The sequence below is a fragment of the Copidosoma floridanum genome, unplaced genomic scaffold (assembly GCF_036245765.1).
Source record: "Copidosoma floridanum isolate Cflo_tuat_1 unplaced genomic scaffold, Cflo_Japanese_pri ptg000002l, whole genome shotgun sequence".
Classification (NCBI taxonomy): domain Eukaryota; kingdom Metazoa; phylum Arthropoda; class Insecta; order Hymenoptera; family Encyrtidae; genus Copidosoma; species Copidosoma floridanum.
In genome coordinates, this window is record NW_028321879.1 from 3,572,133 (window position 1) to 3,860,490 (window position 288,358).

Sequence of the window (288,358 nt, forward strand, 5' to 3'; positions counted from 1 at the left end):
ATTTTTTCTTTATCTGCACAATAGTCTCTCCACTCCTTTCTCTGACTTATATATTGGCTCTTTGGAGCTTTACCTACTCTCCACTTTTTCAAAGCTAGCTTCACTGCTCTCTTCTTTTTGGTACACCCTACTGAAAAATATTTTATAATTACAATTGTAATTACATTTGTAATTACACTTGTCAAGCCATTTGTAGTGCTACTTGGAATACCACTTGGAATTACACATAGGGTTTTAGAATGGAAATTCCAAGTGGAATGCCAAGTGTTATTCCAAGTAAAATTACAAATAACAATTAGAGATGAATTTTTTTTCTTTTTAAAATAGTTCAGAATAGAATCATACGCAGCGTAATGGTTATAATTAGTGTGATCAGTAGTATAGTAACACCAGAACAGGGGGATTCAGTTCGTTTTGAGAAAACTTGAAAAAAAAATAGAAAATTCTATCTTCTCTAAGTTCGTGAAAAAATACTTTAATCGCCCTGTTTTGGTGTTACTATACGGATGACAACACCTGCAATGGTCATTACGCTGTGCACGATTCTATTATAAACTGTTTAAAAAAGAAAAAAAATTAATCTCCAATTGATATTTGTAATTCCACTTGGAATTACACTTGGCATTCCACTTGGAATTTCCATTCTAAAACCCCATGTGTAATTCCAAGTGGAATTACAAATGGCTTGACAAGTGTAATTACAAATGTAATTACAAATGTGACTACAAAATGCTTTTCAGTAGAGCAAGAATTATCCCACCACGCCCTGTAGCCTAACTTCCGATCTTTTATTTTAATTTCTTTTTTTACCATCGCTTTTAGAATCTCTTTTTTTAACTTTTCCCTTAGTACCTCAGCACTTTCCTTATTCACTACCGTTGCTTCTATTTTCTCTAAATTACTTTTATATCCTATGATACTTTCCTCCGTCCATGAATAAACTGTTTTTTTCTTCACAATTTTTTTTAGCTGATTCTTCAACTCCCGAATAATAATCCACCTCTATCTTAAGTGGTAAGTGATCTGAGTCACATCTAGATTCTACCCAGAAGTTGTTTATTATTTCCACATTTGACTCATTTACTATCACATAATCTATAACCGAACTGCCCCTTGCCCCTATATATGTATATTTACCTTGCTCATCCCCTCTCCAATTGCCATTGAGTACATACCATCCTTTGTTATCCAGGAGCTCAGCTAACTTGTGCCCCTCATTACTTATCACCGAATTTTTACTATTCCTTTTATTATTTAAGTTTTCCGACTCCAACCTTGCTCCACAACTCAAATTTCCTATCCTTACATTAAAATCCCCACCTATTATCATTTTTTCCTCTTCTAAAAAGTCCATACTTTCCAGCTCGTTGATCATATGACCTAAGTCTCCTGAATTGTAAATCGATAATATATTTATTTCGTTACCGCCATTTACTAATTTAGTTTTTACAAATCCTTCCTTTAAGACTTCTACCAATCTACTTCCTACTCCTATCCAGTCTTTTTTAACAGCAATTAAAAACCCGCGTTTAGCCCTACCCTTTTTATGTTTTCTGACAGCGGCTACAGCCTCCCATACAAAACTGCCTGATAATTTATTTTTGATTAAATCCCAGCCTTTCGTCTCCAGCAATGTTTCAGACAGACTCACAAAGTCCATGCCTTCCAGGTACCTCCAAAAATTACAATCCTTATTCCACAATCCCGCTACATTCGAAAACAACATTTTTCTTCTTTTACTTCGCCAATTCACAGGTTTTCGTTTCCCCGGTTCTTCCCTCCATCTTTGGCTCATTGAAAAATCTGGCGGATGTCTCCCTCCCCTTCATCGTTGTTATCCCCCCCTTTATTATTTTCTTTATTTACACTGTTTTTCGTTACCACACTAACTTTATTTTTCAAAATTCAAACTGTGCCTGCCTCCCTTGCCTCATTTGTGCCCACACTAAACAATTTATTTAACTCACTATCACTCATGCTTTCCACCTCTTCCCACCTTCTCCAAAATTTACCCACCTTGACTTTACCCTGCCCTGTTTTCACGTCAAAACCAGTCCCTTTCTTTTCTTTTATCCACTTACCTATCGCCTCTGGCTTTTTTCTTTCTTCGAAAGACAGATCGTTTTCTACATACATGTCTGTACCTCTCAGTTTATACTTATTTTTCAGAATTTTCATTTTATCATCCCAGCAGCCCAGTCTCGCAATAATCACTGCTCCACTCATATGCACGCTTGCAACATTCACGCTCACATCCATCCTATCAATAAAAAATTTCTCTACCCACTCTTTCAAGCTTGTTGCGTTAACCTCACTTTGTCGTGCTCCCTTGATGACTACGTTGTACTGTCTTGCTGCCCTCTCGTTGTCCATCAGCATCTTTTTCATCCTAACCACCTCTCTGTCGGTTAGGCTCACGTTGCTGCATCCAGTGTTCAGACTCCACACAGAGCCTCTGTTTTTTGCTCTGATGCTGGTTGCCTCTGATTCTGCTCTCGAGCTGTAGCCATCCTTCTCTTCCTGGTTCCATGCTGCTAACCTTCTTTCCATTTCCTCAAGGCGAGTATTTAGCTGCAACTTTTTTTCATCCAAATCCAATGCCTTCCTTTCTATTTTGAGCCATTCTTGCTTTATTGTGTTAATTTCCTCCTTGCAGCACTCCTTGACCTTTTTACACTCCAACCTTTCTGCTTTACATTTTTTTATCTCTTCCTTCATTTCTGCCAAAAGCTCCTCGATTCCCTTTCTATCCTTTACTATTTCTTTTTCTTTTTCCTTGACAGTTATCGCGAATGCTGTACGTTTGATTTTGCCATCTAAAGTTGACTGCTTGAGCGCCTCCTTGTTACCAGACTTCGACAGACCTCCCTCCATCTCTTTTTCTCTCTCTGTCAGCTTATCCCTTTTCTCAGTCGTCAGGTTCGATGCTCTGTTTCTCAGCAAGCGAAGGTCGCTTGTTGTGCTGGCTGTGTTATACATTCTACTTACGAAATACTCTGCTTTTTGGCAACAATATTTCCTCAGCCTGTAGACCACCACGCGTGCGCCAATCTAACCTCACTTTCTGTGACCTGCTTTCCACTCACTTTTCCAGCCGCAGAGTCACTTCACCTCCTTACCTTGATACTCTTCGCGTTCCTTAGCTCCCCAGCCACACTTGGTGTACACTCTTACAACAACGAACCGTCAACGAAAACAAGGAAAGCACAACGGCACGGACACTTAATGCCTTGTCGTCCGTACGCCGTGGCTGCCTCCTACCGAGTCCCGAATTACGTCAGTTGTATTGGATAATAGGTTTACATCGAAGGCTACGATCTATAGTCAACAAGTGTTCTATTTGTAAATATTTTCGGGGTACTCCTTCTAAGCCTAAAATGGCTCTTTTACCTCTAGCTAGATTAGCTTATCGAATACGTCCTTTTACTCATTGTGGACTCGATTATTTTGGCCCTATAACAGTTGAAATAAGTCGAAGGCATGAGAAACGCTGCGGAGTTATATTTACATATATGACAATTTGAGCTATTCATATTGAACTCGCACACTCTTTAAGTACGGATTCCACGATAATGGCTCTGAGGATTTTTGCAGCTAAAAGGGGTACTCCGTCAATCATTTACTGTGACAATGGGACAAATTTTAGAGAAATGAACAACGAGTTAACTAAAGTTTTGAAAGAACTTGATCGAGATCGTTTGAATAATTATGCTTCTAACAATAAAATTGAATTTAAATTTAATCCGCCAACCACTTCGCATATGGAAGGAGCTTGGAACAGACGTATAAAATGTATAAAATCTGCCTTATACGTTGTTATGAAAGATAGAGCTCCTAGTGAAGAAGTCCTTCAAACACTTTTAGCGAAAATAGAACATTCTGTGAATTCTCGACCTTTAACTCGTGTTTCTCTTGATCCGCAGGATCAAGAAGCTCTCACACCCAATCACTTCTTGTTAGGAGCTTCGTCTGGTCAAATTAAAATTAATAAATACGATAGTCAAGCAAGATGTGGATTTTTTCTCAAAATTTAGCCGATGCTTTCTGGCATCGTTGGCAACGTGGATTATTACCAACTTTAATTCCTCGAAAAAAGTGGCATGAAAGTGGAGAAGACCTAGGGAACGTGTAGGAATGTGACTGAGTCAAAGCTTGTATGAGGGTTTCTGGGAAAGTACGTGCAGAAATAGGAATGAATCAGAGCTCTAATGAGGATTTATATATGGCTTTGGGAAGGTACGTGCATGAGTCAAAGTTTGTGTGAGGGTTGTAGCTTCGTGCAAGAATGCGAATGAGTCAGAGCTTGCATGAGAGCTTATTAAACGGGTCAAAATTGGCGGCGTCGTGCTGGATCAATGGCAAAGGAATTTTTTTGCATAAATACGTTCATTAGATCCCATAGAAAAAACTTCATGTTGCCACCGCGCAACCTGGTCACAATTTGTTAAAACTAACTTTTTTTAAATGCCAATTTTGACACGTCTATATATAGATGTTAATGGTTCCATCTGAAAAAAATAAAATATAGCCTCCCAAAGATCTCAAAATGTTTGTAATGGTAAGAGAGTTTCCGTACAGCTCGTTTTCTATTAATTAATATGTACTAAAGTCGTCTAGTATCATCAGATATTATTTGTTGTTATTTTTATCATTATTGTCGTTGTCATTGCCATTGTTATTGCTATTCTGTAATAAAACAGCATTTTAATTTTGATTCAAATTGCACATTGCTCGACTCCTGAGGTCGGTACGGTCGGTAGCGCTATTGTCATGAGAAGCCCATATATCTATATATGTCGGAACAATACACCCTTGGATCGATAATATACAGAGCTGCCCTACTGATTGATATTTTGTAATCACATATGTAATTTATATTAGCTATTCTAACAGTTTTTATGCAGAAAAAATTTTGAAATTCACCATATATGTATGTATGTAGATAGTAATTAAATACATTTAAACGACTGATACACGAAATCTTATAAGAACTTAAATAAGAAATTACATAAGATCTTATGTAAGTTCTTGGTTCATAAGCAAATTTAAGATCGTGTACAAGTTCTGACATAAGTTCTATATGAAGAACTTATATAAGAACTTACATAAGAACATATGTAAGAAATTACATAAGAAATTACATAAGAACTTGTGTAAGAACTTATGACAAATTTTTAGCTGGGCGAGAGAGACGTTTGGTAAAGTATATGTATAGTACTCAATGATGCTTGGTGGAGCTGTCCGAGGCTCTACACAGTAAAAAATAGCATGGAAAAACTACTACGCTCAGCATAGGAAAAAATCCGACCTATGCCCAGCGTGGTATATAAAAAATAGCAGAAATAAAAGTACTATACAGTGGTAGTAAATTTACTTTGTACATTATGAAATCTATCAACTTAAAAAGTTGCTCTAGGTATGACGTAATTACGGTAGTAATTACGCAGTTCGTTATTTAATGGAACAGTATGTGTAAAGCCATGTGGTATTCCATGCAGGCAATTGGTAGGGAAACTATATATCAACATGACATATTACACATGTCATTACACATGGCATTACAAATTAATTTACAGTGATAAAAAAAACACGTCTAAAGATATCGAATGATACTGAATTAGGTTGTTATTAGCTTCTGTACTTGATTGTTCATATTTATGCATTGCAATTGCTGAGACCGTATCAGTATTCGTTATATACTTACCCACAAGTAATAGTTATACGAACGAATCCTTATATAGGTGTACATTTTTCACAATATGTAAAGAAGGAAGATATTTCCTAATCTCATCGTTTAGAGGGTATAACAGTAATACTACATGTTATCATCTGTACCTTAACACAAAATAGGGGTTGGTGGGGTTTCTTGTATACGTCAACAGTTTTTCCAACAAAACCAATTCTTATTTATTTGAAGCTTTTTACAAAGTGTACAGCAGATTAAAATTTAATAACATAATTGATAGAAAGCCGAAACAATGTTACACAGCTTAACATATAAAAGCGTAGCGCTAAATTATATTTCAAATTTATTAGAATCTTTTATCATTGTTTAAAAATAAGTATAATTGATATACATATCAAAGATTAAAGATTAAAAATAATTTCTGCCTTTTTTATGTTTGCGTCTGCTTTTTTTTTAAATTTTTGTTATAAATGACATTTTAAAAATTTTCTACAACTCTTCGTAATTCGAGAAATTAATAGTTTCGATACCACACGAGATGACGTGTTTTTCAGTTTGGAAAGAGGTGGTTACGTAGTGGCTAAGTTAGTCTGTTTCGAAACAGTGCGCAGTAAACACATGTATCGCTTACTATTGTCCGAAAAATTAGGTAAGATCTTGGGCTTTGAAAGTGCAACCAGTTAAAATAATGAAATTCGATCCATTCATCCAGCAAATCTCGCCAATACTTTACCGTCAATGTTCATGATTTACAGCGACATCTGTAAACCATACATTGTAGGGGACGTTCAATCGCGTTTGTTGCGGGCGGTATCGTTGGACCTTCATGGTTACGCGTACGGTTGTGTCAAAAATAAAATTTTCGCACCACCTATGTATATACCTTTTTTGTTTACCTCCTTTCACAACATCAAAATCGATATAAGGGACCCGATTGGTGCCCCTATACCATTCGACTTTGGGACGCTGATGGTAACGCTTCACTTTAAACGAATCGATTAAAAATTATGGATACCTACGAGGACTACTTTATTGCTCAAAGTGGTGGTGGTGGTGGTGGTGGTGGAACTGTGAAAGTCTTACCACAATTTATGGAAAAGGTGGAGGAGGTGTTGGGCGCATTTACGTTGGGGCCCCCTATCAACGAGGGCACGGAGGTATCGGATCGTTTCTTGCTGGAGTATTTCGACGAGTTTCACCACTCATTAAACGAGGTGCCACAGCTGTTGGCAAAGAAGCTGTTCGTGCAGGTATGATTATTATGTCTGACGTCACCGCTGAAAATATACTTTTCAAAGAGACATTGTAGAACTGTGCACTCAAGGCGTGGTCGGCGTAAAAGTAAAAAGAAAAAACTAAGAAAACGCGTAAGCAAGATAAAACGAAGAAAAAGAGAGTAATAAAAAGAAAAAAAAAAGGGACAGAATACTGCAAAAGATATTTTTTAAAGTTAAATTTTTTTTAAATGGCTTTTATATAGAGTCACTCATGCGAGTGCTTAAAGTTTGAGCTTCTTTTTTTTTTTTACTCCACCGACTCAAACAACTATCGAGGGATCGCACTGGATTCAATACAAGCCGATATCATCGATCACGGATGATTCACCGATCGAATTTGTCGTACCAGGTGATGGTGATGAATACATCGATCTCGCACACACGATGCTCAGTCTCTGTGTCAAGTTGGCCGTCAATGAAGATGAAGAATTAAATACTGACATAACATCTAAGATCTCAAAAACGGGCCCAATCAATAATTTTATGCATTCGTTATTCAATCTAGTCGATGTGTTTTTTAATCAGAAACCTGTATCATCTCCTAACAACGTCTACGCTTACAGAGCGTATTTAGAAACTTTATTGAATTACGGTCCTGCGGCAAAATCATCTCATTCAATGAGTGAATTGTGGTGCGACGATACGGCGACAAAGATGGGCGATTTGTTCGATGCCAACGCGAGACTCGTCAAGCGACGTACACTACTACCAGCAAAGAAATCTATTGATCTGATTGGTCATCTTCATTGCGATGTATGCAATCAGAAAAATTACTCATCAATGACGTCGAGTTGGGATGCGATTAGTAAGATCTCGCGATGCATTTTGTCTCATAGACACTTTAAACTTGATTTCCGTTCGTATCAAAGAAGCAAATCTTTAAGTGAGATGCGCTAAAATAAGCCCATACCAAAGTTCTGTCAAAGAGGACAGCAGAATATTCACTCACGCGTGTCGAAGTAAAAGCTGTGACGATTCATAATGGTATTCATAGCGAAACTTTAGATAATATTATTTTGTGTCAGTTACCTCATCGGATGATTGTCGGTTTCGTTTAAAAATCAAGCTCATAATGGCAATCGTACTATGAGTCCGTTTAATTTGTATCATTTTAATATTAATTTTGTTTGTTTGTACATTGACGGTGTTCAAGTTCCTTCAAAACCATTACAGCCAGACTTTAAAACGAATAATTAATATGTAGATGCTTATCATACCTTGTTTTCGGCCACGCGGGCGTTCACTTTCTCGATGAAGGAAGTCACATTGATCGCGAATCCTATCCCAACGGTTACTGTCTCTTTGCTTTCGATTTAACACCGTATTTATCGACCAACGAATGTTCTCATTGGAATCTAATTAAACACGGCAGCGTTAGATTAGACGTTCGATTTGCCGACGCTCTAACTTTGACTGTTAATTGTATAGTGTATGCCAAGTACGAGAATATTTTCGAAATCGATGCGTCACGTCAAATCATGGTCGACTTTAGTGGTTAGATGGCGCTACTAACTACATATACTTACACTCACTATTCGGACACGCCAATCGTTTCTCAGATTACTTGCTGCTCGTACGCTCAATCATCCATAAATCGCAAACCATTCAAAATATTGGTGTGCCTTAAATAACGCTCATAAACTGAAATCTTGGCTCTGCGAACATAATAGACAGCCTACAGATACTGCAGATCCTGTCATCAGATCAGATCCCACGGGTATGGACGAAACCGACAGCACTCGTCATTAACACTGATGATCACACAAAACCAGCTATGCATTGGGTTGCTAAATACGTTGATGCACATTCCAATGGCTCATATTTTAATAGCCATGGTGTTCAACCTCATTAACCGCAGCACATTAATCAATTTCGTAAGAAATGTAAGAAACTGCGTTGGAATGTCAAACAGTAACAATGCATATATTTAAACGTATGTAGTCAATTTTATTTAATGTGTTTGTTTAACATGAGCAACAGTTTGGATTTTCAAAAATATTTTTATTAATTTTTCCGCTGATTTGAAAGAGAAAGACAAAATTGCCAGACGTTTCATTTCATTGAGGTGTAGCAAAAAAATTTGAGAAGCTCGCTGTCGGGTGGTAGCGGTTGTCTGATAAAATGTTTAAAAAAAAGTTGCAGTAAAATATCCTTGATATAACTGTATCCATGAATATACTCATGATTTGTAGTCTGTGCATTCTTGAACAGTGACAGATACTAATGTTACAATATTATGAATTCCTAGAACAAACGATGTCAGCGTTTTGCGATTCTTTTATACTCAGAGTTTGTTATCCGCTCGCGATACACGATCATACTTGTTCTAATTAACGTTATCCTAAACGTGCTGTCAACACAATTTTTTATGCTGAAACGTGACTTACCACCTCCAAACTTTTTCACATTGTCTCTTTCGAGCTACAGCTAGTATGAAAAAGTCGGATTAGTCGTTAGTCTCTGCCTGCTCGTCATATCGTCAATACAATTAAACAGAAAAATGGAGTTCCAGAAAAAGAGGGTTGGGGCGTCGGTAGCAATAGATCTCTCAAGCGTAAAGCAGTACCCTATTGATTGATATTTTGTAATCACATATGTAATTCCATCTGTATTTACACTTGTAAAGTTACTTGGAATAAATTCTACTTGGAATTCCACATGGGATTTTGGATTGGAAACTCCAAGTGTCATTCCAAGTGGGATTACAAATGACCACTAAAGATACATTTTTTCCTTTTTTAAAATAGTTAAAATTGAAATTTCAAGCAGTTTAATGGCCCTCTTACATGTTATCATCCATATAGTAACACCAAAGCAGAGGAGTTCAAGTTATTTCAAGACAATTTGAACGAAAAATAAAAAAATCTATTTTTTTGAAATCTGAGAACAAATACTTGAACCCCTCTGATTTGGTGTTACTATATGGATGATAACACCTAATGTGGCCATTATACTGCTTGGAATTTCAATTTTAACTATTTTAAAAAAGGAAAAAATGTATCTTCAGTGGTCATTTGTAATTCCACTTGGAATGCCACTTGGAATGACTCTTGGAGTTTCCAATCCAAAATCCCAAGTGGAATTCCAAGTAGAATTCCAAGTGACTTTACAAGTGTAAATACAGATGAAACTACATATGTGATTACAAAATATCAATCAGTAGGGTATTGACAGTCACCTCCGCAGATTTTTTGCAAACTTTATGGGTTGAATAAATCATTTAGCAAAAAAGTCGTAGTTGGTCTGGAATATAAGAAATTACTTGACAACGACTGGGAACCTATAGTTCGTCTATTAAGCACAGATTACGAAAGGATTCCTTTCAAAATTTCGGATTGGAACAAATTCAAATTCGCGTTTACAGACATTGAGAAATATTTTACCACGAACGTCAGCAACTTGCAAGACATCAAAATTTTTGGCTGCAACTGGTCCCTAAAGTTTACTGTAAGTTGTAACGAGAAGGCTATTGAGCTTGAAGAACGACGAAACCAAGGTGTGAGTGGTAGTGTCACGAAGCAATATCGTCGTAGTTCAGTTCTAAAAAAGGTGACCTTTGATCATTAAAGCGAATTTATTATCAAATGTATTGATTGTAATTTACGTGTATTAAGTGATTTGTCGGATTTGATACCTACTGTTGTGTAGCAATAAGTAGATTATATTTCAGAAAAAGGTAGTAATATGTATGAAGCGCAAATCACTTATTATAGACCTGATATTGTAAAGAAAATTGTAAACGATATGAATGATTCAGATTTAGAGAAAGTGTATGAAAAAGTCGTGTCTATAGGTACGACGAAATGCGTATTTAACAAAAAAATGTGTATGCGATTTTATATACAATATTGCGTCATTTCATAAAACTGCACTTGTAGATACTTTGAATTCTAAAATAAATTAATAAATGTATGTTCCTTCATTGTAACTTACCTAAAATTCACACCACATCCTCATAAATCACATTTTATTTCGATGTCATGAAAAAAATTAAAAAATGATTTGGACCCTTAAGATTGGAAAAACCTATTATTATTATAAAAAGAATACCCATAAACACAAAAGGGCAAAATTTTAACAACTCTATAGTAACTCAAAAGTGGGAGAGCCCTCTCCCCACGCTGAAAAATGGAAGGGGGACCTTAACGTGGTGGAGTCATGTCCCTCATCTCGGTTACCTCGTCTTTGCTCTTCATGAAAAGTTCCTACGTCGATGATAGGGGTTTGTTGTGACGGGCCAAAGTGTTGCACCAACTCCTCATGTTATTATTTTATTTGTTATAAATTAAATAAGTGACTAGAAAGTAACCCGAGTTGCTTGGTGATTGTAGCCTGCCTTAAAATTTAATTTATGATAAATCAAGTATGCGAGGAGTAAGCGCATCGATTTGCCTAGTTGTATGCGATTGTATTATTATTTTATTTATTGTAACTTAAGAGATCAACCAGTAAGCACCTCCAGTTGTGTGGGGATATGCGCTCGTGCTATAATTTTATTTATTATAAATAATCAAAGCGACCAATAAGCGTCCCAGATTGTGTGGGAATTGTCGCTTATCTTCCATTTTTATTAATTGTCAATTAAGTAAGAGAGTAGTAAGCGCTTCGAGTTGCCTGGTGATTGACGCTCGCCTTATTATTTTATTAATTATAACTTTATGTAAGCGACTAGTAAGCGCCTTAAAATGCCTGGTGGTTGGAGCTCATGTTATTTTATTTATTATAAATAATCAAAGCGACCAGTAAGCGACTTAAGTTTTCTGGTGATTGTCGCTTGCCATTACTATTTTATTTATTGTAAATTAAGTAAGCGACCAGTATGCACCTCTGGTTGTATAGGGATTGGCGGTCATGTAATTATTTCATTTATTTCAAATAACTAATGCAGCGAGTAAGCGTCCTGCACTGTGTGGGGATTGTCTCTTGCCTTATTTTTTTTGTTTATTTTTAATTTAGTAAGCGACTACAAAGCACCTCGAGTTGCCTGATAATTGGCTCTAGCCTTTTATTTTATATATTGTAAATTAAGTAACCTTAGTCAAAAATTATTAGCTCTTATTTTAACTATTAATTATAGCGGTATTTACAGCTATAATCAGCTACAATAATAGCTATAATTGAGTACAAAGTAGCTATAATCTTGTACAAATAACAACTATAAAAAGTAGCTGTTTACAGCTATAAATTTCTAGCGAATTTTAATTTACAGAATTTATTCAATAATCTTTTTTTTTGTAAGGTATATCAAAAAAATGTTACTGTTAAAATTTTTTCGTTTATTGTTCAAAAACACTTGAACCCCCCACTTTTAGGGTTATTATACGGATAATATCACCTTATATGGCTAATAAACCTTACAAAAAAAAGATTATTGAATAAATTTTGTTAATTAAAATTCGCAAGAAATTTATAGCTGTGAACAGTTACTTTTAATAGTTATTATTTGTACTTAATTATAGCTACTTTGTAGTCAATTGTAGCTATTATTGTAGCTGATTATCGTAGCTGATTATCGCTCTAAATACAGCTATAATTTATAAATAAAATAATAGCTAATAATTTTTGACTGAGACCGACCAATAATCGCCCTGACTTGCCTGGTAATTGTAGCTCGCGTTATTGTTTTATTTATTGTAAATTAAGTGAGCGATGAGTAAGCGCCATAGGTTGTGTGGTCTCTTGCCTTATTATTTCAATTATTGTAAATTAAGTAATCAACCAGTAAGTGCCTGACTTGCCTGATGATTGTCGCTTGCCTTATTATTTGATTAATTGTAAGTTAAACGAGCGACTAGTAAGAGCGCCCCAAGTAGCCTGGTGATTGGCGATCGCCTTATTAATTTATTTATTGTAAATCAAGTAAGCGACGATTAAGCGCCCAGAGTTGCCTGGTGATTGTCGCTTACATTTTTATTTTATTGATTGTAAATCAAGTAAGCGATTTGTAAGCGCCTTGAGTCGCCAGGTGATTTGCGCTCATGTTTTTGTTTCATTTATTATAAATGATTAAAGCAACGAGTCAGCTTCCGGGTTGTGTGGGGATTGGGGCTTGTGTAATTATTACATTTTCTATAAATAATTTAAGCTACCAGTAAGCGTCCCGGAATGTGTGGGGATTGTCGCTCGCCTTTTTACTTTATTTACTATGAATTAAGTAAGCGAACAGTAAGCACCCCGTGTTGCCTGGTGATTGTCGCTTGCCTGATTGTTTTATTTGTTATGAATGAAGTGAGCAACTAGTAAGCGCTCTGAGTTGCCTGGTGATTGTAGCTTGCCTTACTGTTTTTTTTATTTCAAATAAAGTAAGCGACCAGTAAGCACCCCGGGTTGTGTGACGATTAGCGCTCATGTTATTATTTTATGTATTGTAAATTAAGTAAGCATTTAGTAAGCACTCTAAGTTGCCTGGTGATTGCAGCTTGCTTTATTGTTTTATTTATTGTAAATAAAGTAAACGACCAGTAAACGCCTTGATTTGCCTAGTTATTGTCGCTTGCCTTATTATTTTATTGCATGTAACTTAAGTAAGCGACCAGTAAGCACGTCGGATTGTGTGGGGATTGGCATTTATGTTATTTTTTATTTATTATAAATAAATAAAGTGACCAGTAAGCGTCCCACGTTGTGTGTGAATTGTTGCTTTCCTTACTATTTTATTTATTATAAATTAAGTTAGCAACCAGTAAGCACCTCTGGTTGTATGGGGATTGGCTCTTATGTTATTATTTTATTTATTTTAAATAATGAAAGCGATCAGTAAGTGTTCCGGGTTCAGTGGGGATTGGGGCTTGTGTAATTATTGAATTTTTTATAAATAAATAAAGCTACTAGTAAGCGTCCAGGATCTTTTGGAAATTGGCACTTGTCTTATTATTATATTTATTATAAATAATTAAAGTGACCAGGAAGTGTACTGGGTTGTGTGGTGATTGATGCTTGTGTGATTTCCCACATGTTTGCCAGTTATATTTGGGAGTAACGATGAAAACCCCTGAAATGCCTATTCCTTCTCTGCTTATTCGCCTTTTTAACACTCCACAGTTTGGTATGTTAGTGACAGTAACTTTCATGTTACTGACCGTAATTATCACTGCAAGAATCCTCTTTACTCGACACTCTCGACAAGAATGTGATCCTAAGTCTAAGACCATAGGGCCTGGCTAGGTAAGCCTTAGATCGATGCCAGGGCCTGTGTAGGCTCAAATGTAGAGTTTATCACACGGTGTAATAAGCAAGGTAAACCGCAGGCTATGATCAGGGCCTGGCCAGAATTAATGTATATATGTTTTTCTTGTATATACGTATATAAACATCTGGACCAACTCAGTCACACCTATGACAGAGATTAGTAGGGAGATTGCTGACTGCCATGCTACGGAGTGTGCCCACTTTTTTCCAGTGGTTCGAGCGCCCTGCCGCGGCCAAGCGGCCGAACCAGGCGCACGTTTTTTTTTTATTTGAGAAGCACGGTAGGGGTATGAGAAGAGTGGATTCGCGTGGAAATGTCCATATAGGCGCACATTTTGGAGACGCGTGGAAGGGGTATACCGAATGTGCGCCTACGAGGAGAGGAGTGGAAATGTCGGCTATATAGCTGTATATATCTGAGCACACAGCCAAATTAAGCGACGACACGAGTTTTTCTCTTTTGAGAGTCTTTTGACTCTGCAACCGAGTACATGCTATGTATATATTTAACTGACTTGCTCTCGCTCTGGCTTCAATGTTATCTATAAATCTTATTCAATTAAATCGTGGAACTGAATGCTCATTAATTATATATACACAGACTTTTGATTTCAATACATTATTTTTTAACTCTCCCGTACTCTTAACATTCCTAAATCCATTTATGTTTTGAAAAAATATGTAGCTTCAACTATTTTTTTAAGGTTTTCAATACAGCTTTAACCACTAATTTATTAATTTTACACATCCTAACTGCTATAAACTGTAGGACAAGCTCCGGAGGATATCCATGAACATATGTGACTTCGAAAGGGACATCTCTCGTTCTTCGGATAGCTAAGATGGATAAGGCTTATGCCCCTTCGTAGATTGTTTTGCACTTAAGTGTTCAAATCCACTTCATGGTAGATATTTTTTTTTTCTTTTTATTCAATTTATTATTTTGTCTTCATTTCTTTTATTTATGTTTCGTTAAAAAAAAATGTATATATATATATATGACGTCAACATTTTTTTTTCGGATACATCAAAATAAATTAATATTGTTATTTTGATACTTCTTGTTAGCAAGGCAATTACAGAATTTCATAATAATAAAATAACTTTTAAGGATTTTAACATAATTTGTGTATTTTAAAACTCCTAAGAAATTATGAACATCCTTTTCACGACAAAAAAAAGCCGCCCGTCTACTGCTATTTACTTAATGTTGAAATTTTAATCAGTAAATAAATTTGATGAACACAATTGAAAATAGTTTTGTAAATATTTTAAAATTGTTTGCAAATCTTTAACAAGGTGGGCTACTTTTATTTATTTTTAGACAGCCAGAAGAATAATAATGAATGAAACAGTTTGATGAATAAGTAATAAAATTTATTTGGCAAGATTCTGAAACAAAAAATTTTTTGTAATACCGCAGTATTTTGTTAGAAAAAAAAAAAAAAAAAAATTAATTACCTTTAAAAGTGATGATAGTAATAAACATATTTTTAGGCTGTAGATTATTAAGGAAGTTTAATAATTTATATTGAATGCAGAAAAAGCATCGTAATACTTTTAACAATGATACCATCGGGTGAGTGCAAGAAAGAGTCTTTTTAGAGTAAAAGTCAAGAAAGAGCCTTTTTAAATTTTCGGGCAGAAGAAAGTCTTCTTAAACTAAAAGAAAAAGCCTTTTTATACAGAGGACCAGAGGTACACTCGCACTGAGGTGTCGGCGTCGATTGGTCTAATTAAGCCCAACGAATCGTCACTTAAGATTATTCTTCGACATTTTTGAGTTCTTATTTGCTCCTCACCCAGCTCTCGGTTGGTCTCGTACCCCTGTACGAATCCACACATTTATTCTATACTTGAGAGCAAAACGAGGAGTTTAACAAAAAGACATCGATGCCTTTTTAACCAATTTGTTTACTTCTATTTTAAGGTAGTATTGTATATATTTTTATAGATCTATTATATATATATCCACACATAAATGTAGTGTACCAACTTAAAATCGGAGAAATAAAAATTAAAGGCTCTTTCTTATATTCAATTTGAAAAGGCTTTTTTACGCCTATTACTCTGGAAATACTCTTTATTATGCCAACGTGACAAATTATTTAGAATCAGGAATTGTGAGAACTAAAAAAATTTTTTAACTACAAATTTATATATTAATAAAAACTGAGTCTGGGTCTATTTCTGCTAGCAAAAACTTCGATTGAGAGTTAAGGGGGATGTTGTGATATTTCATTGTTTTAAGAAATTTCTGAAAAAATTTGTATAGGTATGTTTCAGTATCATAAATAACATATTAAAATTTGTAAAGAGCCTAGATTCACCGTTTTTGAGAAATAAAATCGCGAAGTTGGCCACTTATACACATGCTTTTAAGAAGGACTTGTCGGAAAATGCACGTTTTTACTCATAACTCTTGAAATTTTTTTAAGAATCTTTTAAAAAATTAATATGTTAGGGTTTATTATAATTGAAATAAAATTGGGGAAGCCTAGCTTCACCGTTTTTAAAATATGACAGTTTCAAGTCCAGTTACAACGTTACTAAAATACCTATGTAGTGGTACAGTCCGAGGCGAAAGTTAGGTTAATTTGTTGTTTTAACGTTTGTGTTTACTTTCCTGGGCATTTTTCTGTTTCATACACCTAATTTTTAAATTATTTACCTGTTTTGTTAAGAATAATCACAACAAAGACATTTCTAACACGAAAATTCAATTTTGAAATTGACTGTACCACGACAACCCCCTCAAAATAGTATCAACTTACACATTTGTAGTGCAAAATCTTTAAAAAATCTACAGTTTTCTGAAAAAATCGACCAATTATTTATTCTAGTTCTCCATTTTATTCATAAAATCGTGAAGTATTCAAACTATTATTGTTTACTGTATTTAAGTGCATACTTCTTTATGATAAACTAATTCAGCTATGATTCTCAAAAATTTATATGTGGAGCTATGAAAAAGGCATTTTAAAGATTTTAAAGTTAAGCTACTCGTCGTGAGAGTTTAGGGAGCTTTTTAATAAAAGCAACCTATGTCGCGTGGTTGAAGATACCGATAATACGACTGTTACTACAAAAAAAAAAAAAAAAATTAGCTGCCTTGCGTTGTGTGGCTAGAGATTTTTTTTGATGGTCTATCTTATCAACTACAAACAATGGAGTAAATTTATGCAAATCATTGTGTGTTGCATACCATGTAGAATTAATTGATCGATTGCGATAATTAAAAGAGCAATTTAAATTGTGAAATTTTAATATTTTGTATAGTTATTCATCTATAAAAATATATATATTGCCACCTTTAAAACAGAGGAAATAAATTTTTGTTAATTTTTGTTAATATTTAAAAAGGTTAATTGTTTATACAAAATACAACTTTTTTTTTTTAAATCCATACTCCGAGTTACAAGTGGTTGAAACTCATATGTCTTGAATAAATAAAGCTTTGTTCAGTTTCTGTTAGACTCTTTAATCTAAAATACGCACTATTTATAAAGACTAAAGATTCTACTTTCATGTTTGTACATATATGTAGTACGAATTTTGTCAATGCAATAACCACAAGGTATTGATAAGGAATGTAAATACAAGCTCAAAAATATAATATATGTACGTAGATAAATATTCACGTATAATTGGATGTAAGTTGTACTTTACTGGTAATGATCATATTTGATATAGTCGTAGTAAAAGTATGAGTTTTCTTCTACTTTCGGCTTTTTTTATATACATACATACACAAATTATGTTAAAATCCTTAAAAGTTATTTTATTATTATGAAATTATGTAATTGCTTTGCTAACAAGAAGTATCAAAATAACAATATTAATTTATTTTGATGTATCCGAAAAAAAAATGTTGACGTCATATATATATATATACATTTTTTTTTAACGAAACATAAATAAAAGAAATGAAGACAAAATAATAAATTGAATAAAAAGAAAAAAAAAAATATCTACCATGAAGTGGATTTGAACACTTAAGTGCAAAACAATCTACGAAGGGGCATAAGCCTTATCCATCTTAGCTATCCGAAGAACGAGAGATGTCCCTTTCGAAGTCACATATGTTCATGGATATCCTCCGGAGCTTGTCCTACAGTTTATAGCAGTTAGGATGTGTAAAATTAATAAATTAGTGGTTAAAGCTGTATTGAAAACCTTAAAAAAATAGTTGAAGCTACATATTTTTTCAAAACATAAATGGATTTAGGAATGTTAAGAGTACGGGAGAGTTAAAAAATAATGTATTGAAATCAAAAGTCTGTGTATATATAATTAATGAGCATTCAGTTCCACGATTTAATTGAATAAGATTTATAGATAACATTGAAGCCAGAGCGAGAGCAAGTCAGTTAAATATATACATAGCATGTACTCGGTTGCAGAGTCAAAAGACTCTCAAAAGAGAAAAACTCGTGTCGTCGCTTAATTTGGCTGTGTGCTCAGATATATACAGCTATATAGCCGACATTTCCACTCCTCTCCTCGTAGGCGCACATTCGGTATACCCCTTCCACGCGTCTCCAAAATGTGCGCCTATATGGACATTTCCACGCGAATCCACTCTTCTCATACCCCTACCGTGCTTCTCAAATAAAAAAAAAATGTGCGCCTGGTTCGGCCGCTTGGCCGCGGCGGGGCGCTCGAACCACTGGAAAAAAGTGGGCACACTCCGTAGCATGGCAGTCAGCAATCTTCCTACTAATCTCTGCCTATGATCACGTAGGAAAAGCTTCAGAAAAACAATGTATATATGTATCACAACATATATCTTTTTTTTTAATATTAGAGTGCTCTACGTCCGGCTCCTTTAATAAGGGCACTACTATGGGCACTTTAGCACTTTTGGGAAAAGCAAGGGAAGAGGGATGGGAGACTTCCCATTACTGGGAGGGGGGTAGGGGAAAATTAGGCAATTTTTGCTGCGAGAAGGTCGCCTAAACCCCCCTCGAGGAGCATTGCGTGGTGAAAAAGCACATGTGAAAAATCACAGAGGTACTTGCCCGAAAAGTCGCACTGGCCGGAAATTGAACCGCGGTCTCCTGCGTGCCAATCTACGACCTGGCCAACGGAGCCACCGTGCGCTCACAACATATATCTACTGTACTAAGTCCTAACAGTACTACATAACTTCAGTAGTGGTTATGGTACGTATATGTATATTCAACTCTTTTGGATAAGAAACAGCGATGAACAATTTTAGCAAATGATAATGAAAAATCTTATTAGCTGACTACCACTGCTTTATTGAACACGGTTCAGTGATATACAATGTTCAATTTTTAGAAATATGCAAGAAAGTGATGATTAAATTTTTACAAATCAAATTTTTTTTATTTTTACATCATTATCACTATTTCTACAAACTCAGAAATACTGTATTAATCAAATTGTTCGTTAGTAACTCAGTTGAAAAGCAGTCTTATGTTGATCATTTGTTTCTCTTGTATTCGTACTTGTAGTAATCATACCTAGTATATTTTAAGCTTAATTTTTTTCTCAAAATTTATATCTCTTCCAATTTTTCATTCAGTCTTTTATTTTTCGTTTAATGGATAGATAGAAACGAATGAACAAGTATAAACAAACAGACGATCAATTAATAGAAACGTGTGTGTATGTGTGTGTACATATACATGCGTATGTTTAAGAAGTGTCACGTCACGTCTAGACGGAAGTCGAACTGTCGAAGGTCGAAGGTTGTACAGATTGCGTTCGAATAAACCATATTCATATCCCAATCGTATCCCAATCATATTCTCGACTGTAACGCCATATTAGCTGCAAGTATCAGATATTTAATATCATCATATATATTATATATCGGCACGTATACAGTTTAGGTATTTTAATCAAAATTACAAAGAGGGAAACGCTTAACCTGCAGAGTGTTTTGATTATAACTTTTTTAGCTTAAAATAGCTCTTTAATTCTTTGATCTTTTACACCATTTGTCACGTGGAAAAGAGTAGTAACGTATTCCTTACGTTACATCATTAAATTATCTACTTGAAAGTGCACAATTTTATACGAGAGGAGTTGAAAACATGGACAGTAAATGTCAGTAATTTGTATTTTAGATAAAAATAACGTAAACAAAACCAAAAACAAATCAGTTTGTATTTTATCTATAATCTTGATTTAGGTGCATACACATATTGTATGATTGTATACGTGCCAATAGATACGATGATATCAAATATCTGATACTTGCAGAGATGGCGTTACAGTGGAGAATACGATTGGGATACGACTCGAATACGAATACGGTTCATTCTCCCAACGGAAAAAGTTAGTGTGAAAAAACGTAGCAAACCGTAACTTTCTGTGATGTAATGTACAGTTTGATTGGATTTCGGACCACAGTTACAGTTTGTTACGTTTTGTTACGTTTGATTATAGTCAACTATAACCCAACACTTTGTCTTACGATTCGTTCCGTTTTATTATAATTCTAAAAAGACACTTGAATCTCGTGAAAAAGCAACTGTAGTAAGCTCTAATAAACTGTAAGGAAGTGTTGTCATCTGTAATGTTAACAGCTAGCTTACAGTTTTTTGCAGTTTATTACATTTTTTTATATTTTATTATCATTGATAACTTTTAGACACATTTCCTTACATTTTCGAATAAAATTTGCCTTAAATGAAAAAAACTTGAGTAACTACTATTAAAAAGTATAAGTGTAACAGCATGTGGTAAATCATATTAAAACGTAAGAAAATGTAAAAAAACGTAACACAACATAATAAAGTGTAAGAAACGTCCAAAATCTATGAGACTATTACAGTTCCTTACATTTTTTTACATTTTCTTGCGGGTTACGGCATATTATTACACATGTTAACTTTTTCTAACATTTTTTTATGTTTTCAAATTTCCGCTGGGGTTCGAACGCAACTATAGCATAATCAGGGCCTGCCCTGCTATAAACGGTCGATTCAAGTCGATTCAAAAAATTTCAATCAATTCCAATGGTGAATCTTAATATCACAAAATCACATTGGAATTGATTGATTATATGAACACCGACTCAAGTCGATTGGAATGTGTTGATTCAAGTCGACTCAACTCGATTGCAGTGAATGCTAAAACAAATATTGAAAACATTTTTTTTATCATCTCCGAATGATTGTGACTCTATTTTAGACACATATTAATTGTTTAAAATCCGGACTTTGTCATTATGAATTTACTATACATGTTTAAATTTTACAGTGGCGGGGATGTGAACCCGGATCCTTCGGGTCGGAAGGCTAACACTAAGTCGACTGAGCTAAAACAGACTTTGACAAATAATGTAATTTTATCGTATGTATACTGTACTCAAATTTCAATTGATATTCATGGAATTTAAGTTGATTTTTATCAATCAGAAATGTATTTAATTCAATTTTTATTTATATTTAGAAATAAAAAAAAATTCTTAAGATGTACCACTATGTGGTTTGTAAATAAATCGACTCTAATAGTCAAAATTAGCATTGAAGTCAATCGACTTGAATCGGCATTTTGGATCTGGGCAAGTCAATCGGCTTCAATAGGTAAAAGTGTCGTTAAAGTCAATCGACTTGAATTGGCATTTCGGACAGGAGCAATTCAATTAGCTTTAATAGCAGATTTTTCAGTCTATTTAAATTGACTATATATGTGACTTTTAATAATTTTAAGTTAATAATCTTTGTTATTGATTTTATTTTTTTCTGTTTTTCTTCATTTTCTGATGAACTTGAATAAAACTCAATAGTAGACTATATTTAAGTTAACAAACGTAATTCAACTAAATCAAAATAAACACAATAAAAAATTTAATGATAAAATTTACAAAGTTGCTAAAAATTTAATGCGAAAAAATTGGGTGTCAGACCTTAATTAGTAAAAATTTCCACTAAAGCCGATTAAAATAAATAGCGCATTGAAAATTTTTTATTCATCAACGAAATAAAAGTAGAAAAATTGCTCCAAAATGCTGATTCAAGTCAATTGACTTCAGTATAAATTTTGCCTATTGAAACCGATTGACTTGCCCAGATCAAAAAATGCCGATTTAAGTTGATTGACTCTAATGACACTTTTGACTATGAAAGTTGATTGAAAATGAAAATATTCGAAAGTCATTTCAGTTCACTTTGAATCGACTTGAATCCGTCCATCTACAGCAGCGCCCCGGGTTGTGCTGGGATTGGCGCTTGCCTTATTTTTTATTTATTGTTAATTAAGTGAGCGACCAGTAAGTGCCCCAGGTTGTGCGGAGATTGGCGCTTGCCTTATTATTTTGTTTATTACTAATAATTAAATCGACCATCAGTAAGCAACTCGGGTTGTGTGGAGATTGGCGCTATTTATGTGGCGATATATTGGCGATATTTTTTTATTTATTGTTAAGTCAGTAAGTGACCAGCAAGCGCCCATCCAAGTACTAACCCCCTACTGAAAAGCATTTTGTAGTTACATTTGTAATTACATTTGTAATTACACTTGTCAAGCCATTTGTAATTCCACTTGGAATTACACATGGGATTTTAGAATGGAAATTTCAAGTGGAATGCCAAGTGTAATTCCAAGTGGAATTACAAATAGCGATTGGAGATTAATTTTTTTTTTCTTTTTTAAATAGTTTATAATAGAATCATGCACAGCGTAATGGCCATTACAGGTGTTATCATCCGTATAGTAACACCAAAACAGGGCGATTAAAGTATTTTTTCACGAACTTAGAGAAGATAGAATTTTCTATTTTTTTTCAAGTTATCAAAACGAACTGAATCTCCCTGTTTTGGTGTTACTATACTGATGGTCACACCAGTTATGGCCATTACACTGCGTACGATTCTATTTTAAACTATTTTAAAAAGAAAAAAATTCATCTCTAATTGTTATTTGTAATTCTACTTGGAATAACACTTGGCATTCCACTTGGAATTTCCATTCTAAAACCCTATGTGTAATTCCAAGTAGAATTCAAAGTAGTACTACAAATAGCTTGACAAGTGTAATTACAAATGTAATTACAAAATATTTTTTAGTAGAGCCGAGCCAAATGCAGCTTTACCTCGGAGATCGACAGAACTGCAACTCTACCGTTGCGCCACTGCGACCACTGTGAAGTAACTTTCTCTGCGGGAATTCTCTAATCACTCAACGCTGTCGCTGTAAGGATGAAGACCAGCAGCGCTCCAGTGGATTTTTTCCAAGACCTGAACATGTCGTGAGCAGATTGTTGTGCCGTGATGCCCGTGATACATACGAGCTTGGTGATATAAATATTTATTGCAACTAATTAAGAGCTTGTGGCACTATACTTTTAATATATGAAACTTAGTGCACTAAGTTATTGATGAAAAAGTTAATAATTGGCTGATAGTAACTCTAGTATGTTTTTGCTTTAGTTACAAAAGTCAAAGTGTATACCGTGTACAGTCATCGCCGTCATGGGCACAGCGGCTGCAGTCGACAATCACACACAGAGAGACACACGCGTTTATACACATGTATATATACCCATAACCTTTTTGTGTCATCCGCATCATTGCCTTTCATATTTGTTGGTGATACACAGCACTGTGATAGGTTAAAAAATTTTTGGTGGATAACTTATTACACGAACTTTTATATATAAGTGCAGAGTACCACAAGCTCTCAATCAATGGCAATCATACACATATAAGAAAAATAGACTGCTCGTTCTTATGTACGGCGCTAAAGTATAAGTAGAAAACACACCATCGAACGTGGGTATCTATCTCTCTCGCACATTCCCACCTTTGGCAATGTGCAACAGATTTCCACGTTTGGTGTTGTGTGTCGTTCTACTTGTGCTTCAGCGCCGCAGAGTGGGGTATTTTTGTTATTTTTTTCAAAATCAAATATCTGAAGAACAGATTAAGATAGAATGATAATTTTTATCGGAGCATACTTGTAAGTTGACGTGGAATACAAAAAAAACATTCATAAGACAATTTTTTTTTTTCCAACCTCCAAATTTTACAAAAAAACACAATTTTTTTCAGAAAAACGTATAAAACTGTTTTAAATTTAACCAAATTCTCACTTCAGTTTGCATAAAGCTGTTTGATATGAGACCATAGGATGTTAGTGGCTTTATTATCTAACTATGACTACCTTTAAATGTTCAACATAACCTTAAAACAGCAAAGAGCGATGTATTTCGATTTTTTTTCAAAATCAAATATCTGAAAAATGGATTAAGATAGAATGATAATTTTTGTTGGAGTATACTCGTGAGTTGATGTGGAATACGAGAAAAACATTTATAAAAGATTTTTTTTTCCAACCTCCAAATTTTACAAAAAAAAAAACGATTATAAAAAGTATTATTTTTTATGACAGAGCAATAAAAACTTAATGTATTTAAAATCTTACATAACAACTAATCGCAGGTGAATAGGTATTATTTACTACTTATTTAATCAAAAACTTTATTTTTCAAGTCCATAAAATACTAATATTATAAAATATTACGTTTTATTTAGTATTTTAATAAAACGTGTCTATAAAAATATAAGTTAGAAAAAGTTTTGAACCATATACCTTAACTGACACCACACTAATAGCGTTTAATTTAATTTCAAACCCATATGATTATACTTGTATCCATAGTTACATCAGTTGAGAAAGATTGTAACTTCGTAAGAATTTAAGCAACTGAGGACAAAAGTTATTGTATACGATTTTCTGAAAAAATCGTGTTTTTTTGTTAAATTTGGAGGTTAGAAAAAAGAAATTCTTATATTAATGTTTTTCTCGTATTCCACATCAACTCACGAGTATATTCCAACAAAAATTATCATTTTATCTTAATCCGTTCTTCAGATATTTGATTTTGAAAAAAAAAAAAAAAAACCGAAATACATCGCTCTTTGCTGTTTTGAGTTTATGTTGAACATTTAAAGGTAGTCATATTTAGATAATATAGGCACTTACATCCTATGGTCTCAATTCAAACATCTTTATGCGGACTGAAGTGAGAAGTTGGTTCAATTTAAAACAGTTTTATACGTCTTTCTGAAAAAAATTGTGTTTTTTTGTAAAATTTGGAGGTTAGAAAAAAAAACTCTTTTATAAAAGTTTTTTTCGTATTCCACATCAACTTACGAGTATACTCCAACAAAAATTATCATTCTATCTTAATGCGTTCTTCAGATATTTGATTTTGAAAAAAAAACCGAAATACATCGCTCTTTGCTGTTTTGAGGTTATGTTAAACATTTAAAGGTAGTAATATTTAGATAATATAGCTACTTAAATCCTATGGTCTCATATCAAACAGCTTAATGCAGATTGAAGTGAGAAGTTGGTTAAATTTAAAACAGTTTTATACGTTTTTCTGAAAAAAATCATGTTTTTTTGTAAAATTTGGAGGTTAGAAAAAAATTGTCTTATAAATGTTTTTCTTGTATTCCACATCAACTTATGAGTATGCTTCAACAAAAATTATCATTCTATCTTAATCCGTTCTTCAGATATTTGATTTTGAAAAAAAAAAAAAAAAAAAATACCCCACTGGGCGCCGTACATAAGAACGAGCAGTCTTTTTTTCTTATATGTCTATGATTGCAATGAATATTTGAGAGCATTCCAAATGACGCGACAGTATCACGCAGTCCTATTTTAAACCAATACTAATGTGTCACGCGACACCCAAGCGTCGCGTCATTTGGAATACGTCATTTATGTCACCGAGTCCGTATGTATCACGGCATAACCGTCTGCTCACGACACGTTTGGGTCTTGGAGAAAATCCGCTGGAGCGCTGCTGGTCTTCATCCTCAGATCCTCATAGCGAATTCTTTTATATGTCTACATATATGAGCACCGTACCGCGTACGTAAGAACGATCACTACGATCAGTCTACATTTCTTATACTTTTATGCCCTCTACTCCTATACTCTGGTAATTCTCTCTCTTTGTGCTGTTGCCAGGGATGGGTAAATCTGGTCAGGAAGTATTTACGACATGTCACGTAGAAATTATGTAATTCGTGTAATAAATGACACGGGTTTTACAAAAGTGAGTTTTTGGTTATGGAAACCTAATAAAACATTCGTATATGCTCGTGTACTAACGCAAAACTTTTAGTTGCTTTTAAAAGAAGTATAAAATCGATTATACACTTTCAATACAACTCTTTCTCTGCCAAATAAGTACTGGTTCTGGGACAGTTAGGTGGACGTACGTCGCAGACGTGTCTCATTCAATTCTCGGATCCGAGGTGGCTACGCGAAGAGAAACGGTTAAATTCTTTACTTGGAGACGGATACATGAGAGATCCTAGCTCTGATGAAGGTTATTGAAGTCCTTTCACTTTTGAAAAACTTACGTCTCGATTTTTGAGAAAGGTTGAGACGTTAGCGTTGTTACTATTCTCTTAATGATATGTTGCGTAATTCACTAAATGTAATAAATTTATATTTGTGATATATCGTTAACATAATAAATGACGTGTCATAAATTGAGTTTACGACATGCCCATCCCTGGCTGTTGCCTAGTTGCAATCATAGACATAAAAAAAGTCGACTGCTCGTTCTTGTGTACGGCGCTAAAGTACAAGTAGAAGACACAACATCGAACATGGGTATCTATCTCTCTCGCACATTTCCACCTTTGGCAATGTGCGACAGGTATCCACGTTCGATGTTGTCTCTCCTTCTACTTGTGCTTCAGCGCTGTACATAAGAACGAGCTGTCTATTTTTCTGATATGTCTATGACTCTATATCTCAATGGTTGCACTTGGTAGGTCAAGCTGTCGAAATTGTTGAGAAACCTTTCAGTAAAAAGCTTATTTTGTAAGGCTAACTAGGCTAACCGAGTTGTTCCCGCTGTAAGTCATTTCGCCAATAACACAATGACCCAGGACGGCCAGTAAGTATTCTGACGGATACATTACGGTAGTGGTTGAAGTCTACCGATTAAACATTGCGACTAACAGTTGTACTTCTGTTTTATTTGGGAAAAACATCTATGACGCCAGACCACTGTTATTGTGAAGCATGGTCACGCGCCATGTTTGTGCTAACCAAAGATTAATTTATCTTCCAGACGCAAGCACTTGTTTCCTTTAATTGCTCTATGTAGAAAGGAAGTTGAAAACATGTAATGCATTATTAATGTCATTTATAATTGTTTGTTCAAAGTTTGGGGCATGCTCGATTACTGTACCGACAATTCTATGATAGTTATTGGTTTTACTTGCTGAGTGTTAATCAGAACGAATTTTCCTAAAGACAATCATGATTTAATAAATAAATGACCAACGGTTTTATGTCTCATTGAGAAACTTCTTTTACCCCCATGGACTCTAATGTACTGTTACCCAAAAAGTAAACTTGCTAATTATCAAGTATCTTGATAATGAAACCTGACCACTGTTAATTTATATTTATGTGACTATTCTCAAAAGGGGAACTCGATCTGATGAGACCTCAGTGAGCAAGGTGAAAAATTGTTAATGTGATGAATCAGTACGCTGGCCTACAGGCATGTTTCAAACAGCATAAACGAATTGTGGCAAACATTGTTATCTTATATGATGAAACGATAAAGAAGTCGTCTTGAGACTTAATTTTAGTTTTAAGGCGTGGTTGCAATTTATTATTAGTCGGGCTCCTACAGGCTCTTAGTAATCTCTTACTTTTCTGAAAATGCAGTTTTTGCTATAACTGCCACAATAATATTGATTTACTGCTTGTATGAAACTTCACCAACATTAATTTACATTTCAAATTTTCATTTTAAAAAACAACTGCTGTATTATTTAAAAATGTTAATTTCTTGTACTATTAATTTAATGTAATAATTTTAATGAATCATAACATTTTATCATCTTTGAGTCCTCAAGATACTTGACACCATGTCTAAGTTGAATTGAGGAAAACCTATCGTGCAGTTGATCATCTTCAATTTTTTTGTCCCTTTTACAAATAAGCTTATATCGTAAGTGCTGACCTTTAAAATATCCTTTTTATTGAGGATTTCACAATGCTTACGATTTTAGACACTATTAATAGAATGTTTTATCTAATTTATGTCGTTTTATTGTCAAACTTAGTCACATTACACCCATTTAAAACCAATTGATTTGAATATCAAGGAATTTATTGCAAAGAACTAAGGCCCCGGTCACGTGGAGAGCGTAACGCGTACCGCGTAACCATTTGAGCCCATGAGAGTGAGAGAGAGGTTCGCGTACTTTACCTCTCTTTCACTCTTATGGGCCCAAATGGTTACGCGGTACGTGTTACGCTCTCCATGTGCCCGCGGCCTAAGAATTTATTATTAACAGACCATAAAGCTTCATGTTAAACATGTGTTACCACGAAGTTAGACATGAAGATATTGTTGGACTCAGTTTTTCCATCATTGGGTTCAGAGCACCTTATGTGTTACTAAAGCCGGAATGTATATTTTTGTCAATGGTCAGCAGCTTACATGTAAGTCCTCACTCTAATAGCTTCATTGAACAAGTCAAGTCTTGTTGAAAACAAGAATAACCCAATAACCCAAGTCGTTTCTAGAGATATACTAACCTCACGACATGTGGTATTGAGAAAGACTTGTATAAAGATTAGCACAATTTATACAAATAGATCTATATTGAGCTGGACTTTATACAATGAGTGTTTGCTACACCCAATACATGTGAACCTGTTAATAATGTTTTTAAACATGATCTGTAATTACATTTTTTTTTTTCCATAGAAGTATACCACCATTAGTGATGTGGGCTCAAAGAATCAATAAGCTGTATATAACGATTTGCTTAGAAGACTGTAAAGATCCAACTATCGTCACCAAAGCTGATGAACTATATTTTAAGGGCATTAGTGGAACAGACAAGAAAATATACGAAGTAACTATAAATTTATTCAAAGAAATTGATCCAGAAAAGACAGAACAGTGTTTTCAAGGCAGACACATTGAATTAGTTTTATACAAAAAAGAAAGTGGACCTTTTTGGCCAAGACTTCCAAAAGAAATTGGAAAATTCCACTGGCTTAAAAATGATTTCAACAAGTGGCAGGATGAAGAAGAAAGTGATGATGAATACGGAAATGGCATGGGCCAAAGCTTAGAAGATGTAATGTAACATTTATACTTAAGTATAATTATATCAAATACAATTAATGAACAAAATATTTTTAGATGGTTCGACAAATGGGAGATCTTGGAGGCAAAGATAACAGTAAACCAAATTTTGATGATATAGTTCTGGATGAAGCAGATGGACAAGATAGTGATGATGGTGACATGCCAGATTTAGAGTAAAACAAAAATTTCCACACATCAATTTTATATAAGTGAAAAATCCTTTAATACTTTTTTACCTTGAATAATTAAAACAATAGTTGGTATTTATTACTTACATGTATCATTTCATGTAATTGTAGCTGACCCGATTTTTATAAAAGATTTTGAAATAGTTTGATTATTTAATTAAAATAAATTTAAACATAAAAAATAATAAAGTTACACTTTAAAGTGCAAAAGTACAACTTTTTCCTGAGTCCTACTTAGTTTCTTAGCTGAAAGTTCAAGTGGTGAGCCGAAAATTCAAATATATTAGCCCTTTATGTTGTATACAATTTTTCTTATACTTATCAGCATCAAATAAAATTATCTTCTAATTATTTGCATTGTACTTGATACCCTTACATTAAAACAAACGTCATAAGCAAAACATTGTTAGGAGGTACACAGACGAATTTTGTTTTCATACAAACTCGTTTAAATTTGAAGTATAAATTTGTTTTTGTGTCATTGTAAGTAAGAATAATATTAAGTGCCCAAGTTAATTTGATTTTAAAATATTAGAATGATGGTGTTTTAGCATGGTGAGTACACAAACATAAAATTGACTTTTCATGTGACACGTCACATTGAATTCGTTAAAGGATCTCTTCAAAAACTTGATGTAGTTTCCAGAAAAATATTTCAATACTAAAAATGTTCGAAAAAAATAAATATTGTACAGCAAAACTTTGAATTGAGTTGAAACCTTTTTGTGTATATTATAGTGTACTTGTGTACCAAGTACGTTCACTTACTTGAGTTAGGTATATATCGACTTGGAAATTCATTCTAATGTTATTTATGTTCCTATTACTGTTATGTCGGCATGGATTATTTTTTGAAATATTAAAATTTAATGTTTTATTGTACTGTCCAGATTATTGTGCATGTTATAATCATTAAAAACTATTCGATAAATAAAATAATATTGTACAAAAAAACTCAAGGGAAATTAAATTTCCATATTTATATCAAACCCAAGGGAGCATCCTCAAAAAATGAGACATTTGTGTAAACTGTCCCTGTAGTCAATGGTATAAATATATTTGTGGTGGTTGATATAAACTTTTGCGTGTCAACTTCAAATTTTTAGCTATTAGAGAATGCTGAAGCTTAATTTTTGAAAAAGGAAATTAAAAGGTATTCGTATTTATATGAGGTATAAAAAAATTTGTAAGAATACATATATCAATGGAAGTTTATTTTTGTTTAACCAAATTACATAAACTTTATTATATTTAGATTTGAGATCCATGAACTTATTCTTTAAGATTTTGTGGTCATTACAGCAAATCACTGATAAAATTCATCCAACAGAATAAGATGCACCTCTAAGAGTTAAATATCCAGCAGTAATATTCATTGGCAGATTTCTAATTGTTGTAAATTCATCTGTATTAGCGTAATTGAGCTTAGTTAGAGGATCTGTATAACTTGCCTACAAAAAAAAATTAAAATTTTAGTTCTTTATTAGTTCATATTTTGTGGCAGAAGTTATTGATAGAGAAATATTGGCGGAACGTCTATTAATGTGTGAGCTGAAAATTATTGTGAGGAGGGAGGCATGGCCATACGGAAAATGATGGACGTATTAGACGAATAGAAAATCCCCTGAAATAAAAAGTTGATGCTCGAAGGGTCGTTTTTGATATTATACGTAATTCAATGCGTAGATTACGATAAAAACACTTAGAACATTGAAAACTCTCTTGGGAGCCGTAAAAACAGCGTTTAAAACTTATTTTGCTAATATCTCGTAAACGGTAGAAGATCGAACAAAAATAAAAATACCAGCGTGTAGAGCGGAAAATTTCCTATCGATTTGGTATTTTACTTTTGTTCGGTCTCGCTGAAAATTTTGAGGTAAAAATTGTTGAAGGTATTTTTTCCTCAATGCAATAGGAGAAAGTAAAACAGGAGATACACTGTGTGTCGAAGCCGATCAGCCGGAGAATCGTGGAGAAGGGGGAGAGGATCAGAGCTATATAGCTATAGCTATAAAAGAGCGCGCGGTGGCTCAGTCGGCTAGGTCGTGGATTGGCACGCGGGAGACCGTGGTTCGATTCCCAGCCAGTGCGACATTTTCGGAAAAGTACCTCTGTGATTTTTCACATGTGCTTTTTTACCACGCAATGCTCCTCGAGGGTTTAGGCGACCTTCTCGCAGCAAAATTGCCTAATTCCCCCTAACCCCCGCCCAGTAATGGGAGGCCTCCCATCCCTCTTCCCTTCCTTCTCCAAAGTGCTAAGTGCCCTGTGTAGTGCCCTTTATAGGAGCCGGACGTAAAGCACTATAATATATAAAAAAAAAAAGCTATAGCTATATATGTATGCTTGAGGCGTTTTTAGATCGACTGACGGCCAAAATTTGATTTTTGGCTTTTCAGTCAGAAAATTTATAAGTCGTACGATTGCATTAATAACGGAAAAAAAATTGTTCCCCCCAATTTTTTTTTTTTTTACGTTTTCAACAATTCTGTATTAAATAGACATAATCAATTTTTTTTTTTTTAAATTATATTTGCTTATCGCTATGAATTAATTATTTAAAAAATTACCCTGAAATTGTTGCGTGCACGTGTACTATAGCTTACAAAACTGTAATAGAAGAAATAGTATGTAAAACTGTTTTATTTATTAACAAATTAATTTGTATTAAAAATATATGTAACATAAATACACTATATTAATTGGTCTTCATTTTATTCAAACGTTACCGTCTAACGAGATTAAAAGTATATAACGACTCCGACTATGTTCATCAGTGTATATATCTATATATAGCAAGGAGCAGCCGACGATCGTTAGAGCACACAACTACTTATTCCCGCGCTCTCTGTCTCACTTTCTCCTATGGTGTTGGCGCCTACATTCGTGACGCATTCAAGACCACCATCCTTGCAGGCTCAGATCCAGACTTCGATAATACACCAGAATTTCTCATACTCGAATTATCTATAGCTGCCCACAAAACTCTACTAGCCATAGTCTACCGCCGCCCTTCAGCTGCTTTACCACACCAGCTCTTCGACATACTCTCTGATCATCTGCCTGCCTACTCAAATATTATCATCACAGGAGACTTCAACATTAACATGCTCACGTCGTCCTTCTCATCCCAGATTTTAACCACAAAGATCGCTGAAAGCTCACTCCATCTCGTTCCATCCAATCCGACACACATCGCCTTTTATCGTAACAACCCATCTCATACCTGGATAGACCTCTTCATCATTAAAGACCCCTCCGCACTTATTCACCATCAACAGTCCACATCACCATTCATCGCCGACCATGACTGGATTGAAGTTGCCCTCCATTATATTCAGATTCCACCCATCTCAAAAATCATTACAGCGCGTAACCTCAAGCATATCAACACTGAAGCACTCTCTTCCCGTATCATTGCCTCCTTGACATCTCTGACCACGCTCACTAACGACTTAAGTCCTGACTCACTGGACGACATCACGGAGCGCTTTTCGGCGGCGGTACTTGGAGCGTTCGACGGTCTTGCACCAATTAGGAAGATCACCCTCTCGTCCCGAAGAAAGCCATGGGTTACTCCGCAAATAAGATCCATGATGTTGGCAAGAGATCGCGCATACCGTGACGCCCGGCGCTCGGGGCTGCCGTCTGAAATACAGATTTATCGCCGTCTCCGCAGCGGGGTCTCAAACACCCTGTCCACAGCCAAAAACTCTTACTTCGCCCATCTCATCAACTCATCTTCAAATCCGAAAGAGAAATGGTCCACCCTTCGTAAACTCAATTTCACGAGCCCTACCCTACCAACGCCTACCCAGATTTTTTCCCCAGACACACTCATCTCCACATACACCTTGGTAACAGCTTCAACAACACCGCTCACCCAAAATGATTTACATGAACTTCTTGCTGACGCCCCGTCATCAGAATCCGTTTCACCCCCTTTCAGTTTCAAGCCCACATCGTCAGAGGAAGTTCATCAATCAATCACCTCATCGTCGTCAAAGGCAGTGGGTCATGATGGTCTGTCTAATAAAATGCTACGTCTCTATCTCATAGTCACTCTACCATTCCTTACCCTTTTATTCAATAGTCTCATTCAGCTCTCGCATTTTCTCTCTTTGTGGAAGAGGGTCCTACTCCTCCCTCTGGCTAAGACGCGTCAACTTATCTCACCCTGCGACACCCGCCCCATAGCTTCCCTCTGTGAAATCTCCAAGGCCTTCGAACGCATCTTATTTTGACAGCTTTCTGACCATATCTCGGATACTAATGCATTAAACGCTTGTCAGTCCGGCTTCAGGAGGGGACATAGCACTCAGTCCGCCCTCCTTGGCGTGACTGAAGATATAAGAGAGGCGATAAATCGTCTGATAGATCACGATTTTGGTCTTACTTGATTTTTCAAAAGCCTTCGATACAGTTCCCCATCTGAAGCTTTTAAATAAACTTAAAAGTTACAACCTCTCCAGCAGCGCCTTAGCTTTAATCCATAGTTATCTCCTTAACCGTCACGAGGCCATTGGGGGAGGGGATGGGGACGCTGTCTCTGGCTGGTGCTCCGCTCCTGCGGGCGTGCCCCAGGGCAGTGTCCTTGGCCCTCTCCTTTTTTCACTGTACATAAACGACATCCCGGCCTCCCTTTCTCACACAAACCACATGATTTATGCCGATGACACCCAACTTTACCTCCACTGTTCATTCGCCTCCATAAATCAGTACATTGCTCGCCTGAATCGCGACCTTGAATCGGTGGCATCTTGGGCCCACCAAAACGGCCTTCAACTTAACCCACTAAAGTCTAGGGCCATGATACTGGGCAGCCTTGCCTACATCACTCGTCTCGACCTATCATCTCTCATCCCCATCCACATCCATGGTGTACAGATCCCCGTTGTGGAGAGGGCTACGAATCTGGGGGTCGTCTTCACGCCAACAGTACACTGGTCTCCTCAAATAAGTAGAATTAATCAGAGAGTGCATCAAACACTGCGATCACTCAGATTTCATAGACATGCCCTGTCACGTAGCCTCAGAAAGTCGCTCGTCGAGACCCTCATCTTTCCCCATCTAGACTATGCCTCATCTATATTCTTCAACCTTGACACAACTAGGAATTTAAAAATGCAACGGGCTATTAACGCCTGTGTCCGCTTTGTAGTGGGCTCGATACCGAGAATTGCACACGTCACACCTTGGAGACTACAGTTGGGCTGGCTCTCGGCGCGACGGAGACGGGAGTACCATCTGGGGTGTCTGGCTTTCAACGTCATTCGTCATCAATGCCCCGCCTATCTCGCAAATCGTTTTCGCCCTGCATCTCAAACAGCCTCAACTCAACGCAACCTACGTCGCCCTCATCCCATCCTCATAGTCCCACCCTCCCGCACCAGAGCTCGTGATGATGCGTTTCACATTCAAGCCTCAGACCTTTTAAACTCACTTGCACCCATAAACCTTAGCGATTACACCTACCAGACCTTCAAAGCCATGCTATGGGAAACTCTTCTGCGGCGCGATCAGAGCGAGTGGGACGAGCGCGTGGAGCGTGAGTGCATAGCCCTGCAGGCCCAGCCTGTCGGGCCCTCTGTTAGTGCGGGCGGCCCGATGGTGTAGCCAGCCCTCCACTACACACATACACCTCATAACCAGATACCTCGAGCACTGCATTATTCACCCGCTTTGTTACGCGCCATTCTTCATTTCAACTCCCACTTGCACCGCACCAAACGTCATACCAAGCAATCTGTTACTTTGCACCAACTTTGGCACGCGACATTCTCATCCCATAAACATCCTTATCTTACACTCGCTTTCCACACAATCTGCACTCACCAGCCTTTCTCTCGCCACTACAAAATGATCATCTTGCCTTCTCTAGCCATCACAATTTAAACCTGCATTGCCCTCCACTCGAACTATTCCATCGCGTTAAAGACTTCCTTCATTATTTCTTTTATCTTTCTTTTCAGCCTCACTGCCTTCCTAAACCATCAAAAGCACTCACCCAGCCATACCTCTGCCTGCTATTTTAATTTAATTTTATTTTTTGCTTTTAATAAATAAGTTTTAGTGTTACCATCAGTACTTAATCTTAAGCGAACATTCTGCTGTAAACCTTAGTTTTTAAGTTTTAGTTTATAATTTGCATAACATTTGTAATTCAATTTGGCCAGATGGGGATCCTCCCCGAGGCGTAATAAACTTCTAAACACTCTAAACACTCTATAGCATTGAGGAAAAAATACCTTCAATAATTTTTACCTCGAAATTTTCAGCGAGACCGAAAAAAAGTAAAATACCAAATCGGTAGGAAATTTTCCGCTCTACACGCTGGTATTTCTATTTTCGTTCGATCTTCTACCGTTCACGAGATATTAGCAAAATAAGTTTTAAACGCTGTTTTTACGGCTCCCAAGAGAGTTTTCAATGTTCTAAGTGTTTTTATCGTAATCTACGCATTGAATTACGTATAATATCAAAAACGACCCTTCGAGCATCAACTTTTTATTTCAGGGGATTTTCTATTCGTCTATATTCCAAATGATGCGACACATCAGTATTGGTTTTAAATAGGAATGCGTGACACTGTCGCGTCATTTGGAATGCTCTCATAGTACACAGTTATACATTCTTGAGGAATCAGATTGACCGACCGACTCCAAAAAAAAAGTACCCAATGTCAAGTCTTTTTTTTTAAATTCGTCATACAATGGTTCACAAATAGTTGGTAAATCGGTAGGATTTTTGAAGCTCAAATCCCATTCACAAAAAAACCTCATTATTTAATGAAAATTTTTGTCCAGAGTGGGATTTGAACACTGGCCATCAAGATCTGCAGTCACGTTCTTATGATAAAAAAAGGTTCAATTATAATGAATGAAGTTTTTTTTATAAAAAAATCTATACGAAGTCAGTAATGAGTATTTACAAGCTATTGTATTAAGTAGTTCCGAGCCAATGCAGAGGCCGTATTCCTGGCCCTTTATTGGAGCATGTAAACAAACATTAAAGAGCTTTGAGCATTGTAGGCATTCAAGTTCGAAATGTCTGTGCCATGAAAATCCGAAATAATACTTTGAACTAATAAACTTTGCCCAACAATGCTAAACCTCTGCCTAACATTACCTAATTTTGTCTAACGCTAGTAAGGCTGCAGTCACATGGAGCGCAATAGCGGCTGTGTTAAGTCTATTGCGCTGCAGGATATCCCTATTGCACGGCGCAATAGACTTAACACAGCCGCTTATGGAGACAATTCTATCCTGCTCGCTCTATTGCGCTCCATGGGTGTAATCCGCAATCGCCGCCAGCAGTTACATGTGTAAGACGTGACAACGTTGCGTGGTTGGGGGGCGCTACTGTCGATTTACTGGTGATGTGATCCGCAATCCCGCCAGCAGTAAAGCAGACAACGTCGGTCTACTTACTCTTTTTCGTGACATTTTTGCTGTGATCCCGCGCAATCGCGCTAGCAGTAAAGCTGTTATTTCCATTTTTCTTTTTGGCACTTGAAACTATTTTTTTTGGTCTGCGTGTTTGTTTACGTCTAGCACAATATGCTTTGTTTACAATCAAAAAATGTCACGAAAAAGAGCAAGTAGACCGACGTCGTCTGCTTTACTGCTGGCGGGATTGCGGATCACATCACCAGTAAATCGACAGTAGCGCCCCTAACCACGCAACGTTGTGACGTCTTACATATGTAACTGCTGGCGGCGATCGCGGATTACACCCAATGTGACGGTGGCCTAATGGAGAAATTCCCATCCTGCTCGCTCTATTGCGCTCCATGTGACTGCGGCCTAATACTGCCAAACTTTGGCGATCCGGACATTGAGAAATGCGAAGCAACGTTTATAAACCACGAGCCAAGGCCCGAGGGTGGTCAAAAATATAACCAGCCGCGACTCATAAAAGTGTTAAGAAACCTCATAATTTGTGGAGATTCGAAATATTTTTAGCATATTTCATTTTGGTGAAGAGTTGTGGTAATTGAAGTAGTGTCGTGTGATCGATTATGAGTAAGTTATTTTTGTAGTCGGTTGGTCCAATTCCTCAAGAATGTAAACCTATCCCGACAAGAACGTGATCCGAAAACTAAGACCAGGGCCTGGGCAGGCTTAAATAAAGAGTTTATCACAGTGTAATGAATTTGACCGCAGGCTATGAACAGGGCCTGGTCAGGGTATATGTATGTATGTATACTAATGTAAATCTACTGTACAGTACGACAGTAGGGGTTATGGTCAGTATATATGTATAATCAACGATTTTGGATCAAAAATGACGATAAATAACTCGCAGAGTCTACTTATTCCCACGTATATCCACGTAATTACGAAAATTATGTGAATATACGCATGCGCCTCGCTCTGAAAAGAAAATAAACTTGGATCCTATAAGTACCGACAGTAGAACTGCCGACCGCGCATGCGTTTATCTGCTTATATCCACGTAATGTAATTAGACACTGCGTAAATAATTTTAGCAAATAATAAGGAAAAATCTTATACGCAGATTATTGCTGCTTTATTAAACACTGTTTAGTGACATACAATGTTTAATTTTGAGAAACCTACAAGAAAGTGATCATTGAATTTTTGCAAATTAAATCTTTTTTATTTTTACATCATTATCACTGTAGCTACAAACTCAGGAATACTGTCTTAATCAGATTGTTCATAAGTAATTCACTTGAAAAGCAGTCTTACGTTGGTCATTTGTTTCTCTTGTATTCGTACTTGTAGTAATCATAACAAGTATATTAAGCTTAATTTTTTTTTCTCAAAATTTGCGCACTCTTTGAATTTTTTCTGTAAGTCGTTCAACTTCTCTCGCTCAAATTTTGTTTAATGTATAGATAGAAACGATTGAAGAAGCATAAACAAACGGACGATTAATTAATAGAAGCGTGTGTGTGTGTGTGCACGTATACATGTGCATGTGTATGTATGTGTCACATCTCGAAAGGTTATAAGGTATACCTATATACATATTCCATCACCAGGGGTCTGATCGGGGCATTCGATATCTTGCTTAAGTAAGTAGTTTTTTCGATAATCCCTATAAAATAACAATAATGCGCATGCGTAGTTTAGGGATTATCGAAAAAACTGCTTACTTGAGCGAGATATCGAATGCCCCGATCAGACCCCAGGACCTGGCCATACCCTTTCGATAAACCCATTATAATACTGGCCAGGGCCTGGTGTTCAACTACGACCGTCTAGCGGTCATTTTTTGACGGGTATATTCATTGTGGGTACGTTTTTTTGCCATACGGTCGTTTAGTCGGACAGTCTAGTTCCTCAATCATGTACATCTATATACATAGCAAATATAGATATACTTTCTTGATGAATGGGAATACATTTTTTGGAAATTCAATAACTCACATTGTATTACATTTAGAGCTTAAATCTTAACACAAGACAGATATTGTAGTCCTTATTATCCACACAAAACTTCAGCGTAATCAGTTTTAAACTTTTCGCGAACCGCAGCAAAAATCGAAAAAAGGTCCTCTCAAAAAATGTCCATAAAAAAGTTGTTAGCCAACATACGTATATTTTTTAAACGTATTTTACTTCTTTTATATTTACTCTACAGCTATCTAAAATGCCATTCAATCTTAGAAATTAAAAGTATCTAAAAAATTGATTGCAAAAAAAGCACATTTTGTATTGAACGTGCTTTAGGAAAACATGCATGCGGAAAGTGCGCTAGGCTTCCAGCGGCGGCTACTTGAGCCGCCAATTCTCCTGACTGGAGAGCAAAAAGCCGTTTTTTGCAATCAATTTCCAAGATACTTCTACGTATAACTTATTTACTCTACAACTATCTTAAATGCCGTTCATTTGTGCCAATTAGAAGTACCTATGTTGGCCAACAACTTTTTTATGGCCATTTTTTGAGAAGACCTTTTTTTGGTTTTTGCTGCGGTTCGCGAAAAGTTTATAACTGATTAAGCTGAAGTTTTGTGTGGATAATAAGGACTACGATACCTGTCTTGTGTTAAGATTTCTGCTCTCAATGTGACTTATTAAATTTCCAAAAAATGGCTAAAAATGGCAGTTTTTTGGGATTTGCGAAAAAACAGCTGAACTGATCTGTACCCAACGTGGCTCCTTTTGTTTGTCTTAAAATTGCACATCTTTTAAACCACAGGGTTTAACTATAGGATGCGATGTAAGTACAACACTATTCATTAAACAATTGTAGATATTAGAACATTCGTCATTTGAGATCCAATTTTTAGGAATGTTCAAAGTTTTTATTTCCCCTTCTCCAATTTTTAATAATAATTTTGAAAATCCTTTATCATTAGAACGAATATTGATTTCTAATTTTAAAATTTAAAATGAGTTCCATGAAAATTAAGATTTAATAGTTTGTTTAAGTATAATTTTTCTATAACCGTTTTTTATCGCTGGGAGAATCTGACGAAAATCACTTCCTAAAATAATTAATTTTCCATAATATTTTTTAGTATTACATAAATCTCTTAACGTTCTGTCTACTATTTCCAATGCTCTTTTTGAAATCGTTCAAGCCTCATCCCAAATAATTAAATCAACTTCTCTTAATTTTTTTTTATCTGACTCGAATTCTAAAAATGCACTCTATACATTATTAAGATCTAAAGGAAGTCTAAAAGTTCTATGACTGGTTATCCTCTTTGCAAGCAAAATTGATGCTATGCCAGTCCATGCCATTGACATGATTTTTTTATTTTGAGAAATAAAAAAGTAAATCAACGTTTTATATAAATAAGTTTTTCCTGACCCTCCAGGACCATCTATAAAGGAAATTTCATTTTTTTGTTCGCAAGTAATATGAAATATATTATTCTGGTCATTATTGAAACTTTTATACATCGAGTTGAACAGTTTTCTACTGAAACGTATTTCATCATCCATATCTTCTTTTTCACTCTCCATTTTTTTTTGTGTAGGTAAATTAAAGTATCCACATAATTTTTTTAAAAAAACTCTCAACGCACCACAATAGTACCTTCTGCGTGGTGTGGAAATTTACTGATAAATATATAAAAATGCTTAACGATGTAGATCAAAAACTCTTCTTCACGAAATTCTGGGCACCAACCTCTGCCCACTAACAGATGAAATTTAAAGACTCTCCTTTTAAGTTAGAACAGTAGGGGGTTGGCGTGCGGAGCGCGCACAGGGACGAAACCCCACTAATATTTTTACACACACACACACACACACACACACACACACACACACATATATATATATATATATATATATATATGTGTGTGTGTGTGTGTGTGTGTGTGTGTGTGTGTGTACATTTTTTTCTGCTCTGGCTGACGTCACCAACTTTCAAACGCCAAAATAATAGTTTTATACTTGTTGGATCACAATAATTTGTTCTATTATTTATTATTTATTTATTTATTTTACTTACACACCCCACTGGGGTTGGTAAGGAAGAACGGGTTTACAAATCAAGTACCTGTTGTCTTTTTACAATTATTTTAACTTTAACTTACTCTAATAACTTCTACTTTCAAGTAATTTAATTATAATTTTTGGTTTCGTAGACCATGTCTAACCTTAACCTATCTTTTGACTGTCACTAATCACAAATTGTTCTCTTTACCTATACTTAAACTTTACTTATACTTTACTTTACTTTATTTTATCTATTCTCACTTTACTTAATTCGAATCTTGTTTTAACGCCGATACAAAAAACTCAGATGTTCCAAAATTAAAAATTTACAAACAAAATTAAAACAGAAAATTCAGAAAATTGTAAAGATCCAAATACTTGAATATTCAAGATTAGATAATTTAAAACTTACAACTAAATTACTGTTCGTTATCACAAAAATTCTAAACTTATACAGCACTTATTTAGGCACTTATTAAAATAATCAAAATTCTTCTCTCAGACCATTACATACTAACTAAATTCTGTTAACACTTTTTCACTAGTCTCTGCATGACTGACCACTGACTTAAGCGCTGACTACCACTTTTTCCTCACGCCCTTAGCCACTTCCAACCACTTCAGACTTCACTTCCACTCGCCTCTGTCGTGTATGTCTCTGCTCACTTTAGGACACCTCTCATCACTAGCCCTATATTGTTCTGTTCAGCCTGTTGCCACTGCCCTCCTTTCTGTCCTCTCTTCTCGCTCCTTGCTTTCCCTGCTCCTCTCTCCTTGGGCGAGCCTCTTCCGTTTGTCTCCCAGTTATACCTTCAAGCTTTCCTTTTGCACTTCTTACTTCTTGCTTCTTCACTATCTCCTTGATATCTTTCTCCACATCCCATGCCCAGGTCTTCCAGAATTTCTCTTCCTCCTCGAGCCATTCTAACCTTTCTTTAATTCCTGACAGCTTCTTGTTTATTTTCAGTGCATCCGTCTCTCTATTTTTCTCCAATCTCTGCAGCCTTTCCTCGACGATCTTCCTCTCCCTTTCTCTCGCTTTTTCTATGTTCGCAGCAAATGCTTTGACTCGAAACAGCTCTCTTTCCACCTCTCTCATCCACTTGCCTAGATCGCCTTTCTCATCTTTCTCCAGCATCTTCTTGATCTCCTTCTTTCTTTCTCTTTCTCAGCTTGCTTGCCCGTTCATTCTTACTTGTCTACTTTACTCTCGTTCTGCACACCTGCTTGACCTGTTACTCTGCGGTTCTCTTACCACGTGCTTTTGCTGGTCGGCTCATGACTTCTTCCTGCTCTCTTCTCCTCTTTATATAGGTCTGTTCCGCTCTGCTTCTTCCTGTATCGAATCACTGCTCTTTTCTTCACCCCTGTGGTTGGAATCGCCCTCCTTACTTTCCTCGCTGGGCTGAACTTCCTTATCCTGCGTAGTGCTCCCTAGCACCTGCCTTCTCCTCCTCTCTATCTCTTTAAGAATCAGAAGGCCTCTTCTCTTCTCCTCTAAAGCTTCTTTGACTGTATAGCCAGACTTGTATTTTTCACAATACTGTACTACGTGCTGTATTGACTGCCTCCTTGTTACATAGCCTGCATTGTTTTTTTCTCTCTTCTATTTAGTGCTGTCTGTTTTTTACCTCATTACCACATCTAAACCTTGCAATCATTATTTTATCCTTTGCCTCTAGGTGTGACCTTGCATATTCGAGCATGTCTTTTGATTCCGTTAGTAACTCTTTATAGAATGTATTGTATCTCAACTCCTCTATCTTTTTCCTTCTCTGTATCTTTTTTTCATCTTCGAGGTTTCTTTCTACCTGTATGCACAGCCTTCTCTTCTAAGCTCTTCTACATCTTCGTTGCTTTTCAGAATCCTCTCCAGCGTTTCTCTTCTCAGTTTCATCCTGCTTGCGTGTGTGACCCTGCTCTCTCCTTCTCTTTGATACATTCTTTAACTAGTTGTTTTTCTGAATTCCTCGCTTTCTCTTCGTACCTTACTGCTCTTACTGTTGCTTTGCCTCTGCAGCTCCTTTGTTTTGTCTCCTCCTGTAATATGTAATTGGGCGTGTTCCTATCCAACCTTAAAATCCACTTTGCATATTTCCTTCTGGGCCCCTCCATACCGTCTTCCTCTTTGTAGCCCCATATCTTTGCTCCAAATAGTTCTATACTCTCTACCAATGCATCATATATCCTGTATCTTTTTCCTAGGTCTTCTCTGAAGATTCTCTCTCCAATCCTCCAGGTCTTTTTCATAGCTACCATTGCCTTTTTCTTTCTCTCTCTCAGATGTTTGACTGCCTTGCCATTCTTTTGTAAGACATAGCCTAAGTATTTAAATTCTCCCACTTCCTTTATCAGTTCATCATTCCACTTCCATATTCTACTTGCTTTTCTCTTGGATTTCTCAAACACCATTATTTTTGTCTTTCCAATTGTTAAAAGTGGCCTTTGGGGGTGGGCGACTTTGAACAAGGGGGGTGTAGTTGGAAGAGATTGGAGTTACTCTTAAGTGTCTCAAGCCTTCCCTTTAAGTTAAATAACGATGGTGATACTAGGTCCGATGTTGGCGTAGTGGTTTCGTTTCATTCCTCGGAATCCAACTCATCGGAGAGATGTGGCGTTTGAGCAGTGATGCGTAGAGGCTTCGATAGGTTGATCGCCAGGTTGACCAGTAGGTGTTTGTTGTTGTTATTTTTTTTTTTTTTTTGAGGGAAAAAAAAAAGGTGTAGACAAGTGTTTTATATTGGTACAGTGATATTTATTGAATATGTACTTTAAGCAATTAGAGTGGCTTAGGAGATATGCAATACACGTATTTGCATATCTCGGATCGATATCTATCAGTCGTCACACAGTCCTTCTTATATACTTTAAGTCGCTTTCTTACTTGCGATTTTGGTCACCACCTGGCGAGTGATAGGTGGTACTATCAAGTACTAGTTGGAAGTCGGTGCTGCGCGCGAAATTTAAAAATTCAAATTTATGTAGAAACGATCTAATTTAAGAAAAATGATTATTTTAATATACGATAATTAATAAAATAATGCCCCGGATGGTAACACAAAGCTTACTGTTAGGGCCTTCATCTGTGTATATATTCTGAACTGCTTCAGCATATCTCTCATGCTCTCCTCGTCTTCAGCCAGTAGCACTATGTCATCTGCGTATATTATTGTTCTAACCTTTTGCTTACCTATGACTATACCTCCTACTCTTTTGCTTTCTAGAAACTCTTCTAGGTCTGCTATATATATACTAATTTTAGCTTCCAAACTGGTCGGCAAATTTCTTATCGTCTTAATTACTTCTTCCCGCGTAAAAGGGTCCTCTGTCGCGGCTCCTCCAATTCCTGTTTCTCCCTCATCTGCTAGTTTCTCTGTCGTTCTACTCTCTTTGCCTCCCAACCTTCTGGAAAAGTGTTCCTTCCAAGTATTTAAATCGATCTCTCTGCATACCTCCGGTCTCTCTCTTCTGTATTTGTTCATGTACTGCCATGCCTCCTTTTCTGTCTATATCTGTCTGATCTTGTTCAACTCTTCTGCCTTATATATTTCTTTCTTTTCTGCGTACCAACTCCTTTATTCTCTCTTTCTTGTCCTGTATTCTTCTTGGTTCAGCTCACCTTTTCTCAAGTCCCTCAAGGTTTTTCTGAGCATTCTCTTCTGTTGGCCCCACTCTTTGTCATGTCATGGTCTTTTCCCTAATGCCACCTGTTTCACCACCTTCTCTACTTTGGGTATGGCTTGTTCAACCTTGTCCAATGTTTCTTGCATCCTTTTGTCATTGTTACTTTCTTGTGTCTTCCAGTTTTCACACTTCTTATGATAGGTCTCTGTAAGCTCTTCATTCCATAACCTCTCCTTCACAACCCTACCTGACGTTGAGTCCCCCTCCTTTGCCACCTCATCCATTGGCTGAACTGTCCTTATTTCTGCAACCAGCGGAAGGTGATCAGAGTCGGCTCTTATTCCTATTGTAAACTTCTCAAGTTTCCCCCCCCCCCTCTGGGTTAGTTATAATGTAGTCAATCGTGCTGCGGCCACTCTCCCCTATATATGTATATTCTCCAGTCTCTTCTCCTGTCCCATTCATTATTGCCCATCCTCTTTCTTCCAATTCATTCACCAGGGTCTTTCCCTCACTATTCACTACACTGTCTTTTGCTTTCCTGATTATTGTCTTACCTTCTGAATCTAGCGGGCCCCCCAAGCTGCCTGTCCTCGCGTTCCAGTCACCTCCGATCAGAAGCTTCCGTCCTTGTTCCCATTCATCCTCTTCTAGTGTTCTCATCGATTCTTTCACCCCCTGGCTGTACACTAATATTATTTTCCACTTTCCACTTTCCACTGACCCTGTCCAACCTAGCACTTTACTTCCCACAAATTCACAGATTTCACTTTTCACCAAACTCATTTTCCTTACCCCGTATAACATGCCACCGCTCGCTTTCCCTTTCTTATGCTCTCTGACTGCTTCTGTATGCCACCATTCAAAGTTCCTGCTTAGCTTGCTCTTCAGTTTGCTCTACTCTTTTGCTTCCGTCCAAGTTTCTGTTAGCCCCACCACGTCAAACTCCTCTATATATCTCAAAAAATTATTGTCTTTATTTTCTAAGCCAGCCACATTCCAGAAATACACCCTGACTCTTCTCCTCCCTCTCCCCCTATTTCCTATGTTCTCTTCTCTGACTCTCTTTCTTCTGCTCTCAGACAACTGGCTCCTTCATCCCATCTGAAACACTTGTCTCCTAAACAGCATTTTATGTAACCGACCTTTGTCTTGAGACCTTCGTCTCTCTTCTCTCTTGCTACATCTCTTATGTGTTTCTGGATCTCTCTCTCTCTCTTTCTGTTAGATCATCGTCTATGTATACTCCTTTGTCTAGATTCCTCTTGTTCTTCATGATTTCTATTTTGTCTTCCATGCTGTTCAGTTTCACTAGGACTCTGTCTCCTGTCTTCTGACCTTTCCTACCCCTGAGTATGAACGCTGTTTGGACCACCATCTTGCGCCTTGCCGTACGATCTAAGAAGTTACCCACTTCTTCTGTCAAATTCTTCTCCTCAAACCGCTGTCCCTTAATGATGACATTCAACTTCTCTCTCTCTCTCTCTCTCTCTCTCTCTCTTGAATTTTAAATCAACACTATCAACTATTGCACCGTTCTTGACTAATTTATTCAACATGTCGCTTGATAGTTGCACCTATCCGAATGGGTGGAAAAGCTCGGTTATTGTTCCTTTGCCAAAAGCAGCAAATCCGCAGTCGCCAAGCGACTTCAGGCCGGTTACGAATATGATCCACCTAGCTAAAGTATTCGACAGGCTAATTGCGAATAGAATTACCGAGTTCCTGGAAAATAATAATTTACTCACTCCAATGCAGTCCGGCTTTAGGAGAAATAGAGGAACACAAACTGCCTTGCTAAAGCTAACGGATGATGTTCGTATAGGGATGGAGGCGGGGAAAGTAACCATACTTGTGCTTTTCGACTTTCGCCGGGCTTTCGACTCGATGGATCACTCCGTGCTCTTAGAGGAGATGAGCCGCATGGGTTTCGCGGAAAGTACTCTACGCTGGTTTTTTAGCTACCTGTCGGGCCGTACCCAGGCAGTGGTCGGTGCAAATGGAGAAAACTCTAGGTTTCTCCCTACAACATCAGGTATCCCACAAGGATCGTCTACTGGACCACTGCTCTTCCTGATTTTTATAAACTCTATACTTTCGGTATTGCGCTATGCGTCTGGGGTTTTATTCACCGATGATCTCCAGCTTTACCTATCAGGCAAACCATCGGAGCTTGTGCAGATTATACAGTACCTAAATAGCGATATTGAAAGAGTCGAACGTTGGGCTGAGACTCATGGACTTGAGTTTAACTTTGGGAAGCTGCTCGCGGTCTTGCTCGGTACCTGCCAAAACTTAATGCGTATAGATATGGCAGATCTCCCCCCACTCAGGGCAGGTGGTCAGGCTATACCGCTCGTCAAAAAAGCAAAGACACTTGGTGTCATACTCGTGGAAGATTTAACGTGGAATGCCCATGTAGCGGCCGTCTGCTCGCGGGTGCACGGAGTGCTATATCGGTTGCGATACCGGGCGAGCCTTTTATCACCCTCTCTCAAGGCAATGCTAGCGTCTAGCCTCATAGTCCCTCACTTCGATTATGCGTGCCTAGTGTATGGGACTTTGTCAGGGTACCTTTCTGTTAAAATAGACAGACTTTGCAATACAGTCGTGAGATTTATTTATAATCTTAGGCGTGACGCGTCGTTGAAAATATATTATGAAAGGCTTGGATGGTTGCGACCGAGTATTAGGCGCGAATATTTTTTAGCTGTAACCACATACAAAATTCTTAGCACCAAAGAGCCAAAGTACATGTACGACCTTCTCCCTCCGGCAAATCAGGACTTGCGGCGATCTGAGCGTCTCCCTCGGTCTGACTTTCATATGCCGCGAGCTACTTTAAATGTGTACGCATCCTCCTTCTCCCAGCGCGCAATGCGTCTCTGGGATTCAATTCCGGCATCTATCAGATCGAGGGACTCGCTCGGCTCGTTCAAGACGGACTACTTTAAGTACTTATTGGCACGAACGAGAGAGGAGTAGTTAATAAATTCTAGCACTAATAAAGCACACTTACAGTACAAAAATGCTACGCATGTACCTTGTATTTTATTTATAATGTATCTGCTCGAATTAAATTGTATTGCGACTAAATTGACTATTGTGGTCACTTGGAATTGTATTATCTTTTATTGCGACATAGCTATGAAATCCACGAATGAAGCGTATCTAAGAAATTGCAATGTATTTATTTACTTATAGAATGTTCTTTACAAAATTATAAAAATATTGCTTGTAATTATGCTCATGCCATACGGGTGTAAGCCACCCTTGGCATCAATAAATTTAGTTAAAAATCAAATCAAATCTCTTGTCGCTCTCTATCTCCAAAGTCCTGATTCTTTTCACCAACTCCCCTTCTCCCTCCATTCTGTTCTGATCCCTTCTAGTGTGTCATCTAGTTTCTGTGCCATCGTCCTTTCTAACTTTAAAAATCTTTCTCCAATGCTCCTCTCTAGTCTCTCCACCCAACGTGGCTGTGACTCCTCCTCCAGACTTTTCTCATGCTCCTTATCTTTGTCTTTCTTTGTCTTGCTGAAACCTGCCTCGAGAATCGTCTGTTGCACCGCTGATGTTTGAACGATCGTCCCGGTCTTGCTGGGCACATTGCCTGTATATGTGTTAGTCGTGCTCCTTGTGTTCTTCTTCTCGTTGTCTTTCATGCCTGCTGTGGAGAAGCCTAACCTCTTTATTGTAGGTTAATTCGTTCTGTGACTTCGAGTCTCGTTATTCTGATATCTTTCCTGTTGTTGTGCCTCCCGAATCGACTTCAATCACGTAGAGCAGATGATTGCATAATGTAAAAACACATTTTTGAAGTTCACTGAAAAAATAATAAGTTTAAGGTTTTTTTGTAATTACTCGTGTGTTAGCTTTTCTTTAATATCTATTTTAAATTATAAATACTGATATTAATAGATGTTGTTCCACTGTCCGACATGTTTGAATTTTCCGCCAGTCTGGTAGTCTATCTGTTCTTGAGAGCTATGTATAGCTGCAGAGAAGAGTTCATTCGCAATGACTAAAACAATTATTTCATATTGTTTATCTGTTAGTTTTACAATAACGCAACATATAATCATCATCGACAATTAAATTGCAAACGATTAAAGTAAGTTTCATAGCCGTATATTGAGTACTTGAGCCAGACAACGTACTTATTCGGACTTTCGCCATTTCGGACCATTTAGTTTTTTATTTTTTTATAGAAAACCGGAAGACCCGACATTTTTTTGCAAAGTAATTGCAAGCGTTGCTAAGAATTCCGAAATTTGGGGTATTTTTTCATGTTTCATTTCGAAAGTCAGTCGCAGAGTTCCTGGAGCTTGCAGAGAGCCAGATACACGTTTCCTGTACTCTCATGTGACTACAAACATCTATTTTAACTACTTATCAATTATTATGAAACTAAACCCCCCTGTTTTGGTGTTACTTTACGGATGACGACACCATTACGATCATGTTAATGCACATTGTAATTATATATTAAAACTATGTTAACATAGAAATACATCATGACTGTAAAATACGAGACAAAATTAGGTAACAAAAAGTTCCAAACTAACACATATTTTCACTACGTATTTATATGAAATATTTTTGATACGTAGTTAAATTTGTAACAAAACGCTTTGGGTGTTCGTTCATGTGAAATCTAAAACATTCTTAACATCGCTCACTAGATGCGTAATATATATTCTTTAGTAAGAGCTTTGATGGCTTCGTGGTTAGCTTGCGAGCCTTCTAGCCGGAGATACTCGAGGGGTCGTGGGTTCGAATCCCGTCGAAAATTATTGAGATTTTTTATCGGTCTTTTCCGATGGGGTGAGTATCCAGGATGCCGAAACTCCACTCATCCGAATTTTTAAAAACGAATAGTGGATTTTTTTTGGTGATGTCTGGACCTCCAGGGGCTTCCTTTGCGAAGGCAAGCCAATACCTGGCCAGATCATCGGGTAAAAGTCACTGTTGGTCAGGGATGGCCAGGTAGAAAAACGGTTGTTGAAAAGGTAAGTTTTCTGCGCGTAGAAAACACGTGAAATACTGTTGAGAATTTCAAGGTTTCTCTACATAGTATTCAATATGGAGTTTTCGACACTACCATCATCTTAATTTCAAGTAAATGTACGTAAACTTAGTAAGTGGCTATCATTCTTGCGGAAACAAAAATTGGCTGTATGGAGCAAGACGCAAAACCCCAGATAACTCGACAAAATTTCATACACCATAATTTAATACATTAGTTTCAAGCTATTTAACCCAACCACTCAACCCACCCATCAGCAGTCTCACAAGCTTTAAAAATTAATAAAATACATTAAATAACGCAAGCGCCAATTACCACATAACCCAGGGCGCTAACTAGTAGCTGTAATGATTAATAAATTACAATAAACATTAACGCAAGTGCCAATGACCGCACAACCCAGGGTGCTTACTGGTCGCTTTATTGATAAATAAAATAACGCAAGCGCCAATCACCACAAAACTTAGGGCGATTTCTGGTCGCTTTGTTAATTAATAAAATAAATAAAATAACGAAAGTGCCAATCACTGCACAACCGGGGGCACTTACTGAACATTTTGAAAATTAATAAAATTTATTAGGTCATAACGCGAGTGCTCATCACCAGACCATCCAGGGCACTCACTGGTCACAACTGGTTGCGCTTGATTCATTATTTGATGCTTTTTAATAATAAACAATGCGACCAGTTAGCACCCCAGGTTGTCTGGTGATTAGCTCTTGCGTTATTTTACTTACTTTATCCATAAATTAAGGGACCAGTAAGCACTTCAGGTTGTGCGGTGATTGGCGCTTGCGTTATTGTTTATTGTAATTTATTAATCATTACAGCGACTAGTCAGCGCCTCAGGTCATGTGGTGATTGGCGTTTGCGTTTTTTTATTAATCAACAAAGCGACCAGTAAGAGCCCCGGGTTTCGTGGTAACTGGCGCTTGCGTTGTTTAATGTATTTTATTAATTATTAAAGCTCGTGAGACTGCTGATGGGCGGGTTGGGTTATTAGGTTAAATAGCTTGGGATTAATTTGTTAAGTTATGGTGTGTGAAATTTTGTCAAGTTATCTGGGGTTTTGTGTCTTGCTCCATGTAGCCAATTTGTGTTTCCCGCAAGTTTGATAGCCATTTTTGGGAGCGTTACTGTGTAAGAGACGTATTAGGTGTTGAATTAAATCTTGTGAATTAAAAAATGAATTTTGATGTTTGATTCTTCTAATTATAGCAACAATGTTTTTCGTGTTAGCCACAGAGTTTTTCTAACCATCCAGAAGAAGTATAACCAAAGAAAAATGCCACTGATTTAATAATTTCGGTTTACTAATCGGTTTCGATTTTCCTAAAAATTAATAAAATCATTTGAGTAAACAAATTTCTTTTTAGTCATATCATTATCTGTATTTAGTTTACCTTTCTCGATTTATTTTTTTCCGTATCTTAACAATGCACAGTTAATAAGCTTATAAGTATGGACACGGCTTAAAAGAGAAGCTTTGCATTTATTTCTATTATTTCTATATCGTTTTGAGGTTTACCATAAGTTCAATTCATGTTTTTACGTTTTCTACGTTTTCAAAGTTTTTAACAGTTTCTTACAAATCTACAGTAGTATACTGACAATTTTGTAGAAAACCCATCCCTGTTGTTGGTTATAAAAAGGTCGGTACTGCGAGTTAGGTGGTTTATTGGAAAAATATCTTTCCACTAAACTTGACAATAGCTGGGGTGTCCTTGAGATAATAGCTGCGCCCTGATGTAAATAGTACCCAGTAGGATAGATGACCGAGTGCTGTGAGGGGAACTTTGCAAGGGGCCCGCACGAAAGACTTGCATACTTAGGAAAATAGGATGGCAGTAACAACAGAAAATAACTATGAAGGTATTGGGACATAAGATACGTGAAACCCTGGAATGGGTATGCATTGGAATCTTAATATTACTACTATATTTTTCAGTACAGCTAGCTAATCTAACGCTAATCTTGTATGTAATACTTGTCTAAGGTTATAGATAATGAATTTTCAGATAAGATTAGCGTTAGATGAGTGATGTGGAAAAGTAGTTTTCCCTCTCTAATTTAACCTGAAAATTCCTGCTACTTTAATTTTATTGTACATTATTGCTGAGAAAAACCAACTGGCAAAGTTGCGGCCGGTTTTGCTTATGCGAGGGAGTCCATTTGTTGAGGGTCGACTTTTGGATGGAAGATGAACTCTATTTTTGCAATAAATGGCACTTGTCGTCAACAACTCTTCATGTTCTATACGTTGGTCTAGACTGCAGCTGGTTTATTCAATCGAACACTTGACACTACTTTAATTGTCATGGCTGTATTCGCTGTGTGCAAGTCCTTGGAGAGGGTAAAAAAAGCGATCTAAGAGCCCATGGTGAGAGAAATGTGCTAAATTTCAGGGCTCTTGAAGACTCATAACATTATTGATTGCGTGCTATTGAATTTTTCAATATTTTGAATCACCGCAGGTAAATATAATTATTATCATAATAAACTCATGGTTCACAACTTTTTTACTAAAAAGATATTGAATATAATCTTCAATTATACGAATGGTAATTAATAAAATAAAGCTAGTAGAGATGTCACTTACGTTATACCCGCGTAACTTTACGGTTGAGATGAGTCGTTCTGCTTCGATACTACAATTTGAGGTTATGTTACTGGCTTTAGTGGTGTTTTTGTTTTAATAATTCAGATATTAGTGTAACTTTTTGCTTTAACATTGTTCATAACAGAAAACTAGGATATTTAGAATTGTTGAAATTATTGTTACTTTCACGTTTGCTGTCGTGATAAATCTGTAAGCTTGTGATATTTGCTATTTATAATGTATTGGATCCTCTAATGTCCTGAAACCACGCACCATTTCACTATCAGATGGCACCAACACACATGCACACAGCGAAAAGTGAAAGGCTACATGAGTTAAGGCTACGTGATTATTTTGCATGAATGCGAGTGAGGCGGTGACATCAAGCTGTCTCCCTCGCACTTGTGGCAAATGATCACGTGATCTTAACTAACTTATTAACTAATGGAGCCTTTCGCAAACACAGCCGATATAACTCTTCACAAGATTGAAATATGACGGAAATATTTTGGATTTCTACAAATCATGAGGTTTCTTAATTCTAGGGAGAGCCGCAACTGGTTAAGATTTTCGACCACTCTCAGTTCTTAGTCTATACCAAATTAGGTAACATACCAAGTTTCTGACAGCTAAAATACTAGAAAATATACCTCATGAGTTTTAGACAACTTTCTGATACACACAAACATGGACGTTAGACCGCAGCCAGACGATAGAGATATCGAATTTAAATTAATAAATAGTGCCTACATAATTAGTTTATTTTATGATTTTTATGAATAACTTCCATATTATCAGTAGAAAAAAACTTTACATAAATATTAATTTAAAAATCGTATAAGGATTAAGTTTGGAATAATAGTTAATTTTTAACGAATACTTTCTATTTACGTTAAGCCCTACTGAAAATATTCAGGTGACTTGTCATGTTATTTGTCAGGTGACATATCAGGTCAAAAGCCGTGCCAATTTACCACGTGGAAGTGTCTTGTAGAATTGTCATGTGGATTTTTATAAGCTAGATTTTCGGCGATTCAAAAATGAGAAAGTGAAACTTGTACTTCTAACTGCTTAAAAGCTGTGAGAAGAGCTTGTATAAATAGTATAAAAAAAAAGCATCCAGTAAAGGGGTGTGAACCTGGTCCGGATCATTGGTAGCCGAGTGTCTTTACCACTTGGCCAGAATGTATTAGACACTTGGGACATAATTTACGTCCTTATCAGGTACATCTAAGACTAACGTTTATTTTATGATTTCGTAAATAACATTTACCGCCTTAGTTACCTAATTGATAATTAACTTTTTGTAAATGTACATTTTACATTGTTTCGTGTCTCTTAATACGTTCGTCAACAGTAAATCTAGTAATTGATTTTACACTTTCTTTTTGTTTACAGATTTTACGTAAGCTTTCCAGATACTTCACTTTCCAAGGGAAAAAGTCTATTTTTAAAAATGTTATAAATTTGTTATAAATGCTACAACAAAGTTGTGTATTACATTTTCCTCTGTAATACTTTAATGTGCGTATCGAATACCAACAGAAATGTATTTAAGATAATGCTTTTTACAATTTCCAATTCTAGTTAAGATAACAATTTCCAAATTTTTTTTTGAATCGAATAGTTTTCGAAAAAACCTTTTTTTATGTATACGCTTACGTTGCAGGAATTTGTATAATTTATCTGAGTACTGTACAAATGAGTAAAAAATTATTTTTTTTACTTGTATTCGATACGCACATTAAAGTATTAAAAAGGAACAGATAATCCACATCTTTGTTGTAGCAATTACAACAAATTTATTACACTTTTATAAATAGACTATTTTCCTTTAGAATCAAAAGTATATGTAAAGTTTAAGTAAAATCCGTGAACGAAAAGTAGTTGTATGATCAATTACTAAATTTACTGTTGATGAACGTATTAAGAGACACGAAACAATATAAAATGTACATTTACAAAAAGTTAATTATCAATTAGATAACTTAGGCAGTAAATGTTATTCACGAAATCATAAAATAAACATTAGTCTTAGATGTACCTGATAAGGACGTAAATTTTGTCCCAAGTGTCTAATCTATTCTGGCCAAGTGGTAAAGACACTCGGCTACCAATGATCCGGACCAGGTTCAAGTACCTAAACTGAATGCTTTTTTTTTTTTTTACTATTTATATAAGCTTTTCTCACAGCTTTTAAGCAGTTAGAAGTACAAGTTTCACTTTCTCATTTTTGAATCGCCGAAGATCTAGCTTATAAAAATCCACATGACACTTTCACATGACAATTGTACATGACACTTCTATATGGTAAATTGGCACGGCTTTTGACCTGACATGTCACCTGACAAGTAACATGACAAGTCACCTGAATATTTTCAGTAGGGAAGTGACATAAATGTTAGTTTTAGGTCATAAACTCTATTTGGTAAATAAATAAATTTGATTCTTAGACTTTTTAACAATGTTTTGGAGTTTCTGACATTTCTTACAAAATTATCTGCTTATGACATTAACGACAAATTCTTTACAGATATGAGCAGAAACCTCCAGATCATGTCGTAAACCCACCACTGCCTGTTCGTGGAAGTATCGACTGAAATCGATAGAAAATTTTTTAATGCGATTTGAATACCGAATCTTAATATCGTGTAACATTGTTGAAATCACATGGACTCGTAATGTACGTATTCACGTTGATTAAAAAGAATAGTACATCAGTGTGAAGATATGAAAAACCTAGAGGTCAGTAAGTGCTAGCAGGTACAAAAGTACGAAGTTATACTTCTCTGGCAAACAATATATAAATGTAGATACTCGCCTGAAAAAAGGATGACGGAATTCTATGTGTAATTATTTCAGGAAAGCTATACGGCATTGCATGTGATTTGACGTATGTCTTTATATAAGGGGTTTAGAAATGGTTATGCCGTGTGTAATTTTATATGGAAAATCATATGGAATTCCAAGTTGAAAAACAGAAAAAAATGTTGTCACCTAGAAATAACTGTAGAATACCATAGTACATTATTTATTTTGAGCAATCAGCGTTATAATCCGGATGATAACTCCAAAACAAGGGAGTTCATGTATTATTTCAGGAATTAAAAAAAAAGTTCATGATTTAATTTTTCAATATAAACGAAAAATCAGCTGAACCTCCTTGTTTAGAATTCATCATACGGATGGTAACACAGCACAGTAACAGCTAATAACACATTACTACATTCTGTAGTTATTTCTTAATGACAAAGTTTTTTTTTTTTAATTTGTAATTCCGTGTGTTTTGCTGTATTAAATAACATAAGCATTACCAATACAAAATCATTTATGGAAAACCACATGTAATGACGTATGGTTTTCCTGAAGTTATTATATTATACATAGAATTCCGTCATCCTCTTTTCAGGTAAGTATACCTTTTACAAAACGATGTATTAAATAATCCACAGCCATGTATCGAAGATGATGCAGTATATTATCCTTAAAATTATACGCTCATGAAGTGCGGTTTTAATCAAAATTTTAATATTTAATAAATGTAAAATCATAAAAAAATTATGTATTCAAAACAACTTTTTATGAAAATATTTTTAACGTCGCACTTTAACCCGTCACATACGCTAACATACTTATTCTTAGGGTGAGTTTAGGTGGAGTCTGGCAGTCTGCAGACTGGCAGAATTACTTGTAGGAGTAAAAGATAGGTTATATGTAATTAGGTGATCGGACCTCTCTCTCACTCAAGTTATTTGTAATGGAAGTAAGTCTTCAGACTGCCAGACTATATTCAAACGCACTCTTAGTCATGTATACAACACTCACAATATATATTCAAGCAAAGGGCTAGAAATGAATGAAAAACTACTTTTTACTTATAAATGTTTGCTTAATCATGTAAAATAGATAATAAACACATTTACAATAAATTATATTGCAAACATAATAAGAATGTATGCATGATAAATGATTAAAAATAAAATTAACTGTGTCGTTTTAACATGATTATTTTGAAAAAAATCCAAGCTTAACTTGTAACTTTATAAAAGATCACGTTTAATTGCATTTATACGGAAAGAATCCGTAGAAATCTCTCAATTTTTTTTGTATACTACAAGTCTATTAGATAAAAATTTAAAATTTTCAAGTGGATCCACAAGTTAGTTTTTTAATGAAATAAAAAATAATAGGTCGAAAATGCGTGAAAGCGTATATGTAGGTACCCCTGTATCTAAAGAGTAAGATGACTCAGAATTTATTTTGAAATATCTTAATTTTTCTTCCAAATAAATGTTATCGCCCTTATTCCAAGTAATCCTCCCTGCACAATGCACTTATGCCTACGGATTTTTCAATCTTCAAAAATGTTGTTCAAGTCAATTTCCGGGATGGCCTTCAGTTTTCTCTTCGACGCGGTTTATATCTCCTCTATTGATTCAAAACGGTGTCCCTGGAGTGGTCTTTCAAGTTTGTTGAATTAACAGAAGTCACATGGTACCAAATCAGGAGATTATGGTGGTAGTGGAACGATATGGGCTGAGTTTTTGGCGGAATGTCCACAAAGAATCAATGAAGCATGAGACGGTGGAATATCGCGGAGTGAAACCAAGACTTGTCACACCACAATTCCGGCCTCTTTCGGTAAATAGCTTCACGCAAACGATGTATAACACTCCAATGATATTATTTTTTGACGTTTGACCTGGTAAATGGAACTTAAAATGCACAACGCCACGACAATCAAAGAAAGCAGTTCATATGACCTTGATTTTTGAGCGACTTTGGCACGGTGTTGTTGGTCTTGTCTTACCTTTAGCATGTTCACTTGATTGATCGATTGTTTCTGGATCGTAAGCATGAATAAATCTACGTCCACTCTTCTGTAATTATGCGTTTCATTTTGTCTTGATAGTCAGAAGGCGTTGTTATACGTACTTCAACGCTACGATGCTTCTCCAGAAAATTTAGTGTTTTTGGTATACCAATCGAGATTTGATGCTTTTGAGGCCAAAAACATCCTTGAATTTGGTATTGACTGATCATGTTGAAATGCCAATGTGATCAACAAGATTTCTCATTATTAATAATAAAATTTGTAAAAAATATGCAGACATTATAACATTCGGAAAATTTACTTCTAGCAGCCTACAAAATAAAGCGTATCTCAAACACTAATAAATATTTTAATGTAGATCCAGGCACAGATATCAAACACAGTCCTGCCAACATAAAAATGAAAGGACTGCCCCGAATCTAGTAGCACGGACATTTCAAATTCAAATATTACCTTACTTTATGGACACAGTGGTATATCCATATCAACCAAATCATTTTAAGCGTTGCTTTGCGCTCCTCTGATATCTCTATACTTTCCTCCGCCAACTGCGATGAACGTCCTTAACTCTAAAAATCACCTTGGTCACAAATGAAGAAACTGTTCAACAATCAGATGCAACAAAAATTAATGAAAGAAAGATTCTCTAATAGCGACTGAGTTTAAGTGTATAGATATAGTTAAAAAATTTTTTCTCTTATCTCTCAACTTTATAACCAGAGCACCAAAGTCCTGACTTGACATTTTTTATCGCCACAAAAACACAAATACATACTTTATCTATTTAAAAATCTGGGAGATTCAAAAGATTACTGTGAGGGTTATATTCAAAAGCTGATTTCTCACTTGATGAAATCTTTATTAGTCGATTTGAATGCTGCTGCTTCAATGTCAATAAATGTTCTGTGTTAGTTTCTTGACACCTAAAATTGTATTCATTAAATGAATTTGAAGTTTTTCTTTTCATTTGCCCTCTTGCAACTTTTGGCATGGTCGATACTTTTGTAAGCGCTAAAGACTATTTTTTGTAAACTAAGTTAAGTACTAATATATTTGTTGGCAAGGTAGTTCGACGAACGATAGCCCTAAAAAGGACCAGTGAGCTTCTTAAGTAAACTCTTTCTTGACTGAAGTTTCCAGCAAACGGGACTGCCTCAATAGCTCAGGGTGATATTCTTTGGCCTGTTATTGTAGTGCCAGACTGATTGGAAAAAAAACGACAACGTCTAAAGCGTTACAGCTAGTTGTAGAGCTCTTTCCCAACGTCTTCTGGTATTACATCGGTGACGTTGGTGTCTACGGCACCTTCCTATTTGGCAAACTCAGTTGTTTTGGTAACCTAAACTGAGTAGATTGGTTCGCGATGGTTGCCCGTTGGAGACTATCTCGTTTGCTACAGTTTAGTTTTTCTTCATAGCTGTTAGGTTTGCTCAGCGCAGATCTCGGAGAAGGTTGGTGATTCCTTATTGAATGCTCAGAGTCGAGGGGTAATACACCCTTCTGATCAGTTTTTTGTAATTGCATTTGTAACTTGACCTGTAAACACACTTGTAGATAAATTTGGAATTCCGCTTAGAATTACTAATGGGGTTTTGGTTTGGAGAAGCCATTAGTAATTCCAAGTGAAATTCTAAGTGGTATTACAAGTAACAATTAAATTTGATTTTTTTTATCGGCATTGAAGTTTAAAATAAAATGATTCATGCAGTGTTATGGCCCTCGTAAGCATTACCATGCGCATGGTAACACTGAAATAAAGGGGTTCAAGTTTTTATTCTTGAATTCTAGAAAAATTATTTTTGTAGTTTTTTTTTAATTTTTCTTAAAACTAATTAAAACCCTCTGTTTTGGTGTTACCATACGCATCGTAACACCTGTTAAGATCATGACACTGCATGAAATTGTTTTTTAAAATTTTTTGCCGATAAAAAAAGTCAAATTTAATTGTTACTTGCAATACCACTTGAAATTCCATTCAAATTTACTAATGACTTCTCTAAACCAAAATCCCATAAGTAATTCCAACTAAAATTCCAATTGAAATACCAAATGTATTTACAAGTGTGTTTACAGGTGGAGTTACAAATGCAATTACAAAAAACTGCTCAGGAGGGTATGGTCATGTGTCGCCGGGGTTCTCAGCCTTGCAACGAACAACCACGCTCTTTACGTGTGCCAGTAAATGACTGACTTGATTTAATGGTGGCCGACTTTACACAGTCTTTTAGTTGACGAATCATTGCTCACAATGGAGTAAAAATGTATTTGTTGGCAAGGTAGTTGATCCTTAAGTGGCTCTTAAAAAAACCGATAAGATTGATGGTTACGTAAGGAACGTTAATACTTTCAATGGCCCTGAAAACGGCCAGTGGTTAAACTTCCAGCTATTTTTTATTATTTTTGATGATGGAGAACTGGCTATGTGTAGTTTGACTCTTACCTTCGGAGTCTCTGTATGTAAGTGGACCTGGAGAATACCTTGTCTGTGGATATACCGTTGAGACGACCACTGAGAAGAAAGCCGTTGTGGCTGCTCGAACTCCTCAGGGTTGTTTTCCCTCGCTTGCTGTTGAAGCAAAATCTGCTCTGGTAGCCTTAGGATTGTTTGAGAGAAAGGGCATTAAACCCCAAAATGGTAGAGCAAATTGTGCTCTGACTAGACCATTAAAAAACAGTGTTATTGGTAGCCAGGATACCCAGCTGCAGGACTCCTAGCTTTATACTTCATGCACTGCCGATGATCGACTGTGGTATTCGGTACTTTGCTCGGGGATATAATAACCTGACTTACTTTATTTTAGTCCAGGTAGCTTCGATTTTACTTCTACGCCACGTAGTGGATTCTAGTGAAAAGCTACCGTATTTCTACAAAACTTTTAGCTTACTCATTGCTATCGTTATTTATTTTTTCAAGACTAAAACTATACTAAAATCATCTAGGAAGTGTCAAGAATCAGAATGCAAAATTTCATCACTTGTTTGTTTCACTTGTTGCGGCAACAAAACCGGTTTGCTCGGGTACCTTCAAATTAAATTAAAATTTGAATTAAGTAGTTGTGAGTTGCGTGTGTCATGCGTAGGTACAGGCTCAGACATTGAAGGAAAACCCTGTTGAGCCTTATTCCGTCTTTTGTTCTTTGATTCGTTCAATGCACTTCTAGGGAACTTAGATATTTCTTATCGGAGAACTTTTTTTAAAAACTTTTCAATTCAATTTCCAGTTACTTCTTTAATTTAGGGTCCTCTTTTTTCGATCCAGGCAGGTCTCTTCTCTCCACCATGATAGTAAATTTTTTTTAAAACGTCAACTTGTCAATTAAATGCAGGCACCAAGGAACTTTAAAAATCACACAACCACTTAAAACTCGAAAACTCAAACGAAAAGTTCTAGGCAGTGTAGAGTCGCACACCAGAGCATGTCTGCAGTTACTTTCGAACGTTCGAATGCCAGTCTATATCGGCATAGGAATATCTGTAGGGTAGGTATAAGGAAATGTAGCTGAAGACGCTGTTTCCAGGACCGCATAGGTGAGAGAAGCGGTGGAGAGGGAAACAGAGATTTAAACGCATCCATATACACATCCTTTAATTGGATTTCGGACAGGGAGTATAAAACATTTTTATCAAATACATTTAACTCTTGCTGCTTTTAACAAAGTTTTTGAGTAAGTTAAAAAAAAACTCTTCAATAAGTATTTTTCAAACTCAAAAGTCGGCACAAGAATGTTACATTAGACACAGTTACACAGAATATCCCTACTACAAGGTTTGACGTGATTGCAGTAGTAATTACGCAGTTAGTTATTTGTAAAATTTCAAATGTAAATCTACACTGAGAGATTAGTGGAACGCCCTCTGTCCTCGCACGGTCGGATAGAGTCCTAATGTAACGTACACCTACCGACCCAGGCAGTGGGACAGCTGGCGAGCCACTTTGAACGCTAGGCGGACTACCGTAGTACAGCAGCAGTACTATCTATACAGTACAGCAGTTGTCCCGGTATCTAGTGCATGGTCTATTCCGGTTCGTGGTACAGTATATGTCCACGACATAAGCTATTTATACTATCTATTAGATAAGTTACTTGTATCTTATAGATAATAATGTATGTACATGATACATAGCACATCAGTACTGGACATATCTATATATACTATTCACTGTATAGGTGCAACCTGTGCGTTACTCTGTCACAAAAATGATTTTTAAAGCAACCAAAATTCGAAATGTTTTATATTATTTTTAGAAACTTTTATACATATTAACTCTATAACTGTATTTTATAGAAAAAAATTATCTCTCCAAACTGTAAAATAAAAATTTTTGTTCAAACAAACTATTATAAAAAATAAGTTTTAATTTTTAATTTTTATGATATTGAGTTTGTATGAAACTAGATTGTAAATTTTTATAATGTATAAGTTACCAGTGTCATTTACAATAACGTAATAAGTGGCAAATAATAATACAGAATATGTTACTCCTCGAATAAATTGATCAATCTTAAAACATACCGTATTATTTTCAATATATTTTAAAGCAGCACGATTCGTAAACGTGCATACATACAAACGCATTCAATAATATACATATATACATCTATATACGTATGCACACATGCGCGTCGAGTACATTATAATATATTATACTCGACGCTCGGCAGGCGAGCTACTGCGGGTACATCTAATGTACTCATCAATAGCACATTAATAGCACCATACTTGTGGCACATTGCTTGTGCTGCAAGAGTGGAGCGCCTGGCGTCCCACTCTGGGTCGCCTCTCGTCCCAACGTACGTGGTAGCTCAGCCGCGCCACCTGAAGGACAGAGAGCGTTCCACTAATCTCTCAGTGTATGTGTACGCGACGGCTATGTGGTATTTCATGCAGGCAATGGGTAGGTAAGGTAAACCATATGTATTATACTACACGATATTCTACATGTCATTACACATAAAATTACAGTGATAAAAATGAAATAACACCTATAAAGAAACCAAAAAATACTGAATAAAGTTTTTATTAACGTTTACATCTGATATTTAGTATTCTTATTATTATTAATAAATTTATTGTGTGCGAACATGCAAATCACCACACTTTAAATGCTATCCATTGTGCTAAGGGAATACATTTGCAAAGTATTCGTTACATAAATATGCAGCAATATATGAGATATTTTAAAAGTGTTGTTTACCGTAATGTATCCCAAGCTATTATTGAATACTGTAAAAACGTTACTAGTGTAGGAATAAAAAAAAAGTTTAAAAATACAGTCTGTTACTTACTTAGGGGACAGTATGAATCTAGATAACAATGTAGTGGAGTATTTCGGATTGACAATTGGTTCAACTGTAGCATATCTGCAAGCAGTTAAAAACAGCTGTTTTTTCACAACCTTAGAGAGTAAAAACGAACGGTCAGATAATGGCTATGCTATGCAGTTATCTGTTATATCGTAAACGTCTAAGAAAGATAAACTGCTTAACTCATTATATTAGTTATGTTTGTCAAGAATCAGTCACGTTTGTAACTGATAGGTTGGACGCCGTTGTTGTCTGAGTAGATACACAGGAAAAAAATGCATCTCCCGAATACCAAACACATCGTATTTTATGTATTGCATTAGTTTAGAGGTAAGCAATTATTTTTTATTGAGGAATCTAAACAAATGGAGTACAAATGACGTAAAATTCAGGATAATAATTGATGAAATTGTCAGAAATAAGCAGGAATTTTTTTGAATATTAACTATCGAGTGATTTTTTAATTTACAAAGCTCTAAAGTCAGAAACCGCATCATGAGCTCTTATAGCAATCTGTATATTTTTTATCGAAAATTTTTAAGAGATTTTTATCGCTAAAACTTTCCGAGTTGGAAACACCTACTTCATAAAGCTTCTTACGAGTCAATTTTGACTGATTTCTGAGCTAATACTTATGATCTATGGCAAAGTCCATGCCTTCTCTGTATCACTGTTAATTAAAATACAAACAATGTGTAAAAGTTAGCGTCAGTTTTCGTGCGAGTGCTACCAGTCACTATTTCTTCCTGGCTCCTTAAACAAAAATCTTTATAAGCATGATCAATCGTTTTCTGCTCATTATCAATCAATTTCACTTTCTATCAAATATGTTGTTAAATTAAAATGTGGTTCACACTTTGTAAGAAGCTTCAAATAAAGAAACATTAGTTGTGTTGAAAAATTTGTTAACAAATACAAAAAATCTTACCTACCCACGTTTTTCGTGTTACAATACACATGGTAACACGTATTATGACCGTCGAACCCTCCAAACGATCAGATTATTAAAACTTTTTTTTTCTTTTCCATTTGTGAAAAATGTCTAGCAGTAAGGACTCGTTCGTACTTTAGCTTTTTCCAATATGTCTGTTTAATGAATACTGCAACTATTTCAGTAATTACAATGCATAAATAATTATAATTAGGTGTAAACGATAATAAAAACTTTATTCAGCATCTTTTGGTTTCTTTATATGTGTTTTTTTTATTTATATCACTGTAATTTCATGTGTAATGGCATGTGTAATGATATGTGGAATGACATATGGAATGCCGTGTAGTATTATACATATAGTTTATTTACCAATTGCCTGCATTGAATACCACATGGATTTACACATAGATTTACATTTAAAATTTTACAAATAACTGCGTAATTACTACCGGAATAACATCAAACCTTGTAGTAGGGTAAGTACCATATTCACATCGAATTTGTGTAACTTTTTAACGTCGAATCAATTACCCTGTAAACATATATTTGCTATGCAAAAACACTTAAATTTTCTGTTAATTGAAAGAAACCTTTACAATGACTGATAGACTGCAGCTTACTGTAAAAAAAATAATCAACCGATGCTGCAAAATTTACGACTATCTTTAAAACACTCACTACATAGTTTACGGGTGAAAATTATACGTCAAGTGTCTTATCCAAAGACCACTACTCGTGTCAAAAGAATAAATGTTTTAAAACAAGTTGTTAATAATCTAATCACTGTAGAAAGTACTACGACAAACATAATTTTCAAAAACAGAGTTCAATTGTTACAACATATTTAAACAATATGTTACGATAATCTATTTTCAAAGTTCAAGGGAACGCCGAAAAAACTTTGACTGAAAGCATCAAATAGAGCATGATTATACCGTCTCCTATAATAGTTACTGGACGATCTAGATGCTTTGAAAAATCAACAATACAAAGAATAAAAAGATAATGACCTGAAAGTTCGAAACGTTCCAAGAACGAAGTTTAAAAACTGATATAAAGATCCTATTACTTACCAAAAATATTTAAAATACGTTCTACAAGCGTTCTTAACAATCTAAATAAAATAATAATCCAATAACATCAACAATTTTTGTTTTGACGCAAACCACACATCGTTCGCAGAGCTCGCAATAACCCAAGTTCTGACTTCTAGTGTTTAAAACGTGAAATTAAAAACGAAGGTCCGCTAGAATGAATAAACAATGTTTATTATTATATAAACAATAAATTAAGACAAAAAATCAAGGTAGACAGCCGAGGACGAGTGTTTATCCACCGATCCATCATTTGTTCAGCTCGCTATCACCCAAGTTCTAACTTCTAATGCTAATAACTTAAGATTCAGAAAGTAATTGTTTATTATAGCACCAACTAAAAATTCAAATGAAAAAATTAAGAGAAAATACGGAGGACGAGTGTTTTTCCACTGGTTTTTTATGGTTTGTAAGGCTCGCAATCATCAAAGTCTCGACTTCTAAGGCTTATAAATTAATTCAGAATGGAGGACCCGCTAAAATTAATCGACATTGTTTATCATTGCATGAAGAATAAATTTAAATTAAAACGTTAAGGGGAAATACTGAGGACAAGAGATTTTCCACCGATTTTCCATCATTTGCATAGTTTGCAGAAATCTATGTTTTAAACTCTGGTGATTAATAATTACTATTCAGAACAAAGGCCCTGCTGGAATGGATAGATATTGATAAATACGAGACCAACTATCTGAGCTGCAATATTCTCTTGTGTGTAATTTTCTTAGAATACATTTATTAATTTAATCAGACTTTAATATACTAGCGTTGCGGCTAGCTACTATGTGCAAATATCTAAAGGCGTGTTCATACAGTAGATTGTACGGTTTCGTTTAGTCGCAGCGACATTTTTATTTTAGTAACGTGGCATAACATAATGTTGACAGCCAATCAACTAACACTTTTCACAAATAGCTTTGTTGGGATTGGTTTGAGTTTTACCCCACTTTGTCGGTAACACTATATTGCCGCTCTGTTGAAATGCAGCCCTACAATTCGTTATACACCAGTTAACAAATAAGTGAAATATCTACCTACAACATATATTTGTTTTACAATTAGTAGCGCTAGTAAGCACATATACTTTTAAGGTTGGATTTTGTTTCATTTAAGCAGTAAAAAAATTTTTTCATTTCTTTATTGTGTTCTTGTACCAGCTATTTATACATGTCTAGTATATGTAACAAGTGATGAACAGTTGTACAACATAATCTCATTTTATTTTTCCAAAAACATGTGTAAGCCTGAAAGTATTAAAAGTGACAGTGTTCATTAGTATTCACATATTACGCGTCATAATAATTTTAGGAAAGAACATTTTTATTGATGCATAGAAGCAGCAAACTCCAATATGAAGTCTATTATAAAAGGGTGATTGCTTGCTGCATGTGTAGATGTGATAAGGGGTAACATAAACCGAATCGAAGATTCAAGTTTTTTAGTTAGAATACACAGTTTTCAAAAAAGATTTTGATGGAATACAGAAGAAGACGCTCTTGCAAATGGTATATAGTTTGCTTTTCCATTTTTTGATGGTAGCATAACATGTTAAACTTGTTTAAAGTTATTAATATAAATAAATATTTTCTTATGATTATCACTTATTTATTTTATCAAGTATTCACAGTTTTATTTAGACACACTGCTTTTAACTGTAATTTAAGGACGTTTATACCTGTAAGGGGGCAGGACGTTTGGAAGGGTGTTGGAAGAGCTAGCATGCATCAATGCTTGGAATTGTTTATCTCGTATAAATATACCTACATATATATTAGTGAAGCTCCGCTCCCTTGCGCGCTTCGGATGCCAACCCTCTATTAATGAATAATATATTAATGAATAATAATCCTTCACATAGGATTTGAGGTAGGAGGCAAAAGTTGTAAAATAAATTTTAGAAAATTTTTCAAATGAAAAACACTACTTTACACTATTACTTACGCGAATTATATGAGAAATGAATAATTACATAAAAAAATCAAATAAATACTTTTTAACTTTACTTAAGTATGGTTGTTATACAAAAATCAGCTCCAGTTAGTCTGTGGTAAATAATTAGGAACAGTTCATAATAACAGTAAATGAAATATAATTATATAACTAAATGAAAAAAATATTCCATGTAATTTACATAAATATTCTAATATATTGATAGGTACACACTGACATTTTATCTTCCGTTCGAAGTAGTTTAATCTGTACTCTGAAAGAAGTAGAAAATCATATGTCAAACATTACTATAATGGTTAATAATTATTCACATGCTATTAAAATTCCTTATTTACTCTCTTCTGAACTCTGTTGTAATGCCTTTTTAATGTATCTTTCCTTGAAAAATTTCTTCCACAATGTTTACAAATTTTATAGTGCTCCAGGTTATGTATAAGTAAATAATGCTGTAAATGTGTTGCTCATGTAAATTTTCAGTCACAGGTAAAAACAGCATATAATTTTATCGTACGTAGGATCTCTAACGAGGCGTACATAATGATTTTTTTTTTTTTTATTACTATGTTGCACAATAAAATTTTAAAAACATTAAAAGAAGAGTCTCAATTGTATTATAGCATAGATCAAGCCACTTATAAAGGTGTTTATAAATCAGATGATAATATTTATATAAACTTTCCTGTAGAAATGCTTAATAATATCCAGGAAGGCTTAACAACTTTTGAACTGAATATAAAAATTAGAAGTATCGTAACATTAATAAGAAACTAAAGTATATCAGATGGTGTATGTAATGGTACACGGTTGCGAATTACTAAATTATATAAGTACAATACAGAAGGTGACATAATAGCTAAGGAAAAAGTTGGAAAGAAAATTTTTTATCCAAGAATAACTCTGAATACTGAAGATATTTCTTCACTGCTATTTATTTTTTTATACAGACCACAATTTCCTTTAGTTTTAGCTTTTGCTATGACTATGAATAAACATCAAGGTCAAAGTTTTGATGATGTTGACTTATATTTAAAGAAACCTTTTTTTTTCCCACAGTCAACTTTATGTGGCATTATCAAGATTCAAAAACTGTGAACTGTGCGAGAAAGTCTAGATGAAAAAAAAAGGGAAAGAGTAGAGATAGAATTAATAAGGGCTAACAAAAACATGATGAGGATGAGGTGGTGATAGCTAGATTAAAGTTGAAAGTGGACACGTTGAGGAGGGAGAGTAATCGCAGGAGAAGGGGGAGGGAGAAGTCAGGGTAGAAAGGGGCAAGGTAGAAGTAAGCTTAGAGAAGACAGGACATCTAGCAGTAATAGACAATACAGACGCAGGAAATGAGAAAAGCGAGAATGACGAATGGGATAAAGGGGATAGGGCACACGACAAAGTGGGAAGAGACGGTAAAGAAAAGCCAGAAGTGATGTCAGCGGGGGAACTAGAATACGAGATAAAAGAGAGATATCTGAGAAACAACAATATTTTTATATGGAGGATTCGCACGGTAGGGAAAGGGGTAGATAGGAAAATAAGAGAAATCATATGGCACGTCCTAGGGATAGAGGGAAAAATAGAAAGAATAAGAGCGGTAAGGGGAGGACTAGTTGTTACCATGAGCTCTTTACAGAATAACATAGAAATAATGAGGAACGCAGGAAAACTAAAGGTAATAGGGATTCGAATAGACGACGATTATGCAGAAAGAGAGAAAGAGGTGAAAAACTGGCCAAAGGCCTTAGCCGTGGATAAAAGAGGGGAGGGGCGAACAGTGCAAGTAGGCTACTTGAAAATAAAAATGCGTGGGATATGGCAAGAGTGGAAGAAAGAAAAAGGAGAATTGGAACAAAAACAAAACAGAACAGGGCAGGCACTTCGTAGGTAAAAGAAGAAACAGGCAAGACATGAATACCAAAATGATATCTAGGAATATAGCAGGTATAAGAAAGGTCAAATCAGCCAAAAAATATTCATACAAATTCGGCATTATAGTGCCACAAGAAACTTGGCAAGAAAAAAAACAAGGAGAGGGAGTGGTTGGGCCAATTAGATAGGAAAAAATATGATTGGAGGACTTTATCAGCAACTCAAGAGAAGGAGAGAGGAAGAGGAAAAGGAGGAGTCCTTGTAGGAATTAAGAAATATATAGCAATAAAGGGAATAAGAGAATGGAAATATGGTGTAATGATCTCAGGTAAAGAACAAAGAAGAAAGGTGCGTGCAGCACTCAAAAATGGATAAGGTCCAAAAACAACCAGGATAGACAAAAATTGAAGGAAGAAAGAGCGCGAGTAAGAGCAATAAGGGCAAAATTAGTCGAAGTGGAAAACAAGAAAATGGAACCTAGTAGAGCAAAGAAAGACTATGGAGGACTTTTGAAAGGCAATAGCGCAGTTTAGACCAAGGAAAAAGCGAAAAAGAGTAGCAATTGGCAAGAAAGATTGGGTATCGCACTTCAAAAATATATTGGGGGAAACGAAACAGGGAAGAGAGGGAGGTAGGAGCCCTAAAAGATACAGCGGCGGAAGAATAGTAGGAACTGAAAGAGGAAATTAGCGGAGATGAGGTGCACAAAGCTTTAAGAAAAATGAAAAACGGCAAGGCAGCAGGAAAGGACAGACTGGCAGCAGAGTTTATTAAAGAGCTAACACCAGTATGTGCGGAAAAGCAAAAACTAGTGCTAAATAAAATGTTTAATAAGGCGCAAGTAATGAAAGGGTGGGGACAGCAAGAATTTTTCCGATATAACAGGCGGGGGATGAGAAAAAGCGGAGAATTTTAGGGGGTATCACTGCTAGACGTAGGCTACAAATTGCTGATGAACAAGTGGCACGCAGGCTGAGGAAAAGTCTAGAGGAAAGAAAAGGGCTTAGCGAAAGTCAGGCAGGATTTAGAAAGAATAGAAGAAAGAGGGACCACATTCTCGTATTAGTCTAAAAAATAATAAAATAAAGAGGGGGGGAGGGAAAATGTTTTCATGCTTTGTGGATTTTAAAACGGCTTTGGACAGAGTAGATTGGAAAATACTTGAGAATAAAATGAAAAAGATGGGGATCAAGGGGAAATTTCTGGAAATGGTAAGAGGAATTAATAGAAGGACCGAGAATGAGGTGACAACCAGCGAGGGGATTTCGGAAAGATTTGCAACAAAAAGGGGAGTCAGACAAGGATGTCCTTTAAGTCCAACGGTGTTTAACATATACATCGAGGACATGGAGCAAATATGGAGAGCAAAAAAGGTGGAGGGAACGGTGATAGGAGGGGTAAAAATTTACAGTTTTAAATTTGCTGACGATGTGGTATTTTTTCGTGTGGGTGTGTCGTATCTTCGTTGTGTCGCGGAATGATTAGAACGCGTGTTGCGGTATGGATGTGTGACAGAGATAGTGTTGTTGCGGGGCTAGCTTTTGAAGCCTATGCATGAGGGTGTGTAGCGTTTTGGGCGCTTCGAAGAGCGCGTGAGATAGCAAAAGTATCGATCGCAGGGCATTTTTTCAGTAGAGCTAGAGCTAGCGCAGACAATGGTTGAGTGAGTCAAGCTAGATGACTGGAGCGTACAACGAGTCTCGCGTGGCAGTCAGCACAGAAGATTGTCGATAAGCTGCCCTAAACATAGTCAGACCTGCGCTTCTTGTATTAAAACGACGTACCTATCAACCTCATCGTCATCGGCGGTGCCCTGGTATGAGCAGTTGATCGATCATTGCCAGGAACATCTACGTCAGAACTTGAAGAGCCTCGTCGTTGGCGAAAAGCGTCAGTTCATCAGTAAGATTGAAATTGTGTCGAGCACAGGTAATTGTTGTCTGTTTTCCAACTTCATTTAAATGTCGAGCGTTTTTTGTAAGCGGCCAAGCGCACTGCGTGTACAACCATATTCTTTCGTTGTTAAATCAATAAATCACGCAGTCAGTTACTATATATCAATTGTGTTTTGCTGTCTCACGAAAATCCGAATTCCTATCCTTCATCATCATAACACAGAACACGTTGCACCGTCTCATTCACTACCTCGATTAGTGGAGGCGTCAACAGTATTAATGGCAGATACAGAAGAGGATATGCAAAGTATGTTGAACGAGTTAGAGAAGTACTGTGATAGAAATCAATTAAGTATTAACGAAAAAAAGACGAAGATTATGATCAGCAAAAGGGGAGGAAGAAGAAGGGGAAGAGAAAAATGGAGTTCTAAAAATCAGGATATTAGGGTAGTAAGAGAGTATAAGTATATAGGTTTCTGGTTTTCAACACAAAATGCACTAAGCACGCATATAATCAAGATTGCCAATAAGATACGGAAAACGATGAATACAGTATGGGGATTATGGAAAAGGGCAAAACTGGGGGACTTGAAGGGGAGATTATACCTATTGGACACAACAATTGAAGCAGGATGCCTATACGGAGTGGAAATATGGAGATGGGAAAGATGGAAGCAAATCGAAAAAGTGCAAGGTAAATTCGTAAAAATGGCATTAGGAATAAACGACAACACACCTTCATACATTTGGAAAAGGGAAGCGAATAGACACAGCTTCGAATTAGAAACGAAGAGAAGAGTCGGTAATTACTTAAGAGAAATTTAGAATATGGAGGACTATAGATGGCCAAAAATTTGTCTGATGAAAGAGATAAGGGGAATCAAGAATAAAAACGCTACAAAGTGGAGCAAATCTATAGAGGAGGCATTTAAAGAAATGAGGGATGGAGAGGGAATATCCAGACTGGTCAAAATATTGTGAATATTACAAATATATAAAAGAGGGACGAGAGGTCGAGAAATTTTGGAGTGACAGAGAACGAGGCGGAGGAATTAAATAACAGTGGGCTAGATTAAGATGTGGGAGTGTAGGCAGGACGGGAAACAAAGGATTTCAGGATGTGAATTGTAGAGTTTGCTGTAGGAAAAAAAAACACATGAGCATATTTTTGTTTGCAGGGTAGGAAAAAAGGAAATAAATAAAGGATTGATAAGAGAGGTAAACAATTTAGAGTTAGGAGACCAGGAGAAAATAGAAAGGCAAAGACTTATCACGCTGTTAAAGGGGGACCTGAATGAGGGGATGAGTAAATATAGCAGGGAATTTGAAAAGCTAGCCAGATTAAAAGCAGATAAAGGACGGGAGCAAAAAGAGACGATTTTTAAAATTATATGTTATTAAATAGATAAAATTTTTCTTCATTGGTGCCCCAGAAGATCCAGAAAAAATATTTCTATTTAAAACGTTAATTTGTTATTTTGTTATTTGTGGAAAAGAAGTTTTATCTATGGAGTGGACTGGTATAGCATCAATACTACAAAAACGAATGATCAGTCATGAAGCATTTCGTTTACTATTATACATACTATGGGACAAGGCTTCTATAATCCCAAAAAAGCCTTAGAAATAGTTGTAAGAATATTACGTAATTTATGTAATACTGATATCCATTATGGTAATAAATTATTTTAGGATAAAATTATAGACAGATTCTTCCAGTTTCAAAAAATAGTAATAGAAGCATGATTTTACAAAAAAGTATTAAATCATCATATCTTTAAAAATTGTTTCGTACTGTAAAACATAATATCAATGTTCGTTTAATCGACAGAACATTCTCTAATTCATCATCATCACATCTTATTGAGGAGGCTTAACACACCATGTATAGTCAACAACATATACAGGCATAGTCATGACCATAGCCATATATATTATTACTTCCACTCCAGAGCAGAACAAACCAACAAAAGCTTCATCTGCTTCATGTGGTGGTTGATGTTTACGTAAATCTAATCTTTTATTGTACATAATGATAGTTAATATCAATCGCTAAACAATATCTACAAAATGTCTATTATAAGGTAAAATATACTTTAAATAAAAGTTCACGCATAATGCATAACTATTTATATACTAAATTATATGATTAAGAAATTTTTTGTGTTGATCTTAATGTCTGAAGATATTGAGGGCAAAAATTTCTGGAAAAAATTAAAATAAGTTTGGTTTGACATTTTAAAACAGAAAAAGAAAATAATGTTTTATTACAGCTAAATTCAATTTTTTAATTTAAAGAATACTCCAAAAAATTACCAAAAAAGCCTTTAATTGACAGAATATTCTTAAGACTAATGTTAGATATTGGAGAAGGAAAAATTAAATTATTGCAAGTGTTAAGTAAATGGAAAACAACTAATGTTTGTTCCAATATTTTAGGTAAAGATGTTAGCTTTTCAATAAATAACGTTTACATTGGAAACAAATACACTTACTTTTTAAATAATAAAATTCTGAATTATGTAAAAAAAGAAATGAGAATATGTTACAGCATAAATAATGCTACTCACGAAGGTGATAGAAAATCTGATAGTGATATTTACATTATTTTGTTTGTTTCCAATGTACAGAATTCAGATATTCTTTTTACATGATTTTGATACCCTACACAACAATCCCGTGTATTCTTGCTCGCGTTAATTCAATTTTATTTAGGAACTTTAGTAATTAATCCTTTTATTATCCTTAAGCTATTCGCCGCGCTTTCTATCTATCCACATCTACATTTTCTCGTGTACCTGCCTTTTTCTTTGCAATGCCTAATTAATAGTTGATTTTACATTTTCTTGGTCTGCTTTGTTTAATTGTTTCACGCTGGGTTATGCTGTCTAATCTTACATTAGAAATCTTTCTCTTCAAATCTTTATTCAACTAGCTTCTTGGCTCTCGATCCACTTAATTTTCCTAATTCTTTGCTAAATTTACGTAGACTGATGATGGAATCCCCTTCCAGAAATTTTAATAATTTTTCTCTAGTTTCCTTTTTTCGTTCTACATGAAGTAAATTAAAAATGATATAAAATGTGTACACATATAAATAAAATTAATACACATATGTGTATACATACATGGACGAGACGCACATGTACGTATACATATCATGGTCCAGGATGATCGGTAGGGTCTCTGTCAGGTTGTCAAAACGAGCTGTGGTACGGGAGAATTGGGGGGTCAAGAAAAAATACGTGTTATACAATAAGGGTCTGTTGGAGGCGGTAGGAGGTTTGGACAAAAATTGTGATGAATTAAAATAAGGGAAAAAATGACGCAATTTAACCTTTTTTTGTGAAAGCTGTGTGAAATATTCCACACAGTTTATAATAACAGTACATAACAACACAACATAATGTGTATACATATATATGGAGAGTTCTGCGTCAAGTGACCCTCCTTTGTCCAATCATGAAGTGACTAAAAATATCGTGTTTGGGCTTAAGATGTTTATACATGCAAGGGCTTTTTACGGTTGAGTGGCCTTTTCAAAAATCCCAATAACTCTCAGACCCTTTAAGCCAAATAACACAAAAAATAAGATGAAGCAATACTATTCAATATGATTTGTACGACTTGTGTGATCTCAATGACAGCTGTAAATGAGCTGTCTAGTTCTAAGACTTAAATAAAATAATAATCCCATGATCCCTTGACTTTTTAACCCTTAAAATCTCACAATCCCTCAACCCCATAAGCACACAACCCTATAAGCTGACTAACACCTAACATCATAATTATTGTACTTATATTATCTTACTATTCTTATATAATTCTGTAACTCTGTAATCCCTAGACCATGGTACTACAACCCAATAACCGCATGACCATATAGCTTTGTAAGTTTGATAGCCCTTATTAATGTAAACATTGTATTTTGATAATACTATAACTTTATAATTCTATAATTCCGCAGCCCCTGGAACTCAAAACCACAATCTTATAACATCATAAAAAAATATGCCCACTTACAAGTTTGAATACGTACAATGTCTTAGCTGAAACATGACACTAATTATTCTAAAAACTCTTATATTATTACGTTAGAATGTAAGAAGCTTTCACATATTTCATAACTTTTTGTGTCTTATATCGAAATTTTTCCAAAAATAGTGTTTTCTATAAATAGTGAGTGAAATTAAATTATCTATAACAGGTTACGAGGCAAAATGACCTCCACGTCTCAAAATGCTCTCGCTGGCGCAACGTACATACAAAGAGCATAAAGTCGAAGCTTCTCCAAATTTGTTTGTTTTTCGGAAGCAGTATATACGCTGAGAGGAGGAGAGGACGCCAACGGACAACCAGCTGAGCTGCAGAGATGTAGCAGTGCCAGCGAGAAAGGACAAGAAGAATGCGAAAGCGACTACTGGGACACACAGTAGATGCTATGTCAAGAGTGACTGTGAGGGGAGATACGTGGCAGCAGCTGCGGCAGAGGCCATTGTTCAAACAAGAGATCGCGAGACAGTCTGGAGGAGAGTCTCAAGTTGTACGCCTGGGTGCGAGCAGCGAGAGTTTCGGTGATTTATGTGGGTTTTCGTAGCGAGAGTAGAGAAAGAGAGAGAGAGAGAGAGTTTTCGAAAAGGTGCATTGAATGTTGAGAGAAAAAAGAGAAGTGTGCACGCGAGTCTAGCAGCTGCTGTGTTCTCCCAGGGCGACGAGGTCTCCAGGTCGAGGACTACAGAAGCAGCTCAGACCGAAAGAAGAGGGTAGAGAGAGTGAACGACTTGCTCGAGGACCCTGGACGACATCGCGCCGGATTGGACTCGCAGATGTTTGACCAGGAGGTAAGGCTAGAGAGAGAGAGAGAGAGAGAGAGAGAGAGAGAGAGAGAGAGAGAGAAAGAGAGAGATGGTTGAGAGAGTGGAGTAGCGTGTGGGTTGACGAGAACAAGTGTACGAGAGACCGTGAGGCGCAAGCTCGGGAGTGCCACCATTGTTCGCGCGTTTTGTCGGGTGTGGGAATAGATAGCAGAGTTGAGAGAGAGTTGAAAGAGAGAAAGAGTAGCTTCTTCGAGTAGACCAGAGAGAAAGAGTAGCTTTTTCGAGTAGACCAGAGAGAAAGAGAGAGAGTATGTGAGTGTAGATAGCAAGAGCGAGCAGAGTAGTGAGAGCGAGAGAGAATATAGTAAGTAATACGTGGTATTAAGGACAGAGTGTTAATGTGTGTATAGTAGCGTGGGTCTAGGACGAGCAGAAGCCCCTCCTGGTTTAGGACGAGCCAGACGTAGCGGGCGTGCGCTCACGGCTCGCATGGTGCGAGGCGAAGTCGCTGCAGTGCAGTCCACAGGACGATGTGAAGCGTTGTATAAAATATCATGTAAAGAGATACTGTGTATTAGTGTAAGTGATTGAATAAAGGAGTCGTTGAAGGTATTTGTTTGTGTTAATTTAATAGTTCTGCCCGTAGAACGGGGGAACTCCCGAGCCAATTCCCTTTTTTTAGGAGAAGAAACCCAAAGTGTAAGAGGGACAAAGGTGACGTACGTGAAAGAGATTTGTCAACGCTGCGTTGGCGCCTTTTTTATTTTTAGGTGAAGAAACAGTGTTACACATACTTAAACTGACACCACACTAGTACAATTATATTCACTAGTGATTTGACATAACAGCTATTATATTTATCCAATTTGGTAGTACGGCTTTATTATTTTTTAGTGCTAAAAAAAAATTTTAGTGTGATAAATTATTTCGAGTGTATATATTGTAGTGATAATTTAAATAAAGTTTAGTTTTACAAATATTTTTGAAGTTTTCAGTACTATACAATCAATATTAAACATAACAGCTTAAGCAAAAAATAATACGAGGTATTCAACATGTATGTTTACATAATTCGTTTTTTATGTTTACTTAACTCATTTTTCTAAAACTTTAAGTATTAATAATTGTTAATCTTACTTTTTTCCTGTATAATAATAAAGTTGAAGGAATGACTTATAATTCTTATTTTAGTTGGATGCCTTTACATATTTATTCTTTAATATATCCATTTTGGCAAAAGTCATTTTTTATTCAAACAATTAAATTTACTCATTACCGTATATCCAATATTGTTCAGTAAATAACTTTCCCGCTTGATTTGGAATATTAAATTTATAACGAAATCATGTTCCATTTTGAAATACATTGCTTTATACTAGCATGTCAGTTAAAGTGTATGGTTTTGGGTAAAGAAAGAATAAAATTTTCGATACTCGTTACACCTTGTTTTCTTTAATTAATCTTAGCCATAAAATAAAAGATACAACATCGCAAAACCATGATATCAAATTACATATTAAAAAATACACACTAAGGTTGGTTTCGAGAATTACTTTTAATTATGCGCCTATAAAAAAAAATTATTGAAAAGTATCGCTTTTTTAGGATGGCAATTGTAATAAAAATGTCATCTTCGGTGTCAAAGCCTCGGACAGATAGATGCTTCAATCTATTTGGTTCGAAAAGTAACAGAGGAAACTATTTAAAGAAAATTACTACAAGTTTGCTTCATCATTTCCCAGCGTTAACTGGTATTGAAGCAATATGTCCCTCTTGTAGGAAACAATTCTGCGAAACACAACGAATCCGGCTCGAATGGAAAAGCCGAAAGTAGTTTTTTAAATTCTGGAGACAATGATGGCCCTGCAGTGAAGAGACCTTGTTTATCAAGAAAAGAAGAACTGGAGAAGAAGTTTGTCACCAACAAATCCACTTCGTTTAAAAATCCTTACTATAGCTGCTGACTGCTGGAGTGTAGCGAAAACAGCGAAAGAGTTTGGTACCTCGAAACGAACAGTCCGGAAAGTAATAAAATTGAAATAGTTATTTGGAATTTTATCCACCTCAGTTGCAAGATCAAGAAAAACCTTAGCGGACGACATCGTTCATGCCGTAAAGAACTTTTATGAAGATGATGAAAACAGCAAAATGATGCCGACTAAAAAATATGTGATCACGGTAATAGACAATGGTGAAAAACAAAAAAAAGCAAAATTTGCAGAAAGGTAAAGTCTTGATGCATACTGATTTTTCTGAGAATTTTGCTTTCGTTGTTCAGAATGCCGTCAAGCATTTCACTATAAATACGATCAGCGTACATCCTGTAATATTCTGCAACATAATGCAAAAAAATTACTAAAAGAAATACAAGAAACCATCCCTGAGGCAAAAAATAATAATGTACGTCAGTGATGGAGCCAAGCAACACTACAAAAATAGATTTTAAATAAGTAATCTCGCAAACAACAAAGAAGACCTCGGCCTGTTAGCAGATTGGCACTTCTATGCTACTACTAAGGGCGAATGTGATGGTCTGGGTGCTATTTTTAAGAGGGGAACGACTCAGGTAAGCCTGCAAGCCTTAGCTGATGATTCGATTATGTCGGCTATATATCTGTTTAAATGGGCATAAAGTAAGTTGAGAACTATCAAGTTTTTGTTTTATGATGAGAAGGAACATAAAAAGATGAAAAAAACTTTGGAGCGGAGATTCTTTAATGGTCCAGCACCAAAAATCTCGACTTGCCATGCATTCTTGTCGACAGCTAACAAAATATTGGAAGTGAAGTCATACTTAAAAGTTGCAGAACCAACATGCATCACAATATTAAAAAACGTTAGTGGTAAAATGGCATAACATTTTATATTATTACAGCCATCAAATGTTTTAATCCAAGTACGTGTCTCATTCCTGGCGAAGGAGCCTCTTAACTTGTAGAAAAATTACGTCTTTCAACAAATAAAATTTTTTATTCCTGAAATAAGTGCCTGTAATGTAGTAAGCCAATCGAGTCTCTAACTAAATCTTCTTTTTCTTGTACATGGCAAATATGCGTCTATGTTGAAAGACCAATCAAGTCTCCTATTCGATTATACTTTTATTTCTGTTTCTGGCGTAGCAACTATTGCTAAAAGCAGATAAGTTTTGTCATAAATGACACCTCCATGTGGTCAGGATGAGTAACACTAGAACCATTCAAAATTTTTGGGACACATTGTTGGACATTGTATGATAGTATACTTATTATGCTGAGTTTTATCAGGGTTTTGAGATACTGACAAGATTATAATACATTCTTTCAAATAAGTTCAAAAATATTCCAGGTAAGACATGATAAAGTTTAAATTTTATAGTTGGGCACAATACAGTATGTTATAAGGTAATGTGGTGACAGGGTTATGGGATTGTCATGTTATGGTCTAGGGATTACAGAGCTATATAATTATAAAGTTATGTTAAGATAATGAAAAAGCAATGTTTACATTAATAGTGGCAAACAAGCATATGGGGTTATGTGCTCACGGGATTATGTGCATGCAGGGTTATAAGGTTGTAGTGTTATGGTCTAGGAGTTACAGAGTTACAAAATTATAAAGGAATAGAAAGATAATATAAGTACAATAATTATGATGTGAGGTGTCAGTCAGCTTACACGGCTGTATGCTTATAGGGTTGAGGGATTGCGGGAATTTGAGGGTTAAAAAGGCGAAAGATCATGGAAATATTATTTTTCCGCCTTCTTACCTCAAAATAGCACCTTCGCCGCTTGATTTTAGGTTCTCAGGCGGAAAAATAGTATACGAAACTCGTTCAAAAAAGATTCTTTACGAACCTCGTTACGGCCCTCGCCGTCGGCTCGTGCCGTAAACCTCTCAGTTCGTAAATCGAAGCCTTTGCAAACTCGTACGCAATATACTATTACTTAAGTCTCAAAACCAGACATCTCATTTACAGCTATCATTGAGATAAGACAAGTAGTACAAATCATTTTGTCTTACTAATATGTAAAGCAAAGTTGCTAACACTGCTGTAATTGCTAACCGCGAAAACTACTTGACCGATCTTGATGAAATTTTGTATACTGATTCTTGACACTTCCTAGATGATTTTAGTATAGTTTTTATCTTAAAAAAATTAATAACAAAAACACTAAATAAGCTTAAAGTTTTGCAGAACTATGCTAGCTATTTTCTTGAGTTCAGAAGAATCCTTCGATCCACTAGGTGGGGTAGAAGTAAAATTTAAGCTACCTGCACTAAAATCAAGTAAGTCAGGTTATTACATCCCCTAGCAAAGTACCGAATACCACAGTCGATCATCGGCAGTGCATGAAGTATAAAGCTGGAAGTCGTGCAGCTGGGTATCCCAGCTACCAACAACACTCTTTTTTAATGGTCTAGCCAAAGCACAATTTGTTCTAGCATTTTGGGGTTTTATGGCCATTCTTCCAACCGTCTTAAGGCTACCAGAGCAGATTTTACTACAACAGCAAGCCAGGAAAAACAACCCTAAAGAGTTCGAGCAGCCACCACGGCCTTCTTCTTACTGGTCGTCTCAATGGTATACCCACAGATAAGTTATTTTCCAGGCCCACTTTTCCAACTAACGATGAGCGGTTGGTTATCCGGGGAACGACCCGAAAATAAGATATTCTTTGGTCAGCGGCGCGCGGCGTACCTCTCTCCAGCATGGTCTCTGTGTACAGAGACTCCGAAGGTAAAAGTGAAGCTACACATAGCTAGTTCTCCATCATCAAAAATAATAAAGAATAGCTGGAAGTTTAACCACTGGCCGTTTTCAGGGCCATTACAAGTATTTACGTTCCTTACGTAACCATCAATCTTATCGGTTCTTTTAAGAGCCACTTAAGGTTAAACTACCAAGCCAACAAACACATTTATACCTCCATTTCTGGCAATGATTCGTCGACTAAAAGACTGTATAAAATCGGCCACTATTAAACCAAGTCAGTCATTTATTGGCACACGTCAAAAGCGTGATTGTTCGTTGCAAGGCTGAGAACCCCGGTAACCGACGACTCTATATTACCTTCTCGACTCTGAGCATTTAACCAGAAATCATCGACTCTCTCCGAGGTCTGCGCTTAGCAAGCTTAACAACTATGAAGAAAAAATAAACTTTAACAAACGAGACAGTCTCCAACGGGCAAGCATCCCGAACCAATCTATTCACCTTAGATCACCAAAACAACTGAGTTTGCTAAAAAAGAAGGTACTGTAGACACCAACTCTGGCATAATACCAGGAGACGTTGGGAAAGAGCTCTACAACTAGCTGTAACGCTTTAGACGTTGCAGTTTTCCTCCCGATCAGCCTGTTGTTACAAAAACAGGCCAGAGAATATCACCCTGAGCTATTGAGGCAGTCATGTTTGCTGGAAACTTAAGTCAAGAAAGAGTTTACTTAAGAAGCTCACCGGTCTTTTTTAGGGCTATCGTTCGTCGAACTACCTTGCCAACAAATATATTAGTACTTAACTTAGTTGACAAAAAACAGCCTTTAGGGCTTACAAAAGTCTTGACCATGCTAAAAGTCTCAAGAGGGCGAATGGAATGGAAAACTTAAAATGCATTTAATGTATACAATTTCAAATGTATTTAATGAGATTGAAGCAGATAGTTGTTATATATAGATAACATAGTTTAAGATCCTATCTTCGTAGGATACGCCATTTTCGGAAAATACCATTAGCTCATAACGATTAAGAAAAAAGACAAATTCTGAGTAGAAATTTTATTGAAAGATACCAAAGATGCTAATCACATACTCGAAAAACACTGTTTGTACTTAAAAGCTTATAGTCTTGAAGCTTTTGTATGAGAGTTGAAAAAAAAGGAGTCATAAGAAATATTGTAATTTATATATAGAAGTTATAGACTGCACTAGGATTTATCGAAGAAATTCTAATTATACCTCTGAAAAAGTTAAGTTTATACCTACAAGCTCAATTATTATTTCTTTGGCGGGACAGTCCCTGCCGACAAGCATAATCGTCCTTGGTTTCGAATTTCAAATACAACTTTACGTGTCAAACACGATGCAATGTTTAAAGTGTTACAGATTTGGACTCTCAGCTAGGGCTTGCAAAGGAAAAAAGATATGCTTAGATTGCAGCGGCTTGGAGCACAAAGAAGAAGTTCATTCCTCGAAAGGTAAACCTGTGTGCGTTAATTGCTTGGGGCAACATAAAAGCACATACTGTGTATGAAAAAAAAAATGAATACAATTATGTAATTATGAAACCTATTATTCTGGAAAGCAAGAAATATAATTTTACCCTATACTCTAAAAGTTGCCTTAAATACAGAACAAAAATTTCTTACATTATGTACTACTTCTATTATTAGGTATTGCAGCCAGGTATTGAAAGAGTGCGCTACACAAATCGATCGAAAATCGCCAATAAGAAGAACAACAAAGCAAGAGGCAACGCACAACAAAACGTAAGAGTAAGCTAAGAAAAAGTAATAATTTTATCAGGTTTAATATTTCATCGGAAAAAATATCAAGCCAAAAAATAAATTATATCAACTAACAGAGCCAACAATGCACAGAAGATTACCTCACCCCACGACAACAGGAAACGCAATCTAAAGAATTATTCAAAAATAGTTGAACAGCAAATGCAGCAAATACATCTTCAAGAAACTCAACGTGCAAGATAAATACGAGTCAATTCAGCCTGGGAGATATAACCAACAGGCTATAAAAATAGTTCCACGACAAAAAAAATCGCAACAAAGTGAACAAACATGGGATAAAACAGCTAGCAATACCAAGACTACGTCAAATGAGTCCAATTGTACACATGTTTAAATACTAAAAACATCAACATACACACTAAAAATGGTTCGGAATGCCCTATACTCCGCGAGGTTCAGGGGATATGTTGATTGACGCAGCAGCCCTTATACTTTGCATCGGAGTAGGTACTACTCTGATCAGACTAATATGCGTACCAACTCAGTGTACAGAGAGCGCCAGTCGATCGAGGTAATCTACAGTATTTAAACCGCTACTCTGTTTTCTGGTGTATGGAGAAAGTAATATGCTAACAATAGTTTCCGATATTCAGATTGGACAATGGACGCACTTTTTGTTAAATACGAAGTTTTGTTACCATGTGAAATCAAAGACTTGTTTATCCTTGGTAAGTTTTTCTCATCATAACCTCACTTTGTGCTGATGTAAATAAGTATGCGGTATTACTGAAACTCTTGCACTTGTCGTATTTTTTTTTCGTTCAGTGTCATACAATAATAGATCTAATCCCGTAACAGCTATCAAAATTATATTTAAATCCTTTTTCTATGTATTGTAGAAGCATGAATCATACACGCATACATTTTTAAAGATCAAATCAATGACAGTGACTTTATAATCTTAGTATAGAAAGAATTTCTAATATTTTAAAAGGAGATATAAATGTTACGACATCCCTTTCTTCGAGTATAACCCCGGTTAATTTGTGGTGGTAACAATCGGCTAAGAATATTATCTGTACCGAGGAAACTCTAAGATTAAGAACCAACATACAAACAATGATTGTGTTTATATGTCGGAGGGCGGGTTCGTGGCCCTGTGTAAAAGAGCGAAATTGCTCAAATTGCCGATTATATACAATACTTAAAAATATTTATTATCAAGTTTCAAAATTTATCTGTTGAATAATCAATTAATTCCTGCACCATATACAGCAATTGTTTATTGATTATTACTTTATTGAATTCTCCTGAATATTTCCTTAATTTAATTAATTTAATAATTTAATATCTTTTTCAACTTATTCAATATTTTTCTAATCTAATTTCTTTTTTATTTCATTCCTGTCCCTTTTTGGGGTCCAGATAATATTCTCAGTTTATTAAACGATTTCAAATCTTAACAGCTATTTTTCTAGTTTTTATCTTAAACTATAAAAAGGAACTCGCAATCTTATGTGGAGGGAAAGGTTTGCTTAAATAAGTACAATCAATTTATTTTTAATTATCTTATATTTATTCAATCATATGATTCTAAGGAAATTATATCTTAAATTTTTACATGTATTAATTTTATTCGAGTGATCGCAATTTTTTACGTTAATAATAAAAAAAAATATACAATATACTCGACAATTCACTTAAAATTTATCCGCCTTTTTAATAGAAAATTTTACAAAAATGACCATTTGAATTTTCCCTCCTTAGTATCTCTACTTGAACACGTTAGGTTAGACTAATGCGAAATTTTATTACAACCGCAGAAAGTTAGTGTTAGGTAACTACCTATCCGACCAAGTCACGTAAGGTTAGGTCTTTCTCAGGGCCCTTGGGTGTCTTGAGCACTGCTCAAGTCATCAACCCAGGAACTTCGCCTAAGAACGTTGTCGCTAACCCTAGTGCCTCGACTACTTGGGGATGCGTCATCTCCACGCTTAAAGCGGTCGAGCACCGAAAGTCCAAGTAGGTACCGGTTAGTGGAAGTGTTACCTTGTTGGTGGTGTACACACTTACTTTTCAGCTATCGGCCTTCGTACTTCGTCTCTTTCTCTCTTCGTCTCTTTCTCTCCCTTCGTGCTCGTCGCGGTATTGTACCGGTGCACGGGAAAGTTCCAGGTCTGGGTGAGCAACGGATATACCGTGTCCCAGGCTCGCTAGAAGATGAACTCATTTGATTGCGCAATGGTGCCTTTTATGCTAACGTTATTTCCTTTCGAGTAGCAGGTTTTCCCTTCTTTGGGTGAACGCGCTCTAGCGTTTTCTTAACGTACTAGACGCACATTCCCCGCGCGCGGCGTTCAAATTTGAATTTTCAAATAGGAATTTTTTATAAAATGAAATATATGTATATATAGAAAAAATGTGTACTATTGAATTGTCTATTCGACGGATTTTTTATTACAAGAAAATATTATAAATAGAAGAATATAAATATAAATGTAAAGCGTGTATTATAAATTCTAGGTAATAGAAGTGCCCCCTTGCAATGTATTTGCCGTATTTTTGTCTGTGTACAATCAAGAAAAAACAAGTTTTGTACAACAGCAGAGTAATGTATTAAGTAGATTGATTTTGACTAGTAGGGACATACAAGATGTTGAGCAACAACATGAGATTAATTAATCAATTACAAGTGCATGGAATGTGTCATTTGATGAAAGACAACGTATACTCGTTACTTCCAAAAACAAAAAAGAAACTGTAAATTGCAGAGCTTATTTAAATGCGTTTGTTTGTTTGAATTCAAGTTATGGACTGGAGTTGGTTGGTTTTTAATTCTTTATTTCATAATATCATCACTTTATGTTATAATTTTAACGTTGATTAGAACTTTCAAATATTCTATAATTAATTATTTGTATAAAAAGTTTCATATAATTTTTAACGAATTTTAGCTTCAATGTAATTGTGCACGTATCATACAGAAATATACTGCTGAACAGTTTCAAACAATATTTTTAAGTGGTTAGAAGTATCCCAAGGTATTTGTTAGCTGGGATCAAGTTCGCAAGTAGTAAGTGATCTGAAAGACTTCAAGAAAAATAATGAAGAGTGTCTACAAAATGGTAAATTGTTTGTGTATATATTTTTTAAAATTATAACTTTTGCTACAAGCAATTTTTATTGCAGTTTCTAATACCTTCAAAGCTCTGTATTTTTTACCATTTCTTGTAACAAAAGCAGTTACTGTAAAAGCAAAAAACCAAGGATCAGTAACTATTTTGAGGAAACAAGGCGCAGAGCACTTCATAAAAATAGTCAAGGTAAATTTAAATAAAGACAATAAGTTTATTATGTTAAAAAAAAAAAAATTTTTTTTCAGAATCATTCCCTCATAGAGTCACGCAAAAAACACTTTAAACAACAGTTAACTGATTTTGGATATCACATACATCCTTACATTATTTTTTGTGGTAAATTAGACTCTACAACAAAACTGTTCGTAATATTAGATGGTCAAAATTAGGAATTCAAGAATCCTTTGGATGCGATTGATGTGTGCTGTAAGGTGTCGGTTGCTTTGCATTGCTGGTCACACATTTGTACTAATGTTTGGAATTACATACAAGAGCATGGATACGGAATAAGACCCGATGTATCGTATGTTTTTTCTCCAGCAAAATCACTAACAGCAATTTCAAATTTTATAAAAAAAAAGTTGATCACGCTAGGACGCAAAAACATCGATCAAAAAATTCTTAACATAAAGTTTACTTGTAAGTTGATAAATTAACCTTTATATTTTTTTAAGTTAGCTAATTTATCTTATCAGTACAGTCGTTAAAAAAGATACATATAAATAAATGTATTATTTATTTAATTATTAATCATGGATTATATTGCCTTCTACAAAAGTATATTGTCTTTTATTTTATTATTATATGGTGAGCCACGGTTTCCACGATTACAATTATTACTAGTTTTACAACCGATTTTGTTCCTAATACGTAGGTATTGCCAATTATTAGAAAAATCGAATTTGGAAATAGTTGAAACTGTTGACAGTAAACCTGATGCTGTGAAGAAAATTCATGATTGCTTTCTTCAGCACAGTAGAGTATTCGAAAACTTTTCGTCCACAACGAAATGTTTTAATATCCTCAAGCTTTTAAGATTTCAAGAACCAGAAATTTTTGACATTACAAAAAAGTATCTCAAAGAAAATGTAGACGAGAAACCAGTATTCGTTAAAAAATATATTTTTGGTGTTCGCATATCTTTGGTAACGTAATTTCTAATATAATACAAACAAAATTTTGGCGTGATTTTTTTCCAAATTATATGAATGACGTTACAAAATAATATTTATTACCGCTATATGTTTATTTTGATGAGATTGAAGTCAGCAATACCTTAGGGAGCCACAGTGGCACGAATAAATTTGGAGTTGTCTACGCTTCAACTGCTTGTTTGCCTGCAAATATTTCATCGTATTTAAATACCGTTTTTTTTTCAACGTTAATACAATCTGAAGATATGAAGCATTGTACTAACCAAGATATATTTAAAAACCTGAAGAATTGAATTCCTTATAAACAAAAGGTATTTCTGTTATGATTGATAATTTTTTAATTAAATTTAAATTTCAAACCTTTCTTATTTTAGGAGATAATTTAAGTTTCAATAAAATATGTGGATTTGTGAGTTCTTTTAATGCAAATTCGTTTTGTAGAATATGTCGTGCAAATTCTTACGATTGCTCGCAATTGTGTGTCGAAGATGAGAACTTACTAAGAACTCCAGAAAATTATCTTGTAGATTTCCTTCAATCAAGTCCCACTGATACCAGAGTAAAAGAAAATTGTGTCTTTAATAATCTAAATAATTTTAATATTACGATGAACAAAACAGTCGATTTTATGCACGTCGTGCTATGTTGCATAAATTAATTTTTAAACAAGAATTTTCTACATTGGAATATTTCAACCTTAGAATTAAGGCCTTTTGTTTACTGACACAAGATTCTAATAAACCTCCACCTCTTACGATTAATCGTATAAAAAATAAAGTAAATTTAAAGTGCTTAGCAGCTGAGATGATGTTTATCACTCGTAACTTAGGTACAATAATTGGAGACAAAGTGCCTGTTAATAACGAGCATTGGAAAATGTATATTTTGCTACGAAAAATAGTCAACGTAATAATGTCTCTACGTATTGTAATTGAATATTTGTAAGAGTTAAAAAATAATATAAAACAACTATATTTACTGTACTTTAATTTTTATAAAAAATTTAAGCCCAAATCCCATTTTCTTACATAGTATGCCTCAATAATGGAGTATTTCGGTCCTTCCATACATTTTTTGAGTATGCGTTTTGAATCCAGACATAAAGAAGTAAAAGCTAATGCTACGTACGAGTTCAAAGAAAAATTTATTGACCACCATAGCATTGAAACAAGTGTTGAAAATGTGCCAAGTATCTAATGATATTAAAATCGAATCAGAAATTGTATTTAATTGTAATGATACCAAAAATAATGATAATTTTAAAAAAGTGTACATAAATGGTACCCCTTATAGATTAGGTAACTTTATAGTTATAAGTATGACAGAACCAGAAATTGTACTTGGAGAAATAGTGCATAAAAAAAATCGAAAAATTACATAATGATGGAAATTTTCAAAATTATTTTTGAAATTTAATGTTGAGTTAACTGTCAATGTTTGTAAAGGAAGTTTTTTTAGTGAAAATTTTGTGATGTATGTTGTTGAAAACAATAAAAACTAATTATTTTTAACTATAGTGATGTTCCGCACATGCCACCAGTTATGGCCATAAAAAAAAAAAATAACTATTGGATCATTCCACGCTACAAATTATAGATATGTCTCAATTTACTTTCAATATAATTTGTCTAACTAACTTTTGTCCAATTAACTTTTGTATACGTTACCACCTGCCGTATTATTGCATCATTGTGTTACCTTACTTTCGTAGTTGAAAAAACAAAGAAAGAAAAAATGTTTTATACATGCAAATTTTATACATTTACAGGGCGGACTTTTTAAACAATATTAAATACAAGGTGAACAATGATTAACAATCGATCGCAATATTCCTCGTACGGTCATAATAGAGGTTAATAAGAAAAATCTTTATGAATAGTTCCTCCAATGATCTGAATCGGAGTAGAGGCTACTTCGATTATTGGAATAGTGTCTATGCAGGCCGGTCGGCGCAGTAGTCTTACGCGTGAAAAGCATCACTGTTACTCCGTTTCAGCGCACCATCCACTTTTAGAGGTGGGCACTGCTGCTACACGGTTTAACTGTTAGCCAGCGCACCAAACCATTTGCAGTATATATCTCCCTGTATTATATAGTTGTATTGACAAAAGTGAGTCTCAGCCCTCCGCTCTCCCTCGGCCCCCCTCGATTTACATAGTTATTTGCTTGTTTTTACGTCATTTTTAATCAAATTATGTTCAAGTAACCTCCCCACGCTTCTTCCCGCTTCTCCCCGCTCCTCCTCAGCTCCCCTGAAAATATACTTATTTATAGAATATTTTACCATCTGAAATGTTAAAAAATATATGTCAGTTTGTACCCAAGTCATACCTCGTTTTTAGAGTTTTTCAAGTCACTGATCATACGTCCCCCTCTGTCTATTCTCTTCCCCTTACTCACTATACGTCTCTAAAGGACCATTATTTATTCAACTTGATTGAACTTTTACATTTGAAATCTCTTTCAGGTCCATGTATACTTTACCCAAATATAAAATTCTTGATTAACTTAGGACTTTATTTACAAAAAAAAAAAGAATTCAAGAGAAGGTATAGTTAATTAGACAAACACAATTAGGCTTTTGGAACAATAATTCGTTCTGTCAATTAAATTTTGTGACATTGTATGTGTCGTTTTAATCCATCTGTTCTTTTAAAACCCTTTCCACATTATTTACATATTATTTTTTCATGGTTTTTATGAATTAACATATGTCTGTTTAAATGTGACGATCTTTGAAGTTACATATTTTTGAAATACTAAAAAATTTCTTGCTAAACAATATTTTTAATTTTTGATTTATTCTCGGATTCAATTTGAATAAAAATTCTTTTTGAATTCTTACATCTTAATAAAGCAACGTATAATTGTCCGTGAGAAAATAAAGGTTTTTTAATATACAATCCTAAGGAATCAAAACTCTGTCCTTGTGATTCGTTGATAAACATAGAAAATGCTAATACAAAGGGAAACCGTTTTCTATAGAAGACAAAAGGTAATGATGATGAGGTGCCAGTATTCAATGTTATTCTAGGAATATAAACTTTGCTTCCTTCTTTTTCTCACGTTATTATTTCTGCTTCTATATTAAACTTGAATAATTTTGTTATTTTTAATCTTGTGCCATCACAAAGACCGTCTGATATACTTAAATTTCTTATTAACATTACTATAGCATTTATTTTTAATTTTAATTCGTAAGGTGGAAGACCTTCTCTGATATTATTTAAAAATTCCATAGGAAAATTAATATTTATTTTATCATCTGTTTTATCAACTCCTTTGTGAGTCGCGTATTCTGCTATTGTAAACTCATTCTCAGTCTGCATTGATAATTACACGAGTAATGTTGTTATTTTGTCTACTTAATCTGTTAGTGGGGAGTTGGCGCGCGGAGCACACAGGGGGCGTTAGACCCACTAGTATATATGTAGCAACTCAGCAATGTATGCAAGCTGCACACTCAAGGCACAAGCAGCTGCTGACTCCTCGTGTCTCCTTCTAACTGCAAAGCAACATAAGCCAAGCTGACCCTACCATTCGTCGCCTCAGCTGCGGGAAAAGAAAAAAAACAGAGCAACAACGGCGCCGAGTTCATGCATTTTACTTTATCGTTCCTTCAAGCCTGCGCTGTCGCCTGAGACGGACAGTACGCCTTTTGTACTTGTTTATTAAAATTAAAGTTTTGTTAACCGTTGTCAAAAGTTTCCTTTCTCGACCCAGTGCTCCTCTTTCCATACCTGGACACGGAGGCACCTTGTTACTACCAGAGCCTCACCCTCGCTTTTTTCCCCATAGTGGTGACCCCGAGTAAGTAAAATTAGGGGAAAAAGTGAAGTGAGTGCGCGAACAGTGTCAACAAGAAGGCTCAACACGAGGCAGGCACATGTTGTCGAAAAAGACGGCCATCTTGGGCCTGGCATGAACGACGCACCTCCTTCAAAAGGACGTGGCCATCCAAGTACCAATGGGGACACACAAATGAGAACCTTGCTGCGACTTTAAGGTATTCCCGGTACTTCCTTCGAGGATAGTGCTGCAATTTCCAACGCCGCGCGTTTGCTCAACAAGGCAGCAACCACCCCTGCTGTCGGCAAGCCACCGACATTTTTGCCTTCGCTCTCGCTGCCCGAGGCAATAGGACCCCCGCCCTCCAAAAACAACAAACCGCCGCCGCCCGCACCTAACATCTCGCAAGGCAGTAACTCGTCCTCCAATTACGACGACACGAACGAAGAGTCAAAAACGCACCCAAGCAACAACACAACGCCAGAAGAAAGCATGTCAACAAAATGCGACCTGCCACGTTGTTGGCGTAATGCTCCAAGGCCATGGTTCAAACAGGAAGAGTGTTTGATGGCTTCAAGCAACGTCATAGACGACAACGCAAAATTCAATCTTCTTGTTGGCGCGCTTGACCAGATGACAGCCACGGAGGTTATGGAAATTATTGACCCTCCGCTGGCCGATCAGAAGTACAAGACACTCAAAGACGCCATTTTATCACGCACCACGGACTCTGCTGAAAAGATGCTCCGGCAATTACTCTCAGGTATCTCTTGGCGATTACAAACCTTCAGCACTTTGGCGAAAAATAAAAAACCTCGCGGGTAATAAAGTAACCGACGAGGTCCTAAAAGTCGAGTGGCTAGACTCGCTCTCTCAAGCCGCCACCATGCTTTTGAGCATCCTCAAGACAGCATCAATGGATGAACTTGCTGAGGCAGCTGACAAGATCGTGGAAACTGGAGGCACTGTCATGGCTATCTCCAAGGCATCTTACACCCCGCCAACCACCACCACCTCAGATCTGCTTCAAGAAATTGCGGCGCTTAGAGCAGCTATTGCTCAGCTGACAATTCAACAAGCTCATGCACCACCTGCCTCAGGCCAACAGCGGGGACGCAACCGTGATCGCTCGACATCTGGCAATTGTCGAGGCCGCTCAGCCACCCCTGCCATCCCAGGTGTTTGCTGGTACCAACGGAGGTTTGGTGTCAAAGCAGAGCACTGCACTACTCCGTGCAACTTCATCCCTCCAGCACAGGGAAACCAATAGACCCGCCTTTGGTCCAGGCGACAGAGGCCCAAACGGGTTCCAACACACGCCTGCAGATGTTTGATTCTCGCTTACGTATACATTTTTTAGTTGACTCTGGCTCCTCGGTATCTCTACTACCCAAAGCCCTGTCAAGGCGAATAGAAGTCCGGCAGCCTCTGGTGGTATTTGCTGCCAACCACGCGCCCATCTCGACGTATGGCAAAATGCATCTCACTCTCAATCTTGGCCTAAAAAGAGACCTACAAGGCGACTTTATCTTGGCTGACGTCTCCACTGCAATTTTAGGCGCCGATTTTCTGGCTCAACATGGTCTCCTGCTTGACTGCAAAAAAAGAAAACTCGTCGACCCATGAACCAGCCTGGCCGCCAACTGCTCCGTCAGAAAAGCAGAACTCTGCTCAGTCTCCGCACTCGAAGCACCAACGAGTGACTCCTTGATCCAGCGCTACTCAGTCCTACTTGAAGAATCCGCCGATCTCTTCGAAGCTCAAGCAGCCCAGCACAGATTCCTAATCTGCCCGTGAAACACACCATCGTCACTACCGGTCCACCAGTGGCCGAACGTCCCAGAAGACTAGCAGGTGAGCGCCTGGCAGCAGCCCAAAAAGTTTTTTACGAACTGTTGAACAAGGGCATCATTCGTCCTTCAAATAGCCAATGGGCTAGCCCGCTCCACCTCGTGCCCAAAAAGGGTAGCTCATTCCGGGTCACAGGTGACTACCACAGACTTAACTCTCAAACAATACCAGACATGTACCCGCTGCCCATTATACATGACTTGCTACAGGAGAGCCCAGGTAAAGTTTTTTCAACGGTCGACCTCCAAAAAACCTTTTATCAGATACTAGTAGCTGAGGCCGACGTTAAAAAAACGGCAGTGACAACGCCTTTTGGCTTATTTGAGTTTCTGGGCACCTCATTAGGCCTGCGAAACTCAGCCCAGTCGATGCAAAGGACGATCGACCATATTCTGCGCAAGCTATCATTTGCCAAGGCCTATATTGATGATATTTTCGTCGCTTTTTTTCACACGAGGAACATCTAAACCACCTCCGGCAACTTTTCACAGCTCTTAGAGAAGCCCAGCTCAAGATCAAGCGACAAAAGTGCACCTTTGTAAATCCGCAAGTACTTTACCTAGGTTTTCAGGTCTCTGAAGACGGCATACAACCTCCAGAGACCAAGGTCACTGCAATAAAGAACTTTCCTAAGCCAACCAATGATTCAGAGATCCACCGGTTTCTAGGAATGCTTAACTACTACAGGCCATGCATTTCACACGCTGCCGACATACAAGCACCACTCCATGAATTGCTCAAAGGCCGAACTAAAAAAAAAAGAAGCTTCCTTGGACCACCACAGCAGAACAAGCCTTTCAATCGTGCAAGGACTTAATCATCGAAGCGACTTGCACCACCTTTCTGCGTCCAGGTGCGCCAGTAGCCCTAAGGACCGATTCACTACGTTCACGGACCACCGCCCACTGATTTTTGCACACCGTCAACGCTCTGACAAAGCCACACCGAGACAAGTTCGCTGCCTCGAAGTCATCATTTAACACCGTGTTAATGCACGCCCGAGGCAAGGACAACGTTATTGCAGATGCACTGTCTCGAGCATGTTTGCCCGAAAACGACCTTCCGCAACCCTCTGCCGTGTCCAGCTCTGACTCTGAGACCAAAATCAGCAACAACACAGGCCCTCAGCCAATTACTGTCACCGCATCAATCTCAATGCCTTGCCATTTGAGTCCAGAGATAATCGCAGCAGCACAAGCCACCGACACCGAACTACCAGGTCTTCTAGAAGACTCCATTCTACAACTGCAACAGCTTGTAATAGATGGACACTCCCTCTGGTGCGATGTAGCCCATAACATTGTCAGGCCCTACCTGCCAACAGAACTTCGTCGCACGGCTTTTGAGGTTATACATAACTTATCGCACCCCGGAGTCAAGATCACTGCCCGTACCGTCGCACAAAAATACGTTTGGCCAGGCGTGCGCAAGGACGTCTCTGCTTGGAATGCAGTATTGTCTTACGATCATGGATGGATTCTCGCGTTGGCCTATGGCGATCCCACTGCCCAACACTCAGGCAAACACCGTAGCAAAAGCCTTAAATCTCTGGATCAGCGCCCATGGGACTCCGATCTTTATCACCTCAGACAGAGGAGCACAATTTGAGTCCGCACTCTTTCAAGAACTAGCCAGAATGATCGGCGCCACGCACGTCAAAACCACCGCATACCACCCTCAATTGAACGGCATGGTCGAGTGCCTCCACCGGACTCTCAAGGCCGTGCTCAAGTGCTCCACGCTGCCTTGGGTCGATGCACTGCATTCGGTACTTCTTGGCTTAAGGACGACTTACAAAGAAGACCTAAAGGCCTCTCCAGCAGAGATGGTCTACGGCACTTCACTCCGGGTCCCAGGAGAATTTTTTACGACGACTACTTCAAAGGCAGACAGCTCAACGTTCGTAAAAGGTTTACGACAACTTTTCAAGTCCCTTAAAGCAGTCCGAGCAGCACACCATTCGCCCGCACAACCTTTTGTTTTCAAGGATCTTGACAAATGCTCGCACGTTTTCAAACGAGATGACAATATCAAGAAACCACTGGAGCAGCCGTATACAGGCCCCCATCGTATCATCAATCGCAACGATTCAAGAACGTTCACAATTGAAGTCGACGGGGAAGCCAAAGTCGTCTCTATAGACCAATTGAAACCAGCCCACTAAGAGCCGCCAGAGCCGCCCTGTACTGCTGAAAACACTCTATCTCACTCGGTCTCATCCGAGCCCATGGACCCGCCGCCCGTGCCTTCAAGCAACCCAAAACAGCTAGGGCGATCCGTATCGTTCGCAGACTCCCCGAAGCTTCTCACTGGAAGGGGAGTGGATGTGGTAACTCAGCAATTTGCAAGCTGCACACTTAAGGCGCAAGCAGCTGCTGACACCTCGTGTCTCCTTCTAACTGCAAAGCAGCATAAGCCGAGCCAACCCTACTATTCGTCGCCTCAGCTGCGGGAAAAGAAAAGAGATAGAGCAAGCAGCAGCGGCGCCGAGTTCACGCGTTTTACTTTATCGTTCCTTCTAGCCTGCGCCGTTGCCTGAGATGGACATTACGCCTTTTGTACTTGTTCATTAAAATTAAAGTTCTGTTAACCGTTGTCAAAAGTTTCCTTTCTCGACCTAGTGCTCCTACTCCCGTACCTGGACACGAAGGCACCTTGTTACTATCAGAGCCTTACCCTCACTTCGTTCCCCATATATGTATATGTTATAATTAATTTTAACAATATACTTTTGTCGAATTACACAATTTTTGAAGTAAAACTTTTCATGTTGGGCTGTAAACAGCCACGTGAGGGGAAATGCGTTACAAAAAAACGTAGCCATCTGCGTTGCAGCCCAAGCCCTCTCCTCAATCTTCTCTTTTATTTACTTTTTTATACACTTCCTCCCGCTTTGTCTCTTTCTTTTGCAGGGCACGCCACTCTACTGTCTACCGTTTCGTCTCTCTTCTCTCGCATGTACGCCGCTTGCTCCCTTCCCCTCACACTGGTACTATACCTATATATGTATACATATATTATAGCTATGTTAGCATGTATATGTTTCTAAGTTAACACTAACCCACATGGTGGCGCAGCGGTAGAATTGCAGTCTCGTCGATGTGGAAGGTTAAGCAGAGCTGACCGCGGTTAGTAGTCGGACAAGTGACCGCTCGACTATTATTCCGTTCGCTTGCGCTGGTGATTTTTCAGATCGATTGACTGTCTCTTTATCGTTACGATAACGTGAGCGGGAGGTATGCAGAAGTTCAGGCCTAATGTCTGTAGACAATATAGACCTTTAATTAGAACTTAAGCAATACACCGGCCGTTCCGGGATGGGTTTTTCCCAAGTGGTTTCCCCACCCACAGGACTGATTATCCCGGTGAATGCGGAACGGAATCTCCTACACCCTTACCATCCCCATCCCTCCCCAGTCTCATAGTGCCGAGTGCCCAGAGAAGGACGTAGGACGCTATAATATATACATTTAAAGAAAAAAAAAAAAAAAAAAAAGTTAACACCAAACTGATGCTCTCACTCAAGCTGAGGTATAGGTACGGAGAAAAGAGAAAAGAAGAGAAAAACAACAGCTGTACCTGTACTAAAGGCAAAGTATACGTAAATATTTCGTATACACATGTACGTGTTGCACGTCCCGGTCATTACATATATGTTTACACGTATACATGTATGTAAAAAAACGTGCATAAAGTATGAAATATGTATAATACGATATCTGACCTTTGAAAACAATAAAATAGCTGTATGTATATTGGTTTCTTTAATCTCAGATAGAGCGGATTATTTTATTTTTAAGGTAGCCAAAATTAGAATGAAAAAAAATTTTATTTATCGGATAAAATGATTTAAACAAGAATCGATTGTACATAGATGATGTCATAATAAATACACAAATAGTAATTTTAAATAAAAGGAATTTTTGTCCCACGTAACTGGACAAATGTACCTTTTTTCGGGGCACTATGGTGAAAATTTTCGTTTCGTTCTGCATTACATGACGCACAATTTGTACATATATTAATACATATATCATAGCAAACATGGAAGTACTTATAATTCGTAAATCACATGTAACATAAGTATATGTATTTCATGCACGCGCATACTCGAATACATAATAATATTTTTACTATTTTAATATCAGATTCTTAGAGACCTATTGAAATTAGGTGTGATCTAATTTTCTCACTTTCTGTTATACTTACTAAGTTTAATAATAATTGTTCAGTTTTGTACCTGAATATTTGCCGACAAACCTTTTCTAAATTTAAATTGCGTCACGTTCGTTATCCTTACATTAAAGTTGAAGTAATTTTCCGATCATACGCCTTTATCATCGCGTACATTTGCAATGCCCAAGAGACCGTTTTACCTTTACTCTTGTACCTTTATTTATCAATGTACTAGAAGTTTCTACTTTAACTTTTGTCTCTATAAATATTGCTCTGCGAGCATAGTAAGTTAGTTAGCGCGCCGCGGCGGCAGAGAAAGCTTCTCTCCGCTTGCCTTCACTTGAGCACATTTTCATAATTTAAGCACTGTAAATATATTGTACAAATTTTTATTGCACATTTGCGTTACATTTATTTTCCGCCGTAAACCACTTCCACCTCTACACGACTGAACTGGATTGGGAGCAGCATAAAACCCCTTCCCTCGTTAACATTTTGGTAGCAGAGCGTGGTTCCAGGGACCGACGGTAAGTGCAGGAGTGGATATGTGCTATTGCTCAGTGAAGCCTTGAATTTTGCCTTGACCATTTGATGCCGTGTAGGTGAACGCGCTCTAGCGAAGCTGCAGTAGTGAGTCATTCAAGGAATCAGAGTGTGTGGATGCTCTCCGTGCTTGAATTTGCTAAGGCGGGCGGTCGTTAGCTGCCAACACTCTGCTCTATTATCAAGCGCTTCATCGCGACATCGACTGCTTCATGGCAGACGTCAAGGAACTCAAAATTTTAATTAAGCGTCAACAGGAGTTGTACAAAAGCATCAGCAATGGTTACGAAAACCTCAAGAAGCGTGGCAAGGATAAGTTCACTCGTGCAATCATTGAGAGCCGTATACAGCAACTACGAAGAAACTGGGATTACTTCAAGGACACTCATCTCAGGATTCTCAACATTGCTCCAGACGATACTAAGGACATCGGCTATTTCAATGAAAACAGCTACGAAATCGCCGAAGAAGCTTACCTCGATTCGGCAGCTAATTTGGCTGAACAGCTTGGAAAACTTCCTGCATCGCCCGCATTAGACCCAGCTCCTGTTCCACCAGCTAACTCTCGCAACCTGCCGTCTATTGCTGTGCCCACATTTTCCGGACATTTCAACGACTGGCTCGAGTTTAAGGATCTGTTCTCTGCGATCATAGTCAACGATTCTCGACTTTCCAACGTCGAGAAGCTCCAGCACCTCAAGACGCATGTGCAAGGCGAGGCGGCTGAATTGTTGAGGACGATCCAGGTAATCGACGCCAACTTCGAGGCTGCATGGAAAAGGTTGGAGGATCATTATGCAAACAAGCGGCGCTTGGTTGCCGCGCTAACTCGCGATTTGCTAGCCGCGCCGGCTGTAAGCAACGAATCGCCGCTCGAACTCAAGGCATTGCTCAGTGGCACTGTAAATGCCTTGGCTGCACTTAAACAGCTTAAGCGTCCGACGGACCAGTGGGATGACTTGGTGGTCGCTGTTACAGCTCGGAAACTCGACGCTCGAACTTTCCGAGAATGGGAGTCATCGCTCAGCAGTACCCACGAGCCTCCTGCACTTGAAACGCTCGTGCGTTTCATTGAACAACGCATCTCGATGCTCGAGATCGTCGCGTCTTCTACAGAGAAGGCAACACGGAAGAAGGACAAGACGGCGTCTTCTCCTTCGCACGCATATGCCGCCTTTACGGAGAAATGCCGCTTTTGCCAAGGTGAGCATTTCATACTACGCTGTGCCGATTTCAAAGCAAAATCGCCACATGAACGCAAACAGTTTGTTGAGGCCAAGAACATGTGATATAATTGCCTTGGTGCTCACAAACTCGCAAGCTGCAAATCAAGCAAACGATGCCTAACTTGCAACGGGCATCACCATACGCTGCTGCACGAGAATCCTGCCACTACAGTGCATCTTGCATCTTCTGCATGGCCTGCTACACTCACGAAAGGGAGTCGCGTATCCTGTCATTGGATGGCGTCGCCAGACTCTCTAAATACTACTCTGTTGCCTACTGCGCTCGTCCGAATTCAAGGCCCGGACGGACGCACACTCATCGCTCGTGCCATGCTCGACAACTGCTCTCAGCGATCCTTTGATGCAAAGAGCCTGCTAAGTAAAGTTCGCCAGGAATATGAAGAGGCCAGCATGGAGGTCATTGGCATCGGTGGCATCAAGACTCCGCGAGTTCATGGAAAAATTTACCTTACTCTCGCCTTCATGGTTAGCGAGGGGAAGCTCACGTGCGAAGCTCTAGTGCTCTCGCTCATATCCAGCTACAGGTCAGGAAACTTCAAGCTTCCAGGCGACTGGAAGTATCTACAGGGTTTGGAGCTTGCAGACGACTTTCGAGCCGATCTGACGGAAATCGAGTTGCTGCTAGGAGCTGATGTGCTTCCACGAGTTCTTCAAGAGGGCTTACGCATCGGACTACCTGGGACACCCATGGCCCAGCGCACCATATTCGGCTGGACGCTTTCCGGTCCATTACATTATTGACATTTTAAAATACAGACTCTAAGTTTGTTTTACTTAAGTGCAATGCTAATTGTTAATACTCCGTTTACCCCGAACCGTAGTATGGCAGGCAGTATGTTCAGTTTTGTACCTGAATATTTGCCGACAAACCTTTTCTAAATTTAAATTGCGTCACGTTCGTTATCCTTACATTAAAGTTGAAGTAATTTTCCGATCATACGCCTTTATCATCGCGTACATTTGCAATGCCCAAGAGACCGTTTTACTTTTACTCTTGTACCTTTATTTATCAATGTACTAGAAGTTTCTACTTTAACTTTTGTCTCTATAAATATTGCTCTGCGAGCATAGTAAGTTAGTTAGCGCGCCGCAGCGGCAGAGAAAGCTTCTCTCCGCTTGCCTTCACTTGAGCACATTTTCATAATTTAAGCACTGTAAATATATTGTACAAATTTTTATTGCACATTTGCGTTACATTTATTTTCCGCCGTAAACCACTTCCACCTCTACACGACTGAACTGGATTGGGAGCAGCATAAAACCCCTTCCCTCGTGAACAATAATGATTTGGAAGTTTTACTTCTGTCAGTCCCGAGTTCCGAGACCCACATCTGGTTTTTTTTTCAATTATAAATATAACATAGAATTCAGCAAAATATACCAATAATAACAACAAATGAAAAAAGAACGAAAATAATGATGGCAATAATCGTGAGTGGAAAATTGTACAATGGAACGCTAGAAGTTTGAGAAACAAGCTCATCATACACGAACACGCACAAGAAAACGATGTTGTTATTATCATAAAAACATGGCTTGAAGCAAAATATTATCGTCACATTAAAAACTTTAGCCCAGCTTCTTTTGACAGAGAAACTAATGAGGGAAGAGGAGAAATCACAACATCCGGGAAGAATAAGCTGGTGTACAACGTATGCGACTGAAATCTAGAATTATCCAGCATGCAATTCGAAGCGATCACCGTTAGGGCCCCACTGTCAGGGTTGAGTTGTGCATAGTAGCATGCTGCAGGTCACCATCGGGAAATAATTTTACTGGGAAATAATTAGAAACAATTAAATTAGAAATTAACAATCACGACAAATTTTTGTTATTGGAAGACTTTAATAGTCACCACTTTTATAAAGTAAGAATTCTTTTTGTAACAGCGCGATCGTGATGGTAATTTTAGAAAGTGAAGAATTTTTTTTCTGGAGTAACCCTAACTATACTCCTTTTTATCATGATTAAAACGACCCTAGTATCATAAAATACTCATACATAGACATTACCTTTGCATCCCCAAGTATAGCAATGGGATAAAAATGGAACGTATTGGACAACCCATGGGGCAGAGACCATTTCCCTGTAAAAATCGAATTAAAAGTAGATAAAAAAAAAGTATATAAAGGAAACCACCTCTATAACGTTAAATACATTGACTGAAAAATTAAGGTTTATAAAGAAAAAGTACACGGGATGTGGTTAAAGCCTTGTTGGACAGTAAAAATTTTTGGCCCGATTCTGGGTAATAAATTGAGCTGGCTCCTTCATTTTAAATGTCAAATACGAGTGTGCCTTTCCGATAATGATTCTTAAAAGCCTCAGAGAGGTTAAGTGGGGAATCGGTCCAATCATTCTCCTCTCGCTCTACACAGCGATGATAAGATCAAGGATAGAGTATGATGCTTTATCAATGCCCTCTGCAAAGAGTATCACCAAAACATTTTGCAAATTATTCAAAACAACTCTATTAGATTAGCTTAAGGATTTTAAACGACAACACCCATTAATGTAATAGTAGCTGAATCAAAAACCACACTTACATTGACTTCTTTATCGACGCAACCATCAATCTGGACCAGGTACGCCTACCTTGGCCTCTTCTCGACGCTGCTGACTTAACATACACACACACACACACACCTAGGCTCGACCTGTAGAGCCACTGAGTCTGATCCCTGTCACGGACGGTAATGTCGCAAATCCTTTGCTTAATACGTGCCCCGACGTTCGTTTACGATTTACCCCACGCCTGCACCAGTACTATCTATCTCTCATCGTTCATCAACTATTCTCGACCTCTACCCTTACTCAAATATTCACGTTATCGTTCCCTATCTTACTCTTACAGTCATGTCCCTTTCTCTCGTTTACACAAGCCACCCAATACTTTAGTCCCCAAGTTCCGACGGAGACCTGACCAGCACGTGCAATCACCTCCCTGTATCTCTATCTCTCGGCACTCGCTCTTGCTCTTCTCGGCGTCCCTACCTGCCCTCACAACTCAGGATCGTTCACGTTGAGTAAAACCAACGCCACGTCCCCTCTTAACTTGTGCGCTTTATCTTCTTACCTTATCTAGCGCTTGCCTCTACGGTAGGTGGGCCTGGTGCAGACGCCGTGAGCTTTAGATCAGGGGGTAGATGCCTCGTAGTCTTTCAACCTCTCTCGTCTGCTGCACACCCAACGTTACGTTTCAAGCTCTGTTTGGTGCCATCGAAGGACGTCTCACCTGTTGACCAGCCGCTGCTGAGGGTCAGGTAGACCGGAGTCAGTCTTATCTATCCTGCATGTCTCTTTTTCTCTCTCACTCGGAATCCAACATCGAAAAATACGCTCTATACAGGAATCCCGTGATGCCCTCTCTCCACGTTACTCGGCTCTCGACAGCTAAGCTTCTGTACTACTTTCTCTCTCTTTCTCTCTCCAATCACGTACCTCTCACGAGCTCCCCTCCGATCGTTCACATCAGTCTCCTCTCGTCCTTCAGTCAGTTACCTCCTGAACTTCGAACCACTAATCTGGTCCCTACCTTATCTGTCAGTACCTCTCATACGTGTCAACGCCTCGACACTTACATTTTATTTCATTCATTCGTATGCTCTAGTCATCTCACATATGTATTTCTTATCTTTCTGATTTCTCTTGGTCACTGCTAAAACACAATACAGGGGTTTTGGTTATAAGTAGATCATGTTAAGCACACCTATTGGTTTCAGAGCAAGTGCGTCGATAGTGATGTACAAAATTGCGAAGCAAATTTTGCCATCTCACAACTTAAAATAAAAAAATCTGCCTGTTTTCCTTTAACGTTTGAAGAGATTTTTAATACTGACAAGGCCTCTTTATTCAACATACGAGAATACTCGTATATACAGAAGGATCCAAACTAGACATAGCAGAGATAAGTGCAGTAGGATATACTATATAGTCAGAAACAGATAATACGTTCATACAAGCGTTGAGACTCCCATACGGAGGGAAAAATCATGGAGCAAACGTATAGCGGCGATGGAAATGCTCCCCTTTTTTTGAACTTATGCAATTGGCTCATGACGTGTGTGCTTTCAACGCATGAAAGCTATAGCCCACAAGCATAAGCGCTAACCACAGAGCAAACGCATGAAGGAACTGACTTTTTTCTATCATGCCTATGCGTTTTCGGGAGAGAGGAGATACCGTCCTATAGCAGTCAGTATAGGTACGTATACACTTCTAGTCTACTACGCACTACAGCTGACTATAGGATTTCTAGCAGAGTGCCTCGCAGTGATACTTTCTCTAGAAAAAATTTTACAAAACCCCCAAGGCCCAAGAAGCTAGAATGATAAAGTTTTTTACTAACTTTCAGAGTACTATGAGAACTCTCCTTTAAATACGAGGGTTATTACACGAATCGACCTTGGTAGTGCGAATCATACAAAAGCTCCATTCGATAAAATAACTGAATATTAGGGTAAAAACATTCTGGATTCCAACTCACGTGGGAATACCTGGTAATGGACAAATAGATAAAGTTGCCAAGAAAGCAGCCTTATGGGAAAAATGAAAAATGTCTGGATTCCTTGCTCGAACTTGATACTTAGTCATAAAAACATTTGCAGAGAAAATAGTAATGAAAAATTGACAAGTATAACAAAAACCAAAGGTAGTTTTTATATCGAAAATTATTAAATGATTTGTGACACCAAACCATGGTTCAGTTAATTTGAATTATCAAGAAAAATAATAGTTTATATGAATAGATCAGGATGAGCCCACACTAAATTAAGAAACAATTTAATAAAATACAAGATTGTCAAGTATGATTTGTGTAAATGCATCAGAACACCTGAAACAGCGGTACATGTTTTTTTTTAATGCATAAAATACGACGAAGGAAGAAGCAATCTCAGAAACTCCTTAAACGAACAGAAGCTGATCGGTTCCTATTGGCTCCGTGCATACACCGTGCTGCCCTCATTTCATACCCCCAACCCATGTTAAAAGTTATCGAAGCAAATAGTACTCGTGGCAGCCACCGGCGACACCATGCCCCCGTTTCCAAAAAACTCCGTGTTAAAGTGACAGCCAATGCCAGCCTGCCCCTCCAACTTCATGCCCGGAGCCAATGGCATAAATAGCCTTATAAATAACGTGACAATTTCAATTTTGAAAACTTTAGAAACGTACATAAACGCAATTTAGATAAAAATCTGAGCGAATAAGAAAACTATCATGTTCAAGCAAATTCACTCGGTGTATGTGTGCTTGTGTACGTGCGCGTCCGAGCGCGGGTAGTGGAAGTAAGTGTGTTTAAGTGTAAATTACGCAACAAAAACCGGCTTCCATCGCTACAAAACCATCTCTTTTGACATGCATCTGATCTATATTATACCAATGTGTGTAAATGGCACTATGTAGACTACAAAAGCCGATAAATATCTAACTAAACTTAAAACTTATGCTAATAATGGCATATGTATATCTTTTATAAATGAAACTAAAACAGCAGACACATCCTGCAGTGGAACTGTCAAAATACCAACAAAAATGAAAAATACGTAAACGACCAAAAAAATATGCTACATAATAAGATCCGCAATAAAACTTCAAAACAATCCTTTTAGCACTAACAAATAACATTATGTTATTAAAAAAAAATATATTGATTGATAAAAAAGCAACTTCTCAGATTCTTACCAAAGAAACTCACTCTTAGCTTTAAAACGATAATCGTGCTTAGGTACAAGAGGTTTTTATTTTTTACTTGTACACAAACATATTAGGTTTATTTTTTAAGGAGCAACTAGTGATATTTTTGAGTATCGGTATGGTGAAGCGACAAAAAAGTAACGATTTCTGCAATTCTCCTCCAATAAACTTATTCTTTCGCGCTCAGAACAAAATTCATGCAAATGTAGAACAGCGATGCAATATACCGAAGACTCCTCATGGGTGCTCTTTGCTAGTAGCACAAGGGCAGAAGAAATGTTCTCTCTCTCTCTCACTGGGCAGGCAACAGTACCGCCTACCTAACCTTCAACTTCACCTCCACTCACTCTTCACAACTTAAATAATACTTTTGACTATTACTGGTCATATCAGCGATGGTCAAGCGGGCTAATTGTTTTGCTAGCGCATGACTCGTTGCCGGGTACTTTAAGACCCCTGCCTACCGCACTTTTTTTTCTATTATTTTCAAGATGAATTATCAGGAATGTGATTCACCGTACAATAAAAATACTCAAATTAGGAGATACTTTTTCCTTATTACCTAGCAGTAAGCTTCGGGACGCATTTTTTTTTTTTTTTTTTTTTTTTTTTTTAAAGAAAATATTTGAAAATAATTTAATTACTAAGGACAAAGTAATCAGGTTACGATTTAAACTTAAAATACGTTGAAAACATGTAATACCTATTAAAAAATTCATTAATAAACAAATATTGATACATCTTTATCATCGGATCAAGAGCCGTATATGTATAGATGGCGGCACTTTTTATACAAGCACTCTTAATATCATCTATACATGCCTTTTTTCAATATCAAATATACTCAAGATTCATAATACTAATCCACATAATTTCTTTTTCAAGAAATTTTCTTAAGAAATAAATAAGAATGAGAAAAATATCCTCCCTGGGTGCGGATCGAATGGTTGTATATCTATTGAACGTATTAAATTTCTAACTTACCTACAAGCATTAGAGTCAAATACCTACTATATCGAGTTTATGTGAAAAACAGCTTAAAAATTAAGCATGAAAACTTTTCTAAAGCTACGGTGCGACTGAATGTACGGCTCCTCGGTAACACAAGTGGTAGAGCAACTGTCTAGTAAACAGGAGGTTGTGTGTTCGATCCGCAGCCAGGGAAGATATTTTTTTCATTCTTAGTTATTTCTTAAGAAAATTTCTTGAAAAAGAAATTATGTGGATTAGTATTATAAATCTTTGGTATATTTGATATTGAGAAAGGACATGTATAGATGATATTAAGAGTGCCTGTATAAAAAGTGCCACCATCTATAAATCTGTCGATCTCCGAGATTAAGCAGCATTTGGCGCGGTTAGTACTTGGGTTCAAGTCTCACCGTTTCACCTGTGCTGTTGATTCTCGTGGGTCGATTAACTGTTTCTCTGACGCTTCGTCTACGTTATCATAGGTGTGACAGTGTTGGCCCTGTTGTTTATACGTGTTTATACGTATAAACGGCTGGCCGTAACTCAGGTGCACCGATAGCTAATAAACACTATGCTTGTGTAAAAGAAAGCCATATCTGAGCCTAAGGGCAATGATGAATAATAAATAAAAAGTCTATACATATGCTCCTCTTGATCAAAAGATAAAAATGTATTAATATTTGCTTGTATACCTATTGGATGTCTTCAATTTTTAAAAACTTATAATCTACTTCAAAGCAATAATCAATTCAGAAATCTACATAAATACTGTAAACACGTCTCAAATTAATAATTTTGACAAATAAATAAATTATTACTTTACTAAGCAGTCTTTTGAAGTGACTATCAACGTTACTCTGATAAACAACAACTTTTTTATGCGAACAGTTATAATACATTATTTAATAAAACATTACTCAAGTAAACTTATTTAGATATTAATATGCAATAACTTAGATTTTTAAATAATACTGTTAAGTGACACTAATGTACTAAAGGCTGTGTGATAAAATTTGTTTACATATAATTAAAATAAATGTTATTTCTCATCTAAATATGACTTTTTTTAATTCAATTAGTAATTGACACAAAACAAAGCAGTAGTTTAATCATTTCTAATTATTTAACACTATAGTTTTAAAAATGAATAAATAAATATAAAATTTTTCACGTTATCATAAAAACAGCTAAGAATTAATTTTACATGAAATACAGAAATTATAGAAGGCATTTTAAATCTAATTATGTAGAAGTTAATAAAAAATTTTAAAACACCAAACCGATTACAAGTTACCTTGAACTTTGATTTGTGGTTCAACTGCTGAGTCGTGTTAATACATTTTAAAGGTGAATAGTTCAAGATGTTCTTTTGAGATTTCAAAATTAATTGCAGTAATACTTCGATTAGGAAAATAAGATCAAATAAAAAAAATTGCGTTTTGTAAATGAATTCGCATTATGTTTTGTTTTTTAGGTTTTCTATCTGTAAAAATCGAAAAAATTCTTTTTGCTTTGGCATTAGAATGTGGAAAACACAAAATGGTTTTAATTAAAATTTTTACATTTGGGAACTCCTAATATTTATTTTCTAAGCGAGAATTAATAGTTTTTTTCAATACTCATCTATTTTAACATTGCAAAAACTTGAATCATTTAAATCAAAACGTGATGACAGCTACAAAAGTTATTTTTTCAATAATTTAAAATCAATATCTGAAAACGGGAAGTAAGTATGAAGATCGTCAATTAAGTTGGGATTCTGACTCAAAAATTCACTATTCAAGAAACTCGTAGGTTCAAGAAAATGAAGTGTTCGAAGCATACCATCGTTTTTAAAAGAATTTTTTGTATTTTGTTGAAAGTAGTCACGTAAAAATTCGAGCAATTTTTTTGAATATGCACTGAAAATCGCCATGTCATCAATGTGTAACACTACCAAAACTCCAAAAGGTCGCTAGGTACCCTTTAAGGAGTTTCTATCCCTTGCTATAATCCATGCAATGCTCTCTATGGTTTGGTATGTTCTCTGTCTCTCTCGCCCTACTGTGAAAACGTAATCTTTTATAGTTTTTACCATGCTTATTGATTTATTTCTTCTCTTACTAATACCCTCGAGATGTTTAATAAAAGTACGATCATTAGATGATTTATTATCGTTTAAAGTTGCAAAGATGGCTATTTTATCAATGCTTCATGTTACCAATACTTAAAAATATTTCTAGGTAACTCTTAAAAAATTAATCTGATATGGTCATGTTTAAGAATACAATTAAAAAACTTTTTAACTTAAGCAAGATTTTTGTTTTAAAGCCAAGAGATTTATTTTTTTATCCAGAATTGTGAAAATCGCTATTTTATCAATGTTTTACACAATGGCCAGGGATAACAATATATGCGTATATAAGTTAACATGTGAACAACATAACTGCGTGAATTTTTGTCAATTATTTCAGTTTTTAGTTCGCTTACCCATATTTTTCACGACAGCATTCAAAAGATGAAGTTAAAATCTACAGCACCTATGCACTTAAAATACCTGACACTTTTGATAAAGGTTGCAAATCGTTAATCTAAGTATGTCTGCCATAACCACTCTAGTTAAAAGAAAAACTTTGAGCATGAATTTCTCAAGATTTTTTCCGGTTGAGAGTATAAATAAGGGCACCGTTAGATTCGGCGTAATCTAAACTATTTACTAACTTATGTCACATTTGGCAACACTGGGGCAAAGGAGCCTCCTCAAAAGTATCACTAGATACATTTGATAAATAAATGAAACATGTTAATATGATAGTATACAAATAAAAAACACAGGAACTTTGGCATAATTTTCGTTTTGAGGACATGAGAGTGAGTTTTTATGAGCAAAATCATGGAAATAGCTCAGTTTTTGACGCTTTACCTTATCGATACGATATCGATAGGTACCCCTTGAAAAATAAATGAGACATGTTTACATTATAGTATACAATTAAAAAATGCTTTTACTTTGGCATTAATTTTATTTTGAGGGCGAGTTAATAAGTTTATTGGAGCAGAATCGCAAAAATTGTTGTTTTTTGTCGCTTCACCTTACTGATACTCAAAAATATCGTTAGGTACCCCTTAAAAATAAACCTGATACGTTCATGTATAAGTAGAAAAATAAAAAACTCTTATATCTTAGTACGATTATCGTTTTAAAGTCAAGAGTTTGGGTTTTTTCTGTCAGAATTTCAGAAATTGCTAAATTATCAATCAATAAGTTTTATTAATAACATTATGTTACTTGGTAGTGTTAAAAGGTTTATTTTAAAATTTGATCAGGTACTTAATCATGTAGTAAATCTTTTGGTCATTTTCGCATTTTTTATTTTGGTTGGTATCGTAACAGTTTCGCTACAGAATGTGTCTCCTAGTTACAGTTTCATCTTTTACGAAGCCAATAGCTGAATATTGAATTACGACAATAGAAAAATCTCACTTACTTTAAGACTTTAAAGTACTTACTTAAATTGCACAGAAGAGGTATTGCTCATACTTTTATTATCATCGGTACGGCGTTTCTGTGCTTTTTTCATACATATACGGATCAATTAAACGCAATTTTAATTTTCAACAATGACCTCACATTTTTTTTGGGCTGTACTTCCAAATACAGCCCCTTAACAAATGGGCTGGAAATTTGTATACTTACGTTTGTCGAGGCGTTGAACAAGAATATGACTGTCACAATGACAGCAAATAATCATAAGTGGTCAAAAATGACTAAGTCAAATTTAAATTATTACATAATATTGATATGGATCTACTTGTATGATAGAAGAGGGAGTAAAGTAAATCAATTAGTTAAATTTTAATAAATTAAATAATTGTATCTTTACAATCATTTAAAAATCGTATTTACAATCAAACAAAAAATCTTAATTATTCACAAGTATTTACAATTATTTTTTAATTTGTTCAGGATACAGAGCTTTGATGTCTTTGATTATTTGTAAAAATGGATCAATTTTAAATTTTTAACAGCGGCAACGCCGTAAAAGCTCGCACAAGTGCTCAAGCAAACTTTCTAGACGTACACCTCCGTGACTCACTTTTTAAAGTAAGTAACGCTAAGAGGACTCGATATTTTGAGTGTGTGCTTCAGTTTCCAGATCTACAAAGTTTTCGGAGTGGTTTACTACAAAATGCTTATAACAATTTGGTTTTAATTTAAAATAGCTTTTCCAAAGATCTGTGTTAATTACGATTCCGAAAGTGTTATTCAAAATATCAAAGTATCAGTATCCTTTTTATTATTTAGGCAAATTTCAATGCGATGTTTATCAAATTGTTCACGTACGGTTATGCCTAATACCCATGAACCTTCTACAACTCTACCTCTTTCATATTTACGACGACCTATTTTACATTCGTCGATTTCGACGACGACACCTTCACCTCCGATTTTGTCCTCCTCAACAAAACATGTATCTAGTGCAACCATACACACTTTTCTACAATAATTAAATCGATTCGCAATCGTTTCTGATGAAAGTTTTTCGTTTTCTTTGAGGCTGCATTCACGAGTGATTTTTTCGAAATCAAACTCACAAGCAAAACAATTAACAAGATGCATTACTGTAGATGCACTTATTTTCGAGTTTTTAAACCATCTTTTTTTACTAACAGCTATGTTATAATACAAATGAGTTATCTTACAAACAAAACGTTCACATATAAGTGTGTTATCTTGTAAAACAACTTTTTTTTTGTTTTTTTTTAGTATCTGGTCCTGGGATTGAACTCAACATCTCTCACTCATTGCAATGTTGAAGTTCGCCATCTTTGAAAATTTTACTTAGTTTTTTCAAGTTATAAAAAGTATCCAGAATGTAAGAGTTGATACCTAATTGTAAAAAAATTTTGTATTTTAACTAATTAAAATCATAATTGTGATAACACAACTCGGTTAACAATTGACATAACAGACTACTATAAAAAGTAAAAATTTGAAACTAAAGATCCACGCCACGAATGTCTTCGTTGTATTGACGCTGTTAGATGTCTTCAGTGTGGCGCGAAATTCAAGAAGTTAAACCCTTACATGAAAAACGTATCGAAATCACCTACCCATCTGTTAAGAATATATAACATGATTTTGATATGTGTCAATTGGTTGGGAATCTATACTAAAATAAAATTAAACAAAATTTTTATCATTTTCAAATCAATAAACAATACTGATCGCTAAGAGATCCACGAACGATACTAAAATAAAACGGTTAAGACTATACTCTAAACAAGTCAGGTCATAACAGCAGTAATGGTTATATATTAATAACTATATTTACCACTATTTAAGTAACATTGACGTAGTTGATGCTTCCATGTCTAGTCACGCTATTATTATTTGAATATTTTACTTGCAAACAACTATTTTCACAGATAAGACAGTTAAATATGTGGGTCTATTTTACTGTCAGAGGTTTTAATTTCGTTTTAATTTTATCCAAATTTTTGTCGAGTATGATTCTAAGTATTCTCATTTGTAGAGACTGTAGCGGACCCAAGCCATTTTGATATGCAGAACTCCAGGCCACTATACTATCCGTAGCTACACTATGCAATAAACATAGCATAGTAATTGACTTTTTTTAGTATACTTTTTAGTTTGTAGAAAACGTATAGTAAGTATTCTGTTCTTTTTATAATATTTTTAATATAAGGTTCCTAACAAAATCTGCTGTCTAACTTTTAACCAAAATAACTGATCTCTTCTTCTACACGGACTTCAGATCTATTGATGATAATAGTCAGTGGGTATTGAATCGTCATATTTTCCAAAAGTTACGATCGATGTCTTACTTATATTTGTTGCTAGTTTATGTACATAAAACCAATAAAACACTATTTGTTATTTTTCTGTCATATTTCCACATAAGTTTAACCAACAGTCCACGCTACAAAAAATTGCAGTATCATCTGCAAATTTCATTACACCTTCTGTTTGGTTAAGTAAGGAGTTTATGTATATAAGGAATAATGAGGGACCCAATATTGTACCCTGAGGAACTCCACTATTTTATTTTTGATAACTACTGCAAGTATCATTTATTATAGTTCTTGAGCTTCTATTTGTAACGTAGTTTCGAAAAAGTTCTAAGGTTATTCTTCTAATTCCAACCCTCTTGAACTTGCTTAACAGTATGTCATGATTAACACAATCAAAAGTCCTACGTACGTCGATAAAAGCTATTGCAGTAGGTATTGATACATCAAGGTGCTTATTCACATAGTCATTAAGCAGTGCTAGAGCATCCATGCAACTTTTTTTCTTTTGAAATTCAAATCGATTTTTTATCATAACTTTTTTCTTCGAATAAAAATTATTAATTTTATTACAAATTACCTTTTCAAATTTTTTTTCAAAATTCGAGATCTGTGATCTTGGTCTATAGTTATCTATATCGTATACATTCTCACTCTTGTGTACAGGTATTACGTCCGCCCATTTAAAGCATTTAGAGAATAACCAATTTCAATGAATTTATTAAATATAATTCTATGTGAAAGAGCCTAGTGACACCTTAGTCTTTTCATTACTTCTACGTGTATTTTGTCTGTTCCCCCAATTTTATCTCTTAAAGACATTATTATTCTTAGAATCTCATCCTCATTACAGGGATTTACATTTATAGTTTTATCACAGTGTATTTTGCTTTGTATGGTAGGCTTTATTTTTAGTTCTTTGATGTTTTATGAAGTTGAAATTTCTATGTTGGAAAAATGATCATTAAAAGTTTCGGCAATTAAATTTGGATTTTAAATAATATTTTTATCGTGTTTATTACATATATAGTCAATGTTTTGTGTAATATTTATTTTTGCATTTATTTTATTTTCTGCATAATTTCTTCGTGTTAGTGGATGCTATAGCACTACCTTCATATTTATTATAAGTTTTATATAATATTTTTTTAAGATTCTTGGTATGGTTTTAGTATTCATTGAGCTTTGTCTAATTATTAATATTATTTTTCTATTCTTGATATAAAACATCCTTGGTCCACAGTTTAATTATTTCATTTGTGATCCAAGGATTTGTGTTTTCATTTATTCTTTTACTTTTAATAAGTGATTTGTCCACGCATTCTTCAACTTCAGTCATTATTTTCTTAAAAGACCAATCAATATCATTGCTATGATTATCATCACAAATATCCAATTATTTCACTCCATTTACAATTTAATTAATTTAATATAGTTAATTGTAGGTTTAGTACATTTTATATCTAATTTTAAGCAAAAGTTGAAAATTATTGAGAAACGGTCCATCCTACTCGTAAGTTTATATGTATTGTAATTAAGACCAGATTTAATATAAATATGATTAATTCAAAACCCCAAATTATCACAGTTTTCTCCAGGCTTTATTATACCCAGTACTCCTGGAACATAACCTTTTTCATATATATTGAACTAACATTCATTCGTTAGTGTATTTTCGACTATTGTATCAATATTCATATTTTTCAGTACTATATGATTTTTTCGATGATATTGTTTTGAAACAATGAGTCCAGGCCATATATGAATTCTGCATCCCCGTAATCAAAATATCTATACACTACAGTCATCTTTATTCTTTTTTGACCACTCCAGGCTGTTATTGACAAGGCTTTCAGCTTATTTATACTTTGTATTTCGCTATTATGCTTCATCTTACTATTTACGTAGATAATCACACCGTCAGTCTTATTTACATAACTGTCGTTTGAATACACCTTGAAGTTACTATTACAGGTAGCCAGCTATGCTTTTGTACAAATTATAATATCCAGTTTCACTGTAAAATCATCATTATACACTGAAAAAACTGTGGTGCGTGAAAACTACTATAAGTCGAGAGCACACGCTTCCTACATAAATGTAGTCAACTGAGAGTTCTACAATGGAGGGCCCATAGCAATGCATGTAGCTGACTACAATTGCCAACTAATGTAGAGTCGTGCAACTGACTACCGTGGGGCCAAATCACCCCTACAAGTAATCCGATTGTACCTGCAGCATGAGGTGGTACGTATCAGTGACTACCATAGAGTCTGATCAGGTTCATGTATGACCGGTCATATGATCACTAAATGCGATATAAAGCAGATACTACGTGTAGTTCATAAGTATCATATTTACATGTGGATGTGTGCCTGATGCACTGCAGACTTGTGGAGTCATGGGCTGCGAGAGCAAAATCCATTCCTACGAGAGTACGTGTTTGTGTATGGGTGTGTATGTGTGTACCAGTACTCAATGAGTAATACTCATGTAAAGCTATGTATAATGTATACAAACGCACGCACATATACATACATCGATAGTCCCAACGAAGACTGACATAATTAATTTATTTTAACATATTTCATATACAACACACCTCACATTCAATGCAATTTAATTATTATTATATTTTACTTAAACTATTTGGAAAAATCATATTTAGAAAATAATTAAAAACTTCGAGAATCTATTTTAAAATTAAGATATGACAACACAACTTTAAAAGAGCGGTCTTGGTGACCGTTACAACATAACCTAGAATTATTCATAGTGTTGCAATATTTATATCATATCAACGTTAAATTTTTCGTAATCATTTGTAGTATGTTTGTATTGGGTATTCGTATTTTTCATGTTTTAATCTTTAAATTATGTACAGCAATATTTAACTAATTATTATAAATGTAATAAACATTGTTTGAAATTTAAACTGCATGTTATGCACATCGAACTTGAGGACTATTTATATCTGGAAATTTTTTTTTACTTTTGTTAAAAACTCAAAACAATGCTAAGTAAATGAGTCCATACTGTTTCATTTGTATGCTGGTTTCTTAAAAGTACGAATTATGATTAATAAATTAATACTCACGCCCAAAGCTTTATCATGTATGTTGTTGACATGCCCTAACACATATGTATTGAATACATCTGCCGGAGCCTGTGACCTAGGGTCTACCATTTGTGGGGATGATTCGGCCCCACGGTAGCCAGTTGAAGGACTCTACACTAGTTGGCGCTTGTAGTCAGCTACATGCAGTGTTATATGCACTGCATTGTAGAACTCCTATGGTGACCACGTAAGTGTGGTCAAGTGATCGGTCACGCTTGGAGCTTATCTGGCTCCACGGATTTTTAAACGCGTCACCATCACTTATCTAGTGGTCCGTACGGTCAGCCACGTGTAATGCCTTCGTTCCCCCCACACGTAAGCGTGTTTGCCCTTGCTGAATATGTGAGTGCTTCTACGCACCATAGTTTTTTCAGTGTAGACCTCAAGTTTAAGTTTGTTTGAACTAATACTTCTGATATAAACTAGAAGTATTTAGAGGCCATGACAATTTATTGTTTTAGAGTATTCTGCTACATTTTTACATTTGTTTTCTTTTAAAGTAGTTTCTTAGTAGTCATCATAAGCCATTGTTTTATGTTTTGTGATAAAATCAGTATTTGGGTCTATTGGATAATCAGTTTTATTTATGACTCTTCCAAGTAACCTCTTAAATGTAGCGCATTTTTTAACTTTACTAGCTTTCTGATATTCATCTAGTGAGAGTCCAAATTTAACATTTGCCTTACTACATAGAGTACATTTAATTAAATTACAGTCCATGATTTTACATGGAATTTTTTCATGATCAGCAGCAAATACTGCACACTTAGCTTGATTTTGGCACTTGGTTTTACTGCGAAAGTATTTACAGCACTTTTTCATCTTGATAAATTGTATTTGTTAGAATATAAGTAAATAGGCTAGGCATTGAGCATGCGTAGAAGCTCTCGAGTCACGTGGTTGATACATGTTTGATGACGATACGTATATTCAGTGATTAGGTAAGCGTTGCTGAGAAAAGATGTCTCATGTAATACATGGAGTATTAATATTAATAAATGCGAGTCTATTATAGAAGATGTTGTAAAGTATTTATTTTCCCAAGATCGTTTATTTTTAGCGTAGTAACAGAGCGTGGTTTGAGTTGCCTGTTTTGTTCTTGTTTTTTTTTTTTTTCATGCGTCTCTTCGGAGGCACGTGACAATCACTTGTAAGTGAGAGTGTAAAATCAAAAACGGATAAGAAATATATGAAGTATTAAAAAGTGTTGGACTTAAGCCTTATTGCAGGTGGTGGAAGGGTGAGGGACAGGTCGCAGACAAAAAGGCCATTCTTGTAGTAAGTGAACTGAAAAACTTTATTTAATAAGAGTTGCCACGGGCGGTATGTGTTGCCGGAAGGACGATGCTCGCTGTACAAGTGCTCGGGCAGAAGTGAGTAGGCTTGAACAGCTGTGACGAGCTGTATAGTGTGTTACACACGAGAGGCGTCAGGCGGCAGCACAAAGCACCTTTTCTTAACACTCCCTTCCTTTGGGTTGATCGCTCTGAAGAATCGTCTCTGAAGTTTCACACGTCTGAAGATTACTCCGACTCTGATTTGGAGCTAGTGATCTCCATATGACTGTCTCCTTGGTTTGACGTATCTGAAATCACATTAAAATAAAATATTTTAATCTCTGAGTTCTCTGATCAAAAATTACTGTTTAGTAATTTTCTTCTGAAGTAGATGTGTTTTTCTGAGGACAAAGGTTTTTTCATAATATCTGCCTCATTCTCTGAAGTGGAAATCCATCTAACATTTACTTTATTCTCCAGCACACATGCTTTCACATAGTCACCATGTGTACTTGCCATGTGATACTTTTTGCCAGTAATCTCTCTCTGTTTCAATTGTTTCTGGATCGTCTGAAGGTCATCATCAAAGTTTTTGAGTCCATGACATCCATCCATCTGAGTGCTCTTAACAGCTACCAAATTATCACACCAGATAGTCACAGGATACATAGACGTTCCCGTTATACTTCTAATCGCCTTATCCAGAGATATCAGCTCTTGACAGGCATCACTCATGGCTAGATACTCTGCATGACATGTCGAGAGAGTCACATATGACTGTTTGTGACTCCTCCACATAACAGGATCGCCAAACAATTTTATGACGTACTCGCCAGTCGTAGCAGAATCATCTAGATCTCTGAAGCTCGTGTCAGTCATTGCAAAAAGGTCTCCTTTTTGTCCTCTATAGGTTAAACCCAAGGCAGTTGTTCCTCTGAGATATCTGAAAATCCTTTTTACTTCTTTCCAGTCATCCATTGTTGGTTGTAGTTGTTTCCTCGACAAATAGTTGACCGAGTACGCAATATCTGGTCTTGTCGCACTAGCCAGGTAGAGAAGGCTTCCAATTGCCTCTCTGTAGGGTCCATTTGTCAACTGCGCTACTTCTGCTTCATCTTCATCTTTTGAGTGCTTCTGATTTCGGCTTTTGACTTGCCTGGTCACCATGGGAGTCTTTTGAGGTTTACTTTCTTTCATATTGAATCTTTCCAAGATTCTTTTAGTATACTCTGATTGTGAAAGAGTAAGTGTCGTCTGTTCTCTGTCTCTGAATATTTCCATGCCAAGAAATTTCTGCGGTTCACCCAGATTTTTCATCTGAAACACTGAGCTAAGTTTTGTTTTGATTTCTAAGATTCTTCCAGCGTTGTTTCCTGCGAGCGGAATATCGTCCACGTACAGAACCAAGACAACCATCTGATTTTCTTTTCGCCAGGTAAACAAACATGGCTCATTTATGTCCTTCTCTAGACCTAGTTTTAAAACTTCCTCAGTGAAACGTTTGTTCCATCTTTTTGGACTTACTCTGAGTCCGTAAAGGGCCTTTTCTAACTTGCAAACTCTTCTTTTTATTTCATCTGAAGTACATTGCAAACCATCTGGAATTTCCATGTAAATGTCATCCTCTAAAGTGCCATTTAAAAAGGCTGTTTTGACATCCATTTGATATACATCTAAATTGTATTTGTTAATAATAGCAAATGCAGTTCTGACAATTGACAGTCTGGAAACTGGAGCATAAGTTTCTCTGAGTTCATACTCCTTTCTATCCTTGAAACCTCGAATGACCAATCTAGCCTTGTAGACTGTTTTTCCATCTGAATTTACTTTCCTCTTAAAAACCCATTTTGAGTCAATGGTGTGGACTTTTGCTCCACTCTCATCGTAAGCGGGCCTATCCACTATAGTCCACACTTGATTTGACTCCATTGATTTTAATTAATCTCTAATTCCTTGTAGCCATTTGTCTTTTTCATCTGAGTTCATGGCTTCTCTGAAACTTGATGGATCCTTGTTTGTCATAGCTAAGAGCACATGACTAATCTCATAATTCTCAACACTGGCTTGACTCTGATTTATTTTTGGTTCTTCTGATGTTGGAACACACTCAGCCAGTCGCAAGTGCGACCACGTTGGTCTATTTACTCTTGCCTTTCTATCTGGCAATTTTCTAATTTTCGGTTCTTTGCAGTCAATCGTCTGAGATTCTTTTCTTTTTTTTGGTCTGCCTCTGTGAGGTTTCACAGTTTCTTCTGGAATATTCTGTGTCTCTAAGTCTTTTTTTTCTGATTCAAACTCTAAATGGCTTTTAAAGTTCTTGCTGTGATTACTTTCCTGTGAAAACTTCCTAATATTCTTTATGTCTCTGTACACAATCTTTTCATTGAATTTCGCGTGCCTGGAGATAACAAACTTGCCTGTCTCACATTGCCAGAGTATGTAACCCGACTTGGTATAACCTACCAGTACAGTCTTGACTGCTCTCTCTGAAAATTTTGACTCTGGGATTGGCACTCTTGTATATGCCAAGCAACCAAAACGTCTGATTTTGTCAATATGGGATTTAAGCCTTTGATCCATTCTCTGAAGAGGTGTCTCGAAGTTTATTCCCAAGTGTGGTGTCCTATTGTAGACATTTGTGGCAACGTCTGATGCCAACGACCACATACTTTTGGGAAGTCCCGAGTCTATCATGAGTGCTCTGATTAGCCACTGCAGAGTCTGATTAAATCTCTCTGCAGTTCCGTTTAACTCTGGAGTATGCGGGGGTGAAAACTCATTCTCTGCATTTTCACTTTTTACAACTTCTGAAAAATGTCTCCCGATAAACTCCGTTCCATTGTCCGACCTGACGTAGCAGACCTTCTCGTTTTTGCCTAAAATGTTCCTCGTATGTTTGAAGAACTCCTCTAAGCATTCTCCAGCCTGATCCTTGGTCTTGGTAGAGTACGCCTTTGAATACTTGGTGTAATCGTTGACTATGACCACTATGAATTTGTTGCCTCCTGGATACGACTCTGGCTTTATTGGTCCCATCGTATCGACGTGCAACCTCTCTAATGGTTTCGTTGCTCTAATTCTGATTTCGGGAGATGATAATCTTTCCATCTTTGCCAGTTTGCACACCTCACAATCCAGTATATTGTCTTTAAAATGTACATCTGATAGTATTGCCTCTGATTTCTGAAGTTGTTTTAAGTACTTCAAGGATTTGTGACCCAGCTTTATATGCCACAATAGACCCTTGTCTATTTTTGCACCAACGTTTAGTTCATAACTCATAATTTCATCTAATAACCTTTGATTATCATCTGAATTTGCATCGGTCGTTTCCTTTTCCGGATTAAGTTCACACTCTTTCTCCCTTCCAATCTCTGACTTCGTTATTTCAGAATCTCTTATCTCAATCGCGACGTCTGAATGTAATTCTTCTTGAATCTCTGAAATTTCAGTCTGAGATTGTTGTATGAACTCTTCTAGATTGACCATGTGTGCTGTACATGAGTAAATATTTCTCTGATTTGTACAACCAGTTGTGTTTGATTGCACCTCTAAATCTATGACCCAGTTTGGCTTTTTATACTCGCCAATCAAAAGTTCCTCTTTTGTTTCTCTATCAAAAATCTTCAGTCTAGTGTCATCTAAATATATACCTAATCCTGCATCCGCAAAGCGTCTAAGGGATAACAGGTTGTGCGAGATATCCTTCGCAGCGATCACACCACTCAGTTTAACTCTATCATCTGAGTTTGTTTTTAAAATCAAATCACTTTTTCCATCTATGATGATATTTGCTGATTTATTTTTATTTGCACATCTGATTACTTCTCTGTTACTCCTTTTAAAATCTTTTAAAATAAAACCTTTTCTGACTATGTGTTCGGTTGCTCCGGAATCTGCGATAAATGATATTTTATTATTCTCTATATTTTTACGATCATTCTTACCTTCACTTGTTAGCATAGCTTTTATCTTTTGGGCCTTCTTGCCCTTACTACCAGAGGCTTTCGACTTAGCCTGGTTTTTGCTAACTTTACTATTATCTCTGAATTTACTCTGAAATTTTTCCTTCTTAACATCCCTATCTCTGAAATTTGTATTTAATTTCCCTACATACCCGTCTTTCGGATTGTCCTTGTTTGGACACTGGTCGCCCTTGTGGTTTCTAACTGCTTGGCAGTAGAAACAGTACCACAGGTTGTATTCTCTCAAGGGACAACCTGCAGCCCTGAGACCCTCCCGGTTGCATCTGAAGCACTTTTCAGCCTTGGGCTCAGTGCTCTTGGTGACCACATTTGCTCTGACCTCTGAAGTGGTTTTTCTCTGAAACTGATTAATACTCTGATTATTCTCCGCTTGCAGATTAATTAAATACGCTTTTATATCATCTAAAGACATTTCCGCTTTTGTTGTCACGCGCATGACGGAATTCGCGGTTCTTATTTCTTTGTATCTCTCTGAGACGGCGTGGTAAAAGGCAGATCGCTTTTCCTCCTCTGAGAGAGGAACCATGTCTCCGTAATTTTCATACTCCATCACGACTGTATCGAAACGGTCTATGAACTCTGAAGCAGATTCATTGGTCTTAATTTTGAGGATATATAACCGCGCTCTGACTGACGAGGCTGTGACGTTTGTCTCTGCTAATCGGAACTCTTTGATTTTAGATATAAAATCTTTTGGCTCTGAAATGTTTATCACTTTCTTGTGATAGTGCTCATCTAAATAGCTAATTATAAGTTCTCTGACAATCATTTTCCTTTTATTCGACTCTGAAAAACCGTAAGTTTCTTTTAAATCACGACTATTTTCTAAAACATCTATATAGTCAATCGTTCTCAATTCACTTGTCAGAGAGTCAAGCCAGAGGGTAAACGAACCTTTTCGCGTTAATTTATATTTTCTTTCGAACGAGGGCTTTACTCTGCTTCTATTTCCCGAATCTACTGAACGCGCGAGGTTCGTCACCGTGTTATTTAATCAATTTAAAATGTCGTCTGAATTATTTGAATTCTGAGGTTTTTGAAAAGTAAAGTCGGATATTATTTTTGGACCTGATTGACGTCCCTTATCCATATTTACCGCGTTAAGTGACGGGATATTAGAAAAATTGAAATTTTTACTAAAGCCCCCAATACCATCTGCGTCTGAATGTCGAATGCAAGAAGGAATCACTTACATCTGAACTCTGAAGATTTCCCTTATTCTGAGGCGGGCCTTCTTGCTTCTTGCGCATCTCCTCCAACATAGTTTTGTTTGCCTCACAAACATCTTCTATGGCGTTCACCATTTTTTTCGCAGACATCCACTAGAGCCTGAACATGTCTAGTGGACCTCTCGAAGTTCACTGATGCTAGCGCCAAGTTCCGCGCTATTTCTTTAATGGCATCAAGTTGTTGTTGCCTTTCCTCTTTCTCTTCTCTCTCCAGGTCTAAATCCGTGTCCCTAACGGGTTCCGGATTCTCTGAATTATCTAAAAAACAACAAAAAATACAGCCATCTAGACATCTTATTTTTGGTTTTATTTTCTTGGAGGTTATAAGCCTTGCGGTCATATAACTCCTTTTTGGCCACTCTGAGATTTGCTGTATTTATTCTACAATAAACATCGAACATCTATAAGTTACCTCTTTCTGAGGTCGCAAGCGACCGCTTAGGAGACCCGTCGTCTGTTCAAGTCTCCCCCGGATCACCACTCGACTCATCGACTGGCCTCTCCGGAGTGCGGCTCCTGCTTTCATTGTCCATCTCACCTGCATGAACAAAAAGTATTTAGAAAAATACCCATGCAAGATTTAATTATTGTTGAAGGCACCCAAGATTCATGACGGCACGGCCTGTCAAGAACGGGTAGCCCTCTAGCTGTCGAGCCCTACCGGCCGCAGGCCTACTCCCCGCGTCCCGCCCAGCCGCTGTCACCGCACAGCTAGTGACAGCTACGCGAGCGAGAGTGCACCCGCGGTGCTGACCCACAGACCAAGCGGTATCACGACAACTTCTCCTTAGGAGATATATATACGACATCTGCACTGCATGACTGTTGACTGCATTAAGAATGCAGATTTTAGCACGATTTATTTGTGTGTGTGTAAAAGTACTGCACGGCTAGCACTTTCACACACTCGCGCAACGGAGAGAGAAAAATAAGCGAGGAAACAATTTAGTTATGCCCATCTGAGTAATTTTATATACATACATACATATAGGTATATATATATATATATATATATATATATATATATATATATATATATACACTATACGTCTCAACAAGAAAAAACTCTGAAAAACAAAACTCTTCTAATAGCAACAGTATTTTTATGTCATGTCAGGCTCTACTCGCGCCGCATGTTTACTCTTTCGAGCGTCCTCCCGGAATTCGCGAATGCCGTAGCGGCAGTCCGTCCCGATCTCTCCTCTCCCCGCCCCCTCCCCCCGCATATACTGCCGCTCCTCATTCGCTTTATATAAAAAACGACTCTGAATGTAGCTGTCTCTTTTTTTCTCACTCTGAAATGTTTCTCTACTTATTAATTGCTCTTTCTCTAAAGCAATCATGGGAAAAAAAACGCTACATGGAGGAGTCGGCCTAGCTGATCAGCCAGCCGAGAGCGAGAGAGAGAGAGAGAGACAAAACACGCGGACACAGAGCACTACGCACTCGCGACGAAAAACCCGCGAAAAAGACGAGAGAGAAAGAAAACACAAGCGAACTGTCTGTTTGACACCCTGCTTCAAACGACACTTGAAGCTTCATTGGGTGTATCTCTGAAATTACCTTACTCTGAACTAAACTCCTCTTGTGCTCGCTCCCGCTCTCCTTGCCGCTTCCCGCCTTCTTCACGTCGCCTGGGCCGATAACCTGTTGGACTTAAGCCTTATTGCAGGTGGTGGAAGGGTGAGGGATAGGTCGCAGACAAAAAGGCCCTTCTTGTAGTAAGTGAACTGAAAAACTTTATTTAATAAGAGTTGCCACGGGCGGTATGTGTTGCCGGAAGGACGATGCTCGCTGTACAAGTGCTCGGGTAGAAGTGAGTAGGCTTGAACAGCTGTGACGAGCTGTATAGTGTGTTACACACGAGAGGCGTCAGGCGGCAGCACAAAGCACCTTTTCGTAACAAAAAGATTAGTATAAAACGTGTGCAATGATGTATTCCACATGTGTTTTAGTGAAAAATTTATTGAGATGCAAAAGGATTAAAAAGCTTGATGAGACAGGAAGTTCGACACGTGTTTAGTGGAAAGAAGTGTAAATGCGATGTTTGAGTGGAGGTAAATGGAAAATATACAAGGAAAAAAAGAGCTCAACAGATTGACAACGAGAAAATCTTAAAAAACATAAACAGTACAACTTTTGAGTTAAAAAAAGAAAATAAAGACTATGTGAGAAGGAGTTTTTTGAAAATTTTAAAAAACGTGCTGTGTATATTAAAAGTAGTCAAAAGCCAAAAAGAAGAAGACAAGATGGCGCACGATATTAAATTTATGTTACCAATTTTTGATGGTAGTAATTATAGTTTGTGAAAAAAGAGAATATCGGATATTAGATATTTGTCTCCTAATATTAATCATTTTGAATGTTGTTTCGACAGCCCTCAAAGCAATTATATAAAAATTTTAAGCTTTATTTAATGAAAATAAACTTAAAGTTGAGTTCTTCAGTTTTGTAAGCGTTTATGAATCATATTTTTTTCAGTGTACATTATGCTCTGTCTAGGTTAAAGACAGTGTAGTTAGACAGTAGATTTTTGTCTTCTTGTGGTACGTACGGCTACTGGCGAGGACCACTGTTTAAATAGTAAATGTAATCATGAACTGTTTTTTTTGTCTTAGTATGATGTATCGTTATGTTTTTCTTTACTAATAATACAATTGACAAACGTGTTAATGATTTTTTAAAAATTAATCCAACCCGCTATAGTAAAACTTTAAGGTGGATGAAAAATTTGCTAAAAAATTTGCTTGAATACGTATTCATATAAAAAAAATTATTTGTAAGTGTATAGTATAAAAGAAATCAACAGAATCGCAAAAGTATTAAATGTGACCAATGTTAACAATGCAATAAGTTATACTATTTGATTTGCGCGCACGTTGCTACCATGTTCTTGAGAGTATGGGTTAGTAAAAAGTTGCGGACGCTTTCTAATACAGAGTGTCGCAACTGTATGAACTATGCTACAGCTGTTTCATATACACAATTACTGAAGCGTTATCCGATTGGATTAGCGCAACCTCCCCTTTTTTCTTATAAGCTTAGACCAATAGTAGCGAGGCTCTTCCGCGCATGTGCGATTCTAGTTCCCCGTCTAGTATCACTGCAGGCTGGCCCACACTCTCAGCCACAACGGCCACTTCTTGGCTAGCCTTCGTTCTACTGAAGCAGTCTAGATGCGAGGTTTACCTGCTTGACTCCTGAAACCAAGTCAAGCAGCCTTAGCAGCCATCTAACTTTTCGTCCTCGAGCCATCGCCAAGAGTCGCCAGCAACAGGTCAACGGTAATGATAAGCGGAGCAGCGTGTCAAGCATGAGAGGGACAGAGGATAGAGGGGACGAGGTTGAGGGATGGCAAGGTTCGAGGTACAGTATCGTGCTAAGTAGTCAATGTAAGTGGTGTGAGAGCGCCCAAAAGAGCGTAGATCAAGAGCAGTTCAAACATCAGTGTGTGCGAGCGAAATACAAATAGTTTGCAAGAAAAGCGTTGTCGAGAAGCGCGCGAGATGAGGTGCGGGATCAAAATAACGGGTAGGCGCGTGTACGCTGGGCTGGAAAACGTGGGAGATCGCAACGTGTGCACGAGTGGCCGTGAGAGGGAGAGTGAAAAAAAGAAAAGGGTAACTTTGAGAAGCGTCGGGTTAACAGGTACGTCGTGGTGCCTAGGAGAAGGTGTGCATGCGAGGAAGACTTGATGGAGGCGAGGGAACGCGAGCTAGGTGGCCAGAATCGATAAGCAACTTGCTGTCGATCTGAGTCCATTTTTTCTGCTGGTTATTGGGGTACGCGCACGCTGTGTCGGAGGATAGTTGCGATTTGGGTATTGTGTGTGTGTGTGCGTGCGCGAGCGCGTGTGTGTAATAGTAGCGCTTTTTGTTAGGTTAAGTGATTGCCTGGGATTGTGCGTTTTCTTCATAGCGATAGTGACTGGTAGCGCCTTGAGATCCACGGAACCTCATTTTCTGTAAACGATAAATAAAAGCGTAATTTTTTAAGAGAGAAATCCCCTTTTGGGAGTGGAAGGGTCAAGTAATTTTTCTTGTTCACAAAGAGCTTGGGACAGCTGTCTTTGTGACTTTCACGCCACCCAGGAGGCCGAAGACGCCTCGTTACAAAATAAATACGTACCAATGGCATACACGTGTACGTAATGCATAGAATTAAAAAAAGAGGTGGTAGCACAGATAACGCTTCAAGCTTCCAATAAAACTTTCCAATGGTGCAAATAAGTGCAGACGGAATCTGAGAAAACTATAGGTATGTTCGAGGAGATCGCTTAGACCTGCTTGCAGGCGCATATTTCCATAGATAAGTACAGGTACATATTTCAATACGAAAAAAATTACCATGAATGCTCAGAGCAAGGTTGCCTTCAAAGATGCCTTCCATTGCCACTTTTTGTTTGGCTTGATAGAGCTGGCTTTCGAAAGTCAGAATGTGCGGAGTCTCTGCGTGATGGCATGCCGTTCTCTGTATACACTGTTGCACGAAACATCGATAATTATATAAACCAATACGACGCACAGCTACGCGATGCATCATGAAAAAAGTGCTAAATATTCAGTTCTCTGTACAAAAAAAAAAATAAATCAAATTTTCTATTATAATACTCCAAACAAAGTTTGATAGTTTGACAACATTCGTTACATATAAAAATAATACTCGAAGTGCAAGTAACCGTAAATGCAAGCGCCTCAGATTGAAACTGGGTTAACAGTATTATTTTAATAAAAAGATTTGGTAATCAGAAAAATTTCCCTGTGAATTCAATTACCTGAACTACAGTCTTTATATTTCTGGAACTTTAGGAAATTTCGATGGTAAGTAAGTAGTTTAGTCTTTTGTTCATGTCAATTTATTGTTTCAATATATTATGAGCATTGACCTAACACTTTGAAACTCAAACCGATACAGTATGCTTTAGGTTATACTCAGTGTCAGTCTAATTTTAATAAATAAGTGTACAAACTTTACACTGGAGCCTATTTTTCCTCAGCTTTCATGCAACCTTTGAGTAAAATTCTCTACCATTAATACGCATATAAAGAAGTCATTTGCCTGATTACATCCATCTATCTTATTTTTCACTTTTAAAAAAATCTAAACCAAGATATTTTTATTGTTTTCGTTGTCGAGCTTGCAGAAGATAAGAAAATCTTGTCAGAACAGGTTTTTTCAATTTCAAACTATGCAAATATGATAAATTATAAGAATCAAAATATCTGCTAATTTCTTAATTACATAAATAGTTGAATTTTAGCCAAATAACATTTTTTTTGAACATTATTCATCATATGATATTTTTCAAATATTTTAGAATTTCTTTACTAAGAAAAAGAAATGTAACTATAATTTGAATTTGAAATTTTTACGAAATCGTAATGTTAAAGCTTACAAAAAAAATTTTATTAAATTTTACTTTCATTGAAAAATAAGTCGAGAAATATAATTCACAGTAATAAAACCAACGGGCAACGTAAACATGATCGGCAAAAGTTTCTACTTAGAGTAAATTTAATTATACATATTTTCAAGTGTACTAATATGATAAGGTTTTTAAACGACTTTCATATTTAGACATTTTTGTTAAGGATTAACATAAAACATCTTATGAAGAATCAAGGATAATTTTATAATTATGTATGCTGGTACAAATAATTTAAAACCAGTCAATGGCATGATATGTGAGTAATAATAAAAGAAAATTTTTGGTATCTTAACTTAAAGTAAACTGTATAGTAAGTGCCCGACTGTATTATAGTGGTATATGAAATAAAAATAAAGCGTATATAATAAGCTATTACTTATTTTTCAAGCGTTCTGATACATGGAGAACATCAATATTTAAGAGCGGAGTTGAATAAAGCTCATTAAAACTGTATTAAATTGATCAAATTGGAGATTTTTGTCTGTCTTAATATTGTTTGAAGCAACAATGCAGACTACATTTTAAGACGTTTTAAGGTGGTTCCTCACTACAGACTCCACAAGAAAAGTCTAGATACTGTAAGACCACTCATCATTCGCTGTGGAGATCACTGCTTCTGCTCTTTGGTGTAGCAGACACTATACTTCTCGTGACTCGAACAGATATTTACTATTTCCAATACTATTTCCATTGAATATTTCATAAAAAAACTATGATAACAGAGAATCACATAAGAAACATTATAGTTTATTGTATCTGCTCCCCAGTTTTTCATTTATAAGTGCAATATTACTGCTGAGACATTATACTACATACATCATACGACTCTCAATAAGAGGCTAAGTTAGAATAAAAAATTGTAAGTTACTTTTTTTCAAAAAATGTGCTAGTAACGGGGTCTGTAATTTTGGTAGAAGACTCATTGCACCGTTATAAATCATTCCTGTGAATACCATTTCGTTATGCAGCATTTTCATTTGGTAAGGAGCCACCTTAAGACCAAGATATAAAGCTGTCTTTCAGTAGTTTTACCTCTTTGTTAAGCATACTCTTTATAAACTATTGCAGCCAAGTCATAAAAAGGTTAAAGTAGCTAACAATTCGTGACTTTGAAGTATCTATGCTTCGTAAGGAGAAAAAAAATATCCATCTCCAGATTCCATTTTATAGAAATGACTTTTTTAGATACATGTTAATTTTAATGAGCTTTATGAAGAAGCTGCATTAAAATTGGGAAGAAATAAGCAAATATATAGCACACATTGTTGGCATAAATTAATAGTTTTGTGGGAAAATTTGATTAGGTCATAATAATTTTTTCAGCTGCTTGTCAATGTAGATCAACACTTAAATGTGTATTATCAAATTTAAAAGAAGCAAATTCTACTTCAGCATCTTTTGTAATAAAACCTGGTTCTGGGGAATCTTATGGCACTAATTATTTGCGAGAAATCGACAGAGCAGAGGTTTGTGACAAAATCAATCAAGCTGGCAGTGTTGATCAATATCTTGTTAAAGTGCTATGAAACCTGGTGATCCTGGACCACCGTATTTATCTATCAGTCATGCATTACACGAAGCGAGATCTAAAGAAAGCATAAAAAAATTGGTTCATCCAAATCTTTTTGAAGCTCTAAGGAAAATGAAATCTTCAACTCATGCGTATAGCATATACACCATGTAGGCTACATGCCTTTCTTTATTCACTTGTGGATCAACGAACAGGCCAATGAATATAAATTTATTCACAAATATGAACAAGTTACTGTTTGCTTGGATGCTACCGGACTTAAACTAGACAAAGTACACGGAAAATTATTGTTTTGTATATACTGAGGTAAGACTTAGGTAACTTAAAAAAATATGATTTAGACGCTCGAAAGAGGAGAAGCACATTATTCTTTAACAAAAAAAATGTAATCGTACAATGAAAATTATGCTAATTTTTAATCTTTACATAAGTTTTATCATTAATCAGAAAAATTTATGGTAGTTTTCCTAACAAAACAAACGCTCGGGGGGCCTTGGACCTTGTAATAAAGAAGAAACTTTGTTTTCGTGGCTAAAATACGATTTTGAGACTTCGACTTTGGAGACTAGTAAAAAAAAAGTTTTTTTAATCTCATTATCCTAAAATTGGTTACAGAATAAAGTGCTTACTCCTATTTTGCAGTATGCAACTTATATGCACGTATTTCATTTTATACTTATAACTCAACCAATAATTGCATCGTTAATTTTTTAAAGTATCAACACTCCAACATGCCAATTCACCTTAGTTTAGCTGATTGGTGAACGACAAACCGCAGCAGATATCAGTCACTTCTTGCAGAATTTTCTCACATATCATCCCATGCTCCTGCACCACACGAAGTTGTAACAGACGGAAGGCGAGCTCTGCATAATGCTGTCATAAAATCCTACTCAAATTGCGTAGACATTGATAATTATGCTGATCGCTTAGAAAGTGCAATCGCAGAAAAAACTTTAACAACTCGTATAAGACAAGATGTTGCTCACTTTTAAAAATTATACACTGATCTCCACAAAAACACATAAAAAACTATTCGTACAATGTACATGGCAGTGATTGGTAGACTCGTAAAAGATTAGGACAAAGATGAAGCAGAACGAATAATAAAAGCTATTTTTTTGTTGTCTAATTGTGAAAAAGAGGGGCTCCAGAAGGACGGAATAGATACTGAATGACGAAAATCGAAGGTGTGGTTAAAAAATTTAGTTACAGATATGTCTAATTTAGATAAAAAATGACAACTTAATTATTAAAAACATGCAAAATAGCACTTGAGTATTCTTATTTAAATTGTTTGAGTTTGCAAACGTTGCTATACTTATAGCCCTTATGTATTAATGATTGCTTCGAAAACTGTTGCTCTAAACTTAGTATCACATTTTTGATATCACGTTAACGAATAACTGTGATTTAGATAAATTTATCAGTCAGTTACAACAGTTTCTATAATAAATAAAAAATGTGTTAAAATGGATGTTCACTATATTTATTTTTCCTATAAAGTAGTCGGACATGAAATGATTTATTGATGATGTGCATGAAAATTTATAAACTTTTCTAAATTTAATCGTAGGTTTGATAGTCAAAATCTTTGGCGCGTATATGCCCTTCAAGGATTGTTGAGTACAACAACATAGAACAATAGCATGCTTAATTTTTTCGCATACAACAAAATTAATTATAATTCTTTCACTCCACCAAAACTAGCACTTTTTGCATAAATAACTATTCCAGTGTACGGTAAAATATTTTGTAGTATGCGGAATAGTAGTTTTTTTGCACATTTGTGTAGAAAACTAATATATCTGGAAAAAAGTAATTTGTCATTCGTTTGAAAAATTCGAATAGATTGAGAATGTCCTTATAAAATCTGTTTTTGTAGTTTAATCTCTTTTGAAATATTAAGTCTCCAACATTTATTAATGAAACAATATAAAACGGTTTTTTTTAATGTTAATTAAAACCGATTTTTTATATTGCCATGGATGGTAGAAAAATGAGACACTGTAGAAAATAAATAAACTGATAATATTTTCCAATCAATCAAAAAGTCTGTCACTTACCGAACACACTACTGATATTTTTAATGATCGTCGATTGTGTCCATACTATCTGATCGTTTTACCGTATATAAGGAAGTCCAATCCTAATTTGAATGTATTCGTCCCAAAAAAAATTTTTTTTTTTGAAGCACACATCTAAAATGAGTTTTTTCCTTTTCTGCTCACCAGATAGAAGGAAAAAGTTGTGTGTACGTATTTAAGGCTTTGTGACATCGTTTTATAATGTTTTTATGCAATATTTAAACAAATAGAAATTTTTTTACCTCAGGCCTTTTTGAGAGGCTACTGCGCTCTCAAAGAAGAAAAGTAGGATTTGCCAAAAATATGCATCCAACCAGGGTGGTCCTAACAGTTTCTCGGGCGTTGCTTCACAACCGCCCTCGGGCCCGCCCGATCGGAAATGAGTCGGTCAACAAGCATTCGGGCCGTTGACGGTAGCCACAAATCAGTCTACGGGCCTAGTGCAGGAGCAGATCCGGTTCCGATTCGGCTTGACTCGGGGTTGAATCCGGCAGACCTCAATTTTGTTTTTTGTTTTTTTTTCTTCACTGGTGCACACCCAATATATTCTTATAACTATTTGAAAGTTTTTAATTAATTGTTTTTACGAGCAATTACGTTATTTTATTACTTGATAGTTCTCTAAAGCCATCGCAAATAATAGATCTCATACGAATTTGTAAGGGCGTCGATTTACAAACCAAGAGGTTAGGAACAAAGTCTTTTCGAACGAGTTACGAATACAATTTTTCCGCCTGAGAACCCAAAATCAAGCGGCGAAGTTGTTATTTTGAGGTTAGATAATAGAGTCAAAAACTATTTTTGTCAATAAATCGATAAAAAATATTTATCTTTGATTTTGCGGCGCAGAAAAATTCACTAATAAGTGAAGAAAAATTTCGTATAATAAGTTAGTTACACAATCGATTCTAATTCAAATCACAATAAAAAGATTTTGTATAAATTTAATTTATATTATTTTCCTGAAAGTTTTCCTAAGACCCTCAATAATTAAACCATCTACCCTACGTCCATTAATAAGAAAAAAATTTGTCCGACGTAAAAAATTTTAATTTTTTTTATTTGTTTAAACAATTGCGTGAAAAACAGTGTTACAAAGCCAAAAGTACTTGCACACAATTTTTTCCTTAATTCTGAGGGTGTGCAGAACAGGAAAAAATGTATTTTAGAGCTGTGCCTCATAAAAAAATTTTTTTTTTTTGGAACACGTAAATTGAAATTTGGATTGGATTTTCTGATATATCAGCCATACTATACTAAAAATCACCAAAAAAATTTATTTTTAGATTCTGACAAGAACATTGAAAGTGAAGCTTACAGTAATACTGAAAACGAATCGATGACCCGCAATGATGATCCCGACGATGAACCACAATCTAATACAACGAATAGATGGAAACTCCAGGGCCAGAAGTTGTATGAGTCAACATCACAGTATTTCAATCAGTGGGATGATGATGACAATCCTTACTACCTGCACACAATCGACATTTCAAATAAATTACTAAATGATTTAGGTTTGATCGTAATATGGGGTAATATACTTAGTCCCCAATTTAATTTTGGTAAAATTACTGCAAGTAGTGCTTCCGTAGAAAGCGAGTTCAACAAAATAAAGTGTCGATTTGAAAAAACATTTGGACATAGCGCTAGAGCCGATGAGTTCGTTAATGATGTATTGAATTACAATTATGGTCGAGCTTTACTGGATAATGCCACATCAGTTAAAGTAACGCAAAATATAATCAATACCAACATTGATGTACACTGGAGGCAGTTTAATTCATTGAGCAGGAAATTCAAATATTCAATTCCCATTCGCTGATTCCATCACATAACCTCTTTCATTGGTAAATTTTATACTTCCCGCTCAACGAATTAAACTACCTTGAGTGTACATACGTGCACAGTTTGCTCCCACAATTCAGAAAAGCATGAAATTTCAATATGCACAGTTTGCACAGAAAAACTGTACAAAACTGGTTGCTCTGAACTACTTAAAAGCTTACTCGTTTGCAAAAGCTGTCTAAAAAATGACTTTACATCGCAAAATTTAAGACTTGAGGAAGTTGAGAATTGGAGAGGACTCGAATTTTCAAGTACCACACAAACAAAACAAAGTATTCAAACGTCAGAGCAACGAGTATTGGAATGCCCGGCTTGTAGGAATGGAGATAGACCTACTGGTGCGCATAAGTGCATAAAGTGTTTGAAATTCGTGCATGCCTTTCTTGAATGCTCAATGCCATTAGAAGATGAAGAAGAGGGCTAAGAAGAAAAACACAATATATTGATAGTTCAAGAATCAGCTTTGCGAGTACTTACAAGGACTCAGAACAAAATTGTCATTGGAAATCTAATCGTAGACCTGCAAAGTATCTTGGTGAGAGACCAGATGATATAAGATTCTTTGTTATGGGAGAAAAATAAATTTTTTCCTATTCTAAGGAACGGAAGTGACCCAACGCTTGCAGCAATAAAATTTGATGGAAAAAAAGTTACTTTAAAAAACACTTGCGCATTCGACGCACTATTCTATTTAATATTTGTTGGAGCCATGGATTTCTCAGCGTTGTTTGAAAAAGTAAGTGTATTTCAAAACAACTATAACAATTAAAGCAAATGTTTCAAATCTAGTATACAACAGGAGTTTTAAAAATAAGATTCAAGCCCAGCAAAACCAAATGGCATATGCATATCTTTTCTTAGACCCATATGAGCTTTTTCAAATGTCATCGCATTTAAACAAGTTAAACCATTTATTGCATATTTTCGATTTTTAAAATTGGAACCACGGAGGTGTATACTACTTTTAACGGTTATTGCTTTAAAACTGCCGAGAAAATTATAATTTTATTATTGTAACTAGGAGGCGTATACAAGCAAACTTTTACATTTCAAAACGACTGCTAGACTAGTTTTTTTTTTAATTCACGTGAGTAAAAATAAAGGGTGACAAATAAATTTTAGCATTGGAGAACATAGGGTCAAATGGACATCCCGGCTCGGATAAGGGTGGGATGGATCTGAGAAACAAAAATATATTTTGAGCTAATTATTTTTTATTACGCATATACAGCATCTATACTTTCATCCTCTATACAAATGTACGAGAGAAATATCCCTCCTTTTTAATAATAAATCTTTTAATTCTGAGTCGAAAAATCCTCAACAAATCAAATTTTCAAGCTCTTGGCAAATTGACTTAAGTTTGACTAACACGGTTTTTTATGAAAACATTGGAAAGCTGGGGTGTTAAGCTTTAATTTCCACTTTTTTGCGTTCTTTACGATGAATATTAAGAAAGATATTGTTAATTCAAAAGCCTGTCTAAAGGGCACGCGTGGACACCCATGTGGAGTACAGATGAGCCCGGGTATAGTTTGAGCGACGGTAGCGGCGACTGCGCCACATTTATATGTAGATATATCAGTTCTCTGCTGTCAGCTGTCGTTTGTGAAAATTTTAGGTTAAGGTTCAATGTTTTTGTTGCTGTTTCGTGGATTAGAGTAATTTGTAAGTAGAGTAATTGTATAAGAGACCATGCTGTTTTAAAAATTTCTTATAAAACGTCGTTAAATAATATTCACGTCCAGTATTACTTGAACACAGTTTCCATTCTATTTTCTTAATTATATACGCACTATGTATTTTTACTATTTGTGTACACACATAAGCCCGCGCCCATCCGTGCCCAACCCCTTGCTCACTCGTACCTCCTAATGGGGAACGAGTGAGTCCTTTCGATAGCTCTCGTTGTCGAATTACTAAAACCAAAATATGTTGAAAATCCAATTTAAAAAGTATGGCAAACTAAAGTTAAGGTTATCATCTTCCAATTTACATATTTGTCAATAGTTAAACACTAAAACTCTTCATCACAATCAGTTAATCACAAGAAGGGGCCCAGCATACCTGTTCCTCTACGATAACTTTCACTTCTAGTTTTTTTCTTCCTCCTTTCATGCTGCCCCTGTCTGTTTTGGCTAAACTCGGCCTATGCACGTTGCTACGGATTTACGTCATAAAAGTTGTAATTACTTACCATCCAGCTGCCTGTCAGACAGTAAAAGTACATGCTATTGTTTTAACTATAAACTATGTTCGGGAGTTATTTTTTGTATTCCAGCGTTCGAAAGTATGTGGGCTGAATGTGAGAGGGATGGACAGATAATACCTCGGCTCACGCCCATCCCTAACATTTAGACAACTTGAGACTAATATTACCTTTGACAAAATATTTAGAGTAAATACTTTATAAATCTAATATTTAAATATACCTTTTGCGAAAAATAACTTATTTCCTTCAGATACTTTCTCTTCTCGCTTCTGAACATCACATAAATGAATAATATACTTTCAGACTTTAGTTTCTCGATTTGGGCTACGACAGTCTGAGCTCGAGAATGTCGCTTAAAAAACATAATTTTATGAATGAAACATATTTTTATCTTAAAGTTCAAAAAGTTTTGCATTGTAATGCATAGGCAGAAGAAGTTGTTTACAAATTATTTAATTGTAAAAAACATGAATAAAAAATGATTAATTTTTGTTGACAAAACTGTGTGTGCTGGCGAAAAATGTTGGGAGGTTTTTCTCCAGGTTCAATAATCGAACACAAACTACTTTCAGGTATAACGAAAAGAATGGCAAAGTTTTAATCAAATAAAAAAAATTGTAGAACCTATGCTGTCTATTTAAATATTACGTTAACTCGAATACATTTATTTTTTCATTGTTGTATTCTACATGTATTGCACTATTTAATAAGTCTATATTTTTGTTTTGATGTAAATTAATTTGCTGCTAATATACAACAAGTTTGTTTAAAATGTAACTTTACATAAAAGTTTTGATCCTAAGTACAGAAAACTTGGCCATGTATATTCGCGAAAATAATCACACTGTAATGAAAGCGTGAAAAACCGGTTTTTTAACTGTAAAAAATTATTTAATCAAATCTCTGAGCCATATAAATATTTTATTTTGATTTTTCCTCATTTGCTTTATAACAGAAGTACAGAGTAAAAATTAAAATTGAAAAAAATGAATTCCATCTAAAATATACAATTTTTGTAGATGAAGCTGTGGAAGGAAAATTTTTTTATATTTATAATGGATATGATCGGAAAGGGTCTTAGAACTCATTCATACACTCTAAGGGCGTCAGTTTTGTCTGATTTAAAACCAATAGCAGAATCTCCAAATGTTGAAGGACTGTATACAATAGATACTGCAGTATACGAAGGATGGTTGGCCCAAAAATTATTTGAAAATCATCCAAGTTTTGAGAAAACATCGACTTGTAAAAAATATACAAATCAAATTATAAAAAAATTGAGTAATATTCTGATTCAGGATTATACTCTGGTTAATTAGAAAGGTAAGAATTTCATTTCTAAGGCATTCAGTCACTCAGAAAAGCATACTGTTACAAGTGATTAACATACATACATACTGTTACAGTGATTAAGTCGATTAACAAAAATTACGAAATTCAAATTTTTTTTTGACCCGTATCGGAATTAACAAACAAAAATTTTAAGCCCAGAATCATGACCATCGGTCGATAGATTTCAAAGGTGTAACTGATTACACACACAGAGAGACACACACATGCCTACACAAATATGTATGAGGGTTCTCTCACAAACATACACAGAGAGAGAGAGAGAGAGAGAGAGAGAGAGAGAGATAGCACGAGAAAGAGACAGGCACACATTTTTCAAAAATGTCTGATTTTCAATCCTAACACATTTCTAACAAGTTATTGAGAAAATTCTTTGTTACCAATATAAAGCTACGAAAAAGCAAAATTTGTTGTTGTTTATGTATTATACTTAAATATTCACACGAAATGTGACATGGCACGCTTACAAATAAACAGATTTCTCATTCGACAACGATAGTAAACTTTTCGGCTAGGAAAATTTAATTTTTTTTTTTTTTTTTTATCGAAAATACCGTTAACAAGTAGTTTGGTAACACGTATTTTAATTGTAACTCTTTTTGGGTAACACACCCTTGCAAAAACAAAATTTTCTGAATCTATGATTAAAAATAAATGAATCCCTATCATTTTTTTAAATTCCTAGAGACAGATTTTTCTATGAAAGCCAAAAAAAAAAATACCCAGTATCACTTGAAAAGTTGCTACGTCGGCTCGAGACTTAAACAAAATAGGTTGCATGGTTTTTACTTCAAATAAATTTTCATTATCCATCTTACTATACGTACAACTCGTACACTAATTGAACGTTCTTGTACTTACCCTTTAAATAAGAATAAATCGATCAGTAACACAAAGATGGATGGTATGATAGAATTATTAGTACTCATTATTACTGTGGCTTCATCCCAGAACTTTGTGTTAAAGTCAGCGTCTAGTAGCATGCAGCACGCTTTATCCATGAGGATCCTGTTCAGTCTTTCGGCTCTGCCGTTTTGCTGAGGGTTGTAAGCGATGGTGGTTTCATGTTGAATGCCTGCGTTGGACAATATCTGGTCGGTTTTTGAGTTCAGATACTCCTTTTCATTGTCACTTCTGAGTCATTTGATGTTGAAACCAAATTGGTTCTCAGTAAATTTAATAAAATGCTTCAAAACACTTGATAATTCATCCTTCTGTTTCAAAAAATAGACAAAAACTTTTCAACTATAATCGTCGAGAAGGATCATGAATCATGTTCGGTATTCTACTGTTAGAAGTGTCAAGTATATCAATGTTGCCTTGGCCACTTACTGGTGCTTGGCCTGTGTTAGCAACTGTAACGTGACTTACAGACGAAGCGCGTATGTTATATATAGCCGATCCATCTTGGTACATGTTTTTAAATGCACCGGAATCTAATATCCGTTCATTTTTTATTACGCCGCTAACGGCGATTAGACTTTATAAGGCACATGCGATATCTTCTGCTTCAGAGCTGCTGGTGTCTTCCTCTATATTTATGTTATGCGCTTGCGTCTAGTTGCGTCGTGGTTTTTCAAAATTATGAGCATTATGTCTAGAACGATTGCAGTTATAGCATCGTTTTTTGGTAAGTTTGTCTTTGCCGAAAATGTAGTGGTCGGAACGACTTTTGTTCAAATGATGCCGTTGTGACGCATGTGCAAATAATCCGCTCATATGGTTGTCATCACGTTACACATGCGTCCTTTCTTCTTGGAGCAGTTTAGTTTGGACCAAGTCAGCAGTTATATTTTGGCGTGAAGCTTCTAGAGCCATTATCATGGGCTTATCAGTATTCAACCTAAACAACGTCCTGGGCCCATAACCTGATGATATGGAAAATAGGGAGAGCACAGCCTAACAAAAGAAACAAGTTTGGGATGTTGTGGCACTGCACACTTTACTGTACTTTATTATAGGCTTAGTCACAAATTATACCAACTAGAGTCGAGCGACTATATATCAGTGCCTCTACGGCTACGCGGCAACTGACTGATTTACTGAGTGCGCTAGAGTATCATGTGTTACAGCCCCTATACATGTGTGTATCCGTGACAGTTGATGGGTTCATGTGATATATATATATATATATATATATATATATGTATATGTATATATATGTATGTATTTTATTATCATTCGTAACAATGTTTAATACGCAAAAATTATTTTGCAATACTACGTTTGGGCTTTCGGTTACTTGGTGCTCCTGCCTTTCTGGCGCCAGAGGATATATCCTATTTATATATAAAAGGCCAAAGCGGCCAGTTTCTTGATGATGAAAACTCACATCCCCTCGCTGTAGTAGGCCCCCCATAAGACAGGTGGCAGTTATTTTTAGTACAATGTAATGATATGTATTATATTTTATTTATATATAGCTTGAAAGAATGGTTTCGGAGGTGTTAATGTAGAATTGCAAGGCTTCAATTGATAATGATAGTGCACATGCAAGTAGCATTGATGATTGTGATCGGATTGAAAACCCAGTTGCCAAAAACACAAAATGTAATAATCAAAAGCGTACTCGAAGTAAAAAAATTGTCATTAAAAAGACATGACAAAAACAATTATGCTGTTATAAATCAAAAACTAGTAAAAAAAATCAATGATCTTCAAACGCGTGTGAAAATTTTGAAACAAAAAATCTAACGCGATTCTACCAAACCCAAGAAGCCGTTAACCGTAAGTGAAGTATTGCAACAATTTTCAAACTATGTAAACGGAAATTCTTTAACTTTAATAAAAATGCAGTTCAATCATTTTGATAAAAGAATACAATGGGAAGAGGACAAAAAATTATTATCTCTAAGTCTCTACTACAAATTCCCGAAAGCGTGTAGATTTTTACGTGACGAGAAAAAGAATCGCGTTGCCATGCGATTCGTTAATGAAACAGTGGGTTAATTAATTGGCATTGAGTCCTGATATACATTCAGACCTTTTCAAATCAATTAAAATAAAATCTGAATCCATGACAGAAAATGAAAAAGAATGCATACTGATGTAGGATAAAATGATAACTAAATCTAACTTAGAGTACAACGTGCGGGAAGATTACATAGAAGGACTTGCGGACTTGGGGAGATTCGGACGATCGAACGATCTGACATATGAGCTCGGTTTTTGTGGCCATGATATCGGGATTATCCATTAAGTGGAAGCAAGCCATAGCTTTTTTTTCTAGTGGGCCAGTAAGCGGAGAATTTTTTAAATTTATTATTCTTGATATAATTGATGTGGTTGAGGAAATCGGTCTTAAAATTCGCGCTATGGTATCGGATCAAGGATCGAGCAATTGAAAAGCAGTTACAATGTTAATTATCACTGATGACAAACCGTACATTGAGAGGCACGGTTGAAAAATTTTTTTTGTATATGACCCTCCTACACTTGATGAAATGTTGGCGAAATAATTTAATAAGTAATGATTATATGGTATAATCAGATAGGATATCTTGGAGCGCCATTCGTGAATTACGCGACTTTGAACGGTTAAGATCTTGTAGAGCAGCACAAAAATTAACGGACAGACACTTAGATCCTAATAATTTTGAAAAAATAAGTGTAAAGCTCCCTGTTGTTGCGGTCCAATAAAAACCAATAAAATTTTACAATGGGATTTTTCTATTAGTTTCTTATCGGTATTTGCACCCGTAAATCCAAATAAAATCCGAAATGGTCAAAAATAGATTTTCTATATCATTTATTATAACTAGGACATGATTGAACAAAAATAAATTGACAAATTTATGTCATACCATCCGGATGGTAACATCAAAACGGGGGGATTAGGGTATTTTATATGGAAATTGAAAGAAAAGTTAGTTATTAATTTTTATTAGAATTTTGTAAAAAATACTTTAGTCCCCCCGTTTTGGTGTTGCCATCCGGGTGGTAGGACATAAATTTGTCAATTTGTTTTTGTTCAATCATGTCCTAGTTATAATAAATGATATAGAAAATCTATTTTTGAACATTTCGGATTTTATTTGGGTTTACGGGTGCAAATACCGATAAGAAACTAATAGAAAAATCCCATTGTAAAATCAATGAATTTTTTATTGGTTTTTATTGGACCGCAACAACAGGGCTTGCAGTTCAAGTGTCTCATCTGTTTCCAGAGCAATGCTATCGAGTTAGAACCTTGGTAAACTAAAATATCCCTTTTGTGTTGCTACAGCAAATTTTTTACAAACTTCGAATAACGTATTTGATTGTTTAAATGCACGTCATCCAAACGATCCAAATTCTGTGAAACGTGGCTTATACAATGACTATCCAAAAGTAAAAATAACCTCACGCGGAACTATTGACAATATAAAGAAAGTTATTATTTTTGACGGTTATAAATTTTAAGTTGCCAATTGTTTTGTTAATTTACATTTAACAATTAAAAGTTGTTTGATGCTATGAAAGATTCTGCAAAACGAAAATAAATTTTTTTTTAAACGGGAATATTAAATCAAGATTTAATCGAACATTTTTTTGCTTTGATGAGAGTTTTGTGTGGATCGAATCATCACCCTACCGATTTACAATTCCGTAAATATTTCCAGCATTCTGCCGTTATAACTTTATGATATCCCTCCGCTGGAATAAATTGTCAAACAGATCAAGTCGAATGTTTATTTAATTCTCCGGATATTCTTTAAAAAAAAAAAATTCAGATGACTATAAAAATAATGTTAAAATTAGATCGTGGGCATTAGACGAATTTATTAACTCGGAAGACCGGAAATTTGAAAGCGTTGAATCTGAAAACTGTGATATAGAAAGTAATGATCTTAATGAATCACAAGTAACGTAAAAAAACATCAACTATAAAATATGTAGCTGGATATTTAATTCATAAGACTGTATCAAAGTTTCACTGCAAAAAGTGTTTTAAAAAATTAAGTAGAAGTGATCAAAAGTACAAAGATCAAAGTGATACTTTTGTGTTTTGGAAAGCCTACAAAATACCAGATAAAGATTTTGGAAACTTAAAAGTGCCTTCAGATGAATTTTATAGCATACCTCTTAGTGCACATCAGATGTTTAATTCTAAATTTAACAGTCATTTAGCGGAAAAAATGTCGCGTTCAGTCTACATTTAGCTATTAAGACTGTTGTATCAAGTAAATACAAAGATTTTTTTTTCTGAAGATAGTTCTAATCAACGCGATAACATACTTTAACTACTTTCTGGAATGCACATTTTTTATAACTTAAAATGGATTTATAGAGACGCTCGAGATACTAATAAACGTACCTCTTTGTCAAGATTATTAAAACCGTGTGCTAAGATTAAACAATTAAATGTCAAACTACCCTCAGAAACCAACGAAAAATATCTTTGTTCATTTTGTTTCAATTCTACAATTTTTTAATTTATTAATATTGTATTTACATTTCAATAATCTTATTGTGCGTAATATTTGTAAATAAGTAAGATTTACTTTTTATTATTCAAAATCTTTTAGATACTTAAAGTTATCCATGTACATAGAGAATTATTGTTATTACAAGTGTATATATTATTTATTGAATTGTTAACTTCATTGATCAGTATAGATTTATTTTCGACAACTGAAACTAGCTTCATGTGAACTAACTGCCCCTCACATCTAATATGCCCTGTATTCTGTATGTATCCTATCCTAATGGAAAATACTGCCACCATCCCGTCAGTTTCCATTGAGTAATGCCAATAAAAAATAAATCATACTTATTGCAATAGTACAGTATTTTTATGCAATAATTTATGCTTGCATTAGTCTATTGTTCACAGTCGCCAAGAGCAGTTTTTTAAGTCTTAGCATTACAATGCAAAATCTTATAAAATAAATATTATTATGAAAATATACAAAAATGGTGTACAAATGAAATATAATAAATTAAACGTTATGATAAATTAAATATATACCTACAAAAAAAAACAGGTGTGGGTCTCGGGACCCCCAACAGATGTGAAACACTGAAGAATATATTATTGAACTTGGTAGAATTTGATTGTCTATGATATAAATAGTAGTTTTCATCAAATAAGTGCCATCGTCTCCAAGGCTATTTTGGGTCCCGAGGGATCTGCGAAACAGGGCTTGAGGGACATAAGGCAGCCACGGAGAAATGATGCTAATGTGGCGAATCCTATGTATTATACCGAGCGCACACCAGCCTCTCAAAAACAACACACGGCGAAGAGTATCTATAATACCTACCCACACATAGGTACATACATTAGTTTAACAAACGTTCGTGTGTATTACTTTCTCTGTATCTCTATCTCTTTTCGGATACCTGTTTACTATGCATAGTTGAACACGTGCGCAAATTTCATTGGCTCTTTACTAAAGACGAGTTAAGATGGAGTTTGAATAAACACAATTGGAAGATTCCGGGAAAACTTTGCATTATGGTTAAATATTGATATTTCAAAATAATCCTTACACAAAAAAAAAAATTTTTTTTTAATGATGAAAAAATGATACTAATTCTAATATTAATTCATCATTTCCCACAAGTGCAAAATATTAAAGAAATCAATGAAAAAGGCCTACCTGTATGAGTACAATAGAGAAAGAGAGAGTGAGCGCGACAGCACATGATCAATGGTTCTCTCTCTATCTCACTTACTTTTAAATGTACTGCCAAAATGCCGTTTCCATTTTTTTCTCAACATTTTGCGCTTATTGAAACAAAATTAATAGTCCTTATTGCTAGAAAAGTTTTTGCCCTACACGCTGGTATTTTTATTTTTTCTGTATATCAAACCGTTAAAAGATATAAGTAAAACGAACTTAAAAAAACAATTTTACAGAATTTTAACATTATTAGACCACTCAAAAATAATCATAAACATTTTTTTTGGAATCGACAGGCTCACTTATGTATAAGGCTCTTTTACAGTCAAGCTTGAATCAGATGGCGCCAGGGTACGTCGCGGCTGTCATGGCCGTCTCACTCACACATCATTACTTTTCAGTATTGTATGTACACAGGAAATTAAAGCGTAGTGGTAAAGCGCAATATTTGAAATTTTGAAATGAATAAGGAAGACAAGAAAGAATATTATGGGAGCTTAAAAGTTTCAGAATTGAAAAAGCTTTTAAAAGGGAAAGGATCAAGAGTCAGTGGAAGAAAAGCAGAACTCGTGGACAGGTAAGTGTACATTTTAGGTTATATTTACAAGGCTATTTATGTATTTGTTTACTAATGATTGGTCTCCCAATTGCTTCGAGCCACTTTTTTTTATCACACTATCAGAAGGAAATTTAAATTTCACTTTCTTATCGCAGGATATTACACTGCACTTCATTTTTCCTACTATCTTTAAACGTAAATGCAAACAAAAATTGTCTGCAAACAACAGCAATCATTTACAAAGGTTATGTCTTCTGCTTTGCTCATCACACAGATAGGCTCACGGACACAATACACAACTGTAAATTTGACGGTGTGTAAGTGCGACGGCCATGACAGCCGCGACGTGCCCTGGCGCCATCTGATTCAAGCTTGACTGTAAAAGAGCCTCATAATATAAAAAACGCCCAACTATCAATCAATTTTTTAATTTAGAAGTTCCTCGATTGGTATCCATAAATAATAAGACCAAAGATTGGGTTGGCATGCTGCGTAGCATAATCGATAACGTCCCCGATAACCAATCCAAACGATGTGGTTCTATTCTCGGAGTCAGTAAAATTCGAAAATTTTGTTTACATATATATATTATATAATACGTAGTATAAATGCGTACGTATATGTATATGCTATAGGTACAATACATTTATGATATTTAATTATCATATACTCTTCTATATAGCTATTTATTATTAGCCACATATAAAGTGTTTGACCAGGCAAGAGAGCTTTAGTTATAATTAAAGATTTTCATTCAAAATTTATTATTTTGGTTATTTTCTAACGGAAGATTATTGTTTCAGTATGTGTTCCTCGGTATTCTTCATTATTACAAAAATTGTTATCGACACCGTCAGTTTGCATGGTAATTAGTGATCTTTTATGGCAGTGTTGGCAAAGAGGATCTTCGCATACCCCCACCGCTATCGGAACTTTCCGTTGGAAAAGTTCCGAAGCCAATCAGAGCAGAGCTACAAGCAGGAGTGTAGGGGAAGACTTATTTCTCTTGTGATACCCGAATACTAAGGCGTGTTCGGTCCTTTAACAATGACATATATATTTGGGGCAGGTAAATACAGGCACATATATATGTCATATTGTTGCCATAGCAACTTGACAACACAAGTCCAGCCAGCATCAGCTTCAGCCGATCAAGTGTTTAATTTAAATTATATAGTAACATTGGAAACTGCCGCATCGAATTTAACGCCACCTGCCTTGTGGTGGGCCTACTACAGCTGTGGGACATGAGTTTTCAGCATCATAAAACTGGCCACTTTGGCCGTCTAACTTTCCGTACATTCTACATTCTCTACTGGCGCCCTGGGCAAGAGTTAAGTTTGCACCCCCTCTCCTTGAGCCGCCCCTGCGCCTTATAATAAACTTAACCTTATGCTTTATATACAGTGGAGGCCGTTTAATTCGTTGAGCGGGAAGTATAAAACTGACCGATGAATGAAGTTATGTGATCAAATCCATGATGTAAAAATACAAGGTGTGGCGTTCAGAGGTCTCATCTTCTTGCCGTTCTGCACCTTCCATGACGACGCCATATTTGAGGGAGATGTGACTACTATAGCGCCGAAGAGCCTGTACAATGAAACGAAGTGGCCAAAGTTGAAACTAAAACTTACCCTCTGCATCCACCTCGAAGTGACATATATGTATATGCGCTCCTGATTGGTCAATTGCAATAGATGAGCAACGCCACACCTTAGAGTGCCTGTACATGGGCGTCTTCATGTCTTAAGACTGTAAGCCACACCTATGGCGTGTGATTTAATTCAAACTGATGTTAACTGAATACCGATATAATTTATTTTAAACAAGGAAATAGATACTTTATTCATAATAAAACTATGTAACCTGATTACATTATAACGTTAGAACGTCTTTAAGGCATCAAATGAAAAGTTTCTACAGTTCATGTTAATATAATAATTTTGTCAACATAACCTCTCTTTTTAACGACTCAGCGTTAACAAAATTTTTTTTAGTTTTGGTGGCTAAATATTTTTCCAATATTATAATGCAATCACGTAACATAGTTTTGTTATGAACAGGATGCCTATTATCTTGCTTAAAACAAATTATATCAATATTCAGTTAACATCAGTTTGAATTGAATCGCCCGCCATAGGTTTGGCTTACAGTTTTAAGACATTAAGACGCCCATGTACAGGCACCCTTATATTTTTACAACATGATTGAATCAGCTAATGGGAATTAAACGTTTGAATTTCCCACTCAACGAATTAAACGGCCTCCACTGTACGTCTTATACCATTGGCTCTAATGGATTCAGAACGGGGGCACCATCGGGTACGCATAGGCTCGTAACCATCCATCTCAAATCTAAAACATTTAACTAAATAAATTGTTTAGTTATCAACTTGCTGGTAAGATTACCTTATTAACTTCAATCCTACATATGCTTTCGTTATTCAATAGTTTTTTCGGGTTGTTTTTTTTTATTAACTGTAAACTACTCGTCTAACCTAAAAGGCACGCTTAAAAACGGGGCTAGCCCCCTGGGCTAACCTCAAAAAAAAAAAAAAAAAAAAAAATGCTCAACATTGATGACTCTCAGTCATCCTTCGGGGGACCTTTAGCCACACAGTCTTGTACCCTACAAAATTCCGACAGTGACATTAAGTCCGAGCTTTATGCGTTTAGGAAAAGAAGTAACGCAATGGACCAAGAAAGTGAAGATAATAAAGACTTTAAGAAACCCAATACAACTGAAAATCCTACAACCACAGACAGCTCACAACCCCAACAACAAAAGAGAACCCCTTCTCCTGAATCCCTTGCCAGAGTCTCTGAATACGCAGCGAATATAAATGGCCCTTACAAGGTCATCATCCAAGCAAAAATCTCACCCTCCGATTCCACAAACAAAAAACATTCACCCCCTAAATATCGCTAAGCTAATAACCTCCTTATACCCAGACAGAATCGAAAGTTTTCAGTATTCAGGAAGACAAACTAGCACTCGTTACATACCACCGCAAAGTTGCCAACGCAGTTCTTAAGCTAGATTCACTGAAAGATAAAGGTCTGGAAGCATTCATCCCGTCAGCATACGAGTACAAAAAAGCCATCATCCAAAATATATCCCACGACCTCTCCGAAGCAGAAATTCAACAAAACATCGTCCTTCAGTCCCCAGCTGCCGAACTTAAGGTCTGCAACGTCACCAGATTCAACAGAAGGGTCACAGAAGGTGAAAAAATTTCGTTCATTCCAACTGGCACAGTTCTACTTACGTACACAGGCCAACTCACACTTCAACACGCCTATCTATACAAACTCAAAATCCCTGTTGAAATTTTCATCCCTAAGGTAAAACTCTGCACACAGTGTTACAGACATGTCAAAACTAACTGCAGATCTAAGCCTAGGTGCATACAGTGTAGGAGCACCGAACATGTAAAAGAACTTTGCCCTATCCCGATTGAACGAGTGATATGCATTAACTGCAAAGAAGCACCTCATCTACCTACAGACTATAACTGTAAAATCAAAAAAATTGAACAGGGCCTACTAACTTATGCTGTCAGAAAATCGGTCACAGTCCAAGAGGCCAGACTCACCTGCAAAGACCTGAACAGTAGAAACAAAAGGTTTAGATTTTCCGACTTCCCAGAACTAGATGAAGGTAACATCATGCAAGACATCCTCGAGGTGAACAACGATGCACAAAACAAAAGACAACACTCTAACGCTCTTAAAAATCATTCCTAACCACCAACTAGTCCTAAGAAAAACTCTCCCAAAAAGCTCTTAAACTCTGAACCTCCACAAAAGACAATCTTATTAAACCAACAACACAAGGATACCTTTATCTACCCCATCCCCAACGGTCAGTTAAAATTTACATTTACCAGCTTTAATGAAACTCAGAACTCATACCACAATATCCAGATGCCGCTATATAAGGACTTCTCTACTAATGACTGCTCCATCATTGCAAACTCTGACGGTATCACCGCCAATGATGTTCTAGTGCCCATGGAAGATACAGTCAATTTCTTTGTATCCAATACTAACATTACACGAGTAACTCCCAATAACCCACAGCTACATCTAAACATAAAAAACCTCTTTCAACAACTTCTAGACCCTAAGGATACAAATACACAATTTGATGACACAGAACTATCACAATATTAACACTGCTTACAACATCGACGATTTAAAAATCTTTCAATGGAATTGCCGTATAATAATGCCTCAATAAAACTATATATCTAAATAATATAATAAACAAATTTGATATAATTATCTTGTCAGAAACATGGTTAAAAATAATAACAATTACAAAATTCAAAATTATAATATAATCAGGAAAGACAGAAAAAACATAGATCACGGTGGTTTAACCATAGCTATAAAAAATAATATTCCTTTTCAACTCGCTAACAACATTTGTCATGCAGAAAATAAGCTCGAGACCCTAACAGTCACGATACCGCTAACTAACGATTTTAATAATACTTCCAACTCTTTACTCATTGTCTTGCTGTACAGAGTTCCCTCTAAACTCACAACGTTAAACGAGTGGAATAATCTATTTAACTCCATCACACAATACAAATCAGCTATTATTGCAGGAGATTTCAATGCCCATCATCAATTATGGGGGTCCACTAAACCCTGCCCCTCTGGAGACAAACTAGTCGACACACTTGTCGACTTCGACTATACCATGAATGACAACACACATACATATTACAAAGACACAACCAAAACCCTACCCTCACAATCCCAGTCATCCAGCAACTCGGTGATCTTATCAACCCTGGATCTCACATTGCTCACAACTAACACCATCCCCAATTTCTCTTGGCAAGTATTAGATGATAGGATGACCAGCGATCATTGCCCCATCTTATGCACTCTACACTTGTCGATTACTAAAATCCCTTTCAGCAGCACTCACAAACTTGATACCAAAAATGTTAATTGGAAAACTTACCATATCCTTTTGGACAAATTTATACAAGACAATCTCGACAGCACAAACACACTAGACCCGGACATCAAATACGAAACTCTAATCAACCTGGTGACTACTACCATAAACTATTTAAATGAAAAACATAACACTCCTGCTCCAGACGTTCATACCCTAAACCAAAATGCCTCCATTACAACTGATGAAACCAACCCTTTAAATGACTTTGCATCCATAACTGCAAAAAAAATCAACACCAACTTAAAAAAAAATTTTTAATGTTGACCGATAAGAGCTCCATGGTGGGATGAAGAATGTTCCTCCCTCTGTAAAGACAGAAGAAAATCCACTACAGAATTTCTTAAGCATCCCTCTTCGCAAAATTTTAAAAAACTAAAAGCAGCCAAAATTCATACTAAAAATAAGCTTAGAAGCATTAAAAAACATAAGTTCAAACAATTTGTCAAAGAAAAAATCACTCCTAATGCAGACCCCAAAACATTATGGAACACCATCAAATCCCTCAAAAATATGGCCAACAACAAACCACCCATCTCACCGAATGATATTGAACAAATTGCCAGTGCTCATAAATTCATAGCTGATTACTGTCACGAGCCTCCAGCGTCTTCAACGTCTATCAGTAACATTGTTACAGATTTAAGACTCACAAACAACTCAACAAATCATAACCCAACACCTGTCAACGACTTTTTAGATGCACCACTCTCTCTTGAAGAACTCAAGCTGGCAATAGACGCCAGTAATTGCACCTCCACTCCAGGCTTAGACCAAATTAACAACCTAATGCTTAAAAAAGCTCCTCTGACTCATATTGATGAAGCTTCTAGAAACGTTAAACTGCTACTTTCAATCTCAAAAGTTCCATGAATCATGGAAAAACTTCCTCATAGTTTTAATCCCCAAGGCGCAAAAAAACACGGTCAGGCCCGTCGCTCTAGCATCCTGCTTATTAAAGCTAATAGAAAGAATTATTAATGCTAGACTACAACAATTCATTGAAAGTAACAAAATTATACCTAGCACTTAATACGGCTTCAGAAAGCTTTAATCTTGCCAACATGCACTTGACCACTTTTTAACAGACATCCACTATGCCAAAAATAACAACCAACACACATGTGCAGTCCTACTGGACATTAAGTCTGCCTTTGACTATGTTTGCCCTACAATTCTCAATGATATTCTCCTAAAGATAGAGATCCCTCTAAAAACCAGAAAATTTATTAACCACCTTATCACTAACCGTCGTCTATACTTCAAAGTTGCTAACGACATAACAGGTCCATTTCCAAAGAATATTGGAGTCTCTCAAGGGTGTGTTCTTAGCCCTCTTCTGTACAACTTATACATCCATGAACTATAAACAAGCATATTTTTCCGGACATTAATCTTTTACAGTATGCCGACGACTCCATAATCTACACCTCAGATGCAAACATCACCACATGTAAAACCAGACTAGAGAATGGGATTATCCCTAACACCAACTCTTTAACGGCAAGAAACTCGAAATCTCTTCTACCAAAACTAAATTTTTTATTGTCTCTAAACTTCCTTTTACTTCTATTGAAAATCATGCTATTAATTTCAATAACAGCATCCCTCCAAGTCAAACAATAAAATATCTTGGTCTCACCATCGACTCTCAACTCAACTGGTCAGCACATGCCCAACTAGTTATTGACAAAGCATACAAGCTAATAAATATTATCAAATCACTAAGAGATACATAGTGGGGTGGTCACCCCTCATCTCTCTTGAGAATATACACATGCATAATTAGAAGCACAATCGAATATGGCTCTCCTATAATTCACATTGAAATACAGAAATTCCACACCTATCAATCTAATGCACGCTGAAACCAAAATACCCTACATTCATTACAGAGTACAACACATTTCTATAAAATTTTCTCTTGCTATTGCCTCTTACACATACTCACCACTACACCTTAAAATCACTGAACTTGCCAACAAACTCCGCATCGCAGATAAACTCGACACCAAAACTCACTTCCCCGTTATGAAATCATATCCAACAATACTGCAGCTTACAGACAAATTTCTACAACCTTTTGATATACCGGCCCAGTTTCTACACAACTACACAGACCTTATACACTCTCCTTCAATAAACACTCATGCAGGCTTACTAATAAAAAAATCAGATAATCCTTCAGCATAATTCAACTCCTGCTTCTCTCACATACTCACGAATGAGTACTGTATCTTTACTGAGGCTTCAAAGGACAACACATCACAGCACAATGGTGTTGCTGCATACTCGCCCACTTCAAATACAAAATTGTTATTCAAGATTATTCTTCCATCGAAATCTTCCATATTTACAGCCGAAGCAATAGGCATACTGATGGCCATCCATCATACAATAAACAATAGAACAAATAAAGCAACAATAATTATAGATTCCCTAAGCGTTTTAGAAGGAATAAAAAATTTTTCTCCAATCAAATCCAAACATACTCCACACTGGATACTTGACATAAAAAAAACTCCTTTCATAATGTGAACAATCCAACTCGCAAATCGACCTGGTATGGATTCCATCACATCACGGTATAACAGGCAATGAAATTGCAGACTCCTTAGCTAAAGAAGCAATCCACAAGGGTACTAATACAATATGCCTGCTACATTATACAGATTTCAACGAACTCATTAATAAATACATAGATGAACAAATACAGAAATCACTAATTACCCAAGGCAAATTCAAAGGTACTCACTACTTAGCAAATTTTTTTAATTCACAATCAAAACCATGGTTCTCTAAAATAAACTTCAAAAGGTATCACATCACATCCATCTCAAGAATTAGAGCTATTCATTACAATCTTGCTGCCAGTCTGCACAGAAAAAACTACATTGCTTTCCCAAACTGCCCATATGGACTTGATGTCCAAGATATTGAACATATTTTATGGTACTGTCCAGATTACGGTGCCCATAGAATACCATTAAATCTAAAACTTGCTAAATATAATTCTAAAATAAAATCAAACACAACCAAAAACATAACAACACTTCTTAAAGATCCCACACTTTCTCCAGCAATAATTATAACCAAATTCTTTAAGAAAAGTAACATCTTTCTCTAAAAAAAAAAAAAAAAAAAAAATTAATTAATAAATTTGCAGTAACACATTACATAATATTCATTACAATCATACAACTCTTTACCAACCCAGTTTATACAAGTATATCTGCCAGCAAGTTGGAGTTAAAGGAAAAAAAAAAAAAAAATCTGAAATTTGGCATATCGGAGCAGCGTTGGATGAAGAGGATTCCCGCAGTCAAAATTAGGGTCATTAACATAAAAGTCACTGTCACCAACATACCAATCTATGAGGCTCTTTTACAGTCAAGCTTGAATCAGATGGCGCTAGGGCACGTCGTGGCTGTCATGGCCGTCGCACTTACACACCGTTAAATTTACAGTTGTGTATTGTGTCCGTGAGCCTATCTGTGTGATGAGCAAAGCAGAAGACATAACCTTTGTAAATGATTGCTGTTGTTTGCAGACAATTTTTGTTTGCATTTACGTTTAAAGATAGTAGGAAAAATGAAGTGCTGTGTAATATCCTGCGATAAGAAAGTGAAATTTAAATTTCCTTCTGATAGTGTGATAAAAAAAAGTGGCTCGAAGCAATTGGGAGACCAATCATTAGTAAACAAATACATAAATAGCCTTGTAAATATAACCTAAAATGTACACTTACCTGTCCACGAGTTCTGCTTTTCTTCCACTGACTCTTGATCCTTTCCCTTTTAAAAGCTTTTTCAATTCTGAAACTTTTAAGCTCCCATAATATTCTTTCTTGTCTTCCTTATTCATTTCAAAATTTCAAATATTGCGCTTTACCACTACACTTTGATTTCCTGTATACATACAATACTGAAAAGTAATGTTGTGTGAGTGAGACGGCCATGACAGCCGCGACTTACCCTGGCGCCATCTGATTCAAGCTTGACTGTAAAAGAGCCTCATAGAGTGTTGGAGAAGCGAATATAGGCACACGGAAGATTGTTGTTACCAGAATAAGCTATACCAAAAGTGATGAGCATAGAAAAATAACGTACAGGTCTTGAGATTTCTGCAACCGGTACAGGATTTATCTGTACCATGGATAGTCTATTAAATTTGTATACTGCGCATGGCTTTCTACTGTACCGTCTACCGCGCATAGTACGTGCGCTTATAATATACAGTGGAGATATGTATGTATATATATATGTGCATCCTTGCATACATGTATGGGATTGTCATTGTTATTTTGGCTCAATATGTAAATTGTTCTTTGCGAGTGAAAACCAATTATTATACGCAACAGAAAAGTGACTACAAGTGCCTACTGCACTTATTATTACATCTTGTTAGATTCGTATCAATGTATTGAACTTTTTATTGTGTTGTGGTGGATATACTGAGATCCTAACCTCTTGAACTTTTGCAGCTACGTATATATATACTGACATTCTATGTATGCTCCCACTGGCCAACTAACTTTCTGTACTGGTACAGGAAAAACCCGTACCACGTATCGGATTTTGACGTACTAAGTGTAAGGTTTATCTATACTCACTAAGGTACTTTAAAGTATACTACCGTACCAAATGTACCTGTACCAGTACACATTTTTCTTGTACAGAGTATTGAAAATACTTGTACTAACATATAGTACCGGTTTTTCTGGTAACAACAATCTTCCGTGCAAAGAAGGAGGGGGCATTCCAGAGGTCCTCACCGGTGATCCCAAATGTTAGTGGCAAACATGTGAGAAATAACACAAGCGCCAATCCCCACACAACCCGGAGCACTTACTGGTCCCTTTATTTAATTAAAATAAATTAAATAACACAAGCGCCAATTTCCACACAACCCGGAGCGCTTACTGGTCCCTTTATTTATTTAAAATAAATTAAATAACACAAGCGCCAATCCCCACACAACCCGGAGCGCTTACTGGTCCCTTTATTTATTTAAAATAAAAAAAATAACACAAGCGCCAATCCCCACACAACCCGGAGCGTTTACTGGTCCCTTTATTTATTTAAAATAAAAAAAATGAAACAAGCGCCAATCCCCACACAACCCGGAGCGTTTACTGGTCCCTTTATTTATTTAAAATAAAAAAAATAACACAAGCGCCAATCCCCACACAACCCGGAGCGTTTACTGGTCCCTTTGTTTATTTAAAATAAAAAAAATGAAAAAAGCGCCAATCCCCACACAACCCGGAGCGTTTACTGGTCCCTTTATTTAATTAAAAAAGATTAAATAACACAAGCGCCAATCCCCACACAACCCGGAGCGCTTACTGGTCCCTTTATTTATTTAAAATAAAAAAAATAACACAAGCGCCAATCCCCACACAACCCGGAGCGTTTACTGGTCCCTTTATTTAATTAAAATATATTAAATAACACAAGCGCCAATCCCCACACAACCCGGAGCGTTTACTGGTCCCTTTATTTATTTAAAATAAAAAATAATAACACAAGCGCCAATCCCCACACAACCCGGTGCGCTTACTGGCCGATTCGTTTATTAATTAAATAAACAAAATACCACAAGCGTCAATCCCCACACAACCCGGTGCGCTTACTGGTCCCTTTATTTAATTAAAATAAATTAAATATTACAAGCGCCAATCCCCACAAAACCCAGAGTGCTTTGTGGTCGCTGTAATAATTAATAAAATTTATTAAGTAACAACGCGAGTGCTTATCACCTGACTATCCAGGATACTCACTGGTCACCACTGGTTGCGCTTGAATGATCATTTAATGCTTTTTAATAATAATTAATGCTACTAGTAAGCGCCCCGGCTTATGTAGTGATTGTCGCTTGCCTTATTACTTTATTTATTGTAAAATAAGTTTGCGACCAGTAAGCGCACCGGGGTGTGGGGATTGGCACTTGTGGTATTTTATTTATTTTAAATAAATAAAGGGACTAGTAAGCGCTCCGGGTTGTGTGGGGATTGGAGCTTGTCGTATCATTATATTTATTTTACATAAATGAATGGACCAGTAAGCGCTCCAGGTTGTAAGGGGATTGGCGATTGTCTTATCATTATATTTATTTTACATAAATAACGGGACCAGTAAGCGCTCCGGGTTGTGTGGTGATTGGCGATTGTGTTATTTTATTTATTTTAAATAAACAAAGGGTCCAGTTAGCGCACCGGGTTGTGTAATGATTGACGTTTGTGTTATTTTATTTATTTTAAATAAATAAAGGGACCAGTAAGCGCTCTAGGTTGTGTGGGGATTGGCGCTTGTGTTATTTAATTTATTTTGAATAAATAAAGGGACTAGTAAGCGCTCCGGGTTGTGTGGGGATTGGAGCTTGTCTTATCATTAAATTTATTTTACATAAATGAATGGACCAGTAAGCGCTCCAGGTTGTAAGGGGATTGGCGGTTGTCTTATTATTATATTTATTTTAAATAAATAATGGGACCAGTAAGCGCTCCGGGTTGTGTGGTGATTGGCGCTTGTGTTATTTTATTTATTTTAAATAAATAAAGAGTCCAGTTAGCGCACCGGGTTGTGTAATGATTGGCGTTTGTGTTATTTAATTTATTTTTAATAAATAAAGGGACTAGTAAGCGCTCTGGGTTGTGTGGGGATTGGCGCTTGTCTTATCATTATATTTATTTTAAATAAATAAAGGTACCAGTCAGCGCTCCGGGTTGTGTGGGGATTGGCGCTTATGTTATTTAATTTATTTTTAATAAATAATGGGACTAGTAAGCGCTCCAGGTTGTGTGGAAATTGGCGCTTGTGTTATTTCTCACATGTTTGCCAGTAACATTTGGGAGCACCGGTGAGAACCTCTGGAATGCCCCCTCCTTCTCTGCCTATTCGCTTTTCCAACACTCTATTCGCTCCGTGCATCAGGTTGGAGGGGATGAAAAAAAACGACTGCAGCGCTGTAGGTGAGCAAAGTTGGCGAACCCGTACTCCCATGAATCGTACAATGAGCGTTGTCTTATATGAGAAAAGATATTATTTCATTTAAAGTAATTAGTTGAGAAATCGAAGGCGGAAAAAAAATGTTATTTAGCCAAACCGGGTCTATAATACGGATAAATAATTTTGCTAGGCACTCCAAATCGCCCGAAATTTTAAATAATGGGTCATTAAATATCATCTGTCATATAGTACACAACACACATACTTATCTGTTATGTTGTATACGTGAGAGCAAGAACTCCAAGCAGTCGACATAGGCTGCCGCTAGCTGTATAATCTGAATCAGTGTTTACGTTTACAAAGTAACGAAATGCGTACGAGACAGTAGATTTGTTCACCTTACAATCCAGGGACGGTCGGGGACAGTGTGGGCGAGTCGGAGACGAAAGTGAACAAGTGCTCTTCTCCGATCGTCCCCGATCGTCCCTGACCGTACACGATGCGCAGTTGTACACGTTAGGTTAGGTTAATGCAAAAAGTAAACAGACTTTTTTGTATTTGCACTTCTTTATTTACAAACTGTTGTTTACTTACAGCATTAACCTAACCTAACGTGTACAACTGCGCATCGTGTACGGTCAGGGACGATCGGGGACGATCGGAGAAGAGCACTTGTTCACTTTCGCCCACACTGTCCCCGACCGTCCCTGGATTGTAAGGTGAACAAAGCTGCGTTGTTAATTGCAACAAGAAAGAAAAGCAGGGGGTGGTGCTGTATAAATTCCCAAGCAGACCCCATGAAACAAAACAGAAGGAGCTGTGGATTAGGGCAGTTAGGAGACAAAAGTTCGTACCTAACCTACAGCAGCCTATAAGCGACAGTGTTACGATTTAATCATGCGGGGGTACGGTATTGCGCGATTCTGACACCGAGGGCGGCGCTGCGTGTCATGCACGGAGCGAATAGATTGGTATGTTAGTGACAGTAACTTTTATGTTACTGACCGTAATTTTCACTTCGGGAATCCTCTTCACCTAACGCTGTATCGAAGTCCCTATGAGTACCCAGCGCCATCTAACGAGCAACAACAACAACAACATTGGTTCTAATACTTTATGGAATCTAACGACTGAATAATAGACATAATGCAATTTAAAAAAAAAATGAAACCAAGTTATTCTTTTCTTCAACTTTCAACGAGACTCCAATTTTGCTTGCAAGGATGAAATAGTAGGCAAAAGGCAGGTTGGAGTTTTTATTACTTGTTCCAAAAATATAACTTTACATTTTTAACAACGAATTACTAAATGATACAAAATATGTCATTAGAAATTTTAAAGAAGTATACTAAACAAGTTTAATATGTCTTACATTATCTGAAATAGCTAATTTATTGTTGTTTACGTCTGAAACAATGAAACGAAATCTATTTTCATTGAAATTATTTTACAGATACTTAAAGTGTTCTTACAACACAAAATTCAAATTTAATTTTACAGTATTTAAAGCTGTCTCGTTAGTGTTACTAATTGCATAGTACATTAAAAAACATACGTTTAGAATGGTTTCGTGTCCATTACCCAAAAATAAGAGAATTTTTTCTAATTCTCAGGTATTAATTTTAAGAAATAAAAAAAATTATCTCATTAAAAAAAAATTGATTTCAAAACTGAAAGATGTGTTCTTTTATGTACCATCCAAATGATGAATTCGATAGGGCAACCTTTAATACTGTAGGAATCATTCTGGATTTCTTCTTCAGTAAGAATACTTTCAAAGAAATCTTAGAGTATTCCCTTGGATCTCATATAATGGTAGTGAACAGCGGTTTACCACTGTCTTATCGCACATTTTTGCAATGGCTTGTAGATAGCATTACTGCCATAACAACACTATTAAATAATTCATACGATGGTGATACTATTTCTAAAATAATTGTGCAAAGTATAACATAATTATATTTTTAAAATAAAATACAATAAGTATTGTACTTACTGACAAGCCAGAGAAATCAGAATACTTGATGACGGGTTTTTCGAGGGCTACCATACTTATCCAGCTATCTAAAATAATATCGAGTTTTGTAGTTACCAAAACCTTTCACAAATTAGTATACCTAAATAATCCAATTGTTCCATTGTCCGCCTTACAATGCATGGTAGAATGAAGTTGCCATTGTAATACTATCTCTTGAGCGATTATTTGCTTCAGTGATTTCCACATTTTTTTTTTATTTAAATAATTAATTATACGCGATTCTCTCTGAAAATTTGCGTTCTTAAAAAAAAATCGTTTATTTAAATCATCGTTGCTTCTTTCCAAAACCATGATTTTATTCAAATAGAGTTTAGACCCTGTTCACTGTGGATAAATGAAAGGTTAAAGAAAAAGAGGCCAATCTATTATTAATGATTCAGGAAATTCATAGTTTACAACTCGAAAATCAGTTTTTTAGATCGAATTATTGTAATCATAGTAATGGTAATCTCAGGAGTATAAGATCCATCTAAGGCTGCTTACATGCATAGAGATAAAAGAATTCTACAATGTCTCATCTTTGTTTCCATACGGCGGAAATAGCCAATGCAACGTCACAACGTCAGGGTGTGATTGCATGGAGGCGGTTGTTGATTTGATGGTCAGATGGCGTTGGGTACCCACAGGACTCCAAATATCAATCAGCGTTGGGTTCGGCGCATTCAATATCGGAACTTTTTCCCTAGATCCAGCGATGGGATATAGTTCCGGCCAGATTTGGGAATTCTCTAGGACCCAACCTCTCTGACGTGGGAAATCACTAGATCAAAAAAAAATTAGTACCAAAGGTGACGCGCGAGATTCAAATAAGGTCCAATAACACAAGCATCCATCACCTGATGACCCGGGGCGCTTACTGGCCACTCTTTTAAATAAATAATTATTAATAAATAACACAAGCGCCTATCACCTATTGACCCGGGGCGCCTACTGGCCACTCTTTTAAATAAATAATTATTAATAACACAAGCGTCTATCACCCAATGACCCGGGGCGCTTACTGGCCACTCTGTTAAATAAATAATTATTAATAAATAACACAAGCGCCTATCACCTGATGACCCAGGGCGCTTACTGGCCACTCTGTTAAATAAATAATTCTTAGTAAATAACACAAGCGCCTATCACCTAATAACCCGGGGTGCTTACTGGCCACTCTTTTAAATAAATAATTATTAGTAACACAAGCGCCTATCACCTGATGACCCGGGGCGCTTACTGGCCCCTCTTTTAAATAAACAATTATTAATAAATAACACAAGCGCCTATAACCCAATGACCCGGGGCGCTTACTGGCCACTCTGTTAAATAATCAATTAATAATAACACAAGCGCCTATCACCTAATGACCCGGGGCGCTTACTAGCTACTATTGAATAATAAATTATCAAGTAATTACAAGAGCGCCAATTAAAAAGATCTTTGTCGTACTAGATAGGCAATCAAAATTGTGATATAATTAATATGTTATCGATCAACTTTTTATCATTTAATAGTGTTGCAAACAAGTGTCCTGGATCCTCAGGAAGAAGGTGCTTGACATACTTATGAATAATTATTTATTTACTAGATTTGCAATTAGCGCCCCAGGTAATACGGTGATAGGCGCTTGTGTTATTTTTTATTAATAATTATTTATTTAACAGTTTTGCCAGGAAGCGCCCTGGGTCATCAGGTGATAGGCGCTTGTGTTATTTATTAATAATTATTTATTTAACAGAGTGGACAGTAAGCGCCCCGGGTCATTAAGTGATAGGCGCTTGTGTTATTTATTAATAATTATTTATTTAACAGAGTGGACAGTAAGCGCCCCGAGTCATTAAGTGATAGGCGCTTGTGTTATTTATTAATAATTATTTATTTAACAGAGTGGCCAGTAAGCGCCCCGGGTCATTGGGTGATAGGCGCTTGTGTTATTAATAATTATTTATTTAAAAGAGTGGCCAGTAGGCGCCCCGGGTCAATAGGTGATAGGCGCTTGTGTTATTTATTAATAATTATTTATTTAAAAGAGTGGCCAGTAAGCGCCCCGGGTCATCAGGTGATAGGCGCTTGTGTTACTAATAATTATTTATTTAAAAGAGTGGCCAGTAAGCACCCCGGGTTATTAGGTGATAGGCGCTTGTGTTATTTATTAATAATTGTTTATTAAAAAGAGTGGCCAGTAAGCGCCCTGGGTCATCAGGTGATAGGCGCTTGTGTTATTTATTAATAATTGTTTATTTAAAAGAGTGGCCAGTAAGCGCCCCGGGTCATCAGGTGATAGGCGCTTGTGTTATTTATTAATAATTGTTTATTTAAAAGAGTGGCCAGTAAGCGCCCTGGGTCATCAGGTGATAGGCGCTTGTGTTATTTACTAATAATTATTTATGTAACAGAGTTGCCAGTAAGCGCCCTGGGTCATCAGGTGATAGGCGCTTGTGTTATTTACTAATAATTATTTATTTAACAGAGTGGACAGTAAGCGCCCCGGGTCATTAGGTGATAGGCGCTTGTGTTATTTATTAATAATTATTTATTTAACAGAGTGGCCAGTAAGCGCCCCGGGTCATTGGGTGATAGGCGCTTGTGTTATTAATAATTATTTATTTAAAAGAGTGGCCAGTAGGCGCCCCGGGTCAATAGGTGATAGGCGCTTGTGTTATTTATTAATAATTATTTATTGAAAAGAGTGGCCAGTAAGCGCCCCGGGTCATCAGGTGATGGATGCTTGTGTTATTGGACCTTATTTGAATCTCGCGCGTCACCTTTGGTACTAACTTTTTTTTGATCTAGTGATTTCCCACGTCAGAGAGGTTGGGTCCTAGAGAATTCCCAAATCTGGCCGGAACTATATCCCATCGCTGCCTAGATCGTATACAGCTATACGATCTAGAATGATTGATCCGTCGAGCAGACAACACAGCAGTAAAGGGGCATTGCCAAAGGCACGCAGAAATTAAAATTTATAATATTAATGAAACGAGTGCCTATCACCCAATCACCCAGGGTGCTTACTGGCCATTCTATTAAAGAATAAAATATTGATTATTACCACAAGCGCCTATCACCCGACGTCCCGGAGACCTTGCTGGTCACTTTGTTAAATGATAAGGGATTAATTAATAGCACAAGTTCCTATCACCCGATAACGCGGGGTGCTTACTGGCCAATCTATTTAACAATAAAGTATTAATTATTAATACAAACGCCTATCAACTAGTGATACAGGGCGCTGACTAGCCTCTCTATTGAATATTAAAGTATTAATTATTAACACAAGCGCATATTACCCGATGACCCAGAATGCTTACTGGCCACTCTATAAAATAATGAGGTATTGATTATTAACACAAAGGCCTATCACCTAGTGACCCAGGGCACTTACTGGCCAATCTATTACATAATAAAGTATTAATTATTAAAACAAACTTCTATCTTCTAGTGACCCACGGCGATTACTAGCCTCTCTATTAAATAATAAAGAATTAATTATTAACATAAGTGCCTATCACCCGACGTCCCGGGAATCTTACTGGTCGCTTTATTAAATAATCAGTAATAATTATTAGCACAACCACCTATTACCTGATAACCCAGGGTGCTTACTGGCCTCTCTATTTAATAATAAAGTATTAATGAATAACACAAACGCCTATAACCTAGTGACCCAAAGCGCTTACTGGCTACTCTGTTATATATATTAAAGTATTATTTAATAACACAAACGCCTATAACCTAGTGACCCGGGTTGCTTACCGGCCAATCTATAAAATAATAAAGTATTGAATATTAACACGAACGCCTCTCACCTAGTGACCCAGGGCACTAACTAGCCTCTCTATTAAATAATAAAGTATTAGTTATCAACACAAGCGCCTATCACCCTATGTCCCGTGGATCTTACTGGCCACTCTATTAAATGATGAAGTATTAATTATGAACACAAACACCTATCACCTAGTAACCCGGGGCGCTTACTAGCCTCGTTATTTAATAATAAAGTATTTATTATAAACCCGAGCGCTTATTAGCCAATGACACAAAGTACTTGCTGGCCATTCTATTAAATGATAAAGTTTTAATTATTAACACAAACGCCTATCACCTAGTAAACCGGGGAGCTTACTGGCCAATCTATTAAATAATAAAGTATTAATTAAAAACACAAACGCCTATAACCTAGTGACCCAGGGTGTTTACTGGCCTTTCTATTAAAGAATAACATATTAATTATAACCATTAACGCCTATAACTAAGTGACCCAAGGCGCTTACTGGCCGAACTATTAACTAATAAAGTGTTAATTATCAATACAAACGTTTATCACCTAGTGACTTGGGGCACTTACTGGCCAAACTATTAAATAATGAAGTATTAATAATTAGCACAAGCGCCTATCACCCGACGTCCCAAAGACCTTGCTTGTCACTTTATTAAATGATACAGTAATAATTATTAGCACAAGCGCCTAACACCTGATAACCCGGGGTGCTTACTGACCACTCTATTTATTAATAAAGTATTAATTAATAACACAAATGCCTACAACCTATTGACACAGGGCGCTTACTGGCCTCTCTATTAGATAATAAAGTATTGATTATTGACACAAGCGTAAATCAGCCGAAGACTCAGGGTGCTTACTGGCCTCTCTATAAAATAATATAGTATTAATTATTAATACAAACGCCTACCACCTAGTGACTCAGGACACTCACTGGCCAATCTATTAAATAATGAAGTATTAATTATCAACACAAACGCCTATTACTTAGTGACCCAGGGTGCTTACTAGCCTCTTTATTAAATAATAAAACATTAATTATTAACAGAATCGCCTATCACCCGACGTCCCGGAAATCTTAGTGGTCGCTTTGATAAATTATCAGTAATAATTAATAGCATAACCACCTATTACCCGATAACCCAGGGTGCTTACTGGCCTCTCTATTCAATAATAAAGTATTAATTATTAACACAAACACCTATCACCTAGTGACCCGGGGCACTTACAAGCTAATCTATTAAATAATTAAGTATTAATTAATAACACAAACGCAAATAACCTAGTGACCCGAAGCGCTTACTGGCCTCTCTTTTAAATAATAAAGTATTAATTATTAACACAAACGCATATCACCTAGTGACCCAGGGTCCTTACTAGCCTCTTTATTAAATAATAAAACATTAATTATTAACAAAATTGCCTATTACCTGACGTCCCGGAAATCTTACTGGTCGCTTTGTTAAATAATCAGTAATAATGAATAGCACAACCACCTATTACCTGATAACCCAGGGTGCTTACTGGCCTCTCTATTTAATAATAAAGTATTAATTATTAACACAAACACCTATCACCTAGTGACTTGGGGCGCTTACTAGCCTCCCTATAAATAAAAAAGTATTAATTATTATCACAAGCGCCTCTTACCCGATAACCCTGGGTGCTTACTGGCTACTATGACATATAATAAAGTTTTAATTAATAACACAAATGCCTACAACCTATTGACTCGGGGCGCTTACTGGCCTCTCTATTAGATAATAAAGTATTGATTATTGACACAAGCGCATATCAGCCGATGACTAAGGGTGCTTACTGGCCTCTCTATTAAATTATAAAGTATTAATTATTAATACAAACGCCTATCACCTAGTGACCCAGGGCACTTACTGGCCAATCTATTATATAATAAAGTATTAATTATTAACACAAACGCCTATCATCTAGTGACCTAGGGCGCTTACTAGCTTCTCTATTAAATATTAAAACATTAATTATTCACACAAGCGCCTATCACCCGATGACCCAGGGTGCTTACTGGCCACTTCACTATACAATTAAGTAATTATTATTAACACAAACACCTATCACCTTGTGACCCAAAGTGCTTACTAGCCTCTCTATTAAATAATAAAGCATTAATTATTAACACAAACGCATGTCACTAGATGACACATGGTGCTGACTAGCAACACTATTTAATAATAAAGTATTAATTATTAACACAAGTGCCTATCACCCGAATTTCCGGAAATCTTACTGGTCGCTTAATTAAATAATTAGTAAATATTAATAGCACAACCGCCTATCACCCGATAACCCGGGGTGGTTACTAACTATTCTGTTATATAATAAAGTATTATTTAATAACACAAACGCCTATAACCTAGTGACCCGGGTCGCTTACTGGCTACTCTGTTATACAACAAAGTACTAATCAATAACACAAACACCTATAACCTAGTGACCCGGGGCACTTACTGGCCAATCTATAAAATAATAAAGTATTGAATATTAACACGAACGCCTCTCACCTAGTGACCCAGGGCACTAACTAGCCTCTCTATTAAATAATAAAGTATTAGTTATCAACACAAGCGCCTATCACCCTATGTCCCGTGGATCTTACTGGCCACTCTATTAAATAATGAAGTATTAATTATGAACACAAACACCTATCACCTAGTAACCCGGGGCGCTTACTAGCCTCGTTATTGAATAATAAAGTATTTATTATAAACCCAAGCGCTTATTAGCCAATGACCCAGGGTGCTTGCTGGCCATTCTATTAAATGATAAAGTTTTAATTATTAACACAAACGCCTATCACCTAGTAAACCGGGGAGCTTACTGGCCAATCTATTAAATAATAAAGTATTAATTAAAAACACAAACGCCTATAACCTAGTGACCCAGGGTGTTTACTGGCCTTTCTATTAAAGAATAACATATTAATTATAACCATTAACGCCTATAACTAAGTGACCCAAGGCGCTTACTGGCCGAACTATTAACTAATAAAGTGTTAATTATCAATACAAACGTTTATCACCTAGTGACTTGGGGCACTTACTGGCCAAACTATTAAATAATGAAGTATTAATAATTAGCACAAGCGCCTATCACCCGACGTCCCAAAGACCTTGCTTGTCACTTTATTAAATGATACAGTAATAATTATTAGCACAAGCGCCTAACACCTGATAACCCGGGGTGCTTACTGACCACTCTATTTATTAATAAAGTATTAATTAATAACACAAATGCCTACAACCTATTGACACAGGGCGCTTACTGGCCTCTCTATTAGATAATAAAGTATTGATTATTGACACAAGCGTAAATCAGCCGAAGACTCAGGGTGCTTACTGGCCTCTCTATAAAATAATATAGTATTAATTATTAATACAAACGCCTACCACCTAGTGACTCAGGACACTCACTGGCCAATCTATTAAATAATGAAGTATTAATTATCAACACAAACGCCTATTACTTAGTGACCCAGGGTGCTTACTAGCCTCTTTATTAAATAATAAAACATTAATTATTAACAGAATCGCCTATCACCCGACGTCCCGGAAATCTTAGTGGTCGCTTTGATAAATTATCAGTAATAATTAATAGCATAACCACCTATTACCCGATAACCCAGGGTGCTTACTGGCCTCTCTATTCAATAATAAAGTATTAATTATTAACACAAACACCTATCACCTAGTGACCCGGGGCACTTACAAGCTAATCTATTAAATAATTAAGTATTAATTAATAACACAAACGCAAATAACCTAGTGACCCGAAGCGCTTACTGGCCTCTCTTTTAAATAATAAAGTATTAATTATTAACACAAACGCATATCACCTAGTGACCCAGGGTCCTTACTAGCCTCTTTATTAAATAATAAAACATTAATTATTAACAAAATTGCCTATTACCTGACGTCCCGGAAATCTTACTGGTCGCTTTGTTAAATAATCAGTAATAATGAATAGCACAACCACCTATTACCTGATAACCCAGGGTGCTTACTGGCCTCTCTATTTAATAATAAAGTATTAATTATTAACACAAACACCTATCACCTAGTGACTTGGGGCGCTTACTAGCCTCCCTATAAATAAAAAAGTATTAATTATTATCACAAGCGCCTCTTACCCGATAACCCTGGGTGCTTACTGGCTACTATGACATATAATAAAGTTTTAATTAATAACACAAATGCCTACAACCTATTGACTCGGGGCGCTTACTGGCCTCTCTATTAGATAATAAAGTATTGATTATTGACACAAGCGCATATCAGCCGATGACTAAGGGTGCTTACTGGCCTCTCTATTAAATTATAAAGTATTAATTATTAATACAAACGCCTATCACCTAGTGACCCAGGGCACTTACTGGCCAATCTATTATATAATAAAGTATTAATTATTAACACAAACGCCTATCATCTAGTGACCTAGGGCGCTTACTAGCTTCTCTATTAAATATTAAAACATTAATTATTCACACAAGCGCCTATCACCCGATGACCCAGGGTGCTTACTGGCCACTTCACTATACAATTAAGTAATTATTATTAACACAAACACCTATCACCTTGTGACCCAAAGTGCTTACTAGCCTCTCTATTAAATAATAAAGCATTAATTATTAACACAAACGCATGTCACTAGATGACACATGGTGCTGACTAGCAACACTATTTAATAATAAAGTATTAATTATTAACACAAGTGCCTATCACCCGAATTTCCGGAAATCTTACTGGTCGCTTAATTAAATAATTAGTAAATATTAATAGCACAACCGCCTATCACCCGATAACCCGGGGTGGTTACTAACTATTCTGTTATATAATAAAGTATTATTTAATAACACAAACGCCTATAACCTAGTGACCCGGGTCGCTTACTGGCTACTCTGTTATACAACAAAGTACTAATCAATAACACAAACACCTATAACCTAGTGACCCGGGGCACTTACTGGCCAATCTATAAAATAATAAAGTATTGAATATTAACACGAACGCCTCTCACCTAGTGACCCAGGGCACTAACTAGCCTCTCTATTAAATAATAAAGTATTAGTTATCAACACAAGCGCCTATCACCCTATGTCCCGTGGATCTTACTGGCCACTCTATTAAATAATGAAGTATTAATTATGAACACAAACACCTATCACCTAGTAACCCGGGGCGCTTACTAGCCTCGTTATTGAATAATAAAGTATTTATTATAAACCCAAGCGCTTATTAGCCAATGACCCAGGGTGCTTGCTGGCCATTCTATTAAATGATAAAGTTTTAATTATTAACACAAACGCCTATCACCTAGTAAACCGGGGAGCTTACTGGCCAATCTATTAAATAATAAAGTATTAATTAAAAACACAAACGCCTATAACCTAGTGACCCAGGGTGTTTACTGGCCTTTCTATTAAAGAATAACATATTAATTATAACCATTAACGCCTATAACTAAGTGACCCAAGGCGCTTACTGGCCGAACTATTAACTAATAAAGTGTTAATTATCAATACAAACGTTTATCACCTAGTGACTTGGGGCACTTACTGGCCAAACTATTAAATAATGAAGTATTAATAATTAGCACAAGCGCCTATCACCCGACGTCCCAAAGACCTTGCTTGTCACTTTATTAAATGATACAGTAATAATTATTAGCACAAGCGCCTAACACCTGATAACCCGGGGTGCTTACTGACCACTCTATTTATTAATAAAGTATTAATTAATAACACAAATGCCTACAACCTATTGACACAGGGCGCTTACTGGCCTCTCTATTAGATAATAAAGTATTGATTATTGACACAAGCGTAAATCAGCCGAAGACTCAGGGTGCTTACTGGCCTCTCTATAAAATAATATAGTATTAATTATTAATACAAACGCCTACCACCTAGTGACTCAGGACACTCACTGGCCAATCTATTAAATAATGAAGTATTAATTATCAACACAAACGCCTATTACTTAGTGACCCAGGGTGCTTACTAGCCTCTTTATTAAATAATAAAACATTAATTATTAACAGAATCGCCTATCACCCGACGTCCCGGAAATCTTAGTGGTCGCTTTGATAAATTATCAGTAATAATTAATAGCATAACCACCTATTACCCGATAACCCAGGGTGCTTACTGGCCTCTCTATTCAATAATAAAGTATTAATTATTAACACAAACACCTATCACCTAGTGACCCGGGGCACTTACAAGCTAATCTATTAAATAATTAAGTATTAATTAATAACACAAACGCAAATAACCTAGTGACCCGAAGCGCTTACTGGCCTCTCTTTTAAATAATAAAGTATTAATTATTAACACAAACGCATATCACCTAGTGACCCAGGGTCCTTACTAGCCTCTTTATTAAATAATAAAACATTAATTATTAACAAAATTGCCTATTACCTGACGTCCCGGAAATCTTACTGGTCGCTTTGTTAAATAATCAGTAATAATGAATAGCACAACCACCTATTACCTGATAACCCAGGGTGCTTACTGGCCTCTCTATTTAATAATAAAGTATTAATTATTAACACAAACACCTATCACCTAGTGACTTGGGGCGCTTACTAGCCTCCCTATAAATAAAAAAGTATTAATTATTATCACAAGCGCCTCTTACCCGATAACCCTGGGTGCTTACTGGCTACTATGACATATAATAAAGTTTTAATTAATAACACAAATGCCTACAACCTATTGACTCGGGGCGCTTACTGGCCTCTCTATTAGATAATAAAGTATTGATTATTGACACAAGCGCATATCAGCCGATGACTAAGGGTGCTTACTGGCCTCTCTATTAAATTATAAAGTATTAATTATTAATACAAACGCCTATCACCTAGTGACCCAGGGCACTTACTGGCCAATCTATTATATAATAAAGTATTAATTATTAACACAAACGCCTATCATCTAGTGACCTAGGGCGCTTACTAGCTTCTCTATTAAATATTAAAACATTAATTATTCACACAAGCGCCTATCACCCGATGACCCAGGGTGCTTACTGGCCACTTCACTATACAATTAAGTAATTATTATTAACACAAACACCTATCACCTTGTGACCCAAAGTGCTTACTAGCCTCTCTATTAAATAATAAAGCATTAATTATTAACACAAACGCATGTCACTAGATGACACATGGTGCTGACTAGCAACACTATTTAATAATAAAGTATTAATTATTAACACAAGTGCCTATCACCCGAATTTCCGGAAATCTTACTGGTCGCTTAATTAAATAATTAGTAAATATTAATAGCACAACCGCCTATCACCCGATAACCCGGGGTGGTTACTAACTATTCTGTTATATAATAAAGTATTATTTAATAACACAAACGCCTATAACCTAGTGACCCGGGTCGCTTACTGGCTACTCTGTTATACAACAAAGTACTAATCAATAACACAAACACCTATAACCTAGTGACCCGGGGCACTTACTGGCCAATCTATAAAATAATAAAGTATTGAATATTAACACGAACGCCTCTCACCTAGTGACCCAGGGCACTAACTAGCCTCTCTATTAAATAATAAAGTATTAGTTATCAACACAAGCGCCTATCACCCTATGTCCCGTGGATCTTACTGGCCACTCTATTAAATAATGAAGTATTAATTATGAACACAAACACCTATCACCTAGTAACCCGGGGCGCTTACTAGCCTCGTTATTGAATAATAAAGTATTTATTATAAACCCAAGCGCTTATTAGCCAATGACCCAGGGTGCTTGCTGGCCATTCTATTAAATGATAAAGTTTTAATTATTAACACAAACGCCTATCACCTAGTAAACCGGGGAGCTTACTGGCCAATCTATTAAATAATAAAGTATTAATTAAAAACACAAACGCCTATAACCTAGTGACCCAGGGTGTTTACTGGCCTTTCTATTAAAGAATAACATATTAATTATAACCATTAACGCCTATAACTAAGTGACCCAAGGCGCTTACTGGCCGAACTATTAACTAATAAAGTGTTAATTATCAATACAATCGTTTATCACCTAGTGACTTGGGGCACTTACTGGCCAAACTATTAAATAATGAAGTATTAATAATTAGCACAAGCGCCTATCACCCGACGTCCCGAAGACCTTGCTTGTCACTTTATTAAATGATACAGTAATAATTATTAGCACAAGCGCCTAACACCTGATAACCCGGGGTGCTTACTGACCACTCTATTTAATAATAAAGTATTAATTAATAACACAAATGCCTACAACCTATTGACACAGGGCGCTTACTGGCCTCTCTATTAGATAATAAAGTATTGATTATTGACACAAGCGTAAATCAGCCGAAGACTCAGGGTGCTTACTGGCCTCTCTATAAAATAATATAGTATTAATTATTAATACAAACGCCTGCCACCTAGTGACTCAGGACACTCACTGGCAAATCTATTAAATAATGAAGTATTAATTATCAACACAAACGCCTATTACTTAGTGACCCAGGGTGCTTACTAGCCTCTTTATTAAATAATAAAACATTAATTATTAACAGAATTGCCTATCACCCGACGTCCCGGAAATCTTACTGGTCGCTTTGATAAATTATCAGTAATAATTAATAGCATAACCACCTATTACCCGATAACCCAGGGTGCTTACTGGCCTCTCTATTCAATAATAAAGTATTAATTATTAACACAAACACCTATCACCTAGTGACCCGGGGCACTTACAAGCTAATCTATTAAATAATTAAGTATTAATTAATAACACAAACGCAAATAACCTAGTGACCCGAAGCGCTTACTGGCCTCTCTTTTAAATAATAAAGTATTAATTATTAACACAAACGCATATCACCTAGTGACCCAGGGTCCTTACTAGCCTCTTTATTGAATAATAAAACATTAATTATTAACACAATTGCCTATTACCTGACGTCCCGGAAATCTTACTGGTCGCTTTGTTAAATAATCAGTAATAATGAATAGCACAACCACCTATTACCTGATAACCCAGGGTGCTTACTGGCCTCTCTATTTAATAATAAAGTATTAATTATTAACACAAACACCTATCACCTAGTGACTTGGGGCGCTTACTAGCCTCCCTATAAATAAAAAAGTATTAATTATTATCACAAGCGCCTCTTACCCGATAACCCTGGGTGCTTACTGGCTACTATGACATATAATAAAGTTTTAATTAATAACACAAATGCCTACAACCTATTGACTCGGGGCGCTTACTGGCCTCTCTATTAGATAATAAAGTATTGATTATTGACACAAGCGCATATCAGCCGATGACTAAGGGTGCTTACTGGCCTCTCTATTAAATTATAAAGTATTAATTATTAATACAAACGCCTATCACCTAGTGACCCAGAACACTTACTGGCCAATCTATTATATAATAAAGTATTAATTATTAACACAAACGCCTATCATCTAGTGACCTAGGGCGCTTACTAGCCTCTCTATTAAATATTAAAACATTAATTATTAACACAAGCGCCTATCACCCGACGTCCCGGAAATCTTACTGATCGCTTTGTTAAATAATCAGTAATAATTTATAGCTCAACCACCTATCACCCGATAACCCAGGGTGCTTACTGGCGTCTATATTAAATAATAAAGTATTAACTATTAATACAAACGCCTATCAACTAGTGACCCGGGGCACCAACTGGCCAATCTATTGAATAATGAAGTATTAATTATTAACACAAACGCCTATCACCTAGTGACCCAGGGTGCTTACTGGCCTTTCTATTTTATAATATAAAATTAATTATTGACACAAGCGCATATCAGCCGATGACAAAGGTTGCTCACTGGCCACTCTATTAAATAATAAAATATTAATTAATAACACAAACACCTATAACCTAGTGATCCATGAGGCTTACTGGCCTCTCTATTAAATAATAAAGTATTGATTATTAATACAAACGCCTATCGCCTAGTGATCCGGGGCGCTTACTGGCTACTCTGTTATATAATGAAGTATCAATTAATAACAAAAACGCCTATTACCTAGTGACCCAGGGTGTTTACTGGCCTTTCTATTATAGAATAACATATTAATTATAACCATTAACGCCTATAACTAAGTGACCCAAGGCGCTTACTGGCCAAACTATTAAATAATAAAGTGTTAATTATCAATACAAACGTTTATCATCTAGTGACTTGGGGCACTTACTGGCAAAACTATTAAATAATGAAGTATTAATAATTAGCACAAGCGCCTATAACCCGACGTCCCAAAGACCTTGCTTGTCACTTTATTAAATGATACAGTAATAATTATTAGCACAAGCGTCTATCACCTGATAACCCGGAGTGCTTACTGACCACTCTATCAAATAATAAAGTATTAATAAATAACACAAATGCCTACAACCTATTGACACAGGGCGCTTACTGGCCTCTCTATTAGATAATAAAGTATTGATTATTGACACAAGCGTATATCAGCCGATAACTCAGGGTGCTTACTGGCCTCTCTATAAAATAATATAGTATTAATTATTAATACAAACGCCTACCACCTAGTGACTCAGGACACTTACTGGCCAATCTATTAAATAATGAAGTATTAATTATCAACACAAACGCCTATTACTTAGTGACCCAGGGTGCTTACTAGCCTCTTTATTAAATAATAAAACATTAATTATTAACACAATCGCCTATCACCCGACGTCTCGGAAATCTTACTGGTCGCTTTGTTAAATAATCAGTAATAATTAATAGCATAACCACCTATTACCCGATAACCCAGGGTGCTTACTGGCCTCTCTATTGAATAATAAAGTATTAATTTTTTATACAAACGCCTATCACCTAGTGACCTGAAGCGCTTACTGGCCTCTCTTTTAAATAATAAAGTATTAATTATTAACACAAACGCATATCACCTAGTGACCCAGGGTGCTTACTAGCCTTTTTATTAAATAATAAAACATTAATTATTAACACAATTGCTTATCACCTGACCTCCCGGAAATCTTACTGGACGCTTTGTTGAATAATCAGTAATAATTATAAGCACAATCACCTATTACCCGATAACCCAGGGTGCTTACTGGCCTCTCTATTCAATAATAAAGTATTAATTATTAACACAAACACCTATCACTTAGTGACTCGGGGCGCTTACTAGCCTCCCTATAAATAAAAAAGTATCAATTATTAACACAAGCGCCTCCTACCCGATAACCCTGGGTGCTTACTGGCTACTCTGGCATATAATAAAGTTTCAATTAATAACACAAATGCCTACAACCTATTGATTTGGGGCGCTTACTGGCCTCTTTATTAGATAATAAAGTATTGATTATTGACACAAGCGCATATCAGCCGATGACTAAGGGTGCTTACTGGCCTGTCTATTAAATAATGAAGTATTGATTATTAATACAAACACCTATCACCTAGTGACCCAGGGCGCTTACTAGCCTCTCTATTAAATAATAAAACATTAATTATTGACACAAGCACCTATCACCCGACGTCCCGGAAATCTCACTGGTCGCTTTGTTAAATAATCAGTAATAATTAATAGCACAACCACCTATCACTTGATAACCCAGGGTGCTTACTGGCGTCTCTATTAAATAATAAAGTATTAACTATTAATACAAACGCCTATCAACTAGTGACCCGGGGCACCAACTGGCCAATCTATTAAATAATAAAGTATTAATTAATAACACAAACACCTATAACCTAGTGATCCATGAGGCTTACTGGCCTCTCTATTAAATAATAAAGTATTGATTATTAATACAAACGCCTATCGCCTAGTGATCCGGGGCGCTTACTGGCTACTCTGTTATATATTGAAGTATCAATTAATAACAAAAACGCCTATTACCTAGTGACCCGAAGCGCTTACTGGCCTCTCTTTTAAATAATAAAGTATTAGTTATTAACACAAACGCATATCACCTAGTGACCCAGGGTGCTTACTGGCCTCTCTATTCAATAATAAAGTATCAATTATTAACACAAACACCTATCACCTAGTGACTTGGGGCGCTTACTAGCTTCCCTATAAATAAAAAAGTATTAATTATTAACACAAGCGCCTTTTACCCGATAACCCTGGGTGCTTACTGGCTACTCTGGCATATAATAAAGTTTTAATTAATAACACAAATGCCTACAACCTATTGACTCGGGGCGCTTACTGGCCTCTCTATTAGATAATAAAGTATTGATTATTGACACAAGCGCATATCAGCCGATGACCAAGGGCACTTACTGGTCAATCTATTAAATAATAAAGTATTAACTATTCATACAAACGCCTATCAACTAGTGACCCGGGGCACCAACTGGCCAATCTATTGAATAATGAAGTATTGATTATTAACACAAACGCCTATCGCCTAGTGACCCAGGGTGCTTACTGGCTACTCCGTTATATAATAAAGTATTAATTAATAACAAAAACGCCTATTACCTAGTGACCCAGGGTGTTTAATGGCCTTTCTATTTAAGAATAACATAATAATTATCACCATTAACGCCTATAACTAAGTGACCCAAGGCGCTTACTGGCCGAACTATTAAATGATAAAGTGTTAATTATCAATACAAACGTTTATCATCTAGTGACTTGGGGCACTTACTGGCCAAACTATTAAATAATGAAGTATTAATAATTAGCACAAGCGCCTATCACCCGACGTCCCAAAGGCCTTGCTTGTCACTTTATTAAATGATACAGTAATAATTATTAGCACAAGCGTCTATCACCTGATAACCCGGGGTGCTTACTGACCACTCTATTAAATAATAAAGTATTAATTAATAACACAAATGCCTACAACCTATTGACACAGGGCGCTTACTGGCCTCTCTATTAGATAATAAAGTATTGATTATTGACACAAGCGTATATCAGCCGATAACCCTGGGTGCTTACTGGCTACTCTGGCATATAATAAAGTTTTAATTAATAACACAAATGCCTACAACCTATTGATTTGGGGCGCTTACTGGCCTCTTTATTAGATAATAAAGTATTGATTATTGACACAAGCGCATATCAGCCGATGACTAAGGGTGCTTACTGGCCTGTCTATTAAATAATAAAGTATTGATTATTAATACAAACACCTATCACCTAGTGACCCAGGTCACTTACTGGCCAATCTATTAAATAATAAAGTATTAACTATTAACACAAACGCCTATTACCTACTGACCTAGGGCGCTTACTAACCTCTCTATTAAATAATAAAACATTAATTATTGACACAAGCGCCTATCACCCGACGTCCCGGAAATCTAACTGGTCGCTTTGTTAAATAATCAGTAATAATTAATAGCACAACCACCTATCACTTGATAACCCAGGGTGCTTACTGGCGTCTCTATTAAATAATAAAGTATTAACTATTAATACAAACGCCTATCAACTAGTGACCCGGGGCACCAACTGGCTAATCTATTAAATAATGAAGTATTAATTATTAACACAAACGCCTATCACCTAGTGACCCAGGGTGCTTACTGGCCTTTCTATTGTATAATAAAGTATTAATTATTGACACAAGCGCATATCAGCCGATGACAAAGGGTGCTCACTGGCCACTCTATTAAGTAATAAAGTATTAATTAATAACACAAACGCCTATAACCTAGTAATCCATGAGGCTTACTAGCCTCTTTATTAAATAATAAAGTATTAATTATTAATACAAACGCCTATCGCCTAGTGACCCAAGGCGCTTACCGGCTACTCTCTTATATAATAAAGTATTAATTAATAACAAAAACGCCTATTACCTAGTGACCCAGGGTGTTTACTGGCCTTTCTATTAAAGAATAACATATTAATTATTACCATTAACGCCTATAACTAAGTGACCCAAGGCGCTTACTGGCCGAACTATTAAATAATAAAGTGTTAATTATCAATACAAACGTTTATCACCTAGTGACTTGGGGCACTTACTGGCCAAACTATTAAATAATGAAGTATTCTTAATTAGCACAAGCAACTATCACCCGACGTCCCAAAGACCTTGCTTGTCACTTTATCAAATGATACAGTAATAATTATTAGCACAAGCGTCTATCACCTGATAACCCGGGGTGCTTACTGACCACTCTATTAAATAATAAAGTATTAATTAATAACACAAATGCCTACAATTTATTGACACAGGGCGCTTACTGGCCTCTCTATTAGATAATAAAGTATTGATTATTGACACAAGCGTATATCAGCCGATGACTCAGGGTGCTTACTGGCCTCTCTATAAAATAATATAGTATTAATTATTAATACAAACGCCTACCACCTAGTGACTCAGGACACTTACTGGCCAATCTATTAAATAATAAAGTATTAATTATCAACACAAACGCCTATTACTTAGTGACCCAGGGCGCTTACTAGCCTCTTCATTAAATAATAAAATATTAATTTTTTACACAAATGCATGTCACTAGATGTCCCAGGGTGCTGACTGGCTACTCTAGCATATAATTAAGTATTGATTAATAACACAAATGCCTACAACTTATTGACCCGAAGCACTTACTGGCCTCTCTATTAGATAATAAAGTATTGATTATTGACACAAGCGCATCTCAGCCGATGACTTAGAGTGCTTACTGGCCACTCTTTTAAATAATATAGTATTAATTATCAATACAAACGTAGATCACCCAACGTCTGAAAAATCTTACTGGTAGCTTCATGAAATAATTAGTTATAATTAATAGCACAACCACCTATTACCCGATTACCCGGGTTGCTTACTGGCTACTCTGTTATATATATTAAAGTATTAATTAATTACACAAACGCCTATAACCTAGTGGCCCAGGGCGCTTACTGGCCTCTCTATTAAATAATAAAGTATTAATTATTAATACAAACGCCTACCACCTAGTGACCCGGGGAGCTTACTGGCCTTTCTATTCAATAATAAGGTGGTAATAATTAACACAAGCGCCTTTTACCCGATGACCCAGGGAGCTTACTAGCCTCTCTATTAAATAAAAAAATATTAATTATTAAAACAAGTGCCTATCACCCGATGACCCAGGGTGCTTACTGGCCACCCCACAGAATAATTAAGTATTAATTATTAACACAAACACCTATCGCTTTGTGACCGGAGGCGCTTACTAGCCTCTCTATTAAATAAAAAAATATTAATTATTAAAACAAGCGCCTATCACCCGATGACCCAGATGGCTTACTAGCCACTTTACTAAATAGAAAGGTATTAATTATTAACACAAACACTTATCATCTAGTGAACCAAAGCGCTTACTAGCCTCTCTATTCAATAATAAAGTATCAATTATTGAAACAAGCGCCTGTCACCCGATGTCCCGGGAATCTTACTGGTCGCTTTCTTAAATAATCAGTAAATATCAATAGCACAACCACCTAACACCCGATGACCCAGGGTGCAGACTGGCCACACTATTAAATAATATAGTATTAATTATTAACACAAGTGCCTATCTCCCAATGTCCCGTGGATCTTACTGGCCACTCTATTAAATGATGAAGTATTAATTATGAACACAAACACCTATCACCTATTAACCCGGGGCGCTTACTAGCCTCGTTATTTAATAATAAAGTATTTATTATAAACCCGAGCGCTTATTAGCCAATGACACAAAGTACTTGCTGGCCATTCTATTAAATGATAAAGTTTTAATTATTAACACAAACGCCTATCACCTAGTAAACCGGGGAGCTTACTGGCCAATCTATTAAATAATAAAGTATTAATTAAAAACACAAACGCCTATAACCTAGTGACCCAGGGTGTTTACTGGCCTTTCTATTAAAGAATAACATATTAATTATAACCATTAACGCCTATAACTAAGTGACCCAAGGCGCTTACTGGCCGAACTATTAACTAATAAAGTGTTAATTATCAATACAAACGTTTATCACCTAGTGACTTGGGGCACTTACTGGCCAAACTATTAAATAATGAAGTATTAATAATTAGCACAAGCGCCTATCACCCGACGTCCCAAAGACCTTGCTTGTCACTTTATTAAATGATACAGTAATAATTATTAGCACAAGCGCCTAACACCTGATAACCCGGGGTGCTTACTGACCACTCTATTTATTAATAAAGTATTAATTAATAACACAAATGCCTACAACCTATTGACACAGGGCGCTTACTGGCCTCTCTATTAGATAATAAAGTATTGATTATTGACACAAGCGTAAATCAGCCGAAGACTCAGGGTGCTTACTGGCCTCTCTATAAAATAATATAGTATTAATTATTAATACAAACGCCTACCACCTAGTGACTCAGGACACTCACTGGCCAATCTATTAAATAATGAAGTATTAATTATCAACACAAACGCCTATTACTTAGTGACCCAGGGTGCTTACTAGCCTCTTTATTAAATAATAAAACATTAATTATTAACAGAATCGCCTATCACCCGACGTCCCGGAAATCTTAGTGGTCGCTTTGATAAATTATCAGTAATAATTAATAGCATAACCACCTATTACCCGATAACCCAGGGTGCTTACTGGCCTCTCTATTCAATAATAAAGTATTAATTATTAACACAAACACCTATCACCTAGTGACCCGGGGCACTTACAAGCTAATCTATTAAATAATTAAGTATTAATTAATAACACAAACGCAAATAACCTAGTGACCCGAAGCGCTTACTGGCCTCTCTTTTAAATAATAAAGTATTAATTATTAACACAAACGCATATCACCTAGTGACCCAGGGTCCTTACTAGCCTCTTTATTAAATAATAAAACATTAATTATTAACAAAATTGCCTATTACCTGACGTCCCGGAAATCTTACTGGTCGCTTTGTTAAATAATCAGTAATAATGAATAGCACAACCACCTATTACCTGATAACCCAGGGTGCTTACTGGCCTCTCTATTTAATAATAAAGTATTAATTATTAACACAAACACCTATCACCTAGTGACTTGGGGCGCTTACTAGCCTCCCTATAAATAAAAAAGTATTAATTATTATCACAAGCGCCTCTTACCCGATAACCCTGGGTGCTTACTGGCTACTATGACATATAATAAAGTTTTAATTAATAACACAAATGCCTACAACCTATTGACTCGGGGCGCTTACTGGCCTCTCTATTAGATAATAAAGTATTGATTATTGACACAAGCGCATATCAGCCGATGACTAAGGGTGCTTACTGGCCTCTCTATTAAATTATAAAGTATTAATTATTAATACAAACGCCTATCACCTAGTGACCCAGGGCACTTACTGGCCAATCTATTATATAATAAAGTATTAATTATTAACACAAACGCCTATCATCTAGTGACCTAGGGCGCTTACTAGCTTCTCTATTAAATATTAAAACATTAATTATTCACACAAGCGCCTATCACCCGATGACCCAGGGTGCTTACTGGCCACTTCACTATACAATTAAGTAATTATTATTAACACAAACACCTATCACCTTGTGACCCAAAGTGCTTACTAGCCTCTCTATTAAATAATAAAGCATTAATTATTAACACAAACGCATGTCACTAGATGACACATGGTGCTGACTAGCAACACTATTTAATAATAAAGTATTAATTATTAACACAAGTGCCTATCACCCGAATTTCCGGAAATCTTACTGGTCGCTTAATTAAATAATTAGTAAATATTAATAGCACAACCGCCTATCACCCGATAACCCGGGGTGGTTACTAACTATTCTGTTATATAATAAAGTATTATTTAATAACACAAACGCCTATAACCTAGTGACCCGGGTCGCTTACTGGCTACTCTGTTATACAACAAAGTACTAATCAATAACACAAACACCTATAACCTAGTGACCCGGGGCACTTACTGGCCAATCTATAAAATAATAAAGTATTGAATATTAACACGAACGCCTCTCACCTAGTGACCCAGGGCACTAACTAGCCTCTCTATTAAATAATAAAGTATTAGTTATCAACACAAGCGCCTATCACCCTATGTCCCGTGGATCTTACTGGCCACTCTATTAAATAATGAAGTATTAATTATGAACACAAACACCTATCACCTAGTAACCCGGGGCGCTTACTAGCCTCGTTATTGAATAATAAAGTATTTATTATAAACCCAAGCGCTTATTAGCCAATGACCCAGGGTGCTTGCTGGCCATTCTATTAAATGATAAAGTTTTAATTATTAACACAAACGCCTATCACCTAGTAAACCGGGGAGCTTACTGGCCAATCTATTAAATAATAAAGTATTAATTAAAAACACAAACGCCTATAACCTAGTGACCCAGGGTGTTTACTGGCCTTTCTATTAAAGAATAACATATTAATTATAACCATTAACGCCTATAACTAAGTGACCCAAGGCGCTTACTGGCCGAACTATTAACTAATAAAGTGTTAATTATCAATACAAACGTTTATCACCTAGTGACTTGGGGCACTTACTGGCCAAACTATTAAATAATGAAGTATTAATAATTAGCACAAGCGCCTATCACCCGACGTCCCAAAGACCTTGCTTGTCACTTTATTAAATGATACAGTAATAATTATTAGCACAAGCGCCTAACACCTGATAACCCGGGGTGCTTACTGACCACTCTATTTATTAATAAAGTATTAATTAATAACACAAATGCCTACAACCTATTGACACAGGGCGCTTACTGGCCTCTCTATTAGATAATAAAGTATTGATTATTGACACAAGCGTAAATCAGCCGAAGACTCAGGGTGCTTACTGGCCTCTCTATAAAATAATATAGTATTAATTATTAATACAAACGCCTACCACCTAGTGACTCAGGACACTCACTGGCCAATCTATTAAATAATGAAGTATTAATTATCAACACAAACGCCTATTACTTAGTGACCCAGGGTGCTTACTAGCCTCTTTATTAAATAATAAAACATTAATTATTAACAGAATCGCCTATCACCCGACGTCCCGGAAATCTTAGTGGTCGCTTTGATAAATTATCAGTAATAATTAATAGCATAACCACCTATTACCCGATAACCCAGGGTGCTTACTGGCCTCTCTATTCAATAATAAAGTATTAATTATTAACACAAACACCTATCACCTAGTGACCCGGGGCACTTACAAGCTAATCTATTAAATAATTAAGTATTAATTAATAACACAAACGCAAATAACCTAGTGACCCGAAGCGCTTACTGGCCTCTCTTTTAAATAATAAAGTATTAATTATTAACACAAACGCATATCACCTAGTGACCCAGGGTCCTTACTAGCCTCTTTATTAAATAATAAAACATTAATTATTAACAAAATTGCCTATTACCTGACGTCCCGGAAATCTTACTGGTCGCTTTGTTAAATAATCAGTAATAATGAATAGCACAACCACCTATTACCTGATAACCCAGGGTGCTTACTGGCCTCTCTATTTAATAATAAAGTATTAATTATTAACACAAACACCTATCACCTAGTGACTTGGGGCGCTTACTAGCCTCCCTATAAATAAAAAAGTATTAATTATTATCACAAGCGCCTCTTACCCGATAACCCTGGGTGCTTACTGGCTACTATGACATATAATAAAGTTTTAATTAATAACACAAATGCCTACAACCTATTGACTCGGGGCGCTTACTGGCCTCTCTATTAGATAATAAAGTATTGATTATTGACACAAGCGCATATCAGCCGATGACTAAGGGTGCTTACTGGCCTCTCTATTAAATTATAAAGTATTAATTATTAATACAAACGCCTATCACCTAGTGACCCAGGGCACTTACTGGCCAATCTATTATATAATAAAGTATTAATTATTAACACAAACGCCTATCATCTAGTGACCTAGGGCGCTTACTAGCTTCTCTATTAAATATTAAAACATTAATTATTCACACAAGCGCCTATCACCCGATGACCCAGGGTGCTTACTGGCCACTTCACTATACAATTAAGTAATTATTATTAACACAAACACCTATCACCTTGTGACCCAAAGTGCTTACTAGCCTCTCTATTAAATAATAAAGCATTAATTATTAACACAAACGCATGTCACTAGATGACACATGGTGCTGACTAGCAACACTATTTAATAATAAAGTATTAATTATTAACACAAGTGCCTATCACCCGAATTTCCGGAAATCTTACTGGTCGCTTAATTAAATAATTAGTAAATATTAATAGCACAACCGCCTATCACCCGATAACCCGGGGTGGTTACTAACTATTCTGTTATATAATAAAGTATTATTTAATAACACAAACGCCTATAACCTAGTGACCCGGGTCGCTTACTGGCTACTCTGTTATACAACAAAGTACTAATCAATAACACAAACACCTATAACCTAGTGACCCGGGGCACTTACTGGCCAATCTATAAAATAATAAAGTATTGAATATTAACACGAACGCCTCTCACCTAGTGACCCAGGGCACTAACTAGCCTCTCTATTAAATAATAAAGTATTAGTTATCAACACAAGCGCCTATCACCCTATGTCCCGTGGATCTTACTGGCCACTCTATTAAATAATGAAGTATTAATTATGAACACAAACACCTATCACCTAGTAACCCGGGGCGCTTACTAGCCTCGTTATTGAATAATAAAGTATTTATTATAAACCCAAGCGCTTATTAGCCAATGACCCAGGGTGCTTGCTGGCCATTCTATTAAATGATAAAGTTTTAATTATTAACACAAACGCCTATCACCTAGTAAACCGGGGAGCTTACTGGCCAATCTATTAAATAATAAAGTATTAATTAAAAACACAAACGCCTATAACCTAGTGACCCAGGGTGTTTACTGGCCTTTCTATTAAAGAATAACATATTAATTATAACCATTAACGCCTATAACTAAGTGACCCAAGGCGCTTACTGGCCGAACTATTAACTAATAAAGTGTTAATTATCAATACAATCGTTTATCACCTAGTGACTTGGGGCACTTACTGGCCAAACTATTAAATAATGAAGTATTAATAATTAGCACAAGCGCCTATCACCCGACGTCCCGAAGACCTTGCTTGTCACTTTATTAAATGATACAGTAATAATTATTAGCACAAGCGCCTAACACCTGATAACCCGGGGTGCTTACTGACCACTCTATTTAATAATAAAGTATTAATTAATAACACAAATGCCTACAACCTATTGACACAGGGCGCTTACTGGCCTCTCTATTAGATAATAAAGTATTGATTATTGACACAAGCGTAAATCAGCCGAAGACTCAGGGTGCTTACTGGCCTCTCTATAAAATAATATAGTATTAATTATTAATACAAACGCCTGCCACCTAGTGACTCAGGACACTCACTGGCAAATCTATTAAATAATGAAGTATTAATTATCAACACAAACGCCTATTACTTAGTGACCCAGGGTGCTTACTAGCCTCTTTATTAAATAATAAAACATTAATTATTAACAGAATTGCCTATCACCCGACGTCCCGGAAATCTTACTGGTCGCTTTGATAAATTATCAGTAATAATTAATAGCATAACCACCTATTACCCGATAACCCAGGGTGCTTACTGGCCTCTCTATTCAATAATAAAGTATTAATTATTAACACAAACACCTATCACCTAGTGACCCGGGGCACTTACAAGCTAATCTATTAAATAATTAAGTATTAATTAATAACACAAACGCAAATAACCTAGTGACCCGAAGCGCTTACTGGCCTCTCTTTTAAATAATAAAGTATTAATTATTAACACAAACGCATATCACCTAGTGACCCAGGGTCCTTACTAGCCTCTTTATTGAATAATAAAACATTAATTATTAACACAATTGCCTATTACCTGACGTCCCGGAAATCTTACTGGTCGCTTTGTTAAATAATCAGTAATAATGAATAGCACAACCACCTATTACCTGATAACCCAGGGTGCTTACTGGCCTCTCTATTTAATAATAAAGTATTAATTATTAACACAAACACCTATCACCTAGTGACTTGGGGCGCTTACTAGCCTCCCTATAAATAAAAAAGTATTAATTATTATCACAAGCGCCTCTTACCCGATAACCCTGGGTGCTTACTGGCTACTATGACATATAATAAAGTTTTAATTAATAACACAAATGCCTACAACCTATTGACTCGGGGCGCTTACTGGCCTCTCTATTAGATAATAAAGTATTGATTATTGACACAAGCGCATATCAGCCGATGACTAAGGGTGCTTACTGGCCTCTCTATTAAATTATAAAGTATTAATTATTAATACAAACGCCTATCACCTAGTGACCCAGAACACTTACTGGCCAATCTATTATATAATAAAGTATTAATTATTAACACAAACGCCTATCATCTAGTGACCTAGGGCGCTTACTAGCCTCTCTATTAAATATTAAAACATTAATTATTAACACAAGCGCCTATCACCCGACGTCCCGGAAATCTTACTGATCGCTTTGTTAAATAATCAGTAATAATTTATAGCTCAACCACCTATCACCCGATAACCCAGGGTGCTTACTGGCGTCTATATTAAATAATAAAGTATTAACTATTAATACAAACGCCTATCAACTAGTGACCCGGGGCACCAACTGGCCAATCTATTGAATAATGAAGTATTAATTATTAACACAAACGCCTATCACCTAGTGACCCAGGGTGCTTACTGGCCTTTCTATTTTATAATATAAAATTAATTATTGACACAAGCGCATATCAGCCGATGACAAAGGTTGCTCACTGGCCACTCTATTAAATAATAAAATATTAATTAATAACACAAACACCTATAACCTAGTGATCCATGAGGCTTACTGGCCTCTCTATTAAATAATAAAGTATTGATTATTAATACAAACGCCTATCGCCTAGTGATCCGGGGCGCTTACTGGCTACTCTGTTATATAATGAAGTATCAATTAATAACAAAAACGCCTATTACCTAGTGACCCAGGGTGTTTACTGGCCTTTCTATTATAGAATAACATATTAATTATAACCATTAACGCCTATAACTAAGTGACCCAAGGCGCTTACTGGCCAAACTATTAAATAATAAAGTGTTAATTATCAATACAAACGTTTATCATCTAGTGACTTGGGGCACTTACTGGCAAAACTATTAAATAATGAAGTATTAATAATTAGCACAAGCGCCTATAACCCGACGTCCCAAAGACCTTGCTTGTCACTTTATTAAATGATACAGTAATAATTATTAGCACAAGCGTCTATCACCTGATAACCCGGAGTGCTTACTGACCACTCTATCAAATAATAAAGTATTAATAAATAACACAAATGCCTACAACCTATTGACACAGGGCGCTTACTGGCCTCTCTATTAGATAATAAAGTATTGATTATTGACACAAGCGTATATCAGCCGATAACTCAGGGTGCTTACTGGCCTCTCTATAAAATAATATAGTATTAATTATTAATACAAACGCCTACCACCTAGTGACTCAGGACACTTACTGGCCAATCTATTAAATAATGAAGTATTAATTATCAACACAAACGCCTATTACTTAGTGACCCAGGGTGCTTACTAGCCTCTTTATTAAATAATAAAACATTAATTATTAACACAATCGCCTATCACCCGACGTCTCGGAAATCTTACTGGTCGCTTTGTTAAATAATCAGTAATAATTAATAGCATAACCACCTATTACCCGATAACCCAGGGTGCTTACTGGCCTCTCTATTGAATAATAAAGTATTAATTTTTTATACAAACGCCTATCACCTAGTGACCTGAAGCGCTTACTGGCCTCTCTTTTAAATAATAAAGTATTAATTATTAACACAAACGCATATCACCTAGTGACCCAGGGTGCTTACTAGCCTTTTTATTAAATAATAAAACATTAATTATTAACACAATTGCTTATCACCTGACCTCCCGGAAATCTTACTGGACGCTTTGTTGAATAATCAGTAATAATTATAAGCACAATCACCTATTACCCGATAACCCAGGGTGCTTACTGGCCTCTCTATTCAATAATAAAGTATTAATTATTAACACAAACACCTATCACTTAGTGACTCGGGGCGCTTACTAGCCTCCCTATAAATAAAAAAGTATCAATTATTAACACAAGCGCCTCCTACCCGATAACCCTGGGTGCTTACTGGCTACTCTGGCATATAATAAAGTTTCAATTAATAACACAAATGCCTACAACCTATTGATTTGGGGCGCTTACTGGCCTCTTTATTAGATAATAAAGTATTGATTATTGACACAAGCGCATATCAGCCGATGACTAAGGGTGCTTACTGGCCTGTCTATTAAATAATGAAGTATTGATTATTAATACAAACACCTATCACCTAGTGACCCAGGGCGCTTACTAGCCTCTCTATTAAATAATAAAACATTAATTATTGACACAAGCACCTATCACCCGACGTCCCGGAAATCTCACTGGTCGCTTTGTTAAATAATCAGTAATAATTAATAGCACAACCACCTATCACTTGATAACCCAGGGTGCTTACTGGCGTCTCTATTAAATAATAAAGTATTAACTATTAATACAAACGCCTATCAACTAGTGACCCGGGGCACCAACTGGCCAATCTATTAAATAATAAAGTATTAATTAATAACACAAACACCTATAACCTAGTGATCCATGAGGCTTACTGGCCTCTCTATTAAATAATAAAGTATTGATTATTAATACAAACGCCTATCGCCTAGTGATCCGGGGCGCTTACTGGCTACTCTGTTATATATTGAAGTATCAATTAATAACAAAAACGCCTATTACCTAGTGACCCGAAGCGCTTACTGGCCTCTCTTTTAAATAATAAAGTATTAGTTATTAACACAAACGCATATCACCTAGTGACCCAGGGTGCTTACTGGCCTCTCTATTCAATAATAAAGTATCAATTATTAACACAAACACCTATCACCTAGTGACTTGGGGCGCTTACTAGCTTCCCTATAAATAAAAAAGTATTAATTATTAACACAAGCGCCTTTTACCCGATAACCCTGGGTGCTTACTGGCTACTCTGGCATATAATAAAGTTTTAATTAATAACACAAATGCCTACAACCTATTGACTCGGGGCGCTTACTGGCCTCTCTATTAGATAATAAAGTATTGATTATTGACACAAGCGCATATCAGCCGATGACCAAGGGCACTTACTGGTCAATCTATTAAATAATAAAGTATTAACTATTCATACAAACGCCTATCAACTAGTGACCCGGGGCACCAACTGGCCAATCTATTGAATAATGAAGTATTGATTATTAACACAAACGCCTATCGCCTAGTGACCCAGGGTGCTTACTGGCTACTCCGTTATATAATAAAGTATTAATTAATAACAAAAACGCCTATTACCTAGTGACCCAGGGTGTTTAATGGCCTTTCTATTTAAGAATAACATAATAATTATCACCATTAACGCCTATAACTAAGTGACCCAAGGCGCTTACTGGCCAAACTATTAAATAATAAAGTGTTAATTATCAATACAAACGTTTATCATCTAGTGACTTGGGGCACTTACTGGCAAAACTATTAAATAATGAAGTATTAATAATTAGCACAAGCGCCTATAACCCGACGTCCCAAAGACCTTGCTTGTCACTTTATTAAATGATACAGTAATAATTATTAGCACAAGCGTCTATCACCTGATAACCCGGAGTGCTTACTGACCACTCTATCAAATAATAAAGTATTAATAAATAACACAAATGCCTACAACCTATTGACACAGGGCGCTTACTGGCCTCTCTATTAGATAATAAAGTATTGATTATTGACACAAGCGTATATCAGCCGATAACTCAGGGTGCTTACTGGCCTCTCTATAAAATAATATAGTATTAATTATTAATACAAACGCCTACCACCTAGTGACTCAGGACACTTACTGGCCAATCTATTAAATAATGAAGTATTAATTATCAACACAAACGCCTATTACTTAGTGACCCAGGGTGCTTACTAGCCTCTTTATTAAATAATAAAACATTAATTATTAACACAATCGCCTATCACCCGACGTCTCGGAAATCTTACTGGTCGCTTTGTTAAATAATCAGTAATAATTAATAGCATAACCACCTATTACCCGATAACCCAGGGTGCTTACTGGCCTCTCTATTGAATAATAAAGTATTAATTTTTTATACAAACGCCTATCACCTAGTGACCTGAAGCGCTTACTGGCCTCTCTTTTAAATAATAAAGTATTAATTATTAACACAAACGCATATCACCTAGTGACCCAGGGTGCTTACTAGCCTTTTTATTAAATAATAAAACATTAATTATTAACACAATTGCTTATCACCTGACCTCCCGGAAATCTTACTGGACGCTTTGTTGAATAATCAGTAATAATTATAAGCACAATCACCTATTACCCGATAACCCAGGGTGCTTACTGGCCTCTCTATTCAATAATAAAGTATTAATTATTAACACAAACACCTATCACTTAGTGACTCGGGGCGCTTACTAGCCTCCCTATAAATAAAAAAGTATCAATTATTAACACAAGCGCCTCCTACCCGATAACCCTGGGTGCTTACTGGCTACTCTGGCATATAATAAAGTTTCAATTAATAACACAAATGCCTACAACCTATTGATTTGGGGCGCTTACTGGCCTCTTTATTAGATAATAAAGTATTGATTATTGACACAAGCGCATATCAGCCGATGACTAAGGGTGCTTACTGGCCTGTCTATTAAATAATGAAGTATTGATTATTAATACAAACACCTATCACCTAGTGACCCAGGGCGCTTACTAGCCTCTCTATTAAATAATAAAACATTAATTATTGACACAAGCACCTATCACCCGACGTCCCGGAAATCTCACTGGTCGCTTTGTTAAATAATCAGTAATAATTAATAGCACAACCACCTATCACTTGATAACCCAGGGTGCTTACTGGCGTCTCTATTAAATAATAAAGTATTAACTATTAATACAAACGCCTATCAACTAGTGACCCGGGGCACCAACTGGCCAATCTATTAAATAATAAAGTATTAATTAATAACACAAACACCTATAACCTAGTGATCCATGAGGCTTACTGGCCTCTCTATTAAATAATAAAGTATTGATTATTAATACAAACGCCTATCGCCTAGTGATCCGGGGCGCTTACTGGCTACTCTGTTATATATTGAAGTATCAATTAATAACAAAAACGCCTATTACCTAGTGACCCGAAGCGCTTACTGGCCTCTCTTTTAAATAATAAAGTATTAGTTATTAACACAAACGCATATCACCTAGTGACCCAGGGTGCTTACTGGCCTCTCTATTCAATAATAAAGTATCAATTATTAACACAAACACCTATCACCTAGTGACTTGGGGCGCTTACTAGCTTCCCTATAAATAAAAAAGTATTAATTATTAACACAAGCGCCTTTTACCCGATAACCCTGGGTGCTTACTGGCTACTCTGGCATATAATAAAGTTTTAATTAATAACACAAATGCCTACAACCTATTGACTCGGGGCGCTTACTGGCCTCTCTATTAGATAATAAAGTATTGATTATTGACACAAGCGCATATCAGCCGATGACCAAGGGCACTTACTGGTCAATCTATTAAATAATAAAGTATTAACTATTCATACAAACGCCTATCAACTAGTGACCCGGGGCACCAACTGGCCAATCTATTGAATAATGAAGTATTGATTATTAACACAAACGCCTATCGCCTAGTGACCCAGGGTGCTTACTGGCTACTCCGTTATATAATAAAGTATTAATTAATAACAAAAACGCCTATTACCTAGTGACCCAGGGTGTTTAATGGCCTTTCTATTTAAGAATAACATAATAATTATCACCATTAACGCCTATAACTAAGTGACCCAAGGCGCTTACTGGCCGAACTATTAAATGATAAAGTGTTAATTATCAATACAAACGTTTATCATCTAGTGACTTGGGGCACTTACTGGCCAAACTATTAAATAATGAAGTATTAATAATTAGCACAAGCGCCTATCACCCGACGTCCCAAAGGCCTTGCTTGTCACTTTATTAAATGATACAGTAATAATTATTAGCACAAGCGTCTATCACCTGATAACCCGGGGTGCTTACTGACCACTCTATTAAATAATAAAGTATTAATTAATAACACAAATGCCTACAACCTATTGACACAGGGCGCTTACTGGCCTCTCTATTAGATAATAAAGTATTGATTATTGACACAAGCGTATATCAGCCGATAACCCTGGGTGCTTACTGGCTACTCTGGCATATAATAAAGTTTTAATTAATAACACAAATGCCTACAACCTATTGATTTGGGGCGCTTACTGGCCTCTTTATTAGATAATAAAGTATTGATTATTGACACAAGCGCATATCAGCCGATGACTAAGGGTGCTTACTGGCCTGTCTATTAAATAATAAAGTATTGATTATTAATACAAACACCTATCACCTAGTGACCCAGGTCACTTACTGGCCAATCTATTAAATAATAAAGTATTAACTATTAACACAAACGCCTATTACCTACTGACCTAGGGCGCTTACTAACCTCTCTATTAAATAATAAAACATTAATTATTGACACAAGCGCCTATCACCCGACGTCCCGGAAATCTAACTGGTCGCTTTGTTAAATAATCAGTAATAATTAATAGCACAACCACCTATCACTTGATAACCCAGGGTGCTTACTGGCGTCTCTATTAAATAATAAAGTATTAACTATTAATACAAACGCCTATCAACTAGTGACCCGGGGCACCAACTGGCTAATCTATTAAATAATGAAGTATTAATTATTAACACAAACGCCTATCACCTAGTGACCCAGGGTGCTTACTGGCCTTTCTATTGTATAATAAAGTATTAATTATTGACACAAGCGCATATCAGCCGATGACAAAGGGTGCTCACTGGCCACTCTATTAAGTAATAAAGTATTAATTAATAACACAAACGCCTATAACCTAGTAATCCATGAGGCTTACTAGCCTCTTTATTAAATAATAAAGTATTAATTATTAATACAAACGCCTATCGCCTAGTGACCCAAGGCGCTTACCGGCTACTCTCTTATATAATAAAGTATTAATTAATAACAAAAACGCCTATTACCTAGTGACCCAGGGTGTTTACTGGCCTTTCTATTAAAGAATAACATATTAATTATTACCATTAACGCCTATAACTAAGTGACCCAAGGCGCTTACTGGCCGAACTATTAAATAATAAAGTGTTAATTATCAATACAAACGTTTATCACCTAGTGACTTGGGGCACTTACTGGCCAAACTATTAAATAATGAAGTATTCTTAATTAGCACAAGCAACTATCACCCGACGTCCCAAAGACCTTGCTTGTCACTTTATCAAATGATACAGTAATAATTATTAGCACAAGCGTCTATCACCTGATAACCCGGGGTGCTTACTGACCACTCTATTAAATAATAAAGTATTAATTAATAACACAAATGCCTACAATTTATTGACACAGGGCGCTTACTGGCCTCTCTATTAGATAATAAAGTATTGATTATTGACACAAGCGTATATCAGCCGATGACTCAGGGTGCTTACTGGCCTCTCTATAAAATAATATAGTATTAATTATTAATACAAACGCCTACCACCTAGTGACTCAGGACACTTACTGGCCAATCTATTAAATAATAAAGTATTAATTATCAACACAAACGCCTATTACTTAGTGACCCAGGGCGCTTACTAGCCTCTTCATTAAATAATAAAATATTAATTTTTTACACAAATGCATGTCACTAGATGTCCCAGGGTGCTGACTGGCTACTCTAGCATATAATTAAGTATTGATTAATAACACAAATGCCTACAACTTATTGACCCGAAGCACTTACTGGCCTCTCTATTAGATAATAAAGTATTGATTATTGACACAAGCGCATCTCAGCCGATGACTTAGAGTGCTTACTGGCCACTCTTTTAAATAATATAGTATTAATTATCAATACAAACGTAGATCACCCAACGTCTGAAAAATCTTACTGGTAGCTTCATGAAATAATTAGTTATAATTAATAGCACAACCACCTATTACCCGATTACCCGGGTTGCTTACTGGCTACTCTGTTATATATATTAAAGTATTAATTAATTACACAAACGCCTATAACCTAGTGGCCCAGGGCGCTTACTGGCCTCTCTATTAAATAATAAAGTATTAATTATTAATACAAACGCCTACCACCTAGTGACCCGGGGAGCTTACTGGCCTTTCTATTCAATAATAAGGTGGTAATAATTAACACAAGCGCCTTTTACCCGATGACCCAGGGAGCTTACTAGCCTCTCTATTAAATAAAAAAATATTAATTATTAAAACAAGTGCCTATCACCCGATGACCCAGGGTGCTTACTGGCCACCCCACAGAATAATTAAGTATTAATTATTAACACAAACACCTATCGCTTTGTGACCGGAGGCGCTTACTAGCCTCTCTATTAAATAAAAAAATATTAATTATTAAAACAAGCGCCTATCACCCGATGACCCAGATGGCTTACTAGCCACTTTACTAAATAGAAAGGTATTAATTATTAACACAAACACTTATCATCTAGTGAACCAAAGCGCTTACTAGCCTCTCTATTCAATAATAAAGTATCAATTATTGAAACAAGCGCCTGTCACCCGATGTCCCGGGAATCTTACTGGTCGCTTTCTTAAATAATCAGTAAATATCAATAGCACAACCACCTAACACCCGATGACCCAGGGTGCAGACTGGCCACACTATTAAATAATATAGTATTAATTATTAACACAAGTGCCTATCTCCCAATGACCCCGGAAGCTTACTGGGCACTCTATTAAATAATAAAGTATTAACTATTAACACAAACGCCTATTACCTACTGACCTAGGGCGCTTACTAGCCTCTCTATTAAATAATAAAACATTAATTATTGACACAAGCGCCTATCACCCGACGTCCCGGAAATCTAACTGGTCGCTTTGTTAAATAATCAGTAATAATTAATAGCACAACCACCTATCACTTGATAACCCAGGGTGCTTACTGGCGTCTCTATTAAATAATAAAGTATTAACTATTAATACAAACGCCTATCAACTAGTGACCCGGGGCACCAACTGGCTAATCTATTAAATAATGAAGTATTAATTATTAACACAAACGCCTATCACCTAGTGACCCAGGGTGCTTACTGGCCTTTCTATTGTATAATAAAGTATTAATTATTGACACAAGCGCATATCAGCCGATGACAAAGGGTGCTCACTGGCCACTCTATTAAGTAATAAAGTATTAATTAATAACACAAACGCCTATAACCTAGTAATCCATGAGGCTTACTAGCCTCTTTATTAAATAATAAAGTATTAATTATTAATACAAACGCCTATCGCCTAGTGACCCAAGGCGCTTACCGGCTACTCTCTTATATAATAAAGTATTAATTAATAACAAAAACGCCTATTACCTAGTGACCCAGGGTGTTTACTGGCCTTTCTATTAAAGAATAACATATTAATTATTACCATTAACGCCTATAACTAAGTGACCCAAGGCGCTTACTGGCCGAACTATTAAATAATAAAGTGTTAATTATCAATACAAACGTTTATCACCTAGTGACTTGGGGCACTTACTGGCCAAACTATTAAATAATGAAGTATTCTTAATTAGCACAAGCAACTATCACCCGACGTCCCAAAGACCTTGCTTGTCACTTTATCAAATGATACAGTAATAATTATTAGCACAAGCGTCTATCACCTGATAACCCGGGGTGCTTACTGACCACTCTATTAAATAATAAAGTATTAATTAATAACACAAATGCCTACAATTTATTGACACAGGGCGCTTACTGGCCTCTCTATTAGATAATAAAGTATTGATTATTGACACAAGCGTATATCAGCCGATGACTCAGGGTGCTTACTGGCCTCTCTATAAAATAATATAGTATTAATTATTAATACAAACGCCTACCACCTAGTGACTCAGGACACTTACTGGCCAATCTATTAAATAATAAAGTATTAATTATCAACACAAACGCCTATTACTTAGTGACCCAGGGCGCTTACTAGCCTCTTCATTAAATAATAAAATATTAATTTTTTACACAAATGCATGTCACTAGATGTCCCAGGGTGCTGACTGGCTACTCTAGCATATAATTAAGTATTGATTAATAACACAAATGCCTACAACTTATTGACCCGAAGCACTTACTGGCCTCTCTATTAGATAATAAAGTATTGATTATTGACACAAGCGCATCTCAGCCGATGACTTAGAGTGCTTACTGGCCACTCTTTTAAATAATATAGTATTAATTATCAATACAAACGTAGATCACCCAACGTCTGAAAAATCTTACTGGTAGCTTCATGAAATAATTAGTTATAATTAATAGCACAACCACCTATTACCCGTTTACCCGGGTTGCTTACTGGCTACTCTGTTATATATATTAAAGTATTAATTAATTACACAAACGCCTATAACCTAGTGGCCCAGGGCGCTTACTGGCCTCTCTATTAAATAATAAAGTATTAATTATTAATACAAACGCCTACCACCTAGTGACCCGGGGAGCTTACTGGCCTTTCTATTCAATAATAAGGTGGTAATAATTAACACAAGCGCCTTTTACCCGATGACCCAGGGAGCTTACTAGCCTCTCTATTAAATAAAAAAATATTAATTATTAAAACAAGTGCCTATCACCCGATGACCCAGGGTGCTTACTGGCCACCCCACAGAATAATTAAGTATTAATTATTAACACAAACACCTATCGCTTTGTGACCGGAGGCGCTTACTAGCCTCTCTATTAAATAAAAAAATATTAATTATTAAAACAAGCGCCTATCACCCGATGACCCAGATGGCTTACTAGCCACTTTACTAAATAGAAAGGTATTAATTATTAACACAAACACTTATCATCTAGTGAACCAAAGCGCTTACTAGCCTCTCTATTCAATAATAAAGTATCAATTATTGAAACAAGCGCCTGTCACCCGATGTCCCGGGAATCTTACTGGTCGCTTTCTTAAATAATCAGTAAATATCAATAGCACAACCACCTAACACCCGATGACCCAGGGTGCAGACTGGCCACACTATTAAATAATATAGTATTAATTATTAACACAAGTGCCTATCTCCCAATGACCCCGGAAGCTTACTGGGCACTCTATTAAATAATAAAGTATTAATTATTGATACAAACGCCTATCACCTTGTGACCCGGGGTGCTTAATGGCCTCTTAATTGAATAATAAAGTCTTCATTATTAATACAAACGCCTATCACCTAGTGACCCTGGGCACTTACTGGCCAATTTATTTAATAAAAAAGTATTAATGATTAACACAAGTGCTAACTGGCCTCTCTTTTAAATAATAAAATATTAATTTTTAACACAAACGCCTACAACCTCGTGAGACAAAGTGCTCCCTGGCGACTGTATCCAATAATAAAGTTTAAATTATTAAAACAAGCTCATATTACCTGATGACCCAGGGTGCTTACTGAGCACTTTATTAAATAATAAAGTATTATTTATTAACACAAACACCTATCACCTAGTGACCCTAGGCGCTTACTAGCCTTTCTATTAAATATTAAAAAATTAATTATTAACACAAACACCTATTACCCAATGACCCAGAGTGCTCACTGGCCTCTCTTTTAGATGATAAATTATTAATTATTAACACAAACACCTATCACCTAGTGACCTGGGGCGCTTACTAGCCTCTCTATTAAATGAAAAAGTATTAATTATCAACACAAGCGCTTATTACCCAATGACTTAAGGTGCTTTCTGGCTATTCTATTAAATGATAATAAATTTATTATTAACACAAAGGCCTATTACCTAGTGACTCGGGGCGCTTACTTGCCTCTCTATTAAATAATAAAATATTAATTCATAACACAAACGCATGTCACCATATGACCCAGGGTGCTTACTGGGCACTCTATTAAATAATAAAGTAATAATTATTAACGTAAACACCTATCACCTAGTGACCCAAGGCGCTTACTAGCCTCTCTATTCAATAATAAAGTATTAATTATTAACACAAACACCTATGAACCCATGACCCAGGGTGCTTACTAGCCATTCTATTGAATAATAAATAATTTGTTATTAACACAAAGGCCTATCACCAAGTTACTCGATGCGCTTACTTGCCTCTCTATTAAATAATCGAATATTAATTTATAACACAAGCGCCTATCACCCGACGTCTCAAAAATCTTACTTGTCGCTTTGTTAAATAATCGCAGTAATAATTAATAGCACAACCACCTATCACCCGATAACCCAGGGTGCTCACTGGCCTTTCTATTGATGAATAAAGTATTAATTATTAATACAAACGCCTATCACATAGTGACCCGAAGCACTTACTGGCTAATCTATCAAATAATAAAGTATTAATCAATAACACAAATTCCTGTAACCTAGTGACCTGGGGCGCTTACTTACCTCTCTATAAAATAATAAAGTATTGATAATCAATACAAACGCCTATCGCCTAGTGACTCGGGTCGCTTACTAGCTACTCTGTTATATAATAAAGTATTAATTAATAACACAAACGCCTATAACCTTGTGACCTGGGGCGCTTACTGGACACTCTATTAAATAATAAAGTATTAATTATTAACACAAATGCCTACAACCTATTGACACAGGGCGCTTACTGGCCTCTCTATTAGATAATAAAGTATTGATTATTGACACAAGCGGATATCAGCCGATAACTCAGGGTGCTTACTGGCCTCTCTATTGAATAATAAAGTATTAATTATTTATACAAACGCCTATCACCTAGTGACCCAGGGCACTTACTGGCCAATGTTTTAAATAATAAAGTATTAATTATTAACACAAACGCCTATTACTTAGTGACCCAGGGCGCTTACTAGCCTCTCTATTAAATAATAAAATATTAATTTTTTACACAAATGCATGTCACCAGATGTCCCAGGGTGCTGACTGGCTACTCTAGCATACGATTAAGTATTGATTAATAACACAAATGCCTACAACTTATTGACCCGGGGCACTTACTGGCCTCTCTATTAGATAATAAAGTATTGATTATTGACACAAGCGCATCTCAGCCGATGACTTAGAGTGCTTACTGGCCACTCTTTTTAATAATATAGTATTAATTATCAATACAAACGTAGATCACCCGACGTCTTAAAAATCTTACTGGTAGCTTCATGAAATAATTAGTTATAATTAATAGCACAACCACCTATTTCCCGATTACCTGGGTTGCTCACTGGCTACTCTGTTATATATATTAAAGTATTAATTAATAACACAAACGCCTATAAGCTAGTGACCCAGGGCGCTTACTGGCCTCTCTATTAAATAATAAAAAATTAATTATTAACACAAACACCTATTACCCAATGACCCAGAGTGCTCACTGGACATTCTATTAAATAATAAAAAATTAATTCTTAACACAAAAGCCTATCGCCTAGTGACTTATGGCGCTTACTGGCCTTTGTAAAAAAAAAAAAAGTATTAATTATTAATTCAAACGCCTATCACCTAGTGACCCTGGGCGCTTACTAGCCTTTCTATTAAATAATAAAAAATTAATTATTAACACAAACACCTATTACCCAATGACCCAAAGTGCTCACTGGCCTCTCTTTTAAATGATAAAGTATTAATTATTAACACAAACACCTATCACCTAGTGACCTGGGGCGCTTACTAGCCTCTCTATTAATTGAAAAAGTATTAATTATTAACACAAGCGCTTATTACCCAATGACTTAAGGTGCTTTCTGGCCATTCTATTAAATGATAATAAATTTATTATTAACACAAAGGCCTATTACCTAGTGACTCGGGGCGCTTACTTGCCTCTCTATTAAATAATAAAATATTAATTCATAACACAAACGCATGTCACCAGATGACCCAGGGTGCTTACTGAGCACTCCATTAAATGATAAAGTATTAATTATTAACGTAAACACCTATCACCTAGTGACCCAAGGCGCTTACTAGCCTCTCTATTAAATAAAAAAGTATTAATCATTAACACAAGCGCTTATTACCCAATGACTCAGGGTGTTTCTGGCCATTCTATTAAATAATAAAAAATTTATTATTAACACAATTGCATGTCACCAGATGACCCAGGGTGCTGACTGGCCACACTATTAAATAATGAAGTATTAATTATTAACACAAGCGCCTATCCCCCAATGACCCTGAATGCTTACTGGGCACTTTATTAAAAAGTAAAGTATTAATCATTAATACAAACGCCTATCACCTTGTGACCCAGGACACTAACTGGCCAATCTATTGAATAATGAAGTATTAATTATTAACACAAACACCTATCACCTAGTGACCCGGGGCGCTTACTAGCTTTTCTATTAAATAATAAAAAATTAATTATTAACACAAACACCTATTACCCAATGACCCAGAGTGCTTACTGGACATTCTATTAAATAATAAAAAATTAATTATTACCACAAAAGCCTATCACCTAGTGACTCGGGGCGCTTACTTGCCTTTGTATTAAAAAATAAAGTATCAATTATTAATACAAACGCCTATCACCTAGTGACCCAGGGTAATTACTGGCCAATCTATTGAATAATAAAATATTAATTATTAACACAAACGCCTACAACTCAGTAATCTGAAGCGCTTTCTGGCCTTTCTATTCAATAATAAAGTATTAATTAATAACACAAACACCTATAACCTAGTGATCCATGAGGCTTACTGGCCTCTCTATTAAATAATAAAGTATTGATTATTAATACAAACGCCTATCGCCTAGTGATCTGGGGCGCTTACTGGCTACTCTGTTATATAATGAAGTATCAATTAATAACAAAAACGCCTATTACCTAGTGACCCAAGGCGCTTACCGGCTACTCTCTTATATAATAAAGTATTAATTAATAACAAAAACGCCTATTACCTAGTGACCTAAGGTGTTTACTGGCCTTTCTATTAAAGAATAACATATTAATTATTACCATTAACGCCTATAACTAAGTGACCCAAGGCGCTTACTGGCCCAACTATTAAATAATAAAGTGTTAATTATCAATACAAATGTTTATCACCTAGTGACTTGGGGCACTTACTGGCCAAACTATTAAATAATGAAGTATTCTTAATTAGCACAAGCAACTATCACCCGACGTCCCAAAGACCTTGCTTGTCACTTTATCAAATGATACAGTAATAATTATTAGCACAAGCGTCTATCACATGATAACCCGGGGTGCTTACTGACCACTCTATTAAATAATAAAGTATTAATTAATAACACAAATGCCTACAATTTATTGACACAGGGCGCTTACTGGCCTCTCTATTAGATAATAAAGTATTGATTATTGACACAAGCGTATATAAGCCGATGACTCAGGGTGCTTACTGGCCTCTCTATAAAATAATATAGTGTTAATTATTAATACAAACGCCTACCACCTAGTGACTCAGGACACTTACTGGCCAATCTATTAAATAATAAAGTATTAATTATCAACACAAACGCCTATTACTTAGTGACCCAGGGCGCTTACTAGCCTCTTCATTGATTAATAAAATATTAATTTTTTACACAAATGCATGTCACCAGATGTCCCAGGGTACTGACTGGCTACTCTAGCATATAATTAAGTATTGATTATTAACACAAATGCCTACAACTTATTGACCCGGGGCACTTACTGGCCTCTCTATTAGATAATAAAGTATTGATTATTGACACAAGCGCATCTCAGCCGAAGACTTAGAGTGCTTACTGGCCACTCTTTTAAATAATATAGTATTAATTATCAATACAAACGTAGATCACCCGACGTCTGAAAAATCTTACTGGTAGCTTCATAAAATAATTAGTTATAATTAATAGCACAACCACCTATTACCCGATTACCCGGGTTGCTTACTGGCTACTCTGTTATATATATTAAACTATTAATTAATTACACAAACGCCTATAACCTAGTGGCCCAGGGCGCTTACTGGCCTCTCTATTAAATAATAAAGTATTAATTATTAATACAAACGCCTACCACCTAGTGACCCGGGGAGCTTACTGGCCTTTCTATTCAATAATAAGGTGGTAATAATTAACACAAGCGCCTTTTACCCGATGACCCAGGGAGCTTACTAGCCTCTCTATTAAATAAAAAAATATTAATTATTAAAACAAGTGCCTATCACCCGATGACCCAGGGTGCTTACTGGCCACCCCACAGAATAATTAAGTATTAATTATTAACACAAACACCTATCGCTTTGTGACCGGAGGCGCTTACTAGCCTCTCTATTAAATAAAAAAATATTAATTATTAAAACAAGCGCCTATCACCCGATGACCCAGATGGCTTACTAGCCACTTTACTAAATAGAAAGGTATTAATTATTAACACAAACACTTATCATCTAGTGAACCAAAGCGCTTACTAGCCTCTCTATTCAATAATAAAGTATCAATTATTAAAACAAGCGCCTGTCACCCGACGTCCCGGGAATCTTACTGGTCGCTTTCTTAAATAATCAGTAAATATCAATAGCACAACCACCTAACACCCAATGACCCAGGGTGCAGACTGGCCACACTATTAAATAATATAGTATTAATTATTAACACAAGTGCCTATCTCCCAATGACCCCGGAAGCTTACTGGGCACTCTATTAAGAGATAAAGTATTAATTATTGATACAAACGCCTATCGCCTTGTGACCCGGGGTGCTTAATGGCCTCTTAATTGAATAATAAAGTCTTCATTATTAATACAAACGCCTATCACCTAGTGACCCTGGGCACTTACTGGCCAATTTATTAAATAAAAAAGTATTAATGATTAACACAAGTGCTAACTGGCCTCTCTTTTGAATAATAAAATATTAATTTTTAACACAAACGCCTACAACCTCGTGAGACAAAGTGCTCCCTGGCGACTGTATCCAATAATAAAGTTTAAATTATTAAAACAAGCTCATATTACCTGATGACCCAGGGTGCTTACTGAGCACTTTATTAAATAATAAAGTATTATTTATTAACACAAACACCTATCACCTAGTGACCCTAGGCGCTTACTAGCCTTTCTATTAAATATTAAAAAATTATTTATTAACACAAACACCTTTTAGTCAATGACCCAGAGTGCTCACTGGACATTCTATTAAATAATAAAAAATTAATTCTTAACACAAAAGCCTATCATCTAGTGACTCATGGCGCTTACTGGCCTTTGTATTAAAAAAAAAAGTATTAATTATTAATACAAACGCCTATTACCTAGTGACCCTGGGTGCTTACTAGCCTTTCTATTAAATAATAAAAAATTAATTATTAACACAAACACCTATTACCCAATGACCCAGAGTGCTCACTGGCCTCTCTTTTAGATGATAAAGTATTAATTATTAACACAAACACCTATCACCTAGTGACCTGGGGCGCTTACTAGCCTCTCTATTAAATGAAAAAGTATTAATTATTAACACAAGCGCTTATTACCCAATGACTCAGGGTGTTTCTGGCCATTCTATTAAATAATAAAAAATTTATTATTAACACAAAGGCCTATTACCTAGTGACTCGGGGCGCTTACTTGCCTCTCTATTAAATAATAAAATATTAATTCATAACCCAAACGCATGTCACCAGATGACCCAGGGTGCTTACTGGGCACTCTATTAAATAATAAAGTAATAATTATTAACGTAAACACCTATCACCTAGTGACCCAAGGCGCTTACTAGCCTCTCTATTCAATAATAAAGTATTAATTATTAACACAAACACCTATGAACCTATGACCCAGGGTGCTTACTAGCCATTCTATTGAATAATAAATAATTTGTTATTAACACAAAGGCCTATCACCAAGTTACTCGATGCGCTTACTTGCCTCTCTATTAAATAATCGAATATTAATTTATAACACAAGCGCCTATCACCCGACGTCCCAAAAATCTTACTTGTCGCTTTGTTAAATAATCGCAGTAATAATTAATAGCACAACCACCTATCACCCGATAACTCAGGGTGCTCACTGGCCTTTCTATTGATGAATAAAGTATTATTTATTAATACAAACGCCTATCACATAGTGACCCGAAGCACTTACTGGCTAATCTATCAAATAATAAAGTATTAATCAATAACACAAATTCCTATAACCTAGTGACCTGGGGCGCTTACTTACCTCTCTATAAAATAATAGTGTATTGATAATCAATACAAACGCCTATCGCCTAGTGACTCGGGTCGCTTACTAGCTACTCTGTTATATAATAAAGTATTAATTAATAACACAAACGCCTATAACCTAGTGACCTGGGGCGCTTACTGGACACTCTATTAAATAATAAAGTATTAATTATTAACACAAATGCCTACAACCTATTGACACAGGGCGCTTACTGGCCTTTCTATTAGATAATAAAGTATTGATTATTGACACAAGCGTATATCAGCCGATAACTCAGGGTGCTTACTGGCCTCTCTATTGAATAATAAAGTATTAATTATTTATACAAACGCCTATCACCTAGTGACCCAGGGCACTTACTGGCCAATGTTTTAAATAATAAAGTATTAATTATTAACACAAACGCCTATTACTTAGTGACCCAGGGCGCTTACTAGCCTCTCTATTAAATAATAAAATATTAATTTTTTACACAAATGCATGTCACCAGATGTCCCAGGGTGCTGACTGGCTACTCTAGCATACAATTAAGTATTGATTAATAACACAAATGCCTACAACTTATTGACCCGGGGCACTTACTGGCCTCTCTATTAGTTAATAAAGTATTGATTATTGACACAAGCGCATCTCAGCCGATGACTTAGAGTGCTTACTGGCCACTCTTTTAAATAATATAGTATTAATTATCAATACAAACGTAGAACACCTGACGTCTTAAAAATCTTACTGGTAGCTTCATGAAATAATTAGTTATAATTAATAGCACAACCACCTATTACCCGATTACCTGGGTTTCTCACTGGCTACTCTGTTATATATATTAAAGTATTAATTAATAACACAAACGCCTATAAGCTAGTGACCCAGGGCGCTTACTGGCCTCTCTATTAAATAATAAAAAATTAATTATTAACACAAACACCTATTACCCAATGACCCAGAGTGCTCACTGGACATTCTATTAAATAATAAAAAATTAATTCTTAACACAAAAGCCTATCGCCTAGTGACTTATGGCGCTTACTGGCCTTTGTATTAAAAAAAAAAGTATTAATTATTAATTCAAACGCCTATCACCTAGTGACCCTGGGCGCTTACTAGCCTTTCTATTAAATAATAAAAAATTAATTATTAACACAAACACCTATTACCCAATGACCCAAAGTGCTCACTGGCCTCTCTTTTAGATGATAAAGTATTAATTATTGACACAAACACCTATCACCTAGTGACCTGGGGCGCTTACTAGCCTCTCTATTAATTGAAAAAGTATTAATTATTAACACAAGCGCTTATTACCCAATGACTTAAGGTGCTTTCTGGCCATTCTCTTAAATAATAAAAAATTTATTATTAACACAATTGCATGTCACCAGATGACCCAGGGTGCTGACTGGCCACACTATGAAATAATATAGTATTAATTATTAACACAAGTGCCTATCTCCCAATGACCCCGGAAGCTTACTGGGCACTCTATTAAGAGATAAAGTATTAATTATTGATACAAACGCCTATCGCCTTGTGACCCGGGGTGCTTAATGGCCTCTTAATTGAATAATAAAGTCTTCATTATTAATACAAACGCCTATCACCTAGTGACCCTGGGCACTTACTGGCCAATTTATTAAATAAAAAAGTATTAATGATTAACACAAGTGCTAACTGGCCTCTCTTTTGAATAATAAAATATTAATTTTTAACACAAACGCCTACAACCTCGTGAGACAAAGTGCTCCCTGGCGACTGTATCCAATAATAAAGTTTAAATTATTAAAACAAGCTCATATTACCTGATGACCCAGGGTGCTTACTGAGCACTTTATTAAATAATAAAGTATTATTTATTAACACAAACACCTATCACCTAGTGACCCTAGGCGCTTACTAGCCTTTCTATTAAATATTAAAAAATTATTTATTAACACAAACACCTATTAGTCAATGACCCAGAGTGCTCACTGGACATTCTATTAAATAATAAAAAATTAATTCTTAACACAAAAGCCTATCATCTAGTGACTCATGGCGCTTACTGGCCTTTGTATTAAAAAAAAAAGTATTAATTATTAATACAAACGCCTATTACCTAGTGACCCTGGGTGCTTACTAGCCTTTCTATTAAATAATAAAAAATTAATTATTAACACAAACACCTATTACCCAATGACCCAGAGTGCTCACTGGCCTCTCTTTTAGATGATAAAGTATTAATTATTAACACAAACACCTATCACCTAGTGACCTGGGGCGCTTACTAGCCTCTCTATTAAATGAAAAAGTATTAATTATTAACACAAGCGCTTATTACCCAATGACTTAAGGTGCTTTCTGGCTATTCTATTAAATGATAATAAATTTATTATTAACACAAAGGCCTATTACCTAGTGACTCGGGGCGCTTACTTGCCTCTCTATTAAATAATAAAATATTAATTCATAACACAAACGCATGTCACCAGATGACCCAGGGTTCTTACTGGGCACTCTATTAAATAATAAAGTAATAATTATTAACGTAAACACCTATCACCTAGTGACCCAAGGCGCTTACTAGCCTCTCTATTCAATAATAAAGTATTAATTATTAACACAAACACCTATGAACCCATGACCCAGGGTGCTTACTAGCCATTCTATTGAATAATAAATAATTTGTTATTAACACAAAGGCCTATCACCAAGTTACTCGATGCGCTTACTTGCCTCTCTATTAAATAATCGAATATTAATTTATAACACAAGCGCCTATCACCCGACGTCCCAAAAATCTTACTTGTCGCTTTGTTAAATAATCGCAGTAATAATTAATAGCACAACCACCTATCACCCGATAACTCAGGGTGCTCACTGGCCTTTCTATTGATGAATAAAGTATTATTTATTAATACAAACGCCTATCACATAGTGACCCGAAGCACTTACTGGCTAATCTATCAAATAATAAAGTATTAATCAATAACACAAATTCCTATAACCTAGTGACCTGGGGCGCTTACTTACCTCTCTATAAAATAATAGTGTATTGATAATCAATACAAACGCCTATCGCCTAGTGACTCGGGTCGCTTACTAGCTACTCTGTTATATAATAAAGTATTAATTAATAACACAAACGCCTATAACCTAGTGACCTGGGGCGCTTACTGGACACTCTATTAAATAATAAAGTATTAATTATTAACACAAATGCCTACAACCTATTGACACAGGGCGCTTACTGGCCTTTCTATTAGATAATAAAGTATTGATTATTGACACAAGCGTATATCAGCCGATAACTCAGGGTGCTTACTGGCCTTTCTATTGAATAATAAAGTATTAATTATTTATACAAACGCCTATCACCTAGTGACCCAGGGCACTTACTGGCCAATGTTTTAAATAATAAAGTATTAATTATTAACACAAACGCCTATTACTTAGTGACCCAGGGCGCTTACTAGCCTCTCTATTAAATAATAAAATATTAATTTTTTACACAAATGCATGTCACCAGATGTCCCAGGGTGCTGACTGGCTACTCTAGCATACAATTAAGTATTGATTAATAACACAAATGCCTACAACTTATTGACCCGGGGCACTTACTGGCCTCTCTATTAGTTAATAAAGTATTGATTATTGACACAAGCGCATCTCAGCCGATGACTTAGAGTGCTTACTGGCCACTCTTTTAAATAATATAGTATTAATTATCAATACAAACGTAGAACACCTGACGTCTTAAAAATCTTACTGGTAGCTTCATGAAATAATTAGTTATAATTAATAGCACAACCACCTATTACCCGATTACCTGGGTTTCTCACTGGCTACTCTGTTATATATATTAAAGTATTAATTAATAACACAAACGCCTATAAGCTAGTGACCCAGGGCGCTTACTGGCCTCTCTATTAAATAATAAAAAATTAATTATTAACACAAACACCTATTACCCAATGACCCAGAGTGCTCACTGGACATTCTATTAAATAATAAAAAATTAATTCTTAACACAAAAGCCTATCGCCTAGTGACTTATGGCGCTTACTGGCCTTTGTATTAAAAAAAAAAGTATTAATTATTAATTCAAACGCCTATCACCTAGTGACCCTGGGCGCTTACTAGCCTTTCTATTAAATAATAAAAAATTAATTATTAACACAAACACCTATTACCCAATGACCCAAAGTGCTCACTGGCCTCTCTTTTAGATGATAAAGTATTAATTATTAACACAAACACCTATCACCTAGTGACCTGGGGCGCTTACTAGCCTCTCTATTAATTGAAAAAGTATTAATTATTAACACAAGCGCTTATTACCCAATGACTTAAGGTGCTTTCTGGCCATTCTCTTAAATAATAAAAAATTTATTATTAACACAATTGCATGTCACCAGATGACCCAGGGTGCTGACTGGCCACACTATGAAATAATAAAGTATTAATTATTAACACAAGCGCCTATCCCCCAATGACCCCGAATGCTTACTGGGCACTTTATTAAAAAGTAAAGTATTAATCATTTATACAAACGCCTATCACCTTGTGACCCATGGCACTTACTGGCCAATCTATTTAATAATAAAAAATAAATTATTAACACAAACGCTTATCACCCGATGACCCAGAATGCTTACTGGCCATTCTATTGAATAATAATAAATTTATTATTAATACAAACGCCTATCACCTAGTGACCCAGGACACTAACTGGCTAATCTATTGAATAATGAAGTATTAATTATTAACACAAGCGCCTATCCCCCAATGACCCCGAATGCTTACTGGGCACTTTATTAAAAAGTAAAGTATTAATCATTAATACAAACGCCTATCACCTTGTGACCCAGGACACTAACTGGCCAATCTATTGAATAATGAAGTATTAATTATTAACCCAAAAGCCTATTACCTAGTGACCCGGGGTGCTTACGAGCCTCTCTATTCAAAAATAAAGTATTAATTATTAACACAAACGCCTATAACCTGATGTCCCAGAAATCTTACTGGTCGCTTTATTGAATTATCAGTAATAATTAATAGCACAACCACCTATTACCCGATAACTCGGGGTCCTTACTGGCTATTTTGTTTTATAATAAAGTATTAATTAATAACACAAACGCTCATCACCTAGTGACCTTAGGCGCTCACTGGCCTCTCTTCAAAATAATCAAGTATTCATTATTAACACAAGCGCCAATCCCCCGATGACTCAGGGTGCTTACTGAGCACTTTATTTAATAATAAAGTATTAATTATTAACACAAACACCTATCACCTAGTGACCCGGGGCGCTTACTAGCTTTTCTATTAAATAATAAAAAATTAATTATTAACACAAACACCTATTACCCAATGACCCAGAGTGCTTACTGGACATTCTATTAAATAATAAAGAATTAATTATTACCACAAAAGCCTATCACCTAGTGACTCGGGGCGCTTACTTGCCTTTGTATTAAAAAATAAAGTATCAATTATTAATACAAACGCCTATCACCTAGTGACCCAGGGTAATTACTGGCCAATCTATTGAATAATAAAATATTAATTATTAACACAAACGCCTACAACTCAGTAATCTGAAGCGCTTCCTGGCCTTTCTATTCAATAATAAAGTATTGATTAGTAACACAAGTGCCTATCACCCGCTAATCTAGAGTGCTTACTGGACACTCTATTAAATATACAGTATTAAATTTTAGGCAAATGCCCATCACCTACTGACCTTAGGAGCTTACTGGCCTCTCTATTAAATGATAAAGTATTATTTATTAATACAAACGCCTACCACCTAGTGACCCGGGGGGCTTACTGGCCTCTCTATTCAATAATAAAGTGGTAATAATTAACACAAGCGCCTTTTACCCGATGACCCAGGGAGCTAACTGACACCTCTTTAAATAATAAAGTATTAATTATTAATACAAACGCCTATCACCTAGTGACCCAGGACACTAACTGGCTAATCTATTGAATAATGAAGTATTAATTATTAACACAAGCGCCTATCCCCCAATGACCCCGAATGCTTACTGGGCACTTTATTAAATAATAAAGTATTAATTATTAACACAAACACCTATCACCTAGTGACCCGGGGCGCTTACTGGCCAATCTAATAAATATAAAAGTATTAATAATTAACACAAGTGCTAACTGGCCTCTCTTTTAAATAATGAAATATTCATTATTAACACAAGCGCCTACAACCTCGTGATACAAAGTGCTCCCTGGCGACTGTATCCAATAATAAAGTTTAAATTATTGAAGTAAGCTCATATTACCCGATGACCTAGGGTGCTTACTGGACACTCTATAAAATATAGAGTAATCGTTAATAACGCAAACGCCCATTACCTAGTGACCTTAGGCGCTCACTGGCCTCTCTTCAAAATAATCAAGTATTCATTATTAACACAAGCGCCAATCCCCTGATGAATCAGGGTGCTTACTGAGCACTGTATTTAATAATAAAGTATTAATTATTAACACAAACACCTATCACCTAGTGACCCGGGGCGCTTACTAGCTTTTCTATTAAATAATAAAAAATTAATTATTAACACAAACACCTATTACCCAATGGCCCAGACTGCTTACTGGACATTCTATTAAATAATAAAAAATTAATTATTACGACAAAAGCCTATCACCTAGTGACTCGGGGCGCTTACTTGCCTTTGTATTAAAAAATAAAGTATCAATTATTAATACAAACGCCTATCACCTAGTGACCCGGGGCACTAACTGGCCAATCTATTCAATAATAAAGTATTAATAATTAACACAAGCGCCTTTAACCCGATAACCCAGGGTGCTTACTAAACACTTTATTAAATATCAGGTATTAATTATTAACACAAACACCTATCACCTAGTGACCCGGGGCGCTTACTAGCCTCTCTATTAAATAAAAAAGTATTAATTATTAACACAAGCGCTTATTACCCAATGACCCAGGGTGCTGACTGGCCACACTATTAAATAATAATGTATTAATTATTAACACAAGTGCCTATCCCCCAATGACCCCGGGTGCTTACTGGACATTCTATTAAATAATAAAAAATTAATTCTTAACACAAAAGCCTATCGCCTAGTGACTTATAGCGCTTACTGGCCTTTGTATTAAAAAAAAAAGTATTAATTATTAATACAAACGCCTATCACCTAGTGACCCTGGGCGCTTACTAGCCTTTCTATTAAATAATAAAAAATTAATTATTAACACAAACACCTATTTTCCAATGACCCAGAGTGCTCACTGGCCTCTCTTTTAGATGATAAAGTATTAATTATTAACACAAACACCTATCACCTAGTGACCTGGGGCGCTTACAAGCCTCTCTATTAATTGAAAAAGTATTAATTATTAACACAAGCGCTTATGACCCAATGACTTAAGGTGCTTTCTGGCCATTCTATTAAATGATAATAAATTTATTATTAACACAAAGGCCTATTACCTAGTGACTCGGGGCGCTTACTTGCCTCTCTATTAAATAATAAAATATTAATTCATAACACAAACGCATGTCACCAGATGACCCAGGGTGCTTACTGGGCACTTTATTAAATGATAAAGTATTAATTATAAACGTAAACACCTATCACCTAGTGACCCAAGGCGCTTACTAGCCTCTCTATTCAATAATAAAGTATTAATTATTAACACAAACACCTATCAACCCATGACCCAGGGTGCTTACTAGCCATTCTATTGTATAATAAATAATTTATTATTAACACAAAGGCCTTTCACCAAGTTACTCGATGCGGTTACTTGCCTCTCTATTAAATAATCGAATATTAATTTATAACACAAGCGCCTATCACCCGACGTCCCAAAAATCTGACTTGTCGCTTTGTTAAATAATCAGTAATAATTAATAGCACAACCACCTATCACCCGATAACCCAGGGTGCTTACTGGCCTTTCTATTGAATAATAAAGTATTAATTATTAATACAAACGCCTATCACATAGTGACCTGGGGCGCTTACTGGGCACTCTATTTAATGATAAAGTATTAATTATTAACACAAACACCTATCACCTAGTGACCCGGGGTGCTTACTAGCCTCTCTATTAAATAAAAAAGTATTAATTATTAATACAAACGCCTATCACATAGTGACCTGGGGCGCTTACTGGACACTCTATTGAATGATAAAGTATTAATTATTAATACAAACGTCTATCACCTAGTGACCCAGGGCACTTACTGGCCAATCTATTGAATATTAAAGTATTAATTATTAACACAAACGCCTATTACCTAGTGACCCAGGGTAATTACTGGCCAATCTATTGAATAATAAATTATTAATTATTAACACCAACGCCTACAACTCAGTGATCCGAAGCGCTTTCTTGCTTCTCTATTCAATTATAAAGTATTGATAAGTAACACAATTGCCTATCAGTCGCTGATCCAGAGTGCTTACTGGACAATCTATTAAATATACAGTATTAATTTTAAGTCAAATGCTCATCACCTAGTGACCTTAGGAGCTCACTGGCCTCTCTATTAAATGGTAGAGTGTTCATTATCAACACAAGCGCCTATCATCCGATGACCCAGGGTGCTTACTGAGCACTCTATTTAATGATAAAGTATTAATTATTAACACAAACACCTATCACCTAGTGACCCGGGGTGCTTACTAGCCTCTCTATTAAATAAAAAAGTATTAATTATTAACACAAGTGCCTCTCACTCGATAACCCAGGGTGCCTACTGGCTACTCTGGCATATAATAAAGTATTTATTAATAACACAAATGCCTACAACCTATTAACCCGGGGCGATTACTGGCGTCTCTATTAAATAAGAAAGTATTAATTATTAACACAAGCGCCTTTTACCCGATGACCCAGAGAGCTTACTAGCCTCTCTATTAAATAATAAAATATTAATTTTTTACACAAATGCATGTCACCATATGACTTAATATGCTGATTAGACACACTATTAAATAACAAAGAATTAATTATTAACACAAGCGCCTGTCACCCGACGTCTCGGAAATCTTACTTGTCGCTTTATTAAATAATCAGTAAATATTAATAGCACAACTACCTATCACCCGATGACCCAGGGTGCTTACTGGCCACCCCACTGAATAATTAAGTATTAATTATTAACACAAACACCTATCGCCTTGTGACCGGAGGCGCTTACTAGCCTCTCTATTAAATAAAAAAATATTAATTATTAAAACAAGCGCCTATCACCCGGTAACCCAGAGTGCTTTTTGGCCTTTCTATTAAATAATAAAAAATTTATTATTAACACAAAGGCCTATCACCTAGTCACTCGGGGCGCTTACTTGCCTCTCTATTAAATGATAAAGTATACATTATTAACACAAACGCCTATCACCTAGTAAACCAGGGCGCTAAATGGCCTCTCTATTCAAAAATAAAATAATAATAATTAACACAAGCGCCTATAACCCGATGACCCAGATGGCTTACTAGCCACTTTACTAAATAGAAAGGTATTAATTATTAACACAAACACTTATCATCTAGTGAACCAAAGCGCTTACTAGCCTCTCTATTCAATAATAAAGTATCAATTATTAAAACAAGCGCCTGTCACCCGACGTCCCGGGAATCTTACTGGTCGCTTTCTTAAATAATCAGTAAATATCAATAGCAAAACCACCTAACACCCGATGACCCAGGGTGCTGACTGGCCACTCCACTGAATAATTAAGTATTAATTATTAACACAAACTCCTATCGCCTTGTAACCCGAGGCGCTTACTAGCCTATCTATTGAATAAAAAAGTATTAATTACTAAAACAAGCTTCTATTACCCGATGACCCAGGGTGCTTACTAGACACTTTATCAAATATAAAGTATTAAATATTAACGCAAACGCCGATCACCTTGTGACCTTAGGCGCTCACTGGCCTCTCTTTCAAATGATAAAGTATTAATTGTTAACACAATCACCTATAACCTAGTGACCCGCGGCGCTTACTGGCCTCTCTGTTAAATAATAAAGTATTAATCATTAACACAAACACCTATCACCCCATGACCCAGGGTGCTTACTGACCTCTCTTTGAATAATGGAGTGTTAATTATTAACACAAACTCCTATCACCTAGTGACCCAAGGCGCTTACTAGCCTCTTTATTCAATAATAAAGTATTAATTATTAACACAAACACCTATCAACCCATGACCCAGGGAGCTTACTGGCCATCCTATTGAATAATAAAAAATTTATTATCAACACAAAGGCCTATCACCTAGTGACCCAGGGTAATTACTGGCCAATCTATTGAATAATAAAATATTAATTATTAACACCAACGCCTACAACTCAGTAATCTGAAGCGCTTTCTGGCCTTTCTATTCAATAATAAAGTATTGATTAGTAACCCAAGTGCCTATCACCCGCTAATCTAGAGTGCTTACTGGACACTCTATTAAATAAACAGTATTAAATTTTAGGCAAATGCCCATCACCTACTGACCTTAGGAGCTTACTGGCCTCTCTATTAAATGATAAAGTATTATTTATTAATACAAACGCCTACCACCTAGTGACCCGGGGAGCTTACTGGCCTCCCTATTCAACAATAAAGTGGTAATAATTAACACAAGCGCCTTTTACCCGATGACCCAGGGAGCTTACTGACACCTCTTTAAATAATAAAGTATTAATTATTGATACAAACGCCTATCACCTAGTGACCCGGGGCACTTACTGGCCAATCTATTAAATAATGAAGTATTAATTAATAACACAAACGCCTATGACCTAGTGACCCGCGGCGCTTACTGGCCTCTCTGTTAAATAATAAAGTATTGATCATTAACACAAACACCTATCACCCCATGACCCAGGGTGCTTACTGACCTCTCTTTGAATAATAAAGTATTAATTATTAACACAAACTCCTATCACCTAGTGACCCAAGGCGCTCACTAGCCTCTCTATTAAATAAAAAAGTATTAATTATTAACACAAGCATTTTATTACCCAATGACTCAGGGTGCTTTCTGGCCATTCTATTAAATAATAAGAAATTTATTATTAACACAAACGCATGTCACCAGATGACCCAGGGTGCTGACCGGCCACACTATTAAATAATAAAGTATTAATTATTAACACAAGTGCCTATCCCCCAATGACCCCGGGTGCTTACTGGGCACTCTATTAAAAGATAAAGTATAAATTATTAATACAAACGCCTATCACCTTGTGACCCGGGGTGCTTAATGGCCTCTCAATTGAATAATAAAGTCTTTATTATTAATACAAACGCCTATCACCTAGTGACCCTGGGCACTTACTGGCCAATTTATTAAATAAAAAAGTATTAATAATTAACACAAGTGCTAACTGGCCTCTCTTTTAAATAATAAAATATTAATTTTTAACACAAACGCCTACAACCTCGTGATACAAAGTGCTCTCTGGCGACTGTATCCAATAATAAAGTTTAAATTATTAAAACAAGCTCATATTACCTGATGACCCAGGGTGCTTACTGAGCACTTTATTAAATAATAAAGTATTAATTATTAACACAAACACCTATCACCTAGTGACCCTGGGCGCTTACTAGCCTTTTTATTAAATATTAAAAAATTGATTGTTAACACAAACACCTATTACCCAATGACCCAGAGTGCTCACTGGACATTCTATTAAATAATAAAAAATTAATTCTTAACACAAAAGCCTATCGCCTAGTGACTTATGGCGCTTACTGGCCTTTGTATTAAAAAAAAAAGTATTAATTATTAATTCAAACGCCTATCACCTAGTGACCCTGGGCGCTTACTAGCCTTTCTATTAAATAATAAAAAATTAATTATTAACAGAAACACCTATTACCCAATGACCCAGAGTGCTCACTGGCCTCTCTTTTAGATGATAAAGTATTAATTATTAACACAAACACCTATCACCTAGTGACCTGGGGCGCTTACTAGCCTCTCTATTAATTGAAAAAGTATTAATTATTAACACAAGCGCTTATTACCCAATGACTTGAGGTGCTTTCTGGCCATTCTATTAAATGATAATGAATTTATCATTAACACAAAGGCCTATTACCTAGTGACTCGGGGCGCTTACTTGCCTCTCTATTAAATAATAAAATATTAATTCATAACACAAACGCATGTCACCAGATGACCCAGGGTGGTTACTGGGCACTCCATTAAATGATAAAGTATTAATTATTAACGTAAACACCTATCACCTAGTGACCCAAGGCGCTTACTAGCCTCTCTATTAAATAAAAAAGTATTAATCATTAACACAAGCGCTTATTACCCAATGACTCTGGGTGTTTCTGGCCATTCTATTAAATAATAAAAAATTTATTATTAACACAATTGCATGTCACCAGATGACCCAGGGTGCTGACTGGCCACACTATTAAATAATAAAGTATTAATTATTAACACAAGCGCCTATCCCCAAATGACCCCGAATACTTACTGGGCACTTTATTAAAAAGTAAAGTATTATTCATTAATACAAACGCCTATCACCTTGTGACCCATGGCACTTACTGGCCAATCTATTTAATAATAAAAAATAAATTATTAACACAAACGCTTATCACCCGATGACCCAGAATGCTTACTGGCCATTCTATTGAATAATAATAAATTTATTATTAATACAAACGCCTATCACCTAGTGACCCAGGACACTAACTGGCTAATCTATTGAATAATGAAGTATTAATTATTTACACAAGCGCCTATCCCCCAATGACCCCGAATGCTTACTGGGCACTTTATTAAAAAGTAAAGTATTAATCATTAATACAAACGCCTATCACCTTGTGACCCAGGACACTAACTGGCCAATCTATTGAATAATGAAGTATTAATTATTAACACAAACACCTATCAACCCATGACCCAGGGTGCTTACTAGCCATTCTATTGTATAATAAATAATTTATTATTAACACAAAGGCCTTTCACCAAGTTACTCGATGCGGTTACTTGCCTCTCTATTAAATAATCGAATATTAATTTATAACACAAGCGCCTATCACCCGACGTCCCAAAAATCTGACTTGTCGCTTTGTTAAATAATCAGTAATAATTAATAGCACAACCACCTATCACCCGATAACCCAGGGTGCTTACTGGCCTTTCTATTGAATAATAAAGTATTAATTATTAATACAAACGCCTATCACATAGTGACCTGGGGCGCTTACTGGGCACTCTATTTAATGATAAAGTATTAATTATTAACACAAACACCTATCACCTAGTGACCCGGGGTGCTTACTAGCCTCTCTATTAAATAAAAAAGTATTAATTATTAATACAAACGCCTATCACATAGTGACCTGGGGCGCTTACTGGACACTCTATTGAATGATAAAGTATTAATTATTAATACAAACGTCTATCACCTAGTGACCCAGGGCACTTACTGGCCAATCTATTGAATATTAAAGTATTAATTATTAACACAAACGCCTATTACCTAGTGACCCAGGGTAATTACTGGCCAATCTATTGAATAATAAATTATTAATTATTAACACCAACGCCTACAACTCAGTGATCCGAAGCGCTTTCTTGCTTCTCTATTCAATTATGAAGTATTGATAAGTAACACAATTGCCTATCAGTCGCTGATCCAGAGTGCTTACTGGACAATCTATTAAATATACAGTATTAATTTTAAGTCAAATGCTCATCACCTAGTGACCTTAGGAGCTCACTGGCCTCTCTATTAAATGGTAGAGTGTTCATTATCAACACAAGCGCCTATCATCCGATGACCCAGGGTGCTTACTGAGCACTCTATTTAATGATAAAGTATTAATTATTAACACAAACACCTATCACCTAGTGACCCGGGGTGCTTACTAGCCTCTCTTTTAAATAAAAAAGTATTAATTATTAACACAAGTGCCTCTCACTCGATAACCCAGGGTGCCTACTGGCTACTCTGGCATATAATAAAGTATTTATTAATAACACAAATGCCTACAACCTATTAACCCGGGGCGATTACTGGCGTCTCTATTAAATAAGAAAGTATTAATTATTAACACAAGCGCCTTTTACCCGATGACCCAGAGAGCTTACTAGCCTCTCTATTAAATAATAAAATATTAATTTTTTACACAAATGCATGTCACCATATGACTTAATATGCTGATTAGACACACTATTAAATAACAAAGAATTAATTATTAACACAAGCGCCTGTCACCCGACGTCTCGGAAATCTTACTTGTCGCTTTATTAAATAATCAGTAAATATTAATAGCACAACTACCTATCACCCGATGACCCAGGGTGCTTACTGGCCACCCCACTGAATAATTAAGTATTAATTATTAACACAAACACCTATCGCCTTGTGACCGGAGGCGCTTACTAGCCTCTCTATTAAATAAAAAAATATTAATTATTAAAACAAGCGCCTATCACCCGGTAACCCAGAGTGCTTTTTGGCCTTTCTATTAAATAATAAAAAATTTATTATTAACACAAAGGCCTATCACCTAGTCACTCGGGGCGCTTACTTGCCTCTCTATTAAATGATAAAGTATACATTATTAACACAAACGCCTATCACCTAGTAAACCAGGGCGCTAAATGGCCTCTCTATTCAAAAATAAAATAATAATAATTAACACAAGCGCCTATAACCCGATGACCCAGATGGCTTACTAGCCACTTTACTAAATAGAAAGGTATTAATTATTAACACAAACACTTATCATCTAGTGAACCAAAGCGCTTACTAGCCTCTCTATTCAATAATAAAGTATCAATTATTAAAACAAGCGCCTGTCACCCGACGTCCCGGGAATCTTACTGGTCGCTTTCTTAAATAATCAGTAAATATCAATAGCAAAACCACCTAACACCCGATGACCCAGGGTGCTGACTGGCCACTCCACTGAATAATTAAGTATTAATTATTAACACAAACTCCTATCGCCTTGTAACCCGAGGCGCTTACTAGCCTATCTATTGAATAAAAAAGTATTAATTACTAAAACAAGCTTCTATTACCCGATGACCCAGGGTGCTTACTAGACACTTTATCAAATATAAAGTATTAAATATTAACGCAAACGCCGATCACCTTGTGACCTTAGGCGCTCACTGGCCTCTCTTTCAAATGATAAAGTATTAATTGTTAACACAATCACCTATAACCTAGTGACCCGCGGCGCTTACTGGCCTCTCTGTTAAATAATAAAGTATTAATCATTAACACAAACACCTATCACCCCATGACCCAGGGTGCTTACTGACCTCTCTTTGAATAATGGAGTGTTAATTATTAACACAAACTCCTATCACCTAGTGACCCAAGGCGCTTACTAGCCTCTTTATTCAATAATAAAGTATTAATTATTAACACAAACACCTATCAACCCATGACCCAGGGAGCTTACTGGCCATCCTATTGAATAATAAAAAATTTATTATCAACACAAAGGCCTATCACCTAGTGACCCAGGGTAATTACTGGCCAATCTATTGAATAATAAAATATTAATTATTAACACCAACGCCTACAACTCAGTAATCTGAAGCGCTTTCTGGCCTTTCTATTCAATAATAAAGTATTGATTAGTAACCCAAGTGCCTATCACCCGCTAATCTAGAGTGCTTACTGGACACTCTATTAAATAAACAGTATTAAATTTTAGGCAAATGCCCATCACCTACTGACCTTAGGAGCTTACTGGCCTCTCTATTAAATAATAAAGTATTATTTATTAATACAAACGCCTACCACCTAGTGACCCGGGGAGCTTACTGGCCTCCCTATTCAACAATAAAGTGGTAATAATTAACACAAGCGCCTTTTACCCGATGACCCAGGGAGCTTACTGACACCTCTTTAAATAATAAAGTATTAATTATTGATACAAACGCCTATCACCTAGTGACCCGGGGCACTTACTGGCCAATCTATTAAATAATGAAGTATTAATTAATAACACAAACGCCTATGACCTAGTGACCCGCGGCGCTTACTGGCCTCTCTGTTAAATAATAAAGTATTGATCATTAACACAAACACCTATCACCCCATGACCCAGGGTGCTTACTGACCTCTCTTTGAATAATAAAGTATTAATTATTAACACAAACTCCTATCACCTAGTGACCCAAGGCGCTCACTAGCCTCTCTATTAAATAAAAAAGTATTAATTATTAACACAAGCATTTTATTACCCAATGACTCAGGGTGCTTTCTGGCCATTCTATTAAATAATAAGAAATTTATTATTAACACAAACGCATGTCACCAGATGACCCAGGGTGCTGACCGGCCACACTATTAAATAATAAAGTATTAATTATTAACACAAGTGCCTATCCCCCAATGACCCCGGGTGCTTACTGGGCACTCTATTAAAAGATAAAGTATTAATTATTAATACAAACGCCTATCACCTTGTGACCCGGGGTGCTTAATGGCCTCTCAATTGAATAATAAAGTCTTTATTATTAATACAAACGCCTATCACCTAGTGACCCTGGGCACTTACTGGCCAATTTATTAAATAAAAAAGTATTAATAATTAACACAAGTGCTAACTGGCCTCTCTTTTAAATAATAAAATATTAATTTTTAACACAAACGCCTACAACCTCGTGATACAAAGTGCTCTCTGGCGACTGTATCCAATAATAAAGTTTAAATTATTAGAACAAGCTCATATTACCTGATGACCCAGGGTGCTTACTGAGCACTTTATTAAATAATAAAGTATTAATTATTAACACAAACACCTATCACCTAGTGACCCTGGGCGCTTACTAGCCTTTTTATTAAATATTAAAAAATTGATTGTTAACACAAACACCTATTACCCAATGACCCAGAGTGCTCACTGGACATTCTATTAAATAATAAAAAATTAATTCTTAACACAAAAGCCTATCGCCTAGTGACTTATGGCGCTTACTGGCCTTTGTATTAAAAAAAAAAGTATTAATTATTAATTCAAACGCCTATCACCTAGTGACCCTGGGCGCTTACTAGCCTTTCTATTAAATAATAAAAAATTAATTATTAACACAAACACCTATTACCCAATGACCCAGAGTGCTCACTGGCCTCTCTTTAAGATGATAAAGTATTAATTATTAACACAAACACCTATCACCTAGTGACCTGGGGCGCTTACTAGCCTCTCTATTAATTGAAAAAGTATTAATTATTAACACAAGCGCTTATTACCCAATGACTTGAGGTGCTTTCTGGCCATTCTATTAAATGATAATGAATTTATCATTAACACAAAGGCCTATTACCTAGTGACTCGGGGCGCTTACTTGCCTCTCTATTAAATAATAAAATATTAATTCATAACACAAACGCATGTCACCAGATGACCCATGGTGGTTACTGGGCACTCCATTAAATGATAAAGTATTAATTATTAACGTAAACACCTATCACCTAGTGACCCAAGGCGCTTACTAGCCTCTCTATTAAATAAAAAGGTATTAATCATTAACACAAGCGCTTATTACCCAATGACTCTGGGTGTTTCTGGCCATTCTATTAAATAATAAAAAATTTATTATTAACACAATTGCATGTCACCAGATGACCCAGGGTGCTGACTGGCCACACTATTAAATAATAAAGTATTAATTATTAACACAAGCGCCTATCCCCAAATGACCCCGAATACTTACTGGGCACTTTATTAAAAAGTAAAGTATTATTCATTAATACAAACGCCTATCACCTTGTGACCCATGGCACTTACTGGCCAATCTATTAAATAATAAAAAATAAATTATTAACACAAACGCTTATCACCCGATGACCCAGAATGCTTACTGGCCATTCTATTGAATAATAATAAATTTATTATTAATACAAACGCCTATCACCTAGTGACCCAGGACACTAACTGGCTAATCTATTGAATAATGAAGTATTAATTATTAACACAAGCGCCTATCCCCCAATGACCCCGAATGCTTACTGGGCACTTTATTAAAAAGTAAAGTATTAATCATTAATACAAACGCCTATCACCTTGTGACCCAGGACACTAACTGGCCAATCTATTGAATAATGAAGTATTAATTATTAACCCAAAAGCCTATTACCTAGTGACCCGGGGTGCTTACGAGCCTCTCTATTCAAAAATAAAGTATTAATTATTAACACAAACGCCTATAACCTGATGTCCCAGAAATCTTACTGGTCGCTTTATTGAATTATCAGTAATAATTAATAGCACAACCACCTATTACCCGATAACTCAGGGTCCTTACTGGCTATTTTGTTTTATAATAAAGTATTAATTAATAACACAAACGCTCATCACCTAGTGACCTTAGGCGCTCACTGGCCTCTCTTCAAAATAATCAAGTATTCATTATTAACACAAGCGCCAATCCCCCGATGACTCAGGGTGCTTACTGAGCACTTTATTAAATAATAAAGTATTAATTATTAACACAAACACCTATCACCTAGTGACCCGGGGCGCTTACTGGCTAATCTAATAAATATAAAAGTATTAATTATTAACACAAGTGCTAACTGGCCTCTCTGTTAAATAATGAAATATTCATTATTAACACAAGCGCCTACAACCTCGTGATACAAAGTGCTCCCTGGCGACTGTATCCAATAATAAAGTTTAAATTATTAAAGTAAGCTCATATTACCCGATGACCTAGGGTGCTTACTGGACACTCTATAAAATATAAAGTAATCATTAATAACGCAAACGCCCATTACCTAGTGACCTTAGGCGCTCACTGGCCTCTCTTCAAAATAATCAAGTATTCATTATTAACACAAGCGCCAATCCCCTGATGACTCAGGGTGCTTACTGAGCACTTTATTTAATAATAAAGTATTAATTATTAACACAAACACCTATCACCTAGTGACCCGGGGCGCTTACTAGCTTTTCTATTAAATAATAAAAAATTAATTATTAACACAAACATCTATTACCCAATGACCCAGAGTGCTTACTGGACATTCTATTAAATAATAAAAAATTAATTATTACCACAAAAGCCTATTACCTAGTGACTCGGGGCGCTTACTTGCCTTTGTATTAAAAAATAAAGTATCAATTATTAATACAAACGCCTATCACCTAGTGACCCAGGGTAATTACTGGCCAATCTATTGAATAATAAAATATTAATTATTAACACAAACGCCTACAACTCAGTAATCTGAAGCGCTTTCTGGCCTTTCTATTTAATAATAAAGTATTGATTAGTAACACAAGTGCCTATCACCCGCTAATCTAGAGTGCTTACTGGACACTCTATTAAATATACAGTATTAAATTTTAGGCAAATGCCCATCACCTACTGACCTTAGGAGCTTACTGGCCTCTCTATTAAATGATAAAGTATTATTTATTAATACAAATGCCTACCACCTAGTGACCCGGGGGGCTTACTGGCCTCTCTATTCAATAATAAAGTGGTAATAATTAACACAAGCGCCTTTTACCCGATGACCCAGGGAGCTAACTGACACCTCTTTAAATAATAGAGTATTAATTATTGATACAAACGCCTATCACCTAGTGACCCGGGGCACTTACTGGCCAATCTATTAAATAATAAAGTATTAATTAATAACACAAACGCCTATAACCTAGTGACCCGCGGCGCTTACTGGCCTCTCTGTTAAATAATAAAGTATTAATCATTAACACAAACACCTATCACCCCATGACCCAGGGTGCTTACTGACCTCTCTTTGAATAATAAAGTATTAATTATTAACACAAACTCCTATCACCTAGTGACCCAAGGCGCTTACTAGCCTCTCTATTAAATAAAAAAGTATTAATTATTAACACAAGCATTTTATTACCCAATGACTCAGGGTGCTTTCTGGCCATTCTATTAAATAATAAGAAATTTATTATTAACACAAACGCATATCACCAGATGACCCAGGGTGCTGACCGGCCACACTATTAAATAATAAAGTATTAATTATTAACACAAGTGCCTATCCCCCAATGACCCCGGGTGCTTACTGGGCACTCTATTAAAAGATAAAGTATTAATTATTTATACAAACGCCTATCACCTTGTGACCCGGGGTGCTTAATGGCCTCTCAATTGAATAATAAAGTCTTTATTATTAATACAAACGCCTATCACCTAGTGACCCTGGGCACTTACTGGCCAATTTATTTAATAAAAAAGTATTAATAATTAACACAAGTGCTAACTGGCCTCTCTTATAAATAATAAAATATTAATTTTTAACACAAACGCCTACAACCTCAGGATACAAAGTGCTCCCTGGCGACTGTATCCAATAATAAAGTTTAAATTATTAAAACAAGCTCATATTACCTGATGACCCAGGGTGCTTACTGAGCACTTTATTAAATAATAAAGTATTAATTATTAACACAAACACCTATCACCTAGTGACCCTGGGCGCTTACTAGCCTTTCTATTAAATATTAAAAAATTGATTGTTAACACAAACACCTATTACCCAATGACCCAGAGTGCTCACTGGACATTCTATTAAATAATAAAAAATTAATTCTTAACACAAAAGCCTATCGCCTAGTGACTTATGGCGCTTACTGGCCTTTGTATTAAAAAAAAAAGTATAAATTATTAATACAAACGCCTATCACCTAGTGACCCTAGGCGCTTACTAGCCTTTCTATTAAATAATAAAAAATTAATTATTAACACAAACACCTATCACCTAGTGACCTGGGGCGCTTCCTAGCCTCTCTATTAATTGAAAAAGTATTAATTATTAACACAAGCGCTTATTACTCAATGACTTAAGGTGCTTTCTGGCCATTCTATTAAATGATAATAAATTTATTATTAACACAAAGGCCTATTACCTAGTGACTCGGGGCGCTTACTTGCCTCTCTATTAAATAATAAAATATTAATTCATCACACAAACGCATGTCACCAGATGACCCAGGGTGCTTACTGGGCACTCCATTAAATGATAAAGTATTAATTATTAACGTAAACACCTATCACCTAGTGACCCAAGGCGCTTACTAGCCTCTCTATTAAATAAAAAAGTATTAATCATTAACACAAGCGCTTATTACCCAATGACTCAGGGTGTTTCTGGCCATTCTATTAAATAATAAAAAATTTGTTATTAACACATTTGCATGTCACCAGATGACCCAGGGTGCTGACTGGCCACACTATTAAATAATAAAGTATTAATTATTAACACAAGCGCCTATCCCCCAATGACCCCGAATGCTTACTGGGCACTTTATTAAAAAGTAAAGTATTAATCATTAATACAAACGCCTATCACCTTGTGACCCATGGCACTTACTGGCCAATCTGTTTAATAATAAAAAATAAATTATTAACACAAACGCTTATCACCCGATGACCCAGAATGCTTACTGGCCATTCTATTGAATAATAATAAATTTATTATTAATACAAACGCCTATCACCTAGTGACCCAGGACACTAACTGGCCAATCTATTGAATAATGAAGTATTAATTATTAACACAAGCGCCTATCCCCCAATGACCCCGAATGCTTACTGGGCACTTTATTAAAAAGTAAAGTATTAATCATTAATACAAACGCCTATCACCTTGTGACCCAGGACACTAACTGGCCAATCTATTGAATAATGAAGTATTAATTATTAACCCAAAAGCCTATTACCTAGTGACCCGGGGTGCTTACGAGCCTCTCTATTCAAAAATAAAGTAATAATTATTAACACAAACGCCTATAACCTGATGTCCCAGAAATCTTACCGGTCACTTTATTGAATTATCAGTAATAATTAATAGCACAACCACCTATTACCTGATAACTCAGGGTCCTTACTGGCTATTTTGTTTTATAATAAAGTATTAATTAATAACACAAACGCTCATCACCTAGTGACCTTAGGCGCTTACTGGCCTCTCTTCAAAATAATCAAGTATTCATTATTAACACAAGCGCCAATCCCCCGATGACTCAGGGTGCTTACTGAGCACTTTATTAAATAATAAAGTATTAATTATTAACACAAACACCTATCACCTAGTGACCCGGGGCGCTTACTAGCTTTTCTATTAAATAATAAAAAATTAATTATTAACACAAACACCTATTACCCAATGGCCCAGAGTGCTTACTGGACATTCTATTAAATAATAAAAAATTAATTATTACCACAAAAGCCTATCACCTAGTGACTCGGGGCGCTTACATGCCTTTGAATTAAAAAATAAAGTATCAATTATTAATACAAACGCCTATCACCTAGTGACCCGGGGCACTAACTGGCCAATCTATTCAATAATAAAGTATTAATAATTAACACAAGCGCCTTTAACCCGATATCCCAGGGTGCTTACTAAACACTTTATTAAATATCAAGTATTAATTATTAACACAAACACCTATCACCTAGTGACCCGGGGCACTTACTAGTCTCTCTATTAAAGAAAAAAGTATCAATAATTAACACAAGCGCTTATTACCCAATGACTTAGGGTGCTTACTAAACACTTTATTAAATATCAAGTATTAATTAATAACACAAACGCCTATTACCTAGTGACCCAGGGTAATTACTGGCCAATCTATTGAATAATAAAGAATTAATTATAAACACCAACGCCTACAACTCAGTAATCTGAAGCGCTTTCTGGCCTTTCTATTCAATAATAAAGTATTATTCAGTAACACTAGTGCCTATCACCCGCTCATCTAGAGTGCTTACTGGACACTCTATTAAATATACAGTATTAAATTTTAGGCAAAAGCCCATCACCTTGTGACCTTAGGAGCTCACTGGCCTCTCTATTAAATGGTAGAGTATTCATTATTAACACAAGCGCCTATCATTCGATGACCCAGGGTGCTTACTGGGCACTCTATTTAATGATAAAGTATTAATTATTAACACAAACACCTATCACCTAGTGACCCGGGGTGCTTACTAGCCTCTCTATTAAATAAAAAAGTATTAATTATTAACACAAGTGCCTCTCACCCGATAACCCAGAATGCTTACTGGCTACTCTGGCATATAATAAAGTATTTATTAATAACACAAATGCCTACAACCTATTAACCCGGGGCGCTTACTGGCCACTCTATTAAATAATAAAGTATTAATTATTAACACGAACGTCGAATACCCGACGTCCCGGGAATCTTACTGGTAGCTTCATTAAATAATTAGTAATAATTAATAGCACAATCACTTATTACTCGATTACCTGGGTTGCTTACTGGCTACTCTGTTATATATATTAAAGCATTAATTATTAACACAAACACCTATCACCTAGTGACACGGGGCGCTTACTAGCCTCTCTATTAAATAAAAAAGTATTAATTATTAACACAGGCGCTTATTACCCAATGACTCAGGGTGTTTCTGGCCATTCTATTAAATAATAAAAAATTTATTATTAACACAATTGCATGTCACCAGATGACCCAGGGTGCTAACTGGCCACACAATTAAATAATAAAGTAATAATTATTAACACAAGCGCCTATCCCCACATGACCCCGAATGCTTACTGGGCACTTTATTAAAAAGTAAAGTATCAATTATTAACACAAACTCCTATCACCTAGTGACCCAAGGCGCTTACTAGCCTCTTTATTCAATAATAAAGTATTAATTATTAACACAAACACCTATCAACCCATGACCCAGGGAGCTTACTGGCCATCCTATTGAATAATAAAAAATTTATTATCAACACAAAGGCCTATCACCTAGTGACCCAGGGTAATTACTGGCCAATCTATTGAATAATAAAATATTAATTATTAACACCAACGCCTACAACTCAGTAATCTGAAGCGCTTTCTGGCCTTTCTATTCAATAATAAAGTATTGATTAGTAACCCAAGTGCCTATCACCCGCTAATCTAGAGTGCTTACTGGACACTCTATTAAATAAACAGTATTAAATTTTAGGCAAATGCCCATCACCTACTGACCTTAGGAGCTTACTGGCCTCTCTATTAAATAATAAAGTATTATTTATTAATACAAACGCCTACCACCTAGTGACCCGGGGAGCTTACTGGCCTCCCTATTCAACAATAAAGTGGTAATAATTAACACAAGCGCCTTTTACCCGATGACCCAGGGAGCTTACTGACACCTCTTTAAATAATAAAGTATTAATTATTGATACAAACGCCTATCACCTAGTGACCCGGGGCACTTACTGGCCAATCTATTAAATAATGAAGTATTAATTAATAACACAAACGCCTATGACCTAGTGACCCGCGGCGCTTACTGGCCTCTCTGTTAAATAATAAAGTATTGATCATTAACACAAACACCTATCACCCCATGACCCAGGGTGCTTACTGACCTCTCTTTGAATAATAAAGTATTAATTATTAACACAAACTCCTATCACCTAGTGACCCAAGGCGCTCACTAGCCTCTCTATTAAATAAAAAAGTATTAATTATTAACACAAGCATTTTATTACCCAATGACTCAGGGTGCTTTCTGCCCATTCTATTAAATAATAAGAAATTTATTATTAACACAAACGCATGTCACCAGATGACCCAGGGTGCTGACCGGCCACACTATTAAATAATAAAGTATTAATTATTAACACAAGTGCCTATCCCCCAATGACCCCGGGTGCTTACTGGGCACTCTATTAAAAGATAAAGTATTAATTATTAATACAAACGCCTATCACCTTGTGACCCGGGGTGCTTAATGGCCTCTCAATTGAATAATAAAGTCTTTATTATTAATACAAACGCCTATCACCTAGTGACCCTGGGCACTTACTGGCCAATTTATTAAATAAAAAAGTATTAATAATTAACACAAGTGCTAACTGGCCTCTCTTTTAAATAATAAAATATTAATTTTTAACACAAACGCCTACAACCTCGTGATACAAAGTGCTCTCTGGCGACTGTATCCAATAATAAAGTTTAAATTATTAAAACAAGCTCATATTACCTGATGACCCAGGGTGCTTACTGAGCACTTTATTAAATAATAAAGTATTAATTATTAACACAAACACCTATCACCTAGTGACCCTGGGCGCTTACTAGCCTTTTTATTAAATATTAAAAAATTGATTGTTAACACAAACACCTATTACCCAATGACCCAGAGTGCTCACTGGACATTCTATTAAATAATAAAAAATTAATTCTTAACACAAAAGCCTATCGCCTAGTGACTTATGGCGCTTACTGGCCTTTGTATTAAAAAAAAAAGTATTAATTATTAATTCAAACGCCTATCACCTAGTGACCCTGGGCGCTTACTAGCCTTTCTATTAAATAATAAAAAATTAATTATTAACACAAACACCTATTACCCAATGACCCAGAGTGCTCACTGGCCTCTCTTTTAGATGATAAAGTATTAATTATTAACACAAACACCTATCACCTAGTGACCTGGGGCGCTTACTAGCCTCTCTATTAATTGAAAAAGTATTAATTATTAACACAAGCGCTTATTACCCAATGACTTGAGGTGCTTTCTGGCCATTCTATTAAATGATAATGAATTTATCATTAACACAAAGGCCTATTACCTAGTGACTCGGGGCGCTTACTTGCCTCTCTATTAAATAATAAAATATTAATTCATAACACAAACGCATGTCACCAGATGACCCAGGGTGGTTACTGGGCACTCCATTAAATGATAAAGTATTAATTATTAACGTAAACACCTATCACCTAGTGACCCAAGGCGCTTACTAGCCTCTCTATTAAATAAAAAAGTATTAATCATTAACACAAGCGCTTATTACCCAATGACTCTGGGTGTTTCTGGCCATTCTATTAAATAATAAAAAATTTATTATTAACACAATTGCATGTCACCAGATGACCCAGGGTGCTGACTGGCCACACTATTAAATAATAAAGTATTAATTATTAACACAAGCGCCTATCCCCAAATGACCCCGAATACTTACTGGGCACTTTATTAAAAAGTAAAGTATTATTCATTAATACAAACGCCTATCACCTTGTGACCCATGGCACTTACTGGCCAATCTATTTAATAATAAAAAATAAATTATTAACACAAACGCTTATCACCCGATGACCCAGAATGCTTACTGGCCATTCTATTGAATAATAATAAATTTATTATTAATACAAACGCCTATCACCTAGTGACCCAGGACACTAACTGGCTAATCTATTGAATAATGAAGTATTAATTATTAACACAAGCGCCTATCCCCCAATGACCCCGAATGCTTACTAAGCACTTTATTAAAAAGTAAAGTATTAATCATTAATACAAACGCCTATCACCTTGTGACCCAGGACACTAACTGGCCAATCTATTGAATAATGAAGTATTAATTATTAACCCAAAAGCCTATTACCTAGTGACTCGGGGTGCTTACGAGCCTCTCTATTCAAAAATAAAGTATTAATTATTAACACAAACGCCTATAACCTGATGTCCCAGAAATCTTACTGGTCGCTTTATTGAATTATCAGTAATAATTAATAGCACAACCACCTATTACCCGATAACTCAGGGTCCTTACTGGCTATTTTGTTTTATAATAAAGTATTAATTAATAACACAAACGCTCATCACCTAGTGACCTTAGGCGCTCACTGGCCTCTCTTCAAAATAATCAAGTATTCATTATTAACACAAGCGCCAATCCCCCGATGACTCAGGGTGCTTACTGAGCACTTTATTAAATAATAAAGTATTAATTATTAACACAAACACCTATCACCTAGTGACCCGGGGCGCTTACTGGCTAATCTAATAAATATAAAAGTATTAATTATTAACACAAGTGCTAACTGGCCTCTCTGTTAAATAATGAAATATTCATTATTAACACAAGCGCCTACAACCTCGTGATACAAAGTGCTCCCTGGCGACTGTATCCAATAATAAAGTTTAAATTATTAAAGTAAGCTCATATTACCCGATGACCTAGGGTGCTTACTGGACACTCTATAAAATATAAAGTAATCATTAATAACGCAAACGCCCATTACCTAGTGACCTTAGGCGCTCACTGGCCTCTCTTCAAAATAATCAAGTATTCATTATTAACACAAGCGCCAATCCCCTGATGACTCAGGGTGCTTACTGAGCACTTTATTTAATAATAAAGTATTAATTATTAACACAAACACCTATCACCTAGTGACCCGGGGCGCTTACTAGCTTTTCTATTAAATAATAAAAAATTAATTATTAACACAAACATCTATTACCCAATGACCCAGAGTGCTTACTGGACATTCTATTAAATAATAAAAAATTAATTATTACCACAAAAGCCTATTACCTAGTGACTCGGGGCGCTTACTTGCCTTTGTATTAAAAAATAAAGTATCAATTATTAATACAAACGCCTATCACCTAGTGACCCAGGGTAATTACTGGCCAATCTATTGAATAATAAAATATTAATTATTAACACAAACGCCTACAACTCAGTAATCTGAAGCGCTTTCTGGCCTTTCTATTTAATAATAAAGTATTGATTAGTAACACAAGTGCCTATCACCCGCTAATCTAGAGTGCTTACTGGACACTCTATTAAATATACAGTATTAAATTTTAGGCAAATGCCCATCACCTACTGACCTTAGGAGCTTACTGGCCTCTCTATTAAATGATAAAGTATTATTTATTAATACAAATGCCTACCACCTAGTGACCCGGGGGGCTTACTGGCCTCTCTATTCAATAATAAAGTGGTAATAATTAACACAAGCGCCTTTTACCCGATGACCCAGGGAGCTAACTGACACCTCTTTAAATAATAAAGTATTAATTATTGATACAAACGCCTATCACCTAGTGACCCGGGGCACTTACTGGCCAATCTATTAAATAATAAAGTATTAATTAATAACACAAACGCCTATAACCTAGTGACCCGCGGCGCTTACTGGCCTCTCTGTTAAATAATAAAGTATTAATCATTAACACAAACACCTATCACCCCATGACCCAGGGTGCTTACTGACCTCTCTTTGAATAATAAAGTATTAATTATTAACACAAACTCCTATCACCTAGTGACCCAAGGCGCTTACTAGCCTCTCTATTAAATAAAAAAGTATTAATTATTAACACAAGCATTTTATTACCCAATGACTCAGGGTGCTTTCTGGCCATTCTATTAAATAATAAGAAATTTATTATTAACACAAACGCATATCACCAGATGACCCAGGGTGCTGACCGGCCACACTATTAAATAATAAAGTATTAATTATTAACACAAGTGCCTATCCCCCAATGACCCCGGGTGCTTACTGGGCACTCTATTAAAAGATAAAGTATTAATTATTTATACAAACGCCTATCACCTTGTGACCCGGGGTGCTTAATGGCCTCTCAATTGAATAATAAAGTCTTTATTATTAATACAAACGCCTATCACCTAGTGACCCTGGGCACTTACTGGCCAATTTATTTAATAAAAAAGTATTAATAATTAACACAAGTGCTAACTGGCCTCTCTTATAAATAATAAAATATTAATTTTTAACACAAACGCCTACAACCTCAGGATACAAAGTGCTCCCTGGCGACTGTATCCAATAATAAAATTTAAATTATTAAAACAAGCTCATATTACCTGATGACCCAGGGTGCTTACTGAGCACTTTATTAAATAATAAAGTATTAATTATTAACACAAACACCTATCACCTAGTGACCCTGGGCGCTTACTAGCCTTTCTATTAAATATTAAAAAATTGATTGTTAACACAAACACCTATTACCCAATGACCCAGAGTGCTCACTGGACATTCTATTAAATAATAAAAAATTAATTCTTAACACAAAAGCCTATCGCCTAGTGACTTATGGCGCTTACTGGCCTTTGTATTAAAAAAAAAAGTATAAATTATTAATACAAACGCCTATCACCTAGTGACCCTAGGCGCTTACTAGCCTTTCTATTAAATAATAAAAAATTAATTATTAACACAAACACCTATCACCTAGTGACCTGGGGCGCTTACTAGCCTCTCTATTAATTGAAAAAGTATTAATTATTAACACAAGCGCTTATTACTCAATGACTTAAGGTGCTTTCTGGCCATTCTATTAAATGATAATAAATTTATTATAAACACAAAGGCCTATTACCTAGTGACTCGGGGCGCTTACTTGCCTCTCTATTAAATAATAAAATATTAATTCATCACACAAACGTATGTCACCAGATGACCCAGGGTGCTTACTGGGCACTCCATTAAATGATAAAGTATTAATTATTAACGTAAACACCTATCACCTAGTGACCCAAGGCGCTTACTAGCCTCTCTATTAAATAAAAAAGTATTAATCATTAACACAAGCGCTTATTACCCAATGACTCAGGGTGTTTCTGGCCATTCTATTAAATAATAAAAAATTTGTTATTAACACATTTGCATGTCACCAGATGACCCAGGGTGCTGACTGGCCACACTATTAAATAATAAAGTATTAATTATTAACACAAGCGCCTATCCCCCAATGACCCCGAATGCTTACTGGGCACTTTATTAAAAAGTAAAGTATTAATCATTAATACAAACGCCTATCACCTTGTGACCCATGGCACTTACTGGCCAATCTGATTAATAATAAAAAATAAATTATTAACACAAACGCTTATCACCCGATGACCCAGAATGCTTACTGGCCATTCTATTGAATAATAATAAATTTATTATTAATACAAACGCCTATCACCTAGTGACCCAGGACACTAACTGGCCAATCTATTGAATAATGAAGTATTAATTATTAACACAAGCGCCTATCCCCCAATGACCCCGAATGCTTACTGGGCACTTTATTAAAAAGTAAAGTATTAATCATTAATACAAACGCCTATCACCTTGTGACCCAGGACACTAACTGGCCAATCTATTGAATAATGAAGTATTAATTATTAACCCAAAAGCCTATTACCTAGTGACCCGGGGTGCTTACGAGCCTCTCTATTCAAAAATAAAGTAATAATTATTAACACAAACGCCTATAACCTGATGTCCCAGAAATCTTACCGGTCACTTTATTGAATTATCAGTAATAATTAATAGCACAACCACCTATTACCCGATAACTCAGGGTCCTTACTGGCTATTTTGTTTTATAATAAAGTATTAATTAATAACACAAACGCTCATCACCTAGTGACCTTAGGCGCTCACTGGCCTCTCTTCAAAATAATCAAGTATTCATTATTAACACAAGCGCCAATCCCCCGATGACTCAGGGTGCTTACTGAGCACTTTATTAAATAATAAAGTATTAATTATTAACACAAACACCTATCACCTAGTGACCCGGGGCGCTTACTAGCTTTTCTATTAAATAATAAAAAATTAATTATTAACACAAACACCTATTACCCAATGGCCCAGAGTGCTTACTGGACATTCTATTAAATAATAAAAAATTAATTATTACCACAAAAGCCTATCACCTAGTGACTCGGGGCGCTTACTTGCCTTTGAATTAAAAAATAAAGTATCAATTATTAATACAAACGCCTATCACCTAGTGACCCGGGGCACTAACTGGCCAATCTATTCAATAATAAAGTATTAATAATTAACACAAGCGCCTTTAACCCGATATCCCAGGGTGCTTACTAAACACTTTATTAAATATCAAGTATTAATTATTAACACAAACACCTATCACCTAGTGACCCGGGGCACTTATTAGTCTCTCTATTAAAGAAAAAAGTATCAATAATTAACACAAGCGCTTATTACCCAATGACTTAGGGTGCTTACTAAACACTTTATTAAATATCAAGTATTAATTAATAACACAAACGCCTATTACCTAGTGACCCAGGGTAATTACTGGCCAATCTATTGAATAATAAAGAATTAATTATAAACACCAACGCCTACAACTCAGTAATCTGAAGCGCTTTCTGGCCTTTCTATTCAATAATAAAGTATTATTCAGTAACACTAGTGCCTATCACCCGCTCATCTAGAGTGCTTACTGGACACTCTATTAAATATACAGTATTAAATTTTAGGCAAAAGCCCATCACCTTGTGACCTTAGGAGCTCACTGGCCTCTCTATTAAATGGTAGAGTATTCATTATTAACACAAGCGCCTATCATTCGATGACCCAGGGTGCTTACTGGGCACTCTATTAAATATACAGTATTAATTTTGAATCAAATGCCCATTACCTAGTGACCTTAGGAGCTCACTGGCCTCTCTATTAAATGGTAGAGTATTCATTATTAACACAAGCGCCTATCATTCGATGACCCAGGGTGCTTACTGGGCACTCTATTTAATGATAAAGTATTAATTATTAACACAAACACCTATCACCTAGTGACCCGGGGTGCTTACTAGCCTCTCTATTAAATAAAAAAGTATTAATTATTAACACAAGTGCCTCTCACCCGATAACCCAGAATGCTTACTGGCTACTCTGGCATATAATAAAGTATTTATTAATAACACAAATGCCTACAACCTATTAACCCGGGGCGCTTACTGGCCACTCTATTAAATAATAAAGTATTAATTATTAACACGAACGTCGAATACCCGACGTCCCGGGAATCTTACTGGTAGCTTCATTAAATAATTAGTAATAATTAATAGCACAATCACTTATTACTCGATTACCTGGGTTGCTTACTGGCTACTCTGTTATATATATTAAAGCATTAATTATTAACACAAACACCTATCACCTAGTGACACGGGGCGCTTACTAGCCTCTCTATTAAATAAAAAAGTATTAATTATTAACACAGGCGCTTATTACCCAATGACTCAGGGTGTTTCTGGCCATTCTATTAAATAATAAAAAATTTATTATTAACACAATTGCATGTCACCAGATGACCCAGGGTGCTAACTGGCCACACGATTAAATAATAACGTAATAATTATTAACACAAGCGCCTATCCCCACATGACCCCGAATGCTTACTGGGCACTTTATTAAAAAGTAAAGTATCAATTATTAATACAAACGCCTATCACCATGTGACCCATGGCACTTACTGGCCAATCTATTTAATAATGAAAAATTAATTATTAACACACACGCTTATCACCCGATGACCAAGGGTGCTTACTGGCCATTCTATATTGAATAAGAATAAATTTATTATTAACACAAAGGCTTATCACCTAGTGACCCGGGGCGCTTACCGGCTACTCTGTTATATAATAAAGTATTAATTAATAACAAAAACGCCTATTACCTAGTGACCAAGGGTGTTTACTGGCCTTTCTATTAAAGAATAACATATTAATTATTACCATAAACGCCTATAACTAAGTGACCCAAGGCGCTCACTGGCCGAACTATTAAATAATAAAGTGTTAATTATCAATACAAACGTTTATCACCTAGTGACTTGGGGCACTAACTGGCCAAACTATTAAATAATGAAGTATTATTAATTAGCAAAGGCAACTATCACCTGACGTTTCAAAGACTTTGCTTGTCACTTTATTAAATGATACAGTTATAATTATTAGCACAAGCGTCTATCACCTGATAACCCGGGGTGCTTACTGACCACTCTATTAAATAATAAAGTATTAATTAATAACACAAATGCCTACAACCTATTAATTTGGGGCGCTTACTGGCCTCTCTATTAGATAATAAAGTATTGATTATTGACACAAGCGCATATCAGCCGATGACTAAGGGTGCTTACTGGCGTCTCTATTAAATAATAAAGTATTAACTATTAATACAAACGCCTATTACCTAGTGACCCAGGGTGCTTACTGGCCTTTCTATTTTATAATAAAGTATTAATTATTGACACAAGCGCATATCAGCCGATGACAAAGGGTGCTCACTGGCCACTCTATTAAGTAATACAGTATTAATTAATAACACAAACGCCTATAACCTAGTGATCCATGAGGCTTACTGGCCTCTTTATTAAATAATAAAGTATTGATTATTAATTCAAACGCCTATCGCCTAGTGACCCGGGGCGCTTACCGGCTACTCTGTTATATAATAAAGTATTAATTAATAACAAAAACGCCTATTACCTAGTGACCAAGGGTGTTTACTGGCCTTTCTATTAAAGAATAACATATTAATTATTACCATTAACGCCTATAACTAAGTGACCCAAGGCGCTCACTGGCCGAACTATTAAATAATAAAGTGGTAATTATCAATACAAACGTTTATCACCTAGTGACTTGGGGCACTTACTGGCCAAACTATTAAATAATGAAGTATTATTAATTAGCAAAGGCAACTATCACCTGACGTTTCAAAGACCTTGCTTGTCACTTTATTAAATGATACAGTTATAATTATTAGCACAAGCGTCTATCACCTGATAACCCGGGGTGCTTACTGACCACTTTATTAAATAATAAAGTATTAATTAATAACCTAAATGCCTACAATTTATTGACACAGGGCGCTTACTGGCCTCTCTATTAGATAATAAAGTATTGATTATTGACACAAGCGTATATCAGCCGATGACTCAGGGTGCTTACTGGCCTCTCTATAAAATAATATAGAATTAATTATTAATACAAACGCCTACCACCTAGTGACTCAGGACACTCACTGGCCAATCTATTAAATAATGAAGTATTAATTATCAACACAAACGCCTATTACTTAGTGACCCAGGGCGCTTACTAGCCTCTCTATTAAATGATAAAATATTAATTTTTTACACAAATGCATGTAACCAGATGTCCCAGGGTGCTGACTGGCTACTCTAGCATATAATTAAGTATTGATTAATAACACAAATGCCTACAACTTATTGACCCGGGGCACTTACTGGCCTCTCTATTAGATAATAAAGTATTGATTATTGACCCAAGCGCATCTCAGCCGATGACTTAGGGTGCCTACTGGCCACTGTTTTAAATAATATAGTATTAATTATCAATACAAACGTAGATCACCCGACGTCTGAAAATCTTACTGGTAGCTTCATGAAATAATAAGTTATAATTAATAGCACAATCACCTATTACCCGATTACCCGGGTTGCTTACTGGCTACTCGGTTATATATATTAAAGTATTAATTAATAACACAAACGCCTATAACCTAGTGACCCAGGGCGCTTACTGGCCTCTCTATTAAATAATAAAGTATTAATTATTAATACAAACGCCTACCACCTAGTGACCCGGGGAGCTTACTGGCCTCTCTATTCAATAAAAAAGTGGTAATAATTAACACAAGCGCCTTTTACCCGATGACCCAGGGAGCTTACTAGCCTCTCTATTAAATAATAAAATATTAATTTTTTACACAAATGCATGTCACTATATGACTCAATATGCTGACTGGTCACACTATTAAATAACAAAGAATTAATTATTAACACAAGCGCCTGTCAACCGACGTCTCGGAAATCTTACTGGTCTATTTATTAAATAATCAGTAAATATTAATAGCACAACTACCTATCACCCGATGACCCAGGGTGCTTACTGGACACTTTATCAAATATAAAGTATTAAATATTAACGCAAACGCCGATCACCTTGTGACCTTAAGCGCTCACTGGCCTCTCTTTCAAATGATAAAGTATATAATCATTAACACAATCAACTATCACCTAGTGACCCTGGGCGCTTACTAGCCTTTCTATTAAATAATAAAAAATTAATTATTAACACAAACACCTATTACCCAATGACCCAGAGTGCTCACTGGCCTCTCTTTTAGATGATAAAGTATTAATTATTAACACAAAGGCCTATTACCTAGTGACTCGGGGCGCTTACTTGCCTCTCTGTTAAATAATAAAATATTAATTCATAACACAAACGCTTGTCACCAGATGACCCAGGGTGCTTACTGGGCACTCTATTAAATGATAAAGTATTAATTATTAACGTAAACACCTATCACCTAGTGACCCAAGGCGCTTACTAGCCTCTCTATTCAATAATAAAGTATTAATTATTAACACAAACACCTATCAACCCATGACCCAGGGTGCTTACTAGCCATTCTATTGAATAATAAATAATTTATTATTAACACAAAGGCCTATCACCAAGTGACTCGATGCGCTTACTTGCCACTCTATTAAATAATCAAATATTAATTTATAACACAAGCGCCTATCACCCGACGTCCCGGAAATCTTACTGGTCGCTTTGTTAAATAATCAGTAATAATTAATAGCACAACCACCTATCACCCGATAACACAGGGTGCTCACTTGCCTTTCTATTGAATAATAAAGTATTAATTATTAATACAAACGACTATCACATAGTGACCCCAAGCACTTACTAGCCAATCTATCAAATAATAAAGTATTAATCAATAACACAAACGCCTATAACCTAGTGACCTGAAGCGCTTACTTACCTCTCTATCAAATAATAAAGTATTGATAATCAATACAAACGCCTATCGCCTAGTGACTCGGGTCGCTTACTAGCTACTCTGTTATATAATAAAGTATTAATTAATAACACAAACGCCTATAACCTAGTGACCTGGGGCGCTTACTGGACACTCTATTGAATGATAAAGTATTAATTATTAATACAAACGTCTATCACCTGGTGACCCAGGGCACTTACTGGCCAATCTATTGAATATTAAAGTATTGATTATTAACACAAACGCCTATCAACTAGTGACCCAGGGTAATTACTGGCCAATCTATTGAATAATAAATTATTAATTATTAACACCAACGCTTACAACTCAGTGATCTGAAGCGCTTTCTGGCCTCTCTATTCAATTATAAAGTATTAATTAGTAACACAATTGCCTATCAGTCGCTGATCCATAGTGCTTACTGGACAATCTCTTAAATATATAGTATTAATTTTAAGTCGAATGCCCATCACCTAGTGACCTTAGGAGCTCACTGGCCTCTCTATTAAATGGTAGAGTATTCATTATTAACACAAGCGCCTATCATCCGATGACCCAGGGTGCTTACTGGGCACTCTATTTAATGATAAAGTATTAATTATTAACACAAACACCTATCACCTAGTGACCCGGGGTGCTTACTAGCCTCTCTATTAAATAAAAAAGTATTAATTATTAACACAAGTGCCTCTCACCCGATAACCAAGGGTGCCTACTGGCTACTCTGGCATATAATAAAGTATTTATTAATAACAAAAATGCCTACAACCTATTAACCCAGGGCAATTACTGGCCCCTCTATTAGATAATAAAGTATTGGTGATTAACACAAGCGCATATTAGCCGATGACTCAGGGTGCTTACTGGCCACTCTATTAAATAATAAAGTATTAATTATCAACACAAACGTCGAATACCTGACGTCCCGGGAATCTTACTGGTAGCTTCATTAAATAATTAGTAATAATTAATAGCACAACCACCTATTACCCGATTACCTAAGTTGCTTACTGGCTACTCTGTTATATATATTAAAGCATTAATTATTAACACAAACACCTATCACCTAGTGACCCGGGGCGCTTACTAGCCTCTCTATTAAATAAAAAAGTATTTATCATTAACACAAGCGCTTATTACCCAATGACTCAGGGTGTTTCTGGCCATTCTATTAAATAATAAGAAATTTATTATTAACACAATTGCATGTCACCAAATGACCCAGAGTGCTGACTGGCCACACTATTAAATAATAAAGTATTAATTATTAACACAAGCGCCTATCCCCAATGACCCTGAATGCTTACTGGGCACTTTATTAAAAAGTAAAGTATTAATCATTAATACAAACGCCTATCACCTTGTGACCCATGGCACTTACTGGCCAATCTATTTAATGATAAAAAATTAATTATTAACACAAACGCTTATCACCCGATGACCCAGGGTGCTTACTGGCCATTCTATTGAATAATAATAAATTTATTATTAACACAAAGGCCTATCACCTAGTGACTCGGAGCGCTTACTTGCCTTTCTATTAAATAATAAAATATTAATTTATAACACAAACGCATGTCACAAGATAACCCAGGGTGCTGACTGGCCACACTATTGAATAATAAGGTATTAATTATTAATACAAACGCCTATCACCTAGTGACCCAGGACACTAACTGGCCAATCTATTGAATAATGAAGTATTAATTATTAACACAAAAGCCTATTACCTAGTGACCCGGGGTGCTTACTAGCCTCTCTATTTAATTATAAAGTATTAATTATTAACACAAACGCCTATAACCTAACGTCCCAGAAATCTTACTGGGCGCTTTATTAAATTATCAGTAATAATTAATAGCACAACCACCTATTACCCGATAACTCGGGGTCTTTACTGGCTATTATGTTTTATAATAAAGTATTAATTAATAACACAAACGCCCATCACCTAGTGACCTTAGGCGCTCACTGGCCTCTCTTCAAAATAATCAAGTATTCATTGTTAACACAAGCGCCAATCCCCCGATGACTCAGGGTGCTTACTGAACACTTTATTAAATAATAAAGTTTTAATTATTAACACAAACACCTATCACCTAGTGACCCAGAGCGCTTACTGGCCAATCTAATAAATAAAAAAGTATTAATTATTAACACAAGTGCTAACTGGCCTCTCTTTAAAATAATAAAATATTAATTATTAACACAAGCGCCTACAACCTCGTGATACAAAGTGCTCCCTGGCGACTGTATCCAATAATAAAGTTTAAATTATTAAAGTAAGCTCATATTACCCGATGACCTAGGGTGCTTACTGGACACTCTATAAAATATAAAGTATTAATTAATAACGCAAACGCCCATCACCTAGTGACCTTAGGCGCTCACTGGCCTCTCTTCAAAATAATCAAGTATTCATTATTAACACAAGCGCCAATCCCCCGATGACTCAGGGCGCTTACTGAGCACTTTATTAAATAATAAAGTATTAATTATTAACACAAACACCTATTACCTAGTGACCCGGGGCGCTTACTAGCTTTTCTATTAAATAATAAAAAATTAATTATTAACACAAACACCTATTACCCAATAACCCAGAGTGCTCACTGGACATTCTATTAAATAATGAAAAATTAATTATTACCACAAAAGCCTATCACCTAGTGACTCGGGGCGCTTACTGGCCTTTGTTTTGAAAAATAAAGTATCAATTATTAATACAAACGCCTATCACCTAGTGACCCGGGGCACTAACTGGCCAATCTATTCAATAATAAAGTATTAATAATTAACACAAGCGCCTATTACCCGATAACCCAGAGTGTTTACTAAACACTTTATTAAATATCAAGTATTAATTATTAACGCAAACGCTTATTACTTTGTGACCTCAGGCGCTCACTGGCCTCTCTTTTAAATGATAAAGTATTAATTATTAACACAAACACCTATCACCTAGTGACCCGGGGCGCTTACTAGCCTCTCTATTAAATAAAAAAGTATCAATTATTAACACAAGCGCTTATTACCCAATGACTTAGGGTGCTTTTCGGCCATTCTATTAAATAATAAAAAATTTATTATTAACACAAAGGCTTATCAACTAGTGACTCGGGGCGCTTACTTGCCTCTCTATTAAATAATAAAATATTAATTTATAACACAATCGCATGTCACCAGATGACCCAGGGTGCTTACTGGGCACTCTATTAAATGATAAAGTATTAATTATTAACACAAACACCTATCACCTAGTGACCCAAGGCGCTTACTAGCCTTTCTATTAAAAAATAAAGTATTAATTATTAATACAAACGCCTATCACCTAGTGACCCTGGGCGCTTACTAGCCTTTCTATTAAATAATAAAAAATTAATTATTAACACAAACACCTATTACCCAATGACCCAGAGTGCTCACTGGCCTCTCTTTTAAATGATAAAGTATTAATTATTAACACAAACACCCATCACCTAGTGACCCTGGGCGCTTACTAGCCTTTCTATTAAATAATAAAAAATTAATTATTAACACAAACACCTATCACCCAATGACCCAGAGTGCTCACTGGCCTCTCTTTTAAATGATAAAGTATTAATTATTAACACAAACACCTATCAACCCATGACCCAGGGCGCTTACTAGCCATTCTATTGAATAATAAAAAATTTGTTATTAACACAAAGCCCTATCACCAAGTTACTCGGAGCGCTTACTTGCCTTTCTATTAAATAATTAAATATTAATTTATAACACAAGCGCCTTTCACCCGACGTCCTGGAAATCTTACTAGTCGCTTTGTTAAATAATCAGTAATAATTGATAGCACAAATACCTATCACCTGATAACCCAGGGTGCTAACTGGCCTTTTTATTGAATAATAAAGTATTAATTATTAATACAAACGCCTATCACATAGTGACCCGGGGCACTTACTGGCCAATCTTTCAAATAATAAAGTATTAATTAATAACACTAACGCCTATAACCTAGTGACCCGGGGCGCTTACTAACCTCTCTATTAAATAATAAAGTATTGATAATCAATACAAACGCCTATCGCCTACTGACCCGGGTCGCTTACTAGCTACTCTGTTATATAATAAAGTATTATTTAATAACTTAAATGCCTATAACCTAGTGACCCGAAGCGCTTACTGGACACTCTATTAAATGATAAAGTATTAATTATTAATACAAACGTCTATCACCTAGTGACCCAGGGCACTTACTGGCCAATCTATTTAACATTAAAGTATTAATTATTAACACAAACGCCCATCACCTTGTGACCCAGGGTAATTACTGGCCAATCTATTGAATAATAAATTATTAATTATTAACACCAACGCCTACGACTCAGTGATCCGAAGGGCTTTCTGGCCTCTCTATTCAATTATAAAGTATTGATTAGTAACACAAGTGCCTATTAGTCGCTGATCCAGAGTGCTTTTTTGACACTCTATTAAATATACAGTATTAATTTTAAGTCAAATGCCCATCACCTAGTGACCTTAGGAGCTCACTGGCCTCTCTATTAAATGGTAGAGTATTTATTATTAACACAAGCGCCTATCATCCGATGACCCAGGGTGCTTACTGGGCACTCTATTTAATGATAAAGTATTAATTATTAACACAAACACCTATCACCTAGTGACCTGGGGTGCTTACTAGCCTCTCTTTTAAATAAAAAAGTATTAATTATTAACACAAAAGCCTCTCACCCGATAACCAAGGGTGCCTACTGGCTACTCTGGCATATAATAAAGTATTTATTAATAACACAAATGCCTACAACCTATTAACCCGGGGCGATTACTGGCCTCTCTATTAGATAATAAAGTATTGGTGATTAACACAAGCGCATATTAGCCGATGACTCAGGGTGCTTACTGGCCACTCTATTAAATAATAAAGTATTAATTATTAACACAAACGTCTAATAACCCGACGTCCCGGGAATCTTACTGGTAGCTTCATTAAATAATTAGTAATAATTAATAGCACAACCACCTATTACCCGATTACCTAAGTTGCTTACTGGCTACTCTGTTATATATATTAAAGCATTGATTATTAACACAGACACCTATCACCTAGTGACCCGGGGCGCTTACTAGCCTCTCTATTAAATAAAAAAGTATTAATCATTAACACAAGCGCTTATTACCCAATGACTCAGGGTGTTTCTGGTCATTTTATTAAATAATAAAAAATTTATTATTATCACAATTGCATGTCACCAGATGACCCAGGGTGCTGACTGGCCACACTATTAAATGATAAAGTATTAATTATTAACACAAGCGCCTATCCCTCAATGACCCCGAATGCTTACTGGGCACTTTATTAAAAAGTAAAGTATTAATCATTAATACAAACGCCTATCACATAGTGACCCGGGGCACTTACTGGCCAATCATTCAAAGAATAAAGTATTAATCAATAACACAAACGCCTATAACCTAGTGAACCAGAGCGCTTACTGGCCAATCTAATAAATAAAAATGTATTAATTATTAACACAAGTGCTAACTGGCCTCTCTTTAAAATAATGAAATATTAATTATTAACACAAGCGCCTACAACCTCGTGATACAAAGTGCTCCCTGGCGACTGTATCCAATAATAAAGTTTAAATTATTAAAGTAAGCTCATATTACCTGATGACCTAAGGTGCTTACTGGACACTCTATAAAATATAAAGTATTAATTAATAACGCAAACGCCCATCACCTAGTGACCTTAGGCGCTCACTGACCTCTCTTCAAAATAATCAAGTATTCATTATTAACACAAGCGCCAATCCCCCGATGACTCAGGGTGCTTACTAAGCACTTTATTAAATAATAAAGTATTAATTATTAACACAAACACCTATTACCTAGTGACCCGGGGCGCTTACTAGCTTTTCTATTAAATAATAAAAAATTAATTATTAACACAAACACCTATTACCCAATGACCCAGAGTGCTCACTGGACATTCTATTAAATAATAAAAAATTAATTATTACCACAAAAGCCTATCACCTAGTGACTCGGGGCGCTTACTGGCCAATCTATTGAATATTAAAGTATTAATTATTAATACAAACGTCTATCACCTAGTGACCCGGGGCACTTACTGGCCAATCTATTGAATATTAAAGTGTTGATAATTAACACAAACGCCTATTACCGAGTGACCCAAGGTAATTACTCGCCAATCTATTAAATAATTAATTATCAATTATTAACACCAACGCCTACGACTCAGTGATCCGAAGGGCTCTCTGGCCTCTCTATTCAATTATAAAGTATTGATTAGTAACACAAGTGCCTATCAGTCGCTGATCCAGAGTGCTTACTTGACACTCTATTAAATATACAGTATTAATTTTAAGTTAAATGCCCATCACCTAGTGACCTTAGGAGCTCACTGGCCTGTCTATTAAATGGTAGAGTATTCATTATTAACACAAGCGCCTATCATCCGATGACCCAGGGTGCTTACTGGGCACTCTATTTAATGATAAAGTATTAATTATTAACACAAACACCTATCACATAGTGACCTGGGGTGCTTACTAGCCTCTCTATTAAATAAAAAAGTATTAATTATTAACACGAGTGCCTCTCACCCGATACCCAAGGGTGCCTACTGGCTACTCTAGCATATAATAAAGTATTTATTAATAACACAAATGCCTACAACCTATTAACCCGGGGCGATTACTGGCCTCTCTATTAGATAATAAAGTATTGGTGATTAACACAAGCGCATATTAGCCGATGACTCAGGGTGCTTACTGGCCACTCTATTAAATAATAAAGTATTAATTATTAACACAAACGTCGAATACCCGACGTCCGGGGAATCTTACTGGTAGCTTCATTAAATAATCAGTAATAATTAATAGCACAACCACCTATTACCCGATTACCTAAGTTGCTTACTCGCTACTCTGTTATATATATTAAAGCATTGATTATTAACACAGACACCTATCACCTAGTGACCCGGGGCGCTTACTAGCCTCTCTATTAAATAAAAAAGTATTAATCATTAACACAAGCGCTTATTACCCAATGACTCAGGGTGTTTCTGGCCATTCTATTAAATAATAAAAAATTTATTATTAACACAATTGCATATCACCAGATGACTCAGGGTGCTGACTGGCCACACTATTAAATAATAAAGTATTAATTATTAACACAAGCGCCTATCCCCCAATGAGCCCGAATGCTTACTGGGACCTTTATTAAAAAGTAAAGTATTAATCATTAAAACAAACGCCTATCACCTTGTGACCCATGGCACTTACTGGCCAATCTATTTAATAATAAAAAATTAATTATTAACACAAACGCTTATTACCCGATGACTCAGGGTGCTCACTGGCCATTCTATTGAATAATAATAAATTTATTATTAACACAAAGGCCTATCACCTAGTGACTCGAAGCGCTTACTTGCCTCTCTATTAAATAATAAAATATTAATTTATAACACAAACGCATGTCACAAGATAACCCAGGGTGCTGACTGGCCACACTATTGAATAATAAAGTATTAATTATTAATACAAACGCCTATCACCTAGTGACCCAGGACACTAACTGGCCAATCTATTGAATAATGAAGTATTAATTATTAACACAAACCTATTACCTAGTGACCCGGGGTGCTTACTAGCCTCTCTATTTAATTATAAAGTATTAATAATTAACACAAACGCCTATAACCTGACGTCCCAGAAATCTTACTGGGCGCTTTATTAAATTATCAGTAATAATTAATAGCACAACCACCTATTACCCGATAACTCGGGGTCCTTACTGGCTATTTTGTTTTATAATAAAGTATTAATTAATAACACAAACGCCCATCACCTAGTGACCTTAGGCGCTCACTGGCCTCTCTTTAAAATAATCAAGTATTTATTATTAACACAAGCGCCAATCCCGCGATGACTCAGAGTGCTTACTGAGCACTTTATTAAATAATAAAGTATTAATTATTAACACAAACACCTATCACCTAGTGACCCAGAGCGCTTACTGGCCAATCTAATAAATAAAAATGTATTAATTATTAACACAAGTGCTAACTTGCCTCTCTTTAAAATAATGAAATATTAATTATTAACACAAGCGCCTACAACCTCGTGATACAAAGTGCTCCCTGGCGACTGTATCCAATAATAAAGTTTAAATTATTAAAGTAAGCTCATATTACCCAATGACCTAAGGTGCTTACTGGACACTCTATAAAATTTAAAGTATTAATTAATAACGCAAACGCCCATCACCTAGTGACCTTAGGCGCTCACTGGCCTCTCTTCAAAATAATCAAGTATTCATTATTAACACAAGCGCCAATCCCCCGATGACTCAGGGTTCTTACTGAGCACTTTATTAAATAATAAAGTATTAATTATTAACACAAACACCTATTACCTAGTGACCCGGGGCGCTTACTAGCTTTTCTATTAAATAATAAAAAATTAATTATTAACACAAACACCTATTACCCAATGACCCAGAGTGCTCACTGGACATTCTATTAAATAATAAAAAATTAATTATTACCACAAAAGCCTATCACCTAGTGACTCGGGGCGCTTACTGGCCGTTGTTTTAAAAAATAAAGTATCAATTATTAATACAAACGCCTATCACCTAGTGACCCGGGGCACTAACTGGCCAATCTATTCAATCATAAAGTATTAATAATTAACACAAGCGCCTATAACCCGATAACCCAGAGTGCTTACTAAACACTTTATTAAATATCAAGTATTAATTATTAACGCAAACGCTCATCACCTTGTGACCTCAGACGCTCACTGGCCTCACTTTGAAATGATAAAGTATTAAATATTAACACAATCACCTATCACCTAGTGACCCGGGGCGCTTACTAGCCTCTCTATTAAATAAAAAAGTATCAATAATTAACACAAGCGCTTATTACCCAATGACTTAGGGTGCTTTCCGGCCATTCTATTAAATAATAAAAAATTTATTATTAACACAAAGGCTTATCAACTAGTGACTCGGGGCGCTCACTTGCCTCTCTATTAAATAATAAAATATTAATTTATAACACAATCGCATGTCACCAGGTGACCCAGGGTGCTTACTGGGCACTCTTTTAAATGATATTAAATATATTATTAACACAAAGGCCTTTTACCTAGTGACTCGGGGTGGTTACTTGCCTCTCTATTAAATAATAAAATATTAATTCATAACACAAACGCATGTCACCAGATGACCCAGAGTGGTCACTGGACATTCTATTAAATAATAAGAAATTAATTCCTAACACAAAAGCCTATCACCTAGTGACTCATGGCGCTTACTGGTCTTTGTATTAAAAAATAAAGTATTAATTATTAATACAAACGCCTATCACCTAGTGACCCTGGGCGCTTACTAGCTTTTCTATTAAATGATAAAAAATTAATTATTAACACAAGCACCTATTACCCAATGACCCAGAGTGCTCACTGGCCTCTTTTTTAAATGATAAAGTATTAATTATTAACACAAACACCTATCACCTAGTGACCCGGGGCGCTTACTAGCCTCTCTATTAAATGAAAAAGTATTAATTATTAACACAAGCGCTTATTACCTAATGACTTAGGGTGCTTTCTGGCCATTCTATTAATTAATATTAAATATATTATTAACACAAAGGCCTATTACCTAGTGACTCGGGGCGGTTACTTGCCTCTCTATTAAATAATAAAATATTAATTTATAACACAAACGTATGTCACCAGATGACCCAGAGTGCTCACTGGCCTCTCTTTTAAATGATAAAGTATTAATTATTAACGTAAACACCTATCACCTAGTGACCCAAGGCGCTTACTAGCCTTTCTACTCAATAATAAAGTATTAATTATTAACACAAACACCTATCAACCCATGACCCAGGGTGCTTACTAGCCATTTTATTCAATAATAAAAAATTTGTTATCAACACAAAGGCCTATCACCAAGTTACTCGGAGCGCTTACTTGCCTTTCTATTAAATAATTGAATATTAATTTTTAACACAAGCTTCTTTCACCCGACGTCCTGGAAATCTTACTAGTCGCTTTGTTAAATAATCAGTAATAATTTATAGCACAACCACCTATCACCTGATAACCCAGGGTGCTAACTGGCCTTTTTATTAAATAATAAAGTATTAATTATTAATACAAACGCCTATCACATAGTGACCCGGGGCACTTACTGGCCAATCTTTCAAATAATAAAGTATTAATCAATAACACAAACGCCTAAAACCTAGTGACTCGGGGCGCTCACTTGCCTCTCTATTAAATAATAAAGTATTGATAATCAATACAAACGTCTATCGCCTAGTGACCCGGGTCGCTTACTAGCTACTTTGTTATATAATAAAGTATTAATTAATAACTTAAATGCCTATAACCTAGTGACCCGGGGTGCTTACTGGACACTCTATTAAATGATAAAGTATTAATTATTAATACAAACGTCTATCACCTAGTGACCCAGGGCACTTACTGGCCAATCTATTAAATATTAAAGTATTGATTATTAACACAAACGCCTATCACCTAGTGACCCAGGGTAATTACTGGCCAATCTATTGAATAATAAATTATTAATTATTAACACCAACGCCTACGACTCAGTGATCCGAAGGGCTTTCTGGCCTCTCTATTCAATTATAAAGTATTGATTAGTAACACAAGTGCCTATTAGTTGCTGATCCAGAGTGCTTACTTGACACTCTATTAAATATACAGTATTAATTTTGAGTCAAATGCCCATCACCTAGTGACCTTAGGAGCTCACTGGCCTCTCTATTAAATGGTAGAGTATTCATTATTAACACAAGCGCCTATCATCCGATGACCCAGGGTGCTTACTGGGCACTCTATTTAATGATAAAGTATTAATTATTAACACAAACACCTATCACCTAGTGACCTGGGGTGCTTACTAGCCTCTCTATTAAATAAAAAAGTATTAATTATTAACACAAGTGCCTCTCACCCGATAACCAAGGGTGCCTACTGGCTACTCTGGCATATAAAAAAGTATTTATTAATAACACAAATGCCTACAACCTATTAACACGGTAGATTACTGGCCTCTCTATTAGATAATAAAGTATTGGTGATTAACACAAGCGCATATTAGCCGATGACTCAGGGTGCTTACTGGCCACTCTATTAAATAATAAAGTATTAATTATTAACACAAACGTCCAATACCCGACGTCCCGGGAATCTTACTGGTAGCTTCATTAAATAATTAGTAATAATTAATAGCACAACCACCTATTACCCGATTACCTAAGTTGCTTACTGGCTACTCTGTTATGTATATTAAAGCATTGATTATTAACACAAACACCTATCACCTAGTCACCCGGGGCGCTTACTAGCCTCTCTATTAAATAAAAAAGTATTAATCATTAACACAAGCGCTTATTACCCAATGACTCAGGGTGTTTCTGGCCATTCTATTAAATAATAAAAAATTTATTATTAACACAATTGCATGTCACCAGATGACCCAGGGTGCTGACTGGCCACACTATTAAATAATAAAGTATTAATTATTAACACAAGCGCCTATCCCTCAATGACCCCGAATGCTTACTGGGCACTTTATTAAAAAGTAAAGTAATAATCATTAATACAAACGCCTATCACATAGGGACCCGGGGCACTTACTGGCCAATCTTTCAAATAATAAAGTATTAATCAATAACACAAACGCCTATAAACTAGTGACCCGGGGCGCTTACTAACCTCTCTATTAAATAATAAAGTATTGATAATCAATACAAACGCCTATCGCCTAGTGACCCGGGTCGCTTACTAGCTTCTCTGTTATATAATAAAGTATTAATTAATAACTTAAACGCCTATAACCTAGTGACCCGGGGCGCTTACTGTACACTTTTAAATGATAAAGTATTCATTATTAATACAAACGTCTATCACCTAGTGACCCGGGGCACTTACTGGCCAATCTATTGAATATTAAAGTGTTGATAATTAACACAAACGCCTATTACCTAGTGACCCAAGGTAATTACTGGCCAATCTATTGAATAATAAATTATCAATTATTAACACCAACGCCTACGACTCAGTGATCCGAAGGGCTCTCTGGCCTCTTTATTCAATTATAAAGTATTGATTAGTAACACAAGTGCCTATCAGTCGCTGATCCAGAGTGCTTACTTGACACTCTATTAAATATACAGTATTAATTTTAAGTCAAATGCCCATCACCTAGTGACCTTAGGAGCTCACTGGCCTGTCTATTAAATGGTAGAGTATTCATTATTAACACAAGCGCCTATCATCCGATGACCCAGGGTGCTTACTGGGCACTCTATTTAATGATAAAGTATTAATTATTAACACAAGTGCCTCTCACCCGATAACCAAGGGTGCCTACTGGCTACTCTGGCATATAATAAAGTATTTATTAATAACACAAATGCCTACAACCTATTAACCCGGGGCGATTACTGGCCTCTCTATTAGATAATAAAGTATTGGTGATTAACACAAGCGCATATTAGCCGATGACTCAGGGTGCTTACTGGCCACTCTATTAAATAATTAAGTATTAATTATTAACACAAACGTCGAATACCCGACGTCCCGGGAATCTTACTGGTAGCTTCATTAAATAATTAGTAATAATTAATAGCACAACCACCTATTACCCGATTACCTCAGTTGCTTACTCGCTACTCTGTTATGTATATTAAAGCATTGATTATTAACACAGACACCTATCACCTAGTGACCCGGGGCGCTTACTAGCCTCTCTATTAAATAAAAAAGTATTAATCATTAACACAAGCTCTTATTACCCAATGACTCAGGGTGTTTCTGGCCATTCTATTAAATAATAAAAAATTTATTATTAACACAATTGCATATCACTAGATGACCCAGGGTGCTGACTGGCCACACTATTAAATAATAAAGTATTAATTATTAACACAAGCGCCTATCCCCCAATGACCCCGAATGCTTACTGGGCACTTTATTAAAAAGTAAAGTATTAATCATTAATACAAACGCCTATCACCTTGTGACCCATGGCACTTACTGGCCAATCTATTTAATAATAAACAAGAAATTAAAAACAAACCAGGGGGTATAAATGGGTCATAGGACCCACGGTAAGAACGAAGTTCTTTAAACATGACATGAGTATAAAAACACAATTTCTCAGGTAACAAGGGGGTCGCCAGACCCGTAGAAAGAACGAAGCTCTATAAACGTTAGTACTGCATTTATGTAGTTCACTAAACAAAAACTTGAAAAACGAATTAAAGAAAAAAATTAAAAAAATAGTTCAGTACTCACGATGGTTAAACTTTGTGAGTACTGTATTTATGCACGCCGTTCTCACGAAGTTCAACCATCGTGAGTACTGAACTATTTTTTTAATTTTTTTCTTTAATTCGTTTTTCAAGTTTTTGTTTAGTGAACTACATAAATGCAGTACTAACGTTTATAGAGCTTCGTTCTTTCTACGGGTCTGGCGACCCCCTTGTTACCTGAGAAATTGTGTTTTTATACTCATGTCATGTTTAAAGAACTTCGTTCTTACCGTGGGTCCTATGACCCATTTATACCCCCTGGTTTGTTTTTAATTTCTTGTTTTATTTTTTTTTTGCTTCTTGTTTCAATTTTTTTTTTTATTTCTTGTTTTAATTTTTTTTGATATTTCATTTTAATACATTTTTTTCATTTTTTTGTATTTCCTTCATTTAATTCCTTTTTTTATTTTCATATTTAATCTTTTTTTTATTCCCTTTTTTATTTTGTTTTTTTTTATTCCGTTGTATTTATTCATGTCTTTTGTAATTTTATTTCATTTTATTTTTATATTTTATTTCATTAATTTTTTTTTAAATTTTTTTTTTCACTTATTTTTTTGCGATTTTATAGCTTATTAATGCAATTTTTATTTTATTTTCATATAATTACTCAATGACATTGTGCCATTATTTGTTTATCAAATTCAAAATAAGTACCCTCAAAAACCATGAAAATGATATGAAACTCGAATTATATTTATATAATGATCTTACATAATTCATTTATAATTGATTCACTTTGAATTACTTTATTTATATAATTATGTGATAATGTAACATAATTTGTTTATCAAATTCGAAATAAGCGCCTCTAAAAACCATTGATACATTCTTCAACTCTATTCCACATTTTTTTTTTTTTTTTTTTTTTTTTTTTTTAATCAAGTATTTAGAAAACAAATACAAATATAATTTATCATCATTCGAATGTATTATCAGTGAATGCATGTAAAAATGGAATGTTATAGTTACGAACCACACCATAAGTACAAGAAATCGAGTTTCTATAGACGGCAGCGCTCGTAGCAGAGTGGGTAAGGTACTGGACTCACATGCAGGAGGTCGAGGGTTCAAAACTCTTTGATGGAAAATGTTTTTTTTTTTTTTTTTTTTCTTTTTAAGAATTGTAAAAGAAAAAAAATTCAAAGTGAAATAAAAATTATTGGGAGTGTGAGGGAGAATGGTGGGCAAAGGTGAGTGGAAGAGTAACACGGCACGGTTAGCCGATATACATATATAGTGGAGAGAGGGGGTAAGGGGGGGAAACTTGAGAAGAAAAGTAAACCACTTTCGTTTCAAAAAAAAAAAATCTGTCAATTTTAAAATTCCAGCCCCCCGAGTAACGCGACATAAAGAACTTCGTTCTAAAAATTAATTATTAACACAAACGCTTATTACCCGATGACCCAGGGTGCTCACTGGCCATTCTATTGAATAATAATAAATTTATTATAAACACAAAGGCCTATCACCTAGTGACTCGGAGCGCTTACTTGCCTCTCTATTAAATAATAAAATATTAATTTATAACACAAACGCATGTCACAAGATAACCCAGGGTGCTGACTGGCCACACTATTGAATAATAAAGTATTAATTATTAACACAAACGCCTATAACCTGACGTCCCAGAAATCTTACGGGGCGCTTTATTAAATTATCAGTAATAATTAATAGCACAACCACCTATTACCCGATAACTCGGGGTCCTTACTGGCTATTTTGTTTTATAATAAAGTATTAATTAATAACACAATTGCCCATCACCTAGTGACCTTAGGCGCTCAATGGCCTCTCTTCAAAATAATCAAGTATTCATTATTAACACAAGCGCCAATCCCCCGATGACTCAGGGTGCTTACTGAGCACTTTATTAAATAATAAAGTATTAATTATTAACACAACCACCTATCACCTAGTGACCCAGAGCGCTTACTGGCCAATCTAATAAATGAAAAAGTATTAATTATTAACACAAGTTCTAAATGGCCTCTCTTTTAAATAATAAAATATTAATTACGAACACAAGCGCCTACAACCTCGTGATACAAAGTGCTCCCTGGCGACTGTATTCAATAATAAAGTTTAAATTATTAAAGTAAGCTCATATTACCCGATGACCTAGGGTGCTTACTGGACACTCTATAAAATATAAAGTATTGATTAATAACGCAAACGCCCATCACCTAGTGACCTTAGGCGCTCACTGGCCTCTCTTTAAAATAATCAAGTATTCATTATTAACACAAGCGCCAATCCCCCAATGACTCAGGGTGCTTACTGAGCACTTAACTAAATAATAAAGTATTAATTATTAACACAAACATCTATCACCTAGTGACCCGGGGCGCATACTAGCTTTTCTATTAAATAATAAAAAATTAATTATTAACACAAACACCTATTACCCAATGACCCAGAGTGCTCAATGGACATTCTTTTAAACAATAAAAAATTAATTATTACTACAAAAGCCTGACACCTAGTGACTCGAAGCGCTTACTGGCCTTTGTATTAAAAAATAAAGTATCAATTATTAATACAAACGCCTATCACCTAGTGACCCGGGGCACTAACTGGCCAATCTATTCAATTATAAAGTATTAATAATTAACACAAGCGCCTATAACCCGATAACCCAGAGTGCTTACTAAACACTTTATTAATATCAAGTATTAATTATTAACGCAAACGCTCATCACCTTGTGACCTCAGGCGCTCACTGGCCTCTCTTTTGAATGATAAAGTATTAATTATTAACACAAACACCTATCACCTAGTGACACGGGGCGCTTACTAGCCTCTCTATTAAATAAAAAAGTATCAATAATTAACACAAACACCTATGACCCAATGACCCAGGGTGCTCACTGGCCATTCTATTAAATAATAATAATCAATTATTAACACAAAAGCCTATCACTTAGTGACTCAGGGTGCTTACTGGCCTTCCTATTAAAAAATAAAGTATCAATTATTAATACAAACGCCTATCACCTAGTAACCTGGGGCACTAACTGGCCAATCTATTCAATTATAAAGTATTAATTATTAGAACAAACTCCTATAACCTAGTGACCCAGGGCGCTTAAAGGCCTCTCTATTAAATAATAAAGTCTTCATGATTAATACAAACGCCTATCACCTAGAGATCCTGGGCACTTACTGGCCAATCTATAAAATAATGAAGTATTAATAATTAACACAAACGCCTATTACCTAGTGCCCCGGGGCACTTACTAGCCAATCTATTTAATAATAAAGTATTGATTATTAACACAAACGCCTATCACCTAGTGACCCAGGGTGCTTACTGGCCAATCTATTGAATAATAAAGTATTAATTATTAACACAAACGCCTACAACTCAGTGATTCGAAGCGCTTTCTGGCGACTGTATTCAAAAATATAGTATTCATTATTAAAACAAGCACCTATCACCCTATGACCCAAAATGCTTACTGGCCACTCTATAAAATAATAACGTATTAAATATTAACACAAAGGCCTATTACCTATTGACCCCGGGCGCTTACTAGCCTTTCTATTGAATAATAAAAAATTAGTTATAAACACAAACACCTATTACCCAATGACCCAGAGTGCTCACTGGACATTCTATTAAATAATAAAAAATCAATTCTGAACACAAAAGCCTATCACCTAGTGACTCATGGCGCTTACTGGCCTTTGTATTAAAAAATAAAATATTAATTCATAACACAAACGCATGTCACTTGATGACCCAGAGTGCTCACTGGACATTCTATTAAATAATAAGAAATTAATTCTTAACACAAAAGCCTATCACCCAGTGACTGATGGCGCTTACTGGCCTTTGTATTAAAAAATAAAGTATTAATTATTAATACAAACGCCTATCACCTAGTGACCCTGGGCGCTTACTAGCCTTTCTATTAAATAATAAAAAACTAATTATTAACACAAATACCTATTACCCAATGACCCAGAGTGCTCACTAGCCTCTCTTTTAAATGATGAAGTATTAATTATTTACACAAACACCTATCACCTAGTGACCCGGGGCGCTTACTAGCCTCTCTATTAAATGAAAAAGTATTAATCATTAACACAAGCGCTTATTACCCAATGACTTAGGGTGCTTTCTGGCCATTCTATTAAATAATAATAACTATATTATTAACACAAAGGCCTTTTACCTAGTGACTCGGGGCGGTTACTTGCCTCTCTATTAAATAATAAAATATTAATTCATAACACAAACGCATGTCACCAGATGACCCAGGGTGCTTACTGGGCACTATCAAATAATAAAGTATTAATTATTAACGTAAACACCTATTACCTAGTGACCCAAGGTGCTTACTAGCCTTTCTATTCAATAATAAAGTATTAATTATTAACACAAACACTCATCAACCCTTGACCCAGGGTGCTTACTAGCCATTCTATTGAATAATAAAAATTTAATTATGAACACAAAGGCCTATCACCAAGTTACTCGGAGCGCTTACTTGCCTCTCTTTAAAATAATTAAATATTAATTTATAACACAAGCGCCTTTCACCCGACGTCCTGGAAATCTTACTGGTCGCTTTGTAAAATAATCAGTAATAATTGATAGCACAACCACCTATCACCCGATAACCCAGGGTGCTAACTTTCCTTTTTATTGAATAATAAAGTATTAATTATTAATACAAACGCTTATCACCCGATGACCCAGGGTGCTTACTGGCCATTCTATTGAATAATAATAAATTTATTATTAACACAAAGGCCTATCACCTAGTGACTCGGAGCGCTTACTTGCCTCTCTATTAAATAATAAAATATTAATTTATAACACAAACGCATGTCATAAGATAACCCAGGGTGCTGACTGGCCACACTATTAAATAATAAAGTATTAATAATTAATACAAACGCCTATCACCTAGTGACCCAGGGCACTAACTGGCCAACCTATTGAATAATGAAGTATAAATTATTAACACAAAAGCCTATTACCTAGTGACCCAGGGTGCTTACTAGCCTCTCTTTTTAATAATAAAGTATTAATTATTAACACAAACGCCTATAACCTGACGTCCCAGAAATCTTACTGGTCGCTTTATTAAATTATCAGTAATAATTAATAGCACAACCACCTATTACCAGATAACTAAGGGTCCTCACTGGCTATTTTGTTTTATAATAAAGTATTAATTAATAACACAAACGCATAGAATCTAGTGACCCGGGGCGCTGACTGGCCTCTTTATTAAATGATAAAGTATTGATATTAATACAAACGTCTATCACCTAGTGACCTGGGGCGCTTACTAGCTTTTCTATTAAATAATAAATAATTAGTTATTAACACAAACACCTATTACCCAATGACCCAGAGTGCTAACTGGACATTCTATTGAATATTAAAAATATAATTATTAACACAAAAGCCTATCACCTAGTGATTCGGGGCGCTTACTGGCCTTTGTATCAAAAAATAAATTATCAATTATTAATACAAACGCCTATCACTTAGTGACCCGGGGCAATCACTGGCCAATCTATTTAATAATAAAGTATTAATAATTAACACAAGCGCCTATAACCCGATAACCCAGGGTGCTTACTAAACACTTTATTAAATATCAAGTATTAATTATTAACGCAAATGCTCATCACCTTGTGAACTCAGGCGCTCACTGGATTCTCTTTTAAATGATAAAGTATTAATATTAATACAAACGTCTATCACCTAGTGACCCAGGGCGCTTACTAGCCTCTCTATTAAATAAAAAAGTATCAATAATTAACACAAGCGCTTATTACCCAATGACTCAGGGTGCTTTCCGGCCATTCTATTAAATATTCAAAATTTTATTATTAACACAAAGGCCTATCACCTAGTGACTCGGGGCGCTTAAAGGCCTTTCTATTAAATAATAAAGTCTTTATGATTAATACAAACGCCTATCACCTAGGGATCCTGGGCACTTACTGGCCAATCTATAAAATAATGAAGTATTAATAATTAACACAAACGCCTATTACCTAGTGACCCGGGGCACTTACTAGCCAATCTATTTAATAATAAAGTATTGATTATTAACACAAACGCCTATCACCTAGTGATCCAGGGTGCTTACTGGCCAATCTATTGAATAATAAAGTATTCATTATTAACACAAACACCTACAACTCAGTGATCCAAAGCGCTTTCTGGCGACTGTATTCAATTATACAGTATTCATTATTAAATTAAGCGCCTCTTCCCAAATGACCCCGAATGCTTACTAGGCACTTTATTAAAAGTTAAAGTATTAATTATTAATACAAACGCCTATCACCTTGTGACCCATGGCACTTACTGGCCGATCTATTTAATAATAAAGTATTAATTATTAACACAAATGCCTATAACCTAGTGACTCAGAGCGCTTAAAGGCCTCTCTATTGAATAATAAAGTCTTCATGATTAATACAAACGCCTATCACCTAGGGATCCTGGGCACTTACTGGCCAATCTATAAAATAATGAAGTATTAATAATTAACACAAACGCCTATTACCTAGTGACCCGGGGCACTTACTTGCCAATCTATTTAATAATAAAGTATTGATTATTTACACAAACGCCTATCACCTAGTGATCCGGGGCACTTACTAGCCAATCTATTTAATAATAAAGTATTGATTATTAACACAAACGCCTATCACCTAGTGACCCGGGGCACTTACTGGCCAAACTATTAAATAATAAAATATTAATTAATAATACAAACGTTTATAACCTAGTCATTGGGGGCACTTACTGGCCAAACTATTAAATAATAAAGTAATAATTATCAACACAAACGCCTATCACCTAGTGATTCAGGGCGCTTACTGGCCTTTGTGTTAAAAAATAAAGTATCAATTATTAATACAAACGCCTATCACCTAGTGACCCGGGGCACTAACTGGCCAATCTATTTGATAATAAAGTATTAATAATTACCACAAGCGCCTATAACCCGATAACCCAGGGTGCTTACTAAACACTTTATTAAATATCAAGTATTAATTATTAACGCAAACGCTCATCACCTTGTAACCTCAGGCGCTCACTGGCCTCTCTTTTAAATGATAAAGTATTAATTATTAACACAAACACCTATCACCTAGTGACCCGGGGCGCTTACTAGCCTCTCTATTAAATAATGAAATATTAATTTATAACACAATCGCATGTCACCAGATGACCCAGGGTGCTTACTAGGCACTCTTTTAAATGATAAAGTATTAATTATTAACACAAACACCATTCACCTAGTGACCCGAAGTGCTTACTAGCTTTTCTATTAAAAATAAAATATTAATTATTAACACAAACACCTATTACCCAATGACCCAGGGTGCTCACTGGCCATTCTATTAAATAATAAGAAATTAATTATTAACACAAAAGCCTATCACCTAGTGACCTAGGGCGCTTACTATCCTATCTATCAAATAATAAAATATTAATTATTAACACAAATGCCTACAACCTAGTGATCCGAAGCGCTTTCTGGCTTCTCTATTCAATAAAAAAGTATTTATTATCAACGCAAGCGCCTATTACCCGTTGACCCACGGTCCTTACTGAACACTCTATTAGATATGAAGTAATAATCATTAACACAAACGCTTGTCACCAGATGACCAATGATGCTAAATGGCCAATCTATTAAATAATAAAGTATTAATTATTAACTTAAACGCCTATTACATAGTGACCCAGGGCGCTTAGTAGCCTCCCTATTAAATATTAAAACCTTAATCATTAACACAAGTGCCTATCACCTGACGTCCCGGAAATCTTACTGGTCGCTATGTTAAATAATCAGTAATAATTAATAGCACAACAACCTATCACCGAATAACCCAGGGTGCTTACTGGCCTTTCTATTGAATATTAAAGTATTAATTATTAATACAAACGCCTATAACCTAGTGACCTGGGGCTTTTCCTGGCCTCTCTATTAAATAATGAAGTATTAATTATTAAGACAAACGTCTATCACCAAGTGACCCGGGGCACTTACTGGCCAATCTTTTAAATAATAAAGTATTGTTAATTAACTTAAACGCCTATCACCTAGTGACCTAGGGTGCTTACTGGCCAATCTATTAAATGATAAAATATTAATTATCAACACCAACGCCTATAACTCAGTGAACCAAGAGCTTTCTGGCCTCTCTATTCAATAATAAAGTATCAATTAGTAACACAAGTGCCTATCACCTGATAAACCGGAGTGCTTACTGGACACTCTATTAAATATACAGTATTAATTTTAAGGCAAACGCCCATCACCTTGTGACCTTAGGAGCTCACTGGCCTCTCTATTAAATAGTAGAGTATTCCTTTTCAACACAAGATCCTATCAACCGATGACCCAGGGTGCTAACTAGGCACTCTATTTAATGATAAAGTATTAATTATCAACACAATTACCTATCACCTAGTGACCCAGGGTGCTTACTGGCCTCTCAATTTAATAATAAAGTATTAATTATGATTACAAACACCTATTACCTAGTGACCCGGGGCACTTACTGGCCAATCTATTGGATAATGAAGTATTAATTATAAACACAAACGCCTATCACCCAATGACCCAGGGTGCTTACTGGCCATTCTATTAAATAATAAAGTATAAATAATTAACACAAACGCCTATCACCTAGTAAACCGGGGCACTTACTGGCCAATCAATTGAATAATAAAGTATTGTTTATTAACTTAAACGCCTATCACCTAGTGACTCAGGGTGCTTACTGGAAAATCTATTAAATAATTTAATATTAATTATTAACATCAACGCCTATAACTCAGTGATCCAAAGCGCTTTCTGGCCTCTCTATTCAATAATAAAGTATCAATTAGTAACACAAGTGCCTATCACCTGATGAACCGGAGTGCTTACTGGCCTTTCTATATTATAATAAAGTGTTAATAATTAAAACAAGCGCCTATAACCCGATGACCGAGGTCGCTTACTAGTCACTTTACTAAATAGTAAGGTATTAATTATTAACACAAACACCTAGCATCTAGTGAACTGGGGTGCTTACTGGCCTCTCTATTCAATAATAAAGTATTAATTATTAACACAAACACCTATTACCTAGTGACCTGGGGCTCTTACTACCCTCTCTATTAAATAAAAAAGTATTAATTATTAACACAAGCGCTTTTCACCTGATAACCCTGGGTGCTTACTGGCTACTCTGGCATATAATAAAGTTTTAATTATTAACAAAAATGCCCACAACCTATTGACCCGGGGCGCTTACTTGCCTCTCTATTAGATAATAAAGTTTTGATTATCGACACAAGCGCATATTAGCCGATGACTGAGGGTGCTTACTGGCCACTCAATTAAATATACAGTATTAATGTTAAGGCAAACGATCATCACCTAGTGACCTTAGGAGCTTTCTGGCCTCTCTATCAAATAGTAGAGTATTCATTATTATCACAAGCGCTTATTACCCAATGACCCAGGGTGCTTACTGGCCATTCTATTAAATATTAAAGTATAAATTATTAACACAAACGCCTATCACCTAGTGACCCGGGGCACTTACTGGCCAATCTATCAAATAATAAAGTATTGTTTATTAACTTAAACGCCTATCACCTAGTGACATAGGGTGCTTACTGGCCAATCTATTGAATAATTAAATTTTATTTAATAACACCAACGCCTATAACTCAGTGATCCAAAGCGCTTTCTGGCCTCTCTATTTAATAATAAAGTATCAATTAGTAACTCAAGTGCCTATTACCCGATGAACCGAAGTGCTTACTGGACACTCTATTAAATATACAGTATTATATTTAAGGCAAACGCCCATCACCTAGTGACCTTAGAAGCTTACTGGCCTCTCTAATAAATAGTAGAGTATTTCTTTTTAACACAAGATCCTATCATCCGATGACCCAGGGTGCTTACTCGGCACTTTATTTAATGATAAAGTATTAATTATCAACACAAAAACCTATCACCTAGTGACCCAGGGCGCTTACTACCCTCACTATTAAATAAAAAAGTATTAATTATTAACACAAGCGCCTCTCACCTGATAACCCTGGGTGCTTACTGGCTACTCTGGCATATAATAAAGTTTCAATTAATAACAAAAATGTCCACAACCTATTGACCCGGGGCGCTTACTGGCCTCTCTATTAGATAATAAATTATTGATTATTGACACAAGCGCATATCAGCCGATGACTGAGGGTACTTACTGGCCATTCTATAAAATAATAAAGTATAAATTATTAACACAAACGCCTATCACCTAGTAACCATGGGCGCTTACTGGCCTCTCTATTAAATAAAAAAGTATAAATTATTAACACAAACGCCAATCACCTAGTGAACCAGGGCGCTTACTGGCCTCTCTATTCAGTAATAAAGTATTAATTATCAACACAAACACCTATCACCTAGTGACCTGAGGCGCATACTAGCCTCTCTATTAAATAAAAAAGTATTAATTATTAACACAAGCGCCTCTCACCCGACGTCCCGGAAATCTTACTGGTCGCTTTGTTTAATCATCAGTAATAATTAATAGCACAACCACCTATCACCCGATAACCCAGGGTGCTTACTGGCGTCTTTATTAAATAATAAAGTATTAATTATTAATACAAACGCCTATTTCCTAGTGACCCGGAGCACTTACTGGCCAATCTATTAATTAATGAAGTATTAATTATTAACACAAACGCCTATCACCTAGTGACTCAGGGTGCTTACTGGCCTCTCTATTTAATAATAAAGTATTAATTATTAACACAAACACCTATCATCTAGTGAACCGGGGCGCTTACTGGCCTCTCTATTTAAAAATAAAGTATTAATTATTAACACAAACACCTATCACCTTGTGACTTGGGGCGCTTACTAGCCTCCCTATTAAATAAAAAAGTATTAATTATTCACACAAGCGCCTCTCACCCAATAACCCTGGGTGCTTACTGGCTACTCTGGCATATAATAATGTTTTAATTAATAACACAAATGCCTACAACCTATTAAACCGGGGCGCTTACTGGCCTCTCTAATAGATAATAAAGTTTTGATTATTGACACAAGCGCATATTAGCCGATTACTAAGGGTGCATACTGGCCTCTCTTTGAAATAATAAAACGTTAATCATTAACACAAACGCCTATCACCTAGTGACCCAGGGCGCTTACTAGCCTATCTATCAAATAATAAAATATTAATTATTAACACAAATGCCTACAACCTAGTGATCCGAAGCGCTTTCTGGCTTCTCTATTCGATAAAAAAGTATTTTTTATCAACGCAAGCGCCTATCACCCGATGACTCACGGTGCTTACTGAACACTTTATTAAATATAAAGTAATAATCATTAACACAAACGCTTGTCACCAAATAACCAATGATAATAACTGGCCAATCTATTAAATAATAAAGTATTAATTATTAACTTAAACGCCTATTACCTAGTGACCCAGGGTGCTTAGTAGCCTCTTTATTAAATAATAAAACGTTAATCATTAACACAAGTGCCTATCACCTGACGTCCCGGAAATCTTACTGGTCGCTTTGTTAAATAATAGGTAATAATTAATAGCACAACTACCTGTCACCTGATAACCCAGGGTGCTTACTGGCCTCTCTATTGAATAATAAAGTATTAATTATTAATACGAACGCCTATAACCTAGTAACCCGGGGAACTTTCAGGCCTCTCTATTAAATGATAAAGTATTAAATATTAAGACAAACGTCTTTCACCTAGTGACCCGGGGCACTTACTGGCTAATCTATTGAATAATAAAGTATTAATTATTAATACAAACGCCTATAACCTAGTGACCCGGGGCACTTCCTAGCCTTTCTATTAACTGATAAAGTTTTATTTATTAAGACAAACGCCTATCACCTAGAGACCCAGGGTGCTTACTGGCCAATCTATGAAATAATTAAATATTAATTATTAACACCAACGCCTATAACTCAGTGATCCAAAGAGCTTTCTGGCCTCTCTATTTAATAATAAAGTATCAATTAGTAACACAAGTGCCTATCACCCGATGAACCGGAGTGCTTACTGAACACTCTATTAAATATACAGTATTAATTTTAAGGCAAATGCCCATCACCTAGTGACCTTAGGAGCTCATTGGCCTCTCTATTAAATAGTAGAGTATTCCTTTTTAACACAAGATCCTATCAACCGATGATCCAGGGTGCTCACTAGGCACTCTATTTAATGATAAAGTATTAATTAACAACACAAACGTCTATCACCTAGTGACCCAGGGCACTCACTGGCCAATCTATTAAACAATAAAGTATTAATTAATAACACAAACGATTATAACCTAGTGATCCGGGGCGCTTACTGGCCTCTCTGTTAAATAATAAAGTATTAATTAATAATACAAACGCCTATCGCCTTGTGACCCGGGGCGCTTACTGGCCACTCTGTTATATAATAAAGTATTAATTAATAACACAAACGCCTATCACCTAGTGACCCAGGGTGCTTACTGGCCAATCTATCAAATAATTGAATATTAATTATTAACACCAACGCCTATAATTCAGTGATCCAAAGCGCTTTCTGGCCTCTGTATTCAATAATAAAGTATCAATTAGTAACACAAGTGCCTATCACCCGATAAACCGGAGTGCTCACTGGACACTCTATTAAATATACAGTATGAATTTTAAGGCAAACGCCCATAACCCAGTGACCTAAGGAGCTTACTGGCCTCTCTATCAAAAAGTAGAGTATTCCTTTTTAACACAAGATCCTATCATCCGATGACCCAGGGTGCTTACTAGGCACTCTATTTAATAATAAAGTATAAATTATCAACACAAACACCTATCACCTAGTGACCCAGGGCGCTTACTAGCCTCTATATTAAATAAAAAAGTATTAATTATTAACACAAGCGCTTATTACCTAATGACCTAGGGTGCTTACTGGCCATTCTATTAAATAATAAAGTATAAATTACTAACACAAACGCCTATCACCTAGTGAACCGGGGAGCTTACTGGCCTCTCTCTTCTATAATAAAGTGTTAATAATTAAAACAAGCGCCTATATCCCGATTACCCAGGGTGCTTACTAGCCACTTTAATAAATAGTAAGGTATTAATTATTAACACAAACACCTATCATCTAGTAAACCGGGGCGCTTACTGGATTTTTTATTTAATAATAAAGTTTTAATTAATAACAAAAATGCGTACAACCTATTGACCCGGACGCTTACTGGCCTCTCTATCAAATAGTAGAGTATTTATTATTATCACAAGCGCTTATTACCTAATGACCCAGGGTGCTTACTAGCCATTCTATTAAAGAATAAAGTATAAATTATTAACACAAACGCCTATCACCTAGTGAACCAAGGCGCTTACTGGCCTCTATATTTAATAATAAAGTGTTAATAATTAAAACATGCGCCTATAACCCGATGACCCAGGGTGCTTACTAGCCACTTTACTCAATAGTAAGGTATTAATTATTAACACAAACACCTATTATCTAGTGAACCGGGAAGCTTACTGGCCTCTCCATTCAATAATAAAGTATTAATTATTAACACAAACACCTATCACCTAGTGACCTGGGGCGCTTACTAGCCTCCCTAGTGAATAAAAAAGTATTAATTATGAACACAAGCGCCTCTTACCCGATAACCCTGGGTGCTTACTGGCGTCTTTATTAAATAATAAAGTATTAATTATTAATACAAACGCCTATTACCTAGTGACCCAGGGCACTTACTGGCCAATCTATTGAATAATGAAGTATTAATTATTAACACAAACGCCTATTACCTAGTGACCCAATGTGCTTACTGTCCTCTCTATTAAATAATAAAGTAATTATTATTAACACAAACACTTATCACCTAGTGACCTGAGGCGCATACTAGCCTCTCTATTAAATAAAAAAGTATTAATAATTAACACAAGCGCTTATTACCTAATGACCCAGGGTGCTTACTGGCCATTCTATTAAATAATAAAGTATAAATTATTAACACAAACGCCTATTACTTAGTGATCCGGGGCACTTACTGGCAAATCTATTAAATAATAAAGTATTGTTTTTTAACTCAAATGCCTATCACCTAGTGACCCAGGGTTCTTACTGGCCAATCTATTAAATAATTAAATATTAATTATTAACACTAACGCCTATAACTTAGTGACCCGGGGCACTTACTAGCCAATCTATTAAATAATAGAGTATTGTTTATTAACTTAAATGCCTATCACCTACTGACCCAGGGCGCTTACTAGCCTCTATATTAAATAAAAAAGTATTAATTATTAACACAAGCGCTTATTACCCAATGACCTAGGGTGCTTACTGGCCATTCTATTGAATAATAAAGTATGAATTATTAACACAAACGCCTATCACCTAGTAAACCAAGGCGCTTACTGGCCTTTATATTTAATAATAAAGTGTTAATAATTAAAACAAGCGCCTATAACCTGATTACCCAGGGTGCTTACTAGCCACTTTAATAAATAGTGAGGTATTAATTATTAACACAAACACCTATCATCTAGTGAACCAGGGCGCTTTCTGGATTTTTTATTTAATAATAAAGTTTTAATTAATAAAAAAAAAGCTTAAAACCTATTGACCCGGGGCGCTGACTGGCCTCTCTATTAGATAATAAATCATTGATTATTGACACAAGCGCATATCAGCGACTGAGGGTGCTTACTGGCCACTCTATTAAATATACTGTATTAATTTTAAGGCTGTAATCATCACCTACTGACCTTAGGAGCTTACTGGCCTTTCTATTAAATAGTAGAGTATTTATTATTATCACAAGCGCTTATTACCCAATGACCCAAGGTGCTTACTGGCCATTCTATTGAATAATAAAGTATGAATTATTAGCACAAACGCCTATCACCTAGTAAACCAAGGCACTTACTGGCCTTTATATTTAATAATAAAGTGTTAATAATTAAAACATGCGCCTATAACCCGATGACCCAGGGTGCTTACTATCCACTTTACTAAATAGTAAGGTATTAATTATTAACGCAAACACCTATCATCTAGTGAACCGGGAAGCTTACTGGCCTCTCTATTCAATAATAAAGTATTAAGTATTAACACAAACACCTATCACCTAGTGATCTGGGGCGCTTACTAGCCTCTCTATTAAATAACAAAACATAAATTATTAACACAAGCGTCTATCACCCGACGTCCCAGAAATCTTTTTGGTCGCTTTGTTAAATAATCAGTAATAATAAATAGCAAAACCACCTTTCACCCGATAACCCAGGGTGCTTACTGGCGTCTCTGTTAAATAATAAAGTATTAATTGTTAATACAAACGCCTATAACCTAGTGACCCGGCGCACTTACTGGCCAATCTATTGAATAATGAAGTATTAATTATTAACACAAACACCTACTATTTCATGACCCAGGGTGCTTACTGGCCATTCTATTAAATAATAAAAAATTTATTATTAACACAAAGGCCTATCACCTAGTGACTCGGGTCGCTTACTTGTCTCTCTATTAAATAATAAAGTATAAATTATTAACATAAACACCTTTCACCTAGTAAACTGGGGCGCTTACTGGCCTCACTATTTAATAATAAAGTATTAATAATTAACACAAGCGCCTATAACCAGATGACCCAGATGGCTTACTAGCCCCTTTACTAAATAGAAAGGTATTAATTATTAACACAAACACTTATCATCTAGTAAACCAAGGCGCTTACTAGCCTCTCTATTTAATAATAAAGTATTGATTATTAACACAAACGCCTATCACCTAGTGACCCGGGCCGCTTACTAGCCTCTCTATTAAATAAAAAATTATTAATTATTAACACAAGCGATTATTACATAATGACCCAGGGTGCTTACTGGCCATTCTATTAAATAATAAAGTATAATTCATTAACACAAACGCCTGTCACCTAGTGATCCGGGGTGCTTACTAGTCTCTCTATTAAATAAAAAAGTATTAATGATTAACACAAGTGCCTCTCACCCGATAACCCGGGGTGCTTACTGGCTACTCTGTTATATATATTAAAGTATTATATATTAACACAAACACCTATCACCTAAAGACCCGGGGCGCTTACTAGCCTTTGTATTAAATAAAAAAGTATTAATTATTAACACAAGCGCTTATTACCCAATGACTCAGGGTGCTTTCTCGCTATTCTTTTTAATAATAAAAAATTTACTATTAACACAAACTCATGTCACCAGATGACCAAAGGCGCTGACTGGCCACACTATTAAATCATAAAGTATTTATTATTAACACAAGCGCCTATCCCTCAATGACCCGGAATGCTTACTGGGCACTCTATTAAAAGTTAAAGTATTAATTATTAATACAAACGCCTATCACCTTGTGACCCATGGCACTTACTGGCTAATCTACTTAATAATAAAAAATTAATTATTAACACAAACGCCTATAACCCAAAGACCCAGGGTGCTTACTGAACACTTTATCAAATATAAAGTATTAATTATTAACGCAACCGCTCATCACTTTGTGACCTTAGGCGCTCACTGGCCTCTCTTTCAAATGATAAAGTATATATTATTAACACAAACGCCTATCAACTCATGACCTAGGGTGCTTACTGACCATTTTATTATATAATAAAAAATTTGTTATTAACAAAAAGGCCTATCACCTAGTGACTTTGAGCGCATACTTGCCTCTCTATTAAATAATAAAATATTAATTTATAACACAAACACCTATCTTCTAGTGACCTGGGGCGCTTACTAGCCTCTCTATTAAATGAAAAAGTATTAATTATTAATACGAACGTTCATCACCTAGTGACCCAAGGCACTTACTGGCCAATCTATTGAATAATAAAAAATTTATTATTAACACAAAGGCCTATCACCTAATGACTCGGAACGCTTACTTGCCTCTCTATTAAATAATAAAATATTAATTTATAACACAACCACCTATCACCCGATAACCCAGGGTGCTTACTGGCCTCGATTAAATAATAAAGTATTAATTATTAATACAAACGCCTATCACATCGTGACCCGGGGCACTTACTGGCCAATCTATCAAATAATAAAGTATTAATCAATAACACAAACGCCTATAACCTAGTGACTTGTGGCGCTTACTGGCCTCTCTATTAAATAATAAAGTATTGATTATCAATACAAACGCCTAATGCCTAGTGACTCGGGGCAATTACTGGCTCCTCTGTTATATAATAAAGTAATAATTATTAACACAAACACCTATCACGTAGTGACCCGGGGTGCTTACTAGCCTTTCTATTCAATAATAAAGTAATAATTAATAACACAAACGCCTAGAACCTAGTAACCTGGGGCGCTGACTGGCCTCTTTATTAAATGATAAAGTATTCATATTAATACAAACGTCTATCACCTAGTGACCTGGGGCACTTACTAGCCAATCTATTTAATAATAAAGTATTGATTATTAACACAAACGCCTATCACCTAGTGACCCAGGGTGCTGACTGGCCAATCTATTGAATAATAAAATATTAATTATTATCACAAACGACCACAACTCAGTGATCCAAAGCGCTTGCTGGCCTCTCTAATGAATAATAAAGTATTAATTAGTAACACAAGTGCCTATCACCCGATGACCCAGAATGCTTACTGGACACTCTATTAAATATAAAGTATTAATTTTTAACGCAAACGCTCATCACCTAGTGACCTTAGGAGCTCACTGGCCTCTCTATAAAATGGTAGAGTATTTATTATTAACACAAGCGCATATCATCCGATGACCCAGGGTGCTTACTGGGCACTTTACTTAATGATAAAGTATTAATTATTAACACAAACACCTATCACCTAGTGACCCGGGGCGCTTACTAGCCTCTCTATTAAAAAAAAAAGTATTAATTATTAACACAAGCGCTTATTACATAATGACCCAGGGTGCTTACTGGCCATTCTATTAAATAATAAAGTATAATTCATTAACACAAACGCCTGTCACCTAGTGACCCGGGGTGCTTACTAGCCTCTCTATTAAATAAAAAAGTATTAATGATTAACAAAAGTGCCTCCCACCCGATAACCCGGGGTGGTTACTGACTACACTGGCATATGATAAAGTATTAATTAATAACACAAATGCCTACAACCTATTTACCCGGGGCGCTTACTAGCCTCTCTATTAGATAATAAAGTATTGATTATTGACACAAGCGCATATTAACCGATGACTCAGGGTCGTTACTGGCTACTCTATTCAATAATAAAGTATTAATTATTAACACAAACGTCTATCACCCGACGTCCCGGGAATCTTACCAGTAGCTTCATAATATAATGAGTAATGATTAAAAGCACATCAACCTATTACCCGATTACCCGGGGCGCTTACTAGCCTTTGTATTAAATAAAAAAGTATTAATTATTAACACAAACGCTTATTACCCAATGACTCAGGGTGCTTTTTTGCTATTCTTTTTAATAATGAAAAATTTACTATTAACACAAACTCATGTCACCAGATGACCGAAGGCGCTGACTGGCCACACTATTAAATAATAAAGTATTAATTATTAACACAAGCGCCTATCCCCCAATGACCCGGAATGCTTACTGGGCACTCTATTAAAAGTTAAAGTATTAATTATTAATACAAACGCCTATCACCTTGTGACCCATGGCACTTACTGGCTAATCTACTTAATAAAGAAAAATTAATTATTAACACAAACGCCTATAACCCAAAGACCCAGGGTGCTTACTGAACACTTTATCAAATATAAAGTATTAATTATTAACGCAAACGCTCATCATTGTGACCTTAGGCGCTCATTGGCCTCTCTTTCAAATGATAAAGTATATATTATTAACACAAACGCCTATCAACTCATGACCTAGGGTGCTTACTGACCATTTTATTATATAATAAAAAATTTGTTATTAACAAAAAGGCCTATCACCTAGTGACTTTGAGCGCATACTTGCCTCTCTATTAAATAATAAAATATTAATTTATAACACAAACACCTATCTTCTAGTGACCCGGGGCGCTTACTAGCCTCTCTATTAAATGAAAAAGTATTAATTATTAATACAAACGTCTATTACCTAGTGACCCGGGGCACTTACTGGCCAATCTATTGAATAATAAAAAATTTATTATTAACACAAAGGCCTATCACCTAATGACTCGGAGCGCTTTCTTGCCTCTCTATTAAATAATAAAATATTAATTTATAACACAACCACCTATCACTCGATAACCCAGGGTGCTTACTGGCCTCTATTAAATAATAAAGTATTAATTATTAATACAAACGCCTATCACATCGTGACCCGGGGAACTTACTGGCCAATCTATCAAATAATAAAGTATTAATTAATAACACAAGCGCCTCTCACCCAATAACCCGGGGTGCTTACTGGCTACTCTGGCATATAATGAAGTTTTAATCAATAACACAAATGCCTACAACCTATTGACTCGGGGCGCTTACTGGCCTCTCTATTATATAAAGAAGTATTGATTATTGACACAAGCACATATTAGCCGATGACTAAGGGTGCTTACTGGCCACTCCACTGAATAATTAAGTAATTATTATTAACACAAACACCTATCACCTTGTGGACTGAGGCGCTTACTAGCTTCTCTATTAAATAGAAAAGTATAAATTATAAACAACAAACGCCTATCACCTAGTGATCTAGGGCGCTTACTAGCCTCTCTATTAAATAATAGAATATTAATTTTTTACACAAATGCATGTCACCACATGACCCAGGATGCTGACAGGCCACACTATTGAATAAAAAATAATTAATTATTAACACAAGCGCCTGTCACCCGACGTCCCGGGAATTTTACTGGTCGCTTTATTAAATAATCAGTAAATATTATAAGCGCAACCACCTATCACCCGATGACCCAGGTTGCTGCCTGGCCACACTATTAAATAATAAAGTATTAATTATTAACCTAAGTGCCTATTCCCCAATGACCCCAAGTGTTTACTGGGCACTCTATAAAAAAATAAAGTTTTAATTATTAATACAAACGCCTATCACCTTGTGACCTATGGCACTTACTGGCCAATCTATTTAATAATGAAGTATTAATTATTTACACAAACGCCATATACCTAGCGACCCAGGGTGCTCACTAGCCTCTCTATTAAATGATAAAAAATTTATTATTAACACAAAGGCCTATCACCTAGTGACCCGGGGCGCTTACTAACCTCTCTATTAAATAATATAGTATCGATTATTAATACAAACGCATATCGCCTAGTGACCCAGGTCGCTTACTGGCTACTCTGTTATAGAATAAAGTATTAATTAATAACACAAACGCCTAGAAACTAGTGACCCAGGGCGCTTACTGGCCTCTCTATTAAATGATGAAGTATTAATTATTAATACAAACGTCTATCACCTAGTGACCCGGGGCACTTACTAGCCTCTCTATTAAATGATAAAGTATTAATTGGTAACACAAGTGCCTATCACCCGATGACCCAGAATGCTTACTGGACACTCTATTTAATATGAAGTATCAATTTTAAGGCAAACGCCCATTACCTAGTGACCTTAGGAGCTCACTGGCCTCTCTATTTAATAGTAGAGTATTAATTATAATCACAAGCGCCTATCCCCCGATGACCTAGGGTGCTTACTGGCCACTCCACTGAATTATTAAGTATTAAATATTAACACAAACACCTATCGCCTTGTGACCCGAGGCGCTTACTAGCCTCTCTATTAAATAAAAAAGTATTAATTATCAACACAAACGCCTATTACCTAGGTGACCCAGGGCGCTTACTAGCCTCTCTATTGAATAATAAAATATTAATTTCTTACACCGACGCATGTCACCAGATGACCTAGGGTGCTGACTGGCCACACTATTAAATAACAAAGTATTAATTATTAACACAAGCGCCTGTCAACCGACGTCCCGGGAATCTTACTGGTCGCTTTATTAAATAATCAGTAAATATTAATAGCACAATAACCTATCACCTGATAACCCGGGGTGCTTACTGGCTACTTTGTTATATAATAAAGTATTAATTATTGACACAAGCACCTGTCACTCGATCACCTAGTAACCTTAGGCGCTAACTAGACAATCGATTAATCAATAAAGTTTTAATGTTTAACAAAAACGCCTATTACCTAGTGACCCAGGATGCTTACTAGCCTCTCTATTAAATGATAAAATATTTATTTTTAACACAAACGCATGTCACCAGATGACCCACGGTGCTAACTGGCCACACTATTAAATAATAAAGTATATATTATTAACATAAACGCCTATTACCTAGTAAACCGAAGCGCTTACTAGCCTCTCAATTCAATAATAAAGTATTGATTATAAACACAAACGCCTATAACCTAGTGACCCAGGGCGCTTACTGGCCTTTCTATTAAATGATAAAGTATTATTTATTAACACAAACGCCTACAACCTAGTGATCCGAAGCGCTTTCTGGCCTCTCTACTTAGTAATAAGATATTCATTAGTAACACAAGTGCCTATTACCCGATGACCCTAAGTGATTACTGGACACTCTATTATATATAAAAAACTAATTATTAACACAAACGCCTATTACCTAGTGAACCAGGGCGCTTACTGGCCTCTCTATTTAATAATAAAGTATTAATAATTAACACAAGCGCCTATCACCCGATGATTCAGGGTGCTTACTGGGCACTCTATTAAATGATTAAGTATGAATTATTAACACAAACGCCTATTACCTAGTGAACCAGGGCGCTTACTGGCCTCTCTATTTAATAATAAAGTATTAATAATTAACACAAGCGCCTATAACTCGATGACCCAGATGGCTTACTGGCCAATCTATTTAATGATAAAGTATTAATTATTACCACAAGTGCCTATTACCTAATGAACCGAGGCGCTTACTGGCCTCTCTATTCAATAATAAAGTATTAATAATTAACACAAGCGCCTGTAACTCGATGACCCAGATGGCTTACTGGCCAATCTATTTAATGATAAAGTATTAATTATTAACACAAACGCCTATTACCTAGTGAACCAGGGCGCTTACTGGCCTCTCTATTCAATAATAAAGTATTAATAATAACCACAAGCGCCTATAACTCGATGACCCAGATGGCTGACTGGCCAATCTATTTAATGATAAAGTATTAATTATTAACACAAATGCCTATCACCTAGCGAACCGGTGCGCTTACTGGCCTCTCTATTTAATGATAAAGTATAGATCATTAACACAAGCGCCTATCACCCGATGACCCAGGGTGCTTAATGGCCACTTCACTGAATAATTAGGTATTAATGATTAACACAAACACCTATCACTTTGTGACTTGAAGCGCTGACTAGCCTCTCTATCAAATAATAGAGTATTAATTAGTAACACAAGCGCCTTTAACCCGTTAAACCAGATGGCTTACTGGCCAATCTATGTAATGATAAAGTATTAATTATTAACACAAGCACCTATCATCTAATTAACTGAGGCGCTTACTGGCCTCTCTATTCAATAATAAAGTATTAATTATTAACACAAACACCTATCACCTAGTGACCCGGGGCGCTTACTAGCCTCTCTAATAAATAATAAAGTATTAATTATTAACACAAACACCTATCTCCTTGTGACCCGAGGCGGTTACAAGCCTCTCTATTTAATAATAGAGTATTAATCATTAACACAAACTCATGTAACCAGATGACCCAGGGTTCTCACTGGCCACACTATTAAATAATAAAGTATTGATTTTTAACAGAAGCGCTTATTTCCCAATTTCCAGGGTGCTAACTGGCCATTCTATTAAATAATAAAGTATTAATTATTAACACAAACGCCTACAACCCAGTGATTCAAAGCGCTTTCTGGCCTCTCTATTTAATAATAAAGTATTAATTATCAACACAAACACCTATCACCTTGTGACCCGAGGCGCTCACAAGCCTTTCTATTTAATAATAAAGTATTAATTATTAACACAAACGCATGTAACCAGATGATCCAGGGTTCTGACTGGCCACAATATTAAATAATAAAGTATTAATTATTAACAGAAGCGCTTATCACCCAATTTCCAGGGTGCTTACTGGCCATTCTATTTAATAATAAAGTGTTAATTATTAACACAAACACCTATCACCTTGTGACCCGAGGCGCTCACAAGCCTTTCTATTTAATAATAAAGTATTAATTTTTCACACAAACGCATGTCACCAGATGACCTAGGGTGCTGACTGGCCCCACTATAAAATAACAAAGTATTAATTATTAACACAAGCGCCTGTCACTCGACGTCCCGAGAATCTTACTGGTCGCTTCATTAAATAATCAGTAAATATTATTAGCACAACCACCTATCATCTGATAACCCGGGGTTCCTACTGGACACTCTATTAAATATAAAGTATTAATTATTAACGCAAACGCCTATCACCTAGTGACCTTAAGCGCTCACTGGCCTCTCTGTAAAATAAACAAGTATTAATTATTAACACAAGCGCCAATTCCCCGATGACCCAGGGCGCTTACTAGGCACTCAACTAAATGATGAAGTATCAATTATTAATACAAACGCCTATCACCTAGTGACCCGGGGCACTAACTGGCCAATCTATTCAATAATAAAGTATTAATAATTAACACAAGCGCCTATAACCCGATGACCCCGGTTGCTTACTGGGCACTCTATTAAATCATAAAGTATTAATTATTAATACAAACGCCTCTCACCTTGTGACCTATGGCTCTTACTGGCCAATCTATTTATTAATAAAGTATTAATGATTACCACAAACGCCTATTACCTAGTGACCCAAGGTGCTTACTAGCCTCTCTATTATATAATTAAATATTAATTTTTAACACAAACGCATGTCACCAGATGACCCAGGGTGCTAACTTGCCACACTATTAAATAATAAAGTATTAAATATTAACAAAAATGCCTATCACCTGACGTATCAGGAATCTTACTAGTCACTTCATGAAATAATGAGTAATAATTAATAGCACAAGCGCCTATCACATGATGACTCAGGGTGCTTACTGGGCACTCTATTAAATGATTAAGTATTTATCATTAACACTACCGCCTATCACCTAGTAATCCGAAGCGCTTTCTGGCCTTTCTATTCAGTAATAAAGTATTAATTAGTAACACAAGTGCCTATTACCTGATGACCCTGGGTGATTACTGGACACTCTATTGAATATAAAATACTAATTATTAACGCAAACGCCCATCACCTAGAGACTTTAGCAGCTCACTGGCCTCTCTATTAAAATAATAGAGTATTAATTATTGACACAAGCGCCTATCACCCGATGACCCAGGGTGCTAACGAAGCACTCTATTAAATGATTGAGTATTAATTATTAACACAAACGCCTATTACCTAGTAAACTGGGGCGCTTACTGGCCCTTTTATTTAATAATAAAGTATTAATAATTATCACAAGCGCCTATAACCCGATGACCCAGATGGCTTACTAGCCTTTTTACTAAATAGTAAGGTATTAATCATTAACACAAACACCTATCATCGAGTGAACCGAGGCGCTTACTGGCCTCTCTATTAAATAATAGAGTATTAATTTTTAACACAAACACCTATCACCTAGTGACCCAGGGCGCTTAATGGCCTCTTGATTGAATAATAAAGTATATATTATTAACACAAACGCCTGACACCTAGTAAACCGGGGCGCTTACCAGCCTCTCTATTCAATAATAAAGTATTGATTATTAACACAAACGCCTATAACCTAGTGACCCGGGGCGCTTAATGGCCTCTTGATTAAATAATAAAGTCATTATTATTAATACAAACGCCTATCACCTAGTGACCCTGGGCAGGTACTGGCCTTTCTATTAAATAAAAAAATATTAATTATCAACACAAACACCATTTCAGCAATGACCCAGAGTGCTTACTGGCCATTCTATTAAATAATAAAGTAATTATTATTAATACAAACGCCTATTACCTAATGACCCAGGGCACTTACTGGCCAATCTATTAAATATTTCAGTATTAATTATTAAAACAAGCGCCTATCACCTAGTGACCCAGATCGCTTACTAGCCTCTCCATTAAATAATAAAATATTAATTATTAACACAAACTCCTACAACCTAGTGATCCAAAGCGCTTTCTGGCCTTTCTATTCAGTAGTAAGGTATCAATTAGGAACACAAGTGCCTATTACTCGATGACCCAGGGTGCTTACTGGGCACTCTATTAAATAATAAAGTATTAAGTATTAATACAAACGCCTATCACCTAGTGACCCAGGGTGCTTACTGGCCACTCCACTAAATAATGAAGTATTAATTATTAACCTAAACGCCTATCATCTAGTAATCCAGGGTGCTCACTGGCCACTCCAACAAATAATAAAGTAATAATTATTAACACAAACACCTTTTTTCTAGTGACCCAAAGTGCGTACTAGCCTCTCTATTAAATATTAAAGTATAAAGTATCAACACAAGCGCTTATAACATAATGTCCCAGGGGGCTTACCAGCCATTCTATTAAATGATAAAGTATTAATTATAAACACAAACGCCTATCACCTAGTAAACTGGGGCACTTACTGGCCTTTCTATTCAATAATAAAGTATTAATTATTAACACAAACACCTATCACCTCATGACCCAGGGTGCTTACTGGCCGTTCTATTAAATAATAAAAAATTAGTTATTAACACAAAGGCCTATCACCTAGTGACTCGGGGCGCTTACTTGCTTCTCTATTAAATAATAAAATATTAATTATTAACACAAACGCATGTCATCAGATGACCCGGGGTGCTAACTGAGCACTCTATTAAATGATAAAGTATTAATTAATAATACAAACGCCTATTACCTAGTGACCCGGGGCACTTACTGGCCAATCTATTCAATAATAAGTATTAATTATTCCCACAAACGCCTATCACCTAGTGACACAGGGTGCTTACTAGCCTCTTTATTAAATAATTAAATATTAATTATTATCACAAACGCCTACAACCTCGTGACCCTAAGCGTTTTCTGGCGACTGTATTTAATAATAAAGAATTAATGATTAAAACAAGCACCTATCACCTGATAACCCATGGGTGCTTACTTGACACTTTATCAAATATAAAGTTTTAATTATAAACGCAAACGCCCATCACCTTGTGACCTTAGGCTCTCACTGGCTAATCTATTTAATAATGAAGTATTAATTATTAACACAAACGCCTTTTCCCTAGTGACCTAGGGTGCTTACTAGCCTCTCTATTAAATATTAAAATATTAATTTTTGAAACAAACGCATGTCACCAAATGACCCAGGGTGCTAACTGGCCACACTATTAAATAATAAAGTATATATTATTAACACAAACGCCTGACATCTAGTGAGCCAAGAAGCTTACCAGCCTCTTAATTCAATAATAAAGTATTGATTTTTAACACAAACGCCTATAACCTAGTGACCCGGGGCGCTTAATGACCTCTTCATTGAATAATAAAGTATTTATTATTAATACAAACGCCTATCACCTAGTGACCCTGGGCACTTACTGGCCTTTCTAATAAATATTAAAATATTAATTATTAACACAAACACCTCTCAAGCAATGACCCAGAGTGCTTACTGGCCATTTTATTTAATAATAAAGTAAATATTATTAATACAAACGCTTATCACCTAGTGACCCAGGGCACTTACTGTTTAATCTATTAAATATTGCAGTATTATATATTAAAACAAGCGCCTATCACCAAGTGACCCAGAGCGCTTTCTAGCCTCTCTATTGAACAATAAAATTTTAATTATTAACACAAACTCCTATCACCTCATGACCCAGGGTGCTTACTGGACACTTTATCAAATATGAAGTATTACTTATTAACGCAAATGCCTATCACCTTGTGACCCAGGGCGCTTACTAGCCTCTCTATTAAATAATAAAGTATTAATTATTAACACAAACACCTATCACCTCATGACCCAGGGTGCTTACTGGCCGTTCTATTAAATAATAAAAAATTAATTATTAACACAAAGGCCTATCACCTAGTGACTCGGGGCACTTACTGGCCAATCTATTAAATAATAAAGTATTAATTATTAACACAAACGCCCATCACCTTGTGACCTTAGGCTCTCACTGGCTAATTTATTCAATAATGAAGTATTAATTAATAACACAGACGCCTATTCCCTAGTAACCTAGAGTGCTTACTAGCCTCTCTATTAAATAATAAAATATTAATTTTTAAAACAAACGCATTTCACCAGATGACCCAGAGTGCTAACTGGCCACACTATTGAATAATACAGTATATAATATTAACACAAACGCCTGACATCTAGTGAACTAAGAAGCTTACCAGCCTCTCTATTCAATAATAAAGTATTGATTATTAACACAAACGCCTATTACCTAGTGACCCGGGGCGCTTAATGGCCTCTCTATTAAATAATAAAGTATTAATTATTAATACAAACGTTTATCACCTAGTGACCCGGGAAACTTACTGTCCAAACTATTAAATAACAAAGTATTAATTATTAACACAAACGCATGTCACCAGATGACCAATGGTGCTAACTGGCCACGCTATTAAATATGAAGTATTAACAATTAACGCCTACGCCCATCACCTAGTGACCCGGGGCGCTCACTAGCCTCTCTATTAAATAATAAAGGATTAATTATTAACACGAACGCATGTCACCAGATGACTTAGGGTCCTAACAAACCACTTTATTAAATATAAAGTGTTATTATTAACGCAAACGCAGGTCACCAGATGACCAATGGTGCTAACAGGCGACTCTATTAAATATGAAGTATTAACAATTAACGCCTACGCCCATCACCTAGTGACCCAGGGCACTTACTAGCCTTTCTATTTAATAATAAAGTATTAATTATTAACACAAGCACTTATTACTTAATGACCCAGATTGCTTACTGGCCATTCTAATAAATAATTAAGTATTAATTATTAACACAAACGCATGTCACTAGAATACCAATGGTGCTAACTGGCCACTCTATTAAAAATAAAGTATTAATTAGTAACGCAAACGCCCATTACCTAGTGACCAAAGGCAATTACTAGCCTTTCTATTGAATAATAAAGTATTAATAATTAACACAAACGCATGTCACCAGATGACCAATAGTGCTTACTGGCCACTCTATTAAATATGAAGTGATTATAATAAACGCAATCGCCTATCACCTAGTGAACCGGGGCGCTAACTAGCCTCTTTATTGAATAATCAAGTATAAATTATCAACACAAACGCATGTCACAAGATAACCCAGGGTGCTAACTGGCCACTCTATTAAATATAAAGTAATAATATTAACGCAAACGCCCATTACTTAGTAACCCTAAGAGTTTACTAGCCTCTCTATTCAATAATAAAGTATTAATTATTAACACAAGCGCTTATCACCTAGTGACCCACGGTGCTTACTAAACATTCTATTAAATATAAAGTATTAATCATTACCACAAACGCATGTCATCTGATGACCAATTATGGCGATCAAGTGATGCCATGATAAAAGAGAAAAGATTATTTGATGTTTCGTCCTGGGAGCACGCCAGGACGCATCAGTAAGGCTGATGACGTGCTCCCTGCCTTAGACACTTCTATCGGTGGAGATACCCTAGCTTAATCTTAAACGCCCTTATATATGAACCAACATAAAATCTGGGCACTTGCGAGAAGGTCGAGTGACATGGTTAGACGCCTAGCGGGTGGTTGGAGAAGGACGGAAAGCCAAAGATTACGTACATGTGTGTGAGAGGGTCCCCACACAATGATGCTAACTGGCCACTCTATTAAATATGAAGTATTAATTATTAACGCAAACGCCTATTACCTACTGACCCGGAACTCTTACTAGCCTCTCTGTTAAATAATAAAGTATTAATTATTAACACAAAAACCTATTACCTAGTGACCCGGGGCACTTACTAGCCTCTCTATTAAATAATAAAGTATTAATTATTAACACAAGCGCTTATAACCCAATGACCCAGGATGTTTACTGGCCATTCCATTAAATACTCAAATAGCAATTATCAACACAAACGTCTATTACCTAGTGACCCGGGGCACTTACTGGCCGAACTATTAAATAATAAAGTATTAATTATTAATACAGACGTTTATCACCTAGTGACCCAGGGCACTTACTGTCCAAACTATTGAATAATAATGTATTAATTATTAACACAAACGCATGTCACCAGATGACCAATGGTGCTAACTAGCCACTATATTAAATATGAAGTAAATAATTATTAACGCAAACGCCCATTACCTAGTGACCCGGGGCACTTAGTAGCCATTTTATTAAATAATAAAGTAGTAATTAATAACACAAACGCCTAATACGTAGTGACCCGGGGAACTTACTGGCTAAACTATTAAATAATAAAGTATTAAATATCAATACAAACGTTTATCACCTAGTAACTTGGGGCACTTACTGGCCAAACTATTAAATAATGAAGTCTTAATTATTATCACAAACGCCTATCACCTAGTGACCCAGGGTGCTTACTAAACACTCTATTAAATATAAAGTATTAATTATTAACGCGAACACCTATCACCTAGTAATCCAGAGTGCTTACTAGCCTTGCTATCAAATGATAAAATGTTAATTATTAACACAAACGCCTACAACCTAGTGATCCGAAGCGCTTTCTAGCCTCTCTATTTAATAATGAAGTATTTATTATTAACACAAGCGTCTATCACCCAATGACCCAGGGTGCTTACTGGACACTTTATTAAATATAAATTTTCAATTATTAACGCAAACGCCCATTACCTAGTGACCCGGGGCGCTTACTTGCCTCTCTATTCAATAATAAAGTATTAACTATCAACACAAGCGCTTATCGTCTTGTGACCCAGAACGCTTACTGGCCATTCTATTTAATAATTAAGTATTTATTATTAACACAAACGCCTATCACCTAGAGACCCAGTGCACTTACTGGCCAAACTATTAAAAAATAAAGTAATGATTATAAATACAAACGTTTATTACCTAGTGACTCGGGGCACTTACTGGCCAAACTATTTAAGAAATAAGTATTAATTATTAACACAAACGCCTATCACCTAGTGACCCAGGGTGCTTACTAGCCTTTCTATCAAATAATGAAATATTAATTATTAACACAAATGCCTTCAACCTAGTGATCCAAAGCGCTTTCTAGCTTCTCTATTTAATATTAAAGTATTTATTATTAACACAAGCTCTTATCCCCCGATGACCCAGGTTGCTTACTGGCCATTCTAATAAATAATAAAGTATTAATTATTAACACAAACGCCTATCACCTAGTGACCCAGGGTGCTTACTGAACACTCTATTAAATATAAAGTATTAATTATCAACGCAAACGCCTATCACCTAGTGGCCCAGGGTGCTTACTGGCCTCTTTATTAAATAATAAAGTATTAATTATTAACACAAACGCATGTCACCAGATAGCCCAGGGTGCTAACTGACCATTTTATCGAATATAAAGTTTTAATTATTAACGCAAACGCCCATTACCTAGTGACCCAGTGCGCTTACTACTCTCTCTATTAAATGATAATATATTAATTAAAAACACAAACGCCTACAACCTAGTGATCCGGAGCACTTTCTGGCCTCTTTATTTAATAATAAAGTATTAATTATTAACACAAGCGCCTATCACCTAGTGAGGGGGGTACTTACTGGCCAAACTATTAAAGAATAAAGTATTTATAATTAACACAAACGCCTATCACCTAGTGACCTGAAGCGCTTACTAGCCTCTTTATTAAATAATAAAGTATTAATAATCAACACAAGCGCTTATCACCCAATGACCCAGAATGCTTACTGGCTAATCCATTAAATAATAAAGTATCAATTATTATCACAAACGCCTGTGACCCAGTGACCCAGGGCGCTTACTGGCCATTCTAATAAATAATAAAGTATTAATTATTAACACAAACGCCTATCACCTAGTGACCCAGGGTGCTTACTAAACACTCTATCAAATATGAAGTATTAATTATTAACGCAAACACCTATCACCTAGTGACCCAGGGTGCTTACTAGCCTTTTTATCAAATAGTAAAATATTAATTATTCACACAAATGCCTACAACCTAGTAATCCGAAGCGCTTTCTGGCTTCTCTATTTAATAATAAAGTATTTATTTTCAACACAAGCGCCTATCACCCGATGACCCACGGTGCTTACTAAACAGTCTATTAAATATAAAGTATTAATCATTAACACAAACGCATGTCACCAGATAACCAATGATGCTAACTAGCCACTCTATTAAATATGAAGTATTAATTATTAACGCGAACGCCCATTACCTACTGACCCAGGGCGCTTACTACCCTCTCTATTAAATGATGATGTATTAATTATTAACACAAACACCTATTACCTAGTGACGCGGGGCACTTACTAGCCTCTCTATTAAATAATAAAGTATTAATTATTGACACAAGCACTTATCACCCAATGACCCAGATTGCTTACTGGCCATTCTATTAAATAATAAAGTATTAATTATTAACACAAATGCATGTCACCAGATGACCAATAATGCTAACTGGCCACTCTATTAAAAATAAAGAATCAATTATTAACGCAATCGCCCATTACCTGGTGACCCAAGGCAATTACTAGCCTCTCTATTAAATAATAAAGTATTAATTATTAACACAAACGCATGTCACCAACTAACCAATGGTGCAAACTGGCCACTCTATTAAATATAAAGTATTAATAACAAACGCAAACGCCCATTACCTAGTGACCCGGGGAGCTTACTAGCCTTGCTATTATATGGTAAAATGTTAATTATTAACACAAACACCTACAACCTATTGATCCGAAGCGCTTTCTAGCCTCTCTATTCAATAATAAAGTATTTATCATTAACACAAGCGCCTATAACCCAATGACCCAGGGTGCTTACTGAACACTTTATTAAATATAAAGTATTAATTATTAACGCAAACGCCCATCACCTAGTGACCCGGGGCGCTTACTAGCCTCTTTATTAGACAATAAAAAATCAATTATTAACACAAACGCATGTCACCAGATGACTCAGGGTGCTAACTAACCACTCTATTAAATATAAAGTATTAATTATTAACACAAACGTTTATCACCTAGTGACCGGGAGCACTTACTGGCTAAACTGTTAAATAATAAATTATTAATTATTAACACAAACGCCTATCACCTAGTTATCCGGAGCGCTGCCTAGCCTCTCTATTCAACAATAAAGTATTTATTATTAACACAAGCGCCTATAACCCAATGACCCAGGGTGGTTACTAGACACTTTATTATATATAAAGTATTAATCATTAACGCAAACGCTCATCACCTAGTGACCCGAGGCGCTTACTAGCCTCTCTATTAAATTATAAAGTAATAATTATTAACACAAACACATGTCACCAGAAGACCAATGGTGCTAACTGGCCACTCTATTAAAAATAAAGTATTAATTATTAATGAAAACGCCCATCACCTAGTAAACCAAGGCAATTACTAGCCTCTCTATTAAATAATAAAGTATCAATTATTAACACAAACGCATGTCACCAGATGACCAATGGTGCTAACTGGCCACTCTATTAATTATGAAGTATTAATAATTACCGCAAACGCTTATCACCTAGTGACCCGGGATACTAACTAGCCTATTTATTAAATAATAAAGTATCAATTATTAACACAAACGCATGTCACCAGCTGACCAAAAGTTCTAACTGGCCACTCAATTAAATATAAAGTATTAATTATTAACGCAAACGCCTTTTACCTAGTGACCCAGGGCGCTTACTAGCCTCTCTATTCAATAATAAAGTATTTATTATTAACACAAGCTCTTATCACCCGATGACCCAGGTTGCTTACTGGCCATTCTAATAAATAATAAAGTATTAATTATTAACACAAACGCCTATCACCTAGCGACCCAGGGTGCTTACTGAACACTCTATTAAATATAAAGTATTAATAAGCAACGCAAACGCCTATCACCTAGTGGCCCAGGGTGCTTACTGGCCTCTTTATTAAATAATAAAGTATTAATTATTAACACAAGTGCATGTCACCAGATAGCCCAGGGTGCTAACTGGCCATTTTATCGAATATAAAGTTTTAATTATTAACGCAAACGCCCATTACCTAGTGACCCAGTGCGCTTACTACCCTCTCTATTAAATAATAAAATATTAATTAAAAACACAAACGCCTACAACCTAGTGATCCGAAGCGCTTTCTGGCCTCTCTATTTAATAATAAAGTATAAATTATTAACACAAGCGCCTATCACCTAGTGACGGGGGTACTTACTGGCCAAACTATTAAAGAATAAAGTATTTATAATTAACACAAACGCCTATCACCTAGTGACCTGGAGCGCTTACTTGCCTCTTTATTAAATAATAAAGTATTAATAATCAACACAAGCGCTTATCACCCAATGACCCAGAATGCTTACTGGCCAATCCATTAAATAATAAAGTATTAATTATTAACACAAATGCATGTCATCAGATGACCAATAATGCTAACTGGCCACTCTATTAAAAATGAAGAATCAATTATTAACGCAATCGCCCATTACCTGGTGACCCAAGGCAATTACTAGCCTCTCTATTAAATAATAAAGTATTAATTATTAACACAAACGCATGTCACCAACTAACCAATGGTGCAAACTGGCCACTCTATTAAATATAAAGTATTAATAACAAACGCAAACGCCCATTACCTAGTGACCCGGGGAGCTTACTAGCCTTGCTATTATACGGTAAAATGTTAATTATTAACACAAACACCTACAACCTATTGATCCGAAGCGCTTTCTAGCCTCTCTATTCAATAATAAAGTATTTATCATTAACACAAGCGCCTATAACCCAATGACCCAGGGTGCTTACTGAACACTTTATTAAATATAAAGTATTAATTATTAACGCAAACGCCCATCACCTAGTGACCCGGGGCGCTTACTAGCCTCTTTATAAGACAATAAAAAATTAATTATTAACACAAACGCATGTCACCAGATGACACAGGGTGCTAACTAACCACTCTATTAAATATAAAGTATTAATTATTAACACAAACGTTTATCACCTAGTGACCGGGAGCACTTACTGGCTAAACTGTTAAATAATAAATTATTAATTATTAACACAAACGCCTATCACCTAGTAATCCGGAGCGCTGCCTAGCCTCTCTATTCAACAATAAAGTATTTATTATTAACACAAGCGCCTATAACCCAATGACCCAGGGTGGTTACTAGACACTTTATTATATATAAAGTATTAATCATTAACGCAAACGCTCATCACCTAGTGACCCGAGGCGCTTACTATCCTCTCTATTAAATTATAAAGTATCAATTATTAACACAAACACATGTCACCAGAAGACCAATGGTGCTAACTGGCCACTCTATTAAAAATAAAGTATTAATTATTAATGAAAACGCCCATCACCTAGTAAACCAAGGCAATTACTAGCCTCTCTATTAAATAATAAAGTATCAATTATTAACACAAACGCATGTCACCAGATGACCAATGGTGCTAACTAGCCACTCTATTAATTATGAAGTATTAATAATTACCGCAAACGCTTATCACCTAGTGACCCGGGATACTAACTAGCCTATTTATTAAATAATAAAGTATCAATTATTAACACAAACGCATGTCACCAGCTGACCAAAAGTTCTAACTGGCCACTCAATTAAATATAAAGTATTAATTATTAACGCAAACGCCTTTTACCTAGTGACCCAGGGCGCTTACTAGCCTCTCTATTCAATAATAAAGTATTTATTATTAACACAAGCTCTTATCACCCGATGACCCAGGTTGCTTACTGGCCATTCTAATAAATAATAAAGTATTAATTATTAACACAAACGCCTATCACCTAGCGACCCAGGGTGCTTACTGAACACTCTATTAAATATAAAGTATTAATTATCAACGCAAACGCCTATCACCTAGTGGCCCAGGGTGCTTACTGGCCTCTTTATTAAATAATAAAGTATTAATTATTAACACAAACGCCTACAACCTAGTGATCCGGAGCGCTTTCTGGCCTCTCTATTTAATAATAAAGTATAAATTATTAACACAAGCGCCTATCACCTAGTGACGGGGGTACTTACTGGCCAAACTATTAAAGAATAAAGTATTTATAATTAACACAAACGCCTATCACCGAGTGACCTGGAGCGCTTACTTGCCTCTTTATTAAATAATAAAGTATTAATAATCAACACAAGCGCTTATCACCCAATGACCCAGAATGCTTACTGGCCAATCCATTAAATAATAAAGTATCAATTATTATTACAAACGCCTGTGACCCAGTGACCCAGGGCACTTACTGGCCAAACTATTAAATAATAAAGTATTAATTATGAACACGAACGCATGTCACCAGATGACCAATGGTGCTAACTAGCCACTCTATTAAATATGAAGTATTAATTATTAACGCAAACGCCCATTACCTAGTGACCCGGGAATTTTAGTAGCCATTCTATTAAATGATAAAATTTTAATTATTACCACAAACGCCTACAACCAAGTAATCCGAAGCGCTTTCTAGCCTCTCTATTCAATAATAAAGTATTTATTATTAACACAAGCGCCCATAACCCAATGACCCAGGATGCTTACTGGACACTTCATTAAATATAAAGTATTATTTATTAACGCAAACGCTCATCACCTAGTGACCCGAAGCACCTACAAGCCTCTCTATTAAATGATAAAGTATTAATTATTAACACAAACGCATGTTACCAGATGACTCAGGGTGCAAACTGGCCACTCTATTCAATATAATGTATTTATTATTAACGCAAACGTATATTACCTAGTGACATAGGGCGCTTACTAGCCTCTCTATTCAATAATAAAGTATTAATTATTAACACAAGCACTTATCACCCAATGACCCAGGGCGCTTACTGGCCATTCTAATAAATAATAAAGTATTAATTATTAACACAAACGCCTATCACCTAGTGACCCAGGGTGTTTACTTAACACTCTATTAAATAAAAAGTATTAATTCTTAACGCAAACACCTATCACCTAGTGACCCAGGGTGCTTACTGGACACTTTATTAAATATAAATTTTCAATTATTAACGCAAACGCCCATCACCAAGTAACCTGATGCACTGACTAGCTTTTCTATTAAATAATAAAGTATTAATAATCAACACAAGCGCTTATCACAGTGTGACCCAGGGCGCTTACTGGCCATTCCAATCAATAATGAAGTATTTATTATCAATACAAGCGCCTATCACCCAATGACCCAGGGTGCTTACTGGACACATTATTAAATGTAAATTTTCAATTATTAACACAAACGCCTATCACCTAGTTACCAGGGGCACTTACTGACCAAACTATTAAAAAACAAAGTACTAATTATTAATACAAACGTTTATTATCTAGTGACTCGGGGCACTTACTGGCTAAACTATTTAATGATAAAGTATTAATTATTAACACAAATGCCTATCACCTAGTGACCCAGGGTGCTTACTAGCCTTTTTATCAAATAGTAAAATATTAATTATTCACACAAATGCCTACAACCTAGTGATCCGAAGCGCTTTCTGGCTTCTCTATTTAATAATAAAGTATTTATTTTCAACACAAGCGCCTATCACCCGATGACCCACGGTGCTTACTAAACACTCTATTAAATATAAAGTATTAATCATTAACACAAACGCATGTCACCAGATAACCAATGATGCTAACTAGCCACTCAATTAAATATGAAGTATTGATTATTAACGCGAACGCCCATTACCTACTGACCCAGGGCGCTTACTAGCCTCTCTATTAAATGATGATGTATTAATTATTAACACAAACACCTATTACCTGGTGACCCGGGGCACTTACTAGCCTTTCTATTAAATAATAAAGTATTAATTATTGACACAAGCGCTTATAACCCAATGACCCAGGATGTTTACAGGCCATTCCATTAAATACTAACATAGCAATTATTAACACAATTTTCTATTACCTAGTGACCCGGGGCACTTACTAGCCTCTCTATTTATTAAGGAAGTATTAATTATTAACACAAGCACTTATCACCCAATGACCCAGATTGCTTACTGGCCATTCTATTAAATAATAAAGTATTAATTATTAACACAAATGCATGTCACCAGATGACCAATAATGCTAACTGGCCACTCTATTAAAAATGAAGAATCAATTATTAACGCAATCGCCCATTACCTAGTGACCCAAGGCAATTACTAGCCTCTCTATTAAATAATAAAGTATTAATTATTAACACAAACGCATGTCACCAACTAACCAATGGTGCAAACTGGCCACTCTATTAAATATAAAGTATTAATAACAAACGCAAACGCCCATTACCTAGTGACCCGGGGAGCTTACTAGCCTTGCTATTATATGGTAAAGTGTTAATTAATAACACAAACACCTACAACCTATTGATTCGAAGCGCTTTCTAGCCTCTCTATTAAATAATAAAGTATTTATCATTAACACAAGCGCCTATAACCCAATGACCCAGGGTGCTTACTGAACACTCTATTAAATATAAAGTATTAATTATCAACGCAAACGCCTATCACCTTATGGCCCAGGGTGCTTACTGGCCTCTTTATTAAATAATAAAGTATTATTTATTAACACAAACGCATGTCACCAGATAGCCCAGGGTGCTAACTGGCCTTTTTATCGAATATAAAGTTTTAATTATTAACGCAAACGCCCATTACCTAGTGACCCAGTGCGCTTACTACCCTCTCTATTAAATAATAAAATATTAATTAAAAACACAAACGCCTACAACCTAGTGATCCGGAGCGCTTTCTGGCCTCTCTATTTAATAATAAAGTATTAATTATTAACACAAGCGCCTATCACCTAGTGACGGAGGTACTTACTGGCCAAACTATTAAAGAATAAAGTATTTATAATTAACACAAATGCCTATCACCTAGTGACCTGGAGCGCTTACTTGCCTCTTTATTAAATAATAAAGTATTAATAATCAACACAAGCGCTTATAACCCAATGACCCAGAATGCTTACTGGCCAATCCATTAAATAATAAAGTATTAATTATTAACACAAACGCCTGTGACCCAGTGACCCAGGGCACTTACTGGCCAAACTATTAAATAATAAAGTATTAATTATGAACACGAACGCATGTCACCAGATGACCAATGGTGCTAACTAGCCACTCTATTAAATATGAAGTATTAATTATTAACACAAATGCCTATCACCTAGTGACCCAGGGTGCTTACTAGCCTTTTTATCAAATAGTAAAATATTAATTATTCACACAAATGCCTACAACCTAGTGATCCGAAGCGCTTTCTGGCTTCTCTATTTAATAATAAAGTATTTATTTTCAACACAAGCGCCTATCACCCGATGACCCACGGTGCTTACTAAACACTCTATTAAATATAAAGTTTTAATCATTAACACAAACGCATGTCACCAGATAACCAATGATGCTAACTAGCCACTCAATTAAATATGAAGTATTAATTATTATTGCGAACGCTAATTACCTACTGACCCAGGGCGCATACTAGCCTCTCTATTAAATGATGATGTATTAATTATTAACACAAACACCTATTACCTAGTGACCCGGGGCACTTACTAGCCTTTCTATTAAATAATAAAGTATTATTTATTGACACAAGCGCTTATAACCCAATGACCCAGGATGTTTACAGGCCATTCCATTAAATACTAACATAGCAATTATTAACACAATTTTCTATTACCTAGTGACCCGGGGCACTTACTAGCCTCTCTATTAATTAAGGAAGTATTAATTATTAACACAAGCACTTATCACCCAATGACCCAGATTGCTTACTGGCCATTCTATTAAATAATAAAGTATTAATTATTAACACAAATGCATGTCACCAGATGACCAATAATGCTAACTGGCCACTCTATTAAAAATGAAGAATCAATTATTAACGCAATCGCCCATTACCTAGTGACCCAAGGCTATTACTAGCCTCTCTATTAAATAATAAAGTATTAATTATTAACACAAACGCATGTCACCAACTAACCAATGGTGCAAACTGGCCACTCTATTAAATATAAAGTATTAATAACAAACGCAAACGCCCATTACCTAGTGACCCGGGGAGCTTACTAGCCTTGCTATTATATGGTAAAGTGTTAATTATTAACACAAACACCTACAACCTATTGATCCGAAGCGCTTTCTAGCCTCTCTATTCAATAATAAAGTATTTATCATTAACATAAGCGCCTATAACCCAATGACCCAGGGTGCTTACTGAACACTTTATTAAATATAAAGTATTAATTATTAACGCAAACGCCCATCACCTAGTGACCCGGGGCGCTTACTAGCCTCTTTATTAGATAATAAAAAATTAATTATTAACACAAACGCATGTCACCAGATGACTCAGGGTGCTAACTAACCACTCTATTAAATATAAAGTATTAATTATTAACACAAACGTTTATCACCTAGTGACCAGGAGCACTTACTGGCTAAACTATTAAATAATAAATTATTAATTATTAACACAAACGCCTATCACATAGTAATCCGGAGCGCTGCCTAGCCTCTCTATTAAACAATAAAGTATTTATTATTAACACAAGCGCCTATAACCCAATGACCCAGGGTGGTTACTAGACACTTTATTATATATAAAGTATTAATCATTAACGCAAACGCTTATCACCTAGTGACCCGAGGCGCTTACTAGCCTCTCTATTAAATTATAAAGTATTAATTATTAACACAAACGCATGTCACCAGATGACCAATGGTGCTAACTGGCCACTCTATTAAAAATAAAGTATTAATTATTAATGAAAACGCCCATCACCTAGTAAACCAAGGCTATTACTAGCCTCTCTATTAAATAATAAAGTATCAATTATTAACACAAACGCATGTCACCAGATGACCAATGGTGCTAACTGGCCACTCTATTAATTATGAAGTATTAATAATTAACGCAAACGCTTATCACCTAGTGTCCCGGAATACTAACTGGCTTTTTTTAATAAATAATAAAGTATTAATTATTAACACAAACGCATGTCACCAGCTGACCAAAAGTTCTAACTGGCCACTCAATTAAATTTAAAGTATTAATCTTAACGCAAACGCCTTTTACCTAGTGACCCAGGGCGCTTACTAGCCTTTCTATTCAATAATAAAGTATTAATTATTAACACAAGCGCTTATAACCCAATGACCTAGGATGTTTACTGGCCATTCCATTAAATACCAAAATAGCAATTATTAACACAAACGTCTATTACCTAGTGACCCGGGGCACTTACTGG

General features: G+C 35.8%; 2 protein-coding genes across 3 annotated transcripts; one reads left to right on the plus strand and one right to left on the minus strand.

Moving 5' to 3' along the window:
• Positions 1–26,891: 26,891 nt before the first annotated feature.
• Positions 26,892–29,593, plus strand: p23 (cytosolic prostaglandin E synthase). The gene is made up of 3 exons (XM_014363311.2): positions 26,892–27,055; positions 28,892–29,270; positions 29,336–29,593. Exons 1-3 carry the CDS (start codon positions 27,039–27,041, stop codon positions 29,456–29,458), a joined length of 519 nt encoding a protein of 172 aa, XP_014218797.2. The 5' UTR covers positions 26,892–27,038; the 3' UTR covers positions 29,459–29,593.
• A 1,106-nt stretch (positions 29,594–30,699) lies between these two features.
• LOC106644599 (INO80 complex subunit C) lies at positions 30,700–155,300 on the minus strand. Of its 2 annotated transcripts, none has more exons than XM_089595297.1 (3): positions 154,919–155,300; positions 154,798–154,865; positions 30,700–30,920 (listed from the first exon to the last, which is right to left on the minus strand). In XM_089595297.1, exons 1-3 carry the CDS (start codon positions 154,938–154,940, stop codon positions 30,789–30,791), a joined length of 222 nt encoding a protein of 73 aa, XP_089451423.1. In that variant the 5' UTR covers positions 154,941–155,300; the 3' UTR covers positions 30,700–30,788. The 2 variants fall into 2 exon arrangements, 1 of the variants encoding a protein (XP_089451423.1); XR_016293231.1 differs by lacking the exon at positions 30,700–30,920 and adding an exon at positions 154,451–154,728 and having other exon boundaries at positions 154,953–155,300.
• Positions 155,301–288,358: the final 133,058 nt, after the last annotated feature.

Excerpts from the sequence above, each read along its gene's own strand:
- LOC106644599 (XM_089595297.1), bottom strand. The coding sequence starts at position 154,940 with ATGGAACAATTGGATTATTTAG. Across the intron at positions 154,866-154,918 it reads GGAACAATTGGATTATTTAG|ATAGCTGGATAAGTATGGTA; the intron begins GTATACTAATTT and ends ATATTATTTTAG. Across the intron at positions 30,921-154,797 it reads CTGATTTCTCTGGCTTGTCA|GCAAGTTATACAGATCCTCT; the intron begins GTAAGTACAATA and ends TTTTTTTTGTAG.
- p23 (XM_014363311.2), top strand. Across the intron at positions 29,271-29,335 it reads TGGGCCAAAGCTTAGAAGAT|ATGGTTCGACAAATGGGAGA; the intron begins GTAATGTAACAT and ends AAATATTTTTAG.